Raw genomic sequence first — 288,358 nt, 5'->3', positions numbered from 1 at the left:
GCTTAAAAACGTCGAACTAACTATGATATAAACGTGTATCTATCACGTTTGATGCTGTGTGATAAACTTAACAGCACTCTGCGCTAAAATTTATTTATATACGTCCTCTTTTGTGCTAGTGTATGTATTATAAAAAATTAATCATTGGTTCTTGATATTTTTATTTTACGCTAATTTTAGGGAAAGGTTAAATAAATTATAACAGTAATATGAATTCAATACACACATTTATAATAATAATTAAAAAAAATAGTTTTACTAAGTTTTTATTGTACATCATCTTCAGAATCAGCGACATCTTCCCAATTCATGGCAAAATAAAATTTTTTCATTCGTCTGACATTGTGGGTGGCACACATGGATTTATACGCACCGTTATAATCAGGACATGTAGTTGCTTATGTTGGGAGCTTAAACTCTGTATGGTCAAACATATCATTAACTTTAAAATTAAACCTTTCGAGCCACCTTTTCTTTAATTCTCCAATTACAAAAATCTTCTGAGCATCTTTGAGATTTTCTTGTAGTACATTCTCAGCTTCTATATAGTTAATATTACCAAATTTGCAATCTTATCCATGTTAGTAATGCTTAAGTTATGAATTTTTCCGTTTATACTTTTAACTCAACTAACGCCAGGGAAACGGTGGTTTAAAAAGAAACACATACGGTTCAACGTTCTTACTTAACGAAAGAACTGCTAATTCTTTTAACACGTAATCATTGCCAGACTTTTTAAAGCCTTACATGTCCACTACATACTCCATCATAGCATAGCATAGACTGAATTAAATGACTATTGTTGCTTTATTTTTTATGAGCAAGTATAGACAAGTTTCCTCACATCCCCACTCACGGGATTATACTCGACTATACGATCATGTAGAATCAGACAATAAGCAGCTGTTCTTTGCATAAAATTATCTCTTGACTCGAATTCCAAACGCTCATTAACTGGTGCGCTTTTCAAAGCTTCATTTTGTTTTAAACAGTCAATAACGATGAGTGGCATATTTGTCATAAAATCGTTTTTATTAATCATAGGTTCTGTTTTTTTACCATAAGAGACATTTTGAAAATTTGTATACGTACTGTAGAGTAAAGAAAATTGATTATGATTTATGTTGAGATTGAGATTTCCATAGGAGTAGTACTGAGAGTTAAGAAATAACTTAACTTTACGTATATTACAGTGGTCAAACCGACTAGCATTAGCAGCTTTCTGACCTTTACGAGTCGTTTGAAAGCCTGAAATAATATAATGCGGCTTTTCCAGTTGATTTGATGTTTTTATGGTCCAAACATGCTTTACAGATGTTAAAAGAAGGGAATATTCATATAACTCCAAATTGCGAAAACTTATGAAAAATGGCTTATCTTTTGCGATTAAATTAAGCAGACGAATTTTGAGTATGTCTGACGCACTTACGTAAGGCATAAGCCATTTTATTCGAGTCAATGTAATTTTAAAGTCGTAGTAAACATCATTAGTGACTGTTTGTACGACTGCATTTACGTTATTCCTCGATCTCGTAAGGATTAATTCATGCTTTGCATTTACTACAACCTTACGATGGTCCTCTGTAGTCAGTATTATGATAGTCCGATATATATATATATATATATATATATATATATATATATGCTCCAGTAGTAATGATACACTCAACTCAAAGTGCATTTACCTTAAGAATTGATGCAGGTTTATCTGACTCATGAGTTTTATTTAATGTGAGTATGTGGTTTGTAAAACCTAAAACTGATCCCAACGAGTCTTACGGTTGAAAATCAATTGGGTGGCTTCCCAGAATCACGCTGCGAAGCGTATTATTGTTTGGCTTCACACTTATCCAAACATCTCTGGGTCTTAATATGTCGATGAGAAAATTTTCTATATCTTGTATCTCATAGCTGCCTGTTGGTTAAGTTACCACCTTTTTATCAACGTAAAATTTATTATTACTCTCGTCAATATAAGGTATGGAATTAAATGTGAGTAATTCCACCAAACCAAGAACGTAATTTTTTTGCGGTGAGAGATTAATTGGAGGAAAATATTGTGCTTTGAGAAGGGATGATGTGCTAGATTAAATTAAAGTGAATGCGTCCCCCATGACGGTTCATCGATAAATGATAAATTTTTTTCCATCCCTTGCTTATAAACGCTTACGGTTAAGATTATTACTTAAAAATCTTAGACAGACATGACTACAGTTATAAGTATAAAGTTCTTGATATCTTTTGTAATTATACTTAATAATACCAACACCGAGGTACAACATTGAATCTAGCGGTGGTTGTAGAACGCCAAAACTATCAAAATACATTATGTCATAACCTTGTTTTTTGTATGCAACTCAATGAGTATCAGGACCTTCTTTGTCATCGAGATTAACAATAGCTAATTTATTTTGATGTGGGCCAGTAAGTAGCATATTGTTTCTCATGAATACTCCTCAAAAATGTGGTATCTTTAACATTTTTACGTATTTCGTAATATCTTTATTTGTTAAAGCTCGATTAGGCAATTTTACTTCAAAAATTTTTTTTTTTCTGTTAACCTTTCTTCTACCTGAACCTTTTTTATGCAGTCTTAGGAAGAGACCTTTACCAAGTAAAATAGTTTCCATTTTTTTATTGTGCCTCGCACTCTCTTCAAGCTGTTTCTTGGCTTTGTTTGCTTGATTAATTGCTTTTTATATACCACTCGCACCTTTAGCAATAGCGCCTACAGCGTTTAGACCTGCAAATGTGGGTACGATGTTAGGTAAAAAACCTTTTATATTTTAAGATATGTGTAATATGCGGTTTTGTAATATTTTTCTTACCACTAGCTTTTTTCATGGCTGTTCGAGCTCCCTTTAAAGCAAAACATAAAACTTTGCGAGTACATTTACTTGTAACCATAGACTTTTAAGCACTTTAAATTTATTTTTTCACTATCATTCCAACTTTTTTTTTTCTTACTTTTTTTTTTTTCTTATTCTTTAATAAACTCAGTCCTAATTTTGATTTCACTGTCATTGCGCTGCTCTCAGAAAAAGCGGTAGCCTTTTCACCAATACTTGAATCTTTAGCTTTGAAGCGTTGCCAAGCCTTTTCCGATAGAATTTTTTCTGCTACGTTTCTAGCCATAATGTCGTCATGGTTTTGAGAATAAGCTATATTTTGTTGTTTATAAGCTTCATCCAATAGGTTGATGCCTGGATCTCCACAGGCTAATCTCTTAGCTAGTTTAGTTCCCGGTGGGTAAAACTGATATCCTGGCACGTGCAGTTCTACTTCCCGTTGTGAATTTTGATGATATTGTTGAACAAGATAAGGAAATAAAACGCCTCTGTGATTTGCTACCCAATACTATAAGAGCTGTTTTAAGTGGTCCATTAAACTGTGGAAAAACAAATAGCTTACTATCTCTTATCACTCACACCAATGGATTGAGATTTGAAAATATTTATTTGTACTCAAAATCGCTGAACCACCCTAAGTATAAGTTTCAAAAAGAACTATTATATCCTATAGATGGCATAAAATGTTTTTCATTTAGCGAGAATGAATCAGTTATATCACCGGATAACGCACTACCCAACTCTATAATGATATTCAATGACATTGCCTGTAAAAAACAAAATAATGTAAGAGTCTTTTTCTGCATGGTGCGTCACAAAAATGATGACTGCTTTTATCTTTGCCAATTCTATGCTCAAGTTCCAAAGCATTCAGTCCAAGATAATTTAAATCTCCAAGTAACATTTCAACAAGATGATATGAATTTGAAGCACATCTATAATGATCACGTTAACACCGATATGCCGTATAATGACTTTAAAAAAGTAAGTGTTAAATATTGGGGAGTTGGAAAACATGGATTGTAACGAGGTGAGTCTGGCCTCCAGGCTCATGTTGCACTCGCTGACGCCACGCGTATGATGTCACATCAGCAAAGGCTTACCTTCTCGGAATTGTTTTCTGTTTTGGCTCCCGGGAAGAAGGAGAAGAGGACGACGCAACGCGAGACACAGCAGCAACAGCGGCGAAGGAAAACGAGTGAGTGCGCGCAGCACTGTTTGGGTCGCAGCCGCGGCGGCCCTCGGGTATCAAAGAGAGAGAGAGAGAGAAAAAAGAGGCGGCGAGATGTACGCGCTGTGGTTGCAGCGGGACGGGCTGACGCAGTCTCGAGTCGAGAGCCGTCGCGCGTGCATAGAAGCCAGAAATTTTGCAAGTTGAGAGAGAGAGAGAGCGAGAGAGAGAGCGTGAGAAAGCTGTTTTCCAAACGAGAGAGTGAGAAGAGAGAGCTGCTGTGTCCCTGTCGTCAGATACCATCACTGCGAGGAGATCCAGTATGAGAGAGAGAGCGACCGCAGAACGAGGAAGAGAGAGAGAGAGAGAGTAAGACCGCAGCCATCAGCCCCACGGACTTACCAGCAGCTCGAAGCTAAGCAGGACACCATACGCCTTTGTCACGAGTCAGAGAGCCGAGAGGTAGCATGTTTCTTTTCTCTCCGTTTTTCGTGCGTCGTGCTAGGGCTCGCGAGTGCCGGTAAGCCTCCTGGACAAGGTCCAGGAGTAGATGGAGAACAGGGAAAGAGAGAGAGAGAGTGCGAGGAAGAGAGAGAGGACCAGGTCACGAGAAGTCACGGGTGCATGCTCGGGAGTGCTGGATTTTGGGGTGTTCGCGCATTTCCACTTCAGGTGTGCAGGATAGAGGGGCATAGCCAAGGGAGAGAGTGAGAGAGAGGGAAAGAGAGAGAGAGAGAGAACGGACTGGGACTAGGGACAAAAGAGGATAAGGGTAAGGTTACCGGGAGACAGTGAGAGTACGAGAGAGAGAGAGAGAGAGTGCGAAGAAAACTATAACCGGACGAGAAGGAAAAGGCAGTGGTAGAAGAGAGTAAGATTGTGTGTTTGCCAGGAAGGGGACAGGGGTGAAAGGTCACATGTGAGGGCGTGCGCGAGCGTGCGTGCGTGACGTGGCCAGGAGTGCGTTAGGGCAGTGGCTTCTCTTGGTCTCAGAATTCCGAACGTGCGCTCGTGGTTCGCGTGGCGAGGCGGAGCCGCTGTAGCGCCATCAAGGAGTTTATTTGTAGAGCAGAATGAAGAGTTATAATAAACGATTCCTGTAACTTGACGTAATAACATTTTCCCATTATTATTTCTCCCAGTAGAATGAGAGAGAAGTTCCCTTACAAACTCCTCTTTTTAGGAGCAGAATCCAGGTGGACGAGGAACCCGGAGGACGCACGAGACGAGGTGTCCACTTCCTACGTACCCCCTCTTTTTTATTTCCAGGTACAAAGACAGTGTGAGAGGATTTGTCGTAATAGACAAGGAAAGAGATGTTAATAATGGTAGGTGTAGGGGAGGATTTTACTTTTTCGCAATAAATATTACTCATTTTCATCAAGTATGCATCAGTCTTTTGTTAACTATTGAGCGGTAAACATGGATGCATTTCATAAGGAAAAACCCATTTTTCAACAAATTGAAAAAGTGAGAGAAGCTGTTAAACGTTAGCATCGATTGTTAAAGTTAGGAAAAAAAAATTTTGGAAAACAAATAAGTGAGACTTTCAAGTCTATTTCTGATCTGCTTCATTAAATCATCTCTAAAACATATGAGGAAAAAAATACACGGCAAAGCTTCAAATCGCAATTCAAAGAGCCTTTCAAGCCTTTTAAACAAAAAGAAATATCCACACATCAATGTTTCAATCAGCTAATAGTAACAGTGATGATGATGAAAAAAGGTTTTATCCAATGATGTTGTCAAAGACTATCATACTGATGTTGAAAAAAGTAATCATAATGATGATTTAGCGCATAATATTCATGAAACTTTATCCATGAATTTATATTTTAAAATACATGATGAAAATAAGCCCGAATTAAATCGAACTTATGGTATTAGAATAGAAAGAAAAGGAAAATATGTACTTGGTGATTCATCCATTTATTTCAAAAATAATTAAATTCAAATAAAGAATCTACGATATCCAATGACTAATGGGTTGATAGAGTTACTGATCAAAAAGCATCCTAATAAACATACATAACACAAAATAATTTAGCTCAACACAAATATATCTTGAAAATTTTAAGTGCCCATAAAAGAAAATTTGTTAAAAATGAGACTATTAGACCATACAACAGTAAAAAATTTGATGACGTTATTGCTCTTTTATTTAATCTTACACATGTAAAGAAAAAAGGTGCATTTATACCTTCATTTAAAATTGCTTAACTAAACACGCAAATGGACTATATTTACTGGGACAACCCTAACGAACTCGTTAATCGACTAAGATTGTTAGTGCACTGAGAGATTAGTGGAACGCCCTCTGTCCTCGCACGGTCGGATAGAGTCCTAATGTGACGTACACCTAACGACCCAGGCAGTGGGACAGCTGGCGAGCCACTATGAACGCTAGGTGGATCACCGTAGTACAGCAGCAGTACTATCTATACAGTACAGCAGCTGTCCCGGTATCTAGTGCATGGTCTGTTCCGGTTCGTGGTACAGTATATTTCCACGACAGAAGCTATTAATACTATCTATAAGATAAGTTACTTGTATCTTATAGATAGTAATGTATGTATATGATAGCACATTAGTACTGGACACATCTATATACATTATTCTTTGTGTAGGTGTTACCTGTGCGTTACTCTGTCACAAAAATAACAACTACAGCCGCGTGTATATTATAAGTGTACATGTATATGTATGTTTTTATAAAGATCCTGAATAGTTCATCTTTTTTGTAATAAATTTTTGAGTCTCAGAAATCGAAAACAAAAGCAAAAAAAGCTAAAAGTGTATCAATTAAAAAAAAAAATGATTTTAAAAGTAACGAAAATTCGAAATCTTTTATATTATTTCTAAAAACTTTTATACATATTAACCCTATAACTGTATTTGATAAAAAAAAATTATCTCTCCAAACTGTAAAATAGAAATTTTTATTTAAACAAACTATTATAAAAAATAAGTTGTAATTTCTAATTCTTACGATATTTAGTTTATATAAAACTAGATTGTAAATTATTATAATGTATAAGTTACCAGTGTAATTTACGATAACATAATAAGTGGCAAATGATAATACAGTAAATGTTACTCCTTGAATAAATTGATGAACCTTAAAACATACCGTATTATTTTTAACATATTTTAAAGCGGCACGATTCACAAACGCGTATACATACAAACGCATTTAATAATATACATATAAACATCTATGTAAGTATGCACACATGCGCGTTACATACGCATATGCGCGTCGAGTATGCATTATAATATATCATACTAGACGCTCGGCACGCAAGCTACTGTGAATTCATCTAATGTACTCGTCAATAGCACGTTAATAGCACCATACTTGTTGCACATTGCTTGTGCTGTAAGAGTGAAGTGCCTGGCGTCCCACTCTGGGCCGTCTCTCGTCCCAACGTACGAAGTAGCTCAGCCGCACCACCTGAAGGACAGAAGGCGTTCCTTTAATCCCTCAGTGTGGCAGAAAGATCAGCAGGTAATTCTAGTTATACTAATAAGATAAATTCAACCGTTGAGGAGCTTCGTGGAACTAACATTATAAATTAAGCTTGCTTGTTAAATTTAACTTTAGTATTAAAATGAGTATTGATTTATTCGGACGTGGATCAGCTAAGTCTGAAGGCGGTAGTTGTGGTCCTCCTGGAATTGGATAGAAGCTTATCTCAAATGGCCAATTTTACTTAGAAAATAAAAGATTGTGCAATGTTGCATCAGCTGTTTAACCTAATGATGCTATAAATCTTACTACTTTACAGAAAGAAAAAAGTTTCATTTTGAATGAGCAAGAAAAAATAAATCTACTAGTGAACAATTTAAGTGATGTATTCTCAGAAACAACTTTGCAGTGTGAAATAAATACAATTAAGGAGATTTTGACCCACATATCTAATATAACTCCAGAAAACAGGAAAGATGGAAGCAGTAGTGAAAGAGCTTCATAAGCCTGCGAGACGCAACTACCTCCGCCGAAAGTTTGACGTTCAGGGCTTGGATGAAACATGGCAAGTGGATCTTGTCGAGATGATACATTAAATGATACATTGCTTGTGAAAATAAAGGTTACAGATACTTGCTGTCTGTGATAGATATATTTTCTAAGTATGCATGGGCCGTATCCGTAAAAAATAAAACTGGTACAGATGTGACTACAGCTATGAGAACTCTATTAATGGAAGGAAGAGCTCCTTCTAATTAGCAAACCGATCGTGGTAAAGAGTTTTACAACACTAATTTTCAAGGTCTCATGAAAAATTACAAAATTAACTCATACTCCACGTACAGTCATCTGAAGGCGTCTGTATGTAAACGATTTAATCGTACCCTAAAGTATGCTAGGTGGAAAAAGTTTAGTGTAAAAAGTAATAACAAGTGGCTCAATATTTTACAACAGCTGATAACTTCTTACAATATTCGAAAACACCGGACGATTGGTGTAAAGCTAAAAGATATTTTAATAGTTAATGAAAAAAATGTTTTACAAAAATTTATATATTCGAAAAAAGGAACAAAATCGAAATCAAAAGTTGGTGATAAAGTACGTGTAAGTTATACTAAACAAGTCTTTAAAAAAGATTATACGCCTAACTGGTTGACAGAAATTTTTACTGTTACCCGAGAAGCACCAACAAGCCATTTACTTACCATTTTGAGGATTATCAACAGCAGCCAATCTATGGTGGCTTTTACGAGCAAGAACTGCAGAAAACCAAGTATCCTAATACTAATCTTGTTGAAAAAATTCTACGCCGACGAAAAAATCAAATTTTCGTTAAATCGTTAGGTTTTAACAATACCCACGACAGTTAAATTTTGAAAGATCAATTATAATTAAAAAAATATAATGTATAGAAGACATATGGTGAATGCATGGAAAAAAATAAAGTTAATAAGAAATATTGAATTGTAAAGAAGTTAATTTATTAAAGAAATTTTGAATGAAAAAAAAATCCAATACATGGTTTTTTGTTTTTTCCACAAAAACTATTTCACCTATTCGCTTAAAAATTGAGTATGACAATTACTATAAGTTATCAAGAGCTTTATTTTCTATAGAGAATCTAGCATTTAGTGTTGACTTTTTTTATATTTTGTAGCCACGTAGCTGTGGTTTAGTATCATCTCGGTGATTTTCTTGCACGGGAGAAAGCCTCCAGAAGCGACTTTATTTAAAGCTGTCAGGTCGGATATCTGTAACAAAGAAACACAAAATTTTCACTAATTTTAGTATTTACAAAAATAGAAAAATTACGTGAAAAAATATGGGTATGAAGAAAACAAATTTATATTAACCTTAAAATTGTGTTTGACTTTTTTTTCAATGAGAGTTTCTCAAAATTGTCGGTTTTCACTCTTGTTCTCTTGTGAGGTTGTTGTTGGACGATACCCTTTGCTTCAAATACTAAGCGATTGATTACTTAATGTCGCTGTCCGGCAACTCTGACCAAACTGGCCTGCAGTTATTGTTGCAGTGTTTTATTCAAGATTTCTACTACCACTTGAGGTAGCTCCACTGTAGTAATCTCCGTCCCACTCGTTTCTTTTTGACAAGTCACTTCTAGCCCGTTGTCGTTACCCTTTTATTCTCCTCTATTACGTTCTTCATTTATTTCATCATTCTCGCTGGACAATGAGTCAGTCTTAAAGGTAACATTACGTTGCTTGCTATCATAAAAACTAAAAGTTTTCATGTTTCGTTCATTGTTTTGCGTTTGATCGTTAATACACTTATTTTTCATTTAATCCGGATGTGAAGGTTCCTCTACTTCTTTTCGTGATGTCACCACGTTGATCCCGTCTCAAATTCTCTCTATAAGCTGTTGTCGTCATTTTTTTTCTTCGCCTCTATCTGTCGTGAATGTCGTTTCTTTATTATTTATTTTATGGTCACTCAGTGATATCTCAGCATGACTCTTATTTTTAAGACTTGTTATGTTTTCTCTATCTTTCTTAGCTTTCTCTTCTTCTAACACTCCATCTCGCTGTTTTTGATTTACTTTATAATGCCACAAGGGTAATGTGTCAGTGATATTAGAAAAAATTCATCTTTTATCATCAGGAGAGCTAAAAGCTACTTTTTTTTTGTTTTTTAGTATAAATATTGTGCAAACGATATTTAATATTTATTTGCTCTCGATTTATATTTATGTTTCGATCGCGTAGGCAATCCATGTTATCATTAAAATCAACAGTGGCTTTAAAAACATTGATCTTGATATCCTTTGCTTTTTTTATTATGTCTTGATTCTGAACAAGAATGCTGTATATTTTACTCTAAAGACCGACAAATTTTTTAATAATATTACCATTACACTCATCTATTATAAGTCCTACAATTCTATTATTTTTCAGCGGCATTTTATACTTATTATCATCGGGATAATTTGATGTATTGAATGCTTAAATGTCAGTTTTTACTATTCCGTTAATATCATAGTTTTTAATTTTATATATTGAAAATGTCTGTATCAGTATACAACAATTTGCAATCATTTTGTAGTTAAGAAATCATATAATCATAATGAAAGTGGTATACAAGCATTCTAGACAAGTCCAATACACTAAGGCCAATATGTATGGGCTTTGTTATCATTACTTCCAATCGTTGTAATTGAACCGATACGAAATTTTCATCAAAAATATCACAGCTATGAAAGTTGGGTTTAGCAATGTATGCGCCTGCATCGTAACGCCTATCCCAATGGTTTAAAAGCTTAACATCAATTTGCTTTCTTTCATTTTACATTGTTTTTCCAAAAGTAGCATTATTAAAATGTTTGAAAAGCATTTTTTCAAACTCATTTTTAGCTTTTTTTCTTCTATTACTATTTAAATTTATGTACTTCTTGAGCCATTTACTTGGCCTAAACTTTAAAGCCCGGTAAATTCATGTTACTCTTAATCCACGATTCTCAGCTTGCTTGAGGGCTTCACAATAAAGTACATATTTATACTTATTGTGTAATGTAGTCATTAATTCTTACTGTTTTGAATTTGGAGCTGAAATGTGTTTAAAGCAGAACGGTAAGTCTTTATGAGAATCATCTAGTATTTCTGCATATTCCAAATCAACCTCTAAAATAAATCCATAATCACTTTTATTGCTAATTTTATAAAAAATCATGCGATTGTTTATTAACATTTTCAACCCACTCGAATTTACCGTAAGAAAGTCGTTGAGTCATAAACCAACTATATAAATTATTAACATCCAAATAGATTAAATATTTTTTAACATCAATTTTTCTGTTATCATTCTTTCAGTGGTTATTTGCTTCTGAATGTCTGTTGCAGCACTGACTTATTTCTCTTCTTATACATTTTCCAATGAACATAAACATATCAATGTCAGTAATGAGTTCTAATAAAATCTGTAAAAAATTTTTAAATATATTCTTTTAGAGTCTAGTGGAACTCTTTGTATAGGTCTATTCAAATATTAAAACTTACTTTTCATTTAATATAGTATCCGAAGAAAAGCCTGGTGTTGTAAAATAGTGAACAGCGTCTAAGTTATATACCTCTAGACACTTACTTTTAAAGTTTTTAAAAACTTTTGCTAATAGAAGCACATCTCTTTTGAGGTATAAATCTGAATACTGTCTGAGATTTGCTATATTAAATATTTTCCATATAGTTTAAGTGTATATATACGCATATAAGTACATAAATATAATCCTCGGTACTTATATGCGCGTCATATAATTTTCTATTAAAATCATTATGCTCCTCCGAATGGCATGCTAACTTATCGGGCGATGAAGGAAAAAGTTGATAACAGTCAATGAAACGTAAGTTGATTCTCATTCCCTCAATATATTTTGTGAAAGAAGTATGTTTTTCTTTGGTCTGAGATATTACTTCTACTCTTTCAGGAAAACAAGAAGCAAGTTTTTGTTTAAATAAATGTGCATCATAGTTCCTTAGGTTGTGGAAAACTAGGGGTATTGTTTGTGAGTCTTGGTATTTTGAATTATATTCATTATGTACACGGCCTCGATATCTGAAATTTAAAAAAAATTTATAAATAAGTTCGAGCAGAAAATTATATTTATTTAAAAAGTGTAATTAAAAATATTTTCTCTCCAGTAAAATGGCGATTATCGTGAGTTTTATCATCATTTATTGTATACTTTTCACATGTATGACATTTGTCAGCTTAGAAAAAATCAAAGCCCTCTTCTTCAGTTGGTAATTTCATTGGTACTGGATCGTTATGCATACTTTGCAAATTTACGGCAAGATCTTGCAATTTTTTAACAAGCCAGGTAGCTGGATTTCCACAGCTCTTAGTTTCTTTTCTGTAGGAAACGTATTGTGATTTAGTATCGTCAAAACTGCACTTAACATAGTATCCAACACCTCATGCTTCATGGCGTCGTATTGCTCGATCGCTATTGTGTACAGGTTTTAATAAACACTCAAAGTCTGCATATATTGTAAATGGCACTTAATTTTTGTTCTTATAATTTCTAAATTTCTAAATATTATTACCACATTTTGGTAAGCTAACTTTACATTTATTGACTTTAACGCACTTGACTGTGTGTATTACAAGTTGTTATGAGACACTCAATATTTAATAACTCTTTCTTAATGGGCGATGACAATTTCACAGATTGCTAATAGTTTTTAATGCTTTCAAGCACTATCACACTATTATCAACTATATCTTAAATTTTTGTTGTATTTTCACCATTGAATAGTCCTTAATGTTCTACTCGCACTATTTTACAAAAATTACAAAATTTTCTATACAGTCAGCATCAGCACAATTATCAAAAAGTCGCTTCGTGATGCTGACACCGATTGTTATCGTCCTTAAATGATTCCAACGGTGCTTTGACAAACGTTTTTAGCAGTCTGGTTACATGGATAAAAGCTCTTCGTAGTGGTGGGGCAAAAAAAAAAATTAATATACGTATAGTGTATTAAAAGTGGTTGTAAGTAAGTATTGATGTTATTCGATTGTAAGTTGTACTTGCTTGAAGATGATTGAATACGTGATTGATATGCAAGGCTTTAAGACTATATTTAACGATTTCTGTTTTAAAGAGGTAGCAATTCTACCTTTAGACGAAGAAGATTATACACCAAAAGTATCACTCTTTCAGCCCCCCCCCCATCCCTGGAGCCACCTAAGGCCTGAAAATAAACGTAAAAATCTATTGTTAGAACGTTATTACCATGGTCTTTTTCAGGACTCTATCAGAATAAGTGCCAGTTCAGATGTGCCCTATAGAGATTTAATAATTACTTTTCAGTCTATTATTAAAGAAGATGACATAACTTATGTTAAAGGACTTGAAAAAACGAAATGGCTTTGTCAAGTGCTCCTAAATAGGTATATGATTTATACAGTCCAATATAAAAAATGTATAATATATAAAAGATAATCAATCAAAACTATAGGACTTTTTTCTCCCTTTTAGGTTCACTCACAACTTTGAAGAATGTTTGTCACTAAAACAATGATTTTAACATGATTCATATGACATGTAGAAACCATACATTTAAATCAGCCTACTGTGCTGTGAAGAATGCTTCAGTTATAAAAACAAGTATATTAAAAAGAATGAGGCTTTACAGATAAGCTATTCTTGATATAAAGTAAATTTATAGAAATTTAAAATACAGTCAACCAATTTTGTTCTCCACCACCTAAGAGAAGGGACACTATTTGATGTGCATCAATGAAATGATCACAAAATGTTATTTATAAGTGTTGATTTTTTCATCACCTGTGAAGCCGCTTCACTCATCTACTTCAGGTAAGATGCCGATAATTTTAGTACGAGTGTATAATCTAAATATCACACAGTAATATGTGTGTGTATGGAAGCTAATACACTTTGGCAGACCTTTCCTCGTTTAACAAGATCTATCACTTACTCTTAAGCAGACAGATACACTTGATTCATACTCATACCCTGGCAATTAAGCCACTGTAACAGGTCATTTTTATTGATACAACACATTGACTTAGCTCTTATCGCTTTGTCTGTCCGATCTCATTCGACTGAAAGAGAGACTCCTCTCTCTAATCAGGCAAGCGCATAATATGGGATGAAAATCGTATGTGTGCGCTAATAAGTAAATATTTTTTTCGTATCGAAACACGTACCCACTTTTTATTTCAGCATAAGCATCTTTAAGAATGAATTTTGCACATTGCTTTTTCTCTCTTATTATTGAAACATATTAAATATCACCTTATTTTGTAATTTAATAAGCAATGCAACTGTAGATAAGGGTTTAAAAATATACACACACGTTTTTTTTATACTTACAGTTAGAACATACATCTCTCCACTAGCTTATAATTTTTCATAACAAAAAGATCTACTGTAAAACATTGCAGTTGTTGAGATGCTTTCGAGCGAGGAAGCAGTCGTTTCCAACGATACTTCTACACCCTCAATCAAGAGTGCGACTTTACCGATAGTGAATCCTGGATTTAATCTATTGTTAAGGTTGAGACGTCGCCCACGATTTTTTTTTTGAGTGTGTTAGAGAAAACGTAGTCGTAGAAATTTTATTGTGAAGAAATCTTTATAGATTTTTCCAATTGTGGGTCATTTTAGTCAAACACTTGAATCATGTATTACCCGAACTTATAACTGACAGGAATGTATGGAGACCTTATAACGTGAATTTGAAATTTGAAAGCAACGCAAATCCATTACCCATGATTTTTTACTTTAAAAAAGACATTTACACTGTTTTGCACTGCTGTGAACTTTCAAACTATAGCGTGGAGGACAGGAGAAGATTTATTTTCTGAATAGGTAAGTTGTTCACTCTAATTTTTTTTTTTTTTTTTTAATAAATGTCTGTTTTTTTTCTTTTTTCTTCTTTTACAGCAGTGGTATCAGCAGCCATCTCAGAAAATGTATTCTCTACGTCATTATTCTTATTTATTTCTGATAAATATCATGCAAGATTGCATGCAACAAGTTTTAGATGAATATTCAACGTATGGCGATGTTATAATCTACAATTTACGCATACATATGTCACCTCAAGAAAGAGAAAAAAAAGAGCGTTGTAATAGATACATCGCAAAAAATCTCAAGTTCTAGAAATTATCTTTGTGTTAGGCTCGTGTGATATCCTCTTATCCTGGTAGGCGGTGCAACAACTTAGGGTATCACCATACATGGTTGTGTAGTGAACACGAGAATATGACAAAATCATTATGTGCTGCTTACTACCTGATGGGTAAAGCCGAAGCGACAGAAGGTTCTACATGGAGAAAAAAATAGCACGCAAGTGGGCAAGCGTTGAGCGATTTGAAGGATATAGGTATTATTAATTGGAAAATATGAACTCGGGCGCACGCGCTTACACATGCACGTACGCGAATGTGCATTTTCAAGCATGCGCGTATAGGTGAGTGGTTAAAGTGGGGGCCTCCTTGCAAGTACAACACATGGGATCGTTCCCTTCCTCAGAGCAGGAGTAAAGCACTTTGAGGCATCTCAACCAAAAGTCGCGGGAAATTATTATTCCAAAAATATTCGATCTCGTCCAAGGAAAGATGAACATGATATATTTAGAAAAAATCAATAATCGGTCCTTGCTAGGACTGTGAAAAATTTTTCTCGTACTTATTGAAATTACTACAAATATATGTATTAAATTAAAATTTTTGTTATTAGTTAAAATTATTTACATATTATCCAAACAATCTTGAACCTTAAATTTATTAACTTGCTTTATTCATTGACAAGGTACTGCATCTACAAAGAGTAAGCCAACGTTTTTGGGACACGCTTTCAGTAATGATATAGTATACATGTTTTTTCTACCATAACTTTATGCATCTGTTCTCGAGAAAAAATTGGCATGCAAGTGGGCACGCACGCACTTACACATGCACGTACGCAAATGTGCATTTTTATGCATGCGCGTATGGATAAGTGGTCAGAGCGGGGGCCTCCTCGCAAGTAAAACACATGGGATCATCCCTTTCCTCGGAGTGGGAGTAAACCACAAACCATCCAGCATCAGTACTTACACATGCGCGTACACAAGTGTGCATTTTCATGCGTGTAGGTAAATGGTTTCATCCCAAAGCGAGTCTAAAGAACAATCTGACACTAGAGAGAGGAGCGTGGATACGTTCGCTCGATATAGCTCTTCTGACCCACTTTTATGGCACTCCCCTTCCACCCGTGGAGCCCGATACTCTCGCGCTATATCTCCTTCCCTTGCTGAGCTGTACCCCTCACGCTACAGCTTTTCCTGGGGGGGGGGGGAGCCAGAACCCTCCTAGGTTACCTACTTTCATTGTAATTAAAGTTAAAGTTGCGAACAGATATTTGCAACCAAATAATCCTATTTATCTCTGCATGATTGCAAGGAAATTTTTATGCTTCTATTGCTTTGTATGCCTCATACTCTCTTCTTATAAATAAATTAATTAATAAATTTTAATAATTATCATCATTTTTTAGCATCTTAGAGTAGCCAAAACTTGACAGTATTTTTAACCCAAAGTTTTAATGTTAAATTTTTTTTATCAAAATATTAACCATAATTTTTTCTATCTTGTTAAGCTGCCATAAATATTATTTTAAAAAATAAGTCAATCAAAAGCCGAGATATTTATAACTTTTTAGGTCCGATTAATTTTTAAGTCACTTGCTTGGTTGCTGTGAAGCTGTGCTCTTCCCATTTCCCTGCTCTCTCCATGACGTATATATTTATGAAGATGTGTACTTTGAACCTCTAGAATTTTTTTTACCTGGCTTCTTGCCTACAACTCCGCTGGAGTTTTTTATATCAGCTTTATTTTTTTTCGGAGCCTGGGTGGGCCTTCACCTATCTCTTGATGTCCTGTGCCTCCTGGTGCTTAAGAAAAGTACTTTCACTCTTTTGTGGTGCGATAACCTTAATTGTCTGCTTTGTTTTCCTACTTCTGTGCTTATGGTGCTTCTGCGCTGCATGATGTGTCATCTGGCCCTTAGTAGTGGTTGGAGTTGCTGTGCACCAAGGTTAGTGCATGTGCGTTAGTTTATGGCTCTATAAATTATAAAATCCTCTCCTTGAGGATCAGTGGTCTCCCCTTGCCAGTAGCACTATATTGTGGTCTTGTGTGTCACTATCTAATTTTTTGTTTTTTATATATTTTATAATTATTTTGAAGAATAGTGTCCAATAGGTTCTGTAATGCTGTGTTACTATGCATATATATTCTATCATCATTGGCATAGTGAAAAGCTGCTACAAATTGAATCATTATCATTATCATCAATCACTTCCACAAAAGAGGAGACATCTAATTTTACATAGCATCCGAAATATTGGACTACCGTTGGAATCCACATAAAAGAAAGTAGATTCTCAGAGGTGCAAGTAGAGTGGGTAAAGACTGGGTCTTGAATTTGTAAGCATGGGTTACCCAGCCCCCTTGAGCTACAAGTATCACAGCCTCTACCACTGTATTACCGTATCCAGCTCATGATCTCCTAATTTGTTAGCTGTCATCGATTTGCTGGCTTCCAGTCTTGTCTGCTGCTGTTTATGACACGTACAGACTAGAAGTATGATTTTCTGCTGTAGTGTTGCTATGCTGAGATACGTCTAGCAGTAGTGAGGGCGATTCTGCTGAGTGGGGTGCCAATGTCCCGTCAGCGAGCTCCTTCATGTTAAGAAAATAATAGTGTCAGTATGATTTTGGCAGATGTTAGCAAGTGACGTGATATTTCAATTGTTGCCTATAGTTACGAGAAAGATTCTGCCAGAAAACAAGTAATTTTTTATGCTGTAATCACCTTTTCCAATGCTATTGCGTACATTTCTAACGTGTACGTTTCGCGGTTTGTGGCAGATGACGCATCGGTGTCATGTATGTCTGCTTTCGATCATGCGTGCCAGTCAGTTTCCCATGCCATGAAGGCAATGGGAGCCATCGTCCAGTATATCGGCCTCATTGGCCCATCTATATGTGGGTGTAGTGTCATGTAGAATCGTATCCTAAATGTCCATTGTACCATCTCACAGAATTTAACATCCACGTACTAAGCCGATAAACATTGTTCCAAAGAAACGTGATGTCATTGGCTTGGTTAAAAAGGTAAAGATCAAGTTTAAGTATCCTGAAGATGCTAGAGAGGCGGTAATGGATGCAGTAAACATGGTTCAACTTGAGCTCAATGCGCGTGTCTATTTGGGTCTAATATGTACCCTTATACATGGAGTCTTCTTTCATTGAGAAATTTCTTGCGCTCGTTAAAGTGGGCTTTGAACAAAAGCTAGATGTTAAACTTGCTCCACGACAAATTGTTCATGATATACCCCTAGATCTTGAAAAATACGAAATTGTGTGCTTAAAAACAGAATTTACAAGAAGAATCTGATGCTGCAGGTAAGGCAGCTTTTTTGTAAGGGTACTAAAAAGCATAGATCTTATTAGGGGAAGTCACTGTAGTTAGTTATGTTCATCTACTGGAGCTTTGCCATGCAACGTTTGGCTGGAGTTGCTATTATGTCCAGGATTATGTATTGCTTCCTTAATGTTTGAAGTATTGGGACTGGGGCGTATTGTTGTAAATTGCACTGACCAGTTGTCTTGTGAGCGTTGTGGTGGGTGGCACCCCCGTGATGAGTGATATATCTGATAAAAAAAATTATCGTTGCATGAACTGTGTAAATTTAAAATAAAAATCTGTCATTTATGCTACTACAGATAGGGCAGCTTGTCTACTGATGTTGAGGTTGATCGATCAGAAGATTTCCTCAAAAAACCATGCTACGTAATTCTAACTTACTCAAAGTAGCACATTGTGATGCGCAATCTATCGAATCTCACTTCCAGGAAAAAAGATCGATCACTTTTCACGTTTGCACGTTCTCATTATCATCCAGTCTTGGCTGAGGCCATCCAAACATTGTAGCGAGTTTGACATCCTTGGTTATAACCTTGTTTATGATAATAGGTTAGGTAGGGGTGGTGGTAGTGTACTGCTTGTATACATGATTCTGTCAAATTTTAGAATGTTTCTCATTCAGTTCCTGTGATACCTACTCCCTCTGATCAGAATTGATGCTTCTTGACTTAACTATTATGCCATTTAAGTTCCTCTGTACTATCGCTTATGAACCATCTAAGTGTGGCTTTTGGTTGGATGTGGAGGATGCTATTATGAATTGTTTGACAGCTTTTAATTGCTTTTTTCTCTTAGTAGGTCTCAACATTGGTTGAACGGTTAATTCTACTTTATGTAGAATACTTTGCAAATGATCCGTAACATTGGGCCTTTTAATCACAGTATTTGACTCAATATCTCACATGGACACATTGGTAGCATGATCAATGATATCTGCACAGTGATCCAGACTTGGTTAGAAAGAATGTGCAGTTTAATGCACCTGGTGTCTCAAGGAATAATGTTGTTTTGTTAGAAACTTGTTGTTCTTTTCCAGCATTTGAATCTCAACCCGACGTTTCTAGCTCATTCAGGAGTTTTATTCTAGATAATTTTGAGCGTGATCTCATAATGGTTGATTGGCATTCGTTTGCTAGATTGTATTACGTATATGAGAAGGTTGAGCTTCTTACAACTGCCCTTATAAGCCTTTCCAGTATCCATGCACCATTTTTTCGTCCGTTCATTTCTCGGCGCTGCCCTAGCCCGAGGATGACAGATATGATTCAATCCCTTTTTAGAGAACGTAATAAAAGGTTGTATTGCAAAATGCAGCACAATATTCATAGAGTAGCTTTTATTGTCTATGTAATAGGGTGCAGATTTTGTCTAAAAATGCGCTATACGCTTACAACAGAGAAAAACTTTTGTCTTATAGACATCCAGTGGATATATAAAAATGTTTCCATAGTATTGGAGCAGCACCATTGGGCTTGGAAATATCACCCACCACCTCGTTTGATGGGGGCGCTCTTAATCGTAGCTTTATGGGGGCTTTGGTGGTGACTAGTACCTTTGCTAGTCAGTAATGCGTTGCACCATTTAAGGCTCAATTCTTTTCTGACCACGTCACTGAGTTATATTTTCTTCAAGCATCTAGTAGCTTGAAGTCTAATGCATGTGGTGTAGACGGATTAAAATTGTATACGTTGATGTTTGGCATGCCTTTCATCATACTGAGCCTGCTGAGTATATTTGACTGTTCTCTACAGTCTGGTGTATCCTGACCATTTGAAAGCGAGAGCTGATGATCTCTCTGCCTAAAGTGAGGTAGTTTACGAAATTGGACCATTTTTGGCTGATTAGTGTAAGGTGCCCACTGTCAAATGTTCTCGAGGTGGTTGTATTTAGGAAAATGTCAGCTTTTGTTAAGTCTAATATTTTACTGTATGCTTAACATCACAGAATTCATTTTATCTTTATCAACCTAGTTGATAAAATTATAATATCAGTGAATGTAAGTGACGTCACGTTACTGATTTCCATGGACATTCAGCGTGCTTTTGATGAGCTCAACATCGATTTTTTTGCTAATAAGGCTTCTTTCTTTTGGCTTTTCTGATTTTGCTTGCATCTGGATCAACTCTTTTGGTGTCTGTTGCTATATTGGCGGAATGGTTGCTTTATCAAAAGAACCTTAAGTAAAGAGGCAGTTATTTATGGCTCGTATATATAATTCTCTAAGCATACAAAACAAGTAAATAAGATTTCTATTTAAAACAAAAGGAGACTCGAGGCCGCAGTTAGATGTAACAGTTCAAAGTCTAAATACTGTTTTTGTAGGATCATGCGATTACAACTTTTAAGAAATGCATACGATCTGGTGTTATAACGATCCTTGTAAATCAAGGTAATAAATTGCTCTTGGAAAATGCAAGATTTTCATTAAAAAAAAAAAAAGTTTGTGGCTTCTTTTCTAGACTACATTGCTTTAAACACAAATGCTGAACTTTCAAGCGAATGTGTAGTATATAAAAATAAAAATAAAAAAAGAGAGATTAAATACTTTATAATCCATTCGACAGATCATCAAGTCTTAAAGACTGGTATTATGTAAATGTGATTAATCCGTCAAAAGAACAGATAGAAGAATTCGAAGAAAGAGATTCAGGTTAGTTATTACAGCAGATCTTAAGTTTAACTATGAATATAAATGAATTTAATCTGACGAAAAAAATTTCATACCGTGAATTACCATAAGTTATCCAAAATAAGATAGTTTGTGTTAGTAAAGAGAACTGTGATAATAAGTGATTTCTGAAAGCAGTATTATATACCTTACATTCTGTGAGAAGTATGCAAAACGTATGCATCAATATGTACAATATAAAAAAGAGCCTAACTACAATGGTAGAAAGTTTTTAGAATTAGTAAGAGATATTGTTAAGTATCAGTAAGTAAAAATTTCAAAATACTTATGATATTTTTTCATTTTACACATTTTCTTCAAGGAAAGAGAAAATAATAAAAAATAAGCGTAAAAGAAAGTAAAACTTGTCAATAAGTGTCATGGACGATACAGTGGTAGGATTCTTATCGCTAAGTCTAATTTTCATAGTTGCACAGTATTTGCTGAGGACCTCGTGGCCATACAACTTACATGCCGAATGTGTTAAAATCTATTTATGTTTGACTTAAAGTACTTGATACATAAAAAACTTTATATACGATTTTCACTATTCGTATATGAAGCAATGTTTAGCAGGTATGGTCAAGTTATTATACGTAGACACTAAAAGTTTTTCTTATGAAAGTCGAGGTATAAACATCCACAAAGTCATAAGTGAAGATATCGACAGATGTGATACATCAAATTACGTAGACAATAATCTATTTAACTCACCTTAGAGAAGCAAGAAAGAGATTGGACTCATAAAAGATAAATATTGTGGTGAAATCATGCTACAATTGATTAGTTTTCAAAATAAAATATATCCTACTCATATACGAGACATTAAGCTAATCAAAAAAAGCAAATTGTGTAAAAAAATATGTGTTATTAAAATTAAAATAAGTTTTAATGACTATGAAAACTGTTTGTTTAATCAATCTAAGATTTTATGCTTGCGAAATCCTTTATACTCCAAGCATCATGATGTCTATACTAAACAGTAATAGAAAATAGCTCTGAGTCCAAAAAGTAGTAAGCACCATCTGTTGTCAAACTGTACAGACACGCTTTTATAAAAGCATTACTCCAATTTATATAAAGACAATCAAGCAATGCTTCAAATACAACTGGGAGAGAAAACAGAAAAAGTCGATAGAGAACAATCAACATGGGAGTTGACAATGGGCGGAGCCTCTGTGAAAGATATATCCTTATATCAGTAGTTGTCTTAACTCTTTGATCTCATTCTAACTCTGGACAAGCCAGAGAGCATTTCAGAACCTCTTAGCAAGAGGCAGATTCTTTTAACTCTTCGTAATCTTTGACAGGTTTATATGTCAATATACTATATATATAGAATAGCTTAATACATATGCCATAATATGCTATAAGAATTATCAGCTGTAACAGAGGTATGTAACTTTAGAAAATCAATTTTGCTGCGTGTATCCGTATCACTACCGTCAGATACTTTTCAATAAGGTAGTTATCAGAGTTAAAAAAGGAACGGAGATAAATATGGTGACAGAGCTCAGAAAGATTGGCACCTACTTTGGATACAAGTTCGTCATTACTACCAATGACGAGTTGTTAGTCTATGCTCCAGATTGAATCTGAAAAACCCTTGAAAAAAAAAGACTTGTATCATGAATAAGGAAAAGAGATTAAAAGTATGCTTTATTTAGTGTTCATCATGGCGATAATAAGTTTGAATAAGTAGATTTGTAACATTATCTTTGTGTTATGAGTTCGTATAAATAAATGTATTTAAATCAATAAATAAAAAGAAAAAAAGTGGAAGTTCATAGAGGTGAGAATGAATGAAAGACAGCTTCAAAAGGCATTATTTAAAGTTTTTCCTACTTTCTCTTTCTAGCTTTTATTGTTCTTTATCATGATATATCAGATTTAATAATCTAACTATTATCATCAAATGTTTTTTGAAAAATTTAAATAACTAAACGACAGGTTTTTAGACAGGTTTATTCAAGAAAAATTGTCGATTTTTTACAAACGTTTTTTCGCTTTAGCTGCTGATCAAAAACTGAAAAGTGTTCGCTGCCTTCAAAACCACGTAACCTTTTTTTGTCAAAAAAATGCCTTGGCAACTAAACAAAACAAAACAACATAAAGTATACATGCTTTAACGGCACGTTAAGTCGAACACTGCGTAGCCTCCTTTATTATTCATAATAATAGAAGGAGAAAAAACATTCCCGAAAACAGCAACTACTTTCGTGCTTCGTACCTGCGACTGCTTGACACTCTGAATCTCGCAGTCGATTAAAGCACGCATTCACCTTAAAAAAAAAGTAAAAAAACAAACAAAAGAATCAGAAACTAAATTACTAAACTCGAAATTAACAGTAACATTTCTCCCCCCTTTCTGAAACAAATTAATACACACTCATGCACTTCCAAATTTAATTAGTTTTCGAATTGGACGACAAAATATTCCATGAGCTGTTTTAACCTCAATTCCGTAGATTTTTCTATCATTGCTAAGAAAGGTTTTGGTAATGATACCTTTTCTCCTATTATTTCTTGGTAATTGATTATCGATGAGCAATACTAGATCTCCCATATTTAAGATGAAATTCGTATCGAACCATTTCTTGCGAGGCAAGATAGAAGTTAGCAGATATTCTCGTAACCAGCGACGCCGAAAGGCATCCGCAAAGTATTGGGCTATTCTCTACTGATGTCTAGGGTACTTTGATTGTAAATCATAATGGGCAAACCGAACAGTTCCAGATGGAGAACTAATCAAAAAATGGTTAGAAGTGAGGGCTTCTTTGTCGTTACAATCTAGAGAGACATGATTCAATGGTCGAAACTTAATAGAATGTTCTACTTAGGCTGAAAGGGTTAGAAACTTTTCATCAATAGGAGCTTGTTTTTTCCAAATTACGGCTAATGTTACTTTAACGCTTCTGATCATGCGTTTTCAAGCCCCTCCCATGTGTCGCTAAAAATTGTTTAGGTAAAACCGTTCCTTGCCGCGAATATTTATATTGCCACAATGGCCAAGTCTGTATTCAAACTTTAAGCTTATTCAATACGAGTTGCTCTCATTGTTAAGCAAGTTTAAAGAACTCCCCAACGTGTTTCACACCTGCAACTGATAGATCCTCCAAATAGATCTAAATCTAACTCAACTGAATTTTGTTCATTATCCACCAAGGATTTTAAAACTTAATGCTCATTGCAGGTACAACCGTGCATTTCCCAATTGTCATTTTTGTTGATATGGATTACTTCGCCGATTCGTTTTTTAGTCTCCAAGACGAAATCTGAACTACCAAAAAAATTGTCCATATGAAAATTTTTAACTATACTTTTAGCTGATTCTGGAAAAAAATTTTGAAATAATTGGGCATTTTTATTTTTGATAAAAAGAGCAGTGTTGGAGAGGATTCTGTGCCAAATAAAAGAGGTCATTAAAAACTCTTGGGGCGGGTTAAATCAATCTCTTTCCTTCTACAAAAGCTCTGCGCATCTGTATCGTTTTTAATGATCTTAATTTTTAAGAACATGTCTCTCATGCCCCCCTTGTAGGCGACAAAAATTCCCTAAAATGCATCAAAATACCCCATCAATTTTCTAATTGATCAGGCCCAGTCAGCACAAGGTCGTTGAAACTTATTGAATCTGATTTTGCAACAGTATCGAAAACCAGACGAACTCGACATGGTTTATTGGAATTTGTTACGCCAAAATGTGGCAAATACCATTCTGGCTCCTAAGGCGACGTATCACGATCACGATCTAGTTTCCTCCCCAAAGAAAACAAACGATTAAGAGCATTCAAGTGACTGATAAGAATTTGTAACGAATCATTTTTCTGAAGAGGACCCACTTCCCAAGCACCTTCTGAATAGTGACTTGTTTCTTCAAGTATTTTTAATGCACGAACATTGCTTAAATTCTACCCTTGAAACATAATTAAGCCTAACGCATCTACACTGAAATATTCTTTCCTCCCTCTCCTAGCCGAAAGTACGTGCCTCCTGGACGGTCTGCTTGGCAAGAAAGAGTCTCTTTTGTTTACAGTCAAGACACGACTTTTTTCGTTTCAAGCTGAGACCAATTAACTTAAGTTTAGTGTTGCAGCAGTATTTTATAGAGTTATGTGTTTACGAATTACAAGATAGTTGAAGATATCGTACAGTAACAAAATCAAAAAAAGTAACAAAACTATACAACGGCAATTTTCCGTAATTCCTCACCTTCGGCTCGGCCGTTACAGGGTCGGCAGGCGTCAACACACACATGCATGGCAGCACAGCAGCAAGCATAATCAAACAACGAGCTGTCAGCTCGTAAGCTTACACTAGTTGCGCATACATCCTTAATACCTATGCATATCAGCGTATGCAGGTAATATTAATTAAAAACATACTTTTGGCTAGGAGAGGGAGAAAAGTACTATACGATACTTGGCCGGACAGTGTGAGTCGATGGCATGCGACTTATGATCTTGCAGCCATAAATTCCAACTTTCCGGCCTAGTGTCGTAATCTACTATTTACAAGTTCATGCCAATCAAAATCAAGAGACAATGAATTGCAAACCAAAAAATTTATATCTACTTGATTTAAATTTGATACTACTCCATGAACTGACCAGCTAAGTAAACACCTTGACAAATAAAGTGAACTTTTACAAATTTCAATAAATTCTCTACATATAATGAGGTTTATATAGTCTTGACCTATTAATAAATCTGGAAAAGAAGTAAAGGGAACTATTGTGATGCCAGATTTATTTTCGCAAAAGTTCGCTAAACTATTAGTTAAAGTTTGAGATGGAAGACCAAGATTTTCAATAACTAAAACATTATCAAGTTTAAAGAAACCAGTGGAGCTTTTGATAGTAAAACTTACTTTTTTGTTTATAAAGGATGTAGGAACTAAATGACGAAGGATGTGTAAGCCAGCTTTGGAAAGAACAGAATTTGCCTCGATTTCGTTGGCAACTTTAGAGTTAATCACTGTGATAGTTGAAACTTTATCTAAAATGGCATAAATATACTTAGAAGATTTTTTTTTTATTATAACAAGAAGAAGAAGCTCTAACTTTGGTTGGGCATCCAGTCATAGAATTTTCTTGAAGGTCAATGCAACAGAATCCTGTTTGTATTAACGAGATTAGGTCCAAAAGGCCTTGAGATCGCTTTGTTACGAGATTTAGAGCTCGCAAGCTCCATGTCATGGCTCTTATGCAATAAACTATTATGCCTTAATTTGCAATGAGAATGTCTGCTTTAATTTTTACATTTAGGACGTGAATGTCCTTTTTCTAGGCAATTAAAATACACACCGAGCCATCTTACCACACTCGATTTCTCCTTCATAGACTTTCGCATCCAATCATTACAAGCCACTGTCACGCAATTTTCTCGGCCACATAAGGCACAACATAAATTCTCATTTTTATTTTTAGGAAAGACTTGAATGTTAGCAACGAAGGCAGATTTTTGACTCAAAAAACAAGGGCTAGATTTTTTTTCTAAAGAAATACTTTATGGGCCTTTGGTACTTTGAAGATTAACTATATCAGCAGATAGATCATTTTGGCTTCACGTAATAAAAATTCACTTAAAATTTCTAATTGAGCTTTTACGAGTCCTTGCATATTTACATACCTATCATAGTCATGAAGCATAGTTTTTAATACTTTTCTTAAAATTTCTTTTAAAAATTCTAGGCTATGAAAATAACCTAAGTGATTTGATGATTTTAATGCTATAACAACGTTATTTAATTATTATGAAAACTTGACATGATTCATGCTGCAAGACTCCTAATGCAGTAAAGATCTTATTTCATTCGCGATTTTTTCACACATCACATTTTTATTTCCAAAACGAAGCTCAAGAGTTTTGAAAATTTGACTCACACTTCTACCAGATACAAACAAAGTTTTAGCAGTATCTTAGGCTTCTCCCAACAAGGATTCATAAAGACGCAATACATTTTCTTTTTCAGAAAATTCACATAAGTCCGTTGACAATTCAAAGGCGTCTTTCAAATAAGACCTTTCTGAATGGTCTCCTAAAAAAGTTGGCAAATTTGTTCGCTGAGATTCTATTTCAAAATCGAGAACTCTGCGTAGCACACGTAGAATCTTTGATTGAAGAAATCGATGATTCAATAGCTTTGGCCAATCGAGTAGAAGGATCATTGGATTCGAAGCTATTTCCAGAATTATTCATACCGCGTATCCAAACATTATTTCCTTGTAAATTCGAAGATTGACGCAAAAAGCGAAAAGAATCTTCCTCATCATCATCATCTAACTCAGAGGTGAAATTGAGTGAATTTTCTTCAAGCTCTTCGTAAAGTATGCAAGAACATTTCAGAGTAGAAACAGCTTCACGATCAGCAAGGACAGTTAATGTCTTTCTTAAAATATAGGCAGACCACTTAGGCGCACGACATGGAAAGATTTTTTTATCTGTGTTTACAATATATATTTTGTTGCACAACTTGCACGGAACAATAAATATGCTAGCTAAGCCACACCTTTGTTCTTCTATTTTGTCCTTAATAAACAGAGGTGTCACTTAGTAGTCAAATGGCATACTCAGATACTTACTTGCTTAGTTTTTTCCTTTTGTTTTTATCTTCCAACAAAAGCATTTTCAATTTCAGCAGAGCCATTTTTTTTTAACCACCCTTTTCTATTGCCACGCGTTCTTCTCACACGTTGCATTTTTATAATATTTTTAGACTCCAAAGTTCGAAAGTGGAGTAAAAATTAAGTATTTACATACTGATAGAAGGCAAGGACTATTCGGTTATAATATGATAAATAAACCAAGAACAGGGTCCTGGATTCATTTGCTAAAGTAAAGATATTTCAAAGAGAAATGTGCACAGTGCATGTTACTAGTTAGACTAAAATGGCTGGTACTGTTGCATCTTTTTTTGAAGACCTATAGTATTGAGCCTTCTTAAATTGTAAGCGTACCTCATGATCTAACTATGTATGTCGGGGTGATACAACGGTAGAGTTGCAGTTCTGTCAATCTCTAAGGTTAAGCAGCATTTTTTGCGGTTAGTACTTGGATGGGTGACCAATCAAGTCTCGTCCGCAACGTTTCGTCTGTGCTGCTGACCCTCGAGGATCGATTAACTGTTTATCTTATCCCCTGTCAATGTGATCATAGGTGTAATTAAGTTGGTCCTGGTGTTCATACGTGTAAACATCTGGTCCTAACTCAGGTGCACCGATAGTTCAATAACACTATTCTTGCAAAAAAAAGTGATGTCTGAGCCTACGGGCTGTGATGTTGAATAATTTAAAAAAAACTACTTTTGTATACGTTTAATAGCTGTCTAGTCTGCTCAGAAACCAGCACTACGCTGCTCTTAGTGGTTAGCTACATAAAAACACATCTTAGAGTAACGTGTGTCTTCTTATTTCTCGTCCTTTAGGTAATCGACATTACATCATTGAGAAACAGCTATTTTGTTTTTAAGTTTTACATAAATATGGAACAGAAAGAGACAAAAAAGACATTTGTAGCATTAAAGTTATGTTATAACATAGTAAAATCAACAGTATTTTACAAAAACAGCTTACATTAACAACTTTTAGAACATGAAATATACTGGTCAAACAGAATCCATTACAGCCCACAAGAGCAAAAGAGAGATCAGTTCTACTCGATTGCTTCTCTCTCACTCTCACAGAACCAAATAGGATCTTACACTATAGTCGATTCCACAGTATATTAGCTTTATAAAGGAATTTTTTTTTATTTACTCTCGTTTTTATTAATAACATAATATTTATTGACTAACGTAAACTTTGTTTACAAACAGTTATTGTTTGTCAATTCTATATATAGGCGTACATGCATAAACATGTAGGAATATATTAGCACATCTCAGGTGGCGTTGCCAATGCCAGAGCTCAGTACCGAATTTTTCAGCCAGAAATCAGTGCATATGATAGTAACTGTTTTATTTTAATTAATTATAATTCTGTTTTGATATAATATTTGCTCGGGGTAGTTGTACTGGTCGGAAACCGAAGCAGCAGTCTCCCGCGTGCCATCTCACAAACCAGCTGACCGAGCCACCGCACGCTCGTGTATATGTAGGTATTTATAAGCTGCGCAGGCAAAGAGAGCGTACATGCTGCAGAGAGAGCACATAGTGTAAAAACAAAAAGTGGGAGAAGCAAACGCAAGACGGCAATGGACAAAACTTTACCACTGCTTTGCGTTTTTACCATAGCTTTAGTCAATGCGTTAAAGGTGTCGACTCTCTGCTTCAAAACCATCAAATTCTGGCGCTAGGCTTATGTCTCATGATGACATTACGGCATAGACACTGGCGATGCCATAGCTACATAGCAGCTGGTGCTTAGCTCGTAGCAGCTACAGTAAAAGCGCATGGCGTGCCGCACAGGCTCATTGTATTGACGCTCTGATGCATAACGCCATTTTTTTCCTCTGCGTGTATTTAACAAATGAACGTAGTAATCACTTCAAAATGATGTGAATTTAATTAAGTATATCGATGTCAAGTAAGAAGTACTGGATCCATAAAATATCACATCAAAACAGAATTAAAATTAATTAAAATAGAACAGTTACTATCATATGCACTGATTTCTGGCTGAAAAATTCGGTACTGAGCTCTGGCATTGGCAACGCCACCTGAGATGTGCTAGTATATTCCTACATGTTTATGCATGTACGCCTATATATAGAATTGACAAACAATAACTGTTTGTAAACAAAGTTTACGTTAGTCAATAAATATTATGTTATTAATAAAAACGAGAGTAAATAAAAAAAATTCCTTTATAAAGTTAATATACTGTGGAATCAACTATAGTGGAAGATCCTATTTGGTTCTGTGAGAGTGAGAGAGAAGCAATCGAGTAGAACTGATCTCTCTTTTGCTCTTGTGGGCTGTAATGGATTCTGTTAGACCAGTATATTTCATGTTCTAAAAGTTGTTAATGTAAGCTGTCTTTGTAAAGTACTGTTGATTTCACTATGTTATAACATAACTTTAATGCTACAAATGTCTTTTTTGTCTCTTTCTGTTCCATATTTGTGTAAAGCTTAAAAACAAAATAGCTCTTCCTTATTGATTATGACATATCATATTAGATTAATCTACTTGACTATTGAAATTTTCTGCTGACCAATGGCTCTGTCAACGATACTTACCTAGCGTATATTTTATGATTAACGATTACACAAGAAACTATCTTGGATCAGTAAGTAAATCTTATATTAAATTCAAAATCCAGTAGGTACGCTCTTTATAAAATCTTATAGCTACTTTAGCAGTATCTAAAAATTAGATCCCAAAGGGGGCTACATTTTAGTTCAGTCAGTCAGTAAAGCTGGCTACATTAAGAATGTAGTCTACAGACTAAGTGCATTACTTCGAGAATGGAAAAGTTTTGTTAGAGGTATAGCGTTATCTGGATTGATTCTATGGCTTTCCTGCTAGCCTATTATGGTACTCAGAAACTTACTTGGTTATGCTGTATTTAAAGATTTATTGTTGAGGGAATATATCACAGTAAGTGGGGAAGAAACTAGAGAGTGATAAGTACGGGGGCGAATATGTGATAGCACTGGCAACTGTTTTGTATGGACGAGTATACCTAAGGAAAAGTGGGGTAATACCGGCACGCTAACTCAAAAAGACATTTCTAGCTGAATGAAGCAGGTTATAGAAATTTTAAAACTTAATTACTAAGTAAAAAGTTTATCACGTGTTAAGGTATATTTTTAAGAAAATTGAGAAGTTAAACACTGACAAATGCCAAACTCGCCCCAACGTAAGACATGCTCCGGCATAAGGGTGTACAGGGATTGGCACGGTTAATATGTGCAACTGACACAGCTGATATCATTTGAACTTAAATATCACTTGGATTAACTATTCACATTTAAAGTCTGCTTAAACTTTTTATTTGAGATGAAATTTATTTTTACAAAATACGTATTTCATATAGAATTCCTACTCGTAGTAAAGAGGGAATAAATAAAAAAGTCAATCACTTATTACGTTTCTACTTTATTGAAATTATAACTTTATCAAACATAATAAGTTACAATTATAGTTTATGATTTGTGAAAATTTATGTCACTTATTGTTATTTTATCAAGAAAATTTTCTAGATGAATTAATTTCAATATTTAAAGAAGTATCGGAATTTCTGAAATCAAATTTATATTTAAAGCTGGTTTTAGTTTCATTATTTGCTATAGTAAAAGTTATTTTAATGCATTTTTTTTATTATTCATAAACCATTTATTATTTAGAGAACAAAATTGTTATTTTTTGATTAAAACATCTGTCCTGATCCAAGCAATGATTTGTACTGCCTGGAATATAATTACAACATTCCGAAGATGGTATTCTTTTCATAGAGGTGCAAGCACTTTTCTTACTTAACTTGGTGCTTGAACGTCTGAAACAATTTTCACTTTTTTGGATGACTAACTGGAACTTAGAAGGCCAATAGAGTTATAAAAGTGGCCGGTCGAAATTCCTTACAGGTGACGACGTATATTGTCAAGTGTCTATTTAGATACCAGATGTCCCTTTAAAATATCGCCAGTTTTAAAAGATTGGATAATCTTTTTTTTTAACGTTTTTATCCAAAAAAAAGACAGTTTTATAATATTTGTGAAGAATCTAAAGCCTATTAACAATGTATAGAAATACAAATTATTGTTTAGTAGGCGATATTCAACCAGTTAGTTTGAGACCGGAAATATCAAAATCGGTTAGTATTTGTTGTTAATAATGGCAATACAGTGCCAAAAAAGTCAGAAACTTGATTTCTTTTTGATTTCATTAATAATCATCCTACAGTCTTGAAACATGGTGTAGATATATATTTTGTTGTTATATAACCAATGTAGCTTAAAAAAACAAAAAAAAAAAAAAAAACAAATGGTTGAAAATAATGCATTTGTTTATTAAAAAAGGTCTCAAATGTTTGAACCAATCTGACCCAGTTTTCGCTATCAAAAAAGACTCTTTCCCAGCTTAATTTTGATGGTGTGATGTTTAGTTTATGTATATGTAACTGGCTTAATTTTTTTGCCCATTTTTCTTCAAAAAAATCACGTTTTACAAAGTGCAACTTTTTTGGGCGTTGTTTTTTGCGAGCATTTTTTAAACGAACCATTAAAGGGGAAATTACGTTATGTATACTTGTAGCTGGTATTTTTCTACGAATTTAAAAAAAAAAGTTTGTTGTGAAATATTTCTAATCAAAATTAATTTTTAAATTCTTTATTACACCATTTGTTCAATGAGAAACGTAATCTTTTGAAATCGATAGGGTAGCTGGTTACAGTCTTTAAATTTTTAAGTTCACAAACTAATTTGCAAAATATTACTTTCAACACTGTCCAATTAAAATGTTTATAAATCACATTTTTCACGAGTCATTGAGACCCACCGAAATTGTTGCCTCAACTCTTTTTCGATTAGGCAACTTCAAATTAGATCGACCAAAAAAAAATGCTGTATCTCAATCAATTTCCATCCAATTTTAATCATTTTTATTTAAGTAGTAGTGGAACGACGATCCTTTATTAACTAACATATGCACGTTGCTACCAATTTGTTTTTAAATTTGTTATAAATAATTAATGAAGAAAAAAAAAAAAAAAAAAAAAGCGGCATTTTTTGCGGAAAAAAGTTAACGTATTTGTGTATTAGTTTACTAGTGAACAAAAAATTCTATTAATGTTTTTAGTAATAAACTTATGTAATAATATTGGCAAACGCAGTAAGAAAATGCACAGACCGACTAATAAAAATATTTAAAACATTATAAAATCGCATAATTATCGTACGAAGTGATTGTTGGTGGCATGTTACTTTCACAAACAGTGGTTGTGTTGGTCATTTTCTACATTTTTAAATCTCTTACCTCGATCATAAGAATCCCATTTTAATAAGTAGAGACGATAATGGAAGTAAAAGGAACGCTCTGTGAGCACATTTTGGTGGGATAGAAGTCGTTCCTCGTCAGTAACATATTTATTACAAAGTTTTTTCCACAAAAAATGCCAAAATTTCTTTTTTTTCATAAATTTTTTATAATAAATTTATAAGCAAACTGGAAACAACGTGCATACGTTCGTTACTAATGGACATCATTTCACTCCTACTTAAGAAAAAATGATTAAAATTGGATTAAAATTGGCCGAGATACAGCATCTTTTTTGATCAATCGAGTTTGAAATTGCTCGATCAAAAAAGAGTTCAGGGAAAAATTTTGGTGGGTCTCAATAGCTCATAAGAAATGTGACTTATAAACATTTAAAGTAGGCAATGTTGAAAGTAACATTTTGCATATAAGTTTGCGAAATTGCAAAGTTAAAGGCTGTAACCAGCTACCCTGTCAATTTTGAAAAGCTTATGTTTCTCATTAAACAAATGCCGTAATAAACAATGAAAAAAATTATCTCAGCTTATAAACATTCTACTACAAACTATTTTTTTTTGATCGCAGACAAAAACCAGCTACAAGAATTTGAAATGTAGTTGCCCCTGTGACGATTTGTTTAACAAATACTTGCCAAAAACAACGCCCAAAAAAGTTGCACTTTGTAAAACGCGATTTTTTTGAAGAAAAAAGAGCAAAAAATTGAGTCGGTTACAGATACGTAAAATAAACATCACACCATCAAAATTAAGCTGGGAAAGAGTCTTTTTTGATAGCAAAAACTGGGTCACATTGGTTCAAATATTTAAGACTTTTTTTAATAAACAAATGCATTATTTTCAATTGTTTTTTTTTTTTTTTAAACTACATTGGTTATTTAATAACAAAATACATATGTTTCAAGACTGTAGGATGATTATTAACAAAATTAAAAAAAAATTAAGTTTCCGACTTTTTTGGCACTGTATTGCCATTATTAACAACAAATACTAACCGATTTTGATATTTCTGGTCGCAAACTTACTGGTTGAGTATCACCTACTAAAAAAAAATTTTTATTTCTATACATTGTTAATATAATAGGTTTTTAGCTATTTGACACACACTCAAATACTGTTCTTTTTTTTTGCGCAAAAACGTTAAAAAAAATGATATAACCATTTAAAATTGAAGGTATTTTATAGAGACGTTTAATATCTGAATAGGCACATTTAGTATATGTCGCCACGTGTAAGGAATTTCGTCCAAAAAAAGCCTTCCAAGTAGTTAATTTTATGAGCCTATAGGTGAAGCAATTGTGATTGATCAACTTTTTTTCAGTACCAAAAGCGTTATTCACTATTTTTAGATTCAGTTACTTATACTAGACTTTTAATGTTTCGTGAAATGGGAGAAAAATCATTGACGTGGCCACCACTGGCGGATTTGGCTTAAGACTATGAGTCCGTAAGACTACATCTAAAAATGACCAGTGGACCCAGCCCTACTCATCCACTAACTTGCACGAAGCGAATACCAAACTAAATTTGTACTACCATTAAATATACTTGACTTCTAAACCTTAAAAATAAGATCTTAGTTACGCATTAACCTATTGCACTGTTGTCATTTTGATTATTTATAGGTTAAGTTGTTAATTGCTATGCTGCAACTGCTGCTCAAAGACGCGAAGTGGTACACTGCTTTGTCCTTGAATGTGTCGATCACTGTTCAACCTTGAGTGGGAGATGTACCCCATTTTATATGATTTTTGAAATCAAGAATTAAAATTTTTTACGCATTAAAATGCAAAAAATTCAGTTACTCTTGAAAGTTTGTGCAGTAATTATCAAACAAGCTTAACTTGAGTATGATCTGATGCATGCTAATTTTTTTAACATTGACGCGAAATAAGAGAAAAATTATTTCTTTTTGTTTTGAATTTAAACTTTTTCTTTTTAATTTATAGAATTTCATGTGGACTATAAACACAAAAAATATAACAATTTTGTCAATTTCATCAACAAAGATCATCACAAGATGTTTCACAATTATCATTAGGTACGTTTTAAATTGAGTGTGCTGGAGAGACTTGAGTGCTGGTCTGCGCCCCACTCTTCTCTATATACATGCACTTAAACCATTTTTTTTTCATTTTCTTGCTAAAAAAACTTGTCAATTCTTCAGTGAATATAATACAGTATTAGTTTTATGGTACTGCATCATGCAAAAAATTTGAACGAATTCTACAGACCACTTTCAAATAGTCAATTTTCATGTCACTCAATTAAAGGGTTACTTGTTAAATTGAAGTTTTTTTAACATTCAATATTCAAAGTATGGTATTATAAAATGGTATTAAATTGTACTTGTGGCTTTTTTACATTAGAATGAACATCCTGTTGAAATTTGAGGAAGATTCTACGTATTAGTATACGTTTAAAAATAAAATAGACACACATAGCTAATAACATTAAGGGTCATAATATTTAAAAAATAAAAAACTCTTAAAGTAGCTGTCTAATAAACCAAAAGGTTATCACACATTACGAGAAATCGAAATAGGAAGCTAATGATCTGCGTTTAATCAAAATCAAAATCGTGTAATTTTAAGATAATTAGTAATTAATGTTGATGAATCACTGGTTACAGACACAGGTCAAGCGGTAGCATCTGACAATATTTCAGAACTGAAAAGACGCTACGGCATGGATAGACCGTGAAAATGAGCTCAGTTGATAACTACGAATAAATTTACATTCATCGTGAATTAAAAGAAAAACTACAGCATTCTACATGATTCTTCTCGAGCATAGCTCATTAGCTTTCTTCTCAGTCTAAAATGTACAAATACAATAACAGTTATAAATCATAGCTGTAGATGTACAGCTATAGTTACCAACAGCTATACTACACTACAAAAATGCTATAAAGACCTAAAAATTTCAGCTATTAAAAGTAATATTGCGCAAATTTTAAATAAAAACTGTTTACAAGTCTGATTTTTTAAAAGTATATCAGACACTTAAGTTCTCAGCATTTGTATCGTAATATCAAAACTGAGTGTTGTTAAGTAATTTTGAACAAAAATTAAAGAAAAAATTATTTTGTTTAGTCTCAAGTTTTTATTAATAAGAACTGTTCAAAAATTATTGTATCTTCCAGTTTTTGAGTTATTATCCGTATGATCATATCTTCTAAGGCTGATGTACAATTATAAAAATTAGATTTAAAACAACTTTTCTTGTTTCAAAAATTTACATCTGTTAACACCTTCATTTAATGGCTTAAATTTGTAGGACTCTATATTTACTTTAGAATCAAATGTAACTGTAACTGTAACTGTAAATAATTATAGCTTCAATTAAAGCTGTTATTCGTAACTGTGGCCATAGCTATTTATTTTTTACTAATTTATTTAAACTGGTGCAAAGTGCTAGTCATAATTTTTTGCTTGTCAGAGCGCTTCTTCAAATGTAATGTATTTTTGTAACATATGCTATTTTTTCATATAAGCTGCAAATAATTTTCATTAACTTTTTAGTTTTTTTCAAAAGAGCAATGTACCTCCAATATTTTTATTATACTGCGTTGGGATCCTAAGCTCTGTGGAGTTATGTAGCCAGATGAAATGTGTCTCATCAGCTTTGATGAGTTAAATAAGTGCTTACGTGCTTACACATGGGTTCAATGAGTTCTAAGAGCCTATATTTTACTTAAGCCATGTGGTAACGTTTTGCAGTAATATGCGTACACATTATTACCTCTAATGTAATAAAGAGGGGAAATAAAACCTTCATGTTGTCCAACACTGTCTTTGACAGTTTTATCTAATACACTCAACTAGGTATCTACTGTTTTTACAAGCATTTTTATGGTTTGATAAATCATGACATGTTTATTTACTCAAATTTTTCAGTAGACTTTATAGTTGGTTGGTGAAAGATCTGGTGCAATGATTGAATCTGTTTATACGAATTGATATTGAGACAATTTTCTTTCTGACTATTATCATGTTAAATTACTGAATCAATGAGTACTCTTAATCTCAGAGTGGCCAGTAATTTTTTAATCACCTCTTTATATGCTTGCTACGCATCTTTTCAAGCTGCCTGCAAAGTCATATGTTATCTTCCTCGTGCACACAAGAAATAAAACCCCGTACCTATCAGCTACTAATATAAAGTAATATTACTTAACGCTTCTTGTGGTAAATAAAAGATTGAGAGAACGATTGAGGAGGAGAATGAGAAGGAAAATAACAGTTACTATGAAAACTCAAAAATAGTCTTACTCTCTTTATAGCTGGCTGACCAGATTTTAGTACACGCTTACAGCATGAATGTATGGGTTTATTTGTGTGTTCTACCCCCTATGCTAAATTTGCTGACACAACTGCAATATATATAACTGATGATGCAGCAGATGTAAGGGCTCTTATTTTTTCAGGCTCTCATGACCAGCGTGACTGGAAAAAAATCGGAAGTGGCACCTGGCAGGCCGGCGTGGGACAAGGGGACTATGGGATGAGATGCACCCCTCCCTTTTAAAAAATGTTGGGTCCAAGCTCATATCGTTCATACCCCCACAGATTCCCATGGCCTTGAATTACTTTACGTATGCACAAGGGTACGTTTCTCATCTTACTCTCCCTTTTTATGTAAAAAAAACTCTCATAGCTATAGAAATAGTTATGTGAGGAGAGGAACACAGTGGTTACCTTTCATTAATGAAGAAAAATACTGTATACAGAGTAAACACTGTTGGTCTTTTTTTCTTTCCCTCTTGTTTCTCTAATGCAGATAGGTTTCTAATCAATGATTTTTTACCCAATTTGGCAAGAGCATTGCTGGTTCAGCCCTCGAAGGAAGAAATTACCTTTGAGGTTCACATTTTTCTTAAAAGAAAAATAAAGCAAAACGGCAATCATCAAAGAAAGAGTTTCAAAAGCGTTTCAAAGCTTGATTTAGTTTAGCGTATAGTTATTTTATTATACCACTTAACTAAGATACTTGCAATATTCATTATTACTAAATGCATGTTAGATTGTGAGAGATAATTAGATGTATTGCACAACGTTTTAGAATTCTTGTAGAATTTCTTACTGCTATGATAGATTTATTTTAAACATTGACATGGATTGATAAGAAAACTTAAAAAATTCTTTTTGCATTTAAGATTAGAATTGTTATTCAGTGGAATCGAGTGATTTAATCTAGTCATGCTCACTCTCTAACATTGTGCACATTGCTGTTTTTCATGATGTATAAATAATTGTAAAACACAAACTAGCTCTACTAATATTTTAATTTCCTTTTTTGTCTTTCGACACTTAATTTTGTTTCATAATAATAAGTATTACCAATATTGAAATGACTAAATTAATGAATAATTTAATAGGCTCACACTGTACTATTAAAATTGTAAATTTATAAGTTTCTCCTCTCTACTAGTTAATTCTGGCACTTTCTATACAAGTATTAATTAATGGTTTATGTTTATTGGCTTTATATAATTTTCCCTTGTTAGGAAGAATACTTTTCACTCTCTATCAGAGAAGCTCTGTTACAAAAATTGAACAAGCTAACAAAACGTTCATTTTAAATCAAATATAAAAAGTAGAGCGTTGACCTTCAAAATTTGTTAGTTTGTAAGATATTGTTTAGTTTAAGAACAAAAGATGTAATTAAATGTTTACATGAAGTATGATACAGAAAATTTGTCATGACTAATTAAGAACATGCGTAAAAAGGAAACTGTGGATTACGTAGAGCAACAAGATGACTTCGAAGACATAATTTAAAACACTCTATAGCACCTCATTTTTTCAGAACAATAACACATTTTCTATTATATTTACAAAAATTATATTTCCTGTCTTATCTCACGTGCAACGTTCAACTTAAAAAAGTAGAGAGTTTTCTGAAAAATATGGCAAGATACATTTGATTACTCTCATATACTCTAGGCTGCACTTCTGTATATGCCAGGTAATATTATATTTCCTGATTAGTATGCTGCGAAAGATTTAAAAACATTTTTTAAGCTAGTTGAAATGCTTGTCATAAGTTGTGTATTACAAAGTGGTGAAAAAAAAATTTAATCAAACATTTAAAAAATTATGATCTATGAATACACTTCCTGAAATAAATTGCAGAACTAACTATAACAAAAGCAAGAATTCCCTGCCATATTATAATGTAAAACAACTACATGCGCATCTTTATGCTTTGTTATTTATTGATGGAATACAAACATTCCAGATAACAGTTACCTAATAACTAAGTAATTATCACAATAAATTACTTTTTATTACGAAAATACGTACAAAAACGATAAAATTAAAGCACAAGTCACTTAAACAGTTGTTTTTATTAAACAATTTCTTGTTTTACTACTACTTCAAAAATTGGTGGTTATTGATGTATGATTGTTAACTACCCAAGTCACTGAGTTAAATGAGGCTTAGGTTAATAGCTTGTTATTCAGGGCACTCTGGGAAAGAGTTACCTATCTTATCGATTAGATTATGTCAATGCTATTCCAGCTGTGATACACGATTTATTGTAAGTAGCTTTTTTTACCAATACGTAAATCAGTAAATTTCTTGATTATTTATAACATTTATAGCACACAGTTAAAAGAATGAAAAATAAGGTTATGTTTTACTCATCTGTCATCTCATTTTTTTCCTCGAGCTAAGAAACGGTAAAGTTCAGTGGCAACAATTCTTTTTTAAATAAAATAGTAATTTTTTAAATAAATTTGGTGATTTAACTAGATACTTAAAAAAATTTAATTGTGACAGTAAGAAATTTAAATTTGCATTGGATTATTCATTATTTATCATTCATAATTTATATTTCTTATAAGAATCAAACTGTTTCTACAGTTAATTTGTCTACGAAGACTAAAATCCGTACGAGTAATAACTTACTATTGTTACTAAAAAATTTTACAATTTATTGCTGATAACTAATCTATTTCGTACAAACCTTAATTCAGAACTGAAATTAAGGTGTTAACACTTAGGTGCACAAAACTCAGTGGTTAGGATAATAGGATACTGATGTGTTCGAGATATTTAAGTTTTCATGCATATTGAACATTTGCTGCCAGGTATCCTACCTTAGCAACGCCACATCTTGCCTGTCTTTGTTTAATGGCTGTGGGTACATGAACGACGTTGATTTATCATACATATTTTACTTTTTGTGTTATTGATAATTTATAAGACGATTTTCCCTTCTTCTGAGGCATCCTTGTTGTTTACTATTATCTGCAAATCTGCATGCCATGGTAAAAGGCATAATACCAGTTGCCTACTTATATCATATTCTAGTAATTAGGTTACACAAAAAACACCACATAGTTACCTAATAGCTACCTGGAAGGAAGTGACGGAGCAGGGTCTTGAACCCACGCCCTCCAGGTGGGAAGCAAGCACTGTACCATTTTAGCCACTGAGAACTCCCAATGCTGCGTGCTATCTAATGTAAAATTAGAAAATACCGGTAGCAGATATCACACTATTGGCAGCTCTGCTAAACTGTTAGAACACGCCTATCCCAGTTATATACAGGAAAAATTTGGCTTGCAGCTAATTTAACGATAAAACAACATTTCGCAAAGGCTGACCCAGAAAAAATTTAGAAATACATCAGGCATACCAGCAAAAATACTTATTGTTTGATATTTCAAAATTCGAGCGTACAAATACAAAGTAAGGTAGGGTGAGGAAATCGAAGTGGCGGGGTAATCGGGATTTTTCTTTATATCTTTTGTAAATTTTTTAATTAAAAAAAAAAGAAATTTTGGAAAGTCCGAACCTTAACACGTTTTTTTACTTAATATAGCAAAGAAATACCAGATTTTTCTAATAAAAACAGGTTTAGGTGTATTGTCACCTTTAGTCAAATAAAATTGGTGTTATGTCGATTTTATAGCATAAACAATGTTTGAAAAATCTAAAAACTTTAATTTTGATATGTGAACTAAGGAATGTTATATATAATCTTGATGTTCATAAAAATTTCAACAAATTTTTTCAGAGTTAATGATTTAAAAAAGGAGCAATCTGAGTGGTTTTCATGGGGCAATCAGATAGATTCCGTAACATTTGTTTTGTCTGCTCTAACCTCCAAAAAAAAATGTAGCCGTTATAAAACACAACTTGTTTTTTTAATTTTAAGCTTAGGTTAACAGATTTCTTAGATAAAGATTATAATAGAATAATTTAGTTCCTTTTGAGCAAGCTTACACTTGACCGGTCAATTTGCAGCTACTCCTTCGACTCCTGGTGCAAGCGTATACCCAACTGTTGATTAAAGTTTGGTGATCTGATCTGAAAGGCGTGTTGAAGATTTTATTAATGGATAGAAAAAGCCGCCGAAAACTGCAATACACATACACGCTTTTACGTATACTTGACCCCTTCTTTTTTAGGGTACTAAAAAAAAAATTATAGATCAATTTGAAAATCAAACAGGTTTATCTAAAAAAAACTCGTAATACAAACAAACATTGGGGGGATAATATAGATCTTATAAATGCAATTGTAAGTAATTTTTCCACAAGGTTAAACGTTAAACTACAAATTTTTTAAATCATACGTGTGAAAGAGGGTACGTTAAACGAACTGCAATTTATTTTAAGAATTGCTAAAGGTATTTTTAGAATACATTTGATACTTCAATAATATCTGTCATAAAAACCTATGTGCAATGAACCTCCTGAAGGGACATTCACTGGCATGTACTACTATTCTATCGAAGAAAGCGGTAATACAGGATGGTTTGTCTTAAATTTTAAGATACAATTATATTTTGGATATTATATATGAACTAGAAATAAGTGTGTGAACGTATTTGATAAATGTGAGCGTGACGTTGCAGATGTAATCAGCGTATGCAGTAGGCACTTGTGTTGAAACCTTTGGAAGATTCGATCAAAGTGCACAGTCTTCTACTGGCCAGCCTTCGTATTGTTTGTATTGTATTGTGCAATTATATATACATTGTTTACGATTGTTACGTTATTATATATTAAAATATTTATTGAAACCACACCTTTATTGAATATGGATCTTGGCTATGTTTATAAAACTAACTCACCCATAGTCCTAAATTTTTTTTTTCTCTAATACATTTTAATCAATACTAATAAATAAAACGAAAAATTACGCAAGTAATCAAATAAAAAATTTATTATTGTCTATTAAACTTTTCATCACGAAAAAAAAAACTTTAACCAAATTTATTAACCGAGAAATAAAGTAATGATTTAGTGACTTATAACTGCTGATATTAATAGCTGAACTAGTGTAAGTTAATTTAAGGCCTTAAACAAATTATTCTTTGCCACTATTTTTAATGCTCTTTCGTAATATCTCCTGGTGTTACGCTATTAACGTTGGAATTCAAAGCCCCTTCCATTTTTGCAGAGCTCAGTCGTTTTGGATCCAAGGTGGGAGGATTAGTTCGTGACACTTATTTATTAATAGACTGGGACGGCAGAGGCCCTAGTATCGAGTCGTATCTGCTTCGTGTGATCCGATACTGTGCCACGCTGTGGCAGTTTCGCATATACTTCATACGCTGTGACTTAGCGTCGAAGGGGTTATCATGGTATTCCATTTTCTATAGAATTCAAAAAAATATCATAAGACACTTATTTAATCACTTCACATAACATATTGAAATTTTGGAGAAACGAGCTTCATAGTTTTTCAGAAAAAAAATCTTTAAGTTTTTCTGTTATACGCGGGCTCTGATGAAGCAGAGATAAATAGAGAAATTGTTAACGCCAATGCTACGAGGTGAGACGACTTTTTGGCACTCATCGGGGCGACTCACCATGGCCAGCTGTCGAACTAAGTCGCACATTTTTCGAGAATGTGAGACTCGTATCGAACAGCGTGCGCCTACGAAAAGAGGACTTGATTTGCGTGGAAATGAGCATATAGGGGCACATTTTCGAAACACATGGAAGGGATATACCAAATGTGTGCCTATACGAAAAGAGAAGCGGAAATGTCGACTATAGCTATATAGCTGAGCGCACAGCCAAAGCAAGCAACGACACAAGTTTATATCTTTTGATTACAACCGAGTGAATGCTATATATATTTAACTAACTCTTGCTCTCTCGCTCTTGCTTCAATGTTATTTATCACGCTGATTCAATTAAATCGTGAAACTAAATGCTCATTAATTATATGCACAGACTTGTGACTTCAATACATTATTTTTTAATCCTCCAGTACTTATAACATTCGCAAATCCATTAATGTTTTTAAAAAATATACAGCTTCATCTATTTTTTAAAATTTTCAGCACAGCTTTAATAACTAATTTATTAATTTTACACATCCTAACTGCTGTGAACTGTAGGACAAGCTCCGGAAGATATTTATCAGCATATGTAACTTCGAAAGAAGATTCACGTGTCCATTGGATAGCTGAGATGGATAAAGCTTATGCCATATCGTGGATCGTTTTGCACTTTAGGGTTCAAATCCACATTATGGTAGATTTTTTTTTTTTTAGTTCGATTTATTATTTTGTTTTCATTTCTTTTATTCATTTAAATACATATATGTGTTATTAACCATTTTTTCCGATACTTTGAAATAAATATTGTAACTTTGATACTTTTTGTTAGCAAGGCCACTCCATAATTTTATAATACTAAAATAATAATAATAATACTAACATACTTCATGCATTTTGAAACTCCTCAGAAATTATGTACATCCCATCTACGACAAAAAAAAGCCGGAGAAAAAAGTTTAAATTAAAGTACAATCATCAGCGTCCGTCTACTGCTATTCAGTTAATGTAGAAATTTTTATCAGTTAATGAATTTGATAAACAAAATAGAAAATAGTTTTGTAAACATTCTAAAACTGTTTACAAACCTTTAATAAGGTGTGCAACTTTTATTCAATTTTAGACTGCCAGAAGAATAAGAATGAATGAAACAGTTCGAAGAGTTGGTAATTAAAATTATTCGACAAGATTCCGCTACAAAATGTTTTTTTAAACACTTTAGTATTTTATTGAAAAAAAAAAAAAAAAAAAAAAAACAATTACCTTTAAGGATTAGGATTAAAATAAAGCTATTTCATCAGTCAAAAATTATAATATATGTACGTAGATAAATATTCACGTATAATTGAATTCAAATTCTACTTCACTGGTAATAATTATATTTGATATCATCGTAGTAGAGGTTTCTTCTCCCTGTGGCTTTTTATCGTCGTAGATGGGATGTTCATAATTTCTTAGGAGTTTAAAAATGCATTATTTATGTTAGTATTATTATTATTATTTTAGTATTATAAAATTATGAAATGGCCTTGCTAGCAAAAAGTATCAAAGTAACAATATTTATTTCAATGTATACAAAAAAATGTTAATGACACACATATATTTTTAAATAAATAAAAAAAATAAAAACCAAAAAATAAATTCAACTAAAAAAAAAAAAAATCTACCATGATGTGGATTTGAACCCTAAAGTGCAAAACTATCCACGATGTGGCATAAGCTTCATCCATCTCAGCTATCCAATGGACACGTGAATCTTCTTTCGAAATCACATATGTTGATGAATATCTTCCGGAGCTTGTCCTACAGTTCACAGCAGTTAGGATGTGTAAAATTAATAAATGAGTTATTAAAGCTGTGCTGAAAATCTTAAAAAATAGTTGAAGCTGTATATTTTTTAAAAGTATTAATGGATTTGCGAATGATATAAGTACTTGAGGATTAAAAAATAATGTATTGAAGACACAAGTCTGTGCATATAATTAATGAGCATTTAGTTTTACGATTTAATTGAATCAGCGTGATAAATAACATTGAAGCAAGAGCGAGAGAGCAAGAGTCAGTTAAATATATATAGCATACACTCGGTTGTAATCAAAAGATATAAACTTGTGTCGTTGCTTGCTTTGGCTGTGCGCTCAGCTATATAGCTATAGTCGACATTTCCGCTTCTCTTTTCGTATAGGCACACATTTGGTATATCCCTTCCATGTGTTCCAAAAATGTACCCCTATATGCTCATTTCCACGCAAATCAAGTCCTCTTTTCGTAGGCGCACGCTGTTCGATACGAGTCTCACATTCTCGAAAAATGTGCGACTTAGTTCGACAGCTGGCCATGGTGAGTCGCCCCGATGAGTGCCAAAAAGTCGTCCCACCTCGTAACATTGGCATTAGAAATCTCTCTACTCATCTCTGTTATGGAGACATCGTTGCGAGCTCGCTGCTAAAGATACGTATTCTAATAGAACTTGTTTGATTTTCTATATATTTTTGTAGAGAACTAATATGTTGAAGCTGACTATATTACGAAGCATCATCTTAATTTTTAGAAGGCCTTCTTTACAGTTTATAAGATGTTTTAATGTAAAGTATCACATTCTGCCAAAAATTCAATCAAATTGAGCCAAACAGATGAGTAGACTGGAAATGCCAATGCGCGAGTACATCCACTCATGAAAATTTATCGTTACGGGAAGAGGAGAGTTTACAATCAGCTCGGATTCTGATACGCCAAATTTTTAACGCGTATTGTACCACGATAACCCCATTCAGTTTTTAGTATGCTAGACACTTCACGGTTAGGACGATAGTCACCAAACTAAAGTTTACCACTTACTCTCGTCGAATACGTTGTGTAGCTGCCCCGTGAAAGTTACTAGTATCCCCTAGTGAGCTTCAAAGGAGTGAGCAGCAGAATGTGGCACAGTAACTGACTGGCTACCCCAATGTTTGTGGCAAGCAGCAGAAGACAGGAAGGAATAGTGCATTAGAGAGTGACAGAGCAACGTAAACAAAAAAGTTTTTCATGCATAAGTAACGGAATGTATTGTTTATTTATGAGTTAAAATCGTTTTTATGGTAAGTAATATAATTTGAGAAGTAATGAAATTAATATTATTTTACTTACTAAAAAATACCGTGCACGCTCCACTGAAAAATAACCTCTAAAATCTACATGATAATTTACAATGAAATAATTAATAAAATCAATGATATAAGTATGAGCGTAAAAAAATCTGTTGTTTATTAAGCTAACATTCATGAAAAGAATTTATGAAAATCTTGTGCAAAAAGAAATTAAGTGACCTCTATAAATTCTTATGTGCCGTTTTCCATTTTAGTGTAAACTATGAAGTGGTAAAAATGCCAGGCTGTTCTGCAGAAAATTGTAAAAATTCATTTGATAAAGGCTATCAGATGTGCCGTTTCCAACCCACGGTTCAAGGAGACAAGAATGGATTCGGAATCTGAATCGAGGGAACTGGATTCCAGGACCTCACCATATGCTATGCCATGTAAGTCAACCAAAATTTTTTTGCAAAGAATACTGAAACAGAAGTACTACATGTTGATTATAATGATTTCTGTTGATTTAATCTGATGATTTTATTACTTATGTAGGTCGATTTTTATGATAGCATGTAGGAAAAAACTCGTGAAGATCTTTTTAATTGGAGCTCTTGTAATTAATTGATAATTTATTATTTAATAGTAGCCAGTAAGTGCTCCATGTCTTTGAGTGATAGGCGCTCAGGTTATTAATAATTATTTATTTAACAGAATTCTTAGTAAGCGCCCTGGGTCTTTAGGTGATAGGCGCTTGTGTTATCAATAATTATTTATTATTGGAGTGGCTAATAAGTGCCCCGAGTCATTGAGTGATAGGTACTTGTGTTATTAATAATCATTTATTTAACAGAGTGGCCAGTAAGCGCCCCGGGTCATAGGGTGATAGGTGCTTGTGTTATTTATTAATAATTATTAATTTAACAAAGTGGCAAGTAAGCGCCCCCAGTCTTTGGGTAAAAGCTTGTGTTGTTGGACCTTATTTGAATTTTATGCCTCACGTTCGGTACTATTTTTTTTTTATCTAGTGATTTTCTACGTCAGAGAGGTTGGGTCCTAGAGAATTTCCAAGTCTGGCAGGAACTATATCCCGTCACTGGGCGTTGGAGAAAAAATGTTGTCCCTACAATATTTACTCATGAAGCAAGACCACAAAAGCAGTCAGAATATTTCATCGATTAGTCTTACTTGGACAATCTGATAACTAACTTTCCTGTCAAATATTTGACAGTTCTTGTGTATGATGTCAACGGGAAAGTTTTCATTAAATAGTAAGTATTTATATAAGTCTTCATAGTATTATCGTGTAAACTACATTTTTGATGGCTTAAAACTCATAACTTATGTATTACTTCTCATAAATAAATCTATTAGCCTCAGTTATGTACCACAGATGGAAGTTCAACAGACAGAGTAGGTGAAAACTTACCTGAAGACGTCCGTCCCAGGTTTGATGTGCCTCTTGATGAGGTTGCAGAACTAAATCGGCCTCTACCTGGCAAAAATGTTCAAGAGTGGCCTACTCTGAACACGAATGTTGGAAATTTTTACAAAAGAAGCAGCATGTACTTTACGTACCCCTTGAAACATTAAAATTGCAAGTTATGAATCACACCTTTAATTTTCAACTAGAAATCTTATTAATACTATTTGTTGTAAAAATGCTTTGCGTTGTTACATTGAGATGAACACATTAATTTCTTTTTTAACAGATGCAGTGTCACGACCTAGTAACACACACTGGATTCTCGAAAAACTGTAATTCTAAACATGAGTACCCAAGAGCCAAGTGACATGATTCGTATTCTGGAAAGAGAAATTCGTAATTTTCTGAAATAGAGTACAGTCTGCCAGAATGCCATAATTTAAAATTTAAAATGATTTAACGGTTTTGCATGCTACGACTTAAAATGCGTTCCGGTAAAATAGCTAAACCCAATAAAAATTTTGCTTACGCGAGCAAAAGCGTTGCAATACACAAATGCACGAAATAAAATTTATTTGCATGTTATTTTTTCTGAAACTTTAATAATTAATGTTAATAATTTGATGCGACTGACGATGTGTTTTGTAATATGATATTTTAAGGGGGCTCCAGCGAACACTGGTACCAACCCGAAAACTATTCGGTTAGTTGGTATCACTTCTGTGAGTATATATCTATATATACGTGTATATATAAGCGAGCACCATCATCTATATATATGATGTGTCCGTACCTATGGTAAACAAACAGCAGCTTCTCTCACATACAGAGCGTTTTATTTAGAATTAGTTTTTTTGTGTTATAAAAAATGAAAGAAATCACACATCACTGTAAGTCATCAAGACTTGCAGGATGCTGAAATGATTTTGGAACAGCAATAAAGAAATAAAAAAGTAATTGATGATAACAAACAAAAATTAATATTATTAAAAGGTATTATTAATGATAAGATAATTTATAAAACGGCCAAAGAATCGATATCAATAGAAGTATTAGTAGATGCACATAAAAAAGATCCTACAAATGGCATCACCTCATTATTATCTATGAGTGTAAATAATAAAGTAAGAGTTACTTCAAATAAAAAAATTATTGACGCAATTTTTGATGAAATAAAAAGTAATTGCAGTTAAAATTTTTCAATCTTCTATTTTATTTAAAAAAAACAAGTGTAAGTAATCCATAGGAGAACACGATTAAAAAAGAGTTACAAATGACATGAAACTTATGTAAGTACATGCAGTGTAATTCTGAAATATTCAAAAGCGCGCGCCTTACAAACAACAAGATGGCAGCCCGTCATGACCGTGCTAATTCAATGACTTGATCAATACTTTACAAAATATCTCAAATATTTCCAGGCTTACCTATATTTTTGAAGGTACCATCTGAAAGCTGAGATGTTTTTCTATAAAACAGTTACAGTCCTGACATGTAACTCCTCAATTATTGTTACAAAATACCGATGTTTTCACGTTGCTCTATGAGAGGCTATGTATAATGTACGAACTTTGAGAGCAAATATCTCAAAATTTTTCAGGGTTAAAGGGGTAAATAAGGACACCGTTGGAATCAGCGTGTTTTTATCTATTAATTAAACTACCTGTGACCACCTAACTCCTCCCGCTGGAGCCCCCTTAATACCCGTATATTTATGATGTAATATTTTTGTTGAATATACAGTTTCTAACATTGTTACTTTTTACATGATTTAATTTTATTTAATAATAACCTTCATATCAACAACCCAAGAATATTAAAAATTTTTTTTCAGGCATAACTACCACATTTTGCGATACGCTTTGCATACCTGGAGTGCAGTTTTCGATCTATTTTTATCACTCACTGATTACCAACAACAGTAATTGAATTTTTTTTGTTTCATTTCCACATTTTATTATATTTTGTAAACTATCGTTTACAAAATTTTTATCGTTTTTTTATGGAAAAACATTTTTCCCCGGTTTTTGTTGAACATGATGACTTTTTTTAGAAACACAGTGCAACATAGCTCAAATAATTTTATTATTGACATATCTTACACTCATCTGTCCGCAATATTTTAGACTAACATTGTATATACATTTGATTTTTTTCCATTGATCTTACACCAATAAAGAATAATACATTTTTACACGAATCTTTATCATTTTTTTCCTAGTCGTCTATTCATACGTGAGAAAGTATTTTAAAAAATGCTTACATTATAACTAAGAGTACTTATTTATGATTAATAAAAATTAATCTTTCACGTCCACTACACTTAGATCATAATCAGGTCTTATTTGTTAGTTTGTATTTGTTTTCTAACATAACCTGTTTCAAACTTGGTGCCTACGTGAGCTTTGAGCTTTGCAACAAATGGCGGCGGTTCTGCCGCTCACTAGATATGCATGTATATACATATATTTAGTACATAGGTACAATTCGTCTGAGTGGAATACTTGTTTTTCTGCACTGATTTCCGTTAAAACTATAGTTTTGGCCAACAAACAAAAAATTTCATCTAAGGCATCGGGAATCGCTATTGACTATACTTCAAATTCGTTATACGTAGATCATGGTAAGCACAAAAAATAAAATGTTTTTTCAATTAACTTTGCTTGCGATAACTTCATTCATTTTTTTACATTGCTTACTAAGTGAAGATGAAAAAAATTTAGTGTTGTTTTGAAAACTTATTAAAAACTGAAGTTTTTAAATGCATTGTCATTAGTTAAGACGTCCTCGTGAATTTCACAGTTTTGCACATTTGGTGCAAATTTAAAAAAAAAAACGCAGTGATTACGCCGTATTGAAATGACGCCACTAGTAAAAATACCTTAGAACAACATTTGAAGAAAAAGCTAGGGTTTTAGGTTATGCAGATAATTGCATTAAAAATATCTCCCCAGCACGAATAGCTAAAATTTGTCATGTATTTATAACTGCCAAATTAATTGAAGTTTATTTTACAACTTTACGTGCAGATGTCACAAAATTTTATAAAAATATGTTAGACAATAACAGAAAAATATAAAGATAAATGTTTATATAAGTAAAAGTAAGTATAAATATACGTACATACGATACGTATGTGAAATTTCTGCTTATGCTACGAAAAACAAAATACACCAGACGTGTATTATCATAATATCGTATTACTACCACTTCTGAACTACTATCTGGGCTATAACAATTTTAGTTTGTACATAGAAAAAAGCTTTGGATTGGTTTTCCAAAATTTTTTATAATTTTTAATAATTAAACAAAAAGTTCCGAGTGGCTCCTAATAAAACTTGAATACTTGCAGCACATATTTTTTTTTTTTCTTTTATAAGTCTCACTCACACTTTTTTCTTATTGATTTGTATATACGGACGTAATGGTGGTAGTTCGCTTAAAATAAAATATATTGCCATTTAAGAAATTGTGTTCCAGATTCCAACTGTTAAATAAAAAAATGATTAGAGTTATGTAATACTAATAGCTATCCAAAGCACACTACTTAATAATGTTAATAGTGTTTGTATGATAATTTAAAGTAATACTCGTAGAAAAAAGGTCGAAAGCGCACATCAATATATTGTTGATCGCTGTTGTTCCACAGATAATAGTATCATTGAAAAAAATCACTGAATGTTCATGAGTAAAGCATTTGTTTTAAGATCTTAAATAATGTCAGAGTGAAAACAAAAAATCTGTAGGGCTTTGCTTTCAGCTGTTGTTTCTATAATAGTTACTAGTATTGTTAATAAAAAACAGGGGATCCCAAGCGCATTGTGTTATGTTGTGTTATGTTGTAAATAGCATCTGTTTTATAAATACAATCCAGCTGAAAATTTGTCATAAGGTCTTACATAAGTTGTTGCGTAATTTCTTATGTAATTTCTTATGTAATTTCTTACATATGTTCTTATGTAAGTTCTCATTTAAGCTCTTTATATAAAACTTATGTCAGATCTTGTACACAATCTTACATTTGCTTATCAACCTAGAACTTGCATAAGATCTTATGAAATTTCTTATGTAAGTTCTTATAAAAGTTCGTATATTAGTCGTTTAAATGTATTTAATTACTATCCACATACATACGCAGTGAATTTAAAAATTTTTTCTGCATAAAAACTGTTAAAATAGCTATAATATAAATTAGTAAATACCAAAAAAAAAGCATCTCTTACCTAAGGGGATTTGAACCTGGTCTGAAGAATCTTCAGGTGAGTGTCTTACCCACTTGGCTAGAGTAGATACGATCCATGGAAAAGCATTGACGTCCTCATAAGGTACTTCTAAAACTAATGTTTATTTTTTTATTTTGTGGATAACATTAACCATATTGGTTAACTCATTGGTTAATAAACATTTTATATAAGTACATATAACATTGTTTTGAGTTTGATGTGTTTCTCCACAATAAATCTAGTAATTGATTTCACAACTACTTCCCGAGCAGAAATGAAATGAGGACATCCTTATTTCAAATCAGGGCCTGATCAGCCATCGTGATCAGGTCCTGGTCACGCTTGTAACGCTTATCTAATCAGGTACTGGTCAGCCAGCATGATTACATCCTTAGAGCGTCTGCTATGTATATATATATATATATATATATATATATATATATATATATATGTGTATGCATACTTACATATGTCTAGCAGAAAGTTAAGGTACTGCTCCAAAATAAGTCAAATTTTTATAAATATATGATTAAAAGCAAACTGAGATAACTATAATATAAATAAAAAAAGAATAATTACGTTGACTACAATTCCTAAAAAATGGACAGCAAAAAAAGAAAGGCTTTGCTTACCAAATATAGAGCCCGTAAGTATAGGTTAACTCAAAAATTTGGTTCTTGTAGTGATAGCAGTGACAGTGATAATTTTGAAAATAACATTAAAACAAACAAACCAGATAATTTACTTAATGCACAAAATGCAACTACGTTTACAACCGTTAAAACATCACAGGTCACCAATAACAATTACAAAAATACGTATTTTGAAGGCAGCTATGGAAATGAAAATAAATATTTTTATCCATCTCATAAGACCCAATGTAACTTTGACGTTAACCCGGACAATTATTTAGAAAAAACCAAATCTAAAGAATGTTTTAATACTAGTAATAATTCAAACAAAAACACCTTTGAAACAGAAGAAAGTATTGGTGATTCTGAAAGTTCTGATAGTAGCGATTCACAAATAAACTCTAATTTGCATTCTCAAATTCCGACTAGCAATTATACATACAAATACTTATATTTATAACAAAGATAAGAAAATAAAAATCATATATTCAAATCGGATGGTTATAACTTAAATGACAAAGATTCATAGATCACGCAATGCGCATGTGCGGTCAGAATAAGTAAGGATAAAATCATGCTGTCTGACCAGTACTTGGTCAGATAAGCGTTACAAGCGTGATCAGGACCTGATCACTAAAAAGGATAGCATGATCAGGGACTGCTCAGATCCCTAATTTATTTCCTGCTCGGGTTTACATTCACGGATTTTATTTGAACTTTACTTATACTTTTTATTCAAATGGAAAAATAATCTATTTTTAAAAGTGTAATAAATTTATTTTAATTGCTACAACAAAGTTGAGGATTAACTTTTTCTCTTCAATACTTTAATTTTGGTATCGAAAACCAGCAGTAAAAATAATTTCACTCTTATTTATACATTACTCAAAAAATTATATCAATTCTTAAAATGTAAGTTTATACATGCAATAAAGTTTTTTTAAAAAGTATTTGATTTAAATAAAAAGTGGAAGAACGTTTCTTAACTAGTATCAGAGATTGTATAAAGCAATAACTTGGGGACCTAACAACATCGATGTTAGTATCAGATGTACCTTATGAGGACGTCAATTCTTTTGCCATGTATCGAACTCACTCTGGCCAAGTGGACAAGACACTTGACTAGAGATTCCCTGGACCAGGTTCAAATCTCCTTAGTGGAGGTAAAACATGCTTTTCTTTTTATTTACCAATTTATATTATCCATTCTAATAGCTTTTATGCAGAAAAAATTTTTAAATGCACCATGCATGTATCTAGATAGTAATTAAAAACGTTCAAACGACTGACACACGAACTTTTATAAGAACTTACATAAGAAATTACATAAGATCTTACATTACAATGAACTTACATAAGAAATCACATAAGATCTTATGTAAGTTCTTGGTTGATAAGCAAATGTAAGTTCGTGTACAAGTTCTGACACAAGTTCTGTTAAAAGAACTCATATCAGAACTTACATAAGAATATATGTGAAAAATTACTCAAGAAATTACGCAAGAACTTATGTAAGACCTTATGACAAATTTTTAGCTGCGAAGTGTTCTATTAAAAAAACAGGAAACCTAAAGAATACTGATTTGTTAAGTTAAAGGCGTTTATTCTTCAAAATTCATCATTATTTATAAAAATGATAAAACTTGGGTGCACTGATACATTTGGTTAGTAGTGCTTCATGAAAAAATGAAATCATTATTTATTAACAAACAAGAAAATTTCGGCGCACTGAGTCATTACGTTACTAATCTTTGGTCATTGTGACCCTTATTACTTATTAAAAACAAGAAGATCCAAGAGCATGGTGTCACGCAGGTAAAAGCACCTGTTTATCAATAATTATAATGATTTATGAAAAATTCAAAAATTTGAGTGCACTTACTTTTTTTGTTAGAGGTATTTATTTTGCTAATTAAATATTATTAACTATTGCAAACGAGGTAATAAAAGCGTACTGTGTCATTTTCTTACATGTGTTAAAATTTTTATTAACATTATCATAGCCCCTGATTGGCTAGAGAATTCAAGTCTTGGAGGATTGTCCATGACTCATTTATCAAAAACAAGAACATGCAAGCGCATTGCTCAATTTGGGTAATGGTGCTTGCTTATTACTAACATTATTATTTATTCAATACAAGAAGATCCAAACGCACTGAGTCATTAGGTTAATAGCATTTGTTTATTAAATAACGTGTTTTTACTTGAAAGTATAAGGACTTTAGGGTACTTGATTACTTGGTTAGAGGTGCTAGCTTTTCTATAAAAATATTATTCATTAAAAATGAAGAACCTCGTATGTATCGCGTAACGTAGTTAAGGAGGCTCCATCGCGAAATATACAAGAACTTTGAACTCTTTAAAGTATAGATCGTGCCGATTCTAATAGTATCCTCATTTTTGAAGGTTCAAAATCAAAAGCCCTATATAATTCAATTCAAAGTTAGCACTTTTCGAGCTTGCTTACCGTAGCCTTATATGATCGTTGGCCTGAAGCAACCTTGTCTGATGATCGATTAAACTATTGAAATGGAATGAACCAGAAAAAAAATATGCATACCATTAAGCTGATTATCTGTAAGAAAACAGGTGACTTAATAGGAGTTAAGTGATAAACAATGCCAACCATATTTCTCTAAAGAGCACGAGCAATATAATGTATAGTATACTAGATACAATAGCACGTAGATTCTGTTAAAAATAAAACAAACTGCTTCACCAACACACTACCATCATTAAAGCAAGCTTTTGTCTAGTGACATATTGCATCAATCTTCACTGAATCGACTATAGCAGTAGGCGGTGAAGCCTTCCTAGTAGTGCTTGATTGTTATTTAACATTATTAATTATTTCAATTAAGAATATTCAAGCCCACTATGTCATTTGGTAACGGCTTGTTTATTAATTAACATATACATTTTTTGAAATCAAAAAGACTCGAGCGCACTACTTCTCTTATCCTATTTAAAATATGTTTAATTTTGAAGGACAAATTCTGTTCAAAATGAAACAGGCCAAGCATGGTTTATGTGAATTACATTTATATATGTCTTGTTAAATATGTATATAACTTTTGTGTTATTCAGCCATATGCTGACTATTATAATACACAAATTGTGAGTATTTATTAATATTATTTTATATTAGAGAATACACTAAATTTATTTAATATTTACGTTTAACTTGTGTGATCTAGAAAACAACAAAAACTTTTTAACTGTGTCAACTTTAAACATCCGTATCTTTTTTAATCTTAGAGATGTCGCAAAATAAGCCATGGATTTTAATCGTAAAAAATTACATTTTTTACACATGTACAAGGCATTGGCCATCGTTTAACTAATCATGTATAAAAAGTAAAACAACCTTTTACAAAGTCTCCTACATCACTACAAAAAACTAAAAACCTATGGCATTACTTAAAATACAAAATTTTTTGCTAAAAAAATAGAATTAACTTGAAACACATGTATTTTATCTAGATATTACCAAATTAGTTATGATTACAAGTCATTCAAATGATTAAGTTATTTTTCTCCAATTTGCACCAACTGATCTACAGCCAACGCTTGAATTATAAATTTAATGAATAAAACAACTTTCCAGATTCTTAACTCTATTACTAAAAATAACAACAAAGCCGTGGTACTACTATAAGTACGATATTTTTGGCTTAGGAAACAGTCCGAACTTCAAAGAACCGTGTCTTTACTAATAACGAAGATATCGCGAAATAAGCAACTAACTTAAATCGTGAAAATTAATAAAAATTTTTTTTTTGTTCACTATAAACAGCGTTTAGTCAACGTTTAGGTAATTTTAAGAATAAAAATAACCTACTCAACAGTCCCTTCTATTACTTCAAATGACTACAAGCCTCGGCAAAACACAAAATTTTTAATTTTTGGTTTATAAGTAGCCAAAACTTTTAATACCCTTAACTTCGTAAATAATGCTGATATCGACAAATAAGCTATTAGTTTAAATCAGCAAAATTAGAAATAAATTTTTGTTTAGTTGGCATGTACTTTCCCCCAGCCAATGCTGAGAAAATCATTTTATGAAGTAATACAATTGTGCCACATGGGCAAGTTCAAAAAGTCCACTGCAGCGTACAGTGGTCTGAAAAGCTTAAAAAAATGCTAAAAATTCGTGCTTCCCCTGGATTTTGCTTGTCAGATTATGCCCTAACAAAATCTGCTTCTCTCGACCCTCTGCAGGTTTTACATGTTGCTTCATATGTTGTTATATGTTGTTTCAAGTTTCTGTGAAATATCGAATTCCGTTGATCTTATAATTATCAGAGATTTAACACTATCACTTAGAAGGATATTGTCTGTGAATACTATTAGTCCATTACCCGGAGACAAAAAAAATACGATTTAATCTTATGTTTTTCCGGTAGAGTCGAAATTGGTTACTCCCTACACCTTAAATTATTTCCTTAACAATTTATGGAAAAATGGCAATTTTTTAGGCAGTTTTATGCTTATACCTCCGTATTTACATGCTTATACTTTCTATTGTTCTTAGAAAAATTTTTCAACCGCCAATCACTTTTTCATTAAACTTCTTATCAAGTAGACACTTTTACACATCTACTTTTTATTCTTAATAATACGTCAATAGCAAAAAAGTGTGGAAACAATTTTCTCGATCAAAAAACTTTTGATCGACATTAAAAAAAACTATCATGTTGATTTGAACATAGCCGTAAGAAAAATACATTTTAAATCGCACAACAAACAACCATTTGTGAAATAGCAAAATACTTGTTAGTTTTTTGTTAATCAATGTTTCAAAGTAAGAATTTCAAGTGTTACTACAAACTTCGTGGTCGGTTCATAGACATTTCGCTTCGGTAAAAACATTGTATTCAATGTTAGTAACAAGAACAAATGAGAAAAACTCATTTTCGTGAATTCTGACATTTTGCTACCAAAAAATTTATTTTTTAAGTTAAACAATTGCAAATATCTGAGTTAACTTTGCATACTTTTTCCCAACGAATGACCAAATGGTATTGTATTTGTTTTAAAACAATACGAACTTAAAGGATAGGTATGTATAGTAATAGCTAAAAAAAATTTAAACATTTGACTGTAAATAATAAATTCTATTATAAGGCAAATATTATACAGCTCCACAAGAAGAAAAAAAAAAAAAAAAAAATTAGATTAAAGAAAACCTTCTGTAGGTTTTCAGTGTCACTAAATTTTACTTTGATCTTTATTTTTTTCCCTTACGTAAGGATTTCTCATAACTTAAAAATTCGACTCAAAAACCTTCAAATGTCCAAAAAAAAAAAAAAAAAATTGTAATTAAAATCGTATTGGACCACACGTACCGAAGGCTTTCAAATTCACTTAATCTAATTTCAACCTCTGTATTATTCTAACTCGTCACGATTGTTCATAACCTTTAAAATAGGTCAGTAATCCTCAAAATTTAATTAAATATCGGTAGTTCTATTAATAAAAATCATACAACACAATAACTTTGTAATTTTTGGACCTTCTTATATAGTAATCACAAAACCTTAGTATTTCTTAATCTTAAAACCCGATACCTTCAAGCCAATAACTCATCCACAAACTTTAGTGTCCTGGTTTTTAAATGTCCCATCACATCACCATGGCATTTTTAAGTTAAATTATTATTAGGTTACATGGTCATTGTATTTGGAAGTCAAAAAATTACGGGATTATGAGGTCAATTTTTTTGGTGTAGAGAATTCATGATATTTAATTAATCTTCCTAACTAGCCCAAAAATATAAAGTTGCGTAAGTTTTTGCTCACTAACAGTCTAATTTTACGGTTATAAGGCTTAAAAGTCAAGTGGTTATTGTGCTGCTAAGGGGCAAGACATACGATTTTGAAGTATTGGAGGTCTAAGTGGAAGGATTGAGAAACTAGGAAAATTTAAGGTTTTTGGTCCGATTTTGGAGGTTGTGAGAAATATCGACATGATAGGATAAACAGAGGTCAGATTCAGATTTAGCGACCCTGAAAATCAATAATGGGTGTGGTCTTATCTCATTTATATAATTTGTTTTTGTTTGAAGAAAACGTTAAGGTTCTTAGGCAAAATTATGAGGTTATATGAAATCTTTACGAGACAGGATAAAACAAAGGTCAGATTCACGTTATAAGAAACTTCAAATTTACATTACTAACGTGGGTTTGTGTAGTATCCATAATACAAATAAAAATTTTCAACATTTGGTAAAAGAAAGACTTTTTATTTAACAAACAACCTTATACTTAAAGTGACACCATGCCAGTAAATTGAGATCTCATTTTAATTGGTCTTGGTAGTAGAGTACAGCTAAAACATGCTTTAACTAAATTAATTAGTGTTATTATGATCAAATCATGAGTGTTTTGAATTTAACTATTTAGAATGTTTTCAGAAAATTGCAATATAGCAACAGTTCGGCATGGGAAAAATAAAAAACTTGTATCGTTGAGAATTTGATAAGAAAATAGATTCTTATAAACAGGTTTTGTTTTGCAAAAAGAACTAGAGAATGAGCTATACCATCATTTTTATAACACCTTACAAAAGAGATAGAATAAGTTGCCAAAAAAAAAATTATAGTTTGGATGTACGACTTTCATACAAGAAGTAAGCTAACGGGCTAATAACTTTCAATGAAGAGAGTCACAGAAAAAAGCGTACGTCCATGAGCACGTAAGAATTCAGTATAACTTATAAAGATTCTTAGAGAAATGTATTTTTATGAAATTATCCATACCGCCTATTAAAAAACTAATATGCGCTTGTGATTTTTTACAACTAAGCTGTCGTTTTTTGTTATATCTATTATAAGAGGCCTATATGTGGCACCATCCATGAGCCACAGTTCAAAACAAGCTTCTCAGCAGGAGCAGCAGCTTGCGCCATGCACGAACTGGCGACGCACGCCATATAGCGTGCTCTCTTCCTCTCTGCTAGACGCAATTACAATCATAAAAGAACACTTGTGCAAAACTCTTGATTAATTTATTACATCAGCTAGTCCATTTTTTACCACCAACTTTTGAATCGATAATAATAAAAAAATGCTATTTAATTCAAAAATAAATTGTTAACTGTAACATCCTTGTTATTGACATAAACAGTTTACAAACATAGTCAAACAGCTTTCTACTCAGATAGACCTGTACAATTAGACGATTCTGACAGGAATTGGCAAATAATACGATTTAGTTACCTATAGGTAAAAAAAGAGCATTCAGTAGTGAGAAAGTTACCTATGCGGTTCCTCAAAGAATAAATAAACAGAACAGCACTCAAAAGTCACTTCTATGTCAAAAAATCGTGAAATTCCTTGTTTTTTCAAATAAAAAAGAACAGAGGAAGAATAATTTTTTTTCAAGTTTACATTTTGTAGCCTATTAAAAACTAGTGTATTCAAGCCCTGGTTCAATAAAATTTATCTATTGATTATTTACATGATCAGCAAAAATCATCGAAGTTTTAGAAAATTTAAATAATTTATTAATCTCAAACAAAAAATGCTAGACTCTTAAAATTTTGATAAAATATGTGTGTCGATTTCCTTAACCAACAAAAAAATTTAGTTGGAAAATGTTTATTCGGTTTTGAGATATTTTATTTATTTATTAAAAAGATCCTAAATGTTTCATACAAAAGTTAAATACAAAATACAATGTTGGCGGCCAAAGTGGCGTTAACAACATTGCTACTTTTTGAATTAGCGTTTTTTTGCAAATAACTTTACAACAAATAAATGTATCTAGATAAATCTTTGATATCCGAATTGCGGCTGTTTTTCTACAAATGTTACGGAAAGTTTGTTGCTCCAACTTATTCTGGAGCCGAAATAATTTTTTTAATTTTTTTATTCGTCAAATGTTTATTTATAAACATTTATAGCCTAAATTAAAACTGGTTATTTATTATTATATAAAACACTATTCATAAGACCGTATGTTTTGTAAATTTAGCAAGTCCTTGTAATTATTGGCAATTTTTAATGTCAAAACATAATTCTTTATAATTAGTGGTTTTTGATTGTCTTCAATTTGTTTGGCTTAATAGACAGTTAAATTTTTAATTGGAATAGCTTCAAATTACCAGAGCCAAAAAAATTGTCACATTTTCGTCATGTTCTATTCAATTTTGATTTTTTTTTTTAATTGGGGTAGCTAGATAAAATAATAACAGTGGACACAGACTGTTTTTCACAATCAGTCTATCCTTTATCTCACATTACAACGAATTTTTTTTTTAATTTTTAACATTTTATTAAAAAATTTTTTTTTCTTCTTCCCTATCCCTCTCTCTTTCTCTTTTTTTTCCTTTTTCCAATTTTCCTCTTTTGCTCTGCCCCTACGATTTACTTGGTATATAGCAATGGGTTTCAATGATAGTGATTTGTACTTTAGTTTCAATGCAAGTTTTAAGTTAGGGGACGAGTTAGCAGCGTTAGACCCAATAACGAGCGGGCAAGTAATCAAGCGTACAGTTAAGGCACTACTCGAAGAACATGAGAGAAAATATTTGAAAAGTCTTAACCTAGTGTATCTTGGACCAAGTACAGACGTATGGAACAGGCTCGTAGGGTATTATATAAGTCAGTATTACAGCAGTCCAACAAATGGATCATCTTATTCAGACGATCAATTGTACCCAATAGGTACACTAGAATTATCATATTCTTCCTTACGGCAAATATCTGACAGGGATAGACAGCGTGCTATGTTCCAACTAAACACAGTTAGCGAACGGGAAAAGACGGAATATTTAAATATGGACACATACACCTTTGAAGACGTAGTTAGACAACAAGTCAAAAGAAATTTACATAACCAAATGTCACTGCTAAGATTATCCAATGAGCCATTAAATTAACAAGTGACATTACACGGTGCACACAATTTAAACAGTGACCCACAAGATTATCTTACTTAAAATATTCAGACCAGAAGAGCACAGAGAAGAGAAGTAACTATAGGTTGTGTGAGCGCGTGGTGGTTCAGTCGGCTAGGTCGTGGATTGGTACGCGGGAGACCGTGGTTCGATTCCCGGCCATAGTGCGACTTTTTGGGGCAAGTACCTCTGTGATTTTTCACATGTTCTTTTTCACCATGCAATGCTCTTCGAGAAGGGTTTAGGCGACCTTCTCGCAGCAATAATTGCCTAATTTCCCCCTACCCCCCTCTCAGCAATGGGAGGCCTCCCATCCCTCTTCCCTTCCTTCTCCAAAGTGCTAAGTGCCCTGTGTAGTGCCCTTTATAGGAGCTGGACGTAAAGCACTATAATATAAATAAAAAAAAAAAAAAAAAACTATAGGTTGTTAGGTCAGTTCTTGGGAGATGGAAGGATAAGAGAAACTAATAACACAGGAGGAGATGAGGTATAGATAAAAATGACAGTTCAGAGGGACGAGGAAAACACGTATATCTGGAAGAGATGGAACAAGGAAGTCGAATGAGAAGCGAGTTATATCTACAAGCTCGATCGACGATACCTACTACGGAGAACACAACAACAGTTCTATCAGCCAAATACATTCCAAAACGTTACACAAAATGTCCCTCAAAGAGAATATGGACCGAATCCAAGTCTCTTACGACCGTCAGTACATCTTAAACATACTTATAAATTAAGGCACTGTATAGATAATCACTACTCTTCAGAAAGAATGCGCCAACTCCCTCCCACACACGCGTATGACACCCTAAGAAGATACACTTCAGATTATGAATGAAACCAGCAGATGTACGTGCAGCAGAGTCTATGCCAACTAGGCAATCTACATAACCAAATAAAGAGACGATGGGGTGGTGCAGATTTTATGCCGGAATTGTAAACTGTAGATATATTTCACAAATGGGGAATAGAGTTCCACAACACAAGTAGGGACGATTTTTTTTAGAAAGTTGCAGGAACGGTTATTAGGAGAGATTGATAGGTGCACGCAAAGTTTAAATGAGGATGTGGCAGCCTATCTGTCAGAAATCCGAGCTCTTGTGGATCAAATTAACCCTCCATTTATCTTAGAACAGCAAGCCAATAGAGTGTATCAAAATCAGTAGCCTAGTTATCGAAGCCAAATAAACCGTTCCTACATTCAAAATTTTGTAGACTTTTTGGTGCTTCAAAAAGTGGTCGAAATAATTAAAAGTCAAAGTTAGGACTGTCAACCCCCTCCCGGATCTAACAAATCCCTTTTTCTCTTTACAGCCTATGGATCATGGTGACAGGAAACAAACAGGAAATTAGCAGCAGCAAAGTCCATAATAAGTACAAGTAGTGTACTAAGTGCCATCAAAAGCAGGAAATCATCTACCATTATTGTACTCATATATCATGGTACTCATGATCAGTCCAACCAAGTAAGTGCGTAGGCAAAGCCAACTGTAGAACAGGATCTCAACCAAAACACGTTTAGCAGGAAAGGTCAAAAAGGTGATTTATTACCAAAATGGATATTTGTATCACATAAATCATGTTATGTTCTTTTAACCACATCTAAGGCTTTTTTAGCATCGTAGAAGAGTCTTCCCAAGTAATTAAATCTACTTCTTTCAATTTTTTTTTTCAGATTTAAATTCCAAGAATAAATCTTCTACATTGTTGAAGTGTAGTGGTTAACGAAATGTTCTATGACTAGTCATTCGTTTCAAAAGTAATATTGATGCTATATTAGTGCATGACATAGATAACACTTTTTTTCCACGAGAAATAAAATAATAAATTAACGTCTTACACAGAAATGTTTTCCTGAACCTTCTGGGCCATCAATAGAAAAATTTTTTTTCATTTGACTACATATAATTTTGAAAATCGTGATTTACAACCGAAGAGATTTATTACGTCCAGAGAGTACAACCCATTTTTTCCTTTTTGTTACTTCTTCGAATCGTTTCATCTTTACTTAGTATTAGGCCTAATAAGAATTATATAGTATAGATATATATATATATATATATATATATATATATATATATATATATATATATATATATATATATATATATATTACATTGAGTTTTGAATTCATACGATTTAATACATATATGAGACGATCCACGTTAGCCGGATACCCCCCCCCTGTCCACAATTGGTTAAAGAATTCTGAAAACTGTTTTGCAGTAAAATGTAGCTTATACTCACTAGTTTCAAATAGCATGTGGCCTTTTTCATTTATTTAAAATGGTAGACCAACACGGCGGCTAAAAGCAGTCTATCTGCCTCAAAATTAACAATTTTTTCATGTTATATGAGGTTTGCTTATGGCTATGTAGTAGACTTTTTGTACTTTTCTATATCTTTGATTTCTAGATACTATCTGAGTACTGTACTAGTATTTAAGGCTATACGTGATTTACAACCTAAAGAAATGGTACAAAGTCAGTTTTTTATGGTTTTGGACCACTTTAGTTGTAATTCAATGCAATAATTATGGGAGATAACTGTATTTGTAATATGCTATTGTCAATCTATGATCATAGATACATTAAGCTGCCAAACTGAGCCCGTAACCTCCAAGTATTCGTCAAAAAGCAGGAGTGCATGGTTTTTAACAACAAACATTATTTAATATGGCATTAAATAATCATAATTTTTTTTTTCAATGGATGATTATAAATTCATGCTGTTTATCAAGTTATTTAGTAGTATAACGTCTCTAACCTTAAAAAGAAGTATTACAATATTTTTTGTGTTTCCCAAATATTCTTATTCTCATTTAGTGTAAGAAAGCTGATTTTCTGTTATTCAGATCACCAAACATACTTCGAAAGTATGTTTTAATTTTAACTGCAGTAACTCGTTCTTTATATTAATTAACTGAGTACCTCCTATTATTATACACCTTATGTTCTTGAATAATGCATGAAAAAACTAATGAAAGTTACAGTTGGATTGCTTAACTTATGTGCAACCTATCCTTCAACTTAAAACCAAATTTGTTGAAAGTAAACGAACATAATGTATGATGAATGGAGATTCGCTCTTTGAACTGAAAAAAGCGGTTGTTCGGGTTTCATATTTCTCTGCCTGTTGATGATCAAAGAATATTTTTTATGTAAGGACGACACCTTTGTCATCTCCAGTTATCGACCCCGTTTTTTTTTGTATGAAACTTCGGGATATTTTTATACTGTCATCGTTGATAAGTAAATTTGTCATAAAAACAATTACGAAGCTAACTAGTAGTTATAAATCATTCACTAGATTTTACAGGTCATGCCCTGGATAATGTAGTAAACAATGAAAGTAAAATAAAAGCTAATAAGAATCTTTAAGAAACCAGATTTTTGTACTATACAATCGTTTATTGCCCTGAATGATCTCGTAATAAGCTGATTTAACTACGAAAACCAACCATCTAAAGATTATCGAGTATCTTATTCACGTGAGAATTTTGCCACAGATATCTTAGCGGATTTTCTCAAGGATTTTCTGAAGGAATATCCTTTAAGAATGGTGTTACCGAAGAAAAATTGTATTTAAAGAAATTTGCAAGAAATACCTTTGTGAGAAACTCCTCGATAAAATCACTGAGGATATCCGCGCGAAAATCTTTCTCGATTTCTTAAAGGAAAATTCTGGAGAATCGTCTTGATGACTTTTTTTCAGAGACGTGTATTTGAGATTGCTCAACGTTTGTCAAAACTATTGACTAATATTGCAGTATGCTGTAGTTGAATTTTCAGTCATTTCCAGTGGAAATGAAGATGATGATGATGTTGATGGCTTATCTGCCCCTAAAAAAATTTGAATTTCTAGAGAACAGGAGTTGGAAGAAATGTTGGATAGAATGAAGAATTTGTTTACAAGCTTACCTTCAACTGTTCCTCTGCGTATCACGATCCTCACAATAGCACCAGATTGTTGGAGCATATTTAAAATTGCCAAAGAATTTCAAACTTCTAGACGACTTATGAGAACAGCAAGACAACTAAAGAAATCAGCAGGTAAGTATGTTGGCTGCACCAGTTTCAAAAGAGGGCAAGACATTACCTCAAGAAGTTGTTGAAAAAGTGAGTTTTTATCAATCTGATGAAAATAGCCGTATAATGCATAATAAAAAAGTATTGACAGTAGAAATAAATGGTCAAAAAGAGAAGAAACAAAAACGCTTGCTACTTTGTGATATAAAACATCTGTATGACCAGTTCGAAGGGAAGTTTTCTCAGATTGCCATAGGAGTATCAAAATTTGCGGAGCTTTGGCTAAAATGGTGTGTTTTGGCTGGTTTGAATGGTACTAATTGTGTTTGTGTCTGTACAATTCATCAGAATGTGAAAACTATGCTTGATGCTATGCATCTAGGTAAGCTTACAGAATGCTCACAAACATTAATGAAAACGTATCGTTTTATAGGAGGTATATAAATTTTCATGTATTGTCTGCCATAGAATATCGTAGAAGTAGAACTTTACTTTTAGATGCCCAAGCATCTACTGTTCCCTGGTTTCTAAATTGGGTAAATGTGTATATATATGTATTTCTATATTGTATAGTTATCTTGGTGGAGCTATCGAGACATCCCCCCACACCCATGGTCCAACAACAACCCCGCCCCCCGAATCCCCCGAACCCTTCAAAATACTAGGGATAATTCTTTTTATTTCTCTGTGAATAAATCAAACAAAATTTGTGTGAGCTCCCACACCTCCTCACTATCCCTTCACAGCCCCCTACATAAATTTAGTGCCCCACACAACCCCCTTCTAACCCTCACAAGAACTTGGAATATTTAGAGAAAATATTGTAAACTAAGAATGTATTGTAAGGATAATTTATTGTTGGGTTATTATGGAATACTAACCCCAACAACCATTCAATACCCCCTTAATTAACTTATAGTTTTTTGTGAGATCACTTTATGATAGAGACAAGAAAAGCTAACTTGCCACCCCTGTTCATAAAAAAAATAGAATTTTTCTCTGGTATCTGATATTTTTGTATTTGCTGACACTCCACCTCCACTGTACAATAATTTCAATTTGTGTTCCTTTTATTTCATCAGTTTCTGTCTAAATAATAAGAAATTTGATAATTCATAAAAATTTTACAAAAAAAGGTAGTTGACTAGGTGAAAGGTCTCTATGGTATATCGAATTACATTACATTTGAATCCTTTTACACAGTATATATAGTACTTCTAATATATTTAACACAAATCTTTGTTGATGGTGCAGACCAGCTCATAAATAATTAATTTATCAGAAGTATTGCTAAAAGTGTAAAAATTATTATGTTTTAATATTTTATCTTGGAATTTAATATGCTCATATTTTTGATAAGACTACTTATTATTTGTTAATAAAAGATTGTAAAATAAAAAAAACTAGAAATTTTTAAATTTTTCAAAATAATTTTAAACTGGAAAAGGGGGGTTGGCGCTCAGAGCGCGCAAGGTACGTAGCCGTATCAGTATATATACATATTGCTCGAATTTTTGGCCTATTTTTCAGGTTATACAGATATAGTATTGTACCAATGGTGAGAAAATAAAAACAAAGTGCAGTTATTTAATGGATTTTTTTTTTTTTTTTCTTAATCAATATTTTACCATTTTCTTTATGTAATTAATCAAAAAAAGTACCAAATCAAAGCATAAATTTTGAAATGCGAGAAAAACATTAGTTTTAAGTACGTATTTTTTAATAAATTTCGTCGATATTTTGTGTCACACGTAAATAGCATATATTGAAAATCATACCTGGTAGAATACGAGGCACAATAAAAACTTGTTAACGTAGGTGGTTCTGCTTTTTAGATATCTTAATTTGATAATCAACACACTCAGAGTCAGTTAGACGACAGGTATAGCTGTAAATTTGATAGTTGCTAGTACAAAAATACAAATATTTGAATGTGCTGTGAGTGCAAGCTGATGACAAACCCTGTTGGTATTGATTGCCCTCTGAGTAAAGTAGATACAGAGGTGATTACTCCGGCAGAGAGGCATCCTGTAGAGGTAGCCTAGCAGTTTGAGATGAGAAAAATTACTGGAGCCATATTTATTACATTAAAATAAAACGTGCAAAAAAAAAATGAATTGCAACCAAGGTACTTCAAATAGAAAACGTGATCAATTTTAGCACATTACGTAACATGGGCAAAAAGTACAAACATGAGCACCCAAAAGGCGTCGTTGTTGTAAGCTGGTACCTGAGTCATGTATAAGGTTTTTTTTACTGACGACACAAAGTGCAATAGTATGATTGTGGGCACACTGTGCACCAAGTAAATCACTTTGGACTCGGAAAGTGAAAAAATCCTCTTTTACCATGGGCCCAAAGGGCAACTGCCGCTTTGCACCCTCGGGCCACACTTTATGCCATTGTTATCATTTTGGACCCACGGGCAGAAAAATTTTTGTGCCCTCCAGGTCTAAAGTACTTTTCTGCATCAGGGCCCAAAGTAATTCTCGGGGTGCAGGGTGCCGATAAGCACAAAATTATACTTTGTGCCCTAACTAAGAAAAACAATATACGCGACTAGGGCACCAACATGCAACAACTGCGCCCTTTGGGTGCTTATGTTTGTACTTTGTGCCCTAGTGACGTAATGTACCATTTCTGCCCGTGGGTCCAAAGTGATAACAAGGGAACAAAGTGTGGCCCAAGGCACAGTGATAGTTGCTCTTTGTGCCTATGGTAATAAAACTATAAAAAAGCATACAATAGTTCAAATAAAGGCTAAAGTTTTTTAAACTCACTCAGGCATCTTGATAATCATAATTGAACATATACAATCTTATTTCTAACGATGTCATTATCTCAGGCATAAATGAACAAACATATTGACTAGTTGATATTGACATCGATAAAAACAATTTTAATACTAACAAAAATACAAACTCAACTAAATACCTTGTGGCATATGTTACTACTTATTTGACCGAAATTTTTAACGAACAAGACACATAACTCGTAATAAAACTGATAAAAATAGATTTGAAAAAAATTTAATAGTCTAGTAACTATACATTTAGATTCGTCTGAAGACAGCTTAAGAATTAATTTAATCTTTAATAAAAAATCAAACAGTAAAATACTTGATAAATTTAATTGTAAAACTACTGTGTGAGACAGAAAAATTAACAATGTAAATTATCTGCTGGTTTCTGTTTTAAACAATGATAAAATATTATTCGGAGAAAAACACTAAAAATTCAAGTAAAATTATAAAGCTATACTTTGTCTCGTATTTTATTAGTTATAACTTGATTATAAATTATGTAAATGAGCCAAATTTAATCACTTACCGTTAAGATCTTTTTGATCTAGAACCACTCAGCCTTTACAAAATGTCCATTCTGGTACAAAGAATTTTACAATTTCCATTTTTACCCCGAAAAGCACAAATTTACATCAGTATTCATCGACGATTATTCGAGATCGGCTATTGCTTATCTAAAAGTCTTACAGGAAAATGTTTTAAAGGCTTCGTTAACATCAGCTGTAATATTCCAGAATTCGGTGCCAAAGTATGTTATTAACGCTCAGATGCAGGTACTGAATACGCAGAAGGGAATACTGTAGATGTTTTAGATGAATTTGGTATTGACCTTTAGCTTGCGAACCCTGATATACCAGAACACAGTACGTTAGCTGAAATATATAATCAAATTATACGAAAAAAAAACAATGGATCACGGGATCCATAGAAGAAGTGAGGCTTTGATAAGGTTTTTATAAAGAAACTATTTTTCCAAATTATATAATTCATGGCAATTTAACATTATTTTATTTTAAAAATATAAAACCCATGAATACTTATTCATTATTTTATATTTATTAAAACTTATCGCACGTAATTTTGCCTTATTGTTTTATATACTTTCAGATGTTTGCGCCGTTTGAGAACGTCACGTTTACATATATTCCCGATCGCAAATTTCAACTAGGTTCCCCACTTGAAAAATGAATGACAGAGTTCCATGCGCAAGTACTTTGGAAAGCCCATACGGCATTCTAAGTAGCTTTACGTGTGGCTTTATAAAAAGGGTTTCGGATTGGTGATGCCATATGTAATGCCGTATGAAAAAACACATAAAATTACAAATTGAAAAAAAAAAAAAAATTTTTCATCTGATAATGTTTGCAGGATACTCTAATCTACCATACTTTTAAGTTTCGAGTAGTTTTGTTATTATTGCATAAACAGGACAACGATTTTAAGGACGTTGCCTAGTTAATGTATTTTTGGTAGGTAACTGCATTACCAATATTATAAATAAAATAGATGAGCACAGCAAACAACTAACCTGATGAGTAACTTTTCAAGAAATTTTAATCATTTTAATGTTCAAATCCATTAAAAGTATCATAACATGGATTAAAAATTTTTGCGATTATTTCTTAAATAATTTTGTATCAGTCCTGTGAGTTTTGTTGATATGTATTATTTCTATCATAGTTTTCAGTGCTGTTTAGGCAGCCGTCTCGTAAGAGCCCATGTTAAACACGATTTTTTTTCATGTTATTTTTCAATATTTGATATTGTAACACATGCTAAAAAAATATGAGTGGACTAACAAAACAATCTATAAGTATATCGTGCTTTAAAAACTACTAGAGTCAACAAAGATAATCAAATTTAAGCGCAGAGTGCTACAAAGTTGATCACACAGTATTAAACGTGATGGATACAAATGTAAGTCGTAGTTGATATGACGATTTTAAACTACAAAATAAAAATACAATTACACAGATTATGTTATAAGGATTAAAATTTTCTTGACTCTTCTCGACAGTTTTTACCAAAAAAAGTGGCTGTGCTGTCTCTTGTGAGACCAGTGATCAGTCATTGGATTATGCAGTTGTGTGCTATGTTTTTACCTGTGAATGTGCACCAAAATAATGATCATAAGTCGTAGAAAGTGCAAGGACTTCAGTGGTTCAAGGATAATTGTTCCGTTAGAAAGTTACAACAGCAGTTGTATAATGTAGCAAAAAATGCACGTTGAATTTACGCTAATGAAGATAATACAGCCACTTATTTGGAATCTACGATATGCTACTGTGATTAACATTTAGCAGTGTATGATGCCATTATGTCACATTCTTAATATGTAATGCTTAATAAAAGCGTCAATGTGTGGGAGTCATAAGGAACAAAAAAGTTACGTAGGAAGATATATTGCGCATTTTGCATAGCTCATCAAATTGAATTGTGGTTTTGCCTTTTGGTGGAAAGTAGAATTAAACCAGACACGAAATATTTTTGAGCTAAACTTAATAGTTATAAGAATAAAATGTCTAACATGATCCTTAGTTGGGATATCATTGATGGATCTAATACTACTGGTACTGATAGTGACTCTGAAACTGATAATAATGTTGATGCCAAAACCAGAGATGAAGAAAGACAGCATAAAATTAAGGATAAAAAAATAAAAGCACATCCTGCAGCGTAGAAATAAAACAGTAGTTCTCTCTCATAAGCTGATGAACATTTGCGTATAGCTTTAGTTATTTTGTGACGATTAAAAATTCAACATCAGAAACATAAGTCCGTACTGCAGCAAACCAGAACACTCAAGCCTTAGTCAGAAGGAGAATAAAAATAGCCAAAAATACTTTGAAGCAAAGCACGTTGAGACATTTCAACTAAAAATGAAGGGAAGTTATTATTTTACAAGTATTCGTTCTCATCCAAAGAAAAATTGATACAATTCTTACAAAAAGAAAAAAATTAAGTATTGGTCCTTGTCAGCAGCGTGATATATTTGTAGATGTTTTTAAAGATACAACAAACGTAAGCATTAAATTTAATATTGTGCTGTTAGTCAAACATGTTTCATACTAGCTTAGGAATCTTGAACTCAAATTTATTAGCTAGCTGTATTCCTTGGCAAGGTACTATATTGAGTAAGCCAATGATAAGCAGTTAAAAAGGATGCGTGGTCCACTTTTTATACTAAAGTATTATATATTCTCTTTCCAACAATTCAATATACCTACTCTCAAAGAAAAAAAAATTATGCTGAGATGCCTTACTAATGAGTACAAGAGGAAACATCCACTGATAAAAAATTCCCCTTCATGGTTGATCATCTTCCTTTCATTAGACGCGGAGATTGTCGGCAGCCTACGCATTTTCTGAAATCTCAACATCAGAGTTGACAATTTGCAGCTAGAAAAAAAGGAAGGCATCCTTTGGTACGATCCAGGGTCACAGCATCCAGAGTGCAAGGTCCCCTGACGTTACCACCCGATTGATCCTTACCAACAATCACTTCAGTCCCTGCATTCACCGTACAAGCTCCGCCACTGCCAAGTGACCTCATCCCCCATTAATGCCTTTCCTCTACCTCCTCTTTCCCATCTGCTGCCTAATCGTGCTATAGCTCAAGCCCTTTTCCCACTACCACCCACCACCAGTTCTCCACCGCTTTTCTCACCCCTCCAACTACGCGATCATGCTAAAACCGGAACCTCTCTCCCCACTACCACCTTTTATCTATTGACCACCTTATATGGAATAATAAAAGACTTTTGCCACTAGCCTAGGTGTAGCTGGGATGGGTGACCCAGAACGCAGTAGTTTACTTACTTGCTTGCACAGAAAGAAACAACTCTTTTGTAAATTAAAGTTTTTTGAGTGAAGTTGTACTTTTTAGTTGTAAAATAAATACCATGCTTTTTTAAATTTTGAACTTAATCATTTTTTATTTCGAAAGAAAACTAACATTTACGAATAAAAACTATAAATTTCTTCGAGATTTATAATTACAGAACAAAAATTACCGTGCTGCATGCTAATCGTAGGACAAAGTGGCATCGTGGGACTATTTATACCTAAACTAGTTAATTTTACCAGGATGTATAGAAAAACCGTCGAACAAAAATAATTTGGAGTAATTACATCTCTTTTGATTTTGACAATGTGACAACAGTATTCATGTGATCGTATACAACATTATCATTCAGGCAAAAATAATTCTTACCTGAAATTATGCATCATACACGCTCAGTCAACGAAAGTCTGGGATAAATTTTTGAAATTTTTATTTTGCTTCAAGTAACATTGGTAAATCAGGATTCAAGAGCATCAGTATGAATATCAATGTTGTAAAATTGAATGAAAATGATTTTGGAAGATACTTCTTGAAATACATTGACTTTGTTGTGTTTGTCATAAGCAAAATGCTTCTCCAATAATTTAGTATAATATTATAACCTTGAAACGTATAAGCGTGTTTCTGAGACCTAGTTACATAATTATGTTTGAAGAAAATTGTAAATTTTTAAAACTCAGGACGGACTTTCTTTGACTAAATGTGTGTAATGCATTTTTTCAAGTAAAAATTACTTTTTCATGAATTATGTTTTGGGCTATCAGATAAATACTGTTGTTACATTGTCACAATCGAATATGTATCAGTGTTTTAAACAATGCTTAAAGTAAAATGTAAGCCTCAAAAATTCATGACAAACTTTCTTTGACTAAATGTGCGTAATAAATTTTTCGTAGTTAAAATTGTTTTTAATGAATGATAATGCTTTGTATAACTAGATGTATACTGCTGCCCAACTATTTTTATGTGTATTACGTTAAAAACTGACTAAGTCAAGTATATTGGGCTACGATTTCTCTTTGCCCTACGATTGCATCCAATCCTTGCAGAAAGGTAATTTTTTAAGAGAAAATAACGATGAAAACTGTAGTGTTTTTTAATTAGTGTGCTTGCTCCCAATAAATGAATTTGATTTTGTTCATTATCATCAAACTTTGTTGAAGAGATTATTGTAATAGCATCCATCACGCACGACTCTTGGGGTTTGAAAAATTACCAGGATATAAAGGAGAAAAATAAGTCACTCTTCACTGTATATTATGAAAAGATATTAAAAGCCTCAATATCAATATCAATAGACATCAATCACGTCAATCTCTCATGCGGTTGTGTAAAAGAACTCACCACGTATATGTAATACAGTCATATACATAAAAAAGAATAAAGAAGCTTGCTAAAGCTCTAACTGCTCGGGCTCAGCCAACTTGATGTGAAATTGTACATATATATATATATATATATATATATATATATATATATATATATATATATGTAAATATTTATATATACACGATTAAGTATAGGTATAGGCATTTTCGGGTGGCACTCTGTGCAAACTCAAATCTCAGCAATTGTTCAATAATCAAAAATGTGTAGGGCACAAATAAGAAAATGTTGAGCTAGAATAAAAAAAGTGTCTGGGGAAGTTATAACGTCAAAAGACTCGTAGTGATAACGTTGTTTTTTACTATTTGGACAAATTTTTCTAAAACTTTAAAATTGAGTTTTAAAACAAGAAAAAGCTGATGTGTGTATTAGCTTGCACATGTGATAAACGGAAAGTAGTTTCCAGTAATTTGACCAATTATACAATCTTTTTGTTACGTCCTTTAGGACGAAAATTTTTATATGGCTGGCACGGATTTTTTTGGTGTTGTTTTACCAGTAAACCGAGCAGCGTAGTCTATTTAGTAGGTGTGTTGAGGAAAAAGCACTAAAGCAGAAGGAGTATCGCAATTGACATGAAGTTTCTACATATATTGATCAGTGGGACGTCATACTGAAGCATGTATTCGTAAATATTTAGCTATACCACACGCATTAAAAATTTATATAAAAAGGTGTGACAAGGATGTAAACAATAACAAAGTTAAAGCTTATAAGAACTCAATATGCCCTCAATCGCTTAAGCTAGTGAGAATAGATTAACCTTAAACATAATTCTCCAATACACTATTTTCACGAATGCTCACAATGTAACGTGATCTGCCTGTAGCTTTTTTGTGCCTGTGATGGATATAAATATACCTTTGTGTCGGAAAAGTAATGTGACATTTGAATTAAAAATGCACGCAGTAGTAGATTTGGGGCAGTGCTTCTATTTTTAGGTTGGACGGACTGTCTTTAATGTCCGTGCCAAAATTTATATCAAAATAATCATTAGTCTATAAAATACACTTAATTTTGTAGGCTACTAGAAGTGAATTCTTCGATTCTTATAATGTCTGCAGTTTTTCAGCACAGAACTTGCATAAAATTTTGATTGCGGCATAAAGGTTTTGCTCCTGATTCATTAGAGATTATGCAAAAACATTGTTGGGATATAGTTTCTAGTATCTAGATCTAAAAAGGTTGTGACTACACTAGACAGTACCCGCAATTCGAAACTACTAAATTAATAAGACAAGCACCTATTACCTGATGACCTGGACCACTTACTGGCTACTGTAGTGAATAATACATTTTGTTTAATGATAACCCAAGCGCTTATCACAGGATGACCCAGGGCGCTTATTGGTCACTCTAATAAATGATAAATTGTTAATCAATAACACTACAATTAATAACCTGGCGTGTTGACTAGACACTTTATTAATTAAAAAAAATTATTTGGTTATAGAGAAGTTATTTGATTGAAATTATAAAGAACAAAAATAAAAAACAAGAGCTTTCATTGTTCTATTATACAAAATTATATTACTGAGGGCTATTTTTAATGTGTTAACATTATTAATTATTACTAACACAACGATTTAAAGGCCTTAGGTACTAAGGATAAAAATATCTGTAACAAAATTATTAACTTAATTGTTTATTAATTTGAAGGTTTTAATAAAACGAGTTTGATTATGTACATTAAAATACTTATTTTTGCACTTTTAATAAGAAACGTAGCGTCTAGGTTGTGAGATCTGCGATTTAATGTTGTGATTATTTGTCAAATACGTAAGATCCTTAGAACAGATGCTTATTTTGTTGATTAACATACATTAATTAGATGCTCTAGATAATTTTATACTAGGTGCTTATTTAATTAGTAACCAATATTATTATTTTTTATGTAGTAGTCAATTAGCACCCAAGGTCATCGGGTGAAAGGTGCTTGGGTTGATAATAATCAATTTATCATTTATTAGAGTGGCTAGTAAGTGCCCTGGGTCATCAGGTGATGGGCACTAGGTTTATTATTAAACAAAATGTATTATTTATTAGAGTGGTCAGTAAGTGCCCTGGGTCATCATGGGATCAGTGCTTGGGTTATTTATAAAAAAATTATTAATTTAGTAGTTTCAAATTTTCGCGCGTTGGGAGTACTGTCTAGTGTAGTCATAATCTTTTAAGATCTAGATTCTAGTGATTTCCTATGTCAGGAATATTGGGGATAGAGAACTTCCAAATTTGGAAAAGAAGGAACTTTATCACAACGCTGTACAAAAAGCTTTTGGTGATGAGTTTATATCCGGAAAAAATGTTCGCAAGTGGTATAAATAGTTTCAAAATGGTTGAGAACATGTGGAAGATGAAGAGCATCTCATTCGACCATCAATCCTGATCCACAAAGCTCACGTCCAACAAATTGAAAACAGTGCACTTGATGATGTATTTTTGATCCAAGATAGAAAGTTTTTAGATGTCAAGATCGTCGAAACTGAAGTAATTAATGAAGTGTAAGGTCTGTTCACTAAAAAATATAAAACATTTTAAAGTAACAACAAGCTATGCTAGGGCACGTTAGGTTCAGACATAGCATCATAAGAATATCTCAGAGAATTGCAGAAAATATATCCGGAGGTAAGAAGTCTGAAGGAGGCTGTTTTTAGTGAAACGATAAGGATGCATGGCGTGTGTCTCAAATCATAGTCTAAGAAACTGCCTTTCTTTTTCGTGCGAGAAAGAGCAGCTAGACCACTTCATATCATTTATTCTGACACAGTGGGAGTCATAAGTCTGCCATCTTTCTTGAAAAGATATAAATTCATTTCCGTGTTCATTGATGATTTTTTGAGATTTTGAATGGTGTGTTCCATGAAAAGTAAAAGTGGTACTAATGAATTTTAGAAAAATTTTGTCAAAGGCAGTAAAAATCCTTCAGGGTATGATACAGAAGCTTGTTATCTAAAATCAGACCAGGGCACAGAATTCACGGGAAAACCCACTTGAAAAGTGTTACACAGCCTTAGAGCTGAACTCCAACTGAACTGTCCGGATACCCCTGAATGAACCGTACGTCAAAACAGCTGAATAAAACTTTTCAAAATGAAGTTCAAGATCTCATGGAAGATTCGAGACTCCCTGGACACAAGTAGAACTTGGCGATAAATAAGACAGTTTTTGCATACAAACACAATTCACATCGTTAGAACAATATAGAAATCCCCTTGGTCAAGCTTGCCTCAAATAAAAGAGAAGATATAAGTAAAACAAAAATAGTTGGTAGCGTCTCTTACATGAGAGTTCATAGAAGAACCAATACGAAATTTCAGGCTAACGAGCCACAAACGATCATGATGGGCTGTACACTCACAGACTATCGTCTGCTTTGTCCAGACAAAGGAAAATTTTACAAAATTAGGGACGTCAGATTTAACGATCGTTTTGTGTATGACGATGAATACGCTAAAAGTCCAATTAAAAATTGGGAAAAGATGACCATAGATATTGTAAGGTATTTTTTTTTTTATGGTGCGTACACCTATTGCTTGTGGGTGACATTGGCTTAGTGCCACAGAAGATCTCGAAGACAGGGTTCAATAACAAGAGCACAATCTCAGAAAATATATAAATTTATTATGAAACTTGAGAGTAAATTCTGGAGCTTTTAACAAAACCAAAATAAAACAAATTTGCGATATAATCAAAAGACTCAAATCTCATATGTTGCTCAAAAGTATATATATAAGTTTCAACACTTAAACTACACCGCCCAAATAACACTTAATTCGTAGAAAAATTTTATTAAATGCAACATATCATTTTCATTTTAAGGTTACCCAAATAATTTCCTGTCTAATTAATTTATATCTATAGTGAAACATAAGAAAATAGATCAGCATATTGTACTATGATTGAATTAAAATGTTCTTATTTTTTAATCGTGGATTCATAACAAAAAAAATAATTTCTTAAAATTCTAATACGATCGTTTTTTATAAGAATGAAGAGAAAAAACATTATGGTTATCAGAATTACGGCAGTCTCTTATTAAGATTAATTGATAAAGAAAAAGAGCTTATAGTCTCTTAATGACTAAGTCAAGCCGTTTGGCAATTTTCTACCGTTACAAAAAACGACAAACTCTCTACGCACTTTTTATTTTCTCAGCACCATAGTGATTTTATTATCAAAATCCATACTTAATAAATTTTAATAAAAAATAAACTGAATGATACACTAACATGTGAAGACGTCCTGGAGATGCCAATTTCTTTAATAGTTAGGGAAAAGGAGGTCTGATACCCTGTCTAGACTAGCTTAAGTTCAGTGTTTTTAAATATAGCAACATTAGATCCCGTAACAGAGAAAGTAATCGAATTCAACGGTGAATAAGCCGCAAAAACATGCAAGCGATTCCCCGATCAAGAACATAGGGAAACCACTCTAGGCTGAGCTAATCTTTAAATTTTACTTCAGAAAAACACAAGAAGAGTAAAACACTGATACACTGAAGAAATCACTCCCAATACCCTCGTCGCGTTAAACTAAGGTCTGCCGATTCAATGGATTGACGAGAGACGGACTTACACGCTCGATTGCTCATCGCCCCCTTAAACGATAACTTCCATGAAGAATTATGGGGAAAGTACTGACGCTTTCCTGACGTCCCTTCCAATATCCCACCTGAAGCTCGTCTTGACTTATTCTGCCTTCCTTGTTTTTCTTTTCGAGCCCTCTTCCTTTTCCTGCTGTCAGCGCCCATACCCCTCAAAACTACCAGTGGCAATGCGTACTCATTGACCCAATACTATCAAACGCGCATCGCTGCTTAGCAACGGGACACGCCCATAGCAACGACCCCCTCCTGACAGTATTTGGCCCAACGATACAAAGACATTTCAAAAAAACATAAAATAATCTCCTTACATAAAACTAAATAAGTGATCTTTGATCTTCCAGAAAGAAAGAAAAAAGATGCCAACATCAAAGGGAAACCCTCTAGTTGTACAGAGAAAACCAGGGAGGCTGAAAAAATCAGCAAAAGTGAAAGTTAATGTAGTAGAATTAACTCTTGCTTATAAAAATTTGGTAAAAGACGTCATCTACGCGGGCTTGACTCTTGCTCAAGATCTAATGAAAGATGTTACTTTCAAAAAATATAATGTTGACATGTCAGACAGGTACAATACGTCTGCAGAATATTTCACTTATGACTTGCGGCTGGCTGAGATAAATGAAGATCCGTCATCATGTAACGAAACAATGAAAGTAGCGGGTCGGGAAAACTAGATTCAAGTGAAACAAAATGAGCTTAACTTAATGACAAAAAATCATGTCTGGATACTGAAAGAGAGGCATGTGGGACTTATAAATAAAAGACATAATTGACTCTCATTGGGTACTCAAGAAAAAGGTTGATAAGGGTAGAAAAAAAATAAAGCGTGGCTGGTAATACAAGGATTTAAAGACAAAAATGAATACTATTAGACAGACCTACGCCTTTGTGTCAAGATTGACTCTAATCAGAGTGGTTCTTGCTCTAGTGAATCAACTACATTTGAACACTTTTCAGCTTGACGCAAGAACAGCCTTCTTAAATGGTGCTCTTGATTATATATGGAGATACCAGAAAGCTTAAGAGAAATTATGCCAAAATAAAGTCTGTATCGTTAGACTATAAACATGTAAGTAAGTATGTGTAAGTGACTGACAGGCTGTACTCTGTTTGTTATGGAAAGACCTATTAGAACAACGAAATGGCGATATCATTGAAAGATTCGCTTGATAGAGCGCACGGTGGCTCAGTTAACTAGGTCATAGGTTGACACGTGGGAGACCATGGTTCAATTTTTGGGCCAGCGTGATTTCTTCAAGCAAGTACCTCTGTGAGTTTTCACATGTGGTTTTTTATCACGCAAGGTTCTTCATCAAGGTTCTCCCTCCCAGTAATGAAGGGCCTCCCATATCTCTTTCATTCCATCTTTCAACTGCTTAGTGCCCATAGCAGTGCTTTTTATAGGATCCGGACTTGTAAATTATGATGTAAATAACAACAATGTTTCTGTACGCACCTAGTTCTGCGAATCAGTTGTAAAAACAAAAAATTTAATGTAATTAATTAAAAACGTGTCTTATGAATTCATTTTTTGTGTTACTTTTAATACTTAAAAAAAACATCTCAAATACTCATTACAAAGACAAAAAAAAGAAGAACATTTTTTTTAGTTCAAAAAAATAATTTGCTTATGATATTTAAATGTTTAAATAAACTAGTAATTTAATCATGGTAGTTATTGTTATATTCCTGAATAACCACAGATTTAAAAGAAAAAAAACCGAATAAAAATACCAGGGATACGGACTTTTCTTTTCTCCACTAATTTAAAATACCTCAATTGACTTTTGGATTACTGTGAGCCCTGGACAGTTCTGATAACACTATTCACTGTGTCCAAAATGATAACCACTTTTGAATGAGGGAATATTCAGTTTAATAGCAGTTGTGACATCGAAAATAATGAACTTACAAAGTGTTAGTACTGGATGATGCACACTTATGATTTGAAGCGTTAATGTTTATGAACGAACAATCGGTGAATTCATTTATTGATTTTTTAAAAATACCTTTGCATCTTCGATACCTAGAGAATTTTTTCAAGAAGACATTCTTAAAAATTTATTAGATCCTTACCAGTCAAATCATATGACGTTACAGAAAATTATTCACAAAATATTGGAGAAAAACGTACCTTCGAAAAAAGTACATTGTTCGGACACCATTTTAATGGTCGTACAATAAAATAATGACCATGCTCACAGCCCTTTTTGAATTATTTTTGTGGACCCAAACTTTCATAACATTGCTTAACATTTAATAATTTTTTTTAAAACAAGTGTTATTTTCCGTTGTCGAATAAAAATTTTTTCATAAAAATTTAATCATGTACTTAGGACCATAAAAAATCTTATTTTTACGACATTTTAAGTACGTACAACCCTCATTTTTTAAATTTAGAATCAATTGCAATTTTGTAACTTTTACAGTAATTTTTTAATATGTTCATACATTATTAACCAAATTTAATTTAACAGGTCTTCAAATTTTTGTAATTTTTGATACTTATAAGGTTAAAAAAGTCCATTTATTGCATTTATAATATGTTTGAAGCAAATTACAAAAAACTCGATTTATTGCGAATATATATTTTTTGCACGATGTAAACTTTAAAATTTTGTACATTATATAATTCATTTGATATAGTTCCAACTCTCCAATTTAGGAATATATTTACGATAATATTTTTTGTATGTCAATAAACAAAATGAGCTATGGCCCATTCTGTAAGTAAAAAAGTACTAAAATAGCCCTCTTCTAGTTTTTCTAACTTATATCCGTTGATACCATAAACGTTTTAGAACAAGTAGCTCGATAGGACTAGGCACTATATTTAAATTATTACATAAATACTTAAAACTATCTTACCTTAAATGCTTTAAATAATCTATTCGTAGGGTATAATAAATTATGATTTATTTTCAAGCAACGATAGAACTGTTTTTTCTGAGCATTTTTAAAAGGAAAAATGGTGATGTAATTTTTAGAAATGCTTTATTATATGTCCCATCCTGTGTGTAACTAATGCACCGATTGTCCTACTTCCTCTGCCCCAATAGGTCATATGTTACGTTAAAATTCGACACTTAATGGTATGTGCACACTTTCGCAATGTTGTTACTTTAGAGTTTCTACTAGCTTCAAATTGTTTGTGTGTCGTTTTTGTTTGGATATTACATTTTTTTAGAATGAATATTTTCAATTTTACGTGTCTACATGGCAAAATGTGTCAAAAATGTAATTATTAAAACTTGTAACAAATTTAATAGTTCGATGTTGCCTTAAGCATTCTTCAAAATTGAACATAATTTTTTACAAAATTGGGTAATTGCTACTAGGTAGAGAAAAGATAACCTTATGACTTTCCAAAAAATTTAAATTTACAAATTACCTAGTGAAAAATGATTTTATTTCCATGTACAAAGCAATCTATTGTGCATCAATAAAAATATATTTCTAGTTGTTATCTGATAACAGCTGATGAATACTAAATGAAAACATAGACATCACCGAATTCCGATAAATCTCTATGGCTGTCGAGGAGATTATTACACTTGTAATCGTCAAAAAGAAGAAAAAGTGGAAAAGTTATATCTTTATTATACTTTTGTGAACTACTCCCTTACAAATCACCTTGAATGAGATTCGTTTTTATTTCTTTACTGTGTAATGTGTTCGTGATGTACTTTAATGATAATTTCAAACCATTTGAGGTCTCAAAAAAAATTTAAAGAATTTTTTAAGTTCCACAAACTCTGAGGTAACAGGTGAAATACACGTTTATTGAACATGGTTTTTTTGTAAAACCCTCTCGAATTTCCAGCGAAATTCATTCTGGTGGAATAAAAGTACTCAGTTTTTTAATTAGTAGTAAGTTCAGTAACTCTCATACGTGCTGCGTCTTGATGCGCATACAACTTTGCTACGCATCGATTGAACAAACTAACTAAATCATATAAGCTACTTGTTGTTACTTTTGAGTTACTTATGACTGACTAATAACAAATTTTATCATCGAATAATTTTTGCTTTTTTAATTTTTATCATTCAATGGACTGTTATTTTCCAAAAGAGTTTCAGAGACTTTTAAAACTTTACGTCTATGTTCAGTATTGTACTCCAGATGTACTTCAATACAAAGCCTGTCGCATGCATGTTTAAAACCATCACGGTGAGTATACTAAACATAAAGAACGAAAATTTCGTATACAAGCACGTGCAGTCGTAACTTTATCAAAGACACATTGTCATTTGTTTAAATTTAAAGTCAGATATTGTAGTATTACTCTCTTTAGTTTTCTATTGCGTATACTTGTAATAGCCAGTTGCAGTTGTCACATAATTCATTTCATGGAAAGATTTTTAAATTGAAATACAAAATAAGACTATTTTTTTGGATATTTGTAATCAAGGGCTAAAAAAGTCTTTAAACACTAACCAATAGCTTCAAGAACAGATGCATTAGGATACGAAACTTTACTTTCTGCAGCATGTGCCTTTTGAATTCTAGCAAATAGTACAATCAATATCAGGATGGGTCAGAAAAAGGTCAAAAGTGCCTTTTAAAGAATCGTTATAAAAAAAAACAACCATACTTTGTACGAGAAAAAGGTATTGAGCGTTAATTTTAAGCGTCAAAGATGCAAACTTAACCCTAAAAATAGTACATTACGCCACTAGAGCGCAAAGTGTCACTTTGCGCCCACGGGCGAACTTTGCGCCCGCCGAACACTTTGGGCCCGTGGGCAGAAAAGTACTTTTCCGCCCAGAGGGCAGAAAAGTACTTTGCGCCTTAGAGCCCAAAGTAGTCGAAGGGCGCAAAGTTCGCCCAAGGGTGCAAAGGCTTGCGGTCGAGTAGCGTATATTATTTTTCTCCTTAAGGGTGCAAAGTGAGGTTATCAACTCTACATGTATAAAAAAAAAATCAATTTAAGTTTATAAACCTCAAATTAGTATGCAAGCATTGCCATATATATGCTAACTCCAGTAGGTATATGTTGTAAGGCTGCGTACAGACGCAACGCCAATACTTTTTACAATCCATTTGAATGCGCAAGTGCGAGAGAGAGAGGGCGAAGAGATGACGTATCGTTCACCCTCTCTCTCGCACCCACGCATTCAAATAGATTGCGTGCAGATTGATATTGCCGTTGTGTCTGAACGCAGCCTAGGCTGCCGATATTGCTGCTTTGCGTTATGTCCATTGCCAAAAACCATGCCTTTCTTTAGAGTCTATAGTATTAAATTTACGATCTGCCTGCCAATGTAGCGGTATGTATGTGTATACTGGCACTAGTAGTATTAAATGGTCTTCAGTCTCGACGGTAACAGAGTTACTTATATTCGATATTGAGTTGATATATGTGCATACATTTTTTTTTCAAATATAAGTGTGCTGACTTCAAAGATGGTAGCATTAAATTGCTTTTTCCTACCTCGGGCGTTTTTGAGAAGCTGGTGTTCCCTCGGTAGGAAAAATAGCATTCGTCACATAAGTGCTATCGCTCCGTGGCTACCTTACGTCCCTCGGGCCCTGCTTCGCAGGTCCCTTGGGCCACAAAATAGCCCCGGAGACGATGGCACTTATCCGACGAAAACTACTATTAATCAAGGGGAATAAAGGTATGTTTCGTGAGACAGGTTGTGCGGGGTCCAGGAGTGGCAGCCCCTGGTAGGGATCCAGGGGGCGAAGCCCCCGGTTGGGGGGTACGGGGGGGCGAAGCCCCCCCGACTACAAAACACAAATTGTTCCTTTATTAGAGCTATTGACAGCTTCCTATCCACAGCGCTGCTTAAGACTGCGTAATCTCTCTATTAGCAAGTAAAAAATACAGCTTCTCTTCTCTCCGAGTGCCTGAGCCACTCTTGCGGCTGTACTTAGATATTTGGATAGCTAAGAAGCACCACTTTCTTCTTTTAAATTCTCCTCGAATCTTATTCTTCAGATATAATTTACATTTTCTAACAATTTTTTATTACTATTGCGAAAAAAAAATGTAGGGCAAAAACTACTACATACATTGAATCACGCACTATTTACTGATTTTATTGAAATTTTTCTAATCCCTGATTGCACAAATATTTCTGATAGTGCCTGAAGAGATCATGTTAAAGAAAAGGTATTTGCACAGCCAATCTATGACTGTACTTAACTCAAAAAGTGTAAAAAAATGTGAATGTCCTGCACACTTATTTTACCTTCAATTTGATGTTCTTTATTATATATAAATATATATATATATTTATAGTTATTTTGACACATTAAAAATCTCCCTTAATTTTTGTAAGCCCCCCATGCCACCATCCACACAATTTTAAGTGCCCCTTCATCACCCCTACACAACCCCCCGTGACACCACCACTAATACTAACTCAGCATCTCTTGCAATATGAGGAATAATTCTACAGATTTGTAGCAGCTCAGTCTAAAGTACATCGATAGGCTATTGCTTACACAAATCTGTACATGAGTTAAAACAAGCTGAAGCCAGCAATCGTAAATGGCAGCTCCTCTAACTTACCGTAAGCAATTTCTCAACCATATATAGTTATCTCTCTTCCACATAGCCCAGGAGACAAATAAATAAATTTTATACTTATCAACAACGATTATAGAAAAAATCGAATATAGTTATGACTGTACATAAATACTAATCTTTATGCAAATAAATCACTTTTGTACGTATCAAGAGCTTCATATAAATATGGATAAGCATAAAATCTGAGGCGCGTTGACCCTTTTTTTGTTTGAATTATTTATTTATAACACTAAGTTTTACATAAATAAGAGTAATCGTATGACATGATATGATCACACATATTCATTAAAACTCGAGTAGTAAAAAAATAATAGAAACCATGATAGTCCTCGCCAGTAGCCCTAGAAAATACTGAAGAGACGGAACTCCCCAATACCCGATTTTTAGCGAAAAAAATCACCATGAATGGATATAGTAATTAAATAATAGTTTATTAATATTTCCCCATTATAATAGAAATCCATCTGTCCTTAATTTATTCCTTTTTACAAATTGCCTCTTTGTCACCCGTGTAGCCATCAGAGAAATATTCCAAGTGAATAATATAATAAAAGAAGAAGTAGACAAACATATATATATATATATATATATACATATATATATAAATTCGCTATTAATTGCGATACATGAAGTTACAACAGTACTTTGAAGAGCAGAGCTCCCTAGTCAAAGCACTGGACTTGTTGCTGATGGCAAAAAGTGATTAACCTGGGCTTACATGAGTCTTATATACCCTCAGAAAAGCAGTGGCGTCGGCGGCTTTTATTAGGCGGCTCAAATGATTTGTATATTTCGCCACAATTCGGAACTATCGTGCGTTTCGGTATACACATAAGTATTACATACCGTCATGTTACAGGTGCTATTACATTTCTTTTATGTATTTACCTTCTAGTAAATCGGACAGACGGTGTTAAGGGGTATCAGATTGAATTTAAATTGGCGATATTGTACGTATACCTAGTCCCGTACAAACTATAATATGCCACCTAATGATTAATAGGCAGACTTAAATGATTTTTTTGTCTCTCAGCTTCATCAGCGTATCTCATGATAAACTTGCACCGTAGCTTACTCTTTGACATTTTCATAGCTTGGTGAATCCTTTTCAGGGCATGCTGAATATACAATGTCCCACATATATGAAGATGCTCTTGACCACGCTTGCAGCTCAGCGAACCCTCTTAGTTGCACAGACTTTTCACCGTAAAATTACTCGCAGCTTGGCAAGCTCCCTTTTAATGCGCTGTATCATTAAACACTTGCTTATTAAGAACTTTTCGAAATCGTCATACCCTCACTCGTGGATTGGTGTTTCCCTCCACCCTTTCCCCCAGAGACACCTTAAACTCTACTTGTATTCCGTCGTACTCCATGATAGGGTAAAGTACCCAGTTACCGCGGGCTAAACCGTAAACCTGGCTTAAAAATTAATGTAAGTTTTTTAATTTTTAAAAACTAAATTATTAATCGTTTCAATCGATTGTAGGTACCTTCAGGTACTTAAAAGAATTTTTTTTATTGTTTTAGATATTACAGTAATTATATAGAACGAATTCAGAATATGAAAGTCAGATGCATCAGTTACCGTGGGGCTTGATCTAGTTACTACGACTTTGTGATCCATTTACCGTGGCTAAAATACTAAGATAAAATGAAGGAATAGTATGACTGTAAAATGGGATTGTCAGTAACATAAAAAAATCCTAATTGAACAAACGAATGAAACGTTGAAAATTTGATAAGTAGGTAATCAAATAATTACTATACATTTTAATAAATATTTATTGAATAGGTAATAGTGACTAACGCCATGCATGTATCAAATTTCTTTCTCTATATTATCTTGCTCTTGATTAAGTTCGTTATTTTTTTTACATTAATCTTCCATTTTTTCTTCTTTTTGCAACAATCTCTTAAGCTTTTAAATTTTTTTCCTCGATCAATTTTATTCTTATTAAGTTGTATTTTCTCTTTTATTACTATTTTATTATATTTTTTCAATTGATTACCTTCTTTTTCTGCTTTTAACTCAATTGATTTTTCTAGTCTAGTTTTTTTTTTTCAAAGCAAGTTGTTCTGCTTTTTAACGTTTTTCTTGTTCTTTTTGCTCGGATATCATTTTCCACTCATCTCCAGATACAATAGATGGAAGTTTGATGCGTGACTGAGACTTGTTAGACTTCTTGATTTTTTTTTCAACACTTGGCCATTGTAAAAAAGGTTTTATTGAATCTTTTGACTTATTTTTTGTCAGTTGAGATTTTAAAGTTGGTTGTAGCTATTTAGTGGGTGTAATCTGATTCATTACTTTTTGAATAAGCTGGCGTCGGATTTCCCTTTTTTACTTTAATTTTTTTCTTACTTATTTTTTATTTCTTACTTTTGCCATTCTTTCATACTTTTCAGTTACTTTTGCAGAACTTTGGCGTGATACGTGGTTACGACTGTTTTTGTGGTTAGGTCGTCGAGTGTCACAAGCTCGTGGTATGGTAATTGATAAATGGATTGATAGATGGGTCTAGTAACCACTTTTCAATTCAAGTAATAAACTGGTAATATTTTATCAATATTTTTTGGTTTTTCTTAAAACATAATAACTTATTTGTATAGAAAAAACGACACAGTCATAATTTTTGTTTTTCATTATAAAATGTAAGTGTCTCGCTAATTGAGTTCTCAATACAGAAATCTACGATATTAATGCAGAATTTGTGGTTTTTTCAACGGTTGATGAAAACCATTTAATTACATAAATACTGTAAAATTCATCAAATTACTTTTTTTCTCAAGTTATCATTTAATATAGCAGAAGGTAAAAAAAAATTTTTTTCAACTCATTTTAAGACATATAATTATTTTATTTGGTTATATAACTGACGCCCTGTGGTAACAGGAAAGACCGCGGTAACTAGGTACTTCACCCTATGTAACCGGCTCGAAGAACCAACGTTTGAAAAATCTTTATTGAGTAGCTATAAGAGGTAAGACAACGCAGTAAAGATGACCAGCACGGAAGATCAAGCGTAGATTCCGTCGATAGCAATTAGCTTCCTATGCTCACTTTCGTGGATTCTTTTTAAACTCACATCAGGCAAAGTGGTCTGAAAACATGCTAGTGATAGCTAGGTCACGCACCCGTCGTTGACGCCGTAAGAAAGTGGTGCCACTGCATGGTACGATTGGTACGAGCCTAGAGTAATATCCAAACCTGACGTGCCCAAGCACAGCCCCGTTGTTATCTTTCAATATTTTATAATTTTCAGTAAATATACCTTACACTTTATCCATCACTTCTTTTTTCAACGATCTCAACATCTAGGAACCTTATATCTTGAATCAAAAATACATTATCAAATGAACTGTCACCTTGATCTACCCTTCTGATTTAGCTTTTCGAGTTATTAGTTATATTCACGCTTTTCGGAGCTGACTTTTCAGGACCATTGTATGCTTTTGACTCTGCCAAATATAGAAGATGAGAAGAAACAAGAGGGGGGCCGCGCCTTTGAGGTCTATGTGCTGACTATTCTCTCAATTATCCTGCTCAGCCTTTGGTCAAAGTTTTGCAGGACTATATAAAACTTTTCCCTTGCCCGTATCTCCTCCTCCCTTCCTTCTTCTGATTTTTTTCTTTCCTTTGCCGTCTTGCCATTCTCTTTTTTCTATCTTTTCAATATCCTGTCAAATTCAGCCATTACACTTTCAATTCGATGTGTTGCATTGTTATCTGAAAATTAAAAAAAATTATAATTTATGTCTGAATTCGACGGTCCTTAATTTTCTGCCCTTGACCATTTATACTTGTTTTGCAATATTTTAACTTCTTTGATATTAATTCGAGAATTTTCCCTTGAACTCAATTAAAAAATTGATTCTGCTTTATTTACTGACATATCTTTATTGTCTAATTCTTCGCCCTAAATTTAATTTCTCCCCATACTTTCTGCCATTACTGACAACATTTGAAACTTTGAAATCAGACGTTTTTCAAACCAACTTTCTCTCATTAACTGCCTTATTCGCATCTACCGACCTTTCAAGTAATTCGAGTTTGTTTTAAGTAGATTTTACGTTTTCATTACCTTCCCTTAATAAATCTCCTGGTAGTGTTACTTAACCACACCTGTTAGGGTGGAAGCACATTAAGTGTAATATGTCACAAAGCACGACTGTGTTCTGGGCACCTGCACAGCTCTGTGTGGCTGAACAAAAGTCCCACTTGACTGCGGAATCACAGTAGGAAAATAAGAATACAGACTACACACCTTCCACATGAACACTATAGTGCTCGGTGTATGTCCTGATGTAACGTTCATCAGATGACACAACGACTTTCAAGCCTCACATATTTGGCTCTATGCGAGGGTAAATTCCATGGAAGACTCCAGAGAGACCATCGAAAGTCTGCTTATCTAAAGAAAAATTTTTTTCATTGTCTTCTAAGTATATACGAAGAAATAAATAAGCTATCTCAGACTTGTATTTAGAAAAAAAAAATCTGCCTTTGATTTACAGATCCCAGAAATTTATCAGTCTTTTATATTGAGAATCAAGAATATTTTTTACTGGTCTTTTCATTTTTTACTGTAAATGTACTGACAAAGCACGCACGTGGCGACGATGGAAGCCACGAGAGAGAAAAAGCCGTTCTTGGTCAGCTGTCGTTGGCTATTGTGAAGAACTACGGCGCGCAAGAGACCCTGCGGTCTCTCATTAGTAGAACAGAGAGAAAACACGCTCTCTGTTCTTACATCACTCGATACCTGTCCTCAAGGTTAAGGATTCAGTATTCGATAAGTCCTATGCTTATGCTTTAAAAATTCAACCTTACCTACTTATATAGTAGTTAATTAATTTAACCTTAACTACATAGCTCATGGTGCATGCAAAAGAAGAATAAAGCACTAACACAAAGAGAAAACGGGCAGTTGAAGCAAGTTGGGGCCCGTAACTGGATACCTTTAGCAGAGGGGAAAAAAAGCAGAGAATAACTTGATTAATTACAAAGAGATTTTATTCAGGACTCTGACTTAATGAAGTTAATAGGCTTGGACAATGAAGAAAGAGCAGAGTGTATCGTACATGCGTACCAACAGTCAAATCAGAACTGCCTAAGCTTCATTCATGAGTGCCCATATTCGAGCGCCCTTCAACTCACACGCACTTAGATACGCACACTTACATATATATAGCATATGGATCCAGTCGTGTTCTCTAACGTATACGGACATGATAAGGCATACGCAACGACGTGCATTTGATGCAACTAAGTAATTTGGCGTTTCTCTTAAGTATTTTTAAAAGAGAAAATCGTTACGCATCTGACGATTGCAAATTATAATTCAAAGAAATATGTAGTCTTGCAATTATTTAATCAACTCAATGCAATCATTGCAATTGTTACTAGCGATAATTAACATAAAGATTCACACAATTTTATAGAATATACAACTTCTCATTATTGACAGTTATTAAGTAAAAAATGTAAGGGTTCTCGTATACCAAAGCTTCATGTACTTATGCATTATGCTCGAATATTTGAAATGGTAAGTCCACCATAAAAAATATCTAATATTAGAAATTATAGTAAGTAGATTAATAGAAAAATTAATTCTCAGGTAGCTCTTACACAAGTTAATAAATATATAACCGTATTACTAAAACATCAGTTGATGGATAAATAATTATCGGTTATAAAAAGAAAAGTATAAGTCCAACAAAAAAACCGTTTGATATGTTAATTTTGAATCCACTATTGACATACCTGGAATATCCTAACTGTATAGTTTTTCGTGCCAAATGAATTTAAAACTTAGGGCAGATCCTACAACTTGCACGCTGAGAGTAAAAGAATAGGGCTCGAAGGCCAGTATTGTGAGCATTAGTGGAAGTATACCCGTTGGTGCATTACGTCGCTTACTCTACTTACTAGTATCCACCCGAATCTTCGGTACTTGACTGCTTGTAGTGTGGTGATGATGTACCTCTGAGTAATTGAGGAACTAGGGATATCATCGGCGTTTCTCAGATGATGTATATGGGTTGATACCTTAAGCTTTGCTCGAGACTCCCAAAGGACCTCCGAAACGATCTAAACCTACGTGACCTCCATCATAGTAGGCATAAAGTACATTATTACCTCTTTAAGGCTGTGCTAACATTTTGCACTTGTTTAACCACCTGTCTGTAGAAGAGTGTTTAGGTGCAAGCAAGTTTAAAATTATCGTTAAAATTATTCACAGTTTGTGTGACAAAATTAAAGTAGGAATTTAAATTTTATATTGACATCCAATTGTGACGTTAAAATTATTTGTGGGTTTTAAATCCTCTAAAACATAATAATTAAAATTACTTACTAGATCAGAATAGCGCAAACAATCTTCAAAAATATAAGTGACTTTTCGAGTGATTAAATCTACAGCTCTCTTATTGTACAACCAAGTATAAAGTTAAATAAAATCCAAAATAAGGATGATCACTAGAATTTCTGAGAATAGTTATTTATTTGAACCTTGCCCTCTATGGATACTTGCGAGTCCTAGAACTAATTATAGTGTATTTAAAAATCTTATTCTAAGTTAAAAAGACTTTTTTAACAAGTCATTTTCTATTAAAATTTTGTTGTAAAATTAAAACTTAATTAATTTTAAATTTTTTTTTATACTCTATCTAGCCTTTAGTTTTTAACTAGCTAAAAAATTAATGTACTTAAAAAATCAAATATGAATGTATAAGAGTCTTACTTTTGCTCAAAAAAAAGAATAATGTGTAAGTTTCTAATCTTATAGTTTCCTTGCAACCAATGAAATTTGGACCTACTTTGATTACCACCAAGTCACCAATATCATACTTTAATCCAAGTTGGTTCTTTTATGACTTCCAAGTCAAAGGTGAAACTATCAAGTTGATATTTAGTAATACTGCTAAAATTGTAAACGATTTTTTGTTAATATTGTTTATTAAGACTAATTAATTACTAATTTAAAATTTAAGATTATGATATCTGATACAAAAGTTGAAAAAAATGATCATGAATTTATAATTTTTTTATAAATGACTTTTATTTTCTAAAAATCGCGCTCAACCTACCAGTAGCAGATGCTTGCCTAAACATTTATTACCGGACACGTAAATGTATGCCTGAGTTTTTAAAAATGTTTTCTTATCAAGTTCGTAAACGTATCTTTTTTAAGATGGCAGTATGTTTAGTATTACGTAAACTTTATTGTGTAATTTTTTTATCTATTTATGTTTAATAAATAAGTAACTAATTTACAACTTTCAGTAAAGGAATATTTAATTGCCATAAGAGTACATGCTTAGAATTTCGTTTTCATTCATCATTTTCTGGCGTTTGTATAAATCAGCCTACTCTAAAATTTCGTCAAGTAGTGTATTGTGACTTAATAAATAATTCTTAAAGATTTCATGGCATTCTGTTCGTAATTTAATAAAAGAGCCATCCAAAAGAAAGAGAGTTTGTAACACATTTAGTGGGAGCGTCTTAATCAAATGTTTACTCTATAAAACACTGATTGTAACTTTTTTGTCGGTATAACAAATATAAAAAAATTTAAGAACTTCTTTTCAACGCATCCTAAAAAACAATTACAAAACTTTAAATTACATCACACTGTTTATAATTTATCTTGCCAGCTTATTCTTAAATTTTTTCCAACCAAACACTTTGTAATTAAAAAAAAACTTTTACTACTACGTATTACCAAAAAAAAAAAAAAATAAATAAAAAACATTAACCTATTTAAAAATCTCTTTTAACATTTATGCTTGAACAATGATTATATCGTATGACGAGACAGTGGTATGTGCTTACAAAAGTCAATTTATTGATGACAAATCTTATCCAGTAGACGATACCTTTTACCGTGCGGCCCGGTAAAATTTAGTGTTATTTCAGTAATAGAATAGGAAGTGATAAGTTGTCCCACGATTGATAAGCTACTCAGAAATTTTATTGGTACTGTTACAGAGAAGGTATATAATTCTTCATTCAGGGGTTTTAGTTTAGTTTAAGATACTCCAATTCTTATATTATGAAAAGTAATCACTTTCTTGGTGTCTATCATGTACTTTGAATGTAGTTAGCCTCCCTCAGTCTGTTCTACAGATTTACTGACAAAATGTTTAAATCTACTTTCGTTTTGGCTCATACTACCACAGGTTTTTATTCAAAAGTAAGCTACGAGCCAAATTCTTCTTGTATGGTTGATATAGGCAGATGGGTAATTCTCTTAGGGTGCGTTCAGACGCAACGTCAATAGAGTGTGCAATGCAATATAATAAATACTATCTAGAAAAGAGGGGAAAAAATTATTGTTATTGCAACCGAGAGCAATTGAATAATGTGCTCTGTTTGCATAGGGCATCAACAGTTTTCTGCAGTCCATTCGAATGAGTGAATGCGAGAGAGATAATGGATCATTTACCCCCGCCCTCGCATTCGCACTTTCAAATAGATTGCAGAAAATTATTGACACCCTATATGAACTGAACAGGGCACACGTTCAATTGCTCTTGGCTGCAATGAGGCATCGTATGTTTAACTCGTCCATACTCGGAGATGAAAACATGAAATGATTTGAAAAAAAGTACATACGTTCCTCATAGTGTCTATGTAACAACAGTGTCCATAAAATAATCCAAAACAATATCATAAATTCAAAAATAATTCTAACCTAAAAACATACACTCCGCACATTCGTTCCAAGAAGGTCTGTTATGAATTTTTAAATTTACATTTTTCTTCATACAAAATTGTGTACTAAAGTCTCAAGAACACGTGTATGAATTTATAGGTTATAATATTTAACGGAAAATATTTGAGTAAATATTTTGCTAAAGATGTAAACAACGAAGCCAGTGTATCTTACTAAATATCTCCCCAAATGTTTTTCGTTAACTATTATAACCTAAAAATTCATACACGTGTTCTTAAGACCTTATTAAACAATGTTTTACGAAGAAAAATGTAAATTTGAAAATTCATAACAGACCTTCTATGAACCAATGTGCGAATTGTATGTTTTTAGGTTAGAATTATTGTTGCATTTATGATATTGTTTTTGATTATTTTATGGATACTGTTGTTACATAGACACTATGAGGAACGTAAGTACTTTTTTTCAAATCATTTCATGTTTTCATCTCCAAGTATGGACGAGTTGAACATATGATGCCACATTGCAATAATCTATCTATGCATGTGAGCGGTGGGGGAAGTTTTGTTGGGTGCCCGACTATTTTTACTGTGCATCACGGTAAAAATTGACGAAGATAGGTAAAAAGTTCTGTAATGTCGCTTTGTCCTACGACTACCGTCCTCACGGTAATTTTTGTAGGGACAATCACGGTAGAATTTATAGTTTTTTTCTCTCAGTATAGTATATGCAGTTTATTTGAAAAATAAACTTTTGTATCTTGAACACTACATTTAGTATTAATTACCCTATTTTTTAAATGCATATAAGAACAACTGTGTTTGCAAACAGCCCGTTATTATTTAAAAAGTTTAACATTAACAATGAAAAAAGCTAATTCGTACAGATTTCAATATTTTCATTTCTTATTCCACTGTCTCATCGAATTTTTTGGCGAATATATGTAGTTCTGTCTTATTAGTATGCAATTACAATGTCACTATTTTACGCTGATTTCCTAACCCATTTTTGATGTGGCGCGTTTTTACATACTTATAATAAATGAATAACATTAAAATTTAAATACTAAAATTTTTTTAGAATGACAGGTAACCTGTACTGTTGTCGTGACTAATCAATAGGGTATAGTTAAAGCTATCTCCAATTATTTTTTTGTGCGAAAAAACGGTGTTTTATGGTCTGAATGATGCAATTTCCGATGAAAAGTTCAGTAGCTATCATAAGAGACTGGTCATAACCTACAAAAAATTTGACCTTTCAACAGCTTTTTATCAATATTTTTACTGGCAACCGTACTTGAAACTTGTCAGTTAGATTAGTAAAGCTATTATTTATCAAGTTTTTTGGAAATAAGCGGTAACTTTATTTGCGTATTGAGCTTCCTTAAATAAATGAATGAAAAAGTCTGAAATATTGTAATGAAATGCTCCACCAAAAAGTCGGAGCAGGGGCCCGAACTCGTTAACTAAGGATTCGAGAAACTCTACGCTGACCGCTTAGCCATGACCGCCACCAGGCGCGACTGTATTAATTGCACTCTTTTAGAGGCTCTATGGTGTCGTCAGTTGTATGTCAGTGTGCAACACACGGGCGCTGGCTTGACTGAACCAAGCCACGTCCGTGACAATACTTCTTAGGGTAAAATCATCTATACTGTTTATCCGTTACATTAGGATCTGAGCAAGTGAGACATAATATAGAAGATTTGTAATAAGCTATTTTTAAATAAATCATCAATGTTAACAATACCATAACCTTATTTTTTTGGAATAAGCAAAATTGATCAGCATTTTACTGCGCCGTACAACTATAATCGTAATACTGTCATATACTGTTATTGAATTCATAAAACGATACAAAAAACAGTAAATGAAAGGAATTATTATTGTGCTAACAAATTGCTAAAATTAAATGGATCAAGAGGTCAACACACTGTTTAGTCTCTAGGGGACAGTATCTAATAATAATAATATTTTATCTCTTCATTCTTTAGTTAAGTCACTGACTGGTTATTCCAAAGATTGTCCAGAATTTTCTATTGATCTGAAAAGACTAGTCAAAACCTATGAAGAGGCATTGAGTAAGCTCAAACTACTAGAAACTACCGACATAAAATGTTCTTACAGTTAATTCTAATGATGAGACTGATAGGCTGAAGAATAGTTTAAATATAACATTGCCTTTCCATGATGCAATTATTCAGCCATCTGCGTCTAATGCAAACATGTCCGACATTGAGTTTAGTAAATCAAATCATAAACTTGGTGACTGTAGAGCACACAAAAATGTTCCAAAAAATCATAATGACTCCAATATTCAAAGTGTTTGTGTGCAAGACATAGTACCAGTTGTGTCAGTATTTGATCTATTAATTTTAACTACAAAGGCTGGTACTGACAAAGTTATATCAATGCTGTCTGAAAATTTAGCAAAATTAAATGAGATTGTGGAACGTCAATACATTTTTTGTGCCAAGTTATTACAAAAGAAGAAGTGTTCTGAGAACGAGAATGATTAAGAAAAAACGTTATGCTATATTTCCAGTACAAGATTTAAGTCACTTTACTAAATTTGATGATATGTTAAAAAAAAATCCTTTTTAAAAATAATAATTTTAGAGTGTAAAAAAAGTGTATCAACAAAGATTTTATTATTTCAAGAAGCTTTGCACATGTGCCAAAGAAATTGCTACTCAAGGATCTTGCAATTTATTATAATGCTTTTAGGAAATCGTCGACCAAAATTTAACAAAAATAGTATTCACAAGCACGTAGCTATATCAATGTATGGAATCTATTATATTAAACGTAAGATAATTACATAGTTTGGAGTTCAACAAAAAAAGAATCATTACTTATGCTAAAGTTGCTTGGGTGATTTTTTTTGTAATGATAATAATCTCTGAAATTTTTAAATTATGTTAATTAAGTGTGCCTAATTAATTTGCGATAAAAAAATAATAGGTTCAACCACTTTATTGTTAAGAAAATCGCTACTAAAAATTCACCAATTTAACACTCAGTTTATGGGATTCATCGCTAAAACGACTATAATTCCAAGAGTAAATGATAAACCTACACAAATATGAATTGTATTTGTACCTTTTCTTATAGGTAATCTTTTATAATTAAGAATTATATGGAAATTGCTTTGATTTGAAGAAAATTAAGAAAAAAGTAATGTATCGTCCTCTGTGCATTCGCAGATTAAAATGGTGGATTCATATAATTTTTTTTATCAATATTGTTTATCTTTTTAGGCCAATACAACTCTGAAATTATAATATGTGATTTAGATATCTAATAATCATGACTACAAATAAAGAATTCTTCTCATAATTCATAGTACCTTGAAGGGTCCTTCACTTGGTACGGTATCAAACGCCCAAGCCACCTAAAGTGATATTTTATATAATGTGTAAAATTGGGGCAAAGGTTCTTACAAGTGGTTGAATCCTAGGTTTTTTTATTAATTGAAATTGAAAACGTAAACATAAGAAATAATTGTTATTTATCTCAGTAGATAGAACTTTTTGGCATGTTTTATCACTGTTTTAGAGCCATTCAGTTTATGAAATCATTTAAATTGATTGTGTACTCTTCTTGTTGGTTGTAATTGCACTGTTACAGCTGTAGAGCAATGAGTTACAGCAGGAAGTGAGACAGATAGAAGGACTAAGTGAGCAGACGACGGCACCATGCCTTGCCAAGATCGTTGTTGAGTTCATCACGAACATATCGGGGTACACTGCAGTAACATAGACCATACTTATAGTCAATGAATTTATCAATTGTCCATAATATTATGAAATGCTGGCCAGCAATTGTAATACAGCAATATATAAATTTTTACGAGTGTGCAGTTATTGATGATCAAATTTATTATTAGCTATGATACAGCAATTAATTTTTAGTTAACAGTGGCCTTGCACAGGATTCAGGTGGCTTAGGCACTCCAAAATTACTAAACAAAAGTTTATGTAACTGAGAGATCAGAGTAGTAAAATATGCCAAATTCATTTGCAATCAAAAAATACTGTAGCCATCGATATAGTTTTCGAGAAAATTGCTTTTGAAAAATCACCAATTCAGTATAAAACTTGTCAAGAAATTGACTATAACCTTAAAAGTACATGATTGACCTGAAATAACAAGATTTACATAAAAACTGTTTATCACAGTTAAAGTTATAAGAACAATGCGTTGGTAGCAAAGATTTTGATAAAATTTCGAAAAAAGTCATCTGTCGTCTCTTGTGCATGCTTAGATACAAACAAAAAACTCTAATTATTATTTCTCACAATATTTTACGACTTTTAAAGTAATTTTTATAAGTATGATAAAAGATATGACAAAGAAAAATAATTTTTAAAGAATTAGTTCGGCTTTTCAAGAAAATACAAGCCCACCGCTTTCACGGCAATTGATACCCAAGCTACCTTGATATAGTCTTCGTAGCTAGTAAACATGAATCAATTGCATGTTGAAGTTACTTAATATTTTAATAACTATTAGTTAAAACTAATAAATCTTGGATAGTTCGAAATTAACTAATGTTTTCTACGTTAATAATGAGATACTTTTAGTTTTCTAGCTAGTTAATCAAATTTATTTAATAAATTACTACTTCAATGAAAACAAAAGTTTCACTGTGTTGTTCCACCATTTCAAGCAATTATGTAAGTCCACGTTTGTGAAATATTTAAAAGCTCAAAGAGAAATAAGAAATGAAATAGCAAGCCACTAGAACAAAATCTAATTTTCTATTTTTTAACAATCTATCATAAGTAAGGAACGCAATCATAAAATTGAGTGATTTGCGTGATGTTTAATGAAACAGCTATAAATATTAAATTGATTATGTTATGAAGCCATTGTGCCAACATAATCTGATCGATAAGATAAAAAATTTTTATTATTATTCCTGCAGTGCCCTTGATGATAAGCTTTAAGCTCAGGCGTTCAAAATTCACATTACTGTGATCACACCCACACTTAGTCCCACTTAAGGTTTCTATTTTGGTTTTTGTTGACTTTCCGAAATTTGATTACTCTTTTTTAAGTACTTTATAGAAGTGAATTCTTTTATTATTCTTGAGTCATTAATGTCCCTCATTTTGTTTGAATACGGATCAACTTGGTAGTAGCTTCGACTTTTGAAACAATAAATATATCGTGAGATGGCTATCGGAGGTATTAGGCACGTATTTAGGCTGAGTTAAGTTAACATTTTATGCGTAAATCTGGACCCTGACTGATTAAAGTATACAACAGAGAAAACAACTGAATTCTTCTAGCCACAGCCGCTTCATACATGCTCTATAAGCCATACTTTTGTGTATATACATCGGTTATGAATGGAATGTCGATTAATACAACTTAGTGTTTTAAGCAGGGGTAGGGTAAATGGAGAAAAAGGTGTATATAACTCTATAAAAGTTATTGTATAACATAAATATATACTTAGAAAATAAGAAGGTATTATTTTATTTGATACTTAAACCTAGGTTATTGTACAAAAATCATCTGTAAATTTTGCAATCTATTTCAAGACATTTATAAATGTGTAAATTATTTAATTTACCTACTGGAATGTTATTTATTACTTTTAATTTTTATATAATTGTCTTAATAGCTATCAGCAAGAAGTAAGACAAGAGCAGACATTGTTCTTACCAACGTAGATGACATGAGAGTCTACATGAAGTTGAGCGCAAAAAAAATTTTTCATATAATAGTCATACTTACGAGGTAGTAAAGAAAAAGGCAATAGATCAGTTTACTCGTATGTATCGACTTTGCCTCGGGCCTCAAGTACCTACGAACTGAGACATTCTTTATTTTTCCTCTCCTGGTGATTAAAATACTATGTGGTCCTTCAGGCCTGAAGTACTTTTATTTGCCATCTTAGAGGGCAAAGTGTGCTGATAGGGGAAAAATTGCACTTTCCGCCCTCGGTACGAAAAAGACATACGCGACTCCGGCATAAACTTACAACAGCCACGCCTTTCAAGCATTCAAGTCAGTACTTTTTACTAGAGGGATTTAATAAACTATATTGTTGCACCCTCTAGTAGAAATAGTAGTCTTTGTACGTGTAGCGTATTTTATCAGAGCTTACACTGGATTGGAAGGACGCTTTGTGCTTGCTCTGGGTGGTCAACTATACTTTTGATACTAAGGATTCAGTCATCGCCCAAAATGATAAAAAGATCTAAGTTGATAAAATACATCTATGATATTTTTTAAACTATTTTCTTCATTTTGAGGATTTCTTTTTTGCAGATTCAACAAAATGCATTTCTTGGATAATTCGCCGTATTTTTTGAAAATTAAAAAAAAAAAATAGCAATATTATGACGAAAACGTTTAAGTCAGATACGTAGAGACAGAGACAGTAAGAGAAGCCACTTTTTAGAAAAAATATTGCTTTCATGCGTAGTTAGTACACTTATGGATGAGAGTTAAAAGGCTTAGAGAGTAAAATGATGTAGTAATAAGCGAATTAGTCCATGTCAATGTGCAAAAGCTAATGCTCTTTGTTGTCTACTCTGCATCCCTGTAAAATAGTAATAAGTTAGTAGGCTGGGCACTAGGCAAAGACAAGTAAATCACGTAATCGACTCATGGAAAAGATCCTTGCTTGCTAATATAACCGCAAAGCCCTTCCTGCCTTCTAAAGCACAACGCCTACGATTTCAACCTTATACAGCTTTTCTCCTTCTCTGCTTCTTTCTTTCCCACGCTCTCGATCCTCCAATGTTCCTTCTTTCTTTGAAATACTTCTGGAAGCTAAGTGTATAAAGGAAAATACGTCCCGTCTCGAGGTCGTGGTAGAGGCCAAACAGAGGGGATCGAAAAGCTTAAAGGGAAGCACTCCTTCGCGACAAGTTTAATCGCATGAAGGGCGTACCAGGCAACTACAGCATCGGCATGGTCGACCTACTCATAATAATAAATTTTATAGTTATAGCGACCGAGTAACTGGCTCATTTGAGTATGCCTTATGACATATTGTTTTTTAAATATTAAGCTCACTTTGAGTTTAAGGATAACATCCAACTAAATAGAAAAAATAAAGTTATTCATACGTGAAGATTTACAGAACAAAGAAAATACACCATTGTTTAAAGAGTAAATGAAATTTTTGTTACAGTTCTTAAGTACATGATATAGGTAATGAATGATACGTATACAAAGACTGCGAGGAATCCAACAGAGTAAAATGTATAAAAGTTGTAAAAAGATAATACTGTACGTTTATTAACGTCTAGACAACATGTTGGCATCCAAGCCACCTGTAGGATACTGCAATGGTGTGTATAAGTTAATGAAAGCAGTAGAGCTTGCAGGCGGCATAGTGGCTATACGACAGAAATGGCAAGGGCAGCCTGGAAAAAACTCGAATCCATGTACTTTAAGGCGGGCGAGTCGGTCGCTCGGTCGGTTGGTCGCTCGCTTGAGACAGGCCCAGCCTCCTGTCTAGTCAGCCGACCGGCGCGGCGGAAAGGGTGAACATCGAGAAGGCAGCTCGCGCCCACGCGGCGCGCCAAGAAAATCCGTCCTCGTGACGCAAGAAAGTAGCAACGGCGGCAGTGACGGCAGTATTACATGTACATACACAATTACAATTTATTCTCGGAAAAATTATTATAAAAGACTTAAGAAAATATTCATCGTACATTTTTTACTCCTTTCAAATAGATTGCTTTTCAATCGAGAAAGTTGGTGGAATGGACTTATTACCAATATAAAAAACTACTAATTTAAAATTTGGTAAGATATGACATAAATTTTGCTGCCCAGGATAAGTAAACGTAAATTTAGAAAAACTTTAGTCAGATATTTTAGATCCACGATTCTTATTTTGAGTTGAGTCGAACTTTAAAGTGCATGATTATTTGATTACATATGAATGTGTTTTGCGAGACATTGCCATAACATTAATTAAAATAACAAACTCTAACGAATACAATGTAAAATAAAATTAAAAAAGGATTATTCCTTCATAGAGAAGAAACATTAGGGTTTTTCTTTAAGTTTCAGTGTTTTGCATTTTATTTTTTGTCAGAATTATCTCTATTCTGAGAGCTTTACTTTTTCTAGCACAATAGCTTAAAAATCTCTTTTATTAGTTCTTACAAAAGCAATAAAACTTACAACATTAATAAAAAATACTTATTAAATCTAAATAGATTTCAATAATGGATAAATTAATATGCTGTAAAAATATATATCAATGCTACTATAACCTTCTGCTCACCGTTTAGAGATCTGTAAAGTCCATTGGCTCATAGATTTTCATACAAACTTGTTTAAACAAGCTTCTTTTAACTTCACATTCATCATGAAGGAAAAATGTTATTAAATCTAGTAAGTAAAATTTTCACATGGATATTAATTTTCAATGAAGATAAAGAAGACTAAAAGAATTTAATGAAATGTGCTAGTCTGTGGTGTAATAACTTTGAGTTAATAGTAGAAAATGGTTTACTGCAAACATACATTTAACGATAAGATTAAGAAACTTCTTGACTACCCACCATCTAAAGGCAGGTTGAAATTTGAGGAATGGCTCCCAGGCTTTTAATTTTTTTTTTTTTTTCACTACAAATATATTATTTGAGTACATACACAGCTAGGAACAGATTTAAAAAAAATTTCTCAAATTAATGTTTCCAAATTATTTGATTTATTCGACTACTCATGTAAACTAGTTGAACACTTATTAATCATTTCATTAGAACGTTGTAAGGATATTCCGGCTGGACAGTGTATCACATCAATTAAATTTCGAAAAAAAGACAGTTGTTATAAAATCTACAATGAAAGTATCTCAATTATTACGAGAAATCTTTGAGAAATTTAGTACTTTGAAAAAATACTTCTGATCCTGTTACACTTTTAACAGCTTGGCCTAGTTTGTTTTATTGCTTGTAAGTATCTCTCGCTCTGAAGTAATAGTACATGTATATGTACACATAAATTATAAGTATGTGACTATGCTTAAGATAATTCATTCAAATTAATAAAAATTGTTATATCGGTTCAAAACGTTTAACTTCAAGATGTCGCACTGTATTTTTGACTTCATTTTCAATCCCAGTGAGTCAACTACTTTATTTCTGAAAAAAACATGATAAATAGTCTCAAAATTAACATTGTTTCTTATGTAAATCTTTTAGGATCAGAGTTATTGTTTATACAATAATTAGTTACAGTTAAACGTGTAAAATTTCAATTTACTGTATTTCACGTAAAAAATGCATTCTTAACAAAATAATAGAGGATCAACAATTAAAATTTCTTCAGTGACCGAAAATTTAACTCGAACCTCAAGCACTTTCAGCGCCCAAACTTTGAACTTCAAACGAGAGGCTGCAGTTAATTAGTTGTATAAGCGAGTAACACAATCATTCTAATTAGGGTGCAAAAAAAAGTGTATCATTCTGTTATGTCCTTAACTGCTTTAGCGATACAGTATACGAGGACGTAATTTTGCACAGATGTTACCTACCTAATACAATACAAATAGATCATATGTGGCTTGACCTTAACTAAATAACAGTTTCATGATGTGCAGCTTACGCTTTCATGGTACAGTGATTATTTCGTATGCAAGTGTTTTTTTTTTTTGAGAGTTCTTATAAAGAAATCCGTATTATCCTGATGAGTGCTCAAAATTTTAAAGTTTCATAAAAAACACGTTCTATCATTTTTCTAGACATAAAAATAAAACTTTTTATCGGTTACGACAGAACTAAGAGAAAAGCATTTGAGAGATATATAGTTTTTTTTTCAAAAGATTCTACAAAAGAAAAAACACAAACGAAAAGTTTTAAAAAAAAAAACTTGGTAAAAAAACAAAGTATGTCTCAACCGTTTTTATGTATAATATGTGTATTTTTATTTACAACTAGTGAAATAAATAAAAGCAGCAATACAATTGCAGTTTATATTAACTTTGTGTTTTACAAAAACGTTTTCCATGTGTTTACTAAGCATTGTTGACGATACTTATTTTTACTTTTGATTTATGCGGATCAAGTTCCAGATATATCGCTAGATCATAGGCATATCAACAATAATTTAATATTTTCATTGGATTCTGAGGTTATACCATAGTTATATTAGTATGCTTATGCCATTTTATTTCTTGGACATATTTTCACAAACCCTCTCTAACACAATCTATGAAAATATAAAATTTATGGTCTTAAATAATGGAATGATGTAAAACCCCACGTGTCACGATAAACTTTGATAGCATACGTTGTAGGAGATTAGAGTTCCATTTGTAGCAACCACACAGTTCTAGTAGTAACTTAACATACCGAATTATGAACGTAAAGTTTTTTTTAAATCTTTTGAGATGTCATTTGCTAAAGACAGTCACGACGGTATGGTTTTAATTACCGTTAACAAATATAAGATTATGTAACGAAAACAATAGCTTATCTTTACATGTGTTATTGCCAGAAGAATTGCTTACTATAGGATAATAATAGCTATTAAAGCATTAATGAATTCTTATTATTTTCTTGTTTTGTTTGCATTATTTACATTTAGCGTATCAAGAAGTATTTATTATATAACATAAATATTAATGTTATATTCAGTATACCGATCCCTTGTATATAATGTATGTTGTAGTGAGGTGAGCCATAGAACAAGAGGTGTTTCTGAAAAAAAAACGGCAAGAACCAGTAGCTGAAGATGCTATTTTATTGACACATACATTAATAACACAAATATACTTTACAGTTTTGTAAGTAAAGAGTACATATACTACACTTATAAAAAAAGTGCAACATTTCCCTTACATTGCTTCTCTAATTATTTTTTCATCTTAAAAAAAAACCGTACTACATCGGTTCTTCACAATTTTTATTTTGTCATTAATCGTTAAAAATTTTTTTTCATCTTTTATATAAACAAAAAAATATTACTTGGAAAATTTCTACATTCAAATGCATAAATTGCACATCAGAAAAATTGTAGAATTATAGTAACTTTTTGTGGATAATTTAGTTGTATATTAACTTAAAACAAGTTAATTTTTTTGTATTGATGTTTCTTTCAAAATCATAAAAATTAATAAATAAATACTATCTCTGTACATGTACTTGGATATTATATTGCAACAATTTCATGCATTTGACTTTTTAAGAATCCCACCCCACAAACCGTATGACTAGTCTGAACCAATCTCACACCACGTAAAAACGATTCAGTAACGTGATAATCACTCATTCAAGGTAGGGTTTACTTGACAGCTTGCTATTTTATCGAAAAAATAAGAGATGACGCATATCGTTGATCGTTGAAGAATAATTAAAGTCTATTGGCTAGATTGGTTGAGAATATAAGAAGAAAAATAAAAAATTAGATATTAGACTAATGTGTTACCTGATCTTTCTGATCTAATTTAGTAGAGTGGTATTATGTGTGTTTGGAGCTTTCTTTACATAATTTTCTGAAAAAAAGAGAGATGTCACAACTTTTTAAATCCATAATGAAGAAATAATTTTATTTTAGAAAAATTATTTAAGCTATACAGAAAAAAGATAAAAAATCAGATCACACCTGATTTATCCAACATCTGATATTTTACTTTTCGCCATGAATTTTCAACTTATCTTTTTATATTTTGGCTTAACTTTTTTATAGCGTGACAAGGAAAAAAGTGTATTTTTTTTTTTTAAATAGCTAGCTGCTGAACAAAAAATTTTATAGAGCTTTACAACTAAAGCAATATTGATAATTAATTAGACTATTAAGAACCAGAGTAAATTTTTCAATATTTTTTACAGACTAATTTTTCAATCCTTATAAAAATAAAATTGATCATTTGCAACACGTGGTCTTATGATAATGTGTATTTATCCGTGCTCATTAGCAAAAAAAAAACCCTTATGAAGCTACACAATTACAAAAAACTGACCTGAGAAAGTTTGAGCGATCGTGAACAGATTACAAAATCAAAAAATGTCAACCACCCACCAACTAAAAGACATTAATTAAAATGTGGGAAATAATTATTAACCAGCCTTTACTAAATGCATGTAAATAATAAAGCATTCCCCGCTGCTTAACCATGTCGAGCCCGGTACGAAACAACACAATTTCGCAAGATGTATTATTAAAACTTTTCCATCTGTTATATCTTTATAAAATTTTTTCCCTACGGTTCTCCAGTTGTAGATAAAGATGCAGTGCTAAAAAAAAAGATTTCTTAATTTTTCGTAAAAAATGTTTCTCATTTAAACTTTCCGAGTATGGGTTAGAACTTTTAACAAATAAATTATAAAACTTTTGAGTTTGAAATAAAGGTAGAAGAGAGAAAACGTTACAAAAAGTGACTTTTTAAGTAGTCAAGGCAACTTTTAACATTTGACAAACGGTATTTTCAGTAAGTAATACTGCGTATTCGAATGAGAAAATATGCGTTGCACACAATTTAAGAGTTTGTCTAAGTGAAAGAAGTAACCACTACTGAGACGCTTTTCAAAAATTTTTTGAAAAACTCGATTTTAATTGAAAATAGTTTCCGAAAAATTCCCATATAGTCTAACCACAAGTTTTAAGCTAAGTAAGAAATCACAGTGATAGTAAGGATACCTTGTAGTTGATGAATGGTTCATCAACCATATTTTAAAGTTTTAAATAATGAACAAACGAATATTTGTTGACATTTAAGGTGCCGTAAGTTTTACTAGATAAATGTGCATTTACCATTATAACCATGAAGCAAGAAAATAAGGTGTGCTAGCGTGTATCTGGCCATAAGTCAAACAATCGGAAGCCCTTCCAAAAGTCGGCCATGTAAGGTGCTCCTTTCATGACTCCCGAGTCAAAAGTGTGACTGTTAATTTGAAATTTATTATTACTGCAAAATTTTAGACAATGATTTCTAATAGAAAACTTTGTAGGATTGGTTATGTAAAATTTACGCTTAACCTCAAAATACCAGCAGTTGATGCTTGTATATGCTTTCAACAAAAATATATACTTGTATGTATATGCTTGAGACGAAAATGTATGCCTGTGTTTGTTTTAATATTTTCTTATGAAGTCCATGAACATATATCATTTCCTTGCATATATATTCATCGGCCTAATTTAAAATTTTGAGGGGTAGTGTATTCTAACTTAATAAATGATTCCTTAAGATTTCTTATTATTATGTTGATAATCATTTTATAAAAGAACCACCTTAATTCAGAAGCCAATCAAATAATCTAAAATTAAGACTAACATAACATTTTAAGGAGTTTACAGCACCCTAGGTTGTTGTATTGGACGTGTGTCATTCAATAGTTCAAACTGCACTCAAGGATACCCTTTTATATATCCTCAATCGAACAAAATCTTGAGAAATTCAGGCTTCAAGCTCGCTGTTTTAACTAGAGCGCTTGTGGCAGGTAAACTAATTCTAATGATTTGCAACTCGAATCGAAAGTATCAGGTTTTACCAGTATACACGTGTTGTAGGTTATAACTTCATTTTTCAAATGCCGTCATGAAAAATAAAGATAACCGAAAAAAAATTTTGAGATATTCTGTTTGTAATTGATCAACTCGTCGTATTTCTATAGGTTAGTCTATGTTTTACTTGCAGTAGTGGTGCCAACTATCAAAGTTTTTTGAGTAAATTAGGGCTTCATGATGCTGGTTGGTATCCCCACTTACTGGAACCTCTTTAAGGAATGCGCAGAAATTTCCAAATTTAGTTTATCTATTGAGCACACTTAATTTTATTCCTATCACGATCGTAACTATATTTCTTGTAACCTCCGTACTAACTGCTAAATACTTTATTTATTTCCTGTCAATGACTAAGTATATTTAAATCCACATTTATAAACAGTTAATGATTGTAACTTTCAAACAAGGACTATTTCCTATCAGTGCTCATAACACAGAAAAAAAACTACAAGCACTAAATAAAAATTGAAAAAAATATATTATAGCTGTAAACAACCTGTACGTACATATATACGGAAGTATCTGGCAGTTTTTAAATTTTTGTACTGTTTTGTTCTGAAATCTGCAAATTCCAAAAGTAAACTTAGGTTACTTTTATGAGCTTCTTATTATGTAACAGCTTATTATCAATTAATTTATTGTAGGTAGTGTTTAATTAAGCATTTATAAATAAGGCTTTCAGAGACTACGTATAAAAAAAGTGCTTTAGTATAATGTACTATTATTTAATGGAACAAATACGACTTAAGTTTTTTATGGGTAATTAATGAAAAATAGCTACATTGGGAAAGTAACGGTCTTCTTAATAAACTGAATACCTACTTACCATCTTGTTGTAGTTATGTAGCAGTTAATAACTAGAAAAAAAATTAGGTGTCAAAACTTTTATACTTTTGAAAATTTTGCAACGAAGCAGATCTTATTGACAAATATTTTCTATGTATCTCCCTTCACACGTTTTTTTTTTTTTTTTATGACTTGTTTATTCTTTAAGTATTGCTGTGGCAAATAAAAGTTTTTTTTATAATTTTGTAAAGTGTATCTTAAAATATTAAAATTTTATTCAGGAAACTGTGCCATGTAGACTTTTAAGAGTGACAATTTTCCTTGTTTTTAGTTCAAAAATTGTTAAGCTTCGAATAATCTGTTGTAGCATATTAATAAGGGTTATTTATGTTATAACTGATGCAAGACTGCTTAATTATTTGTAACAGTAGCTTGTTTTTTTTGCAAAAATATGTTAAGTAAATTTTTTTCTCTATATATTTTACTGCCTAAATAAAGATAAAGCAGTCTTCATAAATATAAAACTTAATTTTTTAATAAAATTCTGTTCGTATTTTTGGGGTTAATAATCGATTGGATCATAAATTGTCTTAACATGGCTTTACTATGATGGAAAAATTTTGTCAGAAATTATACTGTTGGCCCCTAAGGAAGTAAGGAGCTATCTACTGGATTTGTTCTGTGTAGGTACTGTGAATAAAAAAGAGACATACGTATAAAAGTGAGGTAGCTAGAGTAAGACAGCCTAATTTACATGGCGCGAAAAGTATAATTTTGGGTTATATTATATATATGAAGGGCCAACGATTGGCTTAAACTTCAAAGTTTTTCTACTGTCAGGAGAAAACACTGATGGCAATTATCCTGTCAGCCTGTGTAAGGTTGTATATGATATCTTATTTTAATTTCAAGTGAAATTCACCCAAAAACATGAATTCCATAAAAACTGTTTGATAAATAAGTAATAGCCCTTTTGGGTAGCATTTAATTTCAGCATCCGTATGGTACATCCGAAAATATCTCTATGTAGCAAATTTCTTGTCAAATTAGTTAGCCAAGCACTTTTTTGTCAAATTAAGTTTTTTAGGTAAGAGTCTTCTAAAAAATTCAAATAGCTTATAAAATAAAAAGTCATTCAAATTTCATTAAAAAAAAAATTATATAGCATTACGTGTTTCTTGATGTGCAGCATTTGGCAGTAGAAAATACTACGAAACTGCTTTCCATTTTGTGTACACTAAGAGAAAAAAATAATAATGATTATAGAGAAATTCCAGCAAAAATAACTGTTCTCCACAGTAAACCGGATGCAAGCTGCCAAAAAAAAATTTTTTTTATTTATAATAGTATGGATTATTGTTTTAACAGTAAAAATCATATAATCAATTTAAATAGCAAAAATTATGGTTAGAAAAATAAAAATTACTACGCTGGAACAGTAAACCTGAAAAGGATCGGTTAATAAATTTTACTTTCCAGCATCAAAATTTTTAACGTTCTAACCATAATTTTTGGTTTTCGAACCATAATTTTAACTGTTTACACGATTATTTTTACTGTTAAAAATAATAACTTCCTTCTTTTTTGCCAGCTTGCATCCGATTTACTGTGCGGAATGATAACTTTTGTTGAAATTTCTCTGTAATTGTTATTATTTTTTTCTCTCACTGTATAAGAAGGTGTGTTACATTAGTATATAACAATTTTTAATATCCATCAACATAAGTATACCGTTATTTTCATGTACGTATTTTTGAGTCTTACAAATCTTTTCGTTATGTACAGCAGTCTTGTATGAACTTTACTTATAAGTGTTGATTTAAATGTTCGTATAATCCTGTGTGGATGTATTTTGGTTTCAAATAAAAATTTGTTTATGAAAAAACTTTTTAAAAGACACTCCTAGACAAACAACATTATCTAAATCGTAAGGATGGATGGTTTTTGTATTAATTGAAATTTTAACAGACGTTATTTGTGTTACAGAAAATGTTATACTTATGCCTCGGACTTTAATGAAACCATAATCAGTTGAAAAGACACACACACCCACAAACATGTGCACGCATACATATGTGCATACATATAAATGTACATTAAAGTAAATATACAACATATTATTCATGACAGTCCTTTTTTATACAAATGTAGGTGTAGACACAGAACATGTATGGTTGGGCGGGTGCAGTGCGGGGGTACAGGGCAGCCACTTTACTCTGCGTAGTGCAGCAGAGGAGGGCTCGCACAGGAACAAACAGCGAACCGCTCCACGAGGCCTCAACCAGCCGGAGACGAATCGTCGATCGGGGGAGTCAGAAGGAGGAGGAGGCTGTATCGCTAGCTCGCTGGTGGGAGAGACAGACATCCGCGTGCTTAATTACCTTCCAACGCCCTCTTAACTCCCACCTCCACCCGTTTGTACAAAGTTTTGTCCCACAGTCGGTGTTACTGTCGTCGGTAGTAACAACAGCGAGTGGCGCCGCATCAACGATAGCAGCACTATCCAACAAAGCTACCGTATAGTAGCTCTCTATATAGGTATGATTTTTACTCTTACATACGTAACGTTCACGATCTATACGCTTATTATATCTATACACAGTCACAGCTGGCCGTGGCAAGACGAAGGGAGGAACTATCGAGTCACAGTGGGGGCCGGCCAGTGCTGCAGAGTGGGGAACGTATACTTGTAAGGTTTCGCATCCTTGTGGAGAGTGGCGGCAGCAGCAGCAGCAACAGCGGTAGCTGCGCTGGCGTTGGCAACGGCGGTAGCTCAGCCCTGTGAGAACGAGTAGCAGCAGGAGGTGGAGGCAGCAGCATCATTAGAAGCAATAGGGAACGAGAGAGACAGAACTATTCACGTCAGCAGCACGCGATGAGTAGCACAAAACATTTAGTCAGCAAAAAGTAGCCAAGGAGCACAGACGACAGTGGTTATCAATAAGGACGAAGTTGTGATCCCTTTTTATTTCCCCTTGTTTCAAAGTGTACATTAGTATTATGTCTTAAAAAGGGGTAAACAGATGATTAACAGTTTTAACTATCAAACCCGTAAGACTGTCCAAACAAAGTCACATCGATGGAGCAGCTTCCACTGAAACAGCAGCAGCCAGCCCATTATCAGTAACAGAAACGGAACGGTAGTAACAGCAGCCACAATAGCTGCAACGGCAGTAACAAGGACAGCGGTGGCAGTGTCAGTGGCAGTATTATCCATTACGGGTGACCTTTACCAGGCTTGGTCACGTGTGCCGGCACACGTGCGCTGCAACCAAGCTGGGCTGATCATCCTCAGATATGTTACATTGACCAGGGCAGGCTTCAAGCCCAGCAGGAGTGGTAAAAGCAGCAGAAATAGTCAGCAGTCAGAGCAAAAATATAATTAACATCGGCAAAGAGTGCCGGGCCCGGCGCCAACGGCTTCAAGCTGGTGTACACGAGCCTTGGGATTGGCGCGAAGATGGAGGTACGCGCCATGGAATACCGGCCTGTCGTGCCAACGGGTGTTGTGCCAGTCAATATCCCAGAGTATCATGCAGCCATCCCTGATCTTAGTCCACCACGAAGCCAGGGCTCTTCGACAGGTGGTGCATCGTCACTTGGTGACTACGCACCTCGCATGTATACACCACCCACACCACCTACTCCACACGAGGATGAGAAGGTAAAAGCTTTAATAACATAAAAAATTAGGCTATCATATTGCAGCTTCACCCAAATCTGCATATATATTTGTTCTTGTATTTTTACGTCCTATTAAAAGGCCAATATGCGATATTTGATTCAGAAGTGTGTGACCGCCGATTAGTTTTATTTGACAAGTTATGTTACTTTTACTGGTGAAAGACTTACATTAATTTACAAACATTACTTCAAAACCGTATGTAAAAGTGATACCAATAGATATTTCATACACTCAACTATTACTACTTGCACCAACAACAACAACAACAACAACAAAAACAAAAACAACAACCACAGCAACATTTGTCAAATAAACCTAAATTGTGAGCTTCATAACCGTCACCTGTAGAATACCTTGACTTAGTCGTGCAGGCTGGGTGCAGCGGCATATAATCACATATAGTTACAGCCACCTGTAACTTGTCCGTTTCGTCATGCCTTGACACTCGATAGTTTATATAGACAATCCCAGTACTTATATACACTATTGATGACTAAATTCGTTGCGTCATCACATATTTTTATCTCTTTGAGCACGTATACATCAGCACATTTATTTAAATAGTACACTCTTAAGCTGTCATAATTTCCAGATATTGCTGCTGATACTTAACACACAAAAACTTTTAACATTTCTCTTATTTCTCTAAATTTAAAATAGTGACAATTTTACTATTAGCTCAAATAAACAAGATTTTCACTGCTAAAATAGTGAAAAACTAGGGTCATTTATTCGCACCTCGTTAATACAAATATCGATTCTCAATATTCATCAGTAAGTAAACGATCAATTTCCATCCAAATGAAGATAATTGTACACCTATACACATTATTTTAAGTGGTACTAAAAATAAGTTAACCAACTAACTTAAATAGTGAAACGTTTTAACTTGGTAAAAATAGTGAATGTTCAATATTTCACAGTAAAATACACTATTTTACATTAAATATTCACGAGTTTCAACAAGTTATAAGTATACAACTGTAAAATAGTGAAAATTACTTTTTTCACGGTTAAAATAGTGTACATTCACTATTTGAAAAAGTTGTGTATTCATCACTGTTTGAAATTTCGGGAGTACAATATACAACAGCAGTAGCAGTATAGCAAAAGAAATTACAAACGAATTGAACTGAGCTTGCCGCAATTGTAAGAGATTCACACTTACAATGGCTGAAAAAAAAAAAAATTTTATGTGTCAATTGATTAAAACACATAAATCGAAATTTCTCCCTGAACGTTGCTCATACATATCTTTAAGTTAAAATTATCTAATAAAAGTTACTTATCGCAGTACATGATCTTTTATGCCAAACGTGGTATCTTTATCATTGCAATGATGATCCATCGAAATAGACCCTTAAATGCATAATTTAAACTTAGTAAAATTAGAAGTATTGCAGAATATGTTAATTTTGTAACTATCCTTATTTATACCTTTTTCTCAAGTACTATAGTAGTAACAACGAAAATCAGTAATAAGCACAATGCTTGTACAAAGAATATGATTTAGCCGTTTTAAAAGATGTATTACAGATATTCAGAGATTTAAAATATTTAAATTTTCCAATATCTACTGATATCATCCCATTTCCGAATCTTTCTTGATAATTTTTACGATAAAGAGATTGTAATCATTTGTTTTTGTTATTCACTATATACAGAAGCAAGCTAAATATATCGTAACTGTATTATTGATGCTCTTTAAGTTATGTGTTGGTGCTAAGTCTCACAAAACTCAGAAAACAGGTATGTTTGTTGAAATTCCTAAGTCTAAACATTTTTCGGATAGTATTTATTAGTTTTAGGAAAGAATATTGTACAAAGTATTTTTTTCTTGATCCAACAAACACATGAAACCCTACTCAGTGAAAAAAAAGTTTATTGATTTTTTTTGTAACAGGCTAATTAATAAGAACTATTATGATTAACTAGCTTAAAATACTAATATTATAAAATGTTATGCTTTTTTACTAAAAAAAAATTCTTTCTGGGCCGTTCATAATTTTTATGCCATTCAAAACGATCACATACCTGCCAAATCGAGAGTTTAACACTCTTGGATCAGTATTATGGAAAAATAATGGTGTATTGTGTGGACTGTTAAAGTGGATTGTTTTACTAATGGTCTTGCAATCTTTTGTGCATGCTGCTTACTGTTAAAAATTTATTCTATTGCATGGTGTTCGTCTCATAACGAATTATGTTAACTACATTAATTTTTTTACTAACTTGTGTGCTCTTATAAGAATATGCCAATAATTTTCGGTCAAAAAGTATTTTTACATTTTGCCATCGTGATCATGAAGTTACACGTTCTGCAGGAAATATATCAGTGAAATAAATGAATCACAATTTTGTATAGTGTACTAAAGTCACGAAACCACGATTGTGCACATTTGTAAATTATTGCTATGTAGGCTAAGCATTGTTTTTTATGCAGCTTCAGTATTCCTACCACTGTAAATGAGCAAATGCACTTTATTAAGGATGGTGAAGCATACTGGATCATATTTATAAAAGGACTTTTATCCAAATTATATGTGTTGTAAGAACCTATTTACTTTTGTACTGATTTCACTTTGAAAAAAATTATGAATCAAAGTTGTACGGTATACTATTGCAATACTATACTTATCAACATTTTTATTATTTATGTGTAAAACTTTTACTTTTATTGTCACGTACATTATATTCATATCAGATTTACCACGTAATTCTTTTCAAGCACAGTTATCCAATTTAGTCACAACATTTCTATCATCCAAAAACTTTAGATCATTAGTTCAGGTTATCTTTCGGTACGTCAGAAACTTAAAAAGGCTCTAAGAAAGTATCATGCCAACAGCACAATGTCTATTTTTAAGTTACATTTAAACTTGCTGGGATCCAAAGACTTTTCAATGAATCAAGCATAAGAATTTTCCAAATATTTCTCAAAGTACTTATAATTATTACAATTCTTGTCAATAGTCGATTCATTGTATAGACTTCCAGAAAGTAATGCTATACTTACAACGAAAACGTGCGACAGTAAAAATCGTGTAATGAAATTTCAAAAACAAGATTTTTTTCCAATGTTACATAATACATTTATTTGTAGAAGATGTGCGCCTAAAATAGAAGACAAACGATCAAAGAAAACAATTTTGTAAGGCAGTTTGTTAAAAAAGCATCGTGCCACGCTGCACGACAGGATGTATCTGATAGTATAAATGTCGAAAAAAGGGCCGATTTTCTGGAGACTTCACAGTTGACCGTGTGCTTAGAATTTCATTTCAATAAGTATCGCTTGTATTAAAATACTTTTTTAAAATGCTTATTTTTAGAAAAATTAGGAGGAAATTTACTTACTAGCAGAAATCCGACGAAAAGCATTATTTATTTATATTTTTGATTTTAATTAACCAGTTTAGCTTAGTTTGACATATAAAATGATGAACTTTTTACTTATATTACACAATTATGAAAAGAACAGCGTAACAAACGTTGTTCAGCGTAGTAATGCAAAATGATTTTTTACACTGTTGATTTTCAAAATCGGCATCATTAAAACTTTAAATAAAAACATTATACTCACATTCTTTGAAGGTCAATGTATCATGTAATACTAAACAATTTTGACCAAAAGGCTAATCTTAATGTAAGAGTTATTGTTGGGAACACCATCTTTTTAAGCAACTTTTGCCAGAAACTGTATGAAACTAGATGCTCCAAGAAATGTTTGTAAGCTTTCTATACCTAATTTGTTAAGTAGTCTTTGTAGTCTAGTTCTAGCGCATTAATTGTCAGTTGAATTGAAGCATCTCAAAACTGTACAAACCAGGAGTCACATGTTTTTTTTCAATTACAATTTAAGAGCGTAAATTGTATATTAAAAATAACAAGTATCCAAATCCAACGGTTAACACCGATGTGTGACTTTATAAGAAAATTACACTTGCGTTTATATCATCTTGCACAGTTGTTGCATAAAATATTTTTCGATAGGAGTGCATGAATCGAATTGTGTGCGTGGTTATGACTAATCTTTATAATCCACTAGCGGCTCCCCCGGCTTCACCAGAGACTCACTAAATGGAGCATCGTAGTGTGTTGACATGTAATGTAAAACGTTTTCAGTTAAAAATTTTATATCTATCTTTGACACTTCTTAGAACAAAACTCTTCTTATTAAAAACATATTTTTTTGGAATCCATACAGTTTATTCGATCAAGTAAGAAGTTGTAAAAAGTGGAAAAAAATATGATTATTCTGAAAAGTACCGTGTATTTCTTATGCCAAAAATACTTGTTGGCCCTAACATGCCGTTAATTTTTAGTTTTTCCCGTATAATCTATAAACTGGGCTATTTTTTAAAACTGTAAAGACTTAAAACTCACAAAAAATATAGAATCAGATAAATTTTTTTCTTTTATCTCACAACTTCATTTCCGTAGCAACAAAGTCCTGCAGCCTAATCTCTACATTTTTTATCGCCACAAAAGTACAAATACATATTTTACCTACTTAAAAATCAGAAATATTCAAGAGATTACTATGAGGGTTATAGTGAAAAGCTGATCTCTCACGTAATACACTCTTTATTTATCAATTTTGATGCTGCTGTAATCTCGATGAATGTACAGTGTAATTTTCTTGACGCCTTAAATTGTATTCATTAGATGCATTTGAAGTTTTCCTTCCAATTCAACTTCTTGCAACTTTTGCCATAGTTAAGACTTTTATAAGCCTTAAGGGCTATTTTTTTCAACTTTATTAGGTTGTAATATATTTGTTGGCAAGGTAGTTTGACGTCCGATTGCTCTGAAAAGGACCAGCAAGCTTCTTAAGTGAACTCTTTTTTGACTGAAGTTTCCAGCAAACGTAACTGCCTTCATACCATAGGGTGATCTTCTCTGGCCTGTTATTGTAGCACCATACTGATCAGGAGAAAAACTTCAACGTTTGAAGCTTTTGAGCTAGTAGCTCTTTCCCAACGTCTCCTGGTATAACATCGAAGACGTTGGTGTCTAAAGCACCTTCTTTTTTTGCAGACTCAATTGTTTTGGTGTTCTTAGATGGAGGGATTGGTTCATGATGCTTGCCCGTTAGAGACTGTCCCGTTGGCTTAAATTTTTTTTCCTTTATAGCTGTTACAGGATTTCTCAGCGCAGACCTTGGAGAGAATCGGTGATTTCAGCTTGAATGCTTAAAGTCGAGAGGGTAATTTAGGGTCGTCGGTCACCGGGTTTCCCAGCCTTGCGAAGAACAACTCCGCTCGGGACGACTGCCAGTGAATGGCCGACTTGGTTTAATAGTGGCCAGTTTTACATAGTCTTTTAGTCGACGAATCGCTTCCGAAAATGGTAGTAAAAATGTATTTGTTTTCAATGTAATTTAAAGTAAGATGACCCTTAAAAGAACCGCTGAGATTGATGGTTGAGTAGGAAACGTAAATACTTATAATGGCCCTGAAAAGAGCCACTGGTGAAGTTTCCAGTTATTCCTTATTATAGTTGGGAAAGTCTGGAGAATACTCTCTCTGTATGAATGCCGTTGGGACGAATACTAAGAAAAAGGCCGTTGAGGCTGCCCATGCTCTTGAGGGCTGTCGTACTTGGCTAGTGTTTGTAGTAAAAAGTTCTCTGAGCGGACCAGGTCAGATGGTTGAACGGCCACAAAACTCTGAAGTGTTGGAGACAGTTGTGCTCTGGCTAGACACGTCTCCTGGTATTCCGCTAGAGTTATCGTTCTAAATATTTTTTTATTGGTGGCACTCGTTAATCCTAGTGGTTGAGGGTAGAATTAAACGTAGCTTGCTTGCTCATTGAAGAAGAGTGTCGGTGATAGCCGGGATACCCAGCTGCACGATTCTCTGCTTTAGGCTTCATACACTGTTGGTGAATGACTGTGTATTAGGGACGTTGCTTGGGCCTATTGTAAGCACACTTATTTAATTCTATTACAGGTAGCTTCGCTTTTACGTTCGCTCTACCTAGTGGATCCTACTGAATCAACGTGAAAAGCTAGCATATTTTTGCAAAACTTTGAGCTTATTTACTTCTATTGTTATTTATTTTTTTTGAGATAAAAACTATACAAAAATTATCTAGAAAAATTCAATAATCAGTATGCAAAATTTCAGCAAAATCGGATTAGTAGTTTTCGTGGTTAGCGATTACAACGGTTTTACCGACTTTGCTTCATGTATTAGTAAGATAAAAAATCGTTTGTATCACCTTAGATAGTACGCACAACACGGAGAGATTTAAAAAATTCTAGGATCAGTTTGTGTGTGACCTAAGTATAATAAGAAACTCACCGTTTTTGATAGCCAAACACACTTTAGGTATATTTTTTTTTTTTTAATTTGAAAACTATATTTTGATTAATCGTAGTAATTGATTTTATTTTTTTACAGAGAAAAATATTTAAAAAAATTAGGTCTATCAGTTAGCCTTTGAAATAATATTTACCAATTATTTTTCCTTGTAACTCCATCAGTTTCTAATAATTTTGTATTATAAAAATTAAAATCAAACGATTTTGGTACCTTACTTCAACGTCTGATGAGCCTTATCTCCTTCGTTCTTACTTCAGTAAATAAACAATAAATGCATGTCTCATGTTTTTGATGGTTTACTGGATAAGCTCAATGGAAATCAATTTATTCTAATCAATGTATTTTTTACTACAGCAATATCAATCCTAATGATTTTCAAATAATTTTAGTAATGCCTGCATGCAAATGTTATTATTTTCATATGCTGTGAGTTTTCTTACTACTGCTACTCCGGGTACAAATAATTTTAACTCGCTTTGCTAAATGCATGGACCATCACATTTCTTGCACTAACAATATTTATATAATACAAAATTTAAGCGATTGAAAATACAGGTGAATTGCTTCAAGTAAAATTAGAGCTGACAGTAGATAAGAAATAATCAGAAGTTCCAACTGCAGTTTGTCTAGATGAGTACTGATTAGTTCAAGTGATGTTTATAACTATACGCTGATTTTTTTTCTTAACTTTCTAAATAATAACCAGAACAGAGTTTTTATCTAAAGAATTGGTAAATCATAACGTCTTGTGATCTTGAAATTTTTTTTTTAATCGGTACTTGAAAACAAAATTAATAAAAATAATAACGTCACGATATTCTTATTTTTAAATATAACGCTTATGTGAAAAGTGCTAAGACTTTATAATCCAACGAGCAACTATTTCCTAAACTGTGAAGTTGCAAAAAGTAGCACGTGTAGTTTTCTTTTATGTTGAAACGCAATATTTAAGAAGCATTCAACTCTAATCAAGTGGTACGGTTGAGCCACATATCAGTTTAAGGAGATTGTCTACCTTAAGCAAATAACAGTCAGTTTTAAACTAAAATTTGTGCAGAGCTCGGAAAATGTGTTAAACAAATTTATGTAAGGTTTCAACAACTCTGGGTGCTTATGAAGTAAGAAATTGATCAAACAAATTTTGTGAATTTAATATGCATTTTTATGAGAGATAGTCAAAAACGACTTTAATAAAAAATTTCAATGCATTTGACAGTCAGATTTGTACAAAACTATGGTCAACAGTAAATCAATATCTACCTGATAATCACGTAAAACAGTCACGTCAATCAGGTACATGTAAAAATAGTTATTAATAAATAATCTGGAGTGTGAATACAATCCAACATTAAATTACGGGACATGCGCACGTATTTCTAACCTAAAAAAGGCACAAAGTTGGACCTCTCTCTCGCACTCCTCCCTAAGGTAGTCAACCACCCTAAGAAAGTTTTATCCCTTGCTATATTTCATGCAACGCTCTCTGTAATTCAGTGTGTCGTCTGTCACTCACTTTCCTGTGAAATCTTTTAGTAGTTTTTTACCACGCTTGATAGCTGTTTTTTTTACTCACTAATACCCTAACATAGTTTTATAAAATCCAATTTCATCGTTCAATATTTTTTTATCATTGGTAAAATTTTGTCATTATGACATCACTTGAATATAACATCAAAAGAGAGCAGGACCATTATCTTAACACACGATATCTCTAGAAATCAAATAATTTATTGAATACCGATTTTCACAGTGAACTTTTCGCGTACCTTTGCCTTTTTGCTGATACATGTGTCTAATAAATATAATTGTAAAAAAAACAAATAATCATTTGTTTGATAAGTATCACATAAATGATACAACACCAAATTCCTAAGTCTTATTAAGCTCAGGATTTTCTCATTGCCCAAGTTAAGCTAACGTTTGATCAAACATGAACTTTTGGCAAAGTTCAGCAAAAATTTTTTGTGGGAGCTCAGAACAGACCGTGCCCGCGAAGGAAGCTTTAGATGTATACTAATATGTCTACCTATATTCACTATGTGCATGATATACAGCACTCTACGGTAAAGACTGTCAACCTGAGGTTCTATAAAGGTACTTAAAAGTTTCTACTTCAGGAAGTAATATTTACTTCTATGCTTGTGCAGATAAAAAAAATACGTCTTAAGTTACAAACTGTCGTGTCTCTCGGTAAAACGCCTGGTCCCCTGGATTGTTATGATCTTATGGACGTCACATAAGACATTAAAAATAAGATCAAGTATAACAGTATTAATAGCTTCATTCTCTAGTCTACAATGTTAGTGAACAAACTCCAAACTAAGTGACGGTTGAAATGTAATGGTTATTCTTCAATAGTGGTAAACATGACGTTTAACGTATACGAAAGGTATGTAGCCGTAGGCTGGTAAAGGAGCTGGCACTACCGGCAGTGAATATGCATATTTATGCTGTGGTCATATAAACTGAGTTAGGATGTATCATTACTCTGTGTGGACTATTTAAGGATGTTCCATACAGTTAGCGGGGAGAAATATTTGCAAAGCAAGGCTAAGAAAAATAAGCGTTGAGTAAAAAATTAATAATGCTGCTCAAGATACATCTTACTAATATATAAAGCAAAGTCGCTAAAACCGTTGTAATCGCTAACCGCGAAAACTACTGAACCGATTTTGTTGAAATTTTGTACACTGATTAATGACACTTCCAAGATGTTTTTAGTATAGTTTTAAACTTGAGAAATTAAATAACAATAGCAATAAATAATCTCAAAGTTTTGCAAAAACACGCCAGCTTTTCACTTTAGCTCAGTAGGATCCGCTAAGTGGCGTCGACATAAAATCGAGGCTACCTGCAATATAATTCAACAAGTATGGTTATAATAAGCCAGAGCGTTTCGGACAATGATGCAGTCGTCTTTCGGTAGTTCCTCGAGCTGCATAGAGAATGTAGATGATAGTCGTGCAGCTGGGTATCCCGGTTACGGACGACACTCTTCTCTTAGGGGGAAGGGACCTAGGTCAACATTCACCCTGAATCTCGACAAATTCCACCAATAAAAAATTATTCTAACCGATGACGTCCCTGGCGTAATACCGGGAGACATATCTAGTCAGAGCGCAATCTGCTTCAACGCTTCAGAGTTGTGTAGCAGTTCCACCATCCCGCCTAATGTAGTCAGATAATTTTTGGCTATAAATGTAAGCCAGGAAAGACAGCTCTGAGGGGCATGGGTAGCCACAACGGCTCCCCTTTTAGTGGTCGTGTCCCCAACGCGCATACCCACATGTTCATGTCTAACGATGAGCGGTTGGTTATCCGGGGACGACCCAAAGACGATATATTCTTTGGTCAGCGGCGTACCTCCCTCCATTACAGTCTCCGTACATAGAGACTTCCAAGGTAAGAGTCAAAGCTACCCGTAGCCAGCTCTTTATCATCAGGAATAACAATAAGGAATAGCTGGAAGTTTCACCACTGGCGCTTTTTAGGGCCATTATAAGAATTTATGTTTCCTACTTAACCATTAATCTCATCGGTTCTTTTTAGGGGCCACCTAAGTGTAAACTACCTTGCCAACAAATACATTTTTACTACCATTTCTGGAAGCGATTCGTCGACTAAAAGACTGTATTAACTAAAGACGGCCACTATTAAGCCAAGTCAGCCATTCACTGGCAGTCGTCACGAGCGGAGTCGTTCTTCGCAAGGCTGGGAAACCCGGTGACCGACGACCCTATATTACCCTCTCGACTTTAAGCATTCAAGCTGGAATCACCGATCCTCTCCAAGGTCTGCGCTAAGAAATCCTACAACAGCTATGAAGGAAAAAAAACTTGAGCCAACGGGACAGTCCCCACCGGGCAAGTATCATTAACTAATCTCTCCATCTAAGATCACCAAAACAACTGAATCTGCAAATAAAAAGCTGCTTTATACACCAACGTCTTCGACGTTACACCAGGAGACGTTGGGGAAGATCCTTACAACTAGCTCCAAAGCTTCAGACTTTGTAATTTTCCTCCCTATCAGTCTGGTGCTTCAACAGCAGGCCAGAGAAGATCACCCTGAGGTATTCAGGCAGTCACAATTGCTGTAAACTTTAGTCAAGAAATAGCTTACTTAACAAGCTCACCAGTCTTATTTAGGGCCATCGGACGTTGAACTACCTTGCCAACAAATATATTAGAACTTAACAAAGTTGACAGAAAACAGCCTTTAGGGGGCCCGAAGACGTTATATCACAATAAATCATTTCAGTAAAAGGTACGATATGCTTTAAAATACACACAAAAACCACTTAAATTGCAGATTACAAAATTCTTTTAACATAGTCCAAAAATGTTATTAGGAATCTTTAATATTTATACCATTACAGAAAACGTTTTTACATATTACGTATAACTGGTCACATTCACAGAAAGCCGATCAAAAATACGGAAACCTTAGTATACAATGTAGCTTAAAGTTTTGATGGACAGCTATAGAACTGTGAATAAGGATAATTTGCTTTTCTAAACATTGTTATCTAAAATACAATATATATTAAGCTGAGTTGTAAGAAATATAGCCAAAAATAAGGCTAAGGTTTCTTAAATTTTGAAATATTTGGGATCCGAAGAACGCCATGATCGTGATCTGGACAAGGCTGCTCATGATCCATGTTGTGTTTACATTACTATATTTGTAGATTACAGCTTAAAACCTCTTATTACGTAATAATTTATACTTCTCTAAAATTGTCTTTCTTAATTTTTTTTATCGTTGATGCGTAGATGATAATCATATTTGAAAAGTAAAAATGAAGATTCCTAGGAAAAGTCAAATTTACTGCTGCGTAAAAAAATGTGGGACTTGACCTAAAACCCACCAAAATCTAAGTTTGCATTACTTTCCAACTTCAGTGAAAACCATCTAGAGAAAAAATATTTTTGATCAAATAGAATGTATGAACCCACGAAAAGAATGTATTAAAAGATTTAAAATAGACACAGAAGTAACTGCAAGTATGGTTACTTTTTATAATTATTGCACAAAAGATAGTTGTTTTAAAACAAGTTCGTTTAGAAAAAACTGGAAATTTTAAATATTTTGTTTTTAAAATAATAATTTTTATTTTATAGGTAAACTGAACAGACTAAAAAAAATGTGCTCTTTGCCTAATATGAGCAGACAAAAAATCTAAAGAAATGTACAGCAGGCAAGAAAGATTAAAAAAAAGAAATAAAACAAAAAATACCAACAGTGTACGTATAGAAGAAATGATTGTAGACAATGAGGGCTGTAATTTTGATGAAAATATGAATACTTACACTCCCCCCAACCTTGAAGAAAATGAAATTATGGAGATAGAAAAAAAGTGATGAAGATTTTAAAAGAGAGATAGCTGTCCAGGTGTCAGAGTCTTTAATCCAGTCATTAAGTATTGGAACACAAATAACCAATCTTTTCTCATTTACTCATACAGTTTAAAGTGATTAGGTATTGAGCACTCTGACTAGTAATCAAAGTTTTGATAAGTTAAATCTTATTACTGAACTTCTTGAAGTCCAACGTCCCAAATGTACAAAGACACAAAGTTATCATGACTATGATGAAGTTGCAGCAAAATGTCAGTTATTCTTTTCTGAGTATTATTTTTAATTGTTGCTTAGATAGAAATTGTTCTAAGATTGTCAATAATAGCGTACATTTAATGAGCCAATGTTTGAAATTCGCTTTTGAATGGTCAACCAAAGATAACATTTTAAAGAATATCCCTTAGTGTTTTAATGATTTTAGGAATGTCCAAGAAATCGTAGACTGTACTGAAAGCGCCATTCAATTTCCTAAAAATTTACATTGTCAAGTAACCACTTACTTCCACTAAAAAAGAAAGCAAACTCTGGAAGTTATGACTGCTGGGTCACCTGGAGGGATTATAACTTTCAAAAGTAAATTTTATGGTGGTTAAGCATCTGACACAGTAATGATAAAACGAAGCAGAATTCTTGATTTATTGGAACCAGGGGACACTTCAATGACTGTCAAAAGGTTCATGGTTGAAGAGGTTTACAAAAAAAGGAATATAATTTTTGTAAGACCATCTGTTTTAACAGACAAAGTCCAATTCACCAAGGTAGAAGCTCCTTTAAACTCTAAAATAGCTAGTGCAAATTTCACGTGGAAACAGTGAATCAAAGACTGAAAGGTTTCATAATTTTTTACAAAATGATATTTTATTTAACACAAAAATGTGAAGAAATACTTATGATACTCTGTGGTCTAGTAAATTTAAGTGCCCCAAATTTTTCTCATGGAAAATATATAAGCTGTTAAAAATAATCACACCTGATTCTGTTTACATGTATAATAAACATATTATTTCAGTGGCTGTTTCGAAAAATAGGTAAGATAAGTATTGCATGCTTTCTAAGTCTAATTCTTTCTTAATTCATCAATTTGTTCGTCACACACAATATGTATCATATAATTGAAACACATTTTTTGTAAGCAGATAAAAAAATTACATATTAATGAACGATCAAATGTTGATGAAATAGTAATGATGAATAAGCCATTGTCAAAAGGAGAGTATAAAATTAGGTCAGTCACTTTGAGATAGAACCTGTCACTCTAAAACCATCGTTATTTTTTCCACTCATACAGTGATAACTTAGTTCTCACACATACTTTCTCAGGATCTCTAGTCAGTCGTATTAAAAAGTTCTTACAATATGCATCCAAGGATAGGATTTCTATTTTTGAGAAAGCTTGGAGAAACAAGGAAGTTGTGTTGTTAATTATTAGCTGAATTAAAACACGTTCGGAATCTTGTAAGGTGATCAGGAGTAGAATAGAAATAACAGAATGCCTACCCAACATGCATAAAATTATATTAATGATGTTATACAAAAAAATTTTAAAAACGATTTTACATGAAGGTAAAAATGAGGAATTTACAGTAAAAGTTTTAATTTAATGAACATTTAGTGTACTGTAAAAGTAAAAATCAGAAAAAAGCCATCATAAAGTTACAATTATTCTTTGAGTTCATAAAATCAAAATTTTTGTTGTTGATACTAATTTATGATTTTTTTAAAAATAGAAAAAGAGTACGTTAAAATTCCTCCAAATAGAGTCAAAATACAACTTACAAACGTTTACCTGTAGCCACCTTAGAGTGATCATTTATTTTATATTTTATTTGAGCAGCAGGTTCATTGTCCATAACTATATTTTTATTACTATTACAAAGAATTTCAAAATACTTATGATTTTCAACAGGTGCTGATACATATTCTTATAGTGCTTATATACGAGGGTTTTTCCAAGTGCAAGCCAAATCAGTAAAAGATAAATTATCTATTTGATCCGTAACAAGCCTAAAATTATAATACAAGGTGTTACTTTGAACATTTTTACATAAACTACACACTAAAAAAGATTTTCCACCGTATGTAATACAACAGTAAGCCTAACATATGTTTGCATTTTTCGCTCAATCCAGCCTTGCATGAACACTCCATATTTATAATTTTCCCAGCACTGAATACTTTTTCTTACATTGTATGAGGGTTGCTATGTTATCCAGATATTTGTATACAGCAATTAGCAATCTCCAGATAATCTGCTGTTATTTGCATTTTGCCACATTTTAATAAGTGACCATCAGTAAATAATCTTTCACCTTCTCGAAAGTTCCTCTAAGATGGTCAACTTTCAGCAAATGTACAAATCTCTCAAGTACTTAACATTTTTTTCATCAAAACATAACCTGCAATTTTTTATATTGAAAAACAAAAGTTTCGTAAGTGTATATGCCAGTGGATTACGCTATTCAAAAACTATTGGCATTAGGAAATCATAAAAAAAGATATGACTAACAGTTTTCTCGATAAAATTGTAATGAAATACTTTTAGTCCGATTGAAATCAACAATCAACTAGTATTATATTACAGTGTCAAATTACATACTTGCCTAATTTTCACGATCTTTTTTTATTTTTTCTTATATTTTGATCAACATAATAATAAAAACGTATTACTTTTTTGGAAGGAACGGTCAAAAAGTTGAAATGTACAGAGAAAACAATGTAAACACAACAACGCAGAGCCCGAGCAGCTTTCTCCCGGTTTACGGAAACGCTCACCAGATCACGGTCGTGGCGTTTTTCAAATCCCATTTGTCTTTGTATGACTAATCATTCGTACAAATTCTTTTAAGTAATCATTTAAAAGATTATAAGTTCTTGTGAATTCCACATTATGAAATAAAAAAAAAATTTGTTTTTACTGTTTTTCATGATCGGTTTTCCAACCAAATCCTCCTTGCTCTCCTGATAAAGTGGTATTCATCTTATCCCCCCCACCCACATACCCACAGTACTCCCCTTAAATCCCTCTACGCAACCTAAAAATGTACAAATCTTATAAGAATTGACGAACATATGACATAGTAAATAAGGTTTATAAAAACAGTCGTACAGAAGATGGTCTCAAACGTCAGCCACTAAGATTCTGCATGTGACATAAGTACGTTCAACGAATTGTGTACGACGAGATAAAGCATATCGTGATATGAATTGTCTACGTATTGTACCAGTACTATGATTTTTTTTAATTAACTGTCATAAAATTGACTTAATAATTTTTGAAACAAAGTTCTTTTTCTCGCGTTATGAATTTTGGGCGCATGGGGGCTAGATCGAAAGAAGTGTAACAATAATTTTTTTATGACCCCGCTGTAGTAATACAGCCTTGTATAAAGCTATATACATTCCCGCAGGCAACTCTCTCTCTTTCTCTCTCTCTCTCTCTCTCTTCATACACGCGCACTGAAGGACCTGACGGCTCTCTGTTATTTGGCCTTCGGTTGTACTCAGCCAGTAAGTAGCTCCTCCTCCCCACACTGCACAATGTCAGCACTATCTACACATGCACAGCGGCTGCTGTAAGATACGTATAGCTTAAATCGACATATAATGTGTTAGTCTCTTCCTAACTGCCACACCCCACGCTATCGCACCGATTTCACTAGCTGTAAAAGTGGCTGTTAAGTTTATTGCCCGAAAACAATAAATATGATTCAATCTCATGTTTTTCAGTAAAGAAAAAATTGGTCATTTCCCAACAAAACTTCCCCACTAATACAGAAAAAATATTTGTGTCTAAATCAGAAATTAACTTCATTTAGTTATTTAAAAATGTATGATTAATTGCAAGTTTATTATTAAGATTTTCGCTTTTATCTCTGTTCTTCTTTCTATTGCTCGTAGAGTGATTTTACAAACGACCAATCCTTTCGTCATCAAGTTTTACACTTAACAAACATCTTTGTAAACGCGTTAATTATTTATTATAACACACTAATTGTAACAAAGGACAAAAAATTTTTTTAACCCTAATACTGTTGATCGGTGTAGAAAAAAAGAGCTACCATGTCAAGTTGACGGTAACCGTGAGAAAACACAGATAAAACGTTGCATAATAATAAGAAGCTAATTTTAAAGTAACAGAATAATTATTAGTTTTTGGTAATTAATTTTCTTAAGTGATACTTTAAAGTGTTGTTGCAAACTTTATTGTTGACTTACAAAAGTAGCTGTCCTGTTGTGTTGACATAGTCACAATTCATGTTTTTATTTTATTCTGATTTCGTAGGAGATGTGCGAACATCAAAAAAATTTATTACTGTACTCAAACCTCATACATACTTAAATAACCGATCTACTTAGTCGATTCACTCTTAATAATATGTTGTTTTTCTTAGTGTTCCCGTAAGCTATCGTTATTTACCATAATCATAACAAATATATTTGATCATTAATTTTTTTATTTTATTAACTCAATATTTTATCCTATACATTATGACGATACGTAGTCATCATCTAAAAAAAAGTGAATGGTACTCTTTCCATGCAGGGGTCTATACACCCTTCACGACTGGTTTTTTTTTTAAATTTCATTTTTTATGTGAATGTATTTTGTTAAAACTAGTAATACAAGAAACAATAAAAGTATATAGTATTGACAGATAAAACACGATTAAAGCATTTATTGTAGATCATATGATTGATAATCAATTGAGAAAATATTGTTTCGTATACAATGAGTTGTAACTGAATACAATGCATGAAAATTAAAAAAAAAAATCATTGATTCAAATTCATAACTTTTGATTAAAAAAAAATCATAGGATTGGTGCGATATGCAGACGTGCTTGAGTCATATGCAGAATCTCAGTGGCCGAGGTTTTTAGGACGTTTAGGAGAAAAGTTAAAAATGTAGAATCGTGACAAAAAAATATTTGCTGTATTTGATTACATCAGGACTGCACATGAATTTCTTTAGATTCTTCACCAGTGGAGATTTTTGAGAAAATAATTATTAAATATTGACAGTGTAACATGGTCTTTTCTGCTAATTTAAATAGCTAGCTGTTGAATGAATCATGTCATAAAGCTATACAACTAAAGTACCCTTATTCATAGTGTGAGAGACCTTAATTATTTATAAACTGTCCTTAACTTGTAAAAACGCTTGAAACTACAACTGAGTGAGCATAGTTGTTATGCAAACACAGCAATCTTTATGTTTTTGAACTATGATGTTTTTTTTACATCAATCTACCTACATGTTCTAAAACTTCTTTCAATAGTCACGTTGCGTATATTTATTGACAAAATCACTTATGAAGTCTATATATATATATAGTTAAACATTCTGCAGATCTTAAGCTTTGCACTGACATTTCTAAGACCAAACAGAACAAGAGCTGCCAGATTAGGTATTTTTTTGCGAATTGGGCGATTTCGAAAAGAAAATTGTGGGGAAGATTTTCTTCTGTGGAGTAACGAAGTTTTTTAGCCGGAGTAAAGAAGTGACGACTTATCACCTGAGTTAGTACCATTGCAATATACTTGTATGCTTGTTACATACATAGAGATATAAGAATTGAGTGCAGAAGTGCTATACTAGCATGTAAGTGAGCGTGATGGATGCAAAGAGAGAGATAGATGCCAACTATTCATCTTTCTCACTCTTGTATAGTGTCGTGATTGACCCTGCTGAAGATGGTAGAGTAGGAGTTTCCTTACTCTCCCGCCCATTTTCTTACATTTGTTATCAGTATTAAATTTAAAAAATGCTAACATGATTTTCAAATATTTTGCAAACCAAATAATTATTCAGAATTGCATAAACAATTATCATAATAAAGAAATAATAGCATAAAATTTTTTATTAAGTCTTACAGTGGTCTAAGTTTTCAACTGTTGTATAATTAAAGTGTATGATAAGTGAGAATAAAAATTGTATATAATCTAACGTACAAATAACATATAGGTAAAGAAAAATGCTAAATCATTTAAAATTTAGATTTAGAATCACATATAATATTATTGGCCACTAAATATGGTTATCTTATTATTGCGCATTTTTATTCGTTGTTGCTGATTATTTAACATTTTTTTTCATGCTGTAAGCGAATATCTATATATTTGTTGATTATCAGTATAATTAGCTACGATTAGTGATCCAACAGCAACTGTTGTTGTGCAAAATATGTATCATCACAAATACTTTTAAGTTTTTTTTTTAGTGTGTCACAGATTATTTTTGGATGAATATTTTTCGAGAAAATATTATTTAGTCTGTTTTATAATTTTCTTAACACTTTTGCAAACAACTTGTTCATCAGTAGATGCATAGTTTAGCCCTTCCCAGTTCCGTAAATTTATAACTCAGTCTGTTTTGTGACAGGGGTGTTGTCTCAAGGACATGGACAATGTTGGCATTGTATTTTGTTTTTTTAATGAACAATCGTCCACCAACGGATCTTTTTCTTCCGTAGCGTATTTATCTGTGCTACAACGTACAACTGCAGCATAATTTTGTCCCTATGATATGTTGTTGTCCACATAAAGATTGTTTTTAACAAAACGGTCAGGCAAATAAAACTTTGGTGAAAAAATTTGTGATTCTGACGATTTACATAGCGTTTTATTTTCTTCAGTCGTGATTAAAATTATACTCATACCTTCATCTTGTGGTTGGCAATTTGCAGAGTTAAACAAAACACACGTTATTTTATGCGAAACAAGCTTTTTGTAAGCTATTAAAAGTGCAGTAAAAAAAAATGGGTAAGCTGTCTTTTCATTTATGCTATGAACAGCACCTTCAGTGATAAGTGATCTTGTCACTTAAGTTGGGTGAACTGATCACGTAAAGCAAGCGAGCAGCAGCACACTTAAAGTCTATACTAAATCAAACTCTTGGGATCTTGGTGCAACTGCTCTATTTCTTTGGGCAAACAGTTTACCCAACTTGGAAGTGCAAGAGCAACAAATACTGATGGTATTGTTTACAGAACAGTCAATAACACAGAATGCCCACCTTTTTTCAGTGTAGGAGATGAAAAAATGCCTTAATTACAAGCAAATCGCGTGCGTACGCATTTTCCTGCTTTAACCATATATATACTAGTAGGGCTACGCCTCCCTGCGTGCTCCATGCGCTAACCCCACATTTCCAGTTAAAAATTTAATTTAATTTGTAAAATTAAAAAGTTTCTTATTTAATGTTTTCGTACGATCTTTTATCGAAAAGTAATCACATCAAAAATATTGATGCATTAAATATCAAGATAAAATATTAAAACATAATACTTATTATGATTTTAGTAATACTTTTAATAAATTAATTATTTATTGACAAAGTCCTTATTTATGAATAAACATATTGTTATTTAGACGAAGACTGATAAAACAAAAGAAACATAAATTAAAGTTATTGTACAGTGGAGGTGAGGTGTAGACAACTATAAAAATAGCAGGTACTTAAAAAAAATTATGATTTTCTAACAAAGGGGGGTGGGGAATTAGCCTCTTTTTTCCCTATCGTAAAGTAATATTACAAAAAATTATAAGGTGATTAAGGGGTGTGGAATGGCTGTGAAGATAAGTATTCCATAATGACCCTATGATAAAAAATCTTTGCAATACATACTTAGTTTTAGTGGAAAAATATAGGAAGGGGCTGTAGAGTGGGCAAATTATCCCATATTTACCCATCCCTTAAAACATTTTCATTAAAACAAGATGGTTTTAATATTTCCTCAAAATAGTCATGTTTCTGTGGAGAGTTGTAGACGTTCACTTAATTCATGTGGGAAGCGCCCTGGAGGAATAGTGAGGACGTAGAGGGTTCACAGAAATGCAGTCCAGACAAATTTACAGAGAAATAAGAAGAATTTTCCGTTGGATCGTGGTAGGGGTTTTGGAAGGGCTGCATAGTGACTATGATGTGTGAGGAGATGTGTGAACAGCCTTACTTAAATAACTATACGATAGAGGAAGATAAATCTTACTATAATATATAGCGATTTTTGAGAGTTATATCAACCAACCCTCTCCACCTTGGCCACCCCTCAGCCCCCCTCTTAATACGGTAGAATTAAAACAGTTTTGACGTAATTTTTATTGAGTCAAAATTTTGGTTAGACCTTAATCTCTCTTCTACCAAGCCTCTTCAGTGCCCCACTCGATTTGAATAAGCCCCCCTCAGCTCCTCCTTAACTTCCTCTTAGCCATCCTTTAAATAAGGTAAAATTCTATCAGTTTTACCTTATTTTAATTAGGTTAAATTTTTGTTCCACCGCCCCACCCCTCTCTTAGCTTTATTACCCAATAACAGTATAACCCATCACAATTTTGCTTAGTCCCCTCTCCTCCCTTCCGATTTTATAACCCATTCACAGTATATTTGAATACAGTTGTAGAGATGTCCCTCCTGCCACCCTTCAGCTGCATCTCTGTGATAAAATTATATCGATTTCCATGTCATTTTTAGTTACATCACTTTTTACACCTTCTCCTAATGCACTTTGTACAGTTTAAAGAAAGCTCCTAAGTCCCCTTACAATTTCTAATCACATTATCTTAGGAATGCTTCAATATTTATTCTAGCCCTCTTCAGCTACTTTCCACCTCTCTCTTAAAAGTTTTCTTATCAATATATAATTGTTAGCACATTCTTATACTACCTTTGAGGCAGTGCTAAGGCCCACTGATTTTTTTTTTTATTCTTAAAAAGTTAATTAACTGCATTATTAAATATGTAATGACTGTTGCCTATATTTAATAATTAATTTTGTAAGTTTTTAGTTATTTTAAATAATCTTGGAAAATATTGTATTCTTTGTATCTTTAGAAGTGGTTATTTTATTATCAGAATGTTGTATAATGAGTAAATGTGCATGCGGTACTCCAACTTTGTTGTGTAAACATAAGCTAATATATTACCAAAAATGTTGTTACGCGTTGTATCGTCTAAAATTCATTGTAATTTTGTGTGTAATAGCCGAACTCCCCATCAGAAAGCTTAAGAGGGCTTCATGTTGGGCCTACATTGGTTACCCAGTTACCTATGTAGGTCCAACTCGGGCAAGTACATAGAGGTAGATGGCGCAGTGTAATGGGGGATTATGTGGGGCCAGTATTGGCATCCCAATTAACCTAGACAGGACAGGGTTAGAAAAATAAAGAGGGATTTGAAAATAACATTTAATAATTAATGTACGCGTTTAAATCTAATTCGTAATGACATACATGAGCATCATTTATTTGCAAATCACCCTCATTATTAAATACTCCCACTTCATTGATTATTCCACGCTTTAAAATTCTATATACTCACAAACTCTTTTTAAATTAAACAACAATAAACGCTATTCTTTTTCACCCATGGTAAATTATTAACATAGTCAAACTTGAGTAAATCTTCGTATTTAATACTTAATATCAGTCGGCTAGGTCGTGGATTGGCACGCGGGAGACCGTGGTTCAATTCTCGGCCAGTACGACTTTCGGGCAAGTACCTCTGTGAATTTTCACATGTGCTTTTTTACCATGCAATACTCCTCGAGGAGGGTATTAGGTGACCTTCTCGCAGCAAAATTGCCTAATTTCCCCCGACCCCCTTTCCCATCCCTCTTCCTTTCTTTCTCCCAAGTGCTAAGTGCCCATAGTAGTGCCCTTATTAAAGGAGCAGGACGTAGAGCACTATAATATAAAAAAAAATATATATATATACATATACATATACCTCTCTGCTCTCGAATCTATCAATGTGTACAAGGAAAAGCTAGACGGAAACGTTCTTGTTACCGCCCAGTTAGCGCACACACAGACCCCCATTACAATCCTAGCTTGGTACCACCTAGGCAACTCACATAGGCCCCAGCTAACTAGCTTGGGAGCCCTGCTAACTTTCCGATTGGGCTGATAAATTTGGTATATAGTTTGGCACTGTTTTTTTTTTTTTTTTTGAAAAGTTAGCCAAAAGCATTTTTAATTCTCTTTATTCACGATTGCACATTACTGTTATAAATATATCATGTCCACCGCATTTTCTCATTATAGCCATAGCATCTTAATAATCTTGTTGCATATAACGTGGTCCTTCAACATACGTCGATGGCAATATATATGCGTCTCCAATGTTCCAATTTTTTTTTTATTTTCCAAATTTTCTAACGCATTCAACGCGTTTTTTTTACTGCATCTAATAAACAGTTATAACATTCAATTCCTAGTTTTTTAAATATTTCTTAAAAAGTTGAGTATATTATCTTTAATCATAAGATATATACATACAAAAAAGACTTTAATTAATCTTCTGACACATATTAGAGGACCTAAATTTTTTATACATCGTCCGTATGATAACGTCCAGATAAATATTATTGTAACAAAGTAAGATTATTATTAGTATGATTATAACCATTATTAATATTATTATTATTATTATTCTTATTATTACTATTAAAATAATGTTTGGAGTAATAAGTACTCCATCCTAAATCACCTGATGAAAATCAATCGTTGAAAATACCATTGGATCAACAAAATAGTAAAGTTTATTAAGATTATTTCTTTTTGATATTTTGTTGTTAAATATTTAGGATGGACACAAAGATTAAAATTCTCTGATAATCCTGAGTCTAAAACAATGATTGCTCCATATTCGTCAATTAATAATTTATTGTAGGTATGGTTTTTTTACTTGTTGCTAAAAAAACTATTTTATAATTGGGAATTTTCTTTTAAATAAGCAATTTAGTTTAAATATTGATAGTTTTTAGCTGTAAGGTTTTTTTTATTATTAAAGATATGATTTTGAAGTAATTTTTAATTAGGTTATTGTTTTTACTTGAATTCAATCCTTGTTCCAATGCTTCTTGATCCATATATGTATATAATTAACTATGTTCAGTTATTTTGCTCTCATCTTATTTAAGAGTATTAGATGCAAATAGATAAATTTGTCCTTAAATTCTTATGTTATAAGTAGATTTACTTTTTTGGTCTATCTTATTACTTATAAAATATGCAAAACAAAAAATGTTATTGTAATATTGGATTAGTGCTCTAAAAGTTTAATCATAAAAAAGAAGGTTTCTTTAGTTTTTTGTCATATTTACTTGAACTTCACCAAATTTGGCTATTGTGACAACAACAGTATTTCTAACGTTTTTCTTTCCAGAACATTGCTAAACAATACTTACATTTTTAACTAATTTTACCATAGCAAAAAGGTTCAATTAAGGATTCATTATTATTTGTTGAACTGATACGATTACAATTTATATTATAATAGTTTTTCAAATATTTTTCTGACTTTTTTTTTAAATCAAATGTAATCAAATTGATAAGTCATTAATATAACTATACTAGAATCAATGTCATCAGAAAATAAAATACTCAATTTTAATTGACTAGAATAACTACAAAAAATATAACGTTACTTAAATCTTTTAATGTAATTTTAATATATACTTGAAACATTTTTACAAAACATTAAATTTTAATTGCAGTGGCACAAATTCTACTTTGTGACAAGGTCAAAATGATTATTCCTGAATATTACATTTTCAAAGTACTCATTTCCAAGAGTGTAGTGATTATGATATTGCCACTCATTGACAATGTGTTTTAGTATCATGAATCTTACTCTTGAATGTATTTATATTTTTTTTTATTATTCAAAAATACTTTTACGTTAACTTCGTAAATTTCAACAAAACTTTTAACTTCGATATTTTGTATTTTTTAAATTTCAATAGGCAAAGTGAAAAATTGAAGCATTCAACTAATACTCAAAAATTGAGGGGTTAGCACACAGAATGCGCAGGAGTCGAAGCCCCACTAGTAGATATATATAAATGTAAGAGTGTTCATTTTTCATCAATAATAAACAAAATTGTATTTGTGAAAGAATAAATTAAATTTTTCTATTTACTATTTACAAGGGCTATTTACAATCATTACAAACTGGCCTGTAAAATGAAAAAATGATAATGAAAAGTCATTATTATTACGTCTTACTATCAGCAATTATAAATCCATCTTTTTTTTATTGTTAATATAAACTTTAAAAAATTATGTATACCAAGGCTGAAGTTTTTCTAACGTGCTTTCCAATCTGATAACTCTTTTAAAATTTGCTAAGCATACTATCTATTTTATCTCATGAGAGTTAGAGTGGGTATAAGAGAGTGTGGCTACAAATGCTCTTTTCGGGACTACATGGGTGGTAAAAGTGGTAAAGAGTTTGGCTTGTTAACTATTTTTCTAGTTAGTCCCACAAATAACGGAGCCAATCAATGACTTGTGGATACTTCAGCCACACTCTCTTATACCCACTCTACTGAGAGTTAACTGAAGAAGACATCCGTAGTGAGTTAAGCACGGTAGATTTAAATGAAAAAAGTGTACTTTTTTTACATATACATACACACTCACATATTATATGCTTTTATACATTACATTGTCTTTATTTTTTCATTAAAATAAATAATGAAAAGCCATAAATATCTACAAAAATAAGTTTTATTTGTTTGTTGGAAATGTTTCGAGGCAAATAAACCAGTTTTTTCACTTTTAGTACGGATTATTATTTACTAAATATTATAAGGATCAGCTATGAATTTCTGCGTAATCTTCCATGCTAAACTTTTCTGGTACTTATAGTTATAATTTAACTTAGCACTTATTTTTGAGGACAGTTATACATTTAAACAGTAAAGTACTTTACAGTACTGATTTTAATTTCTTACGTATCATTTTGATACTTGTAATGTGATGTACACATACCTAGAAATAATCTAGAGAAGTTTCATTATTTCTCTTAGTTTTACTTTAGTCTAGTGTACAATTTAGAGAAAATGTCTGGTGAGCCTTACATAAAATTATGTAAACAATTCTTTTTTCTTTTATATAAATACTGTTCATTCAAATTAACGTTGTTCTTCATTAAAAAAAATAACCACTTTTTTATAATAAGCTTTTGCGTTTAAATAATTGTAAAGCATCATGGTGAACCAAGTTTAAATTTACTCAATCAAATAAATTTCAATAAATTCAACATCTTAATAATAATTTGATACTGTTTTCTACTCAAGTAACTGTATGTTATTAGGTAACAGCTAATTGTAGGATGCGAAAAAGAAATCTTTAAATCATTTTTTACGATTTGATATTTTGAAAACTTCTTGAACATATTTTAATACCGTATAATCTTAAAAATTTCAGTTAAAAAGTTTAAATAATAATCAAGAAAATGTGCTTCTTCCCTAACAGGTATGTTTTATAACTGAATAGAACATAATGCAAAATTCGTTTGCTTTATTTTCAAACTTAAGTTTGTATACTAATGAACCATGATTATGAAAAATTAGTCCACCTTAATAATTTGTCATCAGCAAAACCTGATAAATACTAAAGGAAACTCCCTATGTCTTTTAAAATTGATTTTTTTGATGTTATAATAACTTGTTTAAAATGTTGAATGTTGTAGGAAAATTTTAAAAAGTAAAGATTGAGCCAACATTTTTAATATGTTACATGGGCCTATTTATTAATACATATTATAATTTCTTTTCTTAAGATGTGCAGAAAATTTTTTCACACTGACGGGACTTCAACTGTTTTCAGCGCGTGAAACTTGTAATTTGTGCAATCAGATATTTTCTAAATCTTTCAATTTTCACCTGTCTCGTTCAGTTGCAAATGTCCCAAAACGCAAATTTCTGACGATCGATAATGTAATGTTTTTTCTTAGAGACTCTTTTTCGCACTGATGTGACTTAAACTTCTTATAGCACATGGAATGAGTAATTTTTTTTTATCAAAAATTGTCAAAACGTTGAAATATTTACCTGTCTCATTCTGCTGTCATCGTCCCAAAACTCATATTTTTGACCATCGTTTATGTAATGTTCTTTCTTAGAGACTTTTTTTTTGCACTGATGGGACTTAAACTTTTTCCAAAGCATGAAATTTTTTGTTTTTTTTATCGAAAATTTTTAAAACATTGAAGTATTTACCTCCCTGATTCTACTGTCGACGTCCTAAAACGCATGTTTTTGATGATTGGAAATATAATTTTTTTTCTTGGGACTTGCATTTTTCCACGCAGTCAAAAAATGGGCTGACGATTTTGCACTAGAAATCAGCTGATAAATCAGCTGACAATCAGCTGACTTTTTTGAGCAGTGAATCACATAATTTTCTTTTCCATAGTTCTTCTAAAAATAACCTATCAACTAACATCGAAAAAATTCATATGAGTTCTACGTATTTTAGACTATCAGAAAAAGTGAATATCATTGTGATATCTGCATTTTATTACTACTCCCGAACCTTCTTAAAGAAGAAATCGGTGAGAATTATGTAATAAAATAGTTTAAGAAGTTATCACAGTTTAAAAATTCTAAAACTGTATTTGGAAAAACGTATTTAGCTATAAATAACGATTAGCTATTTAAAAAAATTAATTCAGCATGGATTTAAATATGTTAAACTTTTTCATATGAGCAGATTTTAGTATAAGTTTAGTAAAACTTTTACAGTCCACCATAACCAGCTTATGCAGATTTTATTGACATCCAGTATTTCGTAATATAAAGTGAATTGGATTTAGTTAACTAAGTTTTTTGAAATATAGAAAAAAAGTATTTCCCTAAAAAGTTATGAAATCCCCGTGAACATTATCGTTTTTATTATTATATTAACTCTTACAGAATCTTTAAAACAAATTTTTAAGACAAGAACAGCAGTATAATATTTTTATAACTAATAAAAATAGCATGCTGGTATAACCAACAAAGTGTTTCTAATATACTGTACGCTTACCGTTGATGTCTCAATCACCGTGTTCTTATTGCCGTGAGTAAAAAAAGTTCATACAACAAGTACTTGCAGAGAGTACTAGAAAGATGCCCCCAATATTTTCTGCCTTACTTCTTTACTATTAAAAAAAAATATTAAGTAGCACAGAATCGCTACAAGATGAGTTTGAGAAAAAAGACAAAGTCTCGGTGACTGTGCTACTACTGTCTTCAAATTTGCATACTTATATTTAAAAATAGCGAAAAACAAATACTTCTACCTGTATGCTTAATATATTTAAGTACAATTCAGGCTATTAATTCTATTTTACAGCTTCACCGACAAATATATGGGCCAGAGAGTTGTTAATACAGTAAAAACGAGACCTGTATATCTCGGAATGCTTTAAGGACGTTCGGTAGTGTTAGCGGGGGGAAACATTTGCGCGGTGAGGGGAAACCAGCGATGAATGAAGATTTGGCAACGTCGTACGGGTCTTAAATGTGTGAGTGTTCATGTACACGCATCAGGTGTCTCTGCACACTCTACACTGTCTGCTCGTCTGCTGCGTGCTGCGTCGGTTACGACAGCGTTCGTGTATCAATGTTTTTGTGATAAAGCTGTAAGTAATTAACCGCTACATATCTTTCATGGGATGATATTTCAACGAACGTGTTTTCCGTAAAAGATGTTCTTGCGAAAATTCAAAGAATTTCTGATGAAAAAATGTATTCGCCAACTTTTTTCCCCATGTCGTCTATCATTCCCAAAACAGTGATTAAAAATCTAAGTCAAAATAAAGTAGATTTTAATATTATTGTTAATAAATTTATGGAAGGTAATGATGGTTTAAGATCGTTTCTAATAAATGGGCAAAGCCCTTTAATCAAAAGAGCTACCAGTGTAAATAAAATACTTGAATTTTTAAATGACTTGACAAGTCTCATACAGCATGGGATGTCAGATAAGTAGGATGATTTCTAAGATGAGTGATTCAAACTATGAGCATGTGATTTTGTAATGTGCAAAAAAATTGTATCTTAAGAAGAAATAATAAATTTGAAATTAAAAAAAAATAATAAATAGCGTGTTATTAACATTTATTGTTTTTTATGGGAAGGGGTGGGCGTTCTGTACATACACTCACGCACACACGTAAGCTTGTATTTTATGCGTGAATGCATAAATATCTACAATAATATTGAGATATTAACTGATCAACATCCTGGAACATTTTGAATTTCCCGCCAGTTGCGACGTTGCCGTTGCGTTTCGGTCGAGCTTTTATTTAATTTTTTATTTATAAACGAATCAGACGATCGTCGCAAAACTTGGTATACATCAAATTAATAACATTATCTGTAACATATAAAAAAATTGGCCAAATTCACTGGCCCAATTTGCTTAAAACTGTGATTTAGTCAGTTCTCCCATAAGCGACAGTGTTAAAATGACTTAACTTTGAAATTCAATATCTCGAAAACGAAACAGAGGAACCTCTTTAAATTTTGACTGGTTTATTGTAACAACAATAAAAACGTCTGGTCAAAATTTCAGAAAAATTCGTTGGAAAATTCAATCACTACCGAACGTCCTTAATTGACTTTCTAAATTTTTTCTGCTTTACTTTCATCCACTTCAGATACACTCTCCTTTATACCCGCACCATGAATACGTACCCACAGCCATTTAATAAAGATAGATAATACAGGGTGGTGATTGTTAGCATGCATGAAAACTTAAGTATCTCGAATACATTGATATCCTTACCTAGAATTCCTTACACCTTAGACATAAACACTTCCGTTTAGTAGCAAAGTTAAGATTTTAATAAATTCATGATTTACTAGCAACAATTTAGATAATTATTTAAAAAGGTTATTTGTTAACTACTTGTACCGATTCTGCGGTGACGGTCGTTAATAAACATAAATTAACCATGGAAAACATTGATTTTTTTTGATAAATATAAATCATGAATAACAAGTAACAGGTAGTCCAAGGAAAATCAAGATTATGTGCATTCACATTTATATAATTTCAATTATCTAGCTCACTAATCTATTTCATAAAAAGAAGGAGCATTGCTGCTTAATTTTATCCTGTCTAATTGTCAATAAAGCCCTAATTAAGTGACATAGTTAAAGGCTTAAGAGGAAAGAAGAAATGACAAACGATTAAAACATAACTTTATTTTCAATTTTTTTGACCGTACATATAAGGAAATCCCCGAAAAATATTACGTTGTTGCCCCCCATTTTAATAAAAATAATTTTTTTAAAGGTATATTCTTAAAACCTGGCATATTTTGCTTGTAATTTTATGTACTACGCGGAAAAAACTTAAAACATGGGTTTTAGTTAAAATGACACCCATTTTTCGCGATTTACACGTCAAAACTGTATCTATATAGATGATATGTATAGACATAATCATAACATATAAATGGCGGAAAAAAGTCACACTGACTGAAACCCATCTTGAGAATTTCTCCCTCATAGTTCATGACATTACTAGAAAAATGAACCCAATCTTGAAGGTGTGCCTCAAAAATTTTTTCATTAAAATGGGGGACACAAACAGGATATTTTTGGTGGATTTCCTCAAATACGTACACGCATAATCATGGACAAATATTTTTGTATTATTGTCACTCTGTACTTAGCACAATACAATTTTTTTTCTAAAATTTTTATTGTATGAAGGTACATCGAAAACATTGAATATTAAGGCTATGTTTTTACACAACTCAATTTCTCGGTTTTTAGGTGCTGTGAATTTTCTTTTTCTTTAGGGAATCTGTAAAAATAGTTTATTTTGCCTATCTTCCTTCTTTTTAAAATATGCCATATTTTTTAATATTTGGTGGTTACGTCACGTTATAAAAACCCGTCAAATCAATATTGGCTCTGCCATACATACAAAATTTTGTGGATGGACCATTTCATTAAAATAATAACATTAACTAGTCTATGTATGTATTATATATACACTTGTGCGTACGTGTACACAGTATAAACTGTAGTGGCTATAGAAGTAAACAGTACTGACGGTACACACTCTTATTCGGGTGATTCTGCCCTTGCTCCGATCGACTTGAAAAATTGTTTAATAAAAAGTTGGTTAAAAACAAACCAGGTGTGGGTCTCGGGACCCACGACAGATGTGAAACATTAAAGAATATGTTATTAAACTTGGTAGTATTTGATTGTCTATGATAAAAAAAGTATAGTTTTCGTCAGATGTGTGCCATCGTCTCCAGGGCTATTTTGTTGCCCAAGGGACCTGTGAAACAGGACCCGAGGGACGTAAGGCAGCCATGGAGCAATAGTGCTTACGAAAAACGTGCGAGATAAGAAAAGTATTTTTTTTGACTCCAAATAATCTTCATTTCATATTTTTTTTTATTAAAAGGACAGTTTGTTTATAAATATGTATTTTTATCAGTGAATATTATAGATTAGGAAAGAGCAAATTATGGTTATACTTTTCTTTTGTTCTGTAACATATAAACAACGAAAACAAGAAATAACAATAATACACGGCAAAGAGTATATCTATACTACCTACCCACACATGGGTATGTACATTAGTTTAAGGGGGCTCCTACGACTACTGCTGAGGTTAAAGACAAACAAAAAATAAAGTTTTGTTTTTCAATAAACAAATGTGTCTGAAAATCATTATGATATTTTTAATAACGTATGAAGTGGGAAAAATGATATTTATGTGTGTAGTTTAACTTTGTACGAAAAATTAATTATTTTTGTGACCAGTCTAGTGCATACGAGGGTACAGTGGTACACCACCTGTGTTGGTGTAGTATAGCGATGTAATATATAGGTATGGTATATATATATGTCGTGTTTGCATGCCTTTTTGCTATTACTCTATCTCTATAGTGTTTAGTATCTGTATGTCATTAACATCATTTAATTGATAAACAATGGATGGCGGTCCTTTTAATCCACCTAAAAAAAAAGAATACCACTCACATAGAGTCTCAAGAGGATGGAGGAAAGGCAATCTCAACTTTTTGAAAACTCGCACGATTAGGTGAACAAGTACGTCTGCTACCCACGTGACCTCCTGACCTCCCAGACACTATTTATTTATTTCCATCACAAATGTCTCGCTAAAATGGTCCTTTAGCCACAATTTTTAATACAGCATATTACAGAGAAAGACTTCATCTACAAAACGTATATATTCAGTCTGCTGGGACATTTAATTTAGGATTATTATAAACGAAAACAAATTGTTTTTCACGCTGCCCCATAGGAACACGTGCTAATAGTTACAACTTTGAGCTCGGATTTCTCAAAATTTTGACCCATTCGAAATATAATTTAGACCACCATTAAATTCAGTAGACTTTTATTTACAAGAAATAATATATCTCTGTTTAGGGACTTTCGTAAAGGAGCTCCCTTAACAAACAATCAAGTGTATAGCTTTCTCTGTCTCTCTTTCTCTTTTTGGATACCTGTTTACTGTTACTGTGCGTAGTTGCGCGCGTGCGCGAATTTCTTTGGGTTGGCTCCTTACTAAAGACGGGTTGAGCTGGAGTTTGAATAAACACAATTGGAAGAACCCGGGAAAGTTTTGCATTATGGTCAAATATTGATATTTCAAAATAATTCTGTTCCCAGAAAAGAAATTTTTTTAAATGATGAAAAACTGATACCAATTCCAATATTAATTAATCATATTCTACAAACACAAGACATTTATAAAAGCAATAAAAAAGGCCTACCTGTATAAGTACAATAGAGAGAGAAAGAGAGGGAGAGAGAGAGAGAGAGAGAGAGCGAGCGAGCTCAAGAGTGGACGACCAATGGCTCTCTCTATCTCACTTACTTTTACAGGTACTGCTAAAATTCCTTTTCCATTTTTTTTGTCAACAATTTGCGCTAGTCGAAACAAAATTAATAGTGCTTATTGATAGAAAATTTTTCGCCCTACACGCTGGTATTGTTTTTTCTGTACATCAAACCTTTGAAAGATATAAGCAAAACAAACTTAAATACACAATTTTACATAATTTTGATATTATTACACTCAAAAATAGTCATTACTATTTCTTTTGAAATCGGCAGGCTCAATTATATGTAATAATAAAACGCCCTATTATAGATCAATTTTCTTATTCAGAAATTTCTCAGTTGGTATCCATAAGTAATAAGAACATAGATCAGATCAGCATACTGCATAGCACAATCAATAAGGTTCCTGATTACCATTCCAACGGATGTGGGTTCGATTCTTGGAGTCCATAAATTTTGAAAAATTTTTGTACACATATATAATATATAATATATGTGTGTAGGTATATATGCTATATGTACAATACATATATGATATTTACTTATTATATACTCTTCTATATAGCTATACATACGGATAGTACACGTTACAAACAAGAAAGGGGTGACAGTAAACGCGTGTAGAAAGAGATAGAGAGCCGAGCCAAGCTGAGCCGAGCCGAGTTCAACAGGAGATCGTGCCATCGCATGGATCGCTTCTTGGCGTCGATCGAGCCCCCAAGCGTGCCAATAGATGTTTCACATCAAAAATTTTTTTTATGGTAATACTACTCTAAAGTAATGCAACTATAAAATTTGCTGGTAAAAATTTGTACGAATTTCATAAAAGTCAATTTTCATCGATTTTTGGAAAATTGTATCTCTTTCTGACACTTTGTTAGATCCAGCCTTTTGGGGGGGGAGGGGGTAGGCGGCATCGAACAGAGCACTGAAAGTACAAAGCGGCCAGAGTAGCTTGACTGTCCGGCTGTTCCAGCCTGTGCGACCCAAGTAACGATATATAGGCTAGACTTGCTTGGGAGCCAAGCAGAAACTGCTTTGGTGAGCCAGGCAAATGTGACTTGTCACTAACCAAGCAAATCATGCTCCCTAAACCAAGTCATCTATCTGAAATAATGTAAGAGTACGCTCGGTCTTTTCAGTTTTCCTCATGAGCATATGATTTTTTTATGCAAATACAATTTATTAAGGTGGGGTAAATATTAAAAATCAATGTGAGGTTACAAGTACTTATTATTTATTATATTTCTTACACAATTTTTTGCTACAAAATTATTTAAAAATTGTATTACAAAATATACTTAGGTATAATTAATTGATTTCCATCTATTTCCAAAAAAGTGCATGGGTGAATTTCGGGTAAATCTGAAATATTTAACAAAACATATGACTTTGTTTGCTTTACAAGATATGCATAAGGATGTTGATCAAAAGCAACAGTTTCAAATGATAACATTTTCATATATATTAATTCATTGTTAATAAAAAATTTTTTTATTTTCCCAAACGTTAGCTCATCATCATTGCCAATTTTTACGACGAACACTTGATCTATAGAATTAAAAGTTCCCCTAAATTGTACGACGTCTGTCGAAATGATATTATCATTGGCGCAATGTGGAAAATAAATACTACGTAAATGAGGATCGATTTCTTCAAAAATTTCAACGACTATATTATTGGAACTTAATCTCCGGTTAGTTTTAAGTAAGCTTATTTTAGTTGACTTCTAATTGCTATAGTTTTTGCGACATTTTTACGACAATTTGTAGTTACTGCCGTAAGTTTTAGTTCCCTGTGTTTTGACTCTTGCCGTATCGACGAAAAATGAATAGGTGGTCTATTTAACTCTATTGCTCGCATCTCGTGCGTTAAATTGTGCAGCTTTTGGGTTACATGTCCACATAATTCCTGGTAACGAAACAAATAATCTTCAACTAAAATTTTTTATCTGACAATGTGCCCTCGTACATGCCGAGGAGAAATAAAAATATCAATGATCTGCCTGTGTTATACATACAATTCCCACTCTTCGTTCTCCTCATCGACCTTGCTTCCGACAAAAATACCAAAATACCTTGCAAAATTAAGTGATTCAGCTCCAGACATTTTTAGTTTCCGTTTTACAGTGATATGGTCTTTTTTAATTTCTGGTATTTTATTAGACATATTTATTTCATTCTGAACAATTTTTATGCGCGTATTTAAATAATTTAAAGTGAAATTTTTTTTTTTTTAAATTAAATTTTCGCAAATATGAACCATTGTTTTAGGAATCGCTCCCTCATAAAGATCGTGTAATAAATCTAGTGTAATATTGTCACAGACATGATATCCAGTGATATCATTAAAGATGCAATACTCCTTGAGTCCCGTTAATTGATAATCATTTTTTTGTAAATTTTTTACGTATAAATCACGAGTTCGTAACAGACTGATTTTTTCACTACATAATGTTCTTATTTCGCTTATATCTGCATAGCAAACGCAGCACGGCTTACCAAAATTAAAATTTTCTGTGAACCCTAATATCTGATTTAACCCAAGGTTATCACCTAACACCAAAACTAACTGAAAAAAAACTGTTACTTTTTTACCGTTTACTGTTATAGATACACCATCTTTACGCAAACTATTTAATTCAGAAATCAATGGCCCAAAGATTTTTTTATTTCCGTATTCTTTACGGTGCTCCGATTTAAACAAAAGCGCGACTATAATAAATTTTAGCTGAGACGATATATGAGGTGGAAAAGCACGTATAGATGCGTACACAGTGCCAAACTTTTGTTGACCTGCGTGGGATCCTAACGGGTTCTCTGATTTGAACTCATCTTCATAAATATGAAGTGGAACAAGAAGTTCGTTTTCAGCTAATTTTGTTATCGCATACTTTTTTTCCCACAGCTCACCTTGAATAACGTTGCTGATAATTGTTTTTTCAAGACTTAAGCTTCTCATATGTTGTTGTAAAATATCAAACGAGCCTGGCACTTCTAACAATAACTTTAAACTCGATCCTAATGGTATACGCTGTATTTTTAACTGTTTTTTAATCTTTGTAACAGTGCCATCAACCACTGTGTCTATAAAATCACAGCCTATTATTTGTTCAACAGATTCAATCATTAACCCTTTTTCAACGTACAGAGAAAAGCGAGCGCTTTCGTTATTAAACTTATTAAATATGTGATTGACGTCGTTCATTACGTTATTAAAATGAATGAAGACCTCGGAATTTTTGTCATAACACCTACTTTTTATTTGTCGTTCCAAGTACGATGAAAATGATTTTCTAACAAATTGAATTATTGTTTCAACAAATGTCTGGACAACATTTCGAGGTATCACCGGATTATTATAGAGACTAAGAGTTAATAAAAGCATTTCATGCTCAAGATTTATATTAAAATCGCACATTTATTTGCTTTTTTTTAAGAAACGTAATAATATCAGGTACTCACTATAAAATACTGTATAACAAACTACTTTATACACATTCACATACGAATTATTTTACGTGAGTACTATACTTATATAGTACGATTTATGAATAAGTAACGAAAAAAAATGTTTTATCTACTGTAAACTTTTTCAAAATAATGAATATTTTTTTTTAATCTAATTTTATGACCAGATACTTCAGAATTGTGTAAAAAGCACAATGCAAAAGCTAGCTAGCGTTAAAATCTGGCCTTTTCAAATCAATTATAAGATTTTCACTACAGTATAATTTTTTTGAGGCTTGAAACCGTATATATAACCATAAATAAACTCCCATATTTGCCTACACTCAGCTGGCCAAGGGTAGTTTAGAGAGATCAAGCTTTTAAAACAAAATTGAACTGCATCGACTAAACTATTTGAGCATACCTCACACTCATGTGAATTTATAACGACTACAACTTTCGGTATTTTTTTGGGGGGAACTACTTCATGTTGCATTACATTGTTACTCTGAATACCCTCGAACGCTTCGTTGTCAATCATCAATTCCTGATCACTTTCTTCAACGTTACCATCGCTGCTTAAATTGCCAATGAAAGCTATATAGGGACAAACTTCGTAGTTTCGAAGTCTTTCTCTTTCTTGTTGCAATTCAACGAGCTTCTCTCTTGACTGAAAAAAAATTATATTAAAATTTTTTTTTACATTTTACTTTAAATATAAAAAGTATAAATACTGTGTATACTTCTGCCAGTAAAATAAAACTCTGTTGGACTGTCGCAACGTTGGAACCAAAAGTTTTGTTCGACGTAGCTCTTTTTCGGTATATTACACCCAATAATCGTGCGAGGCACATCAATCCAACAACAGACTCTTTTCCTTCAGCAATCATAAGTTCTTCTGTCTTCGTTAATTTTCCAACCAATCTTGTTAATTTCACAACCAATGATGCTACCGCTGGCCAAGCTTTAACAAATGTTGTGTTTAAATTGGGATAAATGCGATCGAAGTCGTAGGCTAACTGAAATTGTATGATAAATAACAAATAAAGATAAAAATTAAAAATTAAAAATAATCATTTCTCCGATTCTGCTGCACTCAGAAAATAGATATCGGAATTATTATTGTAAAAGCAACGGTAAAATTGGGACTGAAAATTTAAACTATAACTTTTACCGTAGCTTTACAGTAATATTTTATTTACAGGAAAATTCATCCTTATTTACAATCTTCTTTACCGTGAAACTACGGTAATTTTCCTTCTGATTAAAAAAAGATTATATCAGCATTTTTTTTTAAACAGGGGAAAAATTACCGTAGTTTCACGGTAAAAAGTAGAGTAAATAAGGATAAATTTTCCTGTAAATAAAATATTACTGTAAAGCTACGGTAAAATTTACCACACATTACAGTAAAAATTAGAGCTAAAATTTTCAGTCCCAACTTTAGCGTTTTGTTTTTAGAGTAAAAATTTTTACACAGTAACAATTCCTGTAACTTTTTTCTGCGTGTGGAACTACACTCACCAATTGTATACAAAAGTTTGTACGTAGACAGTTGTATTGCAGAAAATACTTTTTTATGTCCTGACACTTGTCTCGTTTCTCAAAACTGTCTTTCCACTTTTGAATTACTTCATTTTCTGGAGAGCTATTACTCTGCAGCCACTGAATACTGTCGTCGATGACGTCGCATAAATCTAGATAAATAAAAAGGAAATAACAAAATTTTACTCATCTGAGTGATATATATCCATACCCTCTGAAATGCTTTCCGAGTTCGAAATGACTCCAGCGACTATAAGTTTTTTCCTCAAAGCGAGGTACTTCTCGTAAAAAATACCTCCAGTACCTACAGCTTTCTTTCCATCCTTTGATCCTTGATGCGGAAAGCAGAACAAATTTTGCAAATCTTCTATGCTACTTTCGTGTGATTAGAAAATCAAAGCAGATTGATTTGCCAGATCTATAAATCTGTCTTTATCAACTCTGTGAATATAAAATACTTGTCAAGATAATCCATTGAAAAAGTTATATTTATTAATGAGTGTTAAAACAAAACTTTTTGTAAAAATAATTTTTTAAATCTTTGCGTGTATATACAATGAGCTGTCTAATTATTCTAGCTGCTGCATGAATTTCTTTAATATTACAATTGAAAACAAACCAATCATATTTTTTCTTTTACTTAAATGCATCCAGATTTTACAATATAGTTAAATATAGTTTCTACCTTACCGACTATAACACTAAGAGACATATTTATTATTAATTATTTATACAGGTGTTTTGCGGTTAAAAGATAAAGAGACCCGCCGAGCTTAACCTTTTAGCAATCAATTAATTTATTACTAGGTGTATTCTATTTAGAATTAAAAGAGAACAGCTATAATTCGTGATACCAGTAAGAAAGAAGCAGGCGAAGTGCCAATCATACGAAATTTAATTTTTCTCTTTCAATTCGTAATGGAATGCAACAAATAATGGCTTGGTTCATTCCTAATAGTATAAGGTAGGCGACTCTTCTCGTCTTTTTACTATAAGGCAGAAGTAAAAATAATTAATAATTAATATTTTAAAATTAACACGAATAATTATTTCGTTGTACCTGTATTTTTCAGTCACTTCGAATTCATTTTCTACAACGAGATCGCTCAAGATACTAGTTTCTATTTTTGAAGTTTTTTGAAATATTCCAACAATGTATTTCCCCCTTGTTGTGTGTCTCAGTAATTCTTGAACGCTTAATTTCAGCGAAGCTGCTCACAGAGAATGAATATATATATATATATATATATATATATATATATATATATATATATATATATATGTTTCACTGTATTAAAAAATTAATGGAAAAAATGAATAAAAGAAGAACTGAATAAAGCATACGTAAAATTGAGATCGAACTACTGAGATCTTCATTTCTAACATCGTCAATGAATTCGATGTCATTGCTTTCGTCCACCATTGAATTGGACAAATGAAAGTTTGAAGTGTTACATGTGAGTTGAGGGTGTATTTTGTTTGCAGCGTCAACTTTTTCATCATTCTTATCTTGTAATTGTTTCCATGCATTATAACCCATTTCGAATTTTCTCTTATATCCGCACTCTTTCAATTTAAACAAGATATTTATCATTTGTTCGTTTATAATATCAAAAATATGCTCATCGATACCAGCCTCTGTAATAAAAATCATTCATCCCATACATTCAAATACTGTAACTTTTCATGCTCATGTAAGATTTTTTTTCTACACTACTTACTATTTATCATAACTAAATACAATAGCTTGTTTATTTCAAACATGTGAAACTGCACTCTTTGTTTACAATCGCACATTTACTATAGCTTACGTACAAGTGAATTTATAACCTTACCTTCAAATCTGGCGATAAATTTGTCTAAATTCCACTGACGTAACAAGGATTGGACAAACTCATCCATTGCAGTAAGTAAGCGGCCGACTCTCCACTTGTCCGATCAGTTTATGTATGATAATAGCGTACTATATATACATATAATTAAACACTTTTAAGTAAATCGCACACGCACGTCACGCTGCCTGCAGGAGACCAAATAGACAATCTTGACTTGGCTTAGGTAGCAAGATTTGCTTGGTTAGTGACAGGTCACATTTGCCTGGCTCACCCAAGCAGTTTCTGCTTGGCTCCCAAGCAAGTCTAGCCTATATATCGTTACTTGGGTTGCACAGGCTGGAACAGCCGGACAGTCAAGCTACTCTGGCCGCTTTGTATTTTCAGTGAAAGGGAGAGTTGAGGGTGGCCGAAGTCGTATTCGGCGGTATCGATCAGTAGTCGGGAACGAGCAACAAGAAGCATCCTGTGTTAGAGGCTCTAGGCGTGAAAAGGTAGTGCACTTCCGATGGAATCCGATGCAACCGCTGTAGCTGGTGCCACTGGTGGTGGTTGGGCAATGACCCACAGCAGTCGAGAAGAGCCCGTCGCCAGTATATTATGTGAGACGCAACTACTAGCGCCAATGTGCTTGGATTATTTGTCTGGTTCTTACAGTAGTTGGACAACAGTGCTACGTAGTGTAGATAATAATGGCGAGAGTGGGTAGAGTGAGAGTCAATACACTGAGTATAACGTGGTATTAAACATAGGTATTTTATCCAAATTAATTAGTGCTGTAGCCACTGCCGAAGCGTAGGTCGCGTCGAATGAGCGAGAACCTAGCTTTGGCTCAAGATCAGGTGATCCGGAAGGATGACTGCAAGACGTCGCGCAGCCCTTCTTGTATACTATAAGCTACTTTCTTACTTGCTATGTTTGCCAGAAACTGGTAGTTACCACCTATCAGGCGGTAGGTGGTACTATCAATCACAAAGTTTGAAATCGTAGCTGTGTGCGACATTTTAAAACTTGAATTAATGTAAAACGATTAAATGAATGTACAGCAGTTTTTTTAATAATTAATAATTAATAAAACAATACCCCGGATGGTAACAACGTGTGATCATTAATCTAGGTAACTCAATATTTTTATTTAGTTGATGTTTATTTTGTGTCCTAAGTGACTGGAAATTTTTACAAATTTTTATTTCTACAGCAAATGAAATGTGTGAAAAGTGGGAGTGGCTGAAAAAATTGGGGAAAAGAGTGTTTCTCCAGCAAAAAGTAAGTCAATCAATCAAGAGTGCAGAAGAAAAAAAAGATAATAGTAAGTCAGTAAACACAAAGTTAGGTTCAAAAAGCTCTCGATGCCTTAAACAAAAACATGACTGTTTGAAAGGCTGTAGATACATTCAACATGCCAAAGAGCCCTCCGCATGATAAGTTGAAAGGCAAATCTGTTTCTTTGAAGGAGGATCCTACATCACATTGAAAAGGTCGTTTAGGTAATTCTTGACAGAAGCTTTTCATACTGAGACATCCTCATTTAAGTAAGCGAGTTCCACAAAATTATATTTGTATTAAGCCTAGTGTATCTAAATCTGAAGTTAAAAAGTGGCTTAAAGAGGTTTGTGAGGAAAGTTAAAAATGGAGAAATGTGCCAAAAGAAATGAATATTATATTTGAGCATAGTAGGAGTGCACATAAATTTTTTCAATTTTTTCACCATGAGAAATTTTCGAGAAAAAAAATTATTACATATTGACAGTTTAACACGGTCTATTATGAGAGAGGGAGGTTAGTTTTGCGTTTAAATTAAAATTAAGGTGTATTCTAAATGTGTTTGAATAAAAAACGTTTCTATAGATACCTTGGTACAAAAGGAAGATGCTTGACAAAGAAAATCAATCCTTGCCAGGCGTTTTTCAAAAATACAATCAATAATTACAGTCGTACAGTTTCAAGTTTGTAGACTGCAAGAGGAGGTGCGCGGCAAAGCGGGGCCAGCTGCGCGGGTAGGGAGGACTTCCCATTTCTTGTCTCTCTGAATGATACTCCCGAACCTCCTTAATGATGTAAAAAGCTATTAAACAAACAAAAATTTATTATATATTGATCCAACGCATAAATTCAACTTAGATGAATCAGCTTTCAAGCTTGTTTCCAAAGCTAATAAAGTTATAGTTAAAAAAGTTTATTAGAGTTTATTAGACAGTAAGTGGTAGTGATAAAGCTACAGTCACTGTTTTTTTCACCATTTCTGTAGCAGGTGAGTTTGCCCCACCGTTAATCTTACTAAAGCAAAAAATGATTTTCGTAGAAGTCATTTAGACCAGATTTCTGAGGATTGAGGAGCAGGGCCACCAGAAAACGGCTAGATGACTGAAGTTTTTTTTAGTTACGTGAAAAATATCTTTTATTCTTGCAGGGTATTAAAAAAAATTGTGAAGTTCCGATATACGTCGACAATTATGCATCACACGTTAACTTGTAGTTGTTAGAGTTTTGTCCTGAGAAAAAAATTGAACTTATAGCCTTATAACCTAACTCCACTTATCTCATCCAACCACTACATGTGATTTTTTCATTCTCTGAATGAAGCATATAAAATAGTAGTGATTAAGTACAAGCTTGAAAATGAGAGAGTAAATTTCAAGAAACTATGGTAGCTATTGGTTTACAACAAAAACTCACTAAGATCAGTTTTTAGAAAGGAATTGTGAATGGGAGTAAAGCAAGTGTACTATTTTCTTTTAATCCCGATGAAGTTAATTATAACGTACTATAGAAAAAGAAGAAAGGTAAACAAATCAACAACGCACAGGAAGGATTACCGGGGACTGTACCATCTTTGGAAGGCTACGATGATACGCAATTAAAATTTCTGAAGTATCTGAAATCTTATCTTCAAATACTTTTCGAATTTTTAAGGAAATAGAGCATGAAGAAAGCTGGACTGATGATTCAGCTGATGAAAATCTCTTATTCACAACATGGGAGAAACTACAAAGCTCTACCATTGGTAATATTTATATCTTCATTTGTTATTTTTACTCGTATTATTTTCAATTTTTTTATTATTTTATTACAAACTTACGATTAATGATTTCTTTTAAAAACATCTGTATTAATATCGTAGGCAAATTGAAATAACTTTTTCTTAATTAAAGAATGGATTACAATTTTTTTATTATGATTTTTGTTTATTTCGAGCTGTACCAGTGGTTTAGTCAAGTTATTTACGACAAAATAATAAAATTTATTCGCAAAAAATTTCGCATTGCACACTACGATATTTATGTTTTTTTATCGTTTATCACAAATACATTATTCGATTGCCTTTTATTACTTGTGTAGAATTAAGCATGTTGGTTAATCACATAAATATATTTAATAAGTAGCACCAGCAGTGTAGATTGTATCAAGAAATCAGTAATACTAATTAAATTGTTCACAAAAACTTATCTATTAATAATGTCTCTAGAAAATCCAAGTACCAATCTTTTTTAAAATACGCCACCTATCAATAAAACATAAATGTATGAAAAAATAACTGTAAGGAAACTTTTAATGTTGTAATTACAAATTCTAAGATTATTGAAAATAGCACCATGGATCTAACGTCTGCGGAAATTAAATTTATTATGACGATGGAATCTTAGAAAAAGCAACGATAGGATCTTGAGTTAAAGCAGATCAAAATATCTACGAGGCTTATTTAACCAATCTTTAACCGTCAGTTGAAGGTACTTTTTTCCTGCATCAATCTACCTTTATTACTGAATTTTTCTTAACTATTTAATTTTATATTTATTTTTACAGATGTAAGAATCTACGAAAATAATCTTAGTACATCTCATCGCAATTGTAATGTTTATTGAACTAATAGTACAAATGCAGATGTCAAATCATAAAATTACCACACAAGTTCGTATTTTCGCAATTTTCAAATTAAATCAATTAACTTTTGACAAAATTTTAAATTTTTCGTAGTCATGATATTACTTATTCATTAAAATTACCTGTATTTCATAAATCTTTTATAGCAGATCAACAATAAGAATTACTTTCTGACAATCAAGTTTAATTAAATCCCACTATTGTTAATCGTAACGTTAATCATAACATTATAGATAAAGATGAAGTAACTGCCAATATTGTTGCAGACCATGTTATGTCGTCGAATGGAAGATCTCATGATAATAAAGCAAACATACAGCTGTCTGAGGGTTTGTATATTACTTATATATAGCATTTGCTCAAAAAGTTGTAACGAAAAATCATACTTTTAATAATAACTTTTTATCTTACAATATATTCACTGAATCCGTCAAAGAAAAAGTTAAATACAGTTTCTGTATGTCAAGAAAAAACTATTTAATATCTAAGTACAGAATTAAAAATGAAATCCCCAAATGATTTGTCTCTGCAACAATGTGCAGAGTCTTCAAATAAAGGTAAAACATAATTTATCACAATCATCCTTTTGGACCTTATTTGGTTCATGCTACAGCTTTTCTTGATAAAAATAAATATTTATCTTGCAGTAAATATTCAATTTAAATCAAATTGTAATGTAACAAAACTAGACGTATGGACAAAAAAAGAAGGCCAACGTGAAATTTGAAGGTAAATCAGTATATGATTGAGATGTTTTATACAGGCAATCACAATAAAAAGAAAATTAAACGATATTGAAAGGAGAAGAAACCAATTTTAATAAAGGAAAAACACCAAAAAAACATGATGGATTAGAAAAAACTTATTAATTTTAATGTAAAAATCTGAAACAAGAACTAAATTATTTGAAGACAACGAAAGTATAGAAAAAACAAGTTCAAAACTCACAGATGATACAGCAAAAATTGAACGCCTTATAATCGAAGACGAATTTAGTGCTCTTCAACATACTTTAAAAATTGAATTAGAAAAGTAGTGAAAAAAATATTAAATGTGATACAATTACATTATTAATCTTTATTTATGAAAACATTAACTTTTGAGGCATGCAGTATTTAAAGATTACTTATGAACCACTTGTTTATAGTTTATTATTTTTTACGTAACATGAATACCATATGTCGTTTACGTGTCATTAGTATAAGATGGATAAAGTTCGACTTTACTTTGATTATTTATCGCTTACGTAGCTTCTATTTATTGCGTTGAACTTCATATTGTTCAGAAAACTTTTTTATTAGGAGATTGTTTAGTTCATTGCTAATGATTCCTCATTACAGATAACTCAGCATCTTATCATTTAGTTTATAATTAATTAAAATAAGTTATGTCTAATTACTGGAATACTCGTAAGCCTATTAAAATAAACTAAGAATTAGTCAAAATTAAAAGGATAATAATTGCGGAAAAAAAAGCACAAGAAGATGAAGGTTGGGTACATAAGATCCTATCTTAAAAAAATGATAGGTCACGTTATAAGGCCTTTTCATTCGTCGCGTGATTGGCTGAGACTGATCAAGCGCGGGTAGATTTGAAAACAAGATTTAGAAAAATCAGCAAAAAGCCATTTAAATTTGTAAGTTGATAAATATTACAAGATTACGTGTTGTGACAAAGATATAACTATCGTATTTTTCTTTAAAAATATAGAAAATAATTGTTTATATAAATTTTGGGGGTTGTCGCGCGGAGCACGCAGGGGGCGCAGCCCCCCAGTACATAAAAATCCAGATACGGTTATACGTGGAATCTTAGTACAAATAGTAACAGTAATACAGTAGTTTAATATAAGAAAAAAAATTACATTTTAACTATGTAGTTTTGTTTAAAATAAATGCACAGCATACTCCCAATTTTACATACATTATTACTCAATGTATTTTCTAAGTATATGTCATAAAAACTAAGTATTAGTCAAAATTAATGCGTATTTCAAAGTTGTCCAGATACGAACTACGTTTTCACGATACACAACATCGCTCAAATTTTTGTCCGAATACTAGGGTAACACGAAAATATTACATAGACATCGATTTTTTTTTTTATAATAGTTACAATAAGAACTAGGAGCAGAATATAGGAACGGCCTTTGATTTTAGAAATGCTTCCATGACTTTTTAAAGCCCATTGAAACCGTACCTTTTTAATGCCAAAATATGGAGAGGTCTAGCAATATCTGACAAGCCTTCGAATAATTGCTTTTAGTACAAGAAAAATTTTAAAAACTGATATAAACTTTTTTGTGTTCTTGAAATCAGCCATTCTAAAATAGTCAAATCTTTTCTTAATCCGTCTTCTTTCCTTCTTTTGATACAATGTGACTAAAAAATTAAATTTTTACTCTTTTTATTCATTCAAAGATTAGCTCTTCGAAATCGAAGAAACACCTCTAGATCCACTAACATTTCTTCAAACTAGTTGGTTAATACTATAATATTATCTAAATAAACTAAGCAGATTTTGTACAACAATCCTTCAAGTACTTTTTCCATAAATCGTTTAAAAGTTGCTGGTGTATTACATAATCCAAATGGCATGACTTTGAATTGCTATAACGCTTGTCCAACAGAGAAAGCTATGATTTCTTTATCTTCATTCATGATTTTCACTTGCCAGTAGCCACTCTTCAAATCTGATGTAGAGAATCATAATTTTCCTGATAATTTATGTTATACACTTACCAGTAATAATTAAAACACGCGTCCTTACAAAACGAAACTAAACTTTATTAGCAGCGGTGAACAGAAGTAATTAGCTCGAGGATACAATCTCAACTTAACTACTGTTTTTTTATCAACAACAACACCTCGCAATTTCTAACTATTTCGAAATGGTAAAGCATGTATTGGATATGAATATAGAGATGGTCCAAAGTTGTCAGGGTAGCTTAGCAGCTCTTGTCTGCTCAGTGATAAAAATGATAATAATGCTCCCAGATATATGCCATGGTTGGATGCTTACGGTTTTGATAATCCCTTGCACTAAAATTATTATGGTACAACACTTGAGGATGACGAGGTTTCTTGTTCAGCCGCTCCTACATGATTGGTATCGAAAACTGAAACTTGCTAGTACCTTTCTGCACCTTTTAAATTACTGACTCCTTACAGTTAAGCCCAACTTAAGCAGAACGCTTCAACATGATGGGTTTTCTCACCAAGCCCCTAGCCCGTGCTGCACATCCCTAAAGCGAAATATCGCAGTTAATCTTGACATTGGCAAAGTGCTCGAAGATATCAAAGCTGAGATCCATGATATACTGGTCCTCCTAGATATTCATCTTCGTGCCCAATTACAGGTTGTACTCCCGTACACCATTTCCACGTAAGTTTAAGATTAGGCTCAACTACTAGAGCAGTCAACACAAAACGGCGCAACGTACGAGTTTAAGATTGAATAAGTGGCTGTCTCTTAACACGTCACATGCTCTCCAGAATTTGTTAATTAATCTTAACAGATTTGGTTGTGTTTCTAATTAAATACAAAACTTATTTGAGGGTTGGTGTTACGTTGACTTACTTTGTGTCGTAGTTTCTACTACGTAGTGTAGGGAAGTTACCTTTTAATTAAAAACTAACTAATAGTAGCAATGTAATACACAAAATGGAAACTAGACGTTCACTCTTTCACTCAGACCAAAATATAAACGAAATTTCTTTGCACTTGATACCAGAGAAAGTGAAAATATGTTGAAAAAATTTATGACCTTTAAAGAACTCGTCTTTTGTGACAAACGTTGATAACGCATTCTGTAAATTTATTAAGAGTAGCTATAAAACTGCATTCAAAGAAAATAAATGCAGGTATAATTTAACAATTAACAAATTATGAATGTTTTCCTCGGGTTATTGACAGCGCTCATGCAATAGCGTCTCCTCAGCTTTTATATGTAGTGGCCATAGAATCTTCCTATATTGTATAGTTGTATGGACAAAAGAAAGTGTCACTTGCCCCTACCCCCTTTCCCCTCAACTCCCCCTCAGTTTACCAAGTTATTTTCTCATTTTCACGTGATTTTTGATACAACTATATTCCAGCAAGCGCCTTCCACCTCCCACTCCCCCTTAGCACCCCTCCACCTCCCCCTATTTCTGTAATCTCTTCGCGATCCATCTAGTATCTCCAAAGATAAAATTTTTGGTTGATTGAGAATCTAATTAAACACGATTTAATAACAATATTTTTTAATTAAAAGAAAATAACCAAGCTCTTGGATCGAGAATAATATGTAAGTATAATATGTATGTATAGCTTGTTTTGGCAATCGTGTTACGTAGATTTAAAAGATAATACAACCAAAAATATTAAAAAATATTCTTGTTGGTAGGAATCAGTTAGGCCACCAATACATAGAAAAAATTTGTTCTAGTAAATAAAGCAAGACTTCACAGTTGGCATTTTTTAACAAAATACTTTGTATAAACAACATGGTAAAACCAAAAAATGGTACTATCCAAGACTAATATCATTTTTATGATTTTTTTGGTGGTTGATCACGAATCTGGAATCAGTTTGGCATTACTTGAGCTCCTCACTCCTTTTCTTATTACTCCAGAGAAAAAGATACTCTTGATGTAATTTAGTATCCATGTAGCACTTTATTTCTATAGATTTTCAAGTTGCTGATTACAGCTCCCCCTTTGTCTGTCACTGCATCTCCCCCCTACCAACTCACTAAATTTCTCTCACATCACATAATTTATTTCACGTAATTTAACTTAATTACATTTAGTTAATCTTTCTCTAATCATTTTCTCCTTCTTCAAAGATAAAAAAAAACGTCTTCACTCGATGTAGTAGTACCCCCTAAGTGGTGTGGAAATTTACTGATAAATACGAAAACGTATGTCTGTGCTTCTTTTAATATCTTTTGATTAAGTCCGTGAACATATATATTCCAAACCAGCAGTATCTTTAGAATTGCATAAGTTTTATTGAGCCAGTTTTTTACTCAATTCTGTTAAGTAAATAAATAACTAGGCTACAACTTTTAGTAAAAAAATGCTTAGTTGCTATAAAAGTACATGTTTAAAATTTAGTTTTCATTTATAATTTTTTTGCGTTTATATTCGTCAGCGTACTCTAAAATTTTGAGAGGTAGTGTATTATAACTCAATAAATGATTCTTCAAGATTTCATGCCATTCTGTTCATAATCGTTTTATGAAAGAACTACCTTAAAGTGGTTCATGCAGGACTCCCGACTCAAACGTGCAACTAAAAAGATAATTTCTATTGAAGCCATCAATATTCATAAGTATGTTATTAAATATTCTTCATTAAATGAAATACAGCATCCATGTCACATTATAGATCACAATATCCAATAATGTGGTTTCTAAAAACTATTTTACGTAATTCCGATTAACTTCAAAAAATTAGCAGTCGACTCTCGCCTATGCTTTTAACATAGTAAATGACAATGCACGATCACGTTTCAATTGATATCTTTTAATTTTGTCCTATAAGGTAAAATTTTCAACGAACCATTACAAATAGGATGACTTCTATTTTATTACTCTAGTTTTGATCATCCTGGCCCAGTTCTACGAAAAGTGATCGCATGACATACGGTGACAAAATTGTGTACGTCCATAAGAGCCCGTATTATCCCAGTGCTCAAAGATGATTTTCAAGCGTCTCGTTCTCGTGATTTTATGCTATAAGCCTATCTGAAATTTTGTAGGGAGGTATAGAAAAGGTTCGTAAAGAACCTCTCCAAGTTTTACTTTGATAGCCCAGTTTTTAATTTTCGCGTGAACCACCTTAAATAGGCTAAAATATTACTTTAATATCTCCATTCACTTCTAACAGACTAAGGCATTAATGTTTTAATATAAGATTTCCACAAAGAACCAATGAAAAGTCAATTTTAATTAGTTTGGCTGTGTTAAAAAACGAGTTCTTGTTATTATACTACGAGTAATAGAATAGCTAGTATACTACGAGTGTTATATAAAAAGTATGATGCTCCGAAAAAACAGAAAAAATAAATAAATAACTTGATTGCTTTGATATTTAGATTTAAAAACTTTGCAAGCCTAAAGACTTATCAGGAAAAATATTGTTTATTGCCAGCATATAAGGGCTTCAGAAATTCCTTAAAAAATATTAATCAATACTTCAAATTTACCTGACTGTTTATAGTTTTGTTTATAGGTATTTTTATGGAGATTAAATTTTCTTTAACTTTATGTTATAGACCGCAACTTACTAACCTACTAATTGCTTATGCATCCACCGTCGTAAAGTTTGCAAGTATATGAAAGAGGTATGTTTACGTACGCTTGCCGTTAAAATACATGCTAAACTAGCTAATAATTAAATGACAGAAACTTTCTCGCAAAATAATTACTGAGCTAATGATAACACAAATGTTTCTTTTTTAATTGTATTTGAATTAATAATTAAATAAATATTAAATAATTAAAGTTCACCTTTCTTGCTTAGATACTTGCAAGTGTTTTCATCTAATCATCTTTTGGCGATCGAGCAACATCATTTTCGATTAATAAAATAGTCAGACTTGACATTTTTCCTTAACCTACTGTTGTGCTGAGGTGAGTTTTACTTAATTTTAAACTAACTATCGCATCTTTTGCAATAGTAACTGGAATTGTGACAAGTATTTAAAAGGCAGTCCAAGTGTTTGGAAAAATATGGCACCAATCTTTTTTTTTGGGTAGTGAAAATATTTTGTGGTTGGCATTGGTCTGCATCCAAAAAATTCTTAAGAGTCCAAGGTTCTTATGCTATGTATAGTCCAGAAATATCGCTGTATAAATTATGTGTCAAATAATTTTGCAAACATAAACATGATTTTCCAAATCAGAATTGTCAGTCTGGCGCTTCAAATCATATGAAAAATACCAAGTCGCATTAAAAGTTGACAGTTATTCAAATCATTTTTCCATTGAATTTCAAATTGTATCTACTAAAAGATAAAGTACTGTGGATTTATAATTTTTCTCTAGATCTACAAAGCTTGCATCTTGAGACTCGTAAAAAAAAATTATTTTGTTCGGATTCGTGTTTGTTTAAACACTGGGAAAGTGTAAGTTTTTGCTGCGGTAACAGCTGATGCTTACCCATCGTCCCTGTAATTTTTAATATATTGGCAACACTTTTGCAATAAATTCTTTGCATTTGGTAAATCAGCTGACTCGGATAGCAAGGACTTACTAACAACGTTTATTTGGTACAATAAGTCGTACAAGATAACGAGGCGAAAAATAGACAAATAAATGTTGAATTACCACAAACAATGACACGTATATTACTTAAGTTGAAGCTGTATTAGAAATAACTAAATTTAAGGACGTTTAGTAGAGATAGCGATGGAGAACCACATGCAGGGCAAGGGGGAAGCAGCGATGAGTGAAGACTTGGCATCGCCGCACGGGTCTCCAATGAGTGAGTGTTCACATATACACACATCAGGTGGTGTGCACTCTGCAGTGTCTGCACTGTCTGCTGCCAGGGATGGAAAATTGCTATGAAAAGGTATTAGTGACATGTCACGTGTGAAATATGTCATAAATGTCATGTATGTCAAAAATGTAATAAATAACACAGACGTTTGGAACGTGTTTCGGGACGCGTTCGAATATTATCGTTCGTTACTTGAATCGTTCGTTTCACAATCATGCAGTTTGAACTTAATACTAAATAAAACAGCATTGTAGTAAGATAAATGTATAGTAAGAGACCCAAATTGATTATGAAAATATTTTGGTAGTAAAAGGTAAAAGTTTGGTAGTTTCACGCTGTATTTAAATGGTAAAAACTTTTAACTCGTGTCGCGAGTCATAATACTCGCAATTCGGCCCAAAAGAATACTAACCTACCCTAACAAATACCAAAAAAATTTACCGTGTCATAAAGACACGTCATAAATTCAATTTATGACATGACATAAATGACACGGCCATCCCTGCGTCGGTTACGGCAGCGTATGTGTATATTTGTAAAGTATTTGTGCTAAAGATGTAGGTATTTGATTTGTATTTGTTATAACAATGTAATAAAAATAAGCAAATAATTAACAACGATGTGCTTACGAAGATTCAAAAAATCGCTGATAAAAAAGTATATTTACCTACCTTTTCCCCCATGTCGTCTATCATTTCAAAATAAGTTATAAAAAATCTTAGCCAAAATAAAGCTGATTTTAACGTAATTGTTGATAAATTTATGGAAGGTGTCGCTAGTTTGAGATCATTTTTATTAAATGAACAAAATCTTTTTATCAAAAGAAAAGCTTATGTAAATGAAATTCTTGAATTCTTATGTCACTTGAAAAGTCTCATTGAAAGTGATATGTTAAATAATTAGGACAGACTCTAGTCTCTGCGATTACTACAAGTATGTGATTTTTTATATTGTGTAAAAAAATTGTATTGTATAAAAATCACAAATTAAAAGTTTTATTAAAAAAATAAATGTGTTATTATAATACATTGTTTTGTTATGGGTAGGGGTGAAACCTATATATATATATATATATATATATATATATATATATATATATATATATATATATATATATATATATATATTCCTATATACATACACATATACTCACACACATATGAAAGCTTATGTTTTATACAGAAATACATAAATATCTACCATAATATTTAAATATATACTGTCTTACGTCCTGGAACATTTTGAATTTCCCGCTTCTTGCGACGTTGCCGTAGCGTTTTTATCGATTATTTAATTTTTTTATTCACAAACTAATCAGATGGTTGCCGCGAAACTTTGTGTACGTATAGTTAATAACATTATCTGTGACATATACAAAAATTGGAGACATTCATCACGCCAATTTTTTTTAAACTGAGTTTTTATAAGTTTGCCCATAAGTGACCGTGTTAAAATGACTGAACTTTGAAATTTAATATCTCGGAAACGAAACAGACAAACCTCTTGAAATTTTAACAGCTTCATTGTAACAACGATAAAAACGTCTGGTTAAAATTTCAAAAAGATTCATTACAGGGTTTTATCTCTACCGAACGTCCTTAAGCTGTGACAACCGCAAAGATCAAAAAAGCTCGTTGATACTCCTTAAATATACAACTTTGCATGCCTTCATATTTCCCCTCTATATAAGAGGAATTGCCATATAGCCTTGTCTTCTACAACTATTTATGTCCAAATCATATTCTTTTAACATCTCTTCCAAAAATAAATTTGTAAGACCCTCGCCTGTAGAAACCAATACTGGTAGATAAGTAACAAAACATTTACTAATGCTATTTTCATTGATATCGAAAAACCTGAATTTAACGCTCAACTGTTCAGTGTGGCTGATCAGGTGTACAATCCAAAATAATTAAAAAATACTTAGATGTCTTAGTTCTTCCACTTAAAACATCTTTTACTTTATTCTTTTATATAGATCAATGAGCCTATTTTGAATATTTTTGCCAAAGTAATAGATTTTGTTTCATGATTAGCAATACTGCGCAAGTATTCAGTCATAACTGGATCAAACTTACCTAGAAGGTGAACCAAACCTAAAAAATTCCCATTAGGTGAAGAATTATGAGTGTCAGAACGCCCTAAAGGCCTAATTATTTTCTGATAAAAATAATATGATTTCAATCATTCTCTTCACTATTGGTTTTTACTTTCGTTATTCTTTTTTTTTTTTTTTTTATATTTTTATATTATAGTGCTCTACGTCCGGCTCCTTTAATAAGGGCACTACTATGGGCACTTAGCACTTTGGAGAAGGAAGGGAAGAGGGATAAAGGAAGCCACCCATTACTGGGAGGGGGGTAGAGGGAATTAGGCAATTTTGTTGCGAGAAGGTCGCCTAAACCCTTCTCGAGGAGCATTGCGTGGTGAAAAAGCACATGTGAAAAATCACAGAGGTACTTGCCCGAAAAGTCGTACTGGACGGGAATCGAACCACGGTCTCCCGCGTGCCAATCCACGACCTAGCTGACTGAGCCACCGCGCGCTCGCTTTCGTTATTCTTCATCTATTTGGTTTATTAAATACTGTAAAAATGTGACATTTTGTTTCGATTGAAAAGTTTTTTTGTATCAGTCAGAGGCGTAGTACGATTAGATTTAGCGACCGCAGGGTTTGTAGTCGAAATATTCTGGACGGTTGAGGTTGAACAATTACGGTCAATAACAGTCTGGCGGTGGTCTTCAATTTTAACAAATTTTGCTAGTTGTTTTGCACATTTTGTGTCTTCAGCTACTTCTTTTTTTTCAAATTCTGAAATCCTGATAACTTTTTCTTTAATTGTGACATTTTAGTACTTAGATAAAACTAAGCATAACCTAACTACATTTGTAACAGAAGGTAAATAATCCAGACAATATACAATTGACAACATTGCAATTATTTACACTATCTATTCATAGCTCACAAAATCTGTTTTTTACCAAGAATGAATGCTTTCATGAATACTTACCTTTATACAAGTAATGCAATAAGTAACTTTGTAAATAAAACAGAACATACATTAATGCCGGTGTACATATACACCACGAAAAGTTGACATCTGTATGTTTTAACCTATTTCAATGCGCAAGACTTTTCTGCTATTATGGGCCTTTTCTACGTACTATATTTATTTATATATCAAGAACTGACCCAACCGCCAGACGAGAGTAGAACGATCCGATTTCAAATGCTCGTTCACGCAAGAACTGACTGGTTTAACCATAGTTTAATTAAGATATAACAGGTGTTCCCACTGTTGATAATTCCTACAGTAAATTTTAGTCAACATTCTGTGGCATTTCTGCTTTCTCGCACCAGGTGTCATAGTAGAGGAAACTAGGACCAAACATAAGAAGTAAATAATAATTATAAGAATGTATTTAAATTTGTATTAATTGACTTAAATATAAATTATTTAAAATAGGCACAAAATTTTGTGTTAAAGACTGCAAAAGAGGCTCAACATTATTTAGTGTACCAAAAAATGACGTGAGTCATCATGGAGTAAGATTATGTAAGTGGCTTGTGATGTAAATAAATTTTTTTTGAAGCAAACAATAAGGTAAAAGCACCAGTACGTGAACACTTTTTCCATGAAGTCTTTGTTTTCTCATTTTTATTGAATTTCTGATTTGCATAACAACAAAACAGTCATTGCGCCAGTAAGTTTATATTTTTTCATGTGTACAATTAATAAATTAATTTTAAAGTTTTTTTACCAATGACCCAGTAGTTGAACAGCGTGTTCAGGTATTGGTACCGATACGTATTTTTAACCGAGTACTTGAACATCCCATGTTAATTAAATGGGAGAGAGGTTATGTTAGCTGCCTTGTATTGATTTCTATTTTTATTATGTATTGCAAATAACCGAATCGAAAAATTTCTTTCTAATTTCATTGGTAACATATTGTGAAAACTGTAACGACTGGCTTGACATACTATTATTATTAATTAACAGTGATTTCAATCGTTTTCATGTGTTTGAGTACTGGGCATAGGTAAAACCTAATGGTACCAGTACCTGAACAGTCTCACAAGCCACTTCATACTAGTTGCACGAATAAATAATTTTTTCTCTCGTTGAGTATAAAGACTTACTGAAATATAAAATTTTTTTTTTTATCTACTCAAATTGAAAATAGTTTATTCAAACTGTTCAATCTACTGGTGCAATTTTAGGAAGTGTTAACGTACTGGTGCTTTTACCTTACAATATCACTTTTATTAGTTTTATACCAGTTTTCATCAACACTAGTATGGTAACTATATACAGTGTTCGCCAATACTAGTAGTATAACTATATATACAGTCCTCGTTTCTCATTTAACCATCTGCTGGATCTTTAATGAAATAGCATAAGCATCATATAAAAATTGTGCCTACATGGGACCACGTGTTATCTTATAGATCAAGAGCTGAAGCCCGAGGGTGGTCAAAATTCTAACCAGCCGCCACTTTCGCCAGAATTGAGGAATCTTATGATTCGTAGAGATCCGAAATATTTCAGTCATATTTATTTTTGGTAAAGAATTATGTAGTAATTATAGTTGTGCCATGTGCTCTTTTATTAAGCAGCCACAACTTACACCAATAGATGTAAAATAAAAAGTTGTCAACAAAAGTGCCATATGTGGCAAGATTAGAATGTATTTTAAACCCAAAAATTGATCTCCAAAAATATAGATATTGTATTCTTATCTATAATGTTATCTACAACGCATCATTTATTATCTTATTTAAGGATTATAGATAAGATCAGGTAGGGAGTCTATTTTTTTGAAGGTCAATTTTCAGATACAAGATGCATTTTAATCTTGCCGCAAATGGAATTTTCATCGACAACTTTTTATTTTCTATCTATTGTTCTAAGTTACGGCTGGTCACTAAAAAAAATCATATAACACAACTATAATTACCACATAACTCCTTACCACAATTAAATATGACCGAAATATTTTGGATCTCGACGGATCATATGATCTCAATTCTGGTGAAAGTGGCAGCTGGTTAAAATTTTGACCAGCCTTCGGCCTCAGCTCCTGGTCTATTGTACCGTGGGTTCGACTAAAGTTTTACCATGAACGTTTGAAATATAGACCAAGTATCAGTATTGATTACGAGCACATCACAGGTAGTTAGTTCAAATAAAGCCATTTCCATGAGATCCAATGCTTTCAGGCTGAAAAATTTGGTACTGAGCTTCGGAATTGGTGTTGCCCGCGCTACCTGAGATGTACTCATAGTCAATAGGGAGTGTAAAACTTAAGAGAGATTAGCAAGAGAGTTATACACTATATTATATAGTTATTTAGAGTTATTTTAGAAAATTACATACAGTTATATAGACTATCTATCTCTCTCGCACCTGCTGACTGCGCAGAACAAGCCCTCCGAACAGAAGTCTATTGAGCATACAAGTTCAAGAAGCCGTCTGTTCGCTCCGTGCATGACACGCAGCGCCACCCTCGGTGTCAGAATAGCGCAATACCGTACCCCCGTATGATTAAATCGTAACACTGTCGCTTATAGGAGAAACTATTATTTATTGAATAAGACGTACATACTGCTATCGCGTATTAAACATCAGCATCCTAAAAAATGGATATGATTATCCAAACAGGCTTTAAAAGTATAAGTTGCAACATAGTTTTTAATAATAAAATGCTGAAAAAAGCTAAAAAATTAGTAGAGAGTGGGCACGTTGCCTACGTACAGGAATATGTAAATAAAGGAGTCGGTCATCTGATCAATTGCTATGTTGTGAGACAAACATCTGTCAGCTTAAATCCATACAAAGTAGAATTATCTGTAAGTACATTATTGCCTATGCTTGACAAATGTAGGTTATGGTAACATATACACAAACTGTCATCAGGACTGTAAAATTTTCATGATAATTTTACTTATAATCAATAATAATAATAATAAAAAAAATTCCGTAGGTTAGGTACGAATTTTTGTCTCCTAACTGCCCTAATCCACAGCTCCTTCTGTTTTGTTTCATGGGGTCTACTTGGGAATTTATACAGCATCACCCCCTGCTTTTCTTTCTTGTTGCAATTAACAACGCAGCACTGTCTCGTACGCATTTTGTTGCTTTGTAAACGTAAACACTGATTCAGATTATACAGCTATAGCGGCAGCCTACGTTGACTGCTTGGAGTAGTTGGAGTTCTTGCTCTCACGTAATACAACATTACAGATAAGTATGTGTGTTGTGTACTACATGACAGATGATATTTAATAACCCATTATTTTAAATTTCGGGCAATTTGAAGTGCCCAGCAAAATTATTTATCCGTATTATAGACCCGGTTTAGCTAAATAACATTTCTTTTCCGCCTTCGATTTCTCAACTAATTACTTTAAATGAAATAATATCTTTTCTCATATAAGACAACGCTTACTGTACGATTCATGGGGGTACGGGTTCGCCAACTTTGCTCACCTACAGCGCTGCAGTCGTTTTTTTATCCCCTCCAACCTGATGCACGGAGCGAGTAAAAAGGACCTACTGAGGTTAAATGACAGGGCAAACGGCAGGTCCTTGGTAGGCTTCTTTATTTGTATGTAATCTAACTTTACCCTGTATCTACATGATGAATATATAGATATTTCATTTTTTAACGTGATGAATAACGTTATAGATAAATATAAATATTTTGAGAGTTTTGTTCAAAAAGAGTCAAATTTTTTTTTATTGTTATGTAATTTCAGTATTTTGTATCTATAATGTATTTTTCATCTATACTTTCAATATTTTGTTCATTAAGGTATTCAAAAATTTAAAGATAAATTAATAATTTATTATATTGTATAAAAGTTTTAATCTAATTAAATTCACTGTTTTATTTCTCTCGCAATTATGCATCAGGTGTCTGTAAATCAAATCTTGATGCATGGTTAGGTCTGAGTTCGTAAGGATGCCTACTGAGGGTTTACCGTTTTCCCTGTCTTTATGCCTCAGTAGGCCCTCACTGTGTAACTAGATAACCTTCAGAGAGCCTACCGATTGCCACGCTACGACTTTCTGTGTGGGTGGTATTGACAAGAAAGAGATAAATAGCCTACGTAACCCAAGAACCCAAGTAAGCGATATATCGTATAACTGCACATTTCTATTAAAAATCCAGTACCTAAAAATACAAAATGATTGTATACCTACATGTGCAGTTTATGAATTTTTAATTTATTTTTTCGTTTATGCGATGTTTTTCTCATTTGGATGCCACTTTACTGGGATGCCATTGTATAACTTTTTTTGCTGCTACTTTAATGTGAGCAAACTGGATGAAAACTACCTCTATTTGACAAAAATTCAGACTAGGCCAAAAAAATTTTGAGACATTCGTTGTATCGATCTCGAGTCTAATAGTGAACGAAACTGCGCGTGGTAACGTAGTGCGTAACAATCGGCATTGCCGTTTTTCCGCAAAATTGCCAAAAAGTGCTAATGTCGCACAGTTTTTCTGTAGTTTATAATATTGGCATCCTAATTTTCATTTTGACTTCAAATTTTAACAGAACATGAGTTTTCTGATTCATAACAATTCTACAAAATCTCAAGACGATCGTATGCAAACTTTTTGCAAACCGTCAAACAAACTGAAAAAAAATTCTTGCGAGAAACTGCTCTTACAAAAGTTGTCAGACCAGATAGAGCCATTATTCAAAATGTCTTCTTATACTTTAATAACACGTTAATCTAACACTAGTTAAACATTCTTAACTTTTACGTAAGTATCCTGAAAATTTATCGGAACATAGGGTTTTTTCGCAAAGTGCATCTGATTGTCTTGAAATTTTGGTAAGGTCGTTCAGAATCGTAAAACCCATGTTCTATTAAAATTTAAAGTCAACGTATTAAGTAGAACGCCAGTTACGAATTAGCATCACAAGGAAGCAGCCTATTAATTCAATAAACATTACCTAAAGAAAACCTATACAACTACCAAAAATATTAAAAACAGTTAGTTCTAAAAATAGTTCCATTACAGCCTTAAGACTATATAATGAGTTGCCTATGATTAAAAAAATATTTAACATACAAAACCATAGAACTAATGATGTGCATTTTCGCTGTTTCAAAGGAAAGTTTTGAGCTGTAAAAGACTAATTGAGTTGGGAAAAAATAGCTACGGTATTGTCATCTCCTCAAAAACATGTTATTGAAAGGCTTTTTTCTTATAACAATCGTTAAACGTGAGAAAAAAATGAAAATTGGATTGCACCCATAATGCCTGTGTTATTTTACCCCCAAGTGTACACATATATTGCAAGAGTCACGTGACCTTTTGGAATTATGGAATCCCATTACTTACTGGGGAAATAGAACCTCTTTTCTGCTACATGCAAATGATAGTCTGGATGCTCTTGCAGATAATAGGTCATGAGAACATAGGTTGTTAAATAGTTTTTCCAGTATTTTTACAGTTTCTATCTTTTTATTCACTGATCATTTATTAGTTTATTGTAGTCTCACGATGATAAATCCAATTGGAAACATTAATTTATGTACCATGACGTTTTCACCTGACATATTTCTATTCAAAACTACATTATTTTTAATACAATTTCAAACATGATTATGTGTGACCGTAATATTTAAAATTATTTAGTTGAGTTGTATTGGAAATAATATTTTTTTATTATAAAAGCATTTAATATAAGATATTTAAAATGGAGTATTCTTAATACTTCTCTTTAGGTACTGTATCCAGATTTTTAATACTTTTCGTATCTAAATATGAATATATTTAAAATACAATTGTATTTACACTTTTTATCTAAAATAAAATATCTTTAATACTTTTGAATTTAGACAACATGATTGTTATGTATTCTTTTGTTTAAGCTATTATTTAAGATAAAATAACAAAGTAAATTCTGTATTTAGTTAATTTATTTAAACAAACTAACTTAATGCTCATATAGTTTTGATGAAAATTCAAAAAAACTATCTTAGAGAATCCCTACTTTATCACATACTTCCCACCTCTAACTATAAATAGTATCCATCACGAAAAACTCGAAATTCAGAATCCATGACGTAGTGCACATGCGCTCGCAGAATATGTGCTGCCACTCGAGTAAGATTTAATTATACCTGTGGTGATAAGGTTCAATAAGTGTAAGCAATGGGTTTTGTAACCGAACCAGTCCTTGTCCAGCCCTATGTTTAAGAAGACGCAGTAACTTACTCACAGATGCCAACTATGTACCTAAGTGGCTGCTGCTACTGCTGCAATTGTCATCTGTCCGTACTACTTTTTTGTCTTTTTTAGCCGTGGTTAACAAGCTTGTTCGTGCCATAAGTAGATGAGTCGAGTCCCCCATGCTTATCTCAACAGCAACGCTGGTAAAATAAGTCATTTTTACTATCGTTTAGCTCTCTGCTATTTCTCATCCTTTTCTTCAGCTCCATGACATCGTTGCCTTGTTTCACTGCCCGTGTATCGACATCCTTGCCCCAGTCGCTTTGGGCTCTTCTCCGCTCATCAGCTTCGTTTTTTTTTTCTTGCACACATTTGTGTGTTTCATTGCTTCCCCACTTTTAAAGATATGTTTTCCAGATACACGTCTGGAAAGCGGGTGAGCTAGTGAGTATGAGGGGATCGGAAAAAACAGGAAGGGAAGCTAAAAAAGACACGGTCTGGATGCAATGTGAGAGAAAAAATAAGATAGAAATACTGGCAGGCTAGTGCATGCGTGCGCAGATGTCCCTGATCTTAGCTCTCAGGGGTACACCATACATAATGCGTAGCTATGCAGGCTGCTTACTTCTCGTAAACACATAAATGTAAAGAAACAAAAAACGCTTGTGAAAGAATCATATTAGATGTCTACATCATAAGCCCCCTCCTTATAATGTTCGTGCTTCAATATGATGTTAGTCTAAGGACAGAAATACAACTCTGTAAGACACTCGCTGGCATACATTTTATGCAGACGCATACATATTAACAGGCTTTATTACTGTTGTTTGTTAGTATGTGAATGTATGATAAGCTTTTGTTAGTATTTTATTAAGAAAATCGTCAACTTGCACTAACATCCTAAAATTGAAAATGGACTCTTACTCATTCGACTGACAGGCTTCAAACACAAATACTTTATATACTTACAACTGGTCAGCCTGTACATTAAACAATATTTTCCAAATACTATAAGTCCCTGTCAGTGCTGCATAAGATTATATTTACATAACTCGTTATTTTAGACGCACTTCGCTTGCCTAAATTATTTTGTTGGTTAATTAGATTTGTATTTATAAATATTTTTTTTTTTTGAATTTTAAAATACAACCGAATAAAATAACTTTCCTGAATTTTCTATCGAATCAAAATTATAAAATTTAATTTTCTTGCTATCTATTATTCAGATTCTTTCTTCAAACTAATAATTGTATCAAGAACTTTTTAATTCAAGATACAATAACAAGTACTTTAAGATCTTTACTTCGTAAAGTAATATACTAATACTTTAAGCGACAATTAAATTTAAGAATCATAACAAATGAAATCGTATCTAACTCCAGATAATTATAACAACGCATACTTATTTATTATATCCATTATTAATTTAATTTCATAAAATTATTACTTAAAATAATTTTTCCCACTAAACCATTTGATCTACTTAAATTCAAAAATATCAGTCGTTTAGTGGTCTTGCATAGTAAAATTTTAATTTTTTTAAATATTGACTTTATAAAACATAGTTTTTAAAACTTATTTTTAGATTCATCCGTTCTTAACGAGTTTTTTCCAATTTCAGAATGTATAAAGAGGCCTCAGTCATGTGATGTTTAATCTTTTAAGGTTATTATTTTAAACTCACACTGTTTGTCAGTACAACAAGTGACTAGGACCAGAATCAAGCACGTCGTCAAAGAATCATTACGAACAATAATTATTAACTGATAAGAAAAAAGTTAAGGGGAATAATGAGATTATGTGATACGTGCAGCAAAGCTTGCCTAGCATTACATTGAAAAACCATGACTGCCAAGTTCATGCTGGATATGATAAACATTCATGCTTAAAACTTTTTTTATCTTTAAGCTTGTGCAAGCAGCTGCCTTAGAATATGATGTAATCATCATTAATTCCATTCCATGTCACATGATAACGACCACATAGCTCTCATTTTCTCTTCATCAATCAATGGCCGCCTCATCCAATATAGTTAGGGGAACATGTCACAGGAGTGTAAGGGCTTTACGAAGTTGTGGACTGGCCGTAGCTTGCTTGATTGATAGAGCCATCTTCTCGTAGCTACGTTTACGCATTTACTTCGTACTCCTCTTATCTGCCTCTGTCCAGGGAGACTTGGACCTGATAAATCTCAACGTGCTAAATGGAGACAGTGCCCATCGACAGCTGAGAAAAGTGTATTCTAGTAAAAAAAAAAAAAAATCAGCATAGAGATTATCTTTTATTTCCCTTTACGCTGTACTGACTTACTTACTATTGCTTCAGTACATAGTGATGCCGTCTAATTTACGGCTCAGCTGGAAAAAAAGGTAATGTAGGTACAGTTGAGAGATATAGACAGATATGAAGAAATGAAAATTAGAGTTAGTTGGTTTTGGTTACGAGTATACATAAATATTGCAGCTTCCAGAAGAAATTCTGGCATGATTTCTAGCAGTCAACTTTCGTTTTTTCTGTAGGATAGCCTTGCAGGAAATACTGAAGAAGTAGAAAAAATTATTTTTAAGTTATACTTCTGTAGACACGTTATGCATGGGAGTAAATAAATGATTTTAGGATATTCTTTTTCGAAAAATGTATAATAAAAATAAATTTTAATGTACTGTCACTTCCACCCCCCTCCCAAAAAAAACAACTACTTTTTACTAGGCCTTAACTTGTGACCACTTGCATACCAGCCGAGCGTGATATCTACCTAGCCAATGAGCTAAGCCTGAGAGAAGGATACGTTTCATTTCTGATATATCGTAATACAAACTTATTTTTAAATGAAATATTCGTTTAGTGTTTAATAATTAATTAAGTAGTTTATAAGTTGACAAATGAGTTTAATACTAGTTAAGCAAATAATTCTTTACATAACTAAACAAATTTTCATTAAACTTTGAAACAATATTTTGTATAAGCAGCTTATTAAAGTATTTCGGAAAATTTATTTGATTTTAATTAAAATGTTAATTTAAAATAAAAAAGAACTATCACAAATCTCTTACCTTATCTATCAGGAATATTTATCATGTGACGACTAATCTTATTGGATATAATACTGTAGAGTATTTGAAAGATTATCTTCGATAGTTTAATACATCAGAATCAAAAATAAAAGTATGTCTCTGTTTAAACTGTTTGATGTACTGAACTGCAGCAAGTTTGCGAAGCCAAAGTTGGAATATTGGTTAAAACGTATTTATTGCTCATGCTACAATGCTCAGAAGCATTCTTAAACAAATAGTTTAGTAAGATTGAAAGAAAAAAAAGATAGTTATGTTTTTAATCGTTGAGTTTCACATATCTTTCAAGGACAAACCTTATTGTTCACTCTGGAAGTTACCATCAAGTTCTGCTGCCATTATTGTTCTATTAAATTACTTAATTCGTGACAAAAAGTGGCGCAAAGTAACTAGTTTTTCTCACCTAGAAGAAAGTGAATCTAAAATTGGCAGGCAGAGTTTGCGGCCAGCCAAAGGCAAGTAGATCGTCTCCAGGGAATCCGTGGCTAAACAGAATAACGGATTCATAGGCCAGCCACAGCTTAAAACAACTATTAACAATATTAAATAAGTATTTAAACTTCATTCAATACCAGTATTTGGCAGATCAAAAATTTGTAAACAAATTGAACAAAAAAAATATCACATTCCTCTGTAAAATTGATGCCAACATCAGTGAAAAGATATTTCAAAAGTAATAAACAAATTTAATAAGCAAAATATTAACTTTAATTAAAAAGTTGACTATAACATGGCCTAGCATGATGCCAGGCCCGTCAAATTAATGTAACATACACTTGAATTAGTAAACAGACGCTTGAAATTTAGGACACATACTCTTTAGTTGGTATATTATTAGCACATATTAGTGCCAACATTAATAAAAAGTTATTCAAAAAGTGATAAACAAATTGAACAGTTATGCTCAATTTTAAGTGTCTGGGATCATACTGAGTGAAATTATAGTCCATTTTTTAGGGAAAATCAATACTTTGTTTATGTAGTTTATTTATAAAAATTTAAATAACTTTTTACTTGTAATGGCAAGAACGTGTGCGAATAATTCCTTACTGTAAAAACCTGTTTGCCTAATTTGAAGTGTCTGAGATCATGTTGGGCCAAGTTACAGTCGATTTTATACAGAAAATCGATATTTTACCAGTTTAATTCGCTTATAACTTTTTAAATAACTATTCACCCATGTCGTCAACAATTCATGCTTATAATATAACAGTTAAAGAGTATGTATCTTTAATTCGAAGTCTCTGGGATCATGTTATAGTCAATTTTTTTCAGAATGTTAACATTTCGCCTATTTAATTTGTTTATAACTTTTTAAAACAACTTTTAACCCATGTTGAAAATACAACGTACTAGTAATATAGAAATTAAATTGTGCGTTCGTTCAATTTCAAGAGTCTGTAATCATGTTGGGTCAAGTGATCGTCGATTTTTACTAAAAATTGACATTTTGCTTGTTTAATTTGTTTATAACTTATGAAATAACATTTTACATATCTTGACACCAATATATTTTTAAAATATACCAATAAAACATTATATATTTTAAACTTAAAGTGCCTGAGATCATGTTGGGCTGAGTCATAAACAATTTTATATAGAAATGTGAGAAATTGTATTTGTTAAATTGATTTTTAACTTTTATATTTGCCATATACTAGCAACTAATGAAATTTAAATACTGATTTTATATGATCTATAGTTGTTCTGAGCTATGGCTGATCTTCATATTCGTTATATTGTTAAGCTATGGGGCTCCTTGACACCATGTATTCGCCTTTGGTTGGCCGCTAACTCTGGCCACCAATTTTAGGTTCATTTTTTTTCAGTGCATACACTTACAAACGATTTGTTTCAACATTTAAATTTTTAGTTTCGCTTTTACATGTCAAGAAAAGAATAAAAACATTCGAGAAAGCTTCCCAGTTTTTAAACCTACGGACGTAGCCAAACAACAACTATGTACGAGTGATATGCAAAATGTTACGTTTATTACTAAGGTCATGGTGACATAGGTGACAGAGCACGTAGACTGAAATACCAAAAAACTGAGACACCAAAAGTATTATTCACTATAAAAACGTTCAAACAAAACTGTTTGCAAGTATGCATACTACACATGTAGTATAAATAAGGCTGCAATTTTGTGTAATCTTGGATGCCGAGGACTTCATATCTATTTGGGTATCCATACCGTGCATTTGTGTATTAGATAAGCGAACCGCATCTCTATCAATGACTAAAAAAGTTCCAAGCTTCGTTGCTGAACAAGCGTAGCAGTAGTAAAAAATGGTCTACAACTACATGAGAAGAGTGGTGTATTGATGAATCTTCTTAAAGTCTTCAAAGCTTACAGTGACAGCTGTTTCTACAATCAAAAGATGAATACCAGACTTCATGTCAGCAATTGCGGCTTCAAGCTTGTATACTCCGCCAATGTGGACATCTATATAGCTAGGTCAATTCTACTATTTTACTCTCTGTTATGAAATTTATTTTGTGCCACCATGTCCATATACTTTTTTTATTTACAAGATTCGTCTTGGAAGTATTATGAATGTAAACTATAATAGTGTAACGTTTAATTATTAATTTTTTCAAAAAAATAAAAAATCAGAAAGAAGTAATTAGTTGTAGTTGTATCCATTAGCTAACTTTTTTTTTTTGTAGCACAATTTTCTCAGTAGCAATTTAAAATGTATAAGCTTGGTTCCCTGAAATGTTAACTAGAATCTTTAGAAAGAAATTATGAATATAAGAAAATTTGTATACTTTCCGTAATCGTACAGAAGTCTGGCATGTCATTTTCATGTGTGTTAGTATGTCATAAGTTCTTAGAGTAGCAACTTTAAATGTGTAACCTTGACTTTTTTTAAATAAGCTAGAAGTTTTTGATAAACCAAATTGAAATAGACGCTCTTGGAGCTATAGCTTAAAGAGTTTTCATTACTTCTAGGTGAGAAAAACTACTCACTTAAGGCCACTTCATGTTAAGTCATTCGATATAATATTGATGTCGACTGATCTTGTAAGTAGCTGCTAGAATGAAAAACAAGGTTTGTGCTTGAAAGATTAAAAAATTAAAGGATTCAAAAACATTAATATCCTTTCTCTTTCTTATCTCACTCAATCATTATTTCAGGAATGCTTCTGAGCATTTAAGTAAGCTCAAAGCAACAAAGACGTTTTAACCAATATTTCAACTTTGACATAGCAAACTTTTGGGATATAATTAGATCAAATGGTTTTGAAAAAGTTACTATTTTGGGTCTAATTCTGATGTATAAAATCATTTTAGATAATCCTTTAAAACTTCTACACTATGATATTTGATAAGACTGGTCGTCACTTAATAAATAGTCTTGATAGATTAAATAAAAGATTTATGATTAACTCTCACCAGCATTGCTTAGTTTTGTAAGCACTACGAAAAGTAAAGTGAAAAAAAGTATATTGTATTACTGTACTAAAAATTAAAACATTGGTTAAGTAAGCTAATACACACTCTCCTAATGCCGCAAATTACTAAGTTTACAATGAATTTTAGTATATTTTTAATACTCATTATTATGTAGCAGGCCTACAATAACTATAACACAGTACATTAAAAATTACTTTGCCTAAAACAGTCAAAATTATAATACTATAGTTTTTTGCGACACAACACAGTAAATTTTATTATTATCGTTTTCAACTGTCCCACATTCTAAAGTAAAATTTACAATGTGACATTGTAAAATTTTAAATTCCACTGTATTGTTATTCAGTAGAGTAAAAATTACTATGTCGGAAAGTAATTTTCTACGACGTTTTTATCGATTAAGTAAGATGGTAGATCACCTATAGGTATACACGCCTATTGAGTTTTAAATTTGAGATTATAGGTACTGATGTTATCATTACTTCTAACATATTTTTTTTATTAATAAAGGTTAAAAATTGATACGAACAAATAATTTGGAATCGTCTACAGTTATTTGTGATCAATCCAGTGGTCTACAGAAAACCCTTTGATTTTTAAGTTTATTCATAATGTTAATTGATAAATAATACACACTTCCACATGTACTTTATCAATGCTAATGCATGCAGACATAATATACGGTGGTCCATGGATTACGGAGCCTAATTGGGCAGCCAAAACACAAAGATTCAGTTCCCGGGAAGAGCAGATCTTTTTAAAATAAAAATATTCATAAAAATGCATTTATATCTACAATCCTTAAGAAAAAATTATCCATAGTAATAAAATCCATATCTTAATCTTCTGTTAGTTACATACATATTTTCTGTGCATGTATAATATAAATATATATATATATTTTTTCTCTTCCTTAAATATAAAAACTGTTTCTGAACAAAGTAAGAATTACTATGTTGAATAGTAAATAATAATGTAATCTAGTTTTACTATGTAGCATAGTAATTTTTATTATATGGCGAGTATATCTCAGCCTTTCTAAAAAATATAGTAATTTTTATTATAGTTATTACTACTTTTTCTGATACCACTTTTTTCAGTGTACATAAATGCAATTTTGACATGTAAATCCCGGAAAAATGGTATCACTCTCACTGAAACCCATGTTCAAAATTCTTTTCCTAATAGTACATGACACTATAAGTAAAATAAGCCCGGTTTTAAGGGTGTGCCTCAACGAAAAATTTTTTAACATAATGGGGGACAAAAACCGAATATTTTAATTTAATCTAAGTTTACTATGTAGCATAGTAATTATTAAAATATTCTAAATATGTCTCAGCTTTTCTAAAAAATATAGAAATTTTTATCATGGTAATAATACTTTTTCTAACGCCATTTTTCTCAGTGTAGATATTCTCAAATATAACATAGCAACGCATTGTATTCTACGTTAAGAAAAAAATTTTAAAACTGTTATCTTTTGAAGAACTGTCCTGCAGATAAATGCAAATTTTCGGGAAGAAATTGTGCAGCATTTATTTATAAACCGATAAGGTAATATTTTATGACTTCCGAGCCAAAGATGTGACTATTAAGTGAATATTAATTAAAGCTGCTTAAGTTTCCAACATTTTCATCATTTTTCTACAGTGTTAACTGAATTAAATAAAGGACATATTTAAACCTTAGAATATTAAATCCAATATATGATTTGCTTTCGTGATTTTATGATTGATCTTTTGGGGCAAACATCGGAGTAAAAAACACAATACGTTTTTTACATACAGCAGCGTTTCGTTGATTGGAGCGTTGACCTCTTCAGGATTTATTAAACAAATTGAATAGCAAATCAGAACAAAACCAACAAATATTAGATTTAATCGCAAGCGCTCCTATCATCTTTATTACAAACGCAGTAGGGAATGATTTAACGTAACGACATTTGTTCGCACGCAAATCAAACATTAGGTTAATGTATCATATTAATAGATATGGTCAGTAGCGTATATTTTTGAAAAAACTTTCATAAGTGTGACTCAATTTGCATACATCCTCTTTCTTATTTAGATTATTGTCGTCTGACACTATATGAAACATTTCAGAAATTAGTCGTTTTTTGTAATTTAGCTCATTGTCCAACATTTTAATGTCATCTTATTTAAAAGTATATGATTATTGGAAATTTGATGTAGATACCACAAATTCGGTTTTGTCATTATGTTTATGCTCTTTTCTCCTCTCTTTCAGGGCTCTCTTTGGTTTGACTGTATATTTTGTGGGACAGCTGTTACACGAAATTTCAAATACCACGTTGGTGCTTTCTAAATTTTTTGTTTTGTCTTTACCTAATTGAACAATGTGTAATAAAGAATGTATGTCTGCTGTTTTTTTTCCAAAAATCATGAGAAGTAAATCACTATCTTAAATAACATCACCTCACATGATTAGGCATAAAATATTACTTTGCATAAATTAGCTTCCGACTTTACCGATCAACAGGTGTTTTACTTAGTTTTGTCACGGACGTGGCTTGCTCCAGTCAAGCCAGCGCCCGTGTGTTGGCACACCAGCGTACAACTGACGACACAATAGAGTGCATCTAAGAGTGCAATTAATATAGCCGCTCAGGGCGGTGGTCGTGGCTGAGCGGTCAGCGTAAAGTTTCGCGAATCCTTAGTTGACGGGTTCGAGCCCCTGCTCCACCTTTTTGTGAAGCATTTTACTATAATTTCTCGGATTTTTTAATCCATTTACTTAATAATTCAGAATTAATTGCTTCCCATCTACACGAGAACCCTCGAAGCTTGTTCCGTAACAAGCATAATTTGGTGACAGCGATGGCATGTAGAATTGGGATATTGCCTATGGCGATCGAATGGTAATTCACGCAAAATTAACGCGGATGTGCGCCGTATATATCTATCACCAACTCGGAAGAAATCTGCATTACCTCTGGTGGCTGATAAGAACTACATCTCCTGATCAGTTAAGTACAATAAGGAAGCTACTACGTATCACCAAAACGATATTGAGGTGAGAAGACAGTACGACAAGAATGCCACGAGGATATAGTGGCTTGTCTAGGGACACCAAGACATATGCGAAGAAAAGACTAAAAAAGTTGCCGAATTCAGAAAAACAATACTCAGCAGGTGACGTCACAAAGAGTTGTCATCGAGGACGATGACCCATTAACTTGGGGAGGTGTCATGGACGTGGCTTGCTCCAGTCAAGCCAGCGCATGTGTGTTGGCACACCGGCGTACAACTGACGACACAATAATAGAGTGCATCTAAGAGTGCAATTAATACAGCCGCTTGGGGCAACGGTCATGGCTGAGCGGTCAGCGTAAAGTTTCGCGAATCCTTAGATGACGGGCTCGAGCCCCTGCTCCGCCTTTTTGACGAAGCATTTCGCTACAATATTTCGGACTCTTTAATGCATTTATTTAATCAATCAGGATTACTTGCTCCCCATCTACACGAGAATCTCCGAAGCTTGTTCCGTAACAGTTTATTATAATCAATGAGGAATGTATGGTGAAAGTTTAGCTCAGCGGGCGCCAAGGCCACTTGGTTCTGATTTATGGATGTATTAGTGCATCTGTAAGAGTGTGTGTTACTAAATGTAGGGCGACGCTGTCGATGAAGTGATGAACTCAATAATCCATGTTTCTGACGAACAGTATGTATACTGTGAGACATTTACACGGATACACTAATACATCTGTAAATCAGGATCGACTGGTGCTGGCGCCCTCTGAGCTCAGCTTTCACCAGACATTCCTGATTAATTTGGAACATTTACACATCAGTAGACGTACATTCTTGAATCTGCAAGAATTAAATATAGCTTGATATTGGCAAGATTCATCAAAGTATAAAGAAAAAAAGTGAAAAGTCAGATCACGACTTACCAAATCAACATCTGACTTTTAAGTTTTTACCTTGAATTCTCAATTAGGTCTGCCAAGTTTAGGTTTAATTTATTTATTAAAGTGTCAAGAATATGCGTCTACTCTTATTTTTCTTATAGAAAAGCTAGCTGCAAAATGAATATTGTTATGAAGCTATACATTCGAACTTTTATTGTCGATAAGGTAGAAATTTTTAACTATCTTTGGACTGCCCTTAAATAATACGATATGTTATAATAGTAAGTTTTAGAAAGTTTTCTCTAACATGTGTAAGTTACATCTGAATCTAGAGTGTTTTCAGGCAGTATAAATGAAAGCTGAGATCAAACCCTGACGATTGAACAAATAAAATTTTGTTTAATTAAATGATGGTAATTAAAAGTTTAAACGTTTTTTAGGACGTTCGGTAGAGATAGCGGGGGGAAACCACTTGCGGGGCAAGGGGGAAGTAGCGATGAGTGAAGACTTGGCATCACCGCACGGGTCTCCAATTTGTAAGTTTTCATGTAGACACATATATACACACATCAGGTGGTGTGCACTCTGCAGTGTCTGCACTGTCTGCTGCGGCGGTTACGGCAGCGTATGTGTATATTTGTAATGTATTTGTGCTAAAGATGTAAGTATTTGATTGTTATTCGTTACAAAAATGAGTAAATAATTAAAAAGACTTGTAACAGATATGTGTACGTACAATTCTATTCGTAGCTCTCACTCGTAGAGTAGATTTTAACGTAATTGTTAATAAATTTATGGGAGGTGACCCTAGTTTCAGATCGTTTTTATTAAATGAACAAAATCCTTTTATCAAAAGAAAAGCTAATGTAAATATAGTTTTTGAATTTTTATGTGACTTGAAATGTCTCATTGAAAGTGATATGTTAAGTAATTAGGACAGACTCTAGTCTCTGTGATTACTACAAGTATGTGATTTTGTTATCTTGTGTAAAAAAATTGCATTGCATAAAAATGAGACATTAAAAATTTTATTAGGAAAAATAAATGTTTGTTATTATGATACATTGTTTTGTTATGGGTACGGGTGGAACCTATGTACATACACTCACACACATATAGACACAGATTATGTTTTATATGGAAATACATAAGTATATACCATAATATTCAAATATTTACTGATTTACGTCCTGGAACATTTTGAATTTCCCGCATCTTGCAACGTTGCCGTTGCGTTTTTGTCGAACTATTATTTAATTTTTTTATTCATAAACTAAACAGACGATCGTCCCAAAACTTTGTGTACATATAGTTAATAACATTATCTGTGACATATAAAAAAATTGGAGACATTCATCACCCCAATTTTTTTTAAACTGAGTTTTTGTAAGTTTCCCCATGAGCGACCGTGTTAAAATGACTGAACTTTGAAATTCAATATCTCGAAAACGAAACCGACCTCTTGAAATTTTAATAGCTTCATTGCAACAACAATAAGAACGTCTGGTTAAAATTTTAAAAAGATTAATCACAGGGTTCTATCTCTACTCTTCCTTAAGAAGACCAAAATAATTGTTTTGCATGAGATTCCTCAGAAAATCGTAATTTTTATCAAAACTGTTGTAACTTTTAATTAGTGGCACGAAAACGAACAAATTCTTTTTTTTCAATGACAGTGTACTATTTCATCTTTAATTTAAGACAAATTAGAACCACCTAAGTTAGTGTACTATTTCATGACTAGTGTCGGAAGAATAAGCACCGTTTATCAATGCATCTCACGAAAAAAAAATTAATTGTTTTAAATACCAAGACACACCTCTAATATTTTTTAGCTTAATACTGGTAAAAAAAGGAAAAAAGTTAAATCCTCCTATATTCAACACGAAAGAACTTTTTATGTAATAGACCAGGCTAAATCAGTAATGAACCAGGAAAATTATTCGCACCCAGCTTTTTTGTGCTTTCCTGTTCAAAATGTGGTACTGTATCTGAAAGTTTATCTGGCCAGCCAGAAATGTGGTCAGGTCTTGTTTAATTAGTTTTTTTATAAACAAATTTGTCAAAGTTTTTTTTTGATCCAACACATTTGGAACAAAAAAATGACTGGGATGTATACACGGAAACTCCTCAGTTTTCGAGTAAAAAATTCCTTAAGTTTTGGAAAATACGATTTTTTCAATTTTTAGAGCTTCACAAGAGTGCTAAATAAACACATATTGACATGTTATAAGACATGATTATTAACCATCAATGTTTTTCTACAATTTAAAAACAAGAAAATGTTGAATAATTGAGTGGCAAGATTGTTTTTCGTAACAAATATTTAGGGCGTTCAGTACGAGCACCCGTACTAGTATCGATTTATACATATCGATGTATACACGTGCTTACAATGCGTGGCTTAGTGCACCATTAACATATATATAGGTACACTTTAATATTGGCGAGCACACTGAAATGCCTCGACCGTTTATTGCCAAAAACAATCTTGCCACTAAGTGTCATTTTTTTTGGAGATTGCAGAGGTAGGTTGATGGTTAATGCTCGTGTATTGTAACATATAAAAATATGTTTAATTGGTACTCTCGTTGAGCTCTGACAATCGGAATAAATACATTTTTTAAACATTGGGGCATTTGTCTCTCGAAAACTGTGAGGCTTAGGTATATACATCCCATTTAGTTTTTTGTTTCAAATGTGCAAAATAATGAAAATATTTTTATGTGATCAAAAAACCAACGTTGACAAAATTAGTTTTAAAAAATTGTTAAAACAATACTTGACCACATTCCTGGATGTCATGACAAACTTTCAGGTGCAGTACCACATTTTTAACAAGAATGCACAAAAAAATAGGGTACGAATAATTTTTCCTGGTTCATACCTGATAGAGCCTGGTCTATAACGTCTATAACTACTATGGGAATTTGCTCAGCTTATAAATACTCAGCCTACAAGTTTCAGTGAAGAAATGTTTATTTTTGCCATGAGAGAACTTGTTTCAAGATTATTTTTCTTTCATTATTTTCTTGTATTTGTGTTCATTAATTCACTCTAAGCCTTAAGGGGGTCACATATTTTTTTATTATCAAAAAATTCTTACGTTAATTTTTTATTCTGTTCTCAATTATTATGTATGAGAACCATTTTTTCATCTTTGGCTGAACTGATTTGCCTTTCTTTCGGTATACAGCTGCGTGACAGGCTATATTAAAACTTAGAAACACATTTAAATCAATTATTTCAGAGCTTAATGAAACAAAAATAAGAACTTTTAACAAACGTTTTAAAAACCATGACTATTTAATTTTCTAGCTTTCATACACGCACACACACACACACACACACACACACAGAAAGTGGTCATTATGAAACGTTCTAAGATCACGCAGGTACTGTTCTATTGCACATTCAATAAGAATGAGTGAGGCAGAGAACTGATTTAATAGGTTTTAAAAAAAGTCCTTGAAATGAAACCTTATGAAAGAATCAAAAAGATAGTATGAGCTCCTTATTAAACAAACAAACAAACAAACAAAACTGGTCAAAGCTTGTACTAAAATGTATGAATTTAATAATAACAAAAACAAAAACGACTAATTACCTCAAGCACTTATTTTGATTACGTTACTTGCAAGTAACATTTTTTTCGTATTATTTGTAACCTTGGAAGCGAGCAGCTGTGAAAATTAAGTGGCAAAAATGTGAGAACTCTACGTAAAAAGATAATCATATGGCTTTGGTGCCAGTTATTATAATTTTCTACTGACAGATTTCTTCCACTGCACCTTTCAACAGTCCTCTCGAGGCCATGTGATCAACTTGGCTTGGCTCAGCCAATGAAATTGCAGTTGAGCGAGAGAGAGAGCCAGAGAAAGAGAGAGAGAGAGAGTAAGAGAGAGGGCCCTTAAAGAACCTGCAGTCATAGTGGAGAGCGCAAAAAACCACTGGTTTATATTTCAGTTTTGACAAACACGCAGGCAACGAGCAAAACTTTACGACGGGTAATTGTTGACAGGATTCTAGGTTGTATGAATCATAAAAGAATCCTTCGAATGCGAGCTGGACCAACATTCACCGATGAGCACAACCCATCATTTCCGCAGGAAATCCACTGGCGGAAGTGAGATTGCTGTTGCTGTTTTTACTGACCAACTACATGAGAGTATGAATATGTTAAAACATAGTTAGAGGCTTCTACAAAAGACATTTTACTCATGCCATACCAAGTATATATATCTTGAAAAATGCAATCTTTACGTATTAAAATTTCTACACGATGAGCTGATATTTATATGCATGGTAGTGGTGCTGTTGTACCAATCATAATGTACAAATTAATTAGAGTTAGATATGGCAAGATCCTACTAATAAGTTTGTCCATAAGTTTGCTCATTGAGTGAAACATAGTTCTGGAATGATGGGTAAAAATAATTGGAACGTATTTTTTTTAGATCTACAAATTCATTTTACTTTGACACCAAATATCCAAGACTTTGAATTTTTAAGATTTACCTTAAAAAACTAATTTTTGAACCTTTAAAATCTTATATTTGTGACTATAACGACATGAAATTGTAGTTTTCGTACTTAGTAGCGTATGTCACCAGCTTGCCCTGGTTTATTTCCACTTCTGATATTGTTAAGTTGGCTACTGTACCCTCAGTAAAAAAATTATATTCGTCACTTATGTGCATCTGATCCAAGCAGTTTCAACGGTCATTCAGCTATATCACTTAAAAAATTAGATCAAAATAAAATTAGCTGTATCAGCCATGAAACATGCACTAGAGGCAAGAAAAAAGCCACTTGTGGTTCGTCTTTTAGTATAAGTAATACTATTTTTAATACTTACAACCATTGAAAAATGAACATGCTATATGATAACACATACGAGCTTTTTAAATGCAACGTATCTTTAAAACTTAAACTGCATAGAGCAATTCTTTTCACTTTCTCTTATAATGCATTATTCTAGAATAAACGATGCCATATAAAATCATAACGAACAAATCAATTTTAGAATAGAACAAACTTGAGTGGATTTTAAGAAAATTCACCTATCCTTCAGGAATTGGCACATGTGTACTCGTCAAATAATTTTTATCTTTACCATTAATTCAATACAAAGGTGTTGACAGACGTCATTTTTTTAAAAGAATTACTAAACTAAAAATATTCTACAGTTAAGTTAAAACTAAAACTTGAAAAGTAACAAAATATACACATTAAGTTATTAATTTTAAGAACGTCACAATTTGCAACGTAACCTCACCAAAATCTACTTTCAATACGTATCCAATCCATACATTTATAAAATAAAGCAAAAAATACTGGTCAGAATGCTCGAATTTTTAACATACTCAACCTGCATGTTACTACAACCTCAATTAAAAATTATCCCTGGAAACTCTATACAAAATAAAATGTTCAATCTTTGAGTAAATACATATACTATAATGTGAAAAAATGAAGTTCCATTTATTCTTGGAAAAGTTAAGATCATGTCAACCTTCCAAAGTAACAAATAATGAAGAACCAAGCAAAGTAGCAGTTAATGAGTATTATGAGGAAATAATTAAATCAGAGTAAAGTCTTGTGCAGTACTTCCATAGAATGATATTACGTGTCAGCGATTTTTTACTTTTCAAAAAAAAAAAAGAAGTTATCTGAAAGTCTTAAATCTACAAAGAATAAGTGAAGCTTGATGTAGGAAAGACTACTGGTTATATAAATAAGGAAAAAAAATCAGATACACCTTAGTAGTTCATCATCTAGTTTTCTTTTTATCTCAAATTCTTAATTAATTTTTTTTGTTACTACGACTTTCCTTTCTTTGAGTATAACCCCGGTTAATTTGTGGTGGTAACAATCGGCTAAGAATATTATCTGTACCGAGGAAACTCTAAGATTAGGAACCAACATACAATTAATGATTGTGTTTATATGTCGGAGGGCGGGTTCGTGGCCCTGTGTAAAAGAGCGAAATTGCTCAAATTGACGATTATATACAATACTTAAAAATATTTATTATCAAGTTTCAAAATTTATCTGTTGAATAATCAAATTATTCCTGCACCATATACAGCAATTGTTTATTGATTATTACTTCATTGAGTTCTCCTGAATATTTCCTTAATTTAATTAATTTAATAATTTAATATCTTTTTCAACTTATTCAATATTTTTCTAATCTTATATCTTTTTTATTTTATTCGTGTCCCTTTTTGGGGTCCAGATAATATTCTCAGTTTATTAAACGATTTCAAATCTTAACAGCTATTTTTCTAGTTTTTATTTTAAACTATAAAAAGGAACTCGCAATCTTATGTGGAGGGGAAGGTTTGCTTAAATAAGTACAATTAATTTATTTTTAATTATCTTATATTTATTCAATCATATGATTCTAAGGAAATTATATCTTAAATTTTTACATGTATTAATTGTATTTGAGTAATCGCAATTTCTTACGTTAATAATAAAAAACAATATATAACATACTCGACAATTTACTTAAAATTTATCCGCCTTTTTAATAGAAAATTTTACAAAAATGACAATTTGAATTTTCCCTCCTTAGTATCTCTGCTTGAACACGTTAGGTTAGACTAATGCGAAATTTTATTACAACCGCGGAAAGTTAGTGTTAGGTACCTATCCGACCAAGTCACGTAAGGTTAGGTCGTTCTCAGGACCCTTGGGTGTCTTGAGCACTGCTCAAGTCGTCAACCCAGGAACTTCGCCTACGAACGTGGTCGCTAACCCTAGTGCCTCGACTACTTGGCGATGCGTCGTCTCCACGCTTAAAGCGGTCGAGCACCGAAAGTCCAAGTAGGTACCCGTTAGTGGAAGTGTTACCTTGTTGGTGGTGTACACACTTACTTTTCAGCTATCGGCCTTCGTACTTCGTCTCTTTCTCTCCCTTCGTGCTCGTCGCGGTGTTGTACCGGTGCACGGGAAAATTCCAGGTCTGGGTGAGCAACGGATATACCGCGTCCCAGGCTCGCTGGAAGAGGAACTCCATTGCATTGCGCACTGGTGCCTTTTATGCTAACGTTATTTCCTTTTGAGTAGTAGGTTTTCCCGCACTCTAGCGTTTTCTTAACGTACTAGACGCACATTCCCCGCGCGCGGCGTTCAAATTTGAATTTCCGTGTTTCAAATAGAAATGAAATGTATGTATAAAAAAAATGTGTACTGTTTAATTGTCTATGAGACGGATTTTTTATTACAAGAAAATATAATAAATAGAAGAATATAAATATAAATGTGAAGCGTGTATTATAAATTCTAGGTGATAGAAGTGCCCCCTTGCATTACATTGTTAGTTGTTAAATCAATAATATTTGAAAAGTAAAAAATTGGATTCAATAATAAACGGGGAGTTCGAAGATAATTATATAATTATCCTTATATGTAAATAATAAGAAATACATAATATTTATTTTTAAAAATATTTTAACACTTATTACTTAGACATTATACAAGTTATTAGCATATACGACTTATGGAAAAAGCCGTACATGAGATGGAATCGAACTTCAGTTGTTTAAGATTCCGTATGCAACACAAGCAAGCTGAACCACTAGACTATGACGAGATAGTACATATCAGTAGTAACTGAGTGCTTGTAGCAAGCGGTCGTATTTCTCATATGCTAATACACATGCGCGTAATCAGTTAACTCTCCTAGTTAATTCGTACTGTACTGATACTCATTCACGCTCGAGAGTTAGTGCTTTCCTGATACAGTGCAAATAATCAATACCATCCCACTGAGAGGCACTTATCGCTTCCTGACTGCCACAAAATGGAAGTCTTAAAAAAAAAAGAATTTTTTGCAATGTAAAAAATGCCAACGTAATGGACATTCTTGTGTGAACTGCTCGTAAGGCTATCGTTGTGTTCAGTATGGAAAAGGTCACAAACTAGAGGAATGCCTTCTCCCTACTGATTCCGAAGATAAAAACCCCTTGTACTGCATAAGCTGTGAAAGTTAAATCCACTCTGCTTTTTACAAAGGCTGTCTGTTCTTCTAATTTGCCAAAAGTATTAGAATATCTTAACAAGACTCAGACCTGGCTAAGCAGTCTGTCTAAATTTACAAAATTGGTGCATTCGTAAATACTGCTATTCCTACTAACACATTTAATTTAAAGCTGGTTTACACTTGAACACTTGCGACTTTTAAATACCACCATGCCCAATTTAATGCTTGGAATAATGATGCTGATAGCAGCAACCGTTTGCTTAACAATACTGTGAACCACTAAGACTAAACAACCTTTCACTTTGACTTTTTCGTAAGCCATATTAAGCAACAAATAGATAAATCGATGAACAATAAATTGTCACTGATTCAAAATTTCATTCATATGCATGCCAAAAAAGTAAAACAAAATAAACTATACGAATGCTTCAACATTAACTATAGTCTCAATTATATATACTGATTCTATAACTATAGAAACCTTTAACATTGAAAATGAAATTATAAATTTTCTCAATTTCGTCACAATAAAGGTCAATCCACTAGTCTCTCCTTATAACAGATTTGATTTTCTTCATTTCATAAATAATTACGAGTTGGATATAACATTTGTTAGTAAAACAAAATTTAATTGAAAAAATGAATAATAATTCAACGATTTCAGTATTATATCACTGAGTGACCCAATTCTTTGAATCAAAGAAAATATTCTTTACTCGCATTCCGTTAAATATTTTCTCATGAGTAAAAAAATGTAAGTTAATTGAAAATAATATTTTATTAAATTAAAGAATTGTGTCGCTCAATAAGAACTGACAGGCTAAACAGCTTAGACGAGGTGGTACTGCTATATAAAATTTCATGTAGCAATTACCCCTCTAAACATACAGGAACGACAAAAAAGGCATTAAGGGAAAAAAAGAGTATATAAACAATAGTAATCCTGATTCAGTAGTATCATTGCATTAAAGATTCAATAAACACACTTCCAAATGGAATGATATGAAAATTTTAGACAAAGGATCCAACTATAATAAGCGATTAGTTTTTAAAATGTTGTATATCGTTTCCAGCAGTCACAATATTAATAGAAAAAGAAATTTTTACAATTCAAGTCATACATATAAGTAAGAGATTTTTAAAACCCGTACGTTTCTAGTCTCATTGGCACATACACAAATACAGCTATACTTATTTATCGAGGTAGGTCATTATATATACTTTTCCCACAATATTTTGGTTCACACGTGCGCCATTATAAAAGGAGAGCACAGTGTTCTGACGAGGCCTTTACTAATTTGACTTGCGTGAGACGTTTACTCGATACGTGCAATAAATTTCTTCACGGTTTAACCATAAGGTAATCCACTGTCATTTATACTTAAAAAAAAAAAAAAATACACCCAAAGCTTTTATATCAGTCATTGCAATTAAAGTTTTTTTTTATTAAAGCCTAAAGAGGTTAATACACCAGTCAACGAAACGTCGTACAAAAACAAGTGTTTTTATTTCGAAAGCCAGTTGTCCCAGAAAATGGATATAATAATATACATACTCATATTATATGGAGGGCAAAAAAAACAAGAATGGAACCACTATAACTATTAGGAATAATATTGAATGCAAGACTATTTTCTTCCCCTCATCAATGAATAATTCTAACCTTGAATAAACTGTGATCAAAATTAAAATGTCTGAAAATAAAAATCGCTTTCTGGTTGCTCTATAAGCAAACAATAACGAAAATAAAATTTTTCAAATGAAGATGAGCAAATTTTTTCTCACCATCTCTCAATAAATACAACGATTGCTACATCATAGCTGACGACTTCAATATCGGCAGTATTCATTAGGAAGACTTAGTCTTGAAACTTAAAGGAAACATCCTCAAAAAATGGGAAGACAAATGGAATTATTAACAGAGCATATGTAAATCTACCAAATAAAGCTACGTTTCTAAGCGCTAACTCTATTCTTGATCTCGGCATCGTAGATAACAGACTTATAATAAACAATCTTACTAATAATAATCAAAATTGAAACCTATTTCTATAATAGCAGCCGTAAGGCGTGAATGTCCTTAATTTTCTTGAACGGAAATAATAAAAATACTAATTTCGTAAACAAATCCTGTCATTACTCTGCTTTAAATGAATTGTATAGAAAAAACTTATTATATAATCATAACACTTTACATTACATTGAATTTCTTATAGATAAAGTCAACAATGTACTAAAAAGTGAATGTAGCGTAGCTTATAATAAATACTGGGATACTCAATTTCAACCTATCAATTATACAAATTTAAATTTTTTTTTCTAAAAGTTAACAGATTTTTTAAACCAAAAAAGCTACTAGCAGTTGAACTAATCTCTATCGACGCTCAAGATGATCATTTACTCAAGGTGGTTCTTTCATGAAATGATTATGAACAGAATGACATGCAATATTGAGGAATCATTTATTGAGTAACAGTACACTACTCCTCAAAATTTTAAAGTAGGCTGACGAATATAAACGCAAGAAAATGATAAGTGAAAATTAGATTCTAAACATGTGCTCTTATGGCAACTAAGCATTTTTTTACTGAAAGTTGTAGCCTAGTTATTTATTTACTGAGCGTAATTAAGTAAAAAACTGATACAATTAAGCTTATGCAATTCTTAACATACTGCTATCTCGAAATATATGTGATTACGGACTTAATCAAAAGATATTAAAAGAAGGACAGGCATACATTTTCGTTGCCTATGTTGACAGCATAGGTAAACATCCACTGCTGGTATTTTGAGGTTAAGCGCAAATTTCAGATAATGATTCCTATGAACTTTTATATCGTATGTTATAATCTAAAATTTTTAATCAGTACTTAATGTGCCTCAAGAAACAGTATTAACAAAGAATCGTTTGAAATTAAAGCAGCATTAATAAATATTAACTTGACAGTCGCACTTTTGACTCAGGAGTCATGACAGAACCACCTTAATCGTTTTAATTGTAACACATTAGAACTTCTGATAATTAACAACAAATTAACTACACAAAAACCTTATCATATCTTTAATACAATTGGTACCTACTATAGTTAACAATCCAAGACACCTGAATTGTAACACTGCTCTAAAAAGAATTGGTGATACAAGAACAAGTACTGCAACAATTTAATTTAAAAAAATAATTATAAAAATAAATATGTTACCGATTTAACTGACACAAACCTAGCTTTCAATCCTAAGCAGTAGAATAACGAGGTATACTCCGACAGTGTTTATCAAGTCAGTAAAATTTTCTCTACATTATAATGTAGAGCGTCATCAGGTCTAAATTACATACCGTCCAGAATTTCAAAACACACCCCAGTATCCGTGGTATAAAATTACACGATCATTTCCAATAACTTTCTAAATAACCATTACTTTCCGGTAGAGTGAAAAAAGACTAAGATCCTAGCAGTAATAAGAAAAAGCTGGCTGAGGAGGTCACGAGTCACTATCTTATGAGTCTTCCACCAGATACTAGTTAAGTATACAAGATATTCGTAAGTAATATTATTTTCTATTATTTTCCAATAAACAAAGTTATACTAAATAACCAGTTTAAATTAAAAAAAGTCGCTGTACAGCACACGTATACACAAAATTATAATTGACATTCTCCATCATTTGCATAACGGTGAAGTATTAGGTGCCTGTCTTATCGACCTTCAACGAGCGTTTGATGTTGTCGGTCTAAAGGGACTTCACTTTGTTAATGATAATTAAGAATTTTCCATAAACCTCACCCAACTTATTTTGAGTATGACACAAGACAGAAAATTAGTAACCTGGGATAGCATCATTCTTTTTAACTATACCGTTGACGTGATTGACAGACTAATGCAGGGAACTGTAATTTTCCCAGTATTTTCAATATATACCTATGCGATTCATAACCTCTTCAACTTAAATAGTAATAATAACACTTACTCAGCTGCCTACGCCGATGACCTAATAATCTTAGTTGGTAATATCTCACCTTCGATAGTCTAAAACTTTTTTGTATCAATTTGTAATAACACGGATCTGGCTTATAAACAATGGAATCTGAAAATTAATCCTGATAAAAGCATAATAATATCATTCGACAAACTCTAAAGATTTCTTAGTAAACAGATCAAAGACGGTATAAGCAATTTTTTCATTTTAATTAAAGAAGAAAATGATATACGCCAAATTGAAAATTACGAAAATGTTTAGCATCTCGGGCTGGATTTAGACTAACTTCTTAAATTAAACACTCACGTAAACGAACGACTCCAGGAAGTAAGATGTGTGATAAAAAATTCTGTGTCCTTTATCAGTGTTAATTAAAACGTTTTACTGCGGTAGCATAATAGTTAAAAAATCTTTTCCCTCTTGAATCGCACTAGAAAAATGACCAAAAATCATTAAATAATAATTTTTGTGCTGCTACATTAACAGTTCGAAAACATTCTTTTACACAGCAAAATGCTACAGGGGTAAATATTTTGGCTGGAATTACTTTCTGTGAATAAGAAGTATACTCTTTTCTCTAGAAAAGAGACGTACATTATTTTTTTAAACAAATAAGCTTCAAATAAATAAACCATAAAACTAGCTTACTTTATTCCTCGAGCACTTCTTTTTATTGACATTCCATGTATTTTCGTTTCTCCGTTTTCAACTTTTCTGTAAACTTTCTTCCTCCAACGTTTTCCGTATCAATGTATGAAAGAAAGCGTTTCACACCATATATGCACATTTACATATTATTCAGTAACCACGTGAGAAAATTCATTGTATGAATTAAACCCTTCTGGGATACGCGATGCCTGCTATTTTCCTAACTCAAAACCTTGTAGCACACTTGCTCTCTGTGAATTATGAAAGCCATAACCTCTGATGCTGCACATTAAATAATCAAATATTATTGTACTATTAACATTTAACAATATTAAAGTCCTACTTTGAGCATTGCTAATATTACATTAACTTACGTTTAATATTTCAAATTGATTAATGCCTTTTTTATGGAGATACTAAGGTTCAAATTTAAAAAATGAAGAATTCCAAGTCGTCAGAATTGTGGACTTTTTAGTTTTTATCTCCAAAACTACTCATCAAACTACGAAACTTTAGAGACAAAAACATGCGTTACTTGTTTTTATAAGCTGCTATTTTTTAAAAATCAATTTGGTAACTTTCGAGATTTTGGGTTGTTGACAGCACTTTTTAAGGGCTCTGGAGCATGGAGCCGATTCATCGATCTGAGTCCTCAATTAGATCGCATCTTATATGAACATGTTCTTGCAGTACCTCATAGCGTCTAATTTTTTGTTAGTAGTCCTAATTTGTATCATCTTATTGCAAATATGCACTGAAATAAACAAATAACTGGTTTAAAAGAAAAAAATATAGTACATTATACCGTGATACGAGTCACCTACATCTACATATCTTATCAATACTTTTTATCTTTTTAATTAACTGTTACAAAATTTCCTTTCTGATTTTTCTATACATCATAACAGTGATAAAAAAAAACATAGTATAGGTACGACGTATAGGTGATTTATATCACGTTATGTATCATATCGTTGTAGCCGAGTGGTAAGTAAGCTTATGTGTTGCACGCGTGATTCTCTATCGCTAAGGTTGAAAACCATCTCATGTACGGCTTCTTTCATAAGTCTCGCATGTCTATCACTTATATATGTTAATTTTTTTTATTGAATAAAACAGCTAGTTATTTAGTAAAAAAATTTTGAACAGCTAAAATTTTTAATCCCTCGTATGGATAAGGTAGGATACTTAAAATAACTTCAGACTGTCCTAAATAGAAACAAAGAAATCACATCTTTTCTATTAGAATTTAGGGCTTATAGCTACGTAAAGAGAAGTTAGTAATTAATGCTAAACCAACAAATTTATAGCGTACGGTAAATCAATTACTTCTATGCAATATTATGGCAAGGTTTACTAACTATCAGTCAAACTGTTAAGAAAACTTGTATAGTTATTGAAATCTAATTTTTTCTATAACATTGAAAACTGGGCTACGGTCATTAGTTGGACAAAAAATTTTTAAAATGTAAAATTTTCATTCAAGTATTTCTCTTTAATGTTCTGACTACGCTGGCTCAGCTTTCCTAACTATCAGGATTTATACAGCATTGTTCTGCATTTATCTGATGAATTTGGATCAGACAAAAGAATTGATATGATGTAAATCATTATATTTAACGCTTTGCCATTTTCCCTTTCGTAACAAAATTTTCCGTATGTCCTAGTAGGCGGGTAGATAAATCATATAATAAGGAAGTTCCTGCGACTATGACGGAAATTGTTGGAATCGCTTTGTATTGTGATCAGGATACATGGAAAAATAGTTTTGGCACATTTTCGTGCCAGTTGTAAGAACTACTAAGCGCTCCTAATTTATACCTTCCGCCACCAGACCTAATAAATAGAGAATAGAATGTACTGATTTCTGTACTACAGATGTTACGTCTATCTCGTTGTCTCAGCAGACATTTGGTCAGCCCTTCCCTCTGAATGACGTGTCCCTATAGACAAGAGATATATGCTTTTAAAGAAGAAATTTTACCTTTGATGTACCGTAAAAATTATAGTGAATCTTAGATGAATTTTGCAGTTAGCATAAAAATTACCATAAACTACTGTTAAGATGTGTGTACTTACACGGTAAAATTTACGCAATCACAAAATATCACAGGATTAAAGTTTCTTTCATTGTAAAAACTCCTGTGATTCTATTCTGCGCGTGTTGTACTTATGAAAAATACCTTAGTTCCCTTTCAGATTAACTAGGTATAAATTTTATTGCCTTAAACATTGTGGGACAGCAAAATATTTCAAAATTATAAGAAGATAAGTTTGTTCCCATTTGGGTATTATTCTATTAATTATTCGTTCTAAAAGTAAGTATAAGTTATTCACTTCGTTTGTTGCATATAAATCTTATTCTCAAACATCGCACGCAGATCAAATTTTAAACTTCTCTTCTCATGGTATAGTCTTCTACTTGCTAGATGGTGAGCACTCACTGTAAGTTCTAGAGCAAACTTTATTTTTTAAGAGGAAGTGCGCAACAGCTCAAAAGTATCCACTCGGATTATCCAATCCTTAACGATCGCTGGGTCTTTTCTCACTTGGCATAACCTACTTACATACAGCAGTGGCTAGAGCCCGTACAAATCTGATAAATATCACTGTACATTTATATCACAAGCATTCTGTGTAATCTATTTCTCTTACCCGTTCTCACTCACTATTGGGATCAAGAATGATATAGTACTCCCTTTGGCAAAAGTTTAAAACCTGGAGGTAAGCCAGTGCAGAGACTATTAAAGAGATTAATAACGCCACTGTTTACGTGCCTGCTAACTTTTAGCCATTAATTCTGCCCAAAATACAGAGTTCGCTGCAACTACCATGAAGGAAAACTTAAAAAGATATACTTGTTGTTGCAATAAAACACATTTGAATTTGTTATACTCTACGTCTGTTTAACTACTACAGACATGCCACAGATTTCAGTCTTTATGCGACCACTGTTGAGTGTGCTGCTCTGGCACGCTATACATCTCTTACTTTTGTTTAATAAGCCATCTTTCGACGATAAGTCTTTTTTTTTCCTATGTGATCGCGTATTTTTTGTGCGTGCTAGTACATTATGCTACACACGACACTTCGGGTAAAATACAAGAGAGACTTTCGCAAATAGACAAAATGGCAGATGCAAAAGTGGACGTGGCAAGCATATCCCATTTTATTAAAAAAAACTATCAGTAGTTGAAATCACAAATGAAGTTTTCTCTGAACTCGAAAAGAGTTTTTAGAATTGTATATAGAACTTTGAAGTTTTCAGTTGCTACGGCAGAGGATACAAGAGCCAATTTGATCGCTTAGTGAAAGAAAAGTAACACAGTTGCCATATTCGTCATGACATTGTCAATGGACTACTTGCAGATAGTGCTAGTGCAAAACTGTAAAACATCAAAAGCAATGCTGTATGATCTAAATGTAATCTATGATTAGAAGATTAAAACAAATTTAATGATCGCCTATGAACGTTTTTTATAGTACCACATGGACCCAAATGATTCCGTGGTACAGCACATAGCAGAAGTTAAGAATCTCGTTTGAATTCTGAAAGAAACAGGTGAGATGGTTTGCAATGTTGCTATCATGACAAAAACTCTTAAGAGTCTGCCACATGTGCCTTACAGTTTCCAACAAACATGGCTTTCTCTCGACAAAGGAAGACAAACAATTAAGAACCCCACCCTCAGACATATCGACGATGGTATATCGCTCATCAAGACAGATAACAACGAGATAGTCTTTGTAGCTATGAAAGTAAAAGAGAAAAATAACCATAAGAAGCATAACAAAGCAAAATTTAACATTATGTTCTACAACTGTAACAAAATGGGGCACTTTGCAAAAGAGTGTCGTTTCAAGAAAGATCATACCAAAAGGAATGAATCAAAGAAAGCTGCCAATTTCAACTCTGCAACGGCTTTCGCTGCTTTGGTAAAGCACAAAGCTTACTACACCGATGCAAATGATTCTTGTATTATGGATAGTGGAGCGTCAATGCACATCAATTTGACTTACTGCAAGATTTCGTACAGGAGTACTGAATAGACTACACCGAAACTTTCTTGCCCACAATGAGGTTTGATTAATTACGTTTTTTGCTTGCGGTTGCGGTATAACGTGACTATGTAATCAGGCAGTTTCATGCAAAGACAGTATTTTTTAAAGGTGAACTTAATCAAGAAATCTATATGCATGTGCCCGAAAGATTGCCTCCTCCCTAGAAAAACAAGGTACTAAAACTGCGAAAATCATTGTATAGAGTAAAACAATCTCCTTGCTGCTGGAACTAAAAGTTTCATAGCATCATGACCACACTTATAGTTAAACAGCCACACGCAGACCAGTGCATTTACGGTGGAACTGTTTTTAGTTTAGAGTTTATCGTAGCCTTGTACGTCGATGACGGGCTAATCATGGACAGATGAGCAGACGCCAAAACAAGCGTAAGAACAAACTAAAGAAGAATTTCGAGCTAACCGTTGGTGATCCAGCGTGCTTCATCAGCATTACCATATTAAAAAACAATGATGATTCGATTTTTATTACCAAAAGAATAACATTAACTAAGTAATCAAGGAATTCAATATGGAAAACGTTCAACCAGTATCAACACCAGCTGATTTTCATTTACCATTGCAGAAAATGATGAGCTCTGAGGATTCAATTTAAAACGTACCTTACAGGTAACCTGTTAACTAACTAATGTGTCTATTGACAGCTACACGCCATTTATTATGAAAAACACACCAACGCCTAGTAAAACGCACTTAATAAGATCATCAGATACTCAACTGGAATGAAGAACTACAGTATCCTTCTGAAAAAGGATCTTATCTATAGTTAAACAGCTTCTCCAACTCCAACTACGCTAGAGACCTCGACACCAGGAGATCTGCTACAGAATACGTATTCCAGCTAAATAACAGTGCAATATCATGGAGCAGTCAATGACACTTCACCGTGGCTCTATCTACCAGCGAGACAGTATATCCGGCTGCGTTCTCTGCTAAAAGAGAATGTATTTGGCTGCAAGAATTTATGAAAAATCTGGATAAATAAGAACTAAAACTTACAACATTATCTATAGACAATCAGGGCTCTACAACATGACAAAGAATCCCGTTTATCACAAACGCAACAAGCACATCGACATCCACCATTCTTTTATCCGAGAAAAGTGAGAAAGAGCAGAGATCGATCCAGTTTACATAACAAGTAAGCATCAGGTGGCCAATTTGTTGATGAAAGCTTTATGATCAATTCGAAGCTCTACACATTTAGATGGGTATAACACAGATAAGAAAAAATTAAAGTGAATTTACTACGTAATCCATTCTTCCTTATGTAACTCTGTTTTTTTACAATTTTTTTTCAGCGTAGAGTACTCAAAAAGTGGAAGTCTTGCAATTAAACACGTACAAGTTTGTAATTTTCTATCACTTTCTAACCACAACGAACGAGCCCCTAAACTATTTCAGTCTCTGTCCAACCACAGTTAAGTGCACGGCTCTGACATGCTGCATATCTTCTCAGTAATCAGTAATTTTATTAATCATTTTTTCAGTAATCACTTTTTTTTAAATCATAAATATTTTCAAAAAATATTAAGCTTAAAACATTTTCTGAGATTAGTAGTCCAGTTATAACCACCAATTAATTACTAAATCGTTATGATCGCGATGAACTGTAGGACAAGCTTTTAAGGTTACCTATGATCATATGTCACTTCGCAATATATACCTGACATTGTTAAGATAGCTAAGATAGATACGACTTATGCCACTTCTCAGATCGTTTTGAAATCTTGAATTTAATTCTACTAACCAGATTTATTTATTTATTTTTTTCTTTTTTTTACTGCAATCCATTATTTAGCTCTTATTTCTTTATCTCAATTTGTTTGAATTTCTATAAGTTGTCAGCACTATGGTTTTCGATTCGTTAAAATAAATTTATTTTTTATACTAATTCTATAAAATAACTTGTTACTCTAATACTTCTGTAACCAAGTCCATTCCATGATTTCACAATAGTTTTTAAGTATATTAGTATAACTCATACATTTTGAAAATCTCAAGAAGTTTTAGGCATTACATTAATGAGAGAAAAAGTCCAAAGCACAAAACAATGCATTTTTGTAACAATAAAGTCAAATAAAATTGTTACTCGTCAAGTAAAACATACGTCCAATTATACATTATTATTTGTCTGCATACATATCTAATATTTTTTGGCTTGGATTGACATTTCTTATTCATATCTTGTGGTTTGATTCCTCTTTCAAAGTAGTGTATTTATCAGATTAAAGACTCTATTATATAAAAACACAATAAAGCCTCAACCACTTGTCAGTCACAGTATAAATTAAAAAAAAAGGTTTATTATGTACACCCAGAAGTAAGTAATTTTTTCCCGAAACTTTCCGTATACGGCAACAGTGCACCAAACTTAGTAGGTAAACAATGTGTCAGTACTGTCGGTCAAGTAGCTGCTTAGTATAAGGTCTTGTAGGTAAAGAATGCATTGGTGTCATATGTATACTAGATGCAGTATAGTATATACAACTGGTTGAGCTACGACGACGTCAACAACTGATCAACTAATCCTTCTATTGTAAGTCGACTTGCCCAGCAGCAAAAAAGTAGTGAACGAAAATACCTTATTTAAAATAAGTAATTGTTGACTCAACTTGAGATTGTTTTTGTTTATGCTGTGCAGCTCCAGGGTAAATACACAATCATTTTCAATTGCGAGGCAAAGTCAAGGGGATCTCTAACACTTGCTCAACCAGTGCTGTACTGCGGTTCTCAGTGGGACGTATTCATCGTATTTTGTGCACGTGAGAACGAACTGGTAGAAAATCCCCTGCCTACCTGGCCGCTACCATAAGGAACTTTGATGCTGAGATGCTTCCTCAGTAACATAGAACTTGTCATAAAAAAACGACGAAGAGCTGATGAAGCTGTTCCTTGGGGTACCCATGGTGCAGGGTGGCGTACTTCACCTTTTATTTTGACGAAAATTTAAATTGACTCAAAAGACGACGAAAAGCTGGTAAAGCTGCTAGTCAGATCATCCATGATGTAGGGTGGTAACTACGACAGGAATTAGCTCGTAGTGTTAATGTTTATTTTAAGCTTACGTGTGAACTTAAGATGCTGATAGAATTATCGATGCTTAATTGTAAATATTTCATGGTACTTCGTGCACTTGTGCTTGACTTATGAATTAATATGAAACGATATTTCATATTTCTTACTACGTTACCCTCAAATTCGAGTTTGGGCGGCAGTGTGTAGGGACGAACTCCAATGCTCCTTCCCGATTAACGCGACATCTATGCTGCGTAGAGGGGTTGGGAGAGAACTTCTTGCTCCCTATTTCTCCTAGCTTGAGAGAGAGATTTAGAGAGTGAGCAGCCGTCCTTCCCACCTCACTGCTCCAGTTCCCTTACTTCCCCTTGTTTGAGAGCTAGATAAAGAAAGTGAGTGGGCGAGCAGCAGTGCAAAAGTGCATAAGTATTAAGTACTTACCTACGGGGCGTTTTCTTATTTTCTCAAAAATAAGTACAGCTATGAGAAAACTTCGGCATGGAGCACACGTCAAACACCGGTGTGACTATAGATTTGTTGTTTAATGCATGCAATCGATGTAGATCTCTTTTGGTGGTATGCAATGTAGTGAATTACTAACCTTAATTTGAATACAGAAACAATGATTAAATGATTGTGGAAAATATTATAAAAATCAAACATTGGACTGTTGCAGCAATCGATGCCCAGGAAGGAATCTTCATTTTTGAAGTGGAGGGTTACTAATCCTGCTAAATCATTTGAGGAATCTTTTAATTTGCTATTTCAATGATTTACTAAAGAAAGTAGCCCTCACTACACTGTGGAGTATTTAGTCTATGCTAAAAATATGATGCATACTAAGCATGGTCTTGATATTAATGAATATTTTAACTTAAAGTGCATTCTTAAAAACAATTCTAAAGGCCACAGATCAAAGAAGTCACTAGCTTTTACTTGTGATGAAGTAACAATATTTTTAAAGGACGTGAGTCACCATATTTACTTGGGAGCAAAGGTACGAGTGAATGTGTGCATTTTGCTTCTTTCAAATATGTTTATCTAGTTTCTCAGCTTAATTTTTGTATTTAAACGTATTTCATTTTATTTTACAGGTGCTACTTACATTTAAAATTTGTGGTGCCTTAAGATGTGCTGAGCTAACGAACCTGAAGTTTTTAGAAGTTATAGAGAAAAATAATTTATTTCTTGTTTCAGTCACTAAAACGAAGACATATTCTGATAGACCTATTTCTATTGTACCTCTTTTTCATTCAAAGGTTAAGGATTACATCGCATTAAGACCAGCAAAATAATTCACAGACAGATTTTTCATTCAGTATATCAATGGGAATTGTCAGCATCAAGTTACGGGTAAAAACAAAAACGGGTCAACGCATTATATCATTCCAACTTATTTGAGACTACCGAATCCATAAAAATACACCGGACACTGTCTACAAATGACTGCAACAACATTTCTATTCAATTCAGGTGCTAGTATGTCGATGATGAAGCAATTAGGGGGTTGGAAATCTGACACTGTAGTTGCTGGATGTATTGCTAAGTCGAATAGAAGTAAGCAACTAATCTTCCAAGGCATCACTCATGGAAATAAGACAGCTGCTGTTGTTGCTGGGCCATCCATAAGGTAAAAAAATTCTTTCGACAAAAATCAAGACATTGGCGTTGCTCAACTAGAGGTAACTGATCAAGATTTTAGTGACTTTTTTGAGGACAAATTAATAAATCAAAAGTGTGATCATTCTATAAACTTCACCAATGGAAGGGGAAAGTCCATCTTCACTACGAAGAATTAAAATAGTAAGATTTCCTGTAAAATTTTTACTAATAAAATCACCGTTAAAGTCACTTTTAATACAACGTATAAGGGACAACAAATTGAAGCTAAAGAAGCTTTTTCGCTTAACAAGGATCAAAATTATAATCACCAATCTACATCTCATCAACTGACAAAAAAAACACACAACCGCATAAAAAACCAAAAATTGAAGAAACAAAAGCTTGCTCTTCATATGGAGATAATAATGTTAACCTATGTGATAAAGGTGGTATACAGTATTATTCAATTAGGTTGATTGTTTAGATAGTAATGAACAAAAATGAGACATAATTATATAGGCCTATAAATAATTAAATGCTGTTAATATGTAAAAATGTTTATCGAATTATAAAATTTATTACATGTAATTTAATACCTAATAAAATTAAGAGGATTTTTAATAGCATTAAGTATTTCCGACCAACTTTTTTTGCTTTTCGGGCCTGTTAACATCTGCTAACCAACAATCCTTGCTTCACTCGAGTCGTAAAAGTTAACAGATGATACAGGCCCTTCACTTTTGCCCCAAACATAACCTATCACCATACTCACCACTAAAGCTAATTGTTATATAGTGGCTGATGAACAACGAATTTCTGCATGAAGTAGTAAGAAAAATAGTACACATCACACGTTACGTCTCTTGATAATCCGCTCCGGCAGTTCATCCACCGTCAACTGGCATCTTCACGGCCCCGGGAGCAGATCATCGAGTTTCGTCCCTAGTAATGTGGTGTACTATTTTATTAAAAATCATCGAGCGATGGTAATTGAAATGCATTGAAGTGTAACTGAACGCATATTTAATTATTTATAATAAGAATCTCAGTTTACTGAAATTTTTCACAAGATTTCCCTCCAAGGCACTTATATCCTAAATAGTCAATGATTGTGGGAATCTTGATTGCAAATTAAAGTACTCTTTTTTTGGGAAATATAAGAACAAAGCTATTTGATAACCTAAAAGGAATTATTTATAGTAAGTAATCAAATTTTACTATTTATCTTTGTGTGAAAGTGATAATAATATGCATACTATTTATTTTTGATTACAAACATCCCTTTTTTTGTGTTTATGCAGTGAGGTATGTTAGCGTAAGCCTCAAATTTTACGCGTTCAGGAACCTCTAGTGTTGATTATATTTCATAATATATGTGGATTCTTACAACTTCAATTGTCAACGGCTTGAATGTGAGTCCTCGTAAGGCCAGGTAATCCTCTTCATCGAAGCTTGTGCTACAGTATGACATGGTGATCGACAAACATGCATAATAAAATAAAAGTTGTCTCCATTCTGTATGTGTATCTTGTAAATTATTATTCATCTCAAGCTATGAAATTGTCCGACTGTTCAATAAATGTAAGCTTTTTATTATTAGAACATCTTTGCACTTAAGAACATGACCTGCTCACTTAAATTTTACAAGATTTATATTTCGTTTGTTTACTGACCTACAGATTAAGTCTTACATTAAAATAAAAATAACTTACACAGTTTTTAAAAATGATCGTTGATGAGGAAATGTAATACTAACGTTAAGTTTCTTGTTTGAGACTTCTTTATTCAATCGTTTTTGCAATAAAGCTATTTTTGCTTTACACTTTGCTTTTATTAGAGCTGCCATTCGCGGACTTAAGCGACATCACAAAAACAAAAGAAATTTTCATACGAAAATTATGTTACTGCTTCTGAAAACCTTTAAAAGATTTTAACTTAATTATTATTTATATAGGAATAATTAATAATTGTTTCTTATTTTTGTTGCTAATATTGTTCAAATGGCATTTCGGCCAACAGAAGTAAATTTGGAACACATGAGAGCGTTAGTTAATGTTTGTACGAATAAAGTTATGATTGCTTAACCGTCGAATTGTTGTATAAAAACAGTTCGGAGATGGACAGAAAAATTTCAACTGGAAAATGAGGATGCTAACTACATTGCATTAGACATGAAATAATATGAGCTATCGAAAGTTATTATTATATCTATTATATAAAAGTATTTTTCATCTAGTTTCCATCACTTTTAATTAGCAAACAATGCCAATTTTTAAGCCAACTTAGCAAGGGCCCGTTAAGCTCTACATATTTGCAAAATAATAAGCTACACAAATTTATTTGTAGTTAATGAAGCGGTGCCATTATTGACGGATGAACAACTGGCTTAAGATAGACAAGAGATGCACAGAGATCCCTTCCACTTAAAAGAATCCCAGCTACATTAAACGTTAATGTTTCTTACAAAACACTCAGAACTGCTGTAAACAAGAAAACTGACTTTACATGTCAGAAAGCAGCAAAAAAAAAACTCAACTAAAAGATTAGCATATGATAGCCAGATTGTGTTTTCAACGGATAAAGATGGTAGGTGTCTTGTATGGAGGCCTACAAACACAAGGTATATGATGCTCACTACGTCATACCACAGATGCACAGTGAAAGGCATACTGTGGTATTTTAGGGATGGGTGAGCGGATATGATCCAGGTAAACCGATAGACGTTGGACAAAGGATAAATTTTAGGATGTATGTTGATATCTTTGATAATCTTCATCTTCGTTTCATCCAATAGCAGTTTCCTGACAAAGAAATTATAACTGTTATCTAAGTCAATAGCGCTGTTCATACAACTCACATTGTTCGAGACTGGTACCAGAGCACTCACAATTGCAGAGATTAGAGTGGCCAGCATACTCTCCGGACTTCAACATTATAGAAAATGTTTGGAATGAGATAGCAAAAAACTGAAGGCCACAGATAGTTCAAAATCAGAAAGAGTTGAATGACCAAGTTACAGAAGCCAGGCAAGACCTTCAACATAAGCCAGATTTAAAACCCTTACAAACTCGATGATTTGCCGAATGCATCAAATTATTTAAGCAAGCGGCGAATATATCAATTATAAGTTGAAATTATGAAAGCAGAACTTATAAATTTAGATGGACATACTTTTTCTTTATTTCAAATGACATTTGTTACGCCCTTGAGTGTATAATATTTACATAACGTATAAGTAAACGATTTATGAATTCTTCCATTGCATTTAGTTGCCCCACAATGCAATTTAACTACTATCGCTGGATGATATTTAACAAAAAATAAAATGTCGTGATTTATGTATACACCCATGCCATGTCGAATGTCTAACACTATTTAAAAATAAGTTAACGTTTAATGTTTTAAGGTTCACGTATACGTTAATAAACAAATTAACTAAATAAAAATTAGAGTTACTTTATTTGTTTTGAAAACAATTGATAACAGTGCACATCAATTCAGAAGTAAAGCATAAGTGCACGAAGTACCATAAAATATTCACAATTAAGCATCGATAATTCTATCAGCTTCTTAAGTTCACACGTATGCTTAAAATAAACATTAACACTACGAGCTAATTTCTGTCGTAGTTACCACCCTACACCATTGACTAGCAGCTTTACCAGCTTTTCGTCGTCTTTTGAGTCAATTTGTGAGTAACGGGGGTATGTGATCAGCAGCAACGTACCCCATGACAGCGACCTGGTAAACAAGGGCTATCGCACCAACTCTTACATACGTGCACAAAATACGATGGATACGTCCCACTGAAAACTGCAGTACAGCACTGGCTAAGCAAGTATTGGGCATTCCCTTGACTTTGTCTGCAAAAACGCAATGGTTTAAACTCTGGTAGACTCATCAACTCCATACAGTAAGTATCGATGGTTCCATTGGCATCTAAAATAAATTCATAAACATGATTACGGTTTCGCATTAAACGTATCCAATAATAATAGTAATAATAATAATAATAATAATAATAATAATAATAATAGTAATAATAATAATAATAGTAATAATAATAATAATAATAATAATAATAATAATAATAATAATGATAACAACAATAATAATCATAATAATAATAAGAATAATCATAATAATAACAACAATTACCAAATATACATGCCCCACAACGTGAAAGTTAACTAGCTCGTTTAACTTCTCTGTTCAGCACATTCTGTGAGCCGTTGGGTAACAACTGCAGCTAACACGTTAAATGTATCCCTAGGAAAAAATAAGACTTTCTATCAGGGGGTAAAAGAAGGTAAGTATAAAATTACGTTATTGTAACATGTCTTAATTCATTAGCTAGTTTTCTTGTTGTAGAAAATTAAAGCTTCTTTGTGTCTTCAACCAAAGCACAGTCCAAATAAAAGGCGAAGTACACCACCCTGCACCATGGGTACCCCAAGGAACAGCTTCATCAGCTCTTCGTCGTTTTTTTATGACAAGTTCTATGTTACTGAGGAAGCATCTCAGCATCAAAGTTCCTTATGGTAGCGGCCAGGTAGGCAGGGGATTTTCTACCAGTTCGTTCTCACGTGCACAAAATACGATGAATACGTCCCACTGAGAACCGCAGTACAGCACTGGCTGAGCAAGTGTTGGAGATCCCCTTGACTTTGCCTCGCAATTGAAAATTATTGTGTATTTACCCTGGAGCTGCACAGCATAAACAAAAACAATCTCAAGTTGAGTCAACAATTACTTATTTTAAATAAGTTATTTTCGTTCACTACTTTTTTGCTGCTGGGCAAGTCGACTTACAATAGAAGGATTAGTTGATCAGTTGTTGACGTCGTCGTAGCTCAACCAGTTGTATATACTATACTGCATCTAGTATACATATGACACCAATGCATTCTTTACCTACAAGACCTTATACTAAACAGCTACTTGACCGACAGTACTGACACATTGTTTACCTACTAAGTTTGGTGCACTGTTGCCGTATACGGAAAGTTTCGGGAAAAAATCACTTTTGCCTTAGTGTACATACAATAAATCTTCTTACCTACAATACATGATGACTGTGATTTTATACACTTCGTTACAAAATCTTTTTTACAGAACATAACTTATCCGCTGGTTATAAGAGGTTTTACAAATTTGTGGTAAGCTTATACATCATTTTATTTCCATGTTATTGTACAACAATTATGATCTTTAAAATCAAAACACACTTTTAAGTTACACCATAAAAGTGTTTAAATTACTTATTATCAAAAAAATACCGTTTTCAATTCATGAGCAAAAAACTCTCTAAATATTTGTTTTCATATGTTGTAAAATTTTTTTAAGGTAAAGTAGCTTAACTCATTCCTTCGATTGGATGAACGATTTTTATTTTAATAATTTATGCGCATTCCTAGTATGAGGATACATAACATACATTTTTTTGACACTGTTTAACATTTTTAAGTTTTCTCCTTAAACTCGTTAACTTAGAAACTCTCAGAACTATGATACATAATAGTTCCATTTATTAATTGTATACAGTTATAGCATCATGTGCTACAGCTGTGAGCAGATAAATATGAAGAAATAGTTAAAATATTGTTATATTCAAAGTGAAGGTACTATTAAAAAAAATTTTAATACTGATAACTAAGACAACTAATTGATAATTCTTATGAATGTTGTATGTGAGTGTATCATTAGTAGTATTTTAGAAACCTTTTAAGAGATTCTAATTATTTACTGCTTATAAGTTTACTTTCTTACAACGTTACAGTAACTTAGGCAAAAAGTTATTATACCTTATTAAGGTTGATAAGAAAATTCCTTGATTTTTTCTAGGTGTTGTTGTCTTAGTGAGGTGCCAAATCAGTAGCCCAATTTATAAAATAATTTTACTTATTAGGAAATTGAAAATCAACTAATTTCTGTATTATCTCGATACATTGTAAAGTTTATTTTTTATCAAATAAAACACCAACAGTTTTGTAAACATCAATCATACCTTTAGATTTTGTTATATGATTCAATGATGCAAAGATGCAAGTTTTTGTTTTCTTTTCGTGACAGTAACTTTGATTGTTACATTTAAATTTTGTACCCTATTAAGATTGATATAGCTTCTTAATTTATTACACCAATTTGGTTCTCAACATAATTTCATTTCATCCTGGATCTGTTCGTAAATGATACGTTGGTTAAGTTTTTGGTTGGTACCTACCCTCATCCCAGCTTAACTAACCGACCGTGTGTTCGCACACGTAAACAAAAGTTAATCAGTTGATCACGTTTTGGTGTACTTTGAGCGCTTTTAAGTCTTCTTTAACCATTTAAAAGCGCTCAAAGTGCCCCAAAACGTGATCAGCTGATTAACTTTTGTTTACATCTGCGAGCACATGGTCGATTAGTTAAACCAGAGTGGGGGTAGGTATCAACCTAATGCTTAACCAACGCATCATTTCCAAACAGAGCCACAGCACGACAAAGCTACGTTGACTATTTTCAAACATTTTTTAAGATTTGTAGATTCTGTAAGTCTTATTTTTAGTTTCTTGTTTTCCTTTTTATTTTTTTATATTTTTTTTTTATTTTATTTAAATAATTTTTTATATTTTATTTTAATGAAATAATTTTTTTTTTTTTTTTATTTAAATGAAATAATTCCTTTTTTTTTAACTAAATCGTAGAAAAATCTTAAAGGATTTTCTTAATTTTTATTATATATTTTTATTTTATGTACATATATTATAATATAATATATATATATGTCAAATATGACCATCAGGTGAGATCTCCCTTGAGATGTTGAGTGGCAATCTCATACTAAAAAAGTACCTGAAATCTTGGCTGAGATTTCTTAAAAAATGTCCTGACTCAAAAACAAATTAAAAATCAATTTTACAGTATTCAAAGCGGCGCCAATGAGGATACCCTGTAGAAGGTACATCATAAAAAAAACATCTTTAAAAGTGTTTTATGTCAATTTTTAGGTGAGACTTTAGGTGCTTTATCAGATATCAAATAAAATCCTGCCTGAGGATCAGAAAAATTTATTTTATTTTAAAAAATTCATATAAAACACTTAAAAGATGTGTTTCTTAATGTACTATCCAAATAGTATCATCAACGGGGCAACATTCAATACAGTAATATTGATTTTTGTTTTTTGAGTTAGAATACTTTGTATAAAAAGTCAGTTAAGATCTCGTGTAAATTTTTGGCATGGGATTGTCACCTGAAATCTCACGTTAGGCCTCACCTGATTGTTGCAGACATAAGTAGTAAAGCTTACTTTTGAAGATGCCCTATGATTAATTCATGATACAAAAATTTATATCACAATTAGTGACTAAAACATCAAATCATCTTGTCTTAGTAATTTGAGGGGATTAAACGATTTTCCTAAATACAGAGAAAGCAGTTAATCCATACTAAATGTGTGCCTTCAAAGAGAGGAGTAGAGATGGCGACTACAGCCACATATAGTTATGATTACACACAGCATAACAAAATCAAGCGATGAGTCTTTCTCGCTAGACTTTAATAAGATTTTAGAGATTAAGGGGGACTAGAAGAAAATGTCTTAACAGATGTAATGTTTATGAAATAAAGAGCCTATTTTTTCATTTTACAATCCTTTATATCATATAAATGCTTAAGAGAGGCTAGACACATGAACTTCGAAAAATTAAATCGTACAACTAAATTCTAACAGTTGTAAGCAGAGACTTTCAGGACATTTACTTTTTGATTCGTTTTGTACTTTAGATTATTTTATAATATGGTGTATCAAAGACAGCATTGGAAAAATATTTAGCTTCAACTATTTTTTGAAGTTGACAGTACGGCTGTAACAATTTTAAGGTGGTTCTTTCATGAAATGATTATGAACAGAATGGCATGAAATCTTGAGGAATCATGTATTGAGTTACAATACGCTACCCCTCAAAATTTAAAAGTAGGCTGACGAATGTAAACGCAAGAAAATTATAAATGAAAACTAAATTTCAAACATGTGCTCCTTTGGCAACTAAGCATTTTTTTACTGAAAGTTGTAGTCTAGTTATTTATTTACTGAGCATAATTAAGTAAAAAACTGACCCAATAAAGCTTATGCAGTTTTAAAAATACTGCTGTCTTGGAATATCTATGTTCACGGACTTAATCAAAAGATATTAAAAGATGCAAAGGCATCCATTTTCGTTTCTTATGCTGAAAGCATAGGTATAAGCATCCACTGCTGGAATTTTGAGTTCAAGCGCGAATTTTAGATAATCATTCCGAAAACTTTTGTATAGTACATTATAATCGAAAATGTTTAATCAGTACTTAATTTGCCTCAATAAACAATATTAACAAATAATCGTTTAAAATTTAAGCAGCATTGATAAATATCAACTTGACAGTCACACCTGTGACTCGGGAGTCATGAAAGAACCGCCTTAAAGACAATTTATCATTTCTACTTATTGTATATTGTTTTCAGATCCTCAAAAATTATTTGTTAAGTTTTGTGAAATAGCCTTTGAAACTAGAACTATTGAAGTAATAAATTATTTAATAAACTAATTATGGAAGGTGTATTTATTTGGGCGTACCAGACAAAAAAGTGTTGACAACATTGATAAATTGAAACAGAATATTATAAAAAATTAAGACAAAAACATGAATTGCATTTGAAAGAAAAGAAGCAAATCTGACGGCGATTGGGATTGAACCCAAGATTGCAAAACCATCTCATCAGCTGTATAAGCCGTAGCCGTCTTAGCTATCCAAACAACGGACATTGCAAAATTTTAAGTAACATATGTTCATTGATAACTTCTGGAGCTTGGCCTACAGGAAATTATGAACATCCCATTTACAAGAGAAAACAGCTCAAGGCCCAAAAAAAATTTACTTCTCTTTTAATAGTATTAATAATGATCGTGCTAGCAAATCACAACATGCGTCGTCTAGATACATAAAAAAAATGATCTACATACTTATAATATTTTTTGGCTTGTTTTTATATTTCTAATAGATACCTCGCGGTTATTATACTGGCAACACACTAAATATTTATACAAAAATCAACTCAGCTTCCATTATTATTATAAATAGTGTATATTTCAGATTAAAGATTATTACAGACACTGAACGAAGCTTTTTTTAACAAATTTGAATTAAGACAAACGAGAGAAATGTTTTTTGGCTATACAATAATCATTATCTTTGGATTTAAAAATACTCTCTCAAGTTTTTATCAGAATTTAATCTATTCGTATTTAATCTATTAGCATAGAACTTCCTAAAAATATATTTTCTGCTTATTGTTGTAAAATTTTTTAGATATAGCAACTATACTTGTTAGACTTGTTTAATGTACAATTTCCATTTCTAATTATAAAATCTTGTTTCAAAAATAAATTTTTAATCAGTGAAAATATTAATATAAAGTTACTGCTTAAGAATTTCTTAAAAATGAAAAAACACAAACAAAAATAATATATGAGCTTACTAATAATTTTTGAAACTTATTTCCCTCTGCATATGATTTATGTATGTATAATATTAAAGCAGGAGTCAGGTAAATAGCATATACACTTAGTTATAGTTAAAGTCAGGGGTGGCTTAAGGGTGGGGCGAACTGGACACTTGCCCAGGGCGCCAGATAGGCAGGGGTGCCAAGTAAACGACAACGCAAAACACTATAGTATTGTAAAAACCATTTTTTCTAGTTAAAAATAAAAAAATGCAAGTATAAAACTTGAACTATCATAATGAAATAATTCACCATTCACATTCTTAAATTTAGTTAACCATACTTTTCTTGAAATCAGTAATACTTGAGTATCAATAATAAACGATAATCAAATAAATATGATTAATATTCTACTGAAGTGTCGCACAGTATAACTCAATTCGTCTATTAATATCTTTCCCAATAAAAATGTGTTGCGCAACAGTCGATTAAGACAAAGATTTTTTTATAACAATATTTAATTAGATTACTACTATTTGGAATACTTTATTTCTACGTACATACATACATACACGCACACAGACACACTTATAAACAAATCTGTGCGTGGGACATTTCACGTGAACTAAAACAGAAAAAATTTTTCCTTTAAATTTCGGGAATTGGTAGTACTTGATGAGAACGCTATAATGTTATATTTTCAGATTTTTGAGTAACATCTTTACCATTAGCCACTGTCACAAATATTAAACTTTTCATTTTGACCGTAACCTTGTGAATTTTAGGGGGAAAACTATGCGGGTCAAAAAAAAAGAAGAAACATGTTTTCGTTAACGTTTTTTTCGTAAAATACGATAAAATTATTTTAAAATTTTGTAGGTTGAACTTTCATCATATTACGGTAGTTTTTTACTTTGAAATCAAAGATAAGGAAAGTATGAAATCTTTATAACTTAGTCTTGTTGTTTTTTGATAAAGTGCATACCTGATTGAAAATGTATACGTAGTTTCGTTACGTATTTGAGAACGTATCAAAAATACGTCATATCAATATGTAGTGTTTGTTTGAAACCTTTTGTCACCTAGTTGTATCTCGTATTTTGCAGTCATGAAGCGTATGTCTACGTGAAAACAGTTTGACAATGTGATAATCACGGGCATAAGCATGATCGTAATACTGATGTAAAATTATAAACAAAAAAGAATTTTGAAGCGTATACTTTTGTCTCTCACGCAAAGTGCTTTGGACCCTAGGGCCTACTTTCCGTCTACTAGTTACTTTCCGCCTACGGGCAGGAAGAAACATTTTGGCCCTACTGGACTGAAAGTTTGCTCCCCTCCTAGGGTAATTGGTGGGAGGCAAGAGTGCCCATGGGCGCAAAGTTGCACTTTCCACCCTTGATACAAAAAATGTCGCTCTCACCTCAGGCAGAAACATACAATAATTGTACTCTTTAAGAGCGCAAGTGCTACTTTCTGCCCTTAGTGAAAAATACACTATTCTATATCTAAAGTCGCTGTAATATGCTAATAACCCAACCTACAAATTTTAAATCATTTTATTGTATTCTACAATTTGCACACTGAGAAAAGTTGTGTTAGAAAAAGAATTACAACTATAATAAAAATTACTGTATTGTATAGGACAGCTGAGACATACTCGCCATATTATAAAAATAACTACACTACACAGTAAAACTGGATTATATTAAAATTTGTTATTTGATATAGTAATTTTTACTTAGTGCAGAAATAATTTTTATATTAAAGTAAAATAATAAATATATACATACACACGTATGTTGTACACGAAATATATATATGTAACTAACAGAACATTAAAATTAATAGTTTTTTTGTGTATAGATATTATTTTCCTTTTAGAATACAGATACCTACTGAAGTATTTTAAGAATATTTTATTTTAAAAGAGATCTGCAGTGACTGGGAATTAAACAACAATTAAAAAATATGTTTCTTGTCATGATTACATTAAATTATCCTTAAATTTGAAAATCAATAGGCGTGCATACCTATAGATGTTGTATAAACTTACTTTCGATCATAGTAATTTTTATTATACTGAATGTCAATGCAGTGGAATTAAAAATTTTACTATGGCACAGAGAAAATTCTACTTATAAATGTGGAAAATTTTAAAACGATTAGATTAAAATTTACAATATTGTATAGCAAAAATTGTACTATCACAATTTTTACTATGTAAGACATAGTAATTTTTATTATAATGTAATTATTTTTGTACGGCTGCTACAGAAAAATAATGACTATAAATATAATAAAAATTATTTTAAACGTAACCAATGGCGTCATAAAGTGAGTATGTCTTAGCTTTCCCGAAAAATATAGAAATTTTTAGTACAGTTATTATCCTTTTTTAACACCACTTTTATCAGCGCGGTCAGATTAAAAAATTCGAAATTTGTGACCGTCACGGACGGCGAAGATGTTTGTCAAAAAATTAGACAAAATTACTAAATAATTTTCTCATGAAGTACTAACCATCTCCAAAATTTGTAGGGCTATGTAAGGCGCCAAACTGGTCAGTTGCCCAGGGTACCAGAATGTCTTAAGCCACCCCTGGTTAAAGTACACAGAGACTGATATTTGTGTCTCGTGTCATCATTTGCTCATAGTAAGTTAAAGATTTCCAAACAATTACCTGGTGCTGATCAAAAGCTAAATTATAAGGATGCAATTAAAAAAAAAAATTAGGTGTGGGTCTCGGGACCCATGACAGATGTGAAACACTAAAGAATATGTTATTGAACTCAATAGTATTTGATTGTTTATGATCAAAATAGTAGTTTTCGTCAGATTTGTGCCATCGTCTCCAGGGCTATTTTGCAGTCCAAGGAACCTACGAAACAGGGCCCGAGAGACGTAAGGCAGCCACGGAGCAATAGTTCTTATGTGGCGATTCCTATTTTTCTACCGAGCACACATCAGCCTCTCAAAAACGTGTGAGGTAGGAAAAGTATTTACTTTTTTTATTCTAAATAATGTTTACTACATATTTTTATATAAAAAAGACAGTATATTTATAAACATATACTTCGATCAGTGAATATTATAGATTAGGAAGAAGCAAGTTATGTTTATTTCTTTTGTTCAGTAACATATAAACAACTAGAACGAGAAAGAACAATAATGGACGGCAAAGAGTATCTATACTACCTACCTACGCAAAGGTACATACATAAGTTTAACAAACGTTCCATGTTTTACTTTCTCTGTCTCTTTTCGGATTCGGATACCTGTTTACTGTGCGTAGTTGCGCACGTGCGCCAATTTCGTTGGGTTGGCTCTTTACTAAAGACGGGTTGAGATGGACTTTGAATAAACACAATTGGAAGAACCCGGGAAAGTTTTGCATTATGGTAAAATATTGATATTTTAAGATAATCGTATTTATAGAGAAGAAATTTTTTGAAAATGATGAAAAAATGATACTTAATCTAATATTGATTTATAATTTTCTACATGCGCAAAATATTTAAAAAAGCAATGGAAAAGGCCTACCTGTATAAGTACAATCAAGAGAGAGAGAGAGAGAGAGAGATACCGAGCGCAAGAGCAGACGACCAATGGCTCTCTCTATCTCACTTACTTTTACAGGGACTGCAAAAATGCCTTTTTTATTTTTTTTCTCAACGTTTTGCGCTTGTCAAGACAAAAAAATTTATGGTGCACATAAATAATAAAAACAAAGATTTGATTGGCGTGCTGAATAGCACAATCAATAAGGTTCGCAACTACCAATCCTAAAGATGTAGTTAAATTCTCTGAGTCAGTTTAAGGAGGCTTGGGCGTTTGGTGTCGTATCTATTGAAGGGCCCCTGTGGGGTACTTGTCATACAAATGATTCTTTGTAATATTTTTTTTATAATCATTTTGATTATACACATGTGTGTACAAAATAGCAATAATACGCGGAAAAGTCATTGGGAAAATCGATAATAAAAAATTTATTAGTTTTCCCGAGGTACCTTGTGTAAAGACGACGGCCCTGCCACGATAAAGCTGACAACACTGTACTCTCTTGCTCTCATCTGCTATTATATACCTATACTTGTGTTAGACTTAAATTTTCATGCTTGTATGTTTATGAATGTACAGCGCATGCGCACTTACAGTATCTGAACAAAACAATTCTCATACTCATGTTCGATGTTTTCCTCGCTACTTTTTCAAAATTTAACGTGTTGATCCTATTCTTTTTTTTAAATAATAGATTCTTTATACTTTCAAGTACATGTACCAATTTAATGTGTGGGCCCACAGCTTTTTATTGCGGTACGGTAGTCTATTGAATTTCGGGTTCCGTAAGGTTGCGTGTTAAAATGACGAATTTTCACAAGCGATTTTCTCGAAAATAAATGTGTTGACCTACCTATTTTATTTTCCTAAAAAAATCTAGCAAACTTTATCTATATAATCTCTGAATTTCAGACCTAGCCAACATTTAATTCAAAATCGCCCAAGCCTCCTTAATTTGAAAGTTTTATTCACACATATTTAATGCGTAATATATATATATATATATGTATATATATGCGTACGTGTATATGTATGCTATATATGCAACACGCATATAATGTTTATTTATTATATACTTTTCTAAAAAGCTATAATAATAATAATAATAATACGGGTAGTACACTTTACAAACGAGAAAGGGGTGGCAGTAAGTACGTGAAGAAAGAGACCGAGAGCCGAGCCGAGCCGAGCTGAGTTTAACCGGAGATCATGCCATCGCACGGGTCGCTTCATCGCATTGATCGAGCTCCCAAGCGCGCCAATAGGTGTTTCACACCAGAACACGCACATACTGAACCAAGCGATACCAAGTATGTTTCAGATATACTAGTATGGTATTAGGTAGAGAGTTTTGGGAGCAATGATGAAATGTCTTCGGCCGCTTGACACACGCACATTGTTTTCTCTGACTACGTATGTATGTGTGTGACTACGCCTGTACATGTGTATGTATAAGCATTATACTTCTATAATCTATTGGAGGTGTAAGCCGACTCCTAGAACCCCTTGCGTATTTTATCTAAACTCGAGTTGGGTCCAGCCGCTAATAGTTTGAACATATAAAAACTGTCTAAGTTAAACTTAATGTTTAATATTTATTATTCTTCGGTCAAGTAATGTTAGAAGACTGGTATAATAATGACAAATTCTGTGTTCTCAAGTGTTTTCAGAGAAAATCCTGAAGAAAGAATAATCTTATACAAATTTTCAAAATCTGTTGATCGTAAAAATTAGTGGATACGAAGGTGTAATATAACCAAACAGATTATATCCAAGTCTGCTGTATGCCTCGCACACTTTTCGGCATCAAATTACTTACCAAGACGATTCCCTTTAAATTGAAATCATTGGTGGATTGACCTAACTCGAGTTCAGATAAAATATGCTAGGATTCGGTTTACACCTCCCATAGATATACCTGCTGCATGCGCGAACAGTAAGAAAGGGGATGGGGAATCCCCCACCCGTGTTCTTCGATTACTTTTAGTCTCTTATTCACACACTTCTTCTCATGTACAGTATACTGTGTATGCAATGTATTTTATATTTTATTTGTATTATGTATTTTTTGTAACGCTTTTTCGTTACGGTCACCACACGCGCACCTATTCGCTATGTGCAGTAACCTGAAATAGCGCCACCTACACAGAAAGAAGGAGACGATGCTGGATACCACAATTACATAGCCTGTTATGGGCTGCAAACTTTGTTAATTGTTTTTTGTATTTAAAATAATTAAAATAAAAATGTATCAAAAAATTATTTTCTACTTAATACAAATTATGAACACTAAAAATCCAGACTTTAAGTATCAAAAATACATTCAAACTACAAAAAACAATCAAAGTTCGCAGCCCATAACAGGCTATGTAATCGTGTTATCCAGCATCGCCTCCTTCTTATCGTGCAGGTGGCGCTGTTTCAGATTACTGCACATAGCGAATAGATGTTTCACATCAAAATTAGACAAGATACACTGAGAAAAGTGGTGTTTAAGAAAGTATTATAACGATACTAAAAATTACTATGTTTCTTACCATAGCTGAGATATACTGACCTGGTGACACTAATTATCACGAAGGGTGGAGATTCAAATTCCAGTGAGACAGATCTATTTTAAAATAAAATATTTTTAAAGTACATCTATGCCTATCATCCTAAGAAAAAAATACCTATATTTTAATCTTTTGCTAGTTAAATATTTCTGGGGCATAAATAATATTTATAAATATATTCTCTTTCTAAAATACGAAAGTTGTTTCTGAACAAAGTAAAAGTTACTTTGTTGCATAGCAAATATTAATTTTATCTCTTTTTACTATAGAGTATAGTAATTTTTACAATATGACAAGTATGTCTCAGCTTTTCTAAGAAATACAGTAATTTTTATTACAGTTAACAATACTTCTTCTGAGATCACTTTTTTCAGTGCAAATAAATTTAATTTTAAGGGGGTAGTGTCACAAAATCCAAAAATTTAGGAACGCCTTGAAAAAATTTGTATGAGCTAATAATTAAATTTATAATAATATATTAAAATTTCAGTCACCTTAGCTTCACCGTTTTCAAGAAATAAATTATCTAATTAACACGTACTCTCATCGGAAAAAGAGTATTTTACATGTTGCGATGAAAAAAAATTTCAGACTTAGCTGAAATTGACATATAATGTAAAATAGTATGTTCTAAACATCATATTCCAAGAACAGCACCCGTAGCTTCACTGTTGTTGAGTTATAACAAATTAAAAGTATGTATTTAAAGATCTGTGAAAATGTTGCAACGTAGATTTTACTACCAACTCAATCTTGACGTACAATATAACCTCCAAACGCATCTATACTTGTACGTATGGATATACAGAGAGTTTTTTCCTCATGCGGCGTTGCCACATTTATTTTCACTTGTCTGTTTCGGAACACATAATGTATTTCAGAAGACGCATTGACTATACATTGTGACTCTACCGCCTCAACATGTTAGTTGCAAAAAAAGGGTGTCACCCTCACGGCCACCCATGTTCAAAATTTTTTTCTCATAGTGTATGACACTATGAATAAGATAATCTTAGTTTTAAGGGTATGCCTCAAAAAAAATTTTTTATTAAAATGAGGGACAAAGACAGAATACTTTTAGTAGATTTCTTTATATAAAATATTTTGATGATTCAAACAATTTTCTTATAGTTTATAAAGTAATATTCTAGTTAAAATTCAAAAGTATTCTTTGCAGTTTTTCGAAATAAGTAAATCTATTAGAAGAAAAATTTTTTTTAGGTTTGGTATATAATGCTGGCTTCTTACTCCACTGAAAAACAGATAGAATAAAATAATAATTTATTTATGCGTTTGTGAAGTCAAGCAAAGAAAATATAACTTCTATCACACCACTAATATAATATCTTATATGCATCGATGCAACTATCTGGATGTTCGTGATTGGAATATGAAAAGGTAGCCTTTTTATTTTTACTATAATTGTATTTTATTCGTATAGCAGACAAATTTTTTTGTGCAACATAGTATCTTATTTCTATTTTTTTAAATGACTAAGGCTCGATCCACCAAATTAATTTATTATTATCGCCTTCCTCAATCACGTCATTATTGTACATGTTTTGTCTCGAAAGTGTTATTTATAAATCCAAAACATGACCTCAAGTTTCATATTTTTATTAAAACACATGTACGAACCTTGTCTTATGTAAGAGCGGTAGTTGAAATGCATAACAAGAGTAATTTTTTGACGTTGAAAAATATTAAAGTTATAACTACACTAATTCAGATACTTTATTGCTTATTGATAGTATTGCGTCGCGTTTGTTACATAAGTCTGTAAATGTAAGGACTTAGATGCAGTTACAAAGTCTTATCAATATTTATATTTAGGACAATGCTAGAAACTGAACTGAGAATAATATAGGTGACAAAACTGTTCTGGCACATCTGATGCCACTTAATGTTACTTTAAAGTAAAAATATCTGATACACACCAAGATCTACTTTACATCATGGTTTCACCTTTTTTTTTCTTCTCTTGCCCTTGTTTTCGTTATCCTTTTTTTTCACCTTGCTCTCGTGTTGAGCCGTCGGCTTTAACTTGGCTCAATCCCCTTCTATTTAATGCACGCATGTAAATCAGAGCCTCTAACAGACAAGCAAATTGAGCAATTGATTTTGAAAGCTGACTTTCGATCGTCAGAGATTGATTAATGCTGCTCCTTAGAAGTAGCGGGCTTACGCTCGACTATAAAATAAACTTGTTAAACGCACCTCCTCTTCCTCCTGAGCATGCAGATAGCCTTGAGTAGAGCTAGTATAAGGTGGCTTGAAGTTAAAGTAGTTTGTCTTTAATCGTTCGTGAAATAAGAGTCGAAGATTTTACATTTTTTAAACGGATCATTCGTTGCAACGGATAAAATAATTTGTATTCCCCTACATTATTGAGTACTAGTCATATTGAAATATTTTTCCATTATAATACCCACACTTATTTTGGTTGGTAATTTGTCCAAGCGGAAAATAGGCCTTGTTTCATAGGCTGGCTGGCTGACTTGTGTCTGCAACTGAGAGCTCACTTTTATTTGCAAAACGTTCAGTTTTCTTCCTGATATACTAGTCATGTGTCTAATTCTATTCGTTCCAAGAACGAAGTTGACAGAGATAAGAGGATTAATGTCAGCAGTCACGGTGGAGAAAGTGCGTGATCTAAAATTACGCGATTGAGTGAATATCAAATATTGTTTTCATCAAATATCTTGAAAAATGTTACTTCAGAAAAAATTTTGATATTCTTATAAGGATAAAGAGTTGGTCAATACAAGTTGGTCTTGTGATAAGATTTTGTGAGCAATTATTAATTACAGATAATAGGAGTAACGAAGCAGTTACCTTGAATGCGATCGTCTGCTCTGTGCGCATCACACTTATATAACAGATAAATGTGCACAATAGTCTTTCAGTTGCAGTTTGGTACAAATAACCAAACTTTATCAACGTTAATATATTTTTATGCCTAGCATAGCACATTCTTATCAAACATTTATTTTTGTTTACTATCATATAAAAAGATACGTTCGTGTACCTTTAGAATGCCAGTTATGATTGCTGGTTTATAGCGTTTTAGTCATTCTTGCATTTAATATGCAGCAAAGTGTAAGCAAGCAGGAAATCAGGAATATCGACTTCTACTATGTAGAATATCGTTATGATTAATATTTCTTGTTTTTTTTTGGCCGATTGGGGAGAGGTCAGTCTTGATTGAGGCTGGCTAAATTGGCTAGTTCCGTGTTAACTAGTTTCGTAATATCAATTACATTAAAATAATAAATGTTTAAGATAGGCCGTTGGATCCCGTTCTTTGATAAAGTTTCTGAAAATAAGTGATACTTACTTGAACTATAGTGTATAGCCTTCTCTCCTTCTGACTTTCTCTGTCTATCTGTTATGTATAATTACACATTCATCTGTTGATAAAGTGAGCAGCTTTCTCTAGTGTAAGAAGACAACGTATAGAAACTCTCTTGTTAGAGGACTATGAAATGTAAAATAAGAATTAAGGAGTAAGAATTAGTCTCGTTAATATTTTTTTATTTTTTATTGGTAAAAAAGAATTTCAACTTTTTTTCTCTCTCTAAGGACCTATTTTAATAAGAAGATTATAAAAGGCACTTTATTGTTAAATGCTACATAGAATTTCTCGAATGTTTCTTACCTTTCCCATCACTAGTTAAGATATTTTATGTTAAGTCACTTTTAAATTAAGGTACACTGAGAAAAGTGGTGTAAGAAAAAGAACTGTAACTATAATAATAATGACTTCTACATTTTTTAAAAAAGCTAATAATTTTTATATCCAAGAAAGAGAAAAATATATAGACATATTATTTATGAGCAGGGAATATGTAACTAGCGAAAGGTTAAGATATAGGAATTTTTTCTTAAGATTATCGACATAGATGAGCTTGAAAAACTCCTGAAAAATGTTATACTTCGAACAGGATTTGAACTTTTGCCTTTTGACTTCCGAAGCAGGATTTGCAACCACAAAACCATATAGTGCTATGTCTACATCAGCATAGATAAAATAGATGTGGGAACGTGTACCAAGTTAAAAATCAAAACGTAACGTGTAGACCACGGTCTTGACCATGCAGATAATACGCCGATACAAAATTATTTGTACGTATCAATTTTGAACCCTTATAAATCAAGCCAGTAGACACTGAATCCTTGAGTACCCATAAATTAAGTTATACTTTTATGAAATTATATGGCAGACAGTATAATTATAAATATGAATATATTTTCGATAAAACGATGTTGTTTACGAAGATGGTGCAACTATCGTTGAAGTAACTATACCTATAACGTTTATTGGGTGTGATTTCCATGAATATTTTAATATCACATGTCTAAACGGTTATAAACAATAGATAATAGCTCAATATAAAGAATATGTAGGCTAGCCAGTACAAGACAGTGCGCTTCCATCAAATTTTCCGATGGTTTCAAAATAACTTGTTACCACCTACGCTGATTACTTACATCTCCAATATCACGCTTTTCATTATTCCTTATCCACATTTAAGGCAGCAGTATCACCATGTATAGTCAATGCGTGTTCTGAAATACATTATGTGTTCCGAAACAGACAAGTGAAAATAAATGAGGCAACGCCGCATGAGGAAAACACTCTCTGTATATCTATACGTACAAGTATTCGCTCCGTGCATGACACGTAGCGTCGCCCTCGGAGTCAGAATCGCGCAATACCGTACCCCCGTATAATTAAATCGTAACACTGTCGCTTATAGGAGAAAGTATTATTTATTGAATAAGACGTACATACTGCTATCGCGTAAACATCAGCACCCTAAAAAATGGATATGATTATCCAAACAGGCTTTAAAAGTATAAGTTGCAACATAGTTTTTAATAATGAAACGCTGAAAAAAGCTAAAAAATTAGTAGAGAGTGGGCACGTTGCCTACGTACAGGAATATGTAAATAAAGGAGTCGGTCATCCGATCAATTGCTATGTTGTGAGACAAACATCTGTCAGCTTAAATCCATACAAAGTAGAATTATCTGTAAGTACATTATGGCCTATGCTTGACAAATATAGGTTATGATAACATATACATAAATGTGTGCCACAAACTGCCATCAGGACTGTAAAATTTTCATGATAATTTTACTTATAATCAATAATAATAAAAAAAAATTCCGTAGGTTAGGTACGAACTTTTGTCTCTTAACTGCCCTAATCCACAGCTCCTTCTGTTTTGTTTCATGAGGTCTACTTGGGAATTTATACAGCACCACCCCCTGCTTTTCTTTCTTGTTGCAATTAACAACGCAACACTGTCTCGTACGCATTTCGTTACTTTGTAAACGTAAACACTGATTCAGATTATACAGCTAGCGGCAGCCTATGTCGACTGCTTGGAGTTCTTGCTCTCACGTATACAACATTACAGATAAGTATGTGTGTTGCGTACTATATGACAGATGATATTTAATAACCCATTATTTAAAATTTCGGGCGATTTGAAGTGCCTAGCAAAATTATTTATCCGTATTATAGACCCGGTTTGGCTAAATAACATTTTTTTTCCGCCTTCGATTTCTCAACTAATTACTCTAAATGAAATAATATCTTTTCTCATACAAGACAACGCTTACTGTAAGATTCATGGGGGTACGGGTTCGCCAACTTTGCTTACCTACAGCGCTGCAGTCGTTTTTTTTATCCCCTCCAACCTGATGCACGGAGCGAATAGATACGTTCGGAGGTTATATTGTACGTCAACATTAAGTTGGTGGTGAAATCTACGTTGCAACATCTTCACAGATCTTTAAATACACTCTTTTAATTTGTTATAACTGAACAACGGTGAAGCTACGGATGCTGTTCTTGCAATGTGATGTTTAAAACATACTATTTCACATTATATGTCAATTTCAGCTAAGTCTGAAATTTTTTTTCATCGCATCATGTAAAATACTTTTTTTCCGATGAGAGTACGTGTTAAATAAATAATTTATTTTTTGAAAACGGTGAAGCTAAGGTGTCTGAAATTTTAATATATTATTCTAACTACAATTGCTAGTTTTTGCACTAATTTTATTAAGGCGTTCCTAAATTTTTGGATTTTGTGTTACTATCCCTTTAAAACCCAAAAAACAATTGTATTTTAAAAGTTAAAAAAAACTATTCTGCGTTATCGCTTTTTCAACATAGTAGTATTACGTGCCAGTGAATGTCCCTTCAAGACGTTTATCACACATAGGTTTTTTTGACAGATATTATTTAAACATTAAACGTATACTGGAAATATAGTCAACAAGATACATAGGTATAGTCATGACCATAGCTATATATATTATTACTTCCACTGCAGAGCAGAACAAAAGCTTCCTCTGCTCCATGTGGTGGTTGATGTTTACGTAGATATAACCTCTTATTGTACGTAAGGCAGGTTAATATCAGTCGCTAAACAACGATTTTTTTATCAAACTGCACTACTTTGTTCCGAAGTAAAGAAATGTATTTATTCAATTCATTCACAATAAATCTTTGAATACATTTCTGCTTGCCACGTTATTTGCAGACGACATTCTAACCAACATTTTTCTAATCAAGTCTATTAGTGTACTTTAGAAGGAAGCATATCAATAAAATCGGCAGCAACCTATATATTTCTTATGATCAATTGAAAGAGTGATAGTTAAACTACGTGTTTCTAGTTCTTTGTTCATGTAGGAAGTGATTTGAGAGAGTTGTGAAGAGATTTCCGGTGAAAAAAGTGCCCTTTTCATAAGAGGCCATGTATAAGATGCTCACTTGTAACGCGTTTTACTAAAAATTTCCTGGCACAACCTATGCTGAAATTTTGCACACAGGTAAAAAACGTACTCATTAACCGTGGATTTCAATTTCATCCATTTCACAAGTACTTCGATAGGTGTGTTGAGCCTCCTTAAGATAGCTCTCCTGCAAAAACCTGAGAAACAGAATATGTTTAATTTGCTAGATTAAAATCTGCTGAATCCAATGGTAACTCTGTTTATACTCCAAATCGGGCAAAATCTCAAGAAATTTCAGCTCATACTTTAACCGTTTACCATGAGTTCCAATACAAGAGAATTAAAAAAATTAGCTGTACAAGCATTTTCCGACTTAAATCAAAATCTGAGCAGACATTTTATGATGTATTTATAGAAAAAATTCCGTTCTTTTTAATTCTGTTTTGACTAGAGCAGTAGACAAGGGAGCTACTTTAATTATATTAAAATAATGATTTAACATTTTTATTTACCATAATATCGTAACAATTAAGGTACTAATAAATTCATTTCACATAAAATTGATTTAAACAATGCCTCAACATTTAAATTCATTATAATATCGTAACAATTGAGGTATTAATAACTTTGATGTTAGCTTTGTATTGAGTACTAAGTAGTCAAACTTCAATAATACTTAGCTCAATGTTATTACAGTACGAGTACTAGACATTATGATACTATGATCTTGACTACGAGTTATATACAAAAAGTAAGCTGGCTAAAAAGTAGAACAAAAATTTACTGTACTAGTAATTTGATTTTACTATTTTGCATGGATAGGTAGCGATGCATTAGGAATAATATTAATTTTGTTGCTAGTACTTAAAAACTTCAGAAATTCCTTGAAAAATATCAATATTAAACTTACCTATCCTTATAGCTTTGTGAAAAGGTATTTTTCATAGGGATATTATAACTTTTAAAAAAATACGTAATAGAAAAGCATAACTTTAACTGACAATTAGAGAATTAATCTTAATCTATTGTTCTTCATATCTGTTAGGATTTTAATTTCGTATTTTTTAAAGCCGTCTAGTTTTAATATCTTCACTTACTAAAAATTTGTTCTCAAAGTAACATTTTATGTTTAAAATGCTAATTGTATAATAAACTAATATACCAAGTATAACTGCTATACCAAACGTTTAGTCACAACAGAAGGTGGAAAATAAATGTTAAAGAATATTTGTGTTTATTTATTGAGAATGGTGTTTTTGTGAACAAGTATTTTAACCGATTCTCATGTATTACTCATAAATGTGTTTGACATAAAATAATAATGATTAATAATTTTGTTCAAAATGGCTCTATCTTAGAAAAAAAAAATGTAAATGTAGGGAACGAAAAAAAAGTTGATACAAATTATGTATAAGCTTACTAATAACTTATTTTACATACTTTTCTATGCATATAATTTTTTTGCTGTAAAAAGATTTTGGTAACTGTTGCAATAGAATTGCAGTAGTTAAGCATTGTACGCATAAAATACACATAATAAATTTTTTTTTCGAAGCTAAGCTTTTTTTACGCCATTCTGGGGCTGGTAGTAAACTGTAGTCAATGGCCTGAAGGATTTTTTAATCTTATGTTTTCCATTAGAAATATAATTGGGCATTTCCCTTTAGAATTTCCCTAGAAATACGGGAGAAATAGTTTCTCCAAATGAAACGTCGGCTTCATTTATTGAAGAATTTATGAAAAAAGCCCACTTTTTATTTAGTTCTTGGCTGGTATCTCCATTTTTATTGCTCTTGGAAAAATTTTTCAAGCACCAATCTCTGTTATTCAATTTCCTATAAAGAAGACACTTTTGCGAGTCTATTATTAATTGTTAATAACATGTTAAGGCCAAAAAAGTACGGGGAAAGAATTTTTTGTACTGAAAAATCTTAGATCGACGTAAAAAAAACTATCATGTTAATTGAAACATAACGGAAGAAAGTATAGGTATTAAGTTGCATGACAAATATCTATTTGTTAAATTGTTAAACAATTGTTAGTTTTTTGTTAATTAATTTTTTAAAGTGAAACTTTAAATTAATGTTAGAAATGATAAATTAATGTCAGCTGAACGACATTTTGAGATAAAAAAAATATTGTATTTAATGTTAGTAATGATATCAAATGAAAAATAAAAATTTTGTTAATTTTGATGTTTTACCTGCAAAAATTGTATTTTGCAACTTAAACCACTGCAAATATCTGAGTCAAATTTTGCATACTTTCTTTTTTTTAAAAGTTTATTGGGTTTGTCATAAAAAAGGGGCCATCGATAAACTACGTAACGCTGTTTTTGGCCTTTTTTGACCCCCCTCCACCCCTACGCAACTTACCATAACGTTTTGCCTAACCCCCCTCTCCCCCAGTAAATGTAAAGTAACTTTTTCTATTAAAAAAATTCCCCTCTCCCCCAGTGAATGTAACGTAACTTTCAATGAAAATTCAAAATTGATTTATTAATTAAATTTATTATTAAATAAAACTTTAATTTTAACTCTACATCACGTGCACTTTCAAAAGCTGCTATACTAGCCACTCGTGTACATCACTGATTACAGGAAAGAAAGCTATATCATCTGTAAAAGCATTATTTGTGAGATCAGAAAATTTAATTTCTACATCTTCTTAGTCGAGCCACTCTATTATTGGCTCAAGAGTATCAAGTTCACAAAGTAATTCTGTTTTCCTTTTGCTAAAATTTTTTTTGCACATAGCTTTTGATTATTGACTTTTCTATGAATTTCTTTGGTGTGCAAGTTTTTTTATTTTTTTGAAGCAAAATATAATCCACATGAATCACATGTCCTACCTGAAATAAAAAAAAACGTATGATTTAGTGCTGAAAGATTATAATTACACTTAAGAATAATTAAAACTTACCTTCAATGTCATCAACAACTGAAGGGCAGCAATAATCATATGGTGTAGTAACATCAGTTATCATCGAGGGTTTTAAACCGATACTTAGTCTGACAAACAAATCAGGGGAGCTATCTTTTTCTTTTGTATCGTCCGGGGTTGGGATTTCAAGTCGTCCGATACGATTTCTGCGCAATGGAAATGGAGAAGGCAGAAAACCGTTAGTCACAGGAAGAACATCCCTTACACTACTTCTCCATTCGCCGCAGCAATCTTTTTCATCACATTTTACGATCTACAATCGAAAAAAATTGATTAATATTACGTATGCGTAAAAATATTAACTTTACTTTTATGTAAAATTTACAAATAGATTTTTTATCGAAAATAACTATTTTATTCAACTATTTGCAGAAGAATATGGAAAAATTAGTATTAAAAGTTTCGTTGATACCTAAAGAAAATATTGACTTTCTTTTACATGCAAGCTATACCATTCAGGTGATACGTTGCTTACGTCTTTGCCAATGCATTCCGAATCTGCGAATTCTGCGGTCACTGGATAGCCATCAATGACTAGGTCACTCCATACGTTTGCAAGCGTTTGAGCTGCAAATTCAAAATTTTTTTTTTCCGAGTTCCTTATCAATCGTTTTGGCAAAATTGTCCAGATGAGATCCGTATTTATCATGAGGTAATATTAAGCCAGCTCACTCACGACTTAAGGGTGCCATACGTCGCTCAACGACTAATCACTTTGGCGTAGCGTGGATTTTCGTCTGGTCCACCATCAGACATCAAAACCACGGTAGATTTTACTTGTTTATCAGTATCTAAAATTAAATAATTTATTATGTAAATGAAATTGTAAAACTAAATCAGAGTGAGAAATTTTACGTGTAAATACTTATTTTCTTACAAAGTATTTCATTAAAAGATTTCAAGTTTAACAATCTTCTAAAATCATAAGCGTGAGTTGCTGCTGTACTTGTCGAGTGCTTGGCACTGCGGATGGCAATGTAAGTAGGCCCTGAGTGCGTTACAGTTTTTGACTCACCAATTTTGCCGTCTGTAATATTAATGCCTGCATACACACTTGGAATAAGCTTATGACTTGGGGCTACAAACCAATCGTGGTCTGGTAGACTTACTTTATATACTAAGTGCATTAAGATCGGTGCCTGTTTATTTGCAGCAATGATACCAATTGGCACTCTGCTTTTATTATCTTGCAATATTACAGCTATCTGACGAACACCCAGTACTAAAATTAATTAATTGCTCTAACGACCTAGGTAGTAAATATTCTTATTAATTTTTTAATTTTAAATATTAAAAAATTATTTTCATACATATCGGAATATATCGTTTGACACGAATAAAAAAATGTTTCTATAGTCACCTAATTGAAGCTGTACAAAATTTACCGTCAAGGTGTTCTCTTCTAGAATCAGCTTGAGTCTTGCAAAGTTTAACTGGCACCGTATAAACGTGCCTTTTACACTCATTTGTATGGGAGTTTCGAGGTAGCAATCGAAGATATGTAGCGCTTCTTGAAATTGAAAAACCACGTGTTTGAAGCTCATCTTGTAAGTCGTTTAATGTTTTTCAGCTCTGAATTAATTTTGAGCGTCGCCGGCTGTCAGCAGCTCCTCCAAACATAGCGATGTCACATATTGTTTTCAACAATTCAGGTTGATCAAGTTCTGATTAAGGTCGACCAGGCTGTTTGCGAAACTAAAATTTTATATTTTTTTTACTTTTATTAATTTCAGTGCACTAACATTGTAGCATTTAAATTGATTATTTAATAGTATGCAATTTAAATAATTAAAAACTTACGTGCAAATTTTTTGCTAAATCTGGACGATCAATCGCTATTTTTTTAAGACCTTTCTGACGTTTATCTCGGTATTTTTTTTGGCGTTTAGCTGTATTAATTGTTGCTGTCAGCAATTTTCTAGAACTTTCCAATTTTTTTTGTTCTCTCTATATTTTTTTGTACACTTTCTGATTCAAGACCAGAGTCACGAGCCTCAACAGCTACAGTTAACTGCTTTTCTAATAAATCAATTTTGGTCTTAATACTATCTTGTGTGGGAGTAGAGTGTTGGCAACTTACGCTATAGGGCTACGAATTTCCTTATCTTCTTCGCCACTGCTTGAGATGATAGGCGTGCTTCTTCCACGCTTAATTCCTGATTTAAAATCATTATTTTTATGATCATAAAATTAACTCGTTAACGCGTAGAAAATTTTGATATTAAAGTTTCAATTGAAATTACACATTGTTAAAGTAAGATTAAAAGTAAAAAAAAAACGTTTATTTTTTCGTTCAAATTGCATTACATTGTGTCAATTCAGACTTAAAAATTAAAAGTTCAAATGCGTGCTAATATTTGCTAATGAATATTTTATTACCTTTGGGAGAATTTTCGACTTAAGCATGAAGTGGTTCTTGCAAAATCAGTACCAAATTCGATACCGACTCGGAGTTTGAGTTACCGCAAACAAGAGGACTAGTATCGGGAACTTGTTTACTTTTTTTTGAAAAAAAGGAAATATTTTTTTAATTGCATTTTCTAATAAATATAAATAATATTAACGTCAATGCAGATGATACAAAATTTATTTCAAGTTTTATTCATAGCTTAGATGACACGAAAAATTTTTTTATTGAAGATTAATCTTACTTGTCGTGTAAAGAAAAGAATCTTTTCTGCATCTTTTTTTGTTTTTTCTTGAAGAAGTTGCTTGATTTTCTTCTTCACGTTACCTGGAAATGATTCTTTGTCTTCTTCAAAACTTTTCCATAATTCGTTTACGTTTCATTGGATTTTTTGTCCAAAAAATTATTTGCATTACTTTTTGTAAGCTTCATACAATTTTGTATACCAAGACATTACAAAATAAATATCTATTGCACATTAAATAATACACTATACTCTTAACTTAATATGTTAATATTAAATAATATACTGCGCTTGTGTCATAATTAAAACAAAAACTGTTTTTTTGTTATGCATGCGTCAATACTCTGCTATCGACTGATTTTTTCGTCGTGACTTGTCAACAAGAAAAACAAAATCCTTCTTCGTGATCAACGTATAATACGAATAGGTTGGTAGTAATGTCACTAGTATACACGTACAATACAGCACCTAGCGTGGCACGACTGAGAAACTTGCAATTATGCGCTCTATTTGGAAAAATACATGCGTGCCTTTAATTTTGTTTAATTTTCGTGGCATGAAGTGAAGTTACGTTACTTTTAATTAAACCCCCCCTCCCCCCTACGTAACTTAATGTCGCAATTTGTCATACCCCTACCCCCCTAAATGGTGATATGTAGTTAATGGATGGCCCCAAATACGAATAAAAAAAGAGAAAATGCTCTATAGCTCACTCTGAAGCCGAGCTACCAGATTTTGGTATTTTTTTGCTGTAATGGACTGATAATTTAGTTTTTTATTCCGAAAAAATTTGTGTATTATCTTCACGTATTTTTGCATCACACGGCCCGAGCACTTTTTTAATTTCATTGAAAAGAAAGCTAAAAAAAAAATCAAGAAAGTCGCATTGTAACAGCCGGGGCAGCTCAGCGCTCTCATCTTTTTAGGAACTAGGTGGCCGACCGGTTACAATGTGTTGAAACACGGGCTACGGCTGGCGTTTAAATTTCAATCAGTTGTTTTACATTATTCTATGGTTACAAACACGGTATTTAACATAGAATATGCTTATTTAACAAATTTTTGATTTGTAAAAGTGTCTTTTTTATCGAAAATTTGATGACGAAGAGAGTGGTGCTTGAAAAATTTTTTCTAAGAGCAAAAGAAACGAAGATATAAGCAAAAAACTAAATAAAAACTTGAAATTTTTTCCGAGTTTTTCGTAAATTTTTTCATAAATTGTTAAATAAATAAATAAAGCCGACATTTCATGTGGACAAAACTACTTTTCCCGTATTCCTGGAGAAATTCTACAGGAAAATCACCAGTTTTTTCTCCACTGGAAAACATAAGATTAAATCGTATTTCTTTTGTCACCAGGCCATGGCCAACTGGAGAAAATCGACTGTTCAACATGCTTTCCCACTGCACTCTGTTGCTGCTGCAGTGGAACGTGTGAATAGATATTGAGCTATTGATCTGCTGCGTCGTGGCTACTTTATTCAGAGTCGATCGTACAAGCTCGGAAGCGGTCAAGTTTTACTGTCTTTAAGGCCTCTCTGATATTTCGTTGACTTTATATATAACGTCATAATATACTTATATACATACACCCAAGCAGAAATAAAAGTTGGTTGCCTCTCTAGTTCGTGAGCAAGGCTCCCAGATTTTCGGGAGTTCGCCGCATGCGAGTGCGCAATCACCCTCTCTCCATAGAGCAAGCTGGAGCGAGAGAGCCCCCCTACCCAGACCTTTAACCTAAGCCCCGCCCACTTCTCACAACTAAGATATGACATCTTGTCAAGGAAGGGTATAATTGACGATAGCCGCGCGGGCTAAGTCTTTTGCCCCAGCCAAACTTGCCAGCTTTCGAATCTCACTGACAATTTTTTTTTTTTTTTTTTCCATCTGCACAATTTATATACGTTAGATTTTTGTATTAAAAAAAAATTATGTTGGTTTGTTGCCTTTTGTACGTTTGATACATCCAACGAGTCGTCACTATAGACAATTTCAACAAAGCAAAATAATTAATTTTTTTTTTTATAATAAAAAAATGCTTGTAGTTTTTCTTTTTTTTTTTTTTCTTTTTTTTTTCTTTTTTTTTCTCTTAATGTACGTGATACATAAAGTGTCAGGACACATTTATGTAATTATGTAAGTTCATGTGTAGCGTTTCAATACTTAGACATAATTTTTAAAAATACTATGTACAAGACAAGGTAAGTAAAATTATAAAACAAAATATTCGTCACTTATTAAGGAGATCAAAACATTAATATTTAGTGAGTTAAGCGTCGAGTAATGATAATAAAAGCATTATATAGTATTTAAAAATAACCAAATGACACGTCTTGATCATTGTTAATGTAATTCACTATTACATTATTATGATCGGTAAGAAACACTGTTTAATACATTAATCTGTCCCGAATTGCACGAACTTTTTTTTGATTGGTGTATCATTAATAACTTACTTCGCTACAAGTATTGATTTATTCTTGGAAATACATCTCGTCGAAAAATATGGATTGCCATAAAAGCTCATGCTGCAATTTCTCAATATTTTTCTGTATGTACCCTAGAAACACTCGACAAAAAATAGTAAAAAAATTCATGCTGATTTCAGATAGTATAATTAATAAAATCTATAAATTTTTAGTTGTTGTTAAATAAATAAACAACTTTTTTTTCGCTCAGAGTATGTTTATTACAGCACGCTCTCTCTGTAGTTTCTCCGGGCTTGAGACCGGCACATTTACTGTGGCCAAATTACGCGCGCGGTAATTTATTTACATTCACGTTTGAAATTGAAAAAAGCCTGGATGGCTTGAGGGTCGGTCCGCGAGAGACTGTGGTTCGTTTCCCGGCCAGTGCAACTCTACCGAGCTAGTACCTTTGTGAATTTTTACATAGGCTTTTTTGCCACGCAATGCTCCTCAGAAAGGGATAGGTGACCTTCTCGCAGAAAAATTGCCTACCACTTAGATCCTTCGATCTCAAGGTGGTCTAAGTGACATCATCATGAACGGTGCACCATACCAACGAATTGAAAATACTGTATCTAATTATGAAAACTGTGTAACCAATAATGTAACATGTAACCAATACTGTATTATGTAACAAATATTAATGTAAAATGTAACTAACTGTACCAAGGCTATATGTACTCGTTTACAATAAGGCCTAAAAATAAATACACTCCGTAAGTAGGTATTTTTTTTATTGAAAAAAAAGTTATATCAGCTATAGTTGCAGTATTAATTGTAGCATAAAATTTGATATAGGTACACAAGTTCAAAGTATTTAAACTCAGTCCTATTTAAATAATTAATGAGTACTCCTATAAATGTGCATATGAGGCTGACAAAATCAGTCAACATTAAATTTGTTGTAACCAAATGAAATTTCTCAAAGTACCAGTTTTAGAATTTATACCGATTGTTATTGCTTCAAAAATTTGCGATAAGAACTATTTAAGAACCGAACTTAGATTATAAAATTTTCATTGCAACAGTTTGTACACTGTCATTCAGCTGTCTGCTATCAAGTCAATTTAAGTTCATCTGCCATATAATTGAGTCAATATGTGTTATTGTACAAAAAAAAGTAGACTGCAGTATGAGCAGTTCATTTATATTTATTACCTAATTATTACTTAAAAGTACTCTAGAGTTAATTCACACCAATCATTTACACATATTGTTAATTTAAGCCCATTAAAGAGAGAGAGGTCCCATCACTACAACTCTCTTGGTCACGTGATCGGGCCTCTCTCTCACTCTAGTGGGCTGTATTAGAAGCGAGTCTGCCAGCCTGCAAACTGCCAGGCTCCATGTAATCTCACCCTGATGTGGACATATGTATGTATAAATTGAAAGGGAATGCGCCTCCATGTTTATTTATTGATATGTCGCAAACCCTTTGCACTCCCACTCTGAAAATTCATTTATTCATACTTAAAGACTAGCTCTTTCGGTTAGCGAAAGAAAAAAAAAATAAATAAAAAAAGAAAAAAATACGTACTCTAAGAAAAACTAACCTCAACTTGTACCTTGATTTCAACCTTAAAGAAAGGGTTTGCGGCCAAAAATAATAGCACCAACGGAAAGAGAATATAAAAATCTATCAATTTATGCTTTTGTATTATTTTTTTAGCCGCTAACTGGCGATCGCGAGTGAGTTGAACATGGCACGCTTCATTAAAGAAATGCGTCTCGCGCGGCGACTGTCTGGTTTCGCTTGGACGCGATCATATTCCTGACACTTCCCAGAACAAAAATCTTCTTATTGAAAAAACTTTTTTTTGGAATCCATACAGCTTATTTGGTCAAGTAATACGCTGTAAAAATGAAAAAAAAAAAATCATTATGCTGAAAGGTACCGTTCGTTCCGTATGCCATAAAATAATCGTTGGCCAAAAGGGAACGTTGATTTGCAGTTTCTCCCGTATGATTTACGAAAAGGGCTATTTTATAAAGCTATTAAGATTTAAAACTTCCAAAAAATATATACTGAAAAAATTTTTTGTCTTTTATCTCACAACTTTATTACCAGAACAACAAAGTCCTGAAGCTTAATCTCTGCATTTTCTATCGCCACAAAAATACAAACACATTTTCTACTTATTTAAAAAACTGAAAGATTTGAGAGATTTCGGCGAGGGTACAACGAAAAGAAAATCTCTCACGTAATGGATTCTTCATTTGTCGATTTTTACGCTGCTGTTCCAATCTTGATAGACTTTCTGCGTCAGTTTCTTGACGCCTAAAATTGTATTTATGAAATACGTTTGAAGTTCTCCTTTCAATTCATCTTCTTGCGACTTTTGGAATGATTAAGACTTGTAACCCCTAAGGCTGTTTTCTGTCAACTTTGTTAAGTTCTAATATATTTGTTTGCAAGGTAGTTCGACGTCCGATGGCCCTAAAAAAGGCCGGTGAGCTTCTTAAGTGAACTCTTTCTTGACTGAAGTTTCCATCAAATGTAACTGCCTTCATACCATAGGGTGATCTTCTCTGGCCTCTTATTGTAGCACCACACTGATCAGGAGAAAAAACTTCAACATTTGAAGCTTTGGAGCTAGTTGTAGAGCTCTTTCCCAACATCTCCTGGTGTAACGTTGACGGCGTTGGTGTCTAAAGCACCTTTTTTTTGCAGACTCAGTTGTTTTGGTGATCTAAGATAGAGAGATTGGTTTGTGATGCTTGCCCGTTCGAGTCTGTCCCGTTAGCTCAAGTTTTTTTTTCCTTTATAGCTGTTAGGTTCGCCCAGCGTATACTTTGGAGAGGATTGGTGATTCCTGATTGAATGCTTAGAGTCGAGAAACGTAGGGTTGTCGGTTACCAGGGTTCCTCGCCTTGCGAAGAACAACTCCGCTCGTGATGACTGCCATCATGACTTGGCAAAGTAGTTTAAACTCAGGTGGCCCTTAAAATAACTTATGAGATTGATAGTTAAGTAGGGAGCATAAATACTTATAATGGCCCTAAAAAAGGCCAGTGGTGAAACTCTAGCTATTCCTTATAATTATTCCTGATGATGAAGAGCTTGCTGTGGGTAGCTTGACTCTTACCCTCGAAGTCTCTATGTACGAAGACTGTGATGGAGGGAGATACGCCGCGGATCAAAGAATATCTCGTCTTTAGGTCGTTCCCCGGATAACTAACCACTTATCGTTATAGTCGGAAAAATATGGATATGTTGTTGGGGACACAAACACTGAGAAGGAAGCCGTTGTGGCTGCCCATGATCCTCAGGGCTATCTTCCCTGGCTTACATTTGTAGCCAAAAATTATCTGACGGCACCAGGCGAGATGGAGGAACAGCCACACAACTGTGAAGTGTTGGAGCAGGTTGTGCTCTGGCTAGATACGTCTCCTGGTATTCCACTGAAGACGTTATCGGTAAGAATAACTTTTTATTGGTGGCACTTGTCAATCCTGGAGATTCAGGGTGGATGTAGACTTAGGGCACTTGCGCATTAGAGAAGAGCGTTGTTGGTGACCAGGATACCCAGCCGCACGACTATTATCTACATTCTTGATGCAGCTCAATGAACTGCTAGTAGACAACTGCAGCAATCAAAAAATTATTAGTGTAATTAGTTTTTAAGCAAATAAAGTAATCATATTAAAACTAAAAAATGGTTTAAACTGCTTCTCAAATCTTTAAAATGAATACTTTTTTTCCTTCAATAATCCAATCTTCAAGTAGCCAAAAGCTCACACTTAGTGAAATATCTTTGATCAATCGAAAACTTTTTTAAAAGCTTATTGAAATTTCTCTTATTTGAGCTCTTTTATAGTCAAAAATATAAATCTGGATAAACGTGAAAATAGTTCAAAATTTTTTTTGTTAAAATTGATCAAAATTGTTTTTTTTAATCCAAAGCCTTACTTGAACTTTTAACTCAATCAGTGCTCAAATGGAAGCTTATAGCAAGTATTTTTAAAGCTCTTTTACGAAGTTTTGATAGCTCATGTAAAAAAAAAGTTATAAACAAAAAAATTCACATTTTCTTTGTGTTTACCAAATTTTTCTGTACTTTTGCGCAATTTTTCTGAAAAAGCAAAAAAAAAAAAAGGTTGCCTATACCTATACTTTTTGCATGTTTACAAACTTTCTCGTGTTTTTGGACGCTTGAGGAAAGAAAATCGCATCCTGTAGGTGTGGCTTGAATTCTTCTTTTTAAATAAATTAGGGACTCCTAAATGTACATTAAACGTGGAACTACTCATATGTATGAGAAAATCCTCAAAAAGTTTTTCGTTATTATTTGCCCTTTTTACAAAAAAAATATTTTTTAGTCACTCCTTTAAGGTGGCTCCAGTGCCTAGTGCCGTATCAAAATGGGGAGACTAAAAATTAATCATTATTTTCTTTAAAATATGGTATAAAATTATCGTAGAGACTGTTGTAAGCCATATTCTACATTTTAATAGTTACTTTAGTGAGTTAATATAAAAAACTAAAAAGTTTTATGGTGCCCTAATTGATGAACTGTTACGGTACGCTCCTAAGTTCAAGAGTAGTTATACCTATATATATGTACTCTGCAGAATGCAGACAGCTGAGAGCTGACTCGCACTCGCAACTGTATACTAAGTCTCCGATTATTTAAAGATTTTGTTCGATAACAAGACACTTTTCTCATGTCATCGAAAACTGCGTAATAATATATACAAGATAGTATATTTTTTACACCTTACGGGTTATTTATATAAGTGCAGCAGTAGGTTGTATATCGCGTAAGTTTGCATTTCCTATCTAACCCGTCTTAAAACCACGATTTTGTAAGCATGATTTCTTACAATTTTCATCGTCAACCTTAATTTTTTTTTATACGAATAGAAAGATGGGAATTTAAAGAATATAATTCAATTTTATTAACCTCAGTTGGGTTATTTATAATTTAAACATTGAGGCCACTGGAGCCACCTTAAAATTAGGTTTATTTTACTGGTTATCTTATGGACTATTATATAAGGAAAAAAATTTGAACATGGGTTTCAACGAGTGTGACCCTCTTTTTCAGCGATTTATATATTATTATTATATCTTACTGCAATCCGTGTTCAAATTTTTTCCTTGTAGTACATGATATTACACGTAAAATGAGCTTAGTTTTAAGAGTGGGCACTGAAAAAAGTGCTGATAAAAATAGTGTCATAACTGTAACGAAAGTAACCATATTTTTTAGAAAAGCTAAGACATACTTGCCTAATGACGTAAATTACTACTTTTATGGTAATTTGTTTTATATTTTTTATATTTATGATTACGTAGCACCCTTAGGGAAATTACTGTACAGAATAGTAAAAATTAAGTACTGTGTCCAACACAGTGGAAGTGCTGATTTTACATTTTTGGGGGGTAAAACATAGAAAATTGTATTGTAATTATTTTAAAATGCCCAGCATTCTAAAGCAGAATTTTCTGTGTGACATAGTAAATTTCTAATTCCACTGTATTGCTATTCAGTACAGTAAAAATCACTATGTTTGAAAGTAATTTCATACGACGTTTTCATAGATTGAGTTAGATAGTAGATCTTTTATTACGCCAATTGAGTTTTAAATTCAAAATTATACTGATGTTTACAATACAAGAAACATATTTTTTGATATAAACGTTTAAAATTGATACGTACAGACAAATAATTTTGAATCAACCAATTATCCGCGAAGTTAACACAGTGGTCTATAGGACAACCTTTGATTTTAACTATATAGTGTGAGCGCGCGGTGGCTCAGTCGGCTAGGTCGTGGATTGGCATGCGGGAGCGGGAGACCGAGGTTCGATTCCCGGCCAGTGCGACTTATCGGGCAAGTACCTCTGTGATTTTTCATATGTGCTTTTTCACCACGCAATGCTCCTCGAGGAGGGTTTAGGCGACCTCCTCGCAGCATAATTGCCTAATTTCCCCCTACCCCCTCCCAGTAATGGGAGGCCTTCCATCCCTCTTCCCTTCCTTCTCCAAAGTGCTAAGTGCCTAATAGTAGTGCCCTTATTAAAGGAGCCGGGCGTAGAGCACTATAATATAAAAAAAAAAAAAAACTATATAGTGTGTATCATAAGCAGTATATACTTTATCGATTCTAGAGCAGAGAGAATATACCGTAGTCTAGTGGTTACGCAACCTGATTCAGAAGCCGAAGAACGGAGGTTGATTCCCCGGGCAGAACAGACTTTTAAGATTGAAAATTTGTGTAAGCGCATCTTTAAGAAAAAAGACAAGTATTTGAACATTTAAAATCTATATTGTAAACTTGTGCGAGTATATATTCTCTTTCTTAAATTATAAAGCTATTTTTGATTCAGTGTTTGATGTTTGTAATCAACGTCAATTATAAGTGGAATAAAATAGGTAGTTAAAAGTTGATTTACGTTTTAAAAATAAACAGTTAGTTTCTACTTAATTATCTAGCTACTTTACCTAATTTATGAAAGAAATAGTTATTTTATTAAAAAAAGAGTATAAGTGCTTGTGCTAAGTCTTACCATTTCTTGTACGAATAATTAAAATCACGTTTGCTAATATAATTTAGAGCTTAACCAGAGAAGTAAAATGAAAGACGACTGAAACACAACCTTATTTCTAATATTTCTGACCGTATGTCATGAAATGAGTAAGACACACATAAATGAAACTTATTGATTTGCATGAGCATTGCTCAACAAAACAGCTATACTTACAACAAATCATGTAATACAGCTATAGCATCGATATAATCTGATCAATAAGTTTAATATAAATGTAATAAAAATTTATTAAAGTCATGAAAATGACACTGTCAAAATTTGAAGGCACGATAGTTTTTGGGTGCCGAGTAATTAATATTAATATTTGGGCAACTTTTACGTATGAGGTATTTTCACTTGTGACGCCATTCCAAGATGGCGCGATCACTGGGTTTTTTTTTCAAATTTGTACCAAATGTGCAAAACCAGCTGTGAAGTTCACGAGGACGTCCCAACTAATGATAATGCGTTTAAAAACTTCATGTTTTAATAAGCCATCGAATGAACACTAAATTTTTTGCATCTTCACTTGGTAAGCAATGCAAAAAAATGAATGAAATTATTGCTTACCAAGTGAAGATGCAAAAAATTTAGTGTTCATTCGATAGCTTATTAAAACCTGAAGTTTTTAAATGCATTGTCATTAGTTGGGACGTCCTTGTGAATTTCACAGTTTTGTACATTTGTTACAATTTTGAAAAAAAATACCCAATGATCGCACCAGCTTCGAATGGCGTCACAAGTGAAAATACCCTATAGGCTGTCACCCTGTTGAGCACTTTCATTGCATTTATCTCGATTATTAACCATTATCTTTTAATAAAATTTTTTCAATGATAGAAAAACATTCAACGATCGAATTTAATTTTGTAAAACTATTTCAGGGTACTTGTGAGGGAAAAAATCAATTATCAAGCATGGTAAAAACTACTACAGGCTTTTACAGCAGAGCTAGAGACAGACAATATACTACAGAGAGAGTTGTATGAACATTATCAAGGTACAGAATCTTCTTAAGGATGGTCAAGAGGATCATTTTGCGGGGGAAGCGGTAAGGGGGACCTGTACTGTAACATAGGGAAAATGTAGGGACGCCAACTTCTAAAATATAAATTTAAATGCGAAGTAATTATTCTTTAGTGCATATAGTACAGGTTATAGTATCTAATATTGTTTCAAAACATTACTAAATGATGTTGACAATCTTCGTAAGGAATATAAAATACATTCATTGAGTCAATTTATTTAGAAATTGGAGCATGGAAACGTGGCAACAGCGCTCATTACTCAATTTTTTCACTTCGAAGTTGCAATCCTGAGTTACAATACCTGTCATGCAAGTTGTCTTATTTTTTCATACGCATATCATTTTGCAAAGGATAAACAAACAAAATATTAAACTTTATATACAATTTTTAATTAATAAACGTTTGAAGGGAGCTTTCTTGCTGTCAGAGGAGGCTTTGTTTACTTTGCAGAAGTCGCACTGTCGCACGTAGCAGACAAGGTTAGATGACATTCATCCGGCGCATGTACTATAAAGTGCATACATATATATAATCTATAATGTTGCCAGCGTTTTCGCGTAGAGTTCACAATGCTCTCGTGGACTCAAAAAGTATGAGCTTCTTTATTAAAATTCTTTATACAATAGGCCATAACATGTGTGTTTTAAGATGACAAATTAATCCATTATTATTAGACTTTATCAATATAATTTTTTTTAACTAATCTTTGCATTTTTCAACCTGCAACAACTGTTTTTGCGAAAACAGTATACGTGTTTACCATTGAAGCATGGGTTAACTTACCTCCCCCCGGAACCGATCTTGCAGTATTTTTTAATACAAAAATGAACCATGTAAAATATTGAGAAAATTCAGGAACGTTCTTAGTGAGCTTAACTATAAGGGTATAAACTTTGAGTAAGTTCTCTGCATTTTTGTATACCTCTTGAGCATCCTTAAATGAGGCTTTGGCTCACAGCTTGCGATCAAGGACACTCCAGAAATAGCTAAAGTTTCCTACTTTACTAATCAAATTATGTCGATACTATAGCTATGTTACATGGTTTATTGTAAGTAGCTGCTTTGTTGAGCAATACTTATGCAAATTAATAAGTTTTATTTTGGTACGTCTTACTCATGACATACGTTTAGAAAAATTAGAAATAAGGTTGTGTTTCAGTCGTCTTTCATTCTATTTCTCTCGTTGAGCTCTACATGATATCAGCAAACTTAGTTTTAATTTTTTATACAAGAAATGGTAAACCTTAGCACTAGCATTAAAATTTTTTTTTTTTTATAAAATAGCTGTGTTAATTTCATAAATTGGTTGAAGTACATAAAATGTACCTTAAACTATTACAAGAATTTCTTTTTATGTATATAATTTATGTGCTGCAATAATATTGCAATAACTTTCCGATAAAATTACTGTCCCAATGTACTACGTATAAATGATATTTAATAAACTTTATTTTTTTAAATCGTTAGTGAGAGTTTCAAGTGGTTGAAACTACTGCATATCTTCTACAAAAAGCTCTATTCACTCCCTGCAAAAATTTTCAAGCAGACGTATACACTATTTACATTAACAACAGTAGCTGAGTTAGTTTTTGTGTAAGTATACGATAAATATGTCGTTAATGTAACAATCACAAGGTAGAAATAAGAAGTGTAAATACAAGTTAAAAATATAATGTATGTATAGAAGTAAACATTTATGTATAGTTGGATGTATGTTGTACTTTTTTGGTAAAAATCAGATTTAATATTACTAAACTAAAAATGAAGTTTGTTGTGCCTTCGGCTCGTTTCTGTAATGACAAGTATATCATTATCGTAACGTACTTTTTTCGCATTTGCGAAGCCCTAAAATGGAATTTTTCAACGAAATTTCATGTGTCACCTGTCCACCCTATACCCTTTCGTACACTATAGTCATCTAATCGATGATATCAAATCCCTTCAAGATTAAGGGCGTTACGGTGATGGCCACTTATTTTACCGGGAAAAACGGTCTGATTCGCGATGATACTACAAATAGCTGCATTAAAATTTGGTGCTGTAAAAAAAAACTGACAGTGTTCTCGTACACTCCGGAGTACAAAACAATTAATACGAAGGGTATGAAAAATAATCACTTGGCCAAATTAAATCATTTGTGGTGCGCAACTCAAAAGTGGCAAAAGTAAGCTTCACAAATAAAACGTCCAGATCAATCACTCAAACTTTTAGCGTTACGGTAATGACATTTTGGCCTGTTTTTTCAACCTACCGGGCACGCAAAAAAATTTTTCGACATGATCTCAAAAATCCATTTAATGCAAACTAAGGGGCCCCTGGTACCCCTGATCGTACCTAGTTACACACAGTGATACTATTTATAGAAATTTAATGATTGTTTGGAAAGATAATTAACGATTGTTTTCTATTTGAACATTACATATGGTATAAAGATATATAAGCAGTTTTTTTGCTTTCAACGGCCAGGTGCACTTAACAATCTCGATATGTTATTGATGCAGTAAACGTGAATAATTCAAGACAGGACTAAAAAACTAACAAAAATAAATAAACTGTATATTTGAACAGTTGTTAATATTAGTTAATAAAAACTTTATTTTCATGTAAATTTAAGATTCAATCAACGTTTTATTAATTAACTTTGTATATCTTATAAGTGATTTGAATTTTGCCACCTTTACTGTCTTCGTCAGACGATGTTACAAAAGACTGAAAGGGAAATTTTACTTTTGTTATTGAGTTTTTTCAAAATTTTTCTGGTTGACCCTCTAGTTTATGATGAGAATCTATTTTTCTTGCAAAAGAACAGAGAATGAATCTTTGACTGCCTTAATATAATTATCAAAATTAAGTAATAAGGACTTATAAAGAGATTTATCCAAGAACCAATGTTAAGGTAAAAACTTTTCATTCTTTTGTTTCAAAATGAAATGGGTAACCTGTCACTTTAAAAACGAGAACTATGTATAATGATACGACGCATAATGTGGATACCCGCGGTAGAATGATTTTGACACCAGGAGTGGCGCTGCATGACATGCACCTCGCCAATACACATCCGCGATGGTTAGGCGGATTCAATATCAGAACTTTTTCCCTAGATCGTATATATAGCTGTACGATCTAGGGAGAATGTTCCGTCGAGCAGACAGCACAGCAGTGAAGGGGCATTGCCAAAGACACGCGGAAATTAGAAATTGTAATATTAATAACACAAGTGCCTATCACCCAATGACCCGGGGCGCTTACTGGCCTCTATTAAATAATAAAGTACTAATTATTAACACAAGCGCCTATCACTCGATGACCCGGGGTGCTAACTGGCCTCTCTATTAAATAATAAAGTATTAATTATAAACACAAGCGCCTATCACCCGATGACCTGGGGCGCTTACTGGTCGCTTTATTAAACGATATGTATTATTAATTAATAGCACAACGGTCATCAGGTGATAGGTGCTTGTGCTGTTAATTAATATTTTTTTATTTAATAGAGAGGCCAGTAAGCGCCCTAAGTCATCGGATGACAGGCGCTTGTGCTATAAATTAATAATATGTATCGTTTAATAAAGCGACCAGTAAGCGCCCTGGGTCACTTGGTGATAGGCCCTTGGGTTATTAATTAACCTTTTATTAATTTATACAGTGGCAAGTAAGCACCCAGGGTCATTGGATGACAGGCGCTTGTGTTATTAATTAATAATATATATCGTTTAATAAAGCGACCAGTGAGTGCCCCAGGTCATCGGGTGATAGGCGCTTGTGTTAATAATTAATATTTTATCATATAATAGTGTAGCCAGTTAGCGCCCCGGGTCATTGGGAAATAGGCGCTTGTGCTATTAATTAATATTTTATTATTTCACAGAGTGTCCAGTAAGTACCCCGGGTCATCGGGTGATAGGCGCTTCTGTTAATAATTAATACTTTATTATTTAATAGAGAGGCCAGTTAGCGCCCCGGGTCATTGGGTGATGGGCACTTGTGTTATAATATTACAATTTTTAATTTTCGCGCGTCTTTGCCAATGCCCTTTCACTGCTGTGCTGTCTGCTCGACGGAACATTCTCCCTAGATCGTATAGCTATGTATACGATCAGGGAAAAAGTTCCGATATTGAATCCGCCTAACCCAACGCTGAATACACTGCATACATCGATAGTCTTGATGTAGCACAGCTGTACTTCTTGGTTCTAGATGTCCAGTAACTTATATTAACCTGGTGCGTTCACCGATACGACCAATTGCGCAACCGGACAGCAAATATCCAAATATTTAACTCGGGATTTGGGATGTCAATTTTTCCTAACTCTAGAATCAAGAAGTACACTGGTGCTCAGGGATAGCTAAGTATAAAACACTGTGCTGTTTAATTAAAAAATTACGTATCATTCATTATTTTTATTGTACTGCAACTATGTTATTGTTAAGTTAATTTTTTAAGTTACAAATATCCAATAAAAAAATTATCAAAGTATTTAGAAAAAACTATAATAATTAGAATAGTAATCGTAACTTTTTGTAAAATGTTCAAAAAAGCTAATAAATTATTAATGCATGCTGACTTCGTATACATTTAGGAATAATAATCGTTTTGACGTTTTTTGTTTATTTTTAATTATTTTAGAAATCAGTTTTTCTTTAATTGTCTTATTAGGTTACTTCGTTATTTAACTTTTTAAAAATTCAATTATGATATTTACGACATAAATGTCATAAATCACATTTATTACACGAGTCGTGTAGTAGATACCGATCCCGTGTCTTCAGCCATCCCTGGTGGTGCTACTTCAAGACTATCAATGTATGCACATGCAGTATATATACTTCGAGACTCTCGATGTCACCACTGTCGACACCGGGTTTCAGTATATATATACTATCTTGCGTGTATCCTTTAGGGGACTCCAGCGAGCACTGGTACCAACCCTAAAATGATTGTGTCAGTTGGTATCACTGCTACAAATATATGCGTGAGCACCATCATGTATATATGTATATGCATAACTGTAAAAATTGTATGCAAATACAAGTAGAATACAACGACTTGATGAATACTTTACGGAATATTTGGAATTTTTTCAGGGTTACCTATATTGTGCAAGGTACTATCTGAAAGGTGAGATTTTTTTTCATAAAACAGTTACCATGCTGATACGTATCTCCTACATTATGGTTAGAAAATTAAGATACATTCATGTTGCTCTATAAGAGGTTACGTATAATTTGCAAACTTTGAGAGCAAATATCTCGAAATTTTTAACGGTTACAGACATAGATAAAGACACCGCTGGATTCACCAGGTTCTTATTTATAAATTTAACTACCTACGACCCCTTAACTCCTCCCACTGGAACTCCCTTAAGTAATAAAAATGTCCCATTACTATACAATTTTTTTTTTTTTTTTTTTTTAATGGACACAGTTTTGAGTTGAGCTTCGAAGCATTACACACTGTACCTATATGCTTCTGCATTACTGATAACTCGGTCAGTAGACTACAAATAACTGTTGCTCCCAACTGCGGTAATATAAGCGGGCACAGGATTTATAAGCTGTTAACTTAGATTAAATAGTAAAATCAAAATTGGTTTGAATGATTTTAAAAACAGTTTAAAAAAAAATAAGCTGACATAAAGCATGACTCACATTAGTAGTTAAGTTATGAATGTTACTTTTTGTCATTTTAAAAATTTTGCTAAGAGATTATTTTAATTCTAGCAACTACAGGGTCCTTATACAGGTATCGTATGAATAATTACGGTTGTACTTTGTACATATTGACCGCTTGAATCATAGCAAATGAGTCTTAAATGAACATTGAACGTGATGCTTGCATAGAGGTATAATAATAGAGTGCGTGACTGCTATACTGGCCTGGAAGTTGCAGCGAGTCGAGACAGTAAGCACAAATATATTTTTACAGTTACATCACGCAAGGTGAACCACGAACTTGACATCAACAAGGACGACTTTTGAAAGTAGGAAGCACGTAAAGAGTTCGCATGCAGAACTAAATAGAAATACGTTGTATGTCATGGAGCTACATAAGCATTCAAGTCTCTTTAGCTGTCCCAAAATAGCTGCTAAGCGTGGAACCGCACTGACGAAACCTGTCTGCGCCTATTTGAATGGCCACTTTACTTGCGTAAGCCAATATGGCTCAACACAAATCTCATCACGTTGGCCTTGATAACTCCCATGCTCGCGCACATTTCACTGCTCATTCATCCTCTTCGCTCCAGCTGCTATAGGTGACACCTGGCGTATGCCAATGCCACAGTCACCTCCATACGCTACTGCTGCTATGACTACTTTCTATTACTTGCAGCCGACTCATTCGTAAGCTTAGTCTCGCAAGTCTTGTGTAGCAGAAGCGGCTTTTTTCCCTTACTGTGTCACATGCTCCCTTTAACAAGTCACTACGGCCTATAACAAGCTTGAAATAACGAGCTTGGCATTCTTGCACCAGTCAAAAGTGCTTTAGTTTGAACCACACTCGAAAGCAAAGTCAGATTTACTAATTTTTTTTCCTTCGATTTAAAGTTTATTACACAAGCTCTGTTACTTTTAATGAGCATGAGGAGCACTATTTTTTTGAAAATACCGTTATATATTAGTTATATCTGTAACTTTCATTTGAATCCGTGATTCATCGATCTTACTATGTTTACCATACGAATGTATGTTGAAATAGCCAACTTTAAGTTCAAATATCCTGAAATTTTTACTGATTAGAGGTATCAAAAAAGTTACCCATCAACGTAATGTACTTTCTACTTTTGAATATAATATATCTAGGTTCTCGAAACTTTGGCGCTGGAATCTCTTTTAAGCTTTCCGTGGAAACGTAGGCTAGTCGAAATAGTCCGTGAAAACAAATATCGTATGTATTAGCAGCTCATGTAGCAAACTCTTAATCTTAAAAAATGTAAGCAAATCAGGGTACACTACTCAAAACAAAGTTGCTAAGGAACATAGTAACGTAATAACTGTCAATAAGAATTAAGTAACTTATTTTTATTAAATATAACACTTGGTGGGCTCAATCATGGTACACATAAATATAAGAAAAACGAGGAAGGGGGGAGTCTTTTTGTTCCTAATTAAAAACTTGCTGATTACTAATAAAGTAAACAATGGGCAAAAACTAAAACTGCCTTTTAAAATTCTTTTATATGCCGCTAAATTTACCAGCATGCGCACAACACTAAGCTTTAAACGATCATATATTAAACATTAACTTTTAGTGCTCGATTTTTTATGTATCATATAAGGTAAAGGGCCCATCTATGAGACAGTTTTTTACCACTTTTTTTGCTATTAAATTAATGTACACTCTCTATGAGCGGAAATATATCAAGTTTTGGTATCAATGAAAGCATTAGATCATTACGAATAATATTATAATTTTTAAATTCAAATAAAACGTTAAAAAATAATTTTATAAACAAATATAAACAGGATGGAAATGCACCTATTAATGAGACACATTGAATCTGTAGGGCCCTGTGTATGAGACACACGTCCGTTACTATGAGACACCCATGTTATTTAAATGCGTCTTGAGTGTCTCTTAATAGGGACAACACATGTTTGAGGTTATGTTTTCACATTGTACCTATGTATGAGACAGGGTCTTACAATAAAATTCTTTATTATTTAATAACGTTTGAAGTTCTTTAAAATATTTGTTTATTCAAAAGATTATATTATAATGATATTAAAAAAAATTTCTTTTCATGTTTAAGTATTACGTATATAAATTAAACTGGGTGTCTCATGCATAGGTACCGATTTTAAAATTGTCTCATAGATGGGCCCTTTACCTTATTATATGGAAAATCGAACACTAAAAGTTAAAAAATTCACCATGTATTAGTTAACGTCCCTGGAATTGAGGATAAGGTTTGTTTTCAAGCACACACCTCTAGAAATAAGTTGAAAAAAGAAATTTGAAAACTGCCCAAGTAATAGCCATTCAAACGGGAAAAAAATCATGAAAAAGTAATTTTTCAAATACTTACTTAAAATGCATTTAAGACATGGACGACCCATCTTTAGAAAAAAAGGAACATTAGATTTGTGTTCAGTGATCTCGAAAAAGGTAGGAAACTACTCCAATTAGGTATTATGATTATAATCGTCCGTAGACGATCACCTACAGTGTGTTATAGATGATATTCGCTCCGAGCCTATGCAGAAGCTACACCATCTGTATCAGGTATTTAACAAAAGTTCTTGCATGTGTACTAAGATCTCATACGATATGTGGTGGCTTGTGATTGGTACTGCCAAATGGTAGGCTAAAGAGAGAACGACGATCCCCCACGCGGGCAGTCTCTTTCAATAAGCCTGCCAATCATTAGCAGCTATATGCATGTGTATATGCTTTCAGCAGTTTGCTCACATGCAAGAACTTTTATCAAATATCAAATACAGAGGGCACAGCCTCTGCATTGGCTCAGAGTGAATACAAGAGAACAAATAAAAGGTTTACACGTAAAAAAGCCATGATTGGATTATGCCTTCTTTCTTGTCTTGTATAGCATCTACAACAAGCTGTATGAATATTGCAGATGCACAAGGGACACAATTCTTTGTTTGGTGGGAGCTATAACTACTAAGTAGCATCCCCTATAGGGTATTTCGTATGAACTTGAATTGAGTCCAACGATTTGAAAATATGATAACTATTAAAGTTAAATTTTTATTTTAACAAAATCTCGAGATATTACAGCTCAAAGTTCGAATGTTTTATACAGGTGCATACAAAAAAACGAGAAAAAAGTGACGTAATCACATATTACGAATAAAAAACAAAAATCTGAGTAAAGTGAGTACATGGAACTTGTAGAGAAAATCCTCTTCTTTCGGATCGTGTTGAGCACAATATGGGTTGACGGCCAATTTCTCGAGATATTTAACAAAAACAAACGTAAATACTGGTTTTGTGATTACGACAGAAAGTCGGGGAAGCCGCCATATTGGTATATATTAGCGCGCGGTTTTTTAAAAGCGAGTAGTAACGAAAATGCTTGTGGTGTCAATTTTTTTTTTGTTTTTTGTGCGCGAAACATAAAATATCGGTGAATGAATAATAAATATAAATGAATATTAGTACAAAATTGATAATAAATAATGAATATCAGTAATAAATTAATACTATAATTAAATTTGATTTCATTCATTATTTTAAAAATACTTTACTAACAAAAATAACGAACAGTAAGATTACTCTTACTAAAAAATAACTACTCTGTCACATTAGCAGACGTATGTGTTTACTCACTGATGCGGGTACACACGTCGTCTGCATTATCGACACTGCTGCCGAAGTCAAACTCGAACTCGCGCAGTAATTTAACTAGTACGGTACTCGGAGGTCCTACCTTAATTATCAAAAATGCTTATTTAACACTCGAAATGTAAGAGTCCAAATCATTATTGCTTTACACCTTTTGGGCAGAAGAAAATAATCAAACTAACGGCCATTTCTCAACTCTTGATGCGCCTGCTAGCTACATTAGTCCAATTGAAAAAAGTATCTTAGTAAAATTGTTTGTAATGAAATTTCCTATCGATTTAGGTCCTCCAGATGATTTAAAATTTTTTATTTTAATGTTACGTTTGCAGACAAAAATGTGCTTACTATCTAGTTGTTTTTTCTTTTAACGCAATTTGTTAGAGACCTTGTAATTTTGAGCATTGAGATACAAATTTTTCATTAACAAAAAGTACACCATGGTTAGTGGTTAGTTTACTATAAATAAATAAATAGAAGCACACACCTGCAAGATTTTGACAATTTACTGTGAACACCTGAACACCTGTATCAAAATTTAAATCGTGCTTTAAAACTGAATTAAAAATAGGTTAACTAATTTTCACGTTCCTCATGCACAAGTAATAAATAAGCTCAATTATTCTGTATATTTATTGTGAGCGCGTTTTGGATATTGTAATAAATCTTTTTAAGATCTAATACTTTTTAACAAAAGCGAAAACGTGCTCGAAAATTTAAAACAAATACAAAGCACACATGTGAAATCTCACACAAAAACTAAAGCATCAAGGGTCTGAAAATCTGTCAATGGATCAAGATGGTGCATAATATTAAAGTAGTTTGGTGTTATGTTTGCCTTTTAGTTTCGTCAAAATAACCTTATTTAGTTTTGTTAATGTCCTAGTACATTTTAATCAACTGCAGTATCTCAAGAGCATAAGAATCCGTGAAAGTTTTACTACATGTATACATGGGGATAGAAGCAATGATGAAAGTTCTAAACTAATGAAACTTCCAGAACATTATCATAGTTTCACTATTTGTATCTACATAAAAGAATGTTAAAACTTAATATTTCAACAAAATCAATATTTCATCACAAAATTAACAAGTATGACACGTGTATCAACACTTACATTTGGTGTACTGTCACAAGAAAATTGACTCTAACACAATAATTTTAGGGCTTTCTAGAGCTAAAGTCTTAATTAAATATTAAAAACGTAAAGTATTAGAAAAATTTTATCAGATATATTGGATGTTAATACATACATCTACACTTACAAATATTACACTGCACACACTTGACTTTAATTATATATATCGTGGCTTTTCAAGGATACAGTTTTTGTTAATATTATTGAAAATGTACAATAGTTTATACATTTTACAAGATAAATTATCTTATTAATTATCTATTAAGTTTGATTATTTCAAAAGTTTTCTTGATACAAAAAGAAAGTAACAATAGATTTATTAAAAATGTTAAATGGAAAATGAGTGTATTAGAATGATAACATCAACATCAACAAAATATTGACACAGCAAATACAATTTGACTTTTTTATCTTTAAATTAAAAGTGTAAGGAATTCTTAAAAAATATTCCCTCTACCATAAAAACTTTAAAAAAATTTTAATTCTTAACGAGAAACAATAACTGATATTTAAAAAATTCAGAAGGTAGTGTAATAATATATGATTTTCTAAGCTTTTTAACTATCTGAATATTTATGTAATTTTGGGCATATTCGATTATTTATCGTTCGTTACTTCACTTTTCAGTAGAACCAATGACTCAGGAACGTACGGATAACCAATTGTTTTTTGTTTTCATTAGTTTTTTAAGCAATAGTATTTATAGTAAACAAACAACTGAACAAAGGATAACTGAACGAACCTTTAAATTTATCTTGTGTGGGTTCACTTATCCGAGAGTACGAAATCCTGTAATATGGCTTTGAAATTCATAAATTGAAGCATACGAAACATAAAGATTCGGAATAGATTTTATGAAAGTTTTTATTGCTTTGTACAGTCGTTTAAAATAGTGCCAACACCGGCATGGAAAAAAATTGTGATACCCACTCACAATAACGCATACAGCCTCTTACGGGACCACGACTGGTTATCCATTTTTTCTACACTAGCGTATCTCTGACAAACAAGATAACTTTTTTAAGTGTTAAGTATTACTATCAAACTGAAAATACTTTTTTGTCGGTTGCATAGTGAAAAAATGTTTCCATAAAAAGTATGTGTATTTTGGGAGTTAGTATGACAGTTCGTACTAGAGATGGTGCTGATTTAGATTATAGCATAAAGTGAATCAACATTGGGTTAGGCGGATTCAATATCGGAAATTTTTATAGCCAGAATATGTGTACATCGCATAGTTCCTGGTTATCAGCATAAGCGCCATCTAACGGGATTTGGATGTGGTTGTGGTGATGAAAACTTTGAGCCCTCTATATAGCTTACTTCAAAATGCACTTCAGAAAAATTTAACACAAGTGCCACCACCGTTAAATCTGTCAACTAATCAGCGGTGTTTGCCTTAAAGTAAGTGACTGGGCTCAACTTTTTACTACCATAGCCAAAAAATGTGGAATCGTGACCATAACTGTTTCTATGTAGTGGAGAGGATAAAAGAAGAAAGTGGCAGATGATACTGTTAATATAAAAGGATTATTTTGTCGATCTTGAAAAGAGTAAACATACTTAGTAATAATTCATAGGATTTGATAGTAAGAAAATAGTTTCACATAACGATACACAATACAGCTAACGACAAATGGCTGCTCGCATGCATGACCGCATGCTTTGACCGACAGACGAGATCTTGCCTTACATGCTTTGTCAGAGCAGAGATCACCAAGCATCCGCAAAACTGTACGCTTGCAGTTGCCTACAGAGATAGTACCACTAGTCCATCTCTCTTACGTAACGATATGACTCTTATATGTACAATCAATACGACGCCAATAAATAAGTTGAATTAAAATTAAATTATTTAAACATCAGGATATGCTATAGTATAAATGTATAATATGCTCAATAGCTATGATATGTATGTGAGCTATCATATGTATCATATTCTGGACTCCAGTGATAAAAAAGGCGTAAAGTACTTAAAAACTCTAAAACTTATAGAGAATATTAAACTTACTAATTATCTGAATCATTATTAAAAACAGATGACTTTAATGCGTTTTTACAATACTTAACTAAAAATAAGCTTGTATTAAAAATATATTTTATATTAGTGTATCAATCATGTTATTATATTTTTCGTCTTTACCACTACAAGTCAGAATACAGTAAAGCCAATCAGCGTAGATCGATTGAATCTTAGAAAGCCTTTAAGGGGGCTCCTTCACGAAAGTCCCCAAACAGAGATATATTATTTCTTGTAAATAAAAGTCTACTGAATTTAATGGTGGTCTAAATTATATTTCGAATGGGTCAAAATTTTGAGAAATCCGAGCTCAAAGTTGTAACTATTAGCACGTGTTCCCATGGGGCAGCGTGAAAAACAATTTGTTTTCGCTTATAATAAACCTAAATTAAATGTCCCAGCAGACTGAATATATACGTTTTGTAGATGAAGTCTTCCTCTGTAATATGCTGTATTAAAAATTGTGGATAAAGGACCATTTTAGCGAGATATTTGTGATGGAAATAAATAAATAGTGTCCGGGAGGTCAGGAGGTCACGTGGGTAGCAGACGTACTTGTTCACCTAATCACGCGAGTTTTCCAAAAATTGAGATTCGTATAGCTTGAAGTTTGTATGTACCTAGCATTATTATTATCGAATAATTGTATTTACAATTAACATCACTTAATACGTCTCCATTTCATATTTCATCCAAGAATTAACTTTACAAACATACCTGGTATAACCTCTTGAGTGCCTTTTTTTTCTCATATTTTGTTGCATACTTTTTTTCATGAACTTGCCTTTCCTCCATCCTCTTGAGACTATGTGCGTGGTATTCTTTTTTTTTAGGTGGATTACAAGGACCGTCATCCATTGTTTATCAATTAAATGATGTTAATGACATACAGATACTAAACACTATAGAGGTAGAGTAATAGCAGAAAGGCATGCAAACACGACATATATATACCATATACCTATATATTACGTCACTATACTACACCAACACAGGTGGTGTACCCTCGTATGCACTAGACTGGTCAAAATAATAATTAATTTTTTGTACAAAGTTAAACTACACACATAAATATCATTCTTCCCACTTCATACGTTATTAAAAATATCATAATGACTTTCAGACACATTTGTTTATTGAAAAACAAAACTTTATTTTTTGTTTGTCTTTGACCTCAGCTGCAGTCGTAGGAGCCCTCTTAAGGTGGTACGCCAGTGAGTTTGTTCACAGTACTAGCTACTCGATGTATATATATATATATATATATATATATATATATATATTTATATATATACACATATATAAATATACATTGAGACCTTGCGCTCTCGTTGTGCGCATGCTCAAGAAATGTAACGTATGCTGTACTATATAACTATACAGACAAAAAGTCTCGCACCTTCCGAGCTGAGCACACAGAAAATCAACAAACAATTGGCATCTCCGTTAAATATCTTTGTAAAATCCACGCTAAGCCCCAAATTTTGGAGTACGAGGAGAAAGCTCGTGATCTTAGCTATAAATCTGTCATTAGTTGACTGTCGTGAGCGTGTTTACAGTTATTTTTATCTAGTTTAGTAAAAATCCATTACCATTCGTATGTCTACCGGCCTGTAAGTATTATTTTTGCAGAGTTTTTACGCCAAATTTTCTACGCTAAGTTGGTAACAAATTTTGAGTGTAGGTACATTGGAACTTCAATGACAACCTCTCGAATTCTCATCCAGTTCGTGAAACATTTATAATTAAATTTTTAAAAAAAAGTGCCCTCTGGGACCAGCTTGCCAACTTGCATTACTTGCAGTCCCACTACTTAATACTTTAAAATTCATGTTACTTGAAACAGGTTTCTAAATTTTTTTTTTTTTTTTAATCCTTATAGTGTGGGTTTTTACTAAAATTTAGTACATTTTATAATATGATAAGGGAATATTTATGAAGTAAATAAAAAAAATGTATTTAAAATATCTGCAATATCTTGCACACCCCCTGAACTGCCTGTTATGGTTTTCTAGATCTTAAAGGGTAATATTATATTTATGTTAAACTTGGTGCTTAATGTTTGCTAGTTACTATTACTACCAAGAGCAGTTCAAGTAGTGTGAAAGTCTTCTTACATCTGATTTTAAATAAATTACGTTCATTAGATTAGTGAAAACTTGTACAACGACTAATTGAAATTTAAACACCAGCCGCAGCCCATGTTTTGACCCATGTGCACTGCAACCGATTGGTCACCTAGTCGCAAGAGAAGGTTACGGATGAAAACACTGAGCTGCCCTGACTATTGCGATGCGACTTTCTTGATTTTTTTTAGTCACCCTTTCAATAAAATTGATAAAGTGTTTTGGCAATGTAGTGCAGAATTACATTAAGATGGTAGACAAATTTTTTTTTCAATAAAAAAATTCAATCATGATATCGTTGTTGCAAAAAACGCTAATTTCTGATATCTCGGCTTGAGAGTAACCTACAGCATTTTTTTTTTTAATTCGTATTTTTTTTATGACAAACCCAATGACGTTTGTTGGAAAAAAAAGTATAAGAAATTAACTGAAATATTTGCAACTGTTTGAGTTACAAAATAAAATTTTTGGTGGCAAAATGTCAGAATCCACAAAAATTAATCTTTTATATTTGTTATCATTACAAACATTAAGGGATAGTCTATCACCCACTGGCCTATCTACAATGCATCATCTATTAGTGCATTAAAAATACGCATAAGTCTTAAATGTAGAAAAGGCTTATTATTTCTTTATGCTGAGATATGGCAACAGTGTCGATCAGCTCATCATAGTCGTCATACATTTGCAATACACACATACTCGCATGTGGGTGTGTGCGTGCGCGCGCGCGCGTGTGTGTGTGTGTGGCTGCATTGTTGCAAAATATTTGAGATATTTATGAGTGCAGCAAACAAGTTACATAATAATTGTTCAATGATTCACTACTTTGTATTCATACAGTGACCCAACAATCTTAAAATTGTATAAAATAGTACGAAATGTTAATTTTTTAATGGTGTATTTCTCAGAATTTTCTTAGTTATTTAAGTATCTCTTTTTGCCTGTATTCGAAAAGTCCAATTATAACCTGTGTTAAAATTTCAAACTTGCAACTTTATTATCCTAACAATCAATGCGGTAGGAATAATTTTTTATAATTTATTCCAAAAAAGAGAAATTTATTTTATAACATACATTTTTTTCAAGGAAACCGAAGTTAAAAAGTGGAAGGTAATAGACTACCTTAAATACAATGTTCTTACCAACGCCAAATGTTGATTGACCGACCGGAAGTTTGTAGTAACACTTTAAAGTGTTGTTTTTAAAAATTAATTAACAAAACTGTAACAGTTATTTTGCAATTTTACAAATAGATTTAAGTTGTGCAATTTAATGTCTATATTTTCTCACGGTTATATTAAAATTAACAAGATAATTCTTTTTACGTCGATTTAAAGTATTTCGGTATGAAAAAATTTTTTTTCCACACTCTCTTACCTTTATCGTGCTACTAAAAATAAATAATGCATTTGAAAAAGTGTTTTCTGTATGGGAAATTGGATGACCAAGAGATTAGTGGTCGAAAAAATTTTTTTAAGAGCAATAGAAGCGGAGATATTAGCAAAGTTAAATAAAAAATTGGCAATTTTTTCATCAATTGTTAAAGAAATAAATGAAGCTAAATTTTAATTTTAACAAAACTGTTTCTTTTGTTTTTTCATGGAAATTCTGTAGAAAAATGACAAATTCTTTCTTCAACTGTAGCATACAATTGTGGCTTAATGTAGCATAAATATTGTAATGTACGTTGCGGATGTGTTGCAACAACATTTTGTAACGTTAATTCAAGTTATCCAATACTGCAGTAATATTGCTAAACAATAAGATACTACTTAATGGTATGATAATATTATAAAAATAATTCATTGCAATAATACAAATAAGATATTGACCATGTATTTACAAAAATTTGTGGCTTGAATGTTTTTTTGTACTATTACCTCCGCCTTACTGCGATATTACGTGACTACAACGAATGTATAATCATACCATCTAAATAGTGCTAAATTTTTTTCTTTTTACTTTTGATTTTGCAACATATACTCACATTGTCTGGATATTGCATTTCAAAGCTTTATTTCCCATTATCGTGGACAGTTACCTGCAATATTATATCAGTTGTACAGTATTGTTAGAATTTCGTAGTATTACAATGACATTTTCGCAGTTTAAAATGCTGTTTACTTAAAATTTGTCAGAGCCTCAATTAGTCTCTGTATCTGTCTCACTCTCCCAACCCACTGCTCTACAGCTGCAACAGTGCAGTAACAACTATATCAGAGTACACATTTTCAATAATTTCGTAAACTAAATGTTTAAATTCTTTTGAGAATCACTATTGCTTGGTTAATTGTGTAAATATTACAAAGAATTTTTTTTATGTTTAGATTTTGCTAGCAGTGATAAAGATAATATAGAGCTACAAACCCAAGTATGTAATGTATATTTGTATGATAAAGGGGTGAGAATAATCTTATTAGATTTGGTTGGAATGTGTGGGACTAAGCTATTTATTTTTGTAAGAATTCTCTGTGAACCAGTTTTTTCTCAGTACATTGACTTGTTGAGGAATGACTAATTTACAGGGATAAATTACTCCATTACTGCGCAGACAATAATTACTGCATACTCATCAATAATACAAAATAAGAAAAGCAGATTAGAGAATTCGTGTGCTGAGATATTTGGACATTAGTAACGTGCAATCAAGAGTCGTATTTTATATTGTAAAAAGTATAACTATTTAACTAAATGAATTTTAATGAATCTAAGCTACGAAAGTTCGTAGCCGTTTGCAGTAGTTGGTGCGCTGTAAGTGGGCCTGGGCTTCAACATGAAACTTTTATGGGAGATATCCACCCAACAGTTGGGGTGAAGTAACTGATGCTGATTTTATAACCGTCTACAGTAGTGCAAGCAAGTCATATCAAGACTAAAACAATTTTTGAAAAAAAAAAAATAAGTAATATAACAGAAAACTGTTCTTCATTGTAATCGCACTAGATACTCCTGATGACGATAAAATGGAACAACTTCAATTGACATCAAAAAACATAGAGGAATAAATAGTTAAGCACAGTCAAACATTTAAATTCACAGTGATAAAGTCATTTACCTCTATGTGTGAGTTTTAGCTCCAGTGTCATGTTTTTTCTTCTTTTTAATTTTAATTACTTTTCAAAAGTTATATGTCCACTATCAAATGATCTATTCACATCAATAGACTGTGTTTCGATTTTTTTTGCAAGTAATTTTAGCTCAAACTCTACTAGTTATTGCTAAAAGCTGGAAAACATGAATCCTAACCTTAAATACATATATTTAAGGCTAGTTGGTTTTTTTTTAATTTTTACTCAAATAAGTTTTTTTAATTAAAAAATTTGTTTAAATTGGCTGGTGATGTATGTTCAAGGAAACGTTATAGCATTTTAATTAACCCTAGTGTCTTATAGGTACTTGTTTTTACGTAACTTTGTACTGGTATTGAGTAAGAAAATTTTTTATTTAGGCCTTGCTATATTACGCTAGTGATAAACTTATACACTTACTTGGTATTTTTTATAAAACTTTAGTGGTATAAAAAAAATTTTCAAGAAAATGACAATAATGAGTCAATCTTTTGAATCAAAATTGTGAAATGTATTCATAATCCTCAATGTGTTGCACTCTCATATAAGGCCAGATTTATTCAAGCCATAGCAGCTGTTGAAAAAGCATTGTTATAACAAATAAACGTTTTTATCATCATAAAAATGTTCATAATTATTCGGCCTTTTAGATCAATAATTCCTACTTTATGTCATTAGCATGACTTCATACAGTATTTATTTCATTTTTTTAAGAATCGTTATCATGTTTATCCTTCAATTAATGTTTAGAAATTTTATCCAAAGGATGCCATTTAAAACTTGCATCAGCCATTTTGGCAATAATTAAAAACAAAGATGATTTTAAATATCCAAGACATCGGGTGGATTAGTATTGAAAGCTGCAGAAATTAAATAATAATTTTAACCTTTCAATAAATCAAGTGCGTTAAAATAGATAGTTTTTTTGGTTAGACAAATTGGTCAAAGTTTTCTGCTTCTATTATTTTTTGGTTTATTTGGCTCAAACAGAATCAGCATACAAAATGGCGAAATGTTTTTCAATCTTAACTGTTATCAAATGTTTAAAAAAATTTTGGTTTAAATTATAATATTCTGACGTCTAATCACTCAAAATTGACTAAACTACAATGTCTAATACTTTTTCTCCATGGATCTATTCATTTCACATTTGTCTCAAATTTGATATCTAGACCTTACTCACTGGGCTACTGGGCTCGCAAATCTTTGAAATGCTATTCTCATGTGAGTACTAAAACGATGGGTGGCTTATGTAAGCCATATTAAATATAATTTCATAGTAACGGTACATATTATTACTTGCTCTTATTTTACTTAACTGTTATCAAATGTTTAAAAAAATTTTGGTTTAAATTATAATATTCTGACGTCTAATCACTCAAAATTGGCTAAACTACAATGTCTAATACTTTTTCTCCATGGATCTATTCATTTCACATTTGTCTCAAATTTGATATCTAGACTTTACTCACTGGGCTACTGGGCTCGCAAATCTTTGAAATGCTATTCTCATGTGAGTACTAAAACGATGGGTGGCTTATGTAAGCCATATTAAATACAATTTCATAGTAACGGTACATATTATTACTTGCTCTTATTTTAAAAAACCGCAGTCCTACGGCTTGGTATAATTTAAGACCTTGTTGACCTAATAGTAGCTTGTTATCACTGGATCTTGTGGATAAAAAAATTTTATAAACAGAATACTGCAACGAATGCTATTAGCTCACTGTGTATTTGCTCAAAGAATAAAGTTGGAAGAGATAAGAGAATCTATGCCAGCGCTCATGGTGGTGAATGGGTGCGATTTGAAGAAACGCAACTGAACCAAATTGAACATCATTTCTTGTTTCCATCAAATATCTAAGAAAATAGAATTTATAGAGAAAACAATATACTTATAATCGTTACAGGAGTCAAAAGTTACCCATACGAGCTACCTATTTTGAGATTTTCTTAGCAATCATCAATCAATAGACATTAGAAGTATCAAAGTAGTCATCTTGTCCGCTCTACGTGTATGATAGGTTCTTGTATTTTCAACGAAAGTGCGTGTTTATCAGTCAGTCAAAGTTTTATGATATTTCTGCTTCGATTTCTATCAAAGAAACGATTGGACTTATACTGACTGATTGAAACAGTGTAATAATTTTGAGAATTACTAAGCTTTCTGTTCTCAGAATGTTATCAATAAGAGTGTAATAATTTCTAACATAACATTTTTTTACACCATCATACAAAAAGATACTTTACTGTACTTTTAAAATGCCAATTTTGACCACGAGCGAAGTGCGCTGCAGTCATTCTCGGAGCAAATAAGCTCAATATTATATGTACAAACAAGGATTCAGACGCATGAATTTTATTCGCTGAAAATTCCTTCAGGAATACATGGCATTTACGTTATAAATTAATACGACTATTCAGATAAACAAATTTACTCCACTTCAAATTCTACGTGAAAGTAGTTGGCATGCAGGGCATACTGCTTTAACAGTTGTTTCTAGTTAATTTACCAAATATCATTAAACTTGTCCATTCAAATTGAGTGGAATAACCTATTAGATAGAATTTTAAATTGTTTATGCATAAATAAAAGATAAATAGAGTAAAATTCAATTGGAAAAGATAGAGAAAAATTATAAACAGTGACAAAATCAATTTTTAAGCTGTTGTGACTTTGACTTTGACACCATGCATAAACTACTTTGTAAATATTAGAAATAAAGTGTTAAACTCAACATTGCGCGCTTACAAAAATCTTTATTTTGGAATTATGCATACAACAATTATTCTTGTTTATGTCGCTAGACAAAGACATCGTTGCTGCATATTTATATAATGACAATTTGTTCTCTAATATCTGTGTTAGGTTTAAATATTGAATAAAGATGTTCTTCTCAATAGGATGTTTAGTTGCATTATTTTTTTCAAGTATACGGTTAAAAGGTTTATGCATAAATCGAAGGTATATTTATTTAAAATCTATTTTGCAGTAATAATCTCGTTTGCAGATTATGAATAATTCAAGTTATCGTTATACATGAGAATTGTTTTAAATTAAATTTTAGTTGATTCATCCCTATTAAACCCACAAACAACGTAAAAAATTTTGACTGGTCAAATTTTTCTATCACTTTATTTTCACCGAAAAATTTAATTAAAGATAAAAAATGAAAAAAAATTCAGCACTCACATAACGTTCACATAGAATTACTAGTAAAGTGGGTTTGGTCATCCAAATAATTGTACCAACATATATAATGACGTCAATAGTAAGTGCTGAATGCGTTCACTGGAATTCTCAGTGAACGAGATTCATGCATCTTAATACTAGTTTCAACATGTAGTGGGTGTACGGCAATCGAAGAAAGTTCATTATTATTCTCAGTGTAGAGATCTACAGAAAATAAGTCGAACTAATCCTCTTCCCTTAGCCCTTTGTTCACGTTCTGAGATCGTTTATTGTACGTGTAATAAGTACCCTGCATCTTGCAGCATTGGCCACTCGTTAAACCCAACTATGTAATGTAGCAAGTTGCGAGTTGTGTCACAAACTTCTAGACTATACATTATGAACAGCAAGGTCAGCCTCTCTCTCTGGACTACGTGCTAGCAAGGGGCGCAACATAATTTATAAATATGCATGTGCATAGTTGTCTCGGAGTCTCGTTTTATCATTTGCTATTTAATGAACGCTTGTACGCATACTCAACTCTCATTTTTATAGAAGCATGAGTGTGGGTTTGTACATTATATACTATAGTTCAGGTATCTATACAGAAAGCAGCAGCAATATTGCGCTGCATGAGAAAAATAACAACTAAAAAATAATTAATACATAGTAAAGATATATCTATGTATTTTAAAAACTTATCTCTCTGTTTTTCTATTACAGGTATTTGGGAGCAAGGCAGATCTGCAACTACACACGCAGATACATATGCGTGAAGCCAAACCGTATAAGTGTACTCAGTGTTCAAAAGCGTTTGCCAATTCGTCTTACCTATCTCAGCATACTCGCATTCATCTTGGCATCAAACCCTACCGATGTGAGATCTGCCAGCGAAAGTTTACACAGCTGAGCCACTTGCAGCAACATATCCGTACACACACGGGTGATAAGCCGTACAAGTGTCGGCACCCTGGCTGCACAAAAGCCTTTAGCCAGTTAAGTAATCTGCAGAGCCATTCTCGTTGTCACCAGACAGATAAGCCTTACAAATGCAACTCCTGCTACAAGTGCTTCTCAGATGAGCCGAGTCTTCTCGAGCACATACCAAAACATAAGGAGTCCAAGCACTTAAAAACTCATATTTGTCAGTACTGTGGTAAAAGCTATACCCAAGAGACTTACCTTGCAAAGCATATGCAGAAACATGCAGAGCGTACGGACAAACGACCACCAATAATTGGCTCGGGTTTAAGGCCAGCTTCAATACACGCAATGGCTACCGTAGCAGCACACCATCAAGTGGCAGCTGCTGCGGTTGCAGCTGCAGCAGCAGTAGACCACTATTGGCCAAAAGTCAGCCCCGACTCTGTCATGGCTGCTGCAGCCGTAGCTGAGCAGCTTCATGAGCGGTTACAACCACCACCACCACCACCACCACCACCACCACCACCACCACCACCACTACTATCATCATCGTCATCGGTATCGACATCGTCGGCACTACCTCACCACCCCCACCACCACCATCACCACCACCAGCAACAGCAACAACAGCAACACCACCATTCTCACCATCAACAGCAGCAACCTCAACATCATCAGCAGCAGCACCAGCAGCACCAGCATACCAATGATTACCACCATCATCAATCACCAGGTACCAGTAGCAGTAATACTGGTGGTGAAATGCTGCTTCCCCCGCCACTACCACCACCATCACATCAGCACGTTCAGCGAGACATTCTTGACGCTGTTGACTCACGCCAACAGAACCTTCAATCTCAACAGTCAGACCATCACCCTAATAACAGCAGCTCAGCTTTTACACCGATCTCATCTATCTCTATTAATTCGATATCTTCGATGCAGCATCCACTTAATCCTTTAAACCATTTGCACTATCCAGCAAGCCATCACTCAACAGCCTCGCGACCATACCTCTATGAGGCTTTTGGATCGCAGAAGAACTTATCAAGTGGGCCTTCTGGAGTGGCAAGTGGATCAGCTGGATCTGTTAACCAAAGTGCTACCAGCTCTTTTCCTAACCACTTGATAAGCTTGCACCAAATTCGCAACTATGCCCACCAGCCCAACCTTGGAAATTTAAGCAACCTTGGAAACCTAGGAAACTTGAGTAATCTTGGCAACCTTGGTAACCTGAGTTCAAGCCTGGAGGGTCATGCTCTCCTCAGCGGGATTAAGGAGAAGCAGTGAGCAACATAGAATTATATGACTCCCACCAACTTGCCATCCTTAACTTAATCTCTTTTTCCAGTACGTTGCAGCAATATTCAATTGTGATCAAGGGTCGAGACTTATTCTCTACGCTGAACTAGATGATCAAATGGCCCTTTTAAAAATATAATTAATGTTTATTTTTTCTAAAGTAGCAAGTATGCATTGTTTATAGAAATTTAATTCTACGCACATCATTATTGCAGTTGTTGTTTTTGAATACAAATTAACTGTTTTCTTTTACAGTTAGACCGTTGTATGTAGTAATATTATCATTTATATTGTCATTATAATAATTATAATTATTTTTGTTATTTCTATCAATCTCAATGCCTTCTCTTTAAGTATCTTAAGAACAATATGTTAAGTTGTTTATCGTACATTGTTTATGATTATGGAAGTCAGTATAGTTAAGGTGATAGCATGGTATATTTTGTTTAGATCATAATTCTTTGTTTCCCTTGTGATTATTAGTTTAATTTTAAGGTGATAGCATTGTTTATAAATGGATATTATTAATATTTATCAATAATAACTTGTTTGATCAGTCATATACAATTTGTTACGATGATACTGATGTTTGAATAGAAAATATCATGCAGCCACCACTGTAAATAAAACAAAAAATTTTTAATAAAAAAATTAGTCATCAACAATGTTTACCTTATTTTTTATCTACAAGGTTAAATTTTTAATGATACTTAGGACTTGTATTCAAATTGTGTTATTAAAACATACCACGTTTATTGGTAAACATTGTTAATAAAAACAATGGTACTGTCGTTATTAATAATATTATTTATAATTATGTTTTTTTTATTACTATTTAAATTATTGTGACAACTGTAATTTATTTAAAGTTTGTTTAGTATATTATTGTACAAAGGTTAAATATGCGGAACTTTTTTTATACAAATAAAGCTATACAACAAATTATAAAGGAATCAAAGATTACTTAGCATAGCGCTGATGCTACAATTAAGTAATAACTTATAACATTAAGGTTGCTCATCATGAAATCCAAGTTCGTTAACTACAAAAGAAAGTTAAAAGCATTATACTTAAATATAACACGAATGTCCTCTTAATACTTCAAACCATAGTACCAGGAAAATCTTTAAAAACGAATCACTTGCAAATGTATGTGTTACGTGGGTCATTATACAAAATCATTTAACTTTGATAGAGTATGATTGATTTTGTTTTAATAGACCTTTAATTATATTACGAAACTAGGTACTAAAGATAAAAGTTATAAGCCTTCTGATTGTATAAAATAACTTAGAAGTATCTAGGAATATTAAAAAATTATCTGGGACGAAGGTAGTTATGTATGCGATCAGCAACACTGAGACTTTAGCCGTGAACAAGCAGACATCTAACATGTGCACACAACAACTAAATAAGAAAAAATATTGTAAACATTTGTAAAAAAAAGAATTCTATTTATTGATATGCACAGAAATCAACATGAATGTAATAGTAACAATGATCGACTGGTTGTGCAAATTAACATAATTAGTAGATATAGTCTGCTTTAATAGTAACGAACATACAATTTTAAGTACCTTCAATAAATAAAAAAAACTGTCGTTTTCGATTGCATATCTATGACATAATATTCAACATTGAATACATCTTGATGAGCCACCTTAAGCCACTGTTTTTTGATATGGTATAGTAACAGAAGTAAAATAGTATAGTACTTATTAGTTGTGGGTCAGAAGGTGCTAGAAAAACTGCATCTTGTAATGTCTTATAATTATAATTTTAAGCAGTTCAAAAGTTCTTTGATTTGTTTAATATGCTCTGATGCTCTGAGTTGTGTTACTGATCATTCTTTTTTCTTGATAGCTCTGAAATGTAGTATATATATATTTATATCAACGTACAAAAATATATGTATATACACACATACAAATTAAGCGTTGCCTTAGTGTTCCTTTAAAAAAACAGAAAACACTGGTCCTATAATAGCTTAATTGATGTCACAGACAATGGGCTGGACTAAATAAGAGGCGTGTGAGATTATTATTCACATGATTTTTAGAAACATGATCAGCAAAATGTAAACAAAAGTTGTACAGAAAAAAATAATAATAAAAATTGACTTCTTACTTTAAAAACGTGGCTCTTCATTTTTCATATTTCTACTTCTTATAACCTTACAAAATACTTACCTTAATACACTGAACTTTTTTTTGATAAAAATACTAGCGGCCCTGTCAGCATCACCCAAAGATTTACAAAGTGGAGTACCGTTGTATATTAACATATATAATGTAAAACATTTTCAAAATTTTTCATTAATTTTTGACACTTCTCGAAAGAAATAAAAATTTAAATTGTAATAGTACATTACGATACTAGTGCGCAAGGAAGGCGATTGACGCACGCGTGTCAATCACCCAACCACTCCCACGTGTAGTGTACACAACTTTTTGACACATCGTGCGCGGGAACAAGATTATGAGCCATCTAACGTGGCTCTGCAAAGATCTCGACGTACACACACACTCACACGAGTGCACAGCACGAGTTGTGAGTCGCGTGGGTAAATCGAGGTCCTTAGAGCCACAACAGATAGCTCATAATCGAGGTCCCCGCGCACGGCGTGTAGAAAACTTTTTTTTTGCAACTACTTTCAGGAGAAATTATTTCATATTTTTTAAAGCGAAATCTGACAGAAATTTTCGTATCAAAAAACTGTGTAAATCTAGTAAGTTTTAATCTAAGTCCATTACTTACTGGCAGGCGCCACGAACGAAGCTGTTCATTGCAGCTCTGAGGATTCTTGCCACCAATGATTCTCCCATTTAACCAGGAATTACCAATTCTCTTCGAAGTCTGTGCTTGGTGGAACTAATTGCGAAGCTATAAATAAAAATCAAACTTAAGCAAACAAGACAGTATCCAACAGGTAAGTGACTAAAATCAATCTCCACCTTGGACTGCCAAAATGACTGAGTTCCCTTCAAAGAGAAGGTGCTTGGGATTTCAACGTCTCTAGCGTAGCTCCAAAAAAAGTTTAAAACGATATATGCAATTATCTACAACGTATCAGAGCGTCGTGGTTCAACTCTCAACCAGTATGGTGCTACAACAGCAAACTAAAAAAGACCACTCTGAGGTACCCATTCAGTAACACATCTGGAAACTTGAGTCAGGAAAGAGTCAAGCTCGCCAGTTATTTTTAAGGCCAACAAGTATATTACATCGTAAGGAACGTGCAGTACTTTTAAGTATCATAACATTTTTTAAAGCTTATAATTCGTCCACAACTGCATGCATTCCAAAAAATATATTAACAAGTGAGGTGGTTTGACTTTAGATAGTCCTAAGCCAGTGAACAGTGGCTGTTTGAGTACCAAAGTAAAAATTTATACTTCTATACAATTATATGGCAGATAATACAATTATAGATACAAATATACCTTTCATAAAACGATACTGTGTACAAAGGTGGTGCAATTATTGTTGGAATGAGTATACTTACGTTAGTTAAGTGTGGTATCAATAAATATTTTAATATTTAGTAACTGAACAATTATAAACAATATATTGTGGCACGATACAATAGTATAAACAAAACAGAGGCTGGCCAGTACAAGATCGTGCTTTTTCATTGAATCTTCTGATGATTTCAAACAGCTTTCTACTGCCTACGACAGTTACATCTTTATTCGCTATGCGCCTATGTCAGGTGGCGCCATTGAGTGAGAGAAATTGTTCCTCGCTAAGATCGCCAGAATGCATGGAGTCTTATAGGAAAATTTTTAAATAAATTAAAAAGAAGGTCATTAAGAGTGGATGGACCAAACGAATCAGTGATTTCAGTGTGTCTTATGTTAGTGTACAGTAATAAATTTTGTTTGGTGTTGCCATGTGTACTACAAGATTGAAAAAAATGAAAATATGGATTGCGACTATGAGAACATAGCATATTTGAGTGCATATACATGCTTACACTTGTGTAAAGCTAAAAAAAAAACACAAGTAATCCATGGAAACGTAGTATAAATGTGTAAAAGTTAACCTAACCTGTCATTAGTATTAATTTTTATTGAACACTGTGTTGTGAAAAATAGATAAATGTAAGCAGTACTTGTGTTTCTCAAGCTCCATACAAGTGCAAGCATGTGTATACACATATATATATATATATATATGTTGTGTTAGCACAGTCGCAATCCATGTTTATATTTTTCCCAATCTTGTAGTACATATGACAACACCAACCAAAACTTATTACCTTACATTAACAGAATACACACTTAAATCACTGATTCATTTGGTCAATCCATTCTTAATAAACTTTTTTTTAACTTATTAAAAAGTTTTCCTATAAGGCTCCATGCATTCTGGCGATTTTAGTGAGGGACAATTTCTCTCACTCGACGGCGCCACCTGACATAGGCGCATTGCGAATAACGTCACGCTAATTTCTGCCACATACGCTCACACACTTACTAGTAGTCCACATTTAATATCCAAAATATTATTGTATCTTAAAAATTAAGACCAACCATTCCGTAGTACCGCTTTTTTTCAATATCATAGTAGTACATGCCAGTGACTGTCCCTTCAGAACGTCCATTACGCGTAGATTTTTTTTGGCACACATTATTCAAGCGTATACTAAATTCAAAAGTAAACTAAAAATACCATAATAAATAACAAACAAAAAAATGCGTATCATTCAACTGTGCCTCTGTCATATGTTCAGTTTTAAGAACTTGCAATTTAACATGTTACCTTACAGAAAAATCACTTAAAATTGCATTTATGAGATCTGTATAAACGTCCCAATTTTTTTTTATATGAAAGATTGCTATTAGATGAACCTGCTTCATTTTCAAATAGATCTATAATTCATCTCTTTTCTTAATAACACAAAAAAGAAGGGGTTAAGTTCGCGTAAAAGTGTGTATGTAAGCTCATCCATATAAGAAAAATAATTTCCAACGATGCTGCATATATTTGCGCTCCTTCTGCCTCTGAATTTTGTGAAAGAAGCAAACGCAATAACAAATTAATTACTGTATTCATACAGTACGGAAATTTTTTTTTTTTTTTTATTATGAAAATTAAGAAAAAATGTGACAAATCGTATAAACAATTATTTATTTATTTTAAAAGTAACAAATAAGTAATAAGTAAATAAACGTTTATTGTTACATATAAAAGCCGCTCTGCTAATATATACTAATTTCCAAATTTCTGAAAAAAAAACATGTACCAAAAAAATACATTTCAGTAAATAAATTATTGATTGATTAAGTGTTTAATGAGACCAAATGAATGGTGTTCGATGTAATACACGGTCAATAATAATGTATACTAAAAATAACTTACGAACTGCAAGATAAAGTTAAGTAATTAATGTTCCATCGTTGGGCCTCCTCATAGCAGAATGGGTTAGCAGGGCCTCGGCTAGGATGCAAGAGGTTGGGGTCTCAAATCTATTTGGAAACTGGTTTTTTTTTTTTTTTTTTTTTTTTAGAAATTGGTTAAAAAAAAAAAGAAGTATAATTAAAAATGTGTGACAATGTGTGCTGTAGTAGGGTGAAACAATGTTGTGTAGTGTGGTGGCATTGTGTGGTGTAGGGGAACCGAAAGTACGTCAAGACGGGCGGGGCGAAGGGGGAGAATCAAGCCAAATCTACTTGTTACGATTTTTCTCAAGGTCACCAATCTAAAAACGTTGATTTACTCTGTAGGGTAGAACGCGCCGATAGAAATATAACTTCAAAAGGACCAGTGAGATTATGATAGTTTAATGAGCCTGAAGAGTTATGATGGCCCTCAAAATGGCCAATGATGATACTTTCAATCGATGACTGCTAATAACTCAAGAGTTACTGCAAGTGACTGCTTATTTCCACCGAAAGTTATAGCTCAATTTTTATAATCTCTTAATCATACACCGAATCGTTTTAAATCTTTTTATATACTTCAATGCAATTATTTTGCATATCAGATCAAATTTTATTTTTGTTTGATAAGATGCTCATCAAAGCTGTTTCGTGTGGGTTGTCCGTTAAAACGTAGCAACAAATGAACCAAGTGACCCTTACAATAAAATAATATCAGTAGTCAGGGGGTGCTTGGGTATCCAAGTATGAAATTCTGCTTTTCTGACAGATAATACATAAATGTAGATATATATCTCTTACAAAACAATGTATTAAATAACGCACTGAAATTTATTGGAAGTGATACAATTATTATCTTATGAATTATGACATTTAGTCATTAGCTTCAGTTCCAGTAAATATTTTAACATTTCTCTAATAAAAAATTATAAAGAATACTATATAAAATATGTCCAAAACTCATTCTAGGCTAACAAAATTTGTAACGTCTTACTGTTATCTACCTCATACACTTACATACTCATTCTTAGCCGCATCCATAACACACACATAACGTACATCTAAAAGAAGAGCTAGAAAACAATGAAACACCATTTTTATTAATTAATATTTATTTAATAATGTAAAATGTATGATTGAAAGATTGTCAATAAAATATATTGCTAATATTATGATTTTGTATGCATAGTAAATAATTGAAAACTAAAGTAACTTTACCGTTTAGTATGAGTTTGATTTTTTTTTAAATCTCAATTAAACATGTATCCCTATCAAAAACTTAAATGCTGAATCAACGTTGATTTTAGCGTTGAATCAGCGCTGAACCAACGTTGAATCAATTGATTCAATTGATTCAACGTTGATTCCATGAATGACGGAACACTAAAATCAGTCGTAATTTACATTGTTGATTCAACACTGATTTAACGTTGAATCAGCGTTGATTCAGCGTTGATCAAAACGTTAAAATTAAATTTTAAAAAATTAAAAAGTAGTATAATAACATTTGGAGCAGATATATTGACGTATATGGAGGTACTATCCGTATGGTAACACCAAAACATGGGGGCTCGGTTATTTGATGTTAAACTGTATTGAATACGCATTATATTTTTCTATTATTTAATTAACGTTAAAATCAACGATGATTCAACGTTGATTCAACATTGAATCAGTGTTCATTCAACGTCGAATCATTGTTGAATCAACAATGTAAATTACGACTGATTTCAGTGTTCTGTCATTCATGGAATCAACGTTGATTTAACATTGGTTCAGCGTTGATTTATCGCTAAAATCAACGTTGATTCAGCATTGATTCAGCATTGAAGTTTTTGATTGTAAGCTTATGAAACAGTCACATAAAATTGCATTGTTAAGGAATTGATATTCACAAATCTTCGATTTTGGAAGTCTTACTTCTGTAGGTGCGTTTTGGCCGAGAGTGAATTAATGATTTTAGAATTTGAACCTTAAAAAAATATGTAACGGAAGTAGATTTTGTATGTTACTCCACCTTTGTTCCATCTTTTACGATAAACAGCCCCACACTGGTCCCCGCTACATCACGTCTCGCCACGCAACGCCGCATGGCACACATTTTACCTAGATAGCATAACGTGGAGAGCAAGGCGTGCACTAGCGGTGACCGCACGCTGTGCTGTCAGTTTGTGGTCATGGTGCCGTCACATTATGTACTGGCACGCCATGCAGTCAGTCTGCAGCTAAAATAAAGTAAGCCGTACGCTAGCCTATGAGTGCATGCTGCAGGTACACTGTGCTCCAGATAAACTGTACGTTATGTCTTAGGCCGTAAATACTTATATATATTTCGCGTGGAAGCAATCTTTTGAGAGGCGGATGATCAACTTTTTCTCATCGGCAGTGTGCGCATATATGATTGAGATATTTTTCATTGTTTATTGCAATTATTAAGGTTGTACAGTGAAAAACCGTCGTCAATTGGAAACATTGGAGCTAGGAAGTAGCGGTCCCACAAGAGAAATAAGTTTTTTTACAATCTAACACAATGAAAGCAAATTTACACGAACTCTTTACTTTTGGAGGTTATGATTGCTTGCAAGCTGTATTAATCAGCTCACGTAAATCTGCATTCCATAACATTTGTTTTTCTCAAAGGCATTCTCTTGTTTTTATAGATAAGTTAATAATTCATTTATACACAATTAGCGTAACCTATAGATGGAGTTTTAATGTTATTGAGACGAGCATACAGGGCGTTCTGATTTTGAGCCCGGAAAACTATATCACGAGATAAAGCTCATCAAAAGCTCTCGAAAAGCTCTTTACAAAATTTGGATTCGATGGATGATTAACGAGATATTGTTGATTTAATAATCGATCAATTCCTCCAATCACAGAGCAGTTAGCCTCAGGAGGCGGGGCCTAAGCATTGTGGAGGGGCGACTACGCATAAACTCTTTAACGGGAAGGGTGGTAATAGGTATGCCAGGAGACAAGGTTACCGACTGCAGAGATTTGATCAGGTACCGTACCAGCGCAAAATTCCAATAGCAAGGCCAAAGTATCTTCACCGGAGATCTGATTTTTAAAGAATGATTACGCACGTCCTAGCTTATACAGTGCATGTTTTTTTCTCAGTAAATTTCTCAGAATAAATATTCAATTACAATTTTTTCTAACATGCATCGCCTGATAAAAAAAACCATAATGTGAAAGGGTCTCATGCGTGAGGCTCGAATACTCAGTAAGACTCTTAATCTTTCAACGTTAAACTACTTAAAAATAAAATTTTTATTTTTTAAATACTGTAAAAGAAGCTCATTTCACGCATTTACTTAGTTGAATTTTTTTATTTCATCAAACTTTTTAGTCTGATTTACGAAACTAAAAAATAAAAAATAATAAATAAAATTACGATTAAACGCGTCAAGTGCGTTTATGCGGCAAACCTCTCTAACGTGTAAGATTTCACTGAAAAAGGATCAGCATTTAATACAAACAAAGCTCTATCAACCAAAAAATTAAAAGTAATTTTAGAAACGCAAGAAAATCTCATGCGTTAAGCGCGATGGCTCAGCGCGGATGATTATGCTTGTTTTTCGATCAGCATTTCGATAGGTCTTGAACCTCTTGGTCACTGTAGTACCACATGACGAATGAATGAAAAACAAAATATGAATACCGTGCATCGAGCTTGTTTATTCATCGCAAAGCTCTTACGTTGATCGCATTATTATCTAAGATTACAACGTAATTATTCTAAATCCCTCCAACGTCCACAACAGTAAAAGTTAAAGAAGGCGGTAAGGTTAAGCATGGTAAGCGTGTTAGATAGGCAGAAGCCCTAATTTTGATTTTATTTACCTTTTTTTTTTTAATCATTTAAGCAACATCTACTAAATTTTGATACTGCTTTAAGATAAAAATAAATTTTTTAGAAAAGAGAAGCACATCTCATGCATTTACTTGGTCTAACATATTTATATCCTCAAACGTTACAGTTTTATTAAATTCAATAAATGAAAATTAGCCTATAAAAACAAGATAAATCGCGTCAAGTGCGTTTATGCGGTACCACTCTTTAACGTGTAACATTTTACTGAAAAAGGATCAGCATTTGATCCATACAAAGCTCTATCAATTCAAAAATTAAAAGTATTTTAGAAAAGCAAGAAAATCTCACGCATTGAGCGCGATGGCTCAGCGCAGATAGTTATGCTTGTTTTTCGATCAGCGTTCCGATAGGTCTTAAACCTCTTGGTCACTGTAGTACCACATGACGAATAAATGAAAAAAGAAATATGAATACCGTGCATCGAGCTTGTTTATTCATCGCAAAGCTCTTACGTTGATCGCATTATTATCTAAGATTACAACGTAATTATTCCAAATCCCTCCAACGTCCACAACAGTAAAAGTTAAAGAAGGCGGTAAGGTTAAGCATGGTAAGCGTGTTAGATAGGCAGAAGCCCTAATTTTAAATTTATTTACCTTTTTTTTTTTAATCTTTAAAGCAACATCTACTAAATTTTGATACTGCTTTAAGATAAAAATAAAATTTTTAGAAAAGAGAAGCACATCTCATGCATTTACTTGGTCTAATTTATTTATATCCTCAAACGTTATAGTTTCAATAAATTCAATAAATGAAAATTAGCCTATAAAAACAAGATAAATCGCGTCAAGTGCGTTTATGCGGCACCCCTCTTTAACGTGTAACATTTCACTAAACAAGGATCAGCATTTGATCCTTACAAAGCTCTATCAATTTAAAAATTAAAAGTATTTTAAAAAAGCAAAAAAATCTTACGCGTTGAGCGCGATGGCTCAGCGCAGATAGTTATGCTTGTTTTTCAATGAGCGTTTCGATAGGTCTTGAACCTCTTCGTCACTATAGTACCACATGACGAATGAATGGAAAAAAAATTAAAAATACCGTGCATCAAGCTTGTTTATTCATCGCAAAACTCTTACGTTGATCGCATTATTATCTAAGATGACAACGTAATTATTCTAAATCCCTCCAACGTCCATAACAGTAAAAGTTAAAGTAGGCGGTAAGGTTTAGCATGGTAAGCGTGTTAGATAGGCAAAAGCCCCAATTTTTATTTTTGTTTACCATTTTTTTTAAATATTAAAAGCTACATTTACTAAATTTTAATACTGCTTTATGATAAAAATAAAATTTTAAGAAAAGAGAAGCGCATCTCATGCATTTACTTGGTCTAATGTATTTATCTCCTTAAACGTTATAGTTTTATTAACTTCTATCAATAAAAATTAACAAATAAAAACAAGATTAATCGCGTCAACTGCGTTTATGCGGCACCCCTCTTAAACGTGTAACATTTTACTAAAAAAGGATCAGCATTTGATCCATACAAAGCCCTAATTTTAGTTTTATTTACCTTTTTCTTTTTAATCTTTAAAGCAACATCTACTAAATTTTGATACTGCTTTAAGATAAAAATAAAATTTTTAGAAAAGAGAAGCGCATCTCATGCATTTACTTGGTCTTATTTATTTATTCCCTCAAACGTTATAGTTTTATTAAATTCAATAAATAAAAATTAACCAATAAAAACAAGATTCATCGCGTCAAGCTCGTTTATGCGGTACACCTCTTTAACGTGTAACATTTAACTAAAAAAGGATCAGCATTTGATGCATACAAGGCTCTATCAACAAAAACATTAAAAGTAATTTTAGAAACGCAAGAAAATCTCACGCGTTGAGCGTGATGGTTGAGCGCGGATGATTATACTTATTTTTAAATCAGCGTTTCGATAGATCTTAAACCTCTTGGTACCTTTTATTTGTATAAGATTATTTCACCGTCACACTTTCTCTAGGTTTCGGACTGGCAGTATATTGTTAAATATTTCTGGCGTGTTTAAAAGAAAATTAATTTCATTGCTGGTCCTACAAGACTCTTTGACTGCCTTATTTTTTATCTACCCTTAAAGCTGCAACAGGTCGTAAAAAATTATTTAAATGGTCTGCCAAATAGTTCTAATAACATTTTTAATTTTTTTATACCTTTACAACAACTGTTCGATGTGTCCTCCGTTGTTTTCGACAGCCAAATTAGCTCTTCGAACAATATTGTTGACAGATCTTTGGGCCATTCCTTTCTCTCGCACCTCATCGAATTCCTGGACTATTCTCTGTCTGCAATCCTCAGCATCCACAGGTTCAGTTTTGTACACTGATTCCTTGATGCAGCCCCACAGAAAATAGTCCAGTGGGTTCAGGTCGGGGGAACGGGCTGGCCACGCTATTGGACCTCCTCGACCTATCTACCTCTCCGGGAAGGTGTCGTCCAGGTACCTTGTGACATTGCGTGTAAAATGGGCAGGGGCTATATTATGCTGGTAGATGAGCCGCAGTCGTGTTGCAAGTGGGACGTCCTCCAAAAGCTCAGGCAACTGATTTTGTAGGAAATCGAGATACGCTGCACCGTTCAGCTGAGGAGGCAAAAACACGGGACCAATTTACAAATCAAGTAAATCAAAGAGTTGATTTTAAAATGTAAATTAATCCTAATCAGATTTTTTTATTTTTAAGAAAATTAAAAAGTAAAATGGTAATAAGTACTTACGACGATATTTCCTATGATTCCACCCCAAACATTTATGCTCCATCGATACTGGAAACTCGTCGCCCGCGTGAGGTGAGGATTTTCATGCGCCCAGACATGATAATTATGTTGATTGAGCATGCCATTCCTAGTAAATTTACACTCATCAGTCCACAAGATCGTATTAATAAAATGAGCATCAGCACGTGCTTGGGCCAAAAAACCGCCACAAAAATTTACACGGCTCTGGTGATCACGAAGCAGCAACTCTTGCACGCGCCGATAGTGGTACGGGTGCTTCCCGGTATCCGCTATAACAGCGTGGACTCAGCTAGGGGTAACATTCAGCTGGCGTCCGACAGCACGAACTGATGTTCGAGGGTCATTTTCGAACATGTCCTCGATCAACTCTTCCATTTCTGGCACTAAAACCTCACGTGGGCGACCAGCGTCCCCGCGAAATGGTAAAACGTTGCCCATTTCCATAAAACGACGGTGACAAGCACCAATCGTTTCTGGATTCGGATGACGACGAAGAGGCCAACGAGCACGGTATTGGCGAGCAGCTTCTTCAAGATTTCCTCCGGCAAGATGAAAAAAATAAACCACCTGCGTGTAGTCCTCGATTGCGTAGTTTTGCACAGCACGATTCATCACGACACTCACAAACAAACACAACAGACCAAGGCAACCTTTTCGCGCGGAATAATAAATAAGAGGACGATCGGTTTTTCACGAAAAACAATGTCCTAATAAGCCTAGCGGATTCTTAAGAAAGTTATTTTTTGTAAGCAAGTCAGTCTGACCTGCACAAACATGAACGATCGCTTAGAGGATAATTCGAATGCAGGCACTTCGTATGAGGCTCTTTTACCGTCAAGCTTGAATCAGATGGCGCCAGGGCACGTCGCGGCTGTCATGGCCGTCTCACTCACACAACATTACTTTTCAGTATTGTATGTATACAGGAAATTAAAGTGTAGTGGTAAAGCGCAATATTTGAAATTTTGAAATGAATAAGGAAGACAAGAAAGAATATTATGGGAGCTTAAAAGTTTCAGAATTGAAAAAGCTTTTAAGAGAGAAAAGAGCAAGAGTCAGTGAAAGAAAAGCAAAACTCGTGGACAGGTAAGCCATGACTTGGGAGCGGCAAAAATGTTGGTCTCCCAATTGCTTCGAGCCACTTTTTTTTTATCACACTATCAGAAGGAAATTTAAATTTCACTTTCTTATCGCAGGATATTACACTGCACTTCATTTTTCCTACTATCTTTAAACGTAAATGCAAACAAAAATTGTCTGCAAACAACAGCAATCATTTACAAAGGTTATGTCTTCTGCTTTGCTCATTACACAGATAGGCTCACGAACACAATACACAACTGTAAATTTGACGGTGTGTACGTATGACAGCCGCGACGTGCCCTGGCGCCATCTGATTCAAGCTTGACGGTAAAAGAGCCTCATACCGAATAAAAAAAATTGACATCCGACGGATTCGACCATGACATATAGAAATCCAGAGTTTTCGTCTTACCAATGTAGCAAAACCATGGTGTTCATTCGATTCCACAAAATACAACCATAAATAACTTCTTAACAACAAATTTAAAGTAATAATTGATTTCAAACCTCCTCTTCCTTCGATAATAAAAGATCTTTTTGTTTTTAAAGTAAAAAAAAAAAATTAAGGTTTTTGCTTATCTAACACGCTTACCATACTGAACCTTACCGCCTACTTTATTTTTTAATGCAGAGGACGTTCGAAAAATTAAGAATAAATACGTTGTCATCTCAGATAATAATACGATTAACGTAAGAGCTTTGCGATAAATAAAGAAGCTCGATGCACGGTATTTTTAATTTTTTTTCTATTCATCCGTCATGTGGTACTACAGTGACCAAAAGGTTCAAGACCTATCGAAACGCTGATTGAAAAACAAGCCATCGCGCTCAAAGCGTGAGATTGTCTTGCTTTTTTAAAATACTTTTAATTTTTGGATTGATAGAGCTTTGTATGGATCAAATGCTGATCCTTTTTTAGTAAAATGTTACACGTTAAAGAGGGGTGCCGCATAAACGCACTTGACGCGATTTATCTTGTTTTTATAGGCTAATTTTCATTTATTGAATTTAATAAAACTGTAACGTTTGAGGATATAAATATGTTAGACCAAGTAAATGCATGAGATGTGCTTCTCTTTTCTAAAAAATTTATTTTTATCTTAAAGCAGTATCAAAATTTAGTAGATGTTGCTTTAATGATTAAAAAAAAAAAGGTAAATAAAATCAAAATTAGGGCTTCTGCCTATCTAACACGCTTACCATGCTTAACCTTACCGCCTTCTTTAACTTTTACTGTTGTGGACGTTGGAGGGATTTAGAATAAATTCGTTGTCATCTTAGATAATAATGCGATCAACGTAAGAGCTTAGCGATAAAAAAACAAGCTCAATGCACGGTATTTTTATTTTGTTTTCCATTCATTCGTCATGTGGTACTACAGTGACCAAGAGGTTCAAGACCTATCGAAACGCTGATCGAAAAACAAGCATAATCATCCGCGCTGAGCCATCGCGCTTAACGAGTGAGATTTTCTTGCGTTTCTAAAATTACTTTTAATTTTTTGGTTGATAGAGCTTTGTATGTATCAAATGCTGATCCTTTTTTAGTTAAATGTTACACGTTAAAGAGGTGTACCACATAAACGCACTTGACGCGATTAATCTTTGTTTTTATTGGTTAATTTTTTATTTATTGAATTTAATAAAACTATAACGGTTGAGGGGATAAATAAATTAGACCAAGTAAATGCATGAGATGCGCTTCTCTTTTCTAAAAATTTTATTTATATCTCAAAGCAGTATCAAAATTTAGTAGATGTCGCTTTAAAGATTAAAAAAAAAAAGGTAAACAAAAATAAAAATTGGGGCTTCTGCCTATCTAACACGCTTACCATGCTTAACCTTACCGCCTACTTTAACTTTTACTGTTGTGGACGTTGGAGGGATTTAGAATAATTACGTTGTTATCTTAGATAATAATGCGATCAACGTAAGAGCTTTGCGATGAATAAAAAAGCTCGATGCACGGTATTTTTATTTTGTTTTCCATTCATTCGTCATGTGGTACTACAGTGACCAAGAGGTTCAAGACCTATCGAAACGCTGATTGAAAAACAAGCATAATCATCCGCGCTGAGCCATCGCGCTTAACGCGTGAGATTTTCTTGCGTTTCTAAAATTACTTTTAATTTTTTGGTTGATGGAGCTTTGTATGTATTAAATGCTGATCATTTTTCAGTTAAATGTTACACGTTAAAGAGGTGTACCGCATAAACGCACTTGACGCGATTAATCTTGATTTAATTGGTAAATTTTTATTTATTGAATTTAATAAATTTATAACATTTAAGGAGATAAATAAATGAGACCAAGTAAATGCATGAGATGCGCTTCTCTTTTCTAAAACTTTTATTTTTATCATAAAGCAGTATTAAAATTTAGTAGATAATGCTTTAAAGATTAAAACAAAAAAGATAAACAAAAATAAAAATTGGGGCTTTTGCCTATCTAACACGCCTACCATGCTTAACCTTACCGCCTACTCTAACTATTACTGTTGTGGACGTTGGAGGGATTTAGAATAATTACGTTGTCATCTTAGATAATAATGCGATCAACGTAAGAGCTTTGCGATGAATAAAAAAGCTCGATGCACGGTATTTTTATTTTGTTTTCCATTCATTTGTCATGTGGTACTACCGTGACCAAGAGGTTCAAGACCTATCGAAACGCTGATCGAAAAACAAGCATAATCATCCGCGCTGAGCCATCGCGCTTAACGCGTGAGATTTTCTTGCGTTTCTAAAATTACTTCTAATTTTTTGGTTGATAGAGCTTTGTATGTATTAAATGCTGATCCTTTTTCAGTAAAATCTTACACGTTAGAGAGGTTTGCCGCATAAACGCACTTGAGGCGTTTAATCGTACTTTTATTTATTATTTTTTGTTTTTTATTTTCGTAAATCAGACTAAAAAGTTTGATGAAAAAAAAAAATTCAACTAAGTAAATGCGTGAAATGAGCTTCTTTTACAGTATTTAAAAAATAAAAATTTCATTTTCAAGTAGTTTACCGTTAAAAGATCAAGAGTCTTTCTGAGTATTCGAGCCTCACGCACGAAACCCTTTTACATTATGGTTTTTTTTATTAGGCGATGCATGTTAAAAAAAATTGTAATTGAATATTTATTCTGTGAAATTTACTGAGAAAAAAACATGCACTGTCTAGGACGTGCGTAATCATTCTTTAAAAATCAGATCTCCGGTGAAGATACTTTGGCCTTGCTATTGGAATTTTGCGCTGGTACGGTACCTGATCAAATCTCTGCAGTCGGTAACCTTGTCTCCTGGCATACCTATTACCACCCTTCCCGTTAAAGAGTTTATGCGTAGTCGCCCCTCCACAATGCTTAGGCCCCGCCTCCTGAGGCTAACTGCTCTGTGATTGGAGAAATTGATCGATTATTAAATCAACAATATCTCGTTAATTATCCATCGAATCCAAATTTTGTAAAGAGCTTTTCGAGAGCTTTTGATGAGCTTTATCTCGTGATATAGTTTTCCGGGCTCAAAATCAGAATGCCCTGTATAGGCCGTTCTTCATACGCTCGCAGTTTGTAAGTATCGTAGATAATATTGTTGTAATGTGCAAGAGTTGTAAATAAAATAAATTTTAAGATTTTTCTTTCTCTGTTCGAGATAATACATTCGTATTTTGATACCATTTTTAATTATTCTATACGAGCTTGCTGTTTTTGAATGAATCTGTACCTGATGTATACCAGGGTATCAAAAATTCTTCATATCAAGTCATTAGCCAAGTATCAATGTAATTGATTTTGTTAATTGTTTCATGAAACAAAACCATGAATAAAAATATGCACTTCGAATTTAAGTATCCATATAATAAATATGATAAGTTGTATCGGTGTTCGTGTAAGTTAGTGTCATGCCTCTATGTGACTTTGTATAATTTTTTTTGTTGTTTCATGCTACATTAGCCAATCATTTTTTTAAGTAGTTTTACTAGCATTATTATTGAAATTTTGTTTTTTTCAAAACAATCCTTTCATGATACATATTTACATTAAAATATGTTGCATTGGAACGTCATTACTAGTTTTATATGTTAAAAAACATTATAAACAATTATAAATCTTGTAATGATAAAATTTTTAATGAGCTGAAAACATTATACGTTAAATGCTCCCTGAAATTTCCGTAGTAGCAATGTTTATTTAAAATGTTTTTTCTTGAGCTAGTGAAACAGATAATCTTATTTGCTAAATTTGTAATATTGATCTCTGAACTCTTTGACTGTTTTTACAAAGGGTGACAAGCATTCTATCTTCATAAGTTTTTTTAATCTGAAAAACGAGAAAATATGTATTTAAGGAGGTTTGGGAGAAAAAATCAAAATGTAGAATCGTGCCAAAAAAATGTATGCTTTATTTGAGCATATCAGGAGTGTACATGAATTTTTTCATATTTTTCCCCTGGGAAATTTTCGAGAAAAAAATTTGAAAATATTGTAAGTTTAACACGGTCTCTTATGAGAGAACAAGGTTAGGTTGCCTTTTCATTGAAATTAGAGTACATTATTAATGTATTAAAATAACAAAAAAACGGTTTTATAGATTCCTTAGTACAAAACGAAGATGTTCAACAACAAAAATCACGACTCGCCAGGCATTTTTCATAAATATAACCTATGATAGTCGTACAGATTCAAGTTGGTAGAGTGCAAGAGGAGGAACGCGGTGAAGGGGGTACACCTGCGCAGGCCGGGGGGACTCCCCGTTCCTCGCCTCTCTGAATGATACTCCCAAGGCTCTGTTCGGAAATGATGCGTTGGTTAAGTTTTTGGTTGGTACCTACCCCCACCCTGGCTTAACTAACTGACCGTGCGTTCGCACATGTAAACAATAGTTAATCAGCTGGTCACGTTTTGGCGCACTTTGAGCGCTTTCAAGTCCTCTCTTTAACCTTAAAAGCGCTTAAAGTGCGCCAAAATGTGATCAGCTGATTAACTATTGTTTACATGTGCGAACGCACGGTCAGTTAGTTAAACCGGGGTGGGGGTAGGTACCAACTTAATACTTAACCAACGTATCATTTCCGAACGGAGCCCAAACCTCCTTAATATATTTGGCTAATATACCTGACGAACCATATCGAACTTTTTTATGCCAGATCACCATTAAATATTATGTAAATAAACTTTAAATATCGATTTAATCTTAAAGAACGTTGCAGACGTCTCATCTATCATCTTTCTCGACGTGAAAGCTCTGCACCAGGTATGTTACAAATAAATTAATTTATTTTTTTATGTGAATCATAATTTTTCGATTAAAATCGTATCGTTCACGAAAGCCCTTGAGTAAGTATACTCCATGGCATTAATCACGCATGAAACGTATCTTTTTTAACGCAAAAAATGATGCATTACAAGAAAGTAGTTGCCATTATGTCTGAAATAATTCTACAGTACAAAATAATGTTTCGTCTGAGTTTAATAATAATGATCCTAGTTTAGATGCACAAACACATTTAAATGACAAAAATGACGAAAAAAGGGATAGAGATTCCATTGGTGACCCTAACGTTGATTTTCCTAATTTGGTTGATGAAGATATATCAAACGGTTCTCTCCTTCATTCCGGTAGTCTTCGAGAATCTGATTCAAGCTTCTTATGTGACAGCGAGTCTCAGAATAACTGAAAAATTTTTGAAACTCGTCTTGGTTATGCAATTATAGATACGAATATGAATTACGAACAATCTAGAGCAGTTTTACGAGTTCTCAGAATGCATCCTTATTTCGAAAGTATTCATATAGATCCAAAAACATTGTTCGGCACTCCGGAAAATTCTTCATCGATTGTTCAATTAAGTAAAGGTGAATAATTATATTTAGGTTTTAAAGAGGGAGTTATTCAGATTCTTCAATCAGGACCGCCTGAATCCATTCCTGATGTATTTATGATTGATTTCAGCACTGACGAGGCTTCTTTTGATAAACCTAGCAAGATTATTATGTGGCCAGTCCAAATAAAAGTAGGAAATTTTTTGCATGAAGCTCCCAAAGTAGTAGGTATTTACAAAGGTTCTTATAAACTATCTAATGCTGAAGATGTTTTTAAGCCATTTGTTGATGAAGTTTTAGAATGTGTAGAAAAAGGGGGTATTGAATTTCTTGGTATTATGAGATCGACCCAGTTGCGTTGTTTCATTGTTGATGCGCCCGCTCGTGCTTTTATATTACGTCATGCAGGGCATAATTTTTATGCACCTTGTTTGAAATATTGGATAACTGGAGAATATTTAGGACCAAGCATTATGATTTACAAGAGGATTTGTCAGAGGCCCAGAACTAATGCATAATATTTATTAATATTAGATGGTGAACATCATTAGGACAAAGAATCACCGATTTCCAAACTTCCAATCAGCATGATCTCAAATACAGTATTCGATTACATGCACTTGGTTTGTTTAGGTGTAATGGAAAAAAGTTTTCAAGCTATTGTTGATGGTAAATATGCAAAGTCGACTCAAATTTTACAGAACTATGTGAAAATGTTATCTGATAGAATGAAACAAGTAAAAGAGTATTGTCCTAGAGATTTTGCAAAAAAACCCGAAAGAGCAGATAAACATAGATCTTGTAACGCTACTGAACATCATCAAATTTTATTGTACAGTGGACCACCTATTTTTTTTGGAATCGTAAATCCTGCAGTATACATACATTTTCTTTTATTAAATACAGTGATGAGAATTCTTACGAATGCTTATATGACAAATGATGATATAGTGCTGGCAAAAGAGTGCAATCGAATATTTGTCGATAGAGCTGAAAAAATTTACGGTTCGACATTTTTATCTTATAATATGCATGCTATTTTACATTAAGTAGAAGATGTTAGATCATTCGAGCATTTAGATTTAATTTCAGCATTTCCTTATAAAAATAATATGACATACATCCGAAAAATCTCTCGAAAACCTAACCAACACTTACAACAAATCGAGAGAAGAAATGCTGAGAAAACAAAGTAAACTCAATAAAAATACGATACAATTTCCTCAAAGTATCTGGTGAACATCATTCTGGGCTTGTTCCTTAATGTCCTTTTCAAAATTTTCGTCAGTTTAAAATAACAGTATGGAAAATTGTATCTTTTGGTAAACAAACAAGATAAAACTGTTGTTCTTCGTGACAAGACCATTATTGTTATACAAAATTTTTTACAGATGTATAATGGTAATCTCTTTTGCCTTGTGAAAAATTTTGAAAAAAAAAAAAGATTTTTTCGAAACTAATTTTTCTTCCTCTCATGTTGGTATCTTTCATTGTTTTTCTTTGTCAACACATTTAACTATGATCGAATTCACTAAAATCAAAAGCAAATGTTTCAGAATGCTGTATTACGAGAAACTTCCTTCTTCAAAGTGTCTTTCACAAAATTATATTATTGTTCAATTGTTATCTTCACATGTAGATAATTGATTTAGTCATACGATGATATTTATTCGTTTTTGGTAGCATTCAATTTTTGTTTCATATAAAATTACCACAGAGCTTCGAAATAATTTTATTGATTTATTTTAATTTTCTATTAAATTTTAGCATGTGCATACTGAGAAAAGTAGTTTTAAAAAAGTATTATAACTATAATAAAAATTACTATATTTTTAGGGAAGCTTAGACATACTCACCTGATGACGCAAAATTATTACGTTTAAAATAATGTTTACTATATTTTAAATAGTTTTTATTATGCAGTAGCCCTACGAAAATGATTACACGGCATAATAAGAATTACTATGTCTAACATAGTAAAAATTGAGATGGTATAATTTTTGCAACACAACATAGTAAATTTTATTGTAATCGGTTTTAAATGATCCACATTCTATAGTAGAATTTTCTATGTGACATAGTAAAATTTCTCATCCCACTGCATTGCTATTCATATAGTAAGAATTACTATGTTTGAAATTAATTTCGTACGATGTCTATAAGTATATACGCCTATTGAGTTTCAAATTTGAGGTTATACGAATGTAAATATAAGGAAAAACATATTATTTGATTTATCAGGGTTAAAAATTGATACGTGCCGAAGATTAATTTTGAATCAACTAATTATCTGTTGTTAACATCGTGGTCCACAGAAAACCCTTTGATTATTAACTTTATTGAATGTATAATAAAGAGTACATGTTCCCACATGTACTTTATCAATACTTTCGTGGACATCATATCCCGCGGTCTAGTGGTTGCGGAGCCTGACTCGGAAGCTCAAGGATGGAGGTTCTTCGAATTTCAGTCGCTGCAGATCTTTTTTAAAATAAAAATGTGTTTCAAATTCGTTACTCTCTGTATACTATTAGAAAAAGAAAGCTATATTCACTTAAATCTATACGTGTGTGTGTGTGTTAATCTTCTGTTTAATATATATATATATATACATAAATATCTATACATATTTATATATATTCTCTGGGTAACATATATGCATATAAACATTTTCCTCCTTTTACTTTCATATAAAATTTATTTTCGAGCAAAGTAAAAATTAGTGTATTAAACAGCAAATTTTAATATAATCTGATTTTACCATGTAGCATAGTAATTTTTATAATATCGCAAGTATGTCTCAGCTTTCCTATAAAATATAGTACTTTTTTTTATAGTGTAACACTTTTTCTTACACCACTTTTCTCGTTGCAGCGTACTGAATCTTCTTTAGTACAATAAGCAGCATCCAGTGCACTTTTTTGTGAAAAATGGCTGTAAAACGCCTAATATGCAATAAAATACAGTTACTGAAAGCTTTTCCACGTATTTGTATAGCTATAGTTAAGAGCCATCTGCTAGTTGACAGCACATTTCGATACGTTTCACAGCCATGAACCACAAAGTAAATGTACCAGGAGATATTCATTGTTATAAAAAAAGTTCATAACACAAGTCCTACGCTGACAATGCTTTGGCATTAGTTTGTCTGTGACACATTCGGTTGATTTCTCCCTCCAGTTGTCCATGTAATACATGAATACTATTTCATAGTGATCGTATTGGCCCTTACTTCGACGCCCATTTTAGTTATACTTATGTTCTATATATATATGGTCGTCAAAGTCAATCATTCTTGCGTTTTCCGTTCAATGGCGATGTTATGGAATTGTGCTTGAGGCAAATATTGACAATCTTGAATAGTATTTGTCTCACATTTAATTTTATGCAATCATATTATAACATACCGAAATTATAAGTTTATACAATTTAACTTATCAAGTAAAAAGTTTGCAATATTGGCTTCAATACAAAAAGTATTGGCAATGGTTGCTTCCGTTTAGTATTAACGATCTTGTAATCTGCGTTTCTATTCCTAATACTCTTAATAACTAGTAAGATATGTTGTTGAAAACTTAAATTAATATCTTATTAGGATTTTCATCTCTCGCAATTGGATTCTAATAATGTAATAGATCATTTTGCATAATATTAACATTTACCAGGTTGTATATAATTTTTGATGAAAAAACATTGTATAGAATATTACGTTGTACTACATTGTGTATTATACGTTGAATAGAATACAATTGTAAGATGTTTGACTGTCGGTGATGATTCTTTCAGTATTCCCACAATGTCTAAGCTTCACGGTACAAACTCCTTGGCACCAGAAGTTTCCGAAGTAAATGTTCTGAGGGATGTTTAGCAGTCAAAACAGCGAATTTCCATAACAAAAGCGGGATAATCTGTTAAGGCCGCGCTGGAATTATTTCTTCCAATACCATCATCAAAAACATTGAAATCATCAACTGCAACAATGAATATAAAAAAAAACTTCCACTAAACCTACCGTAACTAAAAATACCCAAATCAACTCTAACAACTCAACAGATAAAAGATTAACTTTTGTTACACCATTTACCATCACCATCACAAAAACTGCACACAGTAAGATTTATAGAACAATTGAAAGAAAACTTAAAACAACTTCCTGAACTACGTACATAAAAAAATATCCCAATGAAAAGTAATATCCACGTTGCATTGCCTGCAAAATACATTGATGGGCTTTAAAAATCAAACATAAGAAGCGCAACAAGTAAGTAATGTCTCTAACAAAATTGTACTTGAAACAATTACTGCCCAAACAAAACCAAAAGATAATTCTTCTCGTAAAATAGACCATACTATTTTAAACTCCAAAAATCAATTAGTTTCGAGCTCATCAGAGACTATGACAACTTCTGATTCTGTAAATACCCAAACACAAATCCCACCAGATAATCCATTGTTAATTACGACGAAATCCTTAACACATACACAACCGCCGTTAACAACAACAAATATTACCCAGAAATTGTCGAAATAATTTAAGCTACAAATTCGTGAGTAATCTTCTGAAATTATGATGTAACTGCCTTAATTTTATTAATAGTCAAAATTCGAGGAGCAGTGCGTGGTGAAAAATAACAGAGTTACTTGCTCGAAAAAATCGCACTGGCCGGGAATCGAACCACGGTCTTCCGTGTGTCAATGCACGACCTAGCCGACCGAGGCACCGCGCGCTCAGTGTATACATATATTGGATGGCAGCAGCGTAAACTCAGCTCTCCTCAGGAGAAAAAGAGAGAGAGAGAGAAAGAGAATGGTATTACTATATCTATATAAGCGTGACAGAAAAAGCGTTACGCATAGGCAATTTTTACTGCCCAAGCGGAAATCCAAAGCTCGTATTAAATGTTTTTACATCAATAAATTACAAAATGCAATAGTATATTTATAATCTACTAATCTTCACATTAAATAATAAATAATACACCAAGGTTAAGTAAAGAATACTCGGCTTCGCCTTTGGTGGCAATACACGTGCAGTCTGAGCATTTTTTACTCTTTCCGTATTGTGTATACAAGTTTTTGTATCACTGTGAAAAGAGAGTGATACTTTTCTCGCGCTATGCGAGACAGAAGTATTCACTTCTGTCACGTAGGCACGAAAAAAATGTTTTCTCTACGCAAAAACGTCGTGAACGTACACCATATTTCCGAAGGTGAAAAATTCTAAATCGCTTAGTTTTCATAAGAAGCTAAATCAAATTCTTGTCCACGAAAGGTGACAATAAATTTTTTTTACTGATCTACCCTTATTAAATTCTTTGTCTAACTCTAGTCATATGGAAACCATAAGTGAGAGGTTAGACCGTCTTGAATCGAAAGTAGAGTAAGTGTACACGTAAAAACAATTAATAAAATAATAAAAACAGTATTTTCACTAAAATATATACATTGCAGATCTAATCGTCAGTTGTTAGCGCAAGTAACAACACAGAGGCGTGGTGGAATCAAAGCATAACCTCAATTTTTGCCTTTTAAAACTTTTCAACACCTTCTTGATTTTGACCTGTTGCCGATGCTACATATGATGAATTGGTAATTAATAAGCCATCAAAAAAATTTACTGATTAGAAATCTGTCATATTATTAAAAGATTCTCCCCGTTTATTTTAGGTTGATATATATATATATATACGTATTGTGTTGCATTCATAAATACCCTGGTAGCTCAGACCCGCAGAAACAAATTGCATAAGACGATGCTTGGTCTGCTTCCGCAGATTTACATCAATCTGCAGCAAGATTCGGGCGCAAGATGCTTGTACAAGAAGTGCACAAGACTTGCATAAAGTTACTTGAAATAATTTTTTCACTTTAACGCACTCACAAGCGCATCAAACGTCCACAAGAAGTGCCAAGAGGTACGTGTGCAAGATTGTGTAAGACGTATATTAAGTAAGTTGCACTCTATAAGTTGCCATTCGTTACGTGCGAAAGATAATTCATTGCAAAGAATATTGATAATATTTTATAGATGTGTCAAGTATTTTAAAAATTCATTTTCCAATTTTTATCAAGTAAAACATTTTATTTGCCAGTAAATTTTTTTCTTTATCTTAACAATATACAAACTTTAAGTAGGCTTTAAAATTTTTTAAAACAAATGGTTAGTATTTTTTGGCAAATAACCTTAACCGAGTATACATGTAATGAATTAAATTTTGAAATTGTATTCGTCAGTTGTAACAAATTAAAGGTTATTTTGTATTGTGACTATGCCAAGTAAATTATTCGGTTCTAAAAATAATCTTTTACAGGACTTACAAATTTTTATTTTTATTTTTTTGGGTTTCGTAGAATTTCGAAAATCTGTTTTCTTCGAAAAGGTTATCTTTAGCCTACAAAATAGTTCTTGTATTTGGCACGCAAAGCCACAATTATCGTAGATATAAGTAGAAAATTATTTTCCTGTATACAAAAAGTTCTGTTCATTTAAAAAAAAATAAAAATATTTCATTTGAACAGCAGATTTGACTTGTAATTGCACTAAACTGGAAAAATTAATGCAAATAACTTTTTGCAAGTCTGACGCACTTCTTGCATAAGTGTCGTGTGAACGCGTCCCTTTGCACTTCTTGTGCACGTTTGATGCACTTGTGAGTGCGTTAAAGTAAAAAAATTATTGTAAGTAACTTAATGCAAATCTTGTGCACTTCTTGGGCAAGTGTCTTGCACCTGTGCCTAGCAGCAGATTCATGTAATTCGGCGGAAGCAGACCAAGCATCGTCTTGTGCAATTTATTTACTAATCAAAACTTTGCATAAGAATTGCATTCAATTTGCTACCAGGATAACTATACTACTTCAAATACAGGTCCATTACTTCGTGTACCTTGAAAGCGTTAGCGCAGTTAATTGTGCAGCAATATACTTTAAACATGCCTTTGCCAGTGACGAAGAAATATCTCCATATATTTCATGGCTCGGAAAAGTGCCACGAAATTTAACTTCGTTGTCGTGAACGAAACTTGCTAACGCTTGGGAATGTTTGCCTTATGCCTATTCATATCTTTACTTCTGAATAAGAGTATAATCAATTAAATTTTTACTTGGTGTCTTGGTGATTAA

General features: G+C 32.7%; 1 protein-coding gene across 1 annotated transcript; it reads left to right on the top strand.

Annotated features, from left to right (window-relative positions):
• Window positions 1-109,999: 109,999 nt before the first annotated feature.
• LOC106644332 (uncharacterized) lies at window positions 110,000-262,801 on the top strand. Its single transcript, XM_014359779.2, has 3 exons — window positions 110,000-110,928; window positions 260,855-262,341; window positions 262,407-262,801. The coding sequence occupies exons 1-3, from the start codon at window positions 110,725-110,727 to the stop codon at window positions 262,465-262,467; spliced, it is 1,752 nt and encodes a 583-aa protein (XP_014215265.2). The 5' UTR covers window positions 110,000-110,724; the 3' UTR covers window positions 262,468-262,801.
• The last annotated feature ends 25,557 nt before the right edge of the window (window positions 262,802-288,358 follow it).

This window comes from Copidosoma floridanum, unplaced genomic scaffold (genome assembly GCF_036245765.1).
Source record: "Copidosoma floridanum isolate Cflo_tuat_1 unplaced genomic scaffold, Cflo_Japanese_pri ptg000015l, whole genome shotgun sequence".
NCBI lineage: Eukaryota > Metazoa > Arthropoda > Insecta > Hymenoptera > Encyrtidae > Copidosoma > Copidosoma floridanum.
The sequence above is the reverse complement of the archived record's forward strand: the minus strand, read 5'-3'. Positions and strand labels throughout refer to the sequence as shown.

What these genes read in the sequence shown, in the direction of transcription:
- LOC106644332 (XM_014359779.2), top strand. Translation starts at nt 110,725, where the DNA reads ATGGAGGTACGCGCCATGGAATACCGGCCTGTCGTGCCAACGGGTGTT. An exon ending in CTCCACACGAGGATGAGAAG is followed by an intron (nt 110,929 to 260,854) that starts GTAAAAGCTTTA and finishes TTTCTATTACAG; the next exon opens with GTATTTGGGAGCAAGGCAGA. An exon ending in AGCGGGATTAAGGAGAAGCA is followed by an intron (nt 262,342 to 262,406) that starts GTGAGCAACATA and finishes CTCTTTTTCCAG; the next exon opens with TACGTTGCAGCAATATTCAA.